This window comes from Ornithorhynchus anatinus, chromosome 18 (assembly GCF_004115215.2).
Source record: "Ornithorhynchus anatinus isolate Pmale09 chromosome 18, mOrnAna1.pri.v4, whole genome shotgun sequence".
Lineage (NCBI taxonomy): Eukaryota > Metazoa > Chordata > Mammalia > Monotremata > Ornithorhynchidae > Ornithorhynchus > Ornithorhynchus anatinus.
Genome location: NC_041745.1, coordinates 41,087,628 through 41,373,310, shown reverse-complemented (window position 1 = coordinate 41,373,310; position 285,683 = coordinate 41,087,628). Strand labels below are relative to the sequence as shown.

Below are 285,683 nucleotides of genomic sequence, written 5' to 3'. Positions count from 1 at the left end.
GACAGCGAACATGCATACACCCTCATGAACTGTCCAAGACTTGAAAAGTGTGGTTTCCATGTTTGGTCTGGCAAGACATCCAATGCATACCACTTCCTGTTTGCCTTGATTCCGGGGCTTATGCCTGTAGAATGGAAGGGATTAAAGAGCCTGGTGCTGCTTGTTCAGAAACAGGAAGATGCAGAAGGCAGACCCAGCCAGGGTGACTGGGTAGAGGCAGGAGAGGAATGGGTGGGGCTGAAGTGACCAGGGTAGGAGTAGACCTAAGGAATCCCAACCAATCCATCGGGCAGTCGCATTCTATTTTACCGTGCACGGAGGATTGAACTAAGCCCTTGGGAAAGTGTGATAAAGGTGGAAGATGTGATTCCCTTGCTCAGTGAGTTTACCATCTAACAGGGCACATGGTCACAAAATAGTTTACCAATCATAAAGTCTGTAAATGGTAAGCATAGGTAAATCGATCTTCATTCAATCGTATTTATTGAATGCTTACTACTACTACTAATAATGATATTTAAGTGCTTACTATGTTCCAAGCACTGTTCTAAGCCCTGGGGTAGATATAAGGTAATCAGGTGGTCCCTCTTGGGGCTCACAGTTTCAATCCCCATTTTCCAGATGAGGGACCTGAGGCCCAGAGCAGTGAAGCGACTTGCTCGAGAATCACACAGCAGACATGTGGTGGAGCCGGGATTAGAACCCATGATTTTCTGACTCCCAGGGCCATGTTCTAACCACTACGCCATGCTGCATCTCAGTTGAACTGAGCCCCTGAAGGACCCCAAATGGGTGTCCTGGAACTTCCGGACTCCCGGCTGCCTGTGGAGGACTGAAATCCAGGCTTTGCAGTCCCATGCAAAGTCTTCCAAGCTCCAGTGACTGCCTCTATAAGCCACCTGAAAAACGGCAGCTGCTTTTTTTCCCTCATCTTAGTGGGAAAGGCAGGTGTCCAAAAATGACTTTTACTGCTTTGAAAGGCAGGCTTCCGAGTCACCTATATTTGGTTCAGGACCGGAAGGTCGGGTTGGGGAATTTCAACTAGGAACCAGGGATGATGGATTTAATCTGTCGGCTTTCTGGGCCAAGTCAGTAGTAATTTATAACAATAATTAAGGTATCTGTTAAGCGTGTACTGTGTTCCAAGCACTGTTCTAAAACGCTTGGGTAGATAGAACTTAATCAGGCGGACACAGTACCTGTCTCACAAGAGGCTCACAGTCTAAGTACGAGGAAGTAGGATTTAATCCCCATTTTACAGATGAGGGAACTGAAGGACAGATAGGTGAAGTGATCTGCCCAAGGTCACAGCAGAGAAGTGGTGGAGTGAGAATAAGAACCCAGGTCATCTGACTTCCAGGCCCATGCTTTTTCCACTGGTCCATACCGCTTCTGGCATAATTGTCAGTCACTAACTAACCCAGACCCTCTTTCCGAAACGGGTTTCCAAACCAGGCCTGGGGCAACTTCAGTCGGTGGTATTTACCGAGTGCTTACTCTTTGCAGAGCACTGTACTAAGCTCTTAGGAGTATAAAATGTAACAGACACGTTCCCTGCCCACAACGAGGGGTCAGGAAGTGTCACCAACTTATAAACAGCTCTAAGATCTTGGGAAAGGGGTTAGCACTGGAGCCTCCAGAAACCAACAGCTGACGGATAGCAGACGCTCCCCAAATCTTCTGTTCACAATCCACCCTGTCATCAGATAGGGGATGAGAAGCCTCCCTAAATCCGACCGCACGTTAGAGAACGCTATCAGATGCAGTTTGGAAAGGGAACAGAAAATCGCTTCAGGAGAGGAGAGGATGAAATTGCTGTGGTTGAGGTGGGCTGTGGGAACACTTCTTTTTTATTCCTGTTTTTGTCCCCAACGGTCCACCATAGCGGATGATGACCATAGTGGATGATGCTTCTCTCACCTTGGATGGTCAGCACTTGCCTCTCGTTTCATTCGGATTTACCTTCCCTTTTTGCTATTTAAAAATCGACTCTTGCTCTGAGGCAGCTCTTCTCTTCATCGTGGCTCAAAAGGACATAGTTCGTTAGGTTCCTGACAATCCCAGTGAGGCAGTAGTTTGGTTGCAAGAGCCCTCTTGGCCTGCCTGATAAAAGAAAGCCTCCCTGCCCCCCCTCTGCAAAGTCCCCCCTCAAAAAAAGAATATTTAATAAAATCTCACAATTGAACGGGAAATTAAAAGCTCCCTCAAGCTGGAACGAAATGCTCTTCTCCGTCCCACAAAGAGGCCAGCAGAAGCTAATTGTTTTCAGCGGGTGATTGCTCGGCCGGGCAGAGGAGTGGAGAGGGTCTTGGCTGCCGTCCACATTCCCCGAGGGCCAGCAAGCTCACATTGTCCCAAGGTCCGAAGGTCAGGCCGCAAGGATCCTCGAGTGCTCCTAAAGTTCCCAGTTGAGCATCCGGAATTTTCCCCGGCAAGGACATTTGCTCTGGCCAAGGAAGAAGCAATAATAATAATAATTGTGGTACTTATTAAGCACTTATTATGTGCCAAGCACTGGGGTAGATACAAGCTAACCATTTTGAACACGGTCCCTGCCCCACATAGGGCCAATAGTCTTAATGTCCACTTTACAGATGAGGGAACTGAGGTGAGGTCCAGAGAAATGAGGTGACATACCCAAGGTCACACAACAGACCAGGAGCGGAATCGGGATTAGAACCCAGGTCCTTCTGACTCCCAGGTCCGTGCTCTATCTGCTAAGCCACACAGCTTCTATAAGAGCACTTATAAAAGTGTTCCTATAAAATAAGCAATCAGTGATATTTATGGAGCACTTCCTCAGGGCCCGATCAGTGTCATTTATTGAGCACTTACTGTGTGCAAAGCACTGTATTAAGTGCTTGGGAGGGTACAGTATTATACTGGGCACTTGGGACAGAACAGTACAGTAGAGTTGATAGATCCGTTCCCTGGCCACAAGGAGCTTACACTTTATCCATGTTTCTGATTTCATTAATGGTATTTATTGATCAGAAGCTTAACCACAGATTGGGCAGTTGATTGGAGCGGAAGGGTTTAAAGGCGAAGTGTTTATATCAAGCCCCCTGGAGAGCAGGACACCTGTGATCTGTGCTGAGCATTAACTGCTGAGCCTTTTCCCTGGATTTTGAATCTGATCTCTAAAACCCTATCTGATTTAGGAAGTCTGCCAGTGAATATCCAAAAAAGCAACTGTCCCATATTTTAAACCGTCGTGCATGTTTTAGTCAGTTTTCAGGTGGAATGCTGCTGGCAAACGGGTGGATTTGGTCATAAAGTCAGAGTAAGCATGACCCCAAAATGCTCTGGACTTGCTTTTTTGGCTTTTGGGGTTTTTTTATGGTATTTACTAAGCACTTACTCTGTGTCAGGCGCTGTACTAAGCACAGAGCTAGAAGCAAACTAATCAGGTCTGACACAGTCCCCGTCTCACCTGGAGCTCACAATCAATCCCCATTTTAGATGCGGTAACTGAGGTTTGTCCAAGGTCACACATCAGACAAGTGACCAAGAGGAATTAGAACCCAGGTCCTTCTGACTCCCAGGCCTGTGCTCTATTCACTAGACCATGCTGCTTCTCACAAGGCACTTGTCTTCATGGATCTTTTTCCTGGCTCACAGTTGGAAGAAAGAAGTTTTTCACTTGTCTCTTGTCCCAAGTCAGTTGGTATCCACTGTGACCCCATATTTCCTCCTCACAGTGAGCTGAACAAAAATGACCCAGGCAGTAAAGTGAAGTATGGACTGGAGTGGGGAGAGACAGCAGGCAAGGAGGTCAGCAAGCAGGCCTTCCTTGAATTGCTACCATCCCCAGACAGCTAACTCTAGATCATTAATTTGCAGCCAGTGGGACCTTTCCTCAGCTCTTACTTCCCAGGGCCAGCCAGGAGCATTTATTCCCATCCTCAGTTGGAGAAACTGAGGTCTGAAGCTTGCGCTGGGGAAGCTTCCAGGAGATGAGAGGCGAAGATTAAGAGATAGTTAATTCTGGTACTTGTTAAGAACTTAATATGTGCCAAGCTCTGTTCTAAGTGCTGGGGTAGTTATAAGGTAATTATGTTGGACCCAGTCCTTGCCCCACATGGAACTCACCTTCTAAGTAGGAGAGAGAATAGGGATTGTGTCCACAGGTGAAGAAACTAAGCCCCACAGAAACTAAGTGACTTGTCCAAAGTTATACAGCAGACAAGTGAAGGTACTGGGATTTGAACCCAGATCTTCTAACTCCTAGGCCCTTGCTCTTTCCACTGGGCCACGTTGCTCCCAGATTTGGGGTCTAATTGAAGACAAGGTTGGTGGGGGCAAGGAGAGCCCAGAAGGGGCAGCCAGATGTTTCTGTTATGTCAGGGTAGGGCTCCCCAATTTTGGTCAGTATAGTGGTGTCGGTCAGCCCTGGCCAAAAAAAGAACCAGACCAGGCTGAACGAGGTCTGGAAGCCTCATGATTGCCCCCCTTCCCCACATCCCTTCCAGACTGATGGAGGGCAGGGGAATGGGATCCAGCAAATGCATCTCCGTGCAATATTTTTCCACTAAAGAGTGTGGCGTACTGAAAAATGCGTGTGACTGGGATTCTTATTCCAACTCTGCCACGGCTTGCTGGGTGACCTCGAGTAAGTCATTTAACTAGTCAGTCAGTCAACTGTATTTATTAAGCATTTTCTGTGTGCAGAGCACTATATTAAGTGCTTGGGAGAGTAAAATATAACAATACAACAGACACATTCCCTGCCCATAATGAGCTTTCAGTCTAGAGGGAGAAGAAATCTTTCCCCTCTCAAGTAGCTTTTAAAAGAAAATGTCAGAAGTTTTAATGGGCAAGGTGAATTTTGCTGCAGATCCTCAACCCTTCTGGGTAAATCTGCATTAGCTTTTCCCTGTCCGCTTCACAGGAACCTATTTTAAGGAGACCACCGAGAACGGTTTTTCACAAGGGAAGAATAGCCAGGATAACTCTCCCTCTGCCCAAGCATACCTTCTTCACCCCCTGCCTATCTTCTCTCCAAACCTTCAGAAACAGAAAGCTTAGGTAAAAGGGGATTTGAAAGGCGATTTCAGAACAGCTCCCGGGAAATATGCAAATGATCCAAACGTCTTTGGGAAAATTAAGAAGAAAGTCGCAGAGAGAAAGGAAATCCTTGATGTTGGGATGAAACCGTGTCAATTAAAGCGATGACATTTGGAACCCATTCCCCTGGGATCCAGATTGCCAACCACGGGCCGTTTGACCCATGGCCTGCTGGAATGATGGATCAGCCTAAGAATTGATCCCCGTGGATGATAACCCAGTTACAGTTATATTCTCTTATCCGCATTCAGCAACATCTCAGGGGTGGAGAGGGAGGAAGATTAGAAAAGAATGAAGATAGCAGTTGAACTGTAAGAATGGGAAAGGTATGACTTGAACCGAAGAGAGGAGTACTGTATCCAGTAGCTGTTTGTTAATGAAAATGTTCTCTTCCTCTAGACTGTAAGATTGTTTTGGGCAGGGAATGTGTCTTCTAATTTTGTTATATTGTCCTCTCTCAAGCCCTTAGTACAGGGTCCCACATCCAGTAAGTGCTGGGTAGATACCGGTGAATGAAAATATCTTATCCAGGTCCTTAGCCTGCATAGGATCACAAAGCAAAATGCATCTCTTAGTGTAGATCGGTTACTGAACCTTCTAAAACTCTTTAGTGGATCTTCTAGACTATAAGCTCGTTGTGGGGAAGAGAAAGAGTCTGCCAACTCTGTTACATTGTATTCTCCCAAGCGCTCAATACAGTTCTCAGCACACAGTAAGCACTCAAACTGATTGATTCTCTTGGCAGATACTGTGTGGCTGATCTTGATTTGAACTGGAGTTTTAGTGAGTGGGCTTTTTTAGTTTTTTTTTCATGGTATTTGTTAAGAGCTTACTCTGGGCCAGACATGAATACTAACACAGGATAGGTACAAGATAATCGGGTTGGACACAGTTCCTGTCCCACACGTGGCACCCAGTTAATCGCCATTTTACAGAAGAGATAACTGAGGCCCAGACCCATGAAGTGACTTACCCGAGGTCACAGAGCAGACAAGTGGCGGAGCCAGGATTAGAACCTAGGCAGCTTCCTGGGCTGACAGATTGGCCAGACAGAAAGAAACAAACATTGTCTAGTTTAAGTGGAGCTTTGGGTATCACAAGAATAGGAGGAACCTTTAATGCAACCAGATGTTTGCATCACGATTGATCCATGCCAGGTTGGGACTCTGCTGCCAATAGAAATTTATCATAATGTCTCGTGGAAGCCGGTGTAGTTCAAGCGTGGGCGTTTGCCCCATATGTTTAAGTGTGGGCGTTTGACTGGTGTAGTTTAAGCGTGGGCATTTGAGAGGTCTCTTCCCATTCTGTGTTATAAATCCAAGCTCTGCCTTCCCCATCAGATTGATCATTTAACCAGTGGTATTTACCGAACAATTACTGAGTGCAGATCATTGTACCAAGCAATCAATCTTTTGTATTTATTGAGAGCTTAGAATGTGCTGAACACTGTACAAAGGGTTTGGGAGAGTACAATATATGAGAATTAAAGAACATATTCTCTTTCCACAACGAGCTTATGGTCTAGAGTGGGAGACGGATACTAAAATTAATTACAGAAATGAACATAGCTGTGGGGCTGAGAGAGGGGTGAAGATCAAGTGCATAAAGGGCACAGATCTAAGCCACGAAGAAGGGAGAGGGAGTATTCATGCATTCAGTCATATTTATTGAGCGCTTACTATGTGCAGGGCACTGTACTAAGTTCTTCAGAGAGAACACTATAACAGTAAACAGACGTGTACCCTGCCCACAACAAGGGAAATGAAGACTTAGTCAGGGAAGGCTTTCTGAAGGAGATGTGGTCTTAGTAAAGCAGTTACCTGATAGTTCATTGAGGGCAGGGACTGTGTTTTCCACTGTCATCATGCACTCCCAGAAGTCACCCCAGCAAAGCTGTTGAAAGCCTACAAATGATAGTAATTGTGGTATTTGTTAAATGCGCACTATGTGTCAGGCACCGTACTAAGCGCTGGGGTGGATATAAGCAAATTGGTTTGGACGCAGCCCCTGTCCCGCGTGGGACTCCTAATCTCAACCCCCATTTTACAGAGTGAGTTAACTGAGGCACAGAGAAGTGATTTGCCCAAGATCACACAGCAAACAAGTTCTGGTGCATAACTCATCAAACACTTGTCAGTATACTTTTAACTATGAACAGGCTGCAACCTCAAGAAGATAAACCTTTAATTTCAACTGATTCCATGGGGATTTTATGCTACATGATTTCTCAAAACCCAACTATCTGTTCTGAGCTTGTACTGTATCTGCCATTTCCGAGGATCCTGCAGCAACTAAAAAAGTATGGGTGACTGTCTTTAGAAAGCCTCCTTTGAATTCCTGGCATGAAAACGATGACAATTCTGTTCATATTTAAGCCTTGTGCTTATCACATCAGGGTTACTTTGTTGTTTAGAATATGGAAAGTTTTGAAAAATCTTGAAAAGTTGTTGACAAGGCATCTTAGGTCCAGCCACTTTACTGAATTTAATTCTCTTATCTTGAGGGATGTACAAGTTAGGAACTTGATGATGTGGTGATCCACAAATGAAAGAAAAAGGTTTGGTAGACATAAAACCCGTTTGCTTGTGGGAAATTGAGGATTTGACTCCATTCAACTGTAAGCTCTTGGATGGGGAAAAGTTGCATTATAGCGTGAAAGAGATGATTAGGTGGCCTCCATTGTATTCTTACTGCACCATTCTACACAGCCAATTAGGTATCCTCCAAGCCATTTCATTTGAACAACATTCCATTTTAAACTGCCTCTCCTTGGAGGCCGTAATTGAGCTGTAGAATTTGATGGGAGCAACGGTAACAGAATACAGTGCCTGGCACACAGTAAACACTCGATAAGTACCAATGATCGATTGATCTTTGCTCAGACCCATTTGGTCCTCATTAACTATGAAAGCCGATCATGATGTAATTTTCTGTTAATAGCAGTTAGAAAAGACATTTTCAGTTTCGAAGCCTTTTAATAGACCAAATACCTTTTCAAATGCAAGTTTAGTTTTCATTTCTTGAATCAGAGGAGGAGAGGATTGAATCATTCATTTTCAAAACCAGGAAAAATGTAATCTGTTCTAGAGAGGAACTTTATTAAAATTTGAAAGCGAGTGGAACATGTGAATATTCGCTACAGGATGTAGATTATTAATAACCACTTCATATTTTGGAAGCTAGAGCAGGTTGAAGGAAAGGTTTTTGTCTAAGAAGGAAGAAAGTGTCTATGAATAGATCCTGACGGGAAATGTTTGTTGTCAACCTTACATTTTTTCTAGGTCCCTAGGTTGACCTCTCCAATCTTCAAGATGTGCATATATTTCTTGGGGGTTTTTTTTGTTTTGTTTTTGTTTATGGCATATGTTAAGCGCTTGCTATGTACCAGGCACTGTACTAAGCACTGGAGTAGATACAAGCTAATCAGCTTGGACAGAGTCCCCATGCCACATGGGGCTCGCGGTCTTAATCTCCATGAGGTAACTGAGGCCCAGAGAAGTTATGTGATTTTGCCCAAGGTCACACAGTAGACAAGTGGTGGATCCCAGATTAGAACCCATGTCCTTCTGATTTCCAGGCCTGGTCTCTATCCACTAGACCACACTGCTTCTCAAATCTGCTGCATCCTGTCTCTGACTGGATTTAGACTATTTAGACTGTACTCCCTCCATGAGGCAGGGACTCTGTCTGACCTGATGATCTTGTATGTACCCCAGTGCTTAATACAATACCTGGCACATAGTAAGTTTTTAACAGATACAATTAAAACAACAACAACAACAAAAAACCATTCCCACCTGGGGCTCACAGTCTTTATCCCCATTTTGCAAATGAGGAAACCAAGGCACAGAGAAGTGAAGTGACTTGTCCAAGGTCACAGAGCAGACAAGTAGCAAAGCTGGGATTAGAACCCAGCTCATTCAGTAGTAGTAGTAATGAAATTAAACAGGCTCTCATTTTCCAAGCGAGGAGTTGGTAGGTAAATGCCATTTGGACTTGCTACACCAGAGAATGCAAGTCAATAATTCAGGATATGCTATAAGGCACTAAATGTAATTTTTATGCCACACTTGGACCTGTGTGACATCCTGCATGTGTCACACCCCCTTCCTCTGCCCACCTCATCATGTAATTAATCGGTTCAGTCCACTATCAATCACTCATTCATTAAGATATTTTTATTAAGTGCTGTGTGCAGACTTGGGGAAGTACAATATGACAGTAAACAGTGACATTCCCTGCCCACAATGAACTCACAGTCCGACAACAGTGAATAGGTGGTGTTTATCAAGCATTTACTGAGCATAGAGCACTATCCTAAGTGCTTGGGAGAGTACAATGCAAAATGGAAAATAATGTGAGACAGGGAATACCCAAGCAAGATTAGTTTGCTTCATTGAAAACTTACTCTAAATACCCTAAGCAGCATATTTCTCTCTGCTTGGTAAAGAAAACACAGGTGACTCATCCTGTCTGTCTGTTTGTTCTACAGCTTGCCAAGAAAATCCGAGAGAAGTTTAACCGTTACTTGGATGTGGTGAATCGGAACAAACAAGTCGTGGAAGCATCATATACCGCTCATTTGACATCTCCGCTGACAGCGATACAAGACTGTTGCACCATTCCACCGTCCATGATGGAGTAAGTGCCCGTAATCCCGTGGGTATGGTATGTTATCTTGAGAAAGCAGATTCCCCAATTGTGGAAAGCTTATTATGCCTTTCCGGCTACAGACAGTGGGTAGCACCTCCAAACCGTTGCCCACCAACGAACCGGGAAATAGGAAGTAGCTACTGCTTGCCTCCCGGAATGAATCCTCATTTAGCTGCCTCACTGAAGAAGTGGATTGAACAAAGCATGCTGCTGTTGACATGGGGAGTGTTGAGTTAAAGATGACGAGACTTGGTTTTCTTTGTCGTATTTTAATGCAGTGGATTTGTTTGCCTTCATAAGGTTTGGCTGTGGTTGGGCAATCTGACGTGGCATCTTTCAGAGCTGACATCCTCTTTTGGTTAGTGTCAGCTAATTTACCCATCTGAGGGTCGATTCCTTTTTCATCATCCATGAGCGAGGCTGTCCTAGTCTTCCATGCTGGCATTCTTAAGTTCTGATGGATCTCCTCTTGACTTTAAAACAAACTACCGTCCTCTCTCCAAACTACCCCCAAAATTGCGTTCCAAATCAAGAGGGAAAAAGAGTGACTTTTGTTTGTCAATCAGCAACTGTTTCCTCAGACTGTAAGCGTCTTAATAATCGGACTGTATCTGACAGACATGAAGCAATGATCTAGTGATGGTGTGAACTAGGGGCGTATATAGTCATTGGAATGACAGCGTGTTTTAAAAAATTCTCCACTGCATTGGCATCTTGCTGGCACAACTCCTGTTTCATGACCTTTCCTGGAAGGGAGGCTGCATGGGAGAATGTTGTAATTGTGAGCATCGTTACCCTCATTTCTCTGTCCCATGCCTTGTTCTTTTTGTGGGGTTCAGTTTGGTCAGGGTAAATCTCTTGGGTAATTTGACTTTCCTCCCAATTAATCCAAGGCATCTTCCTGCATGTTTCACTCCATTTAGCATTGAGAGAGGAAAATCCATTCTTCCACCCACCATTCCCTCTGTAGACAAGCATAGGTATTAGGGCACAGCACCCCAGAACTCAAGCGTGAAACCACAAGGAAAAGTTGCAGAGAACATGCCTACCGGAGGCTGCTGGAAAGGAGGAAACAGTGAGATCATTTTCCTCCACAGAAGAAACCTGGAGGCTCCAGGGGAAAAGCTGAGAGAAGGAATTCCTTCTTTCCCTCTTTTGTGGTGGCCAGCAGGGCCAGGACTGGTTTCTTGGCCATTTTTTCAGACCTGGTGCCCAGTGGCCAGCAGGCAAACTAATGTCCTGTGCAGTAGAAGGGCATATCATTTATCCTGCTGGATTAGTCCAGGGGCCTTCAAACTCAGAGAAAATGGGAGGGCAAAACCTTGGTTCTGAGCTTTGTCCTTGGATCAACAAAACGGTGCCAAATCAGTCAGTCAGTTGTATTTATTGAGCCCTAACTGTGTACAGAGCACTCTACTTAGTACAATATAACAATATAACAGACGTATTCCCTGTCCCCAGTGAGCTTACAGTCTAGAGGGGGAGGCAGACATTAATGTAAATATTAATGTCCTGGACCATGTGAGCTCCAGTGTTTCAGGCTCCCTAAAGACCCTATGGTGGTGGAGGGAAACCACAAGATAATGAGTTTCAAAGCAGTGTCAAAACCCCAAAGCCCCCGAAAAGTGGTTTTGCTTTTTTTTTTATGGTATCTATTAAGCACTTACTACGTGCCAGGCATTGGACTAAGCGCTGGGGTAGATACAAGCTAATCGCTTTGGACTCAGTCCCCGCCCCACATGGGGCTCACAGTCTTAATCCCCATTTTGTAGATGACGGAACTGAGACACACAGAATGAAGTGACTTGTCCAAGATCACACAACAGTCAAATGGTAGAGCCCCAATTAGAACCTAGGCCCCTCTGACTCCTAGGTCTGCACTCTGTCCATTAGGCCACACTACTTCTCTTTAGACAGACGGCTTTAGTTATAGCCGGGGAGGATTTGGGAAGATCCGACTCAAGAGAATTATATCGATTCCTCTTGTTTCTCCATTCCTCTAATCGTTTTTTGTAATCTTCACTGGATTAACCAACTCATATTGGGCAGGATAGGACTTTTAGTTTTATTATTATTAAGTGCCATCGAGTCATTTCTGATTCATAGCAACTCCATGGATATATTTTCTACAGAACGTCCTATCCTCTGCTGTAATCCGTAACCTTTCTAATGGTTCTTCCATTATCACTGTTGTGGTCTCTATCCATCTAGCTGCTGGTCTGCCTCTTCCACCTTTTCCCTGGACTTTTCCTAGCATTAGAGTCCTCTCTAGAGAATTAGTCTTCCTGATTATGTGTCCAAAATATGTTAATCTAAGTCGAGTCATTTGGCCTTCCAAAGACCACTTTGGTTTAATTTGCTCCCAAATCCATTTGTTTGTTTTTTGGTCAATCTGTGGTATTAGCAAAAGCCTTCTCCAGCCCCACATTTCGAAAGAATTGATGTTCTTTCTGTTGTGTTTTTTCACTGTCCAGCTTTTGGATCCATACATACACTGTCAGTGGTAACATCGTATTTTCTGATAGCTGCAGGTAGTCACAGCATTAGATGGTAAGCCTCCTCTGGACTGTAAACTCATTGTGGGCAGGGAATGTGTCTACCGATTTGGTTATGTTGCTATGTTATATTCTCCCAAACACTTAGTACAGTGCTCTGCGCACAGTGATTACTCAGTAAATACGATTGATTGATTGAAATGGAAAGGTTTTGAGTGGATCAAGGGAACATGCTATGTTCTGTTATCTGCCCTTTGTCTGTTTCAAGACTTTCTGGGTCTCTCTGAGAGAAGCAGCATGGCCTAGTGAAGAGAGTGTGAGCCTGGGAGTCAGAAGGATATGTTCTAATCCCAGCTCCACCACTTGTCTGCTTTGTGACCCTGGGCAAGTCATTTTACTTCTGTGCCTCAGTTATCTCATCTGTAGACTGGGGATTCAGACTGTGAGCTGCATGTGGGACAGGGACTGCATCCAACTGGATTTTCTGGTATTTACCCCAGCGCTTAGGATAGTGCCAAGCACATAGTAAATACCAAATACCACAAGTATTATTATTGACACAGATGCCAAGATCAGCCTTTCTCCCTCTGCTGTTCAAATTAAACTTCTTGGCTTCACGCTCAAGTCAAGTTGAGGGGGATGGGAGGGAGCTGGAGAGACAGAGGGACTGTCCACTATCTGCAGTGTCCTGTGCTTTCATGGGTGAAGAAACCAGGGCACTGAGCTGTCAGAGTGAGCAAGAGGTTAAGTTGGGGTGCTCTAAGTTTTTAGCTGACAGGGCCTCTGGCAAGGTCGTAAATCCAGGCAGAACGAAGAACAGCCCTGGACCTGGTTTATTTTCAAACATCTTCATGACATTTGATTTAGGCAGGGAAAATAAGACAGTATAAACAAGAATCACTTATTGCAGGGCCATTCCTGCTTCCTGTCAGCTTCCCAGAGGAGGGTCATGAAGCTCTGAAGAGTGTTTCTGGACATTCAGTCAATCAGTCAGTGGTATTGAGGGCTTATTAGGTGCACATTTGGGAGAGTACAGTGCAACAGATTAAAGGCCACATTCCCTTCCCATAATGCAGAATTTAAAAGATAGAATTTCATTCAGCTCCTTAGACTGTAAGCTTCTTGCAGGCAGGATAGTTTCTTTTACCTCTATTTTATGTGTCTAAGCACTTGTTGATGGATTACATATTTGAAATTTATTTATTTCTATTAAAATCTGGCTCCCCTTCTAGACTGTAGACTTACTGAAGGCAGGGAATGTGTCTCAAGCTGTACTCCCCAAGTGTTTTGCACAAAGCGAGCACCCAATAAATACAATTGAATGAATGAATGATTATCTGCCTGTATTACATTTCAAGCAGGCAATAGAGGTGACTGTCCATGCAGGCTCTGATTCTCACAGTCAATTAGAAAGTGAGCAAAGCCAGCAAGCATTGCAGTTCTCTCTCTAGTGGCTGCCCCACTTTTTGTTAGCAAGCAAGCTAACTCACAGTCCAATTTGTGTGGAATTTTCCTTGCTGAAAGATTAACACAATAGTCACGCTTGTTCTAAAGACAAAAGATGAGGGTGCTGGGCTACAAGCCCACTCTGCAGTGGCAATCCTGTCACTTTATGGTCCCTCTGGTCCACCTGCCTGTGGTGATCTGGCTCCTCTCCTAAAGAATCCCCAGTTGGATGGAGAAATTTTATACCGCGAACTAGATTTCTTCGGTCATTTTTGCTGCCATCTCCCATTTCTCTGGTGCCTTTTGAAAATCACTCTCTGGCCATTCAAAGACATTTTAGGGAGTATCTTGAGTGAAAAAGGAGGGAACCTGTCCCAGATCCAGCTTGCCTTCTCTTGGCACGGCAGGGGCCCCCAAGAAATAGTCTGGGAGCTGTCTCGAACTGTTCCTTGAAGAGCTCAAAGCCCCTGGGTGGCAAAGTCCTCGTGGGGCAGCCCGGCAATGGCTGACCCTGGCCTTGAGATTGAAACGCCAGCCCGGGGACCCACTCCGGATTTCACGGGTGTCTGTTACTGTTTATGAGCCTTCCGATGTCTCTTACTCACCTAGAGGAACAAATCCTGGGGACTGAGCTCACGTCCAAGTCTCCTGTTGAAAGGATCGGTCTTCTTGTCCTCTGTGGACCCCCTTCACCGGTAGTTATGGATCTGGTGGTCCCAGGCATCAATTCCGCAGGCAGCAGGCATCTGTGGCTTTGTCTGCCATCTGCCCCGTTTTCAGAATCTCTCCTCACAAGACAAGAGGAGGGCAGGAAGAGAAACCCACCCCGATGAAAATCTGACCATTGATTTTCAAAACCTTCTTTTGGACGTAGAGGAAAGGGGTTTTTGGTTTGGGTTTTGAGGACGTTTGGCAGAGAAGCGATGTCCCGTCTCCCCACATAAAGAATCTGAAGTTTCCTTCTGGAAATGACACTGTGGTCAGTGTTGGCTAATCTCTGGGGAGTGTCTTCATCCTTCTCCTACTCCCAAAACCCTCATCTCCTGACCAAAATTTGGATCTTGCTAAATTTGGGTTGCTGCCAGAGTCTGGTATCTCAGGGAAGCAAGATCACCTTAGTGGTACTATGGTGACTGACAGGTATCTGGGATGTCAAGGTTACGTTTAGCCATTTGTAAGCAATGGAAAAGGGTAATGTTTGCCAAAGGAACATTTGCTGTGCAGATCTTCTATGTGCATCATAAAAATGAAACTTAAAGCCCAAACTTTTAAAATGAAAATCTGATTTTTTTAACCCAAGTAGCAGAGCATTCTAATTAAATACTCCCTAAGTTGAATATTTTTTGGAAAAATCTATAAAATCCATGAACTATTCATGCTATAGACTAAAAGGTATAGTTGTCCTGTGGTGATAGTGGCTAAGATGATCTCTATGGGACCTAAAATCCTTGGGATGTTGGGCATACACAAAAACTGTCTTTTGCTTGGCTGTCTTTTTTGGGGGGGAGGGGTATTTGTTAAGCACATACTATGTGCGAGACACTGTTTAAGTGCTGGATTTGATACAAGATAACTGAGTTGGACCCAGTCCCTGGCCTATATAGGGCTCACAGTCTTAATTCCCATTTTACCGATGAGGTAACTGAGGCATAGAGATGTTGCGACTTGTCCAAGGTCATGCCGCAGACATTTGGCAGAGTCAGCATTAGAATCCAGGTCTTCCGACTCCCAGGCTTGTAATCTTTCCACTAGGCCAGGCTGCTTCTCTGTTGTTTGCAGTCCTGATGCCATTTTCCCTTTGGCCTCTTCAAGTCATCAATCAGTCAGTGATATTTATTGAGCCCTTACCATTTGCAGAGCACTGTTACTAAGCACTTAGAAAAGTACAAGATAACAATCCTCTGGAAGCTTCAGCTCCAACAGAGCCACTCCTTTCTTTCTTTCTTTTTTTTTTTTTGTTACGGTATCATTAAGCCTTTACTCTGTACCAAGGCATTGTATTAAGCAGTGGGATAGATACAAGCTAATCAGGTTAGACAGAGTCCCTGTCCCACATGGGGTTTACCGTCTTAATCCCCATCTTAATCCCCATTTTACCGGTGAGGAAACTGCGGCCCAGAGAAGTGAAGTGAATCGAGCTGTGGTCTGCCGTGAGGCGAGCCACCGCCTGTCCCCACCCCTGAAACAACAACTCTTCACTCTTAGCTTCAAAGCTCTCCATCACCTAGCCCCCTCCTACCTCACCTCCCTCTCTCCTTCTACAGCCCACCCCTTACACTCCGCTCCTTTGCTGCTAACTCCTCACCTTGTTCTTGTTCTTGTACCTTGTTCTCAACTGTCCGGCCGTCGACCCCTGGCCCATGTCCTACCACTGACCTGGAATGCCCTCCCTCCTCATATCCGCCAAACTCTCTTCCCCTCTTCAAAGCCCTACTTGAAAGCTCACCTTCTCCAGGAGACCTTCCCAGACTGAGCCCTCCCTTTCCCTCTGCCCCTCCTTCCCTCCCCACTTCCCCTACTCCCTCCCTCTAGCTCTACCCCCTTCCCCTCCCCACATCACTTGTGCCTATTTGTATGTATTATTTATTACTCTATTTTATTAATGATCTGCATATATCTATGATTCTATTTATCTTGATGGTATTGATGCCTGACTATTTGTTTTGTTTTGTTGTCTGCGTCCCCCTTTTAGACTGTGAGCCCATTGTTGGGTAGGGATTGTCTCTATTGCTGAATTGTACATTCCAAGCGCTTAGTACAGTGCTCTGCACACAATAAGCACTCAATAAATACGGTTGAATGAATGAACTTGCCCAAAGTCATACAGCTGACAAGTGGCAGAGCTGAGATTGGAACCCAGGTCCCTATGACTCCCAGGCCCTTGCTTTACCCACTAAGCCACACGACTTTTCAGTCTTTCTTGGTTGAGTTTGTGCCTTACTGTTCTGTCCTTTACAGCTGCCTCCCTGATTTCAGGTGGGATGTGGCTTTGTTTTACCGCAGCCTTATAGCATTTCCTCAGTCCTCTTATTATCTGTCGTGCAACTTCAGCGCACCCTACAGCAGCTGTTTGGATATTCCTTCCACCTTCCTCCATTCTCCTCGTAAATCCCGCCCAGCAGAGCTGAGGCGAGTTTGAGTACCTCTTCAACCCTGGGAGACTGAGTTCGTTCCAGGACTCTGTTGTTGTGATCCCACCTTGCTACTTGATTTTGAAAAGGGCCTGGAAATGGAACCACTTAAGGAGTCTGAGGTGGAGCCTGGGGTGAGGCCAACTGTCCCAGCCTAAGTGTAGGTTGGTCAGTACTACAGCTCCGTTGGTCGCCAGCCAGATCTGGAACGAATTTCCTGTTTCCCCCTGAATGTGACATTTCTTTGGGCAGCCTAACGGTGATTTTTAGTAATCCAGATTTTTCGTCAGCTCTTTTCTTCATCGGAGCCCTTGGGAAATCCCACCCTCTCCAGGAGGCTCTTTCCGATGAATTTTCCTTCTCCCCAGGTCATGCCCTTCCAGATGCTAACCTCAGCATTGAGGTATCCACAGCCACTTGTCTTTAATTCATATTATTCACACCCTCTACGATTTAAGCACTTAAGGAGAAGCAGCATGGCTTAGTGGAAAGAGCCTGGGTTTGGGAGTCAGAGATTGTGGGTTCTAATCCTGCTTCTGCCACTTGTCAACTGTGTGACTTTGGGCAAGTCACTTAACTTCTCTGGGTCTCAGTTCCCTCATCTGTAAAATGGGGATGAAGCCTGTGTGCCCTACTTGGGACACCCTGATTACCTTGTATCTCCCCCAGCACTTAGAACAGTGCTTTGCACATAGTAAGCACTTATCAAAAGCCATAATTATTATTATTATTATCTCTGTTCAAAGTTCTCCCCATCTTTCCAATCTGTACATGATTTTTGTCTTTCTCCTAGATCCTGGAGATCAAGGGGTCTTGTGACAACTAAATCTGTGTTACTCTCCCAAGTGCTTGGTACAGTGCTCTGCACATGGTAGATAAAATAATAATATAATGATAATGATAATGGTATTTAAGTGCTTACTATGTGTCAGGCATTGTACTAAGCACTGGGGTGAAACAAGCCAATCGGGTTGGACACATTCCCTGTCCCACGTAGGGCTCACAGTCTCAATCCCCATTTTAAAGATGAGATAACTGAGGCACAGAGAAGCTAAGTGACTTGCTCAAGGTCACACAGCAGACAAGTGGTGGAGCTGGGATTAGAACTCATGACCTTCTGACTCTCAGGCCCATGCTCTAGCCACTACTCAAGGTTGCTTCTTTTGTGTAGATTACCTCCTTGTTATTGTTGATCATGGGGCTCTGTGGGTAGCAGAGTGTTGTAAAGGCATTTAGCTCTGGGTGCCTAATGAAAATCTTTGTTTGAACATTTTTCCAGGTGCATGCCCACACATTACTTAAAAAAAAAATGGTATTTGCTAAGCGCTTACTATGTGTCAGGCACTGTAGTAAGCTCTGGGATAGATGCGGACAAATCAGGCTGGACACGGTCCATGTCCCACATGGGGCTCCCAGTCATTAATTCCCAATTCACAGATGAGGTCACTGAGAAGTGAAGTGGCTTGCCCAAGGTCACATAGCAGACAAGTGGCAGGGCCATAATTAGGACCCAGGTCTTCTGACTCCCAGGCCCGTACTCTGTCCACAAGGCCACACTCCTCAACGTTGACCAAAATGTGCAGGTCTCCTTGGGTGGGGGCTGTAAGGGTGCACTCATTCACATTTAGCCATTTGGGGCCTAGTGTCTTGAAGACTGTGGATGCTGCTCACTTGATGAGATAAATGTGTTTCTGGGAGGAGCAGAAACAAATTCTAATACCAATGTTCAGGTCTCTTGTTGGGTCACTCATTTATTCATTTGGATTTATTGAGATCTTACTGTGTGCAGAGCACTGTAGTAAGCATTTGAGAGAGTATAATGCAACAGTAAGCAGACACATTCTTGCCCTCAACAAGATTACAGTCTAGAAGATGAGCTTACTCCCTCTTCTCTGCCCTTTCCTTCTCTCAATTTCCTTTCCCATTCCCCCCACCCTCCACCCAACATGGCTGCGTCGAATCCACTGAACAAGATTGGGCCTACCCCACACCTTCAGTTACTCTTCCCGCCTGTCGACCCTGGGTGATGTTTTAAGCTTTCTCAACTGCTCTGGTCCTCCTCACTCTGTAACTATTATTGCCAGCTGGCCTGTGGGCCACCCAGATCGCGTTTCAGATGGGGAACTGAGTCTTAAAGAGCTCATTCATTCAATAGAATTTCTTTGGTGCTTACTCTGTGCAGAACACTGTACTGAGCGCTTGGGAGAGTACACAATACCAATATAACAGACGCATTCCCTGCCCACAATGATCTTACAATCTAGAGGTTATTATCTAGAGGGGATTCATGGATGGGCACCCCTCAGATTCTCCAAAATAAGGCAGTAGGCCTTTTCTCTCCAGGAAATAGGTCCAGTTCATTAGCCCCCTGTGTAGGCATCTTAAAAGTGACAGGGTTGGGATGATCCAGGGTTCTCCTGGATTGAGTTTGTAGTTTTAGGTTCGACCTGGAATTTGGTTCACGCACCCACCCTGCTTTCTTTCACACCGGTGCTAAGAGCTAAAGGAATCTGATTATCCCTTTCAATTTGTGAAAAGTGTGAATGTAAAGCACTCTCTGCGTGGTTACACATTATTTGACAGCTGTTCAATATGTCCATTCATTTGGCCTTTGGAATAAGCAAACCTGCTTTTAAGTATCAGTTAGTCCATAAATGCATCTTTCCCATTGAGGTGGTCTGTTTTGCCCTCCTCTTTAAAAAGATGGCTAAATATTTGCTCATGCGATGTTTGATTTGATCCCAGCTCTTTCTTTGTTTACCTTTATTCTCACTCCCATCCAGTTAAGTGGCTGATAAGGAGAATCTTGTTGGATGTTTTTCAGTGATTTTGCTCAAATATTTGGAGAGTGGCACTTCGCAAAGAGGGTCAGACTAGATCTGGCTAAATGGAGCGATACTGGCAGGTCAAGATTGTTCTAAGGGGTCTTTGAAGTAGGTATGGGGTTTCTAGAGGAGGGGAGCTCACTTTAAGACTCTTCCCAAATAAACCGAGCTGGATGCTATCCATGTCATTTTTGCTTGCAGGGATCTTGTCTACTAGTGGATTGTACTGTCCTAAGCGCTTAGCCCAGTGCTCTGCACACAATAAACAGTCAATAAATACCGTTGATTATCTGATGGACAGGAGAAAGGGGGCACTTTACTCAGACTCAACAGCTGTTTTTCTCATAAATAACTAGTTCATAATATTATCTCTGTGCCAATAAAAACAAGAAAAAAACCCCACACCTTTATTCTCTTCCTGCCTGCCAGTCTTCTGGTTATTGCCCAACCTCCTGCCCTTTGGGTAACAGCTGTGTGATCTCATGAGATCCTGCCAGGGTAAAAAGAGGTTCAGAAGGCAGAATTTAAAACATTCTGTGTCTTCTGTGTCATCTGGGGCAAGTCACTTCATTCTCTGTGCCTCGGTTTCCTCTTCTATAAAGTGTTCTCCCTCCTGTTTAGACTCCGAGCCCCATGTGGGATAGGACCTCTAGACTGGAAGGTCATTGTGAACAGGGAGAGTGTCTACTGACTCTGTTGTGTTCACTCCTATTTATTGAGTGCTTACCTTGTGCAAAACACTGTACTAAGTGCTTGGGAGAGTACATTATAACAACAGACACATTCCTTGCCCACAATGAGCCCACAGTCTAGAGGGGGAGACAGACAATATAAATCAATCAATAAATAATTTACAGATATATACATAAGTGCTATGGGGATGTGAGGGAGGATGAATGAAGGAACAAGTAAGAACTGTGCAGAAGAGAATGGGAGAAGAGGAAGGCTTAATTAGGGAAGGTGTGCCTTCAATAAGACTTTGAGGTGGGGGAGAGGAATTATCTGTCCGACTGCACTGTACTTTTCCAAGGTCTTAGTACAGTGCTCTCCACAGTAAGCACCCAGTGAATGCCATTGATTGACTCTGTGTTGGGCGCGATTGCTTTTTTTAAATGGTATTCGTTAAGTGCTTACTATGTGGCAGGCACTGTATTAAGTGCCAGGGCTGGGGTAGATGCAAGCTAATTGGATTGGACACAGTCCACGCACGTCCCACATGGGGCTCATAGTCATTAATTCCCATTTCCCAGATGAGGGAACTGAGACACAGAGAAGTTCAGTGACTTGCCCAAGGTCACACAGCAAACAAGTGACAGAGCTGGGATTAGAACCTAGATCTTTCTGACTTGTGTGTTCTACACACTAGGCTGCACTGTTTCTCTCATATCTACCTGAGTGCTTAGTACAATGCATGGCACCTAGTAAGGGCTTAACAAATACCACAGTGATGACTATCACTCTAATGATAATTATGATAATAATAATTGTGGTATTTGTTAAGCACTTACCCTGTGCCAGGCACTGTACTAAGAACTGGGGTGGATACAAGCAAATCAAGTTGGACACAGTCCCTGTCCCATGTGGGGTTCACAGTCTCAATCCCCATTTTACAGATGAGGCAACTGAGGCCCCGAGAAGTAAAGTGACTTGCCCAAGATCACACAGCAGGCACGTGCTGGAGCTAAGGATTGTCTCGTAACTTATCCTGGGACCGAGGAGTAAAACAGGCAGGCTATCGTGGGGAGATTTTAAGAAAACTGGTGGGTTGCTTGTGACTTGCGTGACAAATCCCCTCTTCGGGAATTATAAATGAAGACCCGGAAGAGATTTCGTGAGTAAACCCTTAATGAATATGGGCAAAGCTATCCTTCCTTTGCATGATCTTATTTTGTCCTAACCCCAAACCCCGGGAAAAAGTTGATTTGCACTGTGAATTGGGGCTGAAGGAAATCCAATCGGAGCTCACTCGAACACTGTTTTGATGTAAGATTCAAAGCTTCTGCAAATTTATTTTATCTTCTGCATTTGCTGATCTCCCGCTTGTAAATCCTGTTGAAGGAGAATAAAAATGACTGCAGCCTGATGGGAATTAAATGTATGAAGTTCAAAGCAGTTTGCACATCAGAGCAAACGTCAATCAAATGAACATCTTGCAAGCTAGGCAGGGAGTGAATTTCTCCATGGGGAAGAGATCAAAGTGGGAGTCACAGTTCTGTTTGCTCCCTCGGGATGCAGTTTCGATCAGTTGTTCATGAAAGTAAATCCAGAGGAAGTTTTTTTTCCTCCTTAGGGAGAGGGAGAATGAGGGGTTATTTCTCTTGAAACTGAATTTCAGCTAATGTTTTGATCTAATGAGAATAAGTGCAGAAGCCAGTTGGAATAAAAAATATGTTTTTTTTCTGCCGAGCCTGGGAATGAATTTACTCGGAGATGGTAATTGCCGACACTTTTTTTTAAGGGGAGGAGAAAGAAGATGGCTGAGAACAGCATTTAATTTTGTTTCCAAATCATCTGCCCATTTCAAGATCTGTTATGTTGCTTGGGTCTTGACATTTTCTTCCAGATGCAAATTTCAGAAGTTGGTCAACCTTCCTTGAGAACAGTGTCCTGAAGATCACTCATTGGTGTAGAATTTTTTAGTGCGTTGTAATTGTTAGTTCTCCCTTTCCATAGTCCAAACTCTTAAGAGAGCATTGTGTGATCTCACCTCTCACCCACATCATTCATCCACTCAGTCAATCATATTTATTGAGCGCTTACCGTGTGTAAAGCGCTGTACTAAGTGCTTGGGAGATAATGTCCTGCCTCTGTCTTGGAACACCCTCCTTCTTTATATCAGACAATAACTCTCCTCCACTTCAGTGTCTTACTGAAGACACATCTCCTTCAAGAGGCCTTCCCTGATTAAGCCCTCATTTCCTCTTCTCCCATTCCCTTCTACAATGCCCTGACTTTCTCCTTTTATTTACTCCACCTCCCTGCCCCACAGCACTTAGCATCCATATCTGTCATTTATTTATTTCTATTAATGTCTACCTCCCCTTCTAGACTGTAAGCTCTCTCTAGGCAGTGAATGTGTCTGTTTTATTGTTTTATTGTACTCTTCCAAGAGCTCTGAACACAGTAAGCGCTCAGTAAAGATAATTGACTCCCTGAGTGATGTAAGTTACCCGTGAAATGCTTCTTTTACCACTTGCTTAATGACAAGCTCCAAATGGCCAAAATTTAAATTGGGGAGGGGGCTTAGAGGAGTGAAGGGGGATATCATAAGCGAGGGAAACCCCTTTAGGTAAGATCCAATAAGTGGTCCCCAAAGGCCTTTCCAAGACCTTTTATTCGCAGCCCAGCCCTAATAGCCCTTGAGCAGTCAGCATTTGTGAGGGCTGCAAAGCGATTTCGGCAGAACATTTCCATTTGTAACAAAGTAGACTCCCTTTGCCTTCCATTCTTTCTCCTTTTCTCTGTCCCAACCTGTCCCTCTTTGACTCTGTACCACCCTTGCCCCCCTCCCATCCTTCTGCTCTCAGAGTGATTGTGGTTCGTGAAGACATTTCCAGGTTCTTTAGCCCTCCTGTCTGTAGCCTTAAACGACTTTCTTTCCCTGTCCCCGTTGGTGACCTGCAGTTTGACTGGAGATAATAAGGCCGCATCAATATTCTGCTCAGCAAGAGCACGGTTTTTTTTAGGCTCCTGTACTGCCTTCAAGTTCTGTCTCTGTCTTGAGATCAGTCACTCAGATAATTATGGTTTCTCCAGCTACTTCGGCTGGGAGACTGGGGTTTTCCCTCTTATTAGGTCAGTGAAGGGAGAATTTTTCTGTTTCTCCAAACCCACAGCCAGTGGAACCAAGTGCCTGGGTGCTTTGTCGCTGGGGTGGGGATGAATTAAAGGGTGAGGGGAGCACTCAGAGCCACCCCACATTTCTTAATTAAAATAATAATAGTAATAATTGTGGTATTTAGGTACTTACAATATTCCAGGTATTGTAATAAGCACAGGGGAGGTACAAGGTGCTTGGGTTGGACACAGTCCCTCTCCCACTTGGGACTCTCAGTCTTAATCCCCATTTTACAGATGAGGTAACTGAGGCACAGAGAAGTGAGGTGACTTGCCCAAGACCATACAGCAGACAGATGGCAGAGCCGGGATTAGAACCCTGGTCCTTCTGACTCCCAGCCCTGTACTCTCTCCACTAGGCCTCACTGCTTCCCAACATCCAAATACACAGAAATTCCTCTGCAGCCTTCTGGAAGCCCTGGAATGATGGGGAAGTCAGAAGGTGTTGAATTGATGGTCTGAGTTTAGCCGTTGGTCGGGTCTCAGAGACACCCCTATTTCTCTCAGCCCCCCGGCTTCCTCAGGTTATGGGCTCCTTCCCCAGGGGTTGGGGGGTTAATCTCCTGGAACCTTTTTTTGCCCCTCCCCCATGGCCTCCACTGTCCAGGCTTGAGCAGAGTGTCCTGCTGCTTTGATCGCTGTGGCTGAACAGGTCTGAGAGGACTTGCTCTCCCTCAGGAGGAAGTAGGTGAAAGGAAGAGGTCAGAAGAGGAGCAGGACCCCTTATCCTGCTATTGAACTCCCAGGCCCCAGGTTTGGGATCCATTGATTCGTTGCTCCACTGTTGGAAAGCATTGCAGATTAATCAATCAATACATCAGTGGTATTGATTGAGAAGCAGCATGGTGCAGTGGGTAGACACAGGCCTGGGAGTCAGAAGGTCCTGGGTTCTAAGTCCGGCTCCGCCACATGTCTGCTGTGTGGCCTTGGGAAAGTCACTTCCCTTATCTGTGCCTCAGTTACTTCATCTGTAAAATGGGGATTGAGAGTGCGCCCCATGTGGGCAAGGATTGTGTCCAACCCGATTTGCTTGTATTCACCCCGGTGCTTAATACAGTGCCTGGCACATAGTAAGTGCTTAACAAATACCATTATTATTAAACATTTATTATTGAGTACAGTATAACGGAGTTCCCTGCCCACAGTGAGCTTACAGTCAAAAGACAGGAAAGCCATGTTGCTGAGTGGACTTTGACCCCGTACTAAATTCTGGTCGCGTGTGAAAGGAAATCGACCAGCCTGTTTGATGAGGGGGAGGCGGGAATCTGACCCTGGAGACATGGTGGTTTGGGTGCATTGTAGACCTCTCCCTCCCATCTGGAAGTCGGGGGGCCCCGCAGGCAGGACTCCCCCCATCCCCCTACGCGTCCAAAAGCCCAGCCAGGCTCCCTTTTGGCTGGCTCTGGAGAAGTTCTTCCGTATGGTGCGGCTGTTTTCTATTTTCTCGAAAGGCAGAACAAAGACTTAGTTCCCTCAATTTGATTTAGGCCCTTGCTGGTGGGTAATTGAATGTAACTATATCATACGTCGTTCCCCTTCTCCTGCACCCTTGAAGAGACTTGAACTGCACTACAGAGCAAGGTGGAAAGTGATCTTAGAAAGTGTAATTTCAGCCAAATGCTTTTTAGCTAGCCTACCTGGATCTGCGTGAGACCAGGTTTAGATAGAGGGCTTTGATGCCACCTCCTAGCTCAGCTGGCCCAAAATCTACCTGTAAGCTCACACATCCTCCATTGGCGGGTAATAATAATAATAAGAATAACAACAATGGTATTTGTTAAGCACTTACCGTGTGTCAAGCACTATACTAAGCTGTGTGGTAGATAAAAGACAATCAGGGTGGACACAATCCCTGTGCTTCACCGGGCTCACAGCCTAAGTCGGAGGGAGAACAGGTATCGAATCCCCATTTTACAGACAAGGAAACTGAGGTATAGAGAAGTTGCAGATTGCCCAAGGTCACACGAGCAAATAGGTGGCAGAGCTGGGATTAGAACACAGCTGGCTCAGTGGAAAGAGCACGGGCTTTGGAGTCAGAGGTCATGAGTTCGAATCCCAGCTCTGCCACCTGTCAGCTGTGTGACTGTGGGCAAGTCACTTCACTTCTCTGTGCCTCAGTTACCTCATCTGTAAAATGGGGATTAAGACTGTGAGCCCCGCGTGGGACAACCTGATTCCCCTGTGTCTACCCCAGCCCTTAGAACAGTGCTCTGCACATAGTAAGCACTTAACAAATACCAACATTATTATTATTATTAGGTCCTCTGACTCCCAGCAGCCCTGTGCTGTTTGTATTATTCTCTCCCAAGCGTTTGGTACAGTGCTCTCCACACAGAAAGTGCTCAATAAATATGATTGAATGTATGAACGAATGACTTTCCAATAGACCATGCCGCTTCCCAGAATTAGTAGTGGTGATTGTCTTTCTTGAGGGTCCACATAGTACAATGCATTGTACTAAGCACTGGGGAAAGAACGTCAGAAGCGTAAGACATTACCTTACCATCTAATGGAGGTGGGTTGCTAGACTAAGCTCTTTAAAGGCAAGGATAATAATAATTATAGTATTTATTAAGCGCTTACTATGTGCCAGGCACTATACTAACTATACTGTACTGGGGTGGATACAAGCAAATCGTGTTGGACACAGTCCCTGCCCCATATGGGGCTCACAGTCCCCAGCGTGGCTTAGTGGAAAGAGCCCGGGCTTGGGAGTCAGAGATCATGGGTTCGAATTCCGGCTCTGCTACTTGTCAGCTGTGTGACTCTGGGCAAGTCACTTAGTAATAATAATGATAATGTTGGTATTTGTTAAGTGCTTACTATGTGCAGAGCACTGTTCTAAGAGCTGGGGTAGATACAGGGTAACCAGGTTGTCCCAGATGAGGCTCACAGTTAATCCCCATTTTACAGATGAGGTAACTGAGGCACAGAGAAGTTAAGTGACTTGCCCAAAGTCACACAGCTGACAAGTGGCAGAGCCGGGAGTCGAACCCATGACCTCTGACTCCGAAGCCCAGGCTCTTTCCACTGAGCCACGCTGCTTCTCTAATGACTCAGTTACCTCATCTGTAAAATGGGGATTAAGACTGTGAGCCTCACGAGGGATAACCTCATTACCCTGTATCTACCCCAGCACTTAGAACAGTGCTCTGCACATAGTAAGCACTTAACAAATACCAACATATGAGGTAGCTGAGGCACAGAGATGTGTAATGACTTGCCCAAGGTCGCACAGCAGATAAGTGGTGGAGTTGCGATTAGAACCCATGACCTTCTGACTCCCAGGCCTGTGCTCTATCCATAACCCCACGTTGCCAGACCCAAAGCACTTATGTATATAGCTGTTATTTATTTGTCTTGATGTCTGTCTCCCTGCCTCTATTCATTCATTCAATAGTATTTATTGAGCGCTTACTATGTGCAGAGCACTGTACTAAGCGCTTGGAATGAACAAGTCGGCAACAGATAGAGACAGTCCCTGCCGTTTGACGGGCTTACAGTCTAATCGGGGGAGACGGACAGACAAGAACAATGGCAATAAATAGAGTCAAGGGGAAGAACATCTTGTAAAAACAATGGCAACTAAATAGAATCAAGGCGATGCCTCTAGACTATAAACTCATTGTGGAAAGAGGATGTGTCTGTTTATTGTTGTGTCTTGCTCTCGCAAACTCTTAGTAGAGTGTTCTGCACACAGTAAGTGCTCAATAAATATGATTGAATGAATGAATGTGTACCAACTCTGTTGTATTGTGCTCTCCCAAGCACTTAGTCAGTGATTGGGCACATTGTCAGTGCTCAATTAATACGATTGATTGACTGATTGAATGAATGAATGTATTGTGTTCTCATTCATTCATTAGTATTTATTGAGCGCTTACTGTGGGCCGAGCACTGTACTAAGCGCTTGGAATATACAATTCGGCAACAGATAGAGACAATCCCTGCCCAAGGCGGGCTTATAGTCTAATCGAGGGAGACGGAAGGACAAAAACAAGACAACATAATCACGATAAACAGAATCAAGGGGATGTATACCTCATCAACAAAATAAATTAGGGTAATAAAAATATATACAAGTAAGCACAGTGCTGAGGGGAGGGGAAGGGAGAGGGGGAGGAGCAGAGGGAAAGGGGGCTTAGCTGAGGGGAGGTGAAGGGGGGAAGGGGGAGCGCTTCTCCCAAGCACTTAGTACAGTGTTCGGGCACACAGTAAGTGCTCAAAAAACACTACTGATGGATTGATCGAAGTTGCCATGTATCAGCATCCGGAAAGGAGTATTCCATGCCAGGGACTGGCTAGGCAGAAGCTGAACTTCTCCCCTCTGCTCTCTGCCGAAGGAAGGGAGAATTGTGATCAGATGCTGGAAGCTCTCCTCTAGACTCTGACCGTCGCAGCCTCAATTAATCCTCTGTGGGAGAGGGGGTGGCCAAGGGACACCACCACTTCCTGTCTCCTCAAACTCCAGCTCTTAGAGGGAAAGGGGGCAGTCCAAAAAAAGAGGGAAGAACTCCAGAAAATTATGGTTAAACTTGGCATGCCTGGCCATGTAGCCACACAGGAAAAAAAGCAGATAAAAAGAGATAGATATAAATGAATATTATTATTATGGTATTTGTTAATTGCTTACTATACGTCAGGCACTCTACTAAGCGCTGGAGTAGATACAAGCAAATGGGCTGAATACAGTCCCTGTCCCACTTGGGGCGTACAGTCTCAATCCCCATTTTCCAGATGAGATCACTGAGGCTCAGAGAAGTGAAGTGACTTGACCAAGATCACGCAGCAGAGAAGCGGCAGAGCTGGGGTTAGAACCCACAGCCTTATGACTCACAAGTCCTTGCTCTATCCACTACACCATGCTGCTTCTTGCATATATTGTGAAAATGCCAGTTTTCAAAATAGTTTTGAAAAATCTGAAAACTCAATTCCGTTTTGTATTTTCCACTTGCTTCCTGTGTTACCCCAAGCAAGTCACTTTGCTTCTCTGTTCCTGTTTTCTCATCTGTAAAACAAGCATGAAATAACTCTTCTCCCTCCTACTTGGACTGTAAGCCCCATGTGGGATAGAGGGCTAACAGGTACCACAGTTATTATCAGTAGTATCATTACTATTTAGTGATTGGACCTTAAAACAGTTTCACTAGATGCAAGGTTTTCAAAGATCACAGCTCTTGGGCCATTATGAGGTTCCACTTTACCGGCCCCTAGGAGAGAGCGTTGTGGGAGGCCTGAATTCCAGGGTCGCGTCTTTCCCTTCAAAGAAGATAACTGTTGGAGAGCCAATAATTCCCAAGCCCGGGTTCAAGAAAGGAGCCCATAACAAAGGGTTTGCGGGAAGGAGCAGGGACTTTGGGGTTAGAGAAACTTCAGCGGCCTGAGATGAAATACCAGAAGCAGGTTTTTGCCTTTCTCTTATCTTCACTCGTCTCAGTCTGGATTTATTTATTTATGCCTCGTGCTCAGCACTTGTGCGTGTATATGGATTGAGAGTTGATATTTCTAGGTCTCTCCTGTTCGAGTATAGTGCTCTGCACACAGTAAGCAATCAATAAATAATAGTAATGGTATTAAAGTACTTGCTATGTGTTAAGCACCGTTCTAATCTCTGCAGTAGATATGAGTTAATCAAGTTGGATCCTTATGTACCCCTGACCCACATGGAGTTCATGGTCTAAGTAAGAGGGAGAACAGGTATTTAATCCCCATTTTACGGTTGACAACACTGAGGCAAAGGGAAGCTAAGTGACTTGCCTAAGTTCACCCAGCAAGCAGTTGGCAGAGCCAGGATTAGAACCCATGACCTCTGACTCCCAAGCCGGTACTCTTTCCACTAAGGCACACTGCACTCTCCCAAGTGCTTAGTACAGTGCTCTGCACACAGCGTTCAATAAATTAGATCGAATGAATGCATGCATGCATGAATGCCGTGAGAAGAATTATGTCTAGCCCCATAGCAGGCAGGATTTTTACCCGGAGAGTGGCTACCTATCTGCTGCTGAATCAATCGATCAATCGACTGTATTTATTGAGCACTTACTGTGTTCAGAGCACTGTATTAAGTGCCTGGGAGAGTACAACAGAGTTGGTAGACACATTCCCCCCTTGCAGTGAGCTCATGGGGGAGACAGATATTAACGTAAATAAATAAGTAATGGATTAGTACCGTGGGTCCGAGGGAAGGGTGAATCAAGGGAGCTGAAGCAGGGTAGTAGGAGAGGCCCTACCATTCAAGCACCACCAACCTCAAGGGGCAAACAATGTGGGCATCTTGCCACCGGGCCCAGCTACTCCCTGTGCAAATCTGAGAGTCTGAGGGGGTTTAGGTTTGGCTCGATGCCAACAAAAGACCCGTGGGATTCTGAAGTTGATTCCAGCCCTGCGGTCTGCTTTCAGAACACATCCCCGCCCCCCGACATATTGTGAGAGATCATTCCGCCTTAATTCCCTTCTTGGCATGACAGACAATCCCCAAAGCAAGAGCTATTTTAATCTCCTTAGAGCTAACTGGGGGAAAAAAAGATGGGTCTTCTTCTTTTGTGCTCGGTTGCTGGTTTTTGTCTGGAGGAAAACAGCATGGCGGGGTGCTGATCTCTTCTTTCATTTCAGATTCGATGGAAATTTCAACACCAACGTGTCTCGAACCATTAGCTGCGATCGACTGTCTACCACCGTCAACAGCCGAGCCTTCAATCCCGGACGAGATCTGAACTCGGGTAGGAGACGCCGCTGTCTCTAACTGATTTTATTGGCAAGGGGTGGGATTTTTCCCGTGGAGTTGAATCCGTGGTTGGCTTTGTGTAGTGTCATCTAACGTCTCAAGCACAGGAAGCCACACTCCTATCTTCAGTCAGTCAGTCAGTTGTATTTACTGTGCGCTTACTGTGTGCAGAGCACTGTACTAAGCACTTGGGATAGGACAATAGAATAAACAAACTCATTCCCTGCACACAATGAGTTTACAGTCTAAAGGGGGTGGCAAACATTAATCTAAATAAATGAATTACAGATATATACATAAAAGCTGTGGGGCTGGGAAAGGGGATGAGTAAATGGAACAAGTCAGAGCGATGCACAAGGGAGTGGGAGAAGAGGAAAAGAGGGCTTAGTCAGGGAAAGTCTCTTGGAGGAGATGGGCCTTCAGTAAGGCTTTGAAGTGAGGGTGAGTCGTCGTCTGTTGGGTATGAGGAGGGAGGGCATTTCAGGCCAGAAGCAGGACATGGGCGAGAGGTCAGCAACCAGATAGATGAGATGGAGGTACAGTAAGAAGGTTGACATTAGAGGAGCAAAGTGTGCAGATGGGTGTAATAAGAGAGTAGTGAGATGAGGTAGGAGTAGGCAAGGTAATTGACTGCTTTAAAGCCCTCGGGGAGAAGTTTCTGTTTGATGCAGAAGTGGGTGGGCAACCTGCAGGCTTCCTGTCCCCCTTTACCCACCCTCTCGCTCCCCGCCCCGCTATCGACCGAGCACTGACACCATGAATGGAGGGAGCATCCCGGTGGCTGTTCTGCTGTTCTGTTATCCCGGAGTTTGGGAATGCCTTTCAGAGAGCAGGGTCTGGAATGTCCTTCCCTGCAGGGGGAAGTAAAAACTCCTTTACAATCAGCACTGCCCTCCCCCCTCCCAGAATTATGGTAGGGGGCATTACCAGGGCTTCTGGGTGACATGGGGAGGTGCCAGAAAACTCTTTCCCTGGCTTTTAAAATGAATGTGGCATGCGGCCCTTGTGCCATGAGGGGACCAAACCCCTTAGTAATAATAGTTGCAGTATTTGTTAAGTGCTTACTATGTGTCAAGCACTGTGGTATATAGAATATAATCAGGATAATCAATATTAAGACTGTGAGACCCACACGGGACAGAGACCTGATTATCTTATATCTAACCCGGCACTTAGAACAGTGCTTGGCACATAGTAAGTGCTTAAGAAATATCATCATCATTATTATTATTATTATTATCATCAGTAAGACCGTGAGCTCATCCTCTAGATTGTGAGGTCAATGTGGGCAGGAATGTGTCTGTTGTTATATTGTACTCTCCCAAGAATTTAGTACAGGGCTTTGCACATGGTAAGCAGTCAATAAATACGATTGAATGAAGTATCCAAGGTGACAGGTCTGTATATCATAAGCTTTTGTGTCATTGCAACTGCTGACATACAGAATGCTTCTGCATCTTAAAAAAAACACACCAAATAGAAACTCAAGAGAAGCAGCGTGACCTAATAGAAGGAGCACGGGCCCAAGAGTCGGCTGACCTGGGTCCTTATCCTGGCTCCACCACTTGTTTGCTGGGTGATCTTGGACAAGAATTTATGAAGAATGTATTTACTTCACTTCTCTGTGCCTCAGTTCTCTCATCAGTAAAATGGGGATTAAGACTGAGCCCTATATGGGACAGGAACTGTATCCGACCAGATTATCTTGTATCTATCCCTGTGCTGCGCCACGTACAGTGCCTGGCATGTAGTGAGCGCTTATCAAATTCCATTTAAAAAAAGTGTCAGTGTTGTATGTCAGGACTCTTTAGTGCAGAAGAAGACCTTTTTGCACTACCATATTTGGGGAGAGGTCTCCTTTGGCTCCTGGAGACTTTCACCTGCACATGCCAATTTCTTGTGCCCCACCAACTCTTCCCCAGCCCCGAGGATTGCAGAGGGAAGAATTTGGTGGGTTGCCTCTCCGTCAACTTCCGCACCGCCTTCTGAGCCAAAGATCACCCTTGCCTTCTGGATTGCCAGACTAATCCTCAACAACGCACTCAGCTCAAGGCAGCCTCTCCCTTTCCCCTCCTCCTTCACCTCCTCCTTCCTCCTGCCCCTCATACAGCATACGTTGTGATGGGACTATCCAGTTAGTTGGTCAGTCGTATTTATTGAGCGCTTAATGTGTGCAGAGCACTGTACTGTGTGCAGAGAGGACAATATAATAGAAAAGAAGCTCACTCCCTGCCTACTACACCTGACACCCCAGTCACTCCTTCCAGCACCACATCCTCATCGTGCTTCTCCCTGGTCCCTTCAGTCACCCTTAGTAATAATAATAATGGTGTTTGTTAAGTGCTTACTATGTGCCAGGCACTGTACTACGCGCTGGGGTGGATTCAAGCAAATTGGGTTGGACATAGTCCCTGTCCCACAAGGGGCTCAGTCTTAATCTCCATTTTACAGTTGAGAGAACTGAGGCGAAGAGACTCAGTGACTCGTCCAAGGCCACACAGCAGACAAGCGGCAGAGCCAGAATTAGCACCCGTGACCTTCTGACTCCCAGGCCCTTGCTCTATCCACTACTCCACGCTGCTTCCCATGCCACCTACCCAGCCCGGGTTCCTTGCAGCCTAACTCACCCTCCAATTCACAGCAGAATCGGAGCCCTTCCCTTTCAGCGACCCCGTGTCAGATGTTTGCATCTGCAAGCTATCCAACCGTAGACACTTGCGAAGGCCATAGAACCCATCACCGGAGTCCAAATTGATAGCCCAGTTACGGTTTGCCTTTCGTCCGGCAGGAAGCAACCCTCCATAAATTCTAAACGGTCTCAAATTTGTCGATCCAGAAGGAAGTTCAGCGCCCCTCACGGGTGTATATCCTGTGTAGTCAAACCCCGGACCTAAACCCCAGCTTTCTCAATTGCCTCCTTGTCCTCCCTCCCATTCATATAATCAAGTTTTGACAACACATGTTTTTCTAACGTACATGATGACTTTCACACTACAGAACTCTGAAAGAGTGACAAGGATGTTTTATTAGAGCTTGATTTTTATTTTTCATTTTCTCCCAATTCCTTCTGGGCTAAACTCTCAGGCTAGACCTGCTCCCCCCCACCAAAAAAAAATAGCTTATTTGGAAAGCAATTGTAATACGTTCTCCCTCCTGAGTTTCACATGGGGAGGGTTTAAGGAGAAATAGGAAAGCCAGCCTTTATCCACATGTTGGATTTGAACAAGTTTAGAAACTTCCAACTTGGCAGGCTTGCCGCTTTCATTGAGGAGCGAAATCCAGAATTTGGAGGGAGCAAAATTGTGTGTGCGAGTGTGTTTGTGTGGGTGTGCGCGCGCACGCAGCACGCGTGGTGTTAAAACAGTGGGGAGCTGAGGAAGGTCCACAGTCTTGAGATAAAAGCAGATAGCTTAGTCAACTACAAGTGTGTATGAAGACAACACAGAGCAGGCTGTGCAAGTCAGTTCTCTGGTCAGAATTCTTGTCTAGCTACTGTTTGGAAAGAAAGGCAGTATTTCCAGTCCCAGCAAGTTTACAAGCATGCTATTTAAGGGTTTTGGTAGCCACCTCGCTCAAGCCTCAGAGCTAAAGTAGTTAGCTTCCTGCATTAGGCTTTCCCTTTATATAGAATGCCAGAGAAACTAGATGCCGTTTCCATGCCCCAGATTCCTGAGGTGTGGAGTTTTGCGGCTCTGCTAACTCAGCCACATTCTTCCTCAGTGCACATTGTTAATGGTCACATCTGATTTAAGAGATAAACAGATCCTTGAGCTCGGTTTACAGGGGTGGTAGAGTTTCAGGTCTAGAAACAGCATGGGCTAGTGGTAAAAAAAAAACACAGGCCTGGGACTCAGAGGACCTGGGTTCTAATCCCAGTTCTGACACTTGCTTGCTGTGGACGTTGGGCAAGTCGCATGACTTCCATTGGCCTCGTTTTTCTCAAGTATAAAATGGAGGTTCAATACCTGTTCTTCCTCCTACTTAGACTCTGAGCCTCATATAGGACAGGGACTGTGTCTGACCTGATTAATTTGGATCTACCCCAGTGCTTGACACACAAGAAGTTACCTGGAGGAAAACACTATGCTGTGTGCCTAAGGTGGGGGATCTAGGCAAAAAGAACTCTAAAAAAGTCATAAAAAAGGAAGCTTTCAATGAGATTTTATACATATATATATATTTTTAATGGTATTTGTGAAGCGCTTACTCTGTGCCAGGCACTCTACTAAGAGCTGGGGTAGATACAAACTAATCTGGTTGATCTGGTTGGACACAGTTCATGTCCCACATGGAGCTCACAGTCTTCACGACCATTGCCGACTTGTTCATCCCAAGCGCTTAGTACAGTGCTCTGCACATAGTAAGTGCTCAATAAATACTATTGAATGAATTTTGCAAGTGAGGGAACTGAGGCCCAGAGAAGTTAAGTGGTTTCCCCAAACTCGTCACACACCCAATAAATGGCAGAGCTGAAATAAGAACGCCGGTCCTTCTGATTCCCGGGCTTATGCTTTATCCATTGGGCTACACTGCTTCTCAATAAGGTTGCAAGGTCCTAGATAGGGAGTTGTAAAATGGGGATTCAGCACCTGTTCTCCCTTCTTACTTAAACTGTGAGCCCCACATGAGCAAACAACTGTATTTGACCTGATTGACTTGTAATCTACCTGAGCGCTTAGAACAGTGCTTGACACATAGTAAGTGCTCAACAAATACCGTCAGAACAATAAGTTTGTGCCCCTATTAGTAATAGTGTTTTATAAAGGTCCACAGAGCACATGGCTCTGTACAAAGTGTGAGCCTCCTGAACGACAGGGACTGGATCTAATTCCCAAATGAATATTCTCTTTAACCAGTCAATGCTTAATAAATGCTATCACTGCTAATAGAGAGTACGCATAAGATCTATTCCCTCCCCACAAGGAGCTTAGCCTGTTAAAATGGTGGTATTTGTTAAGCGCTTACTATGTGCAAAGCACTGTTCTAAGCGCTGGGGGATACAAGGTGATCAGGTTGTCCCATGTGGGGCTCACAGTTTTAATCCCCGTTTTACAGATGAGGGAACTGAGGCACAGAGAAGTGAAGTGACTTGCCCAAAGTCACATAGCTGGCAAGCGGCGGAGCCGGGATTCGAACCCATGACCTCTGACTCCCAAGCCCAGGCTCTTTCCACGGTACCACGCTGCTTCTGTTAAGTCACCTAGGCCTATATTTCTGCTTCTCCCTTATTCTGCCCCACTGGTTCCTGCCATTCTGAGATTCCGCCCGGGCTAAGATGGAGACTTTGGACCCGTGCAGGGCTGTAGGAAGTACCATGACCTATTGGAGTCAGAATTAATTAATTAATTGTTGTATTTGTTAAGTGCTTACTGTGTGCCAGGCACTGTGCTAAGCGCTGAGGTGGATACAAGTAAATCCAGTTGGATTTAGTTGCCGTCCCACATTGGGCTCCCAGGCTCAATCCCCATTTTACAGATGAGGTAACTGAGACCCAGTGAAGTGACATGCCCAAGGTCACACAGCAGACAAGTGGCAGAGCTGGAGTCCGAACCCATAACCTTCTGATGCCCAGACCTGTTCTCTTTCTACTATGCCATACCGCCTCCTGTCAGAAGGACCTGGGTTCTAGTCCCGGCTTTGCTACTTATCAGTTGTGTGACCTTGGGTAAATCACTTCACTTATCTATGCCTCAGTTATTTCAGCTGTAAAATGGGATTAAGACTGTGTGACCCATGTGGGAAATGAACCCCGTCCAACCTGATTAGTTTGTATCTACCCCAGCACTTAGAGAACAGTACCTGGCATATAGTAAGTGCTTAACAAGTACCATAAAACAACCAAACAAAAAAAGTGTGCTATAGTTAACCAAAAGCAGCCTTTATTTGAGTCATGATTCATGGAGTCCTGGGCAGCTGTCTCCACTGGCCACTCTTAGAAGTCCTGGCCTGGGCTCTGATTGTCGGAGGCCAGTTGGTCTGCCCAGGAGGTAGCCAAATAGGATTGCACTTTGGCCAGGCTCTGAAATAATAATAAAATAATCATTATGGTATTTGTTAAGCACTTGCTGTGTGCCAGTCACTGTTTTAAGCACTGGATGGATAAAAGCAAATTGGGTTGGACACAATTCCTGTTCCACGTTGGGCTTCCGGACTCAATCCGCATTTTATAGACGAGTAACTAAGGCACAGAGAAGTGAAGTGACTTGCCCAAGGTCACACAGCAGATACGGTGGGTTGGAGAATTGGAGTTTCAGGTCACCACTGTTCCTGTAAGCAGCCTTTGATGATAGGCTCTGGAAGAGAAGGTTTGCCAAGGTGAAATTGCTTTGGGAACCTGAATGTGGATATGTTCCAATTTACTTTTCATGCTTAGCGCAATCAATGAAGCTGCAAAATTAATGTTAGCAAGTCTTCTGGGCAGCTTCCCAAAGGAGGGAGAAATCATGGGATTGGGTGGCTAAAACTTGGACTTGGGAATCACCTGAGGATTTACCTGCCAACTGTACTCTTATTCTGTAGTATTGTACTCTCCCAAGTGCTTAATACAGTGCTCTGCACATAGTAAGCACTCAGTGAATGTAATTGATGGATTGCCTTGAGGCAATTCGCTAGCTTGGTTTCTTCACCTGTAAAATGGGATGATGAAGATGCCACCTTGCCACCTGAGTAGAAAGCATGATCTCTGGTGGCTTAGCAGCAGATTGGCACCTGGCTAAACTGCCTGAGGGCACCAGTAGCTGATGAACAGCCCTTTAGGATCCTTAGCTGGCCTCTTATGAGCTATGTGTGCCTCAGTTTCCTCATCTGTCAAGTGGAGATAAACTACTTGTTTTGCCTTAATAGACTCTGAGCCCCGTGTGAGCCAGGGACTGGGCCTGATGTGATTAATTTGTATAATAATATAATAATGATGGTATTTGTTAAGCGCTTACTATGTGCAAAGCACTGTTCTAAGCGCTGGGGTAGATATAGGGTAATCAGGTTGTCCCACGTGAGGCTCACAGTTAATCCCCATTTTATAGATGAGGGAACTGAGGCCCAGAGAAGTTAAGTGACTTGCCCACAGTCACACAGCTGACAAGTGGCAGAACCAGGATTCGAACCCATGAACTCTGACTCCCAAGCCCGGGCTCTTTCCACTGAGCCACGCTGCTTCGCAAGCTTTTAACTTCCCAAGTTTGGCACATAGAAAGGGCTTAATTAGTGCCACCACTATTATTATTATTATTGTTTTTAGGTGAATCCTATGCAGCAGTGCCACCTGAACGAGTACCATAGGACTGTGAGGTGGGGAGTATTGAAAGTGGCATTGGGCAGATCACCGTCCTGGCGAGGGTAACCCCACTTCCCCATTTCTGAAGGTGCTCAACTGAGCCCCACTCCACACCCTGGTGAAGAGAGGGGTGGTCCTAAGGGCACACTTTGAGAGTTTGAGCTTGTTCTGGCTTGGTTCTGGACTATACCTCCAATCCCATCTCCTTTCACACCACAAGCCCCTCACATACCCTCACACATGCACGTGAACAACAAGAGGTTGTTAAGGCAGAATCGCTGATTTGAGAAATGGAAGGATGTAACACGAAAAGGATTGATTCTTTAGAGAAGACACTAATGCTAGGAAAAGTCCAGGGAAAACGTGGAGGAAGCAGACCGGCAGCTAGATGGATAGAGACCATAACAACGATAATGGAAGAACAGTGTTATGGATTTTGGCAGAAGACAGGCCATTCTGGAGAAAAGAGATCCATAGAGTTGCTATGAATAGGAAAGGACTCGACGGCGCTTGATAATAATAATACTAACCCGAGAAAAAAGAATAATTGGGGAAAGATTCTGTACAGTGGCATGGGGTGGTATAGAGAGGTGAAGGGGGAAGGGTGGAGTGTGAGAGGCAGAGGAGCAGTTCTCGGGGCTCTTGTCATCGCTCCGGGAGAGGCACCAGGAGTTTATCGCAGTGGATAGGCTAGGTAGGGCCCATTCAGGATATCGTTGTTATCGCTGGGGAAGGTGTTAGACAGGGTAGTGGTGAAAGGGGATGGGAGGAGGAGGAAAGAAGGAGAGGCGTTTCTCATGTTTCATCAGGGAAGCGGCCTGGCCAAGTGCAGAGAGCACAGTCCTGGAGGTCGGAGGACCTGGGTTCTCATCCTGGCTCAGCCTTTGCCTGCTCTGTGACCACAGGCAAGTCACTTCACTTCTCTGAGCCTCAGTTTCCTCAGTGTAAAAAAGGAATTCGATAAGTGGTTTCCCTCCTACTTAGAACTTGAGCCCTATGTGGGACCTAATTAGAACTGTGCTGAACACAGAGTGAGCACTCAACAAATGCAGTTGACAAAATTCAGCACAATAGACTGAGTAGGTGAAGATCTGGGAGCTTTTATTTTTGACCAATCCTCTAGATTATGATGCCATCACAGGAATATCCTCCTCTCCCGCCTTTTTTTAAAGCCAAATCAGAGACGTGAGGTCAATCTGGGTCTAATGGCATTGAGGGCTATTAGTAGTGTGAATGAGTAGGTGTGGCGTTAATCTCTGCTGGGTTTCGGGGGGCTGGTTGGCCCAGAGACACATTGAAGGGTAAGAAAAATGTTGGGGGCCCAGGGCAGCCTGGGACTCATATGAGAACACTGCCTTGTTTAGGCTAGATCAAGCACAGGGAGTCTGTCAGAAAATTCTCCAGCCGTCCGTGGACGGAAAGTTTGAAGTATACCTGAAAGGGAGGTTGGCTTGTTTTTCCAGCTGCTTTATCTGACGACGGATTCTGTGCTGCGGTCGAAGGAAAATAAGCAAGCGATTGTGGCAAAATTGAACAGCCCTTGGGGACGACAACTCTGAGTTGACCCAGGGGCTGAAGGAAAGCGCCTTCTTGGGGATAAGCTATCTGCCCTCCTTAGCACTTGGATTACGAGCCCCGGTTAGTGTCCAAACTGATTATCGCTGTCTGCTCCAGTTCCTTTTTTTTTTTTTAATGGTATTTGTTAAACACTTACTATGTGCCAGACACGGTACTAAGCACTGGGGTGAATTCAAGGTTGGACGTGGTCCATGACCCCACAAGGGGCTCACATTCTTAATCCTCGTTTTAGAGCCGAGGTGACTGAGACACAGAGAAGTGAAGTGACTTGCCCAAGCTCACACAGCAGACAAGTGGCAGAGCCAGAATCAGAAGCCAGGTCCTTCACCCTGACCACACAGCTCCCACCCTGCGAAGCCAAAGCAATTTACCTCTCAAAGAGCCACGCCTCCAGATTCTGTTCTGCCCATTGTCCCGGGGGAATCTGCCTTTCCTCCAGGGCTTGGTGCATGCATGGAGCTGTAGGCTTGCGTGGGAATAATTCCTCAATAATTATAACCCCTGAATGTAGAGCTTTTTTTGTTTATTTTCTCACTGTAAACTAGACTGTGGACTGTAAAATAGAGGTAATGAATGTGTCTACCAACTCTGTTACATTATAATCAATCAATCAATGGTATTTAGTGAGTGCTTATTATGTGCAGAGCACTGTAGTAAGCACTTGGGAGAACACAACAGAATTAGCAGATATTAGTAAGCGCTTAACAAATGCCATAAAAAAGCAGGGGTCGTGAACGGGGCGATGCCTAGACCAGTTCCCTTGGCAGCGCCTACAACAAGAGATAACTCTCTGGGAGAGGCAGGGAAGGGAAGCAGTTTAAATGTGTCCTTTTGCTCAGGATTTCTCTCCCGCAATCTGAAAAGGTCACAGTTAAATGCGCATTTAACACTTTAGTACAGCACTTTGCACGCAGTAAGTGGTCAATAAATGCAGTCGATTGATTTTTAAACTGCTTCTTTCGAGCTCACCCCCTAACTCTCCCTGTCCCCCGCCCAGTCCACACTGGGGCAATAGCAGCTTTGACAGTAAAGGAAGATTAAAAACCACCCAGCCCTACCTGGGTTCAGCTCTACTGCCAGCCTGATCTTTGTAAAACATCACACTCCATCTGTTGAGATCTAGAAGCAGTGTGGACTAGCGATTAGAGCCCAGGCCTGGGAATCGGAAGGACCTCGGTTCTAATCCCCTCTCTGCCACTTGTCTGCCGCGTGACATGGGGAGTACAATACAACACAGTGAGCAGACATGTTCCCTGCCCAGGATGAACTTACTGTACTCGCCCAAGTACTTAATACAGTGCTCTACACCCAGTAAGTACTCAAAATATGATTGATTGATTGATTGATTGATTGGATTTGCTGAACTTCCCCGTGAAGCAGCAGCATAGCCTAGTGAGAAGCAGTGTTCAGTACGGTGCTCTACACAATGTGCTCTGACTGACTGCTCTGTATTCAGTAGGTTCTCAACAAATAAAACGGATAGACAGGGGGCAGCTGCCTGATAGAAAATGAGTTGCTCGGATCCAGTCAGTTGGGCAGTCATTTATTGAGCACTGACTGAATGCAGAGCACTGGACTAAGCGTTTGGGAGAGTACAGTACAACAATATAAAAGACACATTTCCTGCCCGCTAAGAGCTGACGGTCTAGAGGGAGAGACAGACATTGATAGAAATAAATAAATAACAGATGTGGACCTAAGTGCTGTGGGGTGGGAGGGAGGATGAATAAAGGGTCCCTCATAGCCCCCCAAGTTTGAGACTAAGCCCTGTCTCCTGTTCTCCCACCCCCTTCTGCTCTAATTATACTTGTTCCTTCATTCATCCTCCCTCCCTTCCCCACAGCACATATACATAATCTGTATATATCTTTATATATAGAGAGAGATCTATATATATCTCTAAATATATGTATCTATATATTATCTATATATCTATTTATATTAATGTCAGTCTCCCCATCTAGACTGTGAGCTCACTGTCGGCAGGGAATGTGTCTGATGTTATATCGCACTCTCCCAAGCGCTTAGTACAGTGCTTTGCACACAGTAAGCTCTCAATAAATACGATTGAATGAATAAATTTAATGAACTCTTTCCAAATCCCCCAGCCTGCATCTGAAGCACATTTTTCCTGTACAGTGCTGAGTGAAAGTGGGTCAGCCCTCTCCTCTTCAAACTAAGGAACCCCAGTCCATTTAAGCCTTTTCTCCGCTCAGATTTTCCAAGCCTCTATTAATCTTAAATGTGTCTCTCCTCTGCCTCCAGTGCCGGTTTCAAGGCCTGACTTTGGGCATCCAGGCATCACTTGATTCTCTAGAGCCTGACTGGTATTTTATATTCAGTCAGTTAGTCAAACTTACTAAGCTCTTACTGTGTGCAGAGCAGTATCCTATCTAAGCATTTGGGAGAGTACAATACAACGATAAACAGACACATTCCCTGCCCACAATGAGCTTAGAGTCCGGGGGGGAGGCAGACATTAATATAAATAACTTGCAGGTATGGACGTAAATCCTGTGGAGCTGGGAGGAGGGAATAAAGGGAGCAAATCAGGGTGACCCAGAAGGGAGTGGGAGAAGAGAAAAGGAGGGCTTAGTCAGGAGGGCCTCTTGGAGGAGATTTATTATTCATCAACCCTCCCTATATCCACCAAAGTTTGTAGCCTCCCTCCCCTCTCCCTCCTTCCCCTATTGCATCTGTTCGGTTTAGTAGACTTTGGAGAGGAAGAGGCACTATCCATACCTTTGTAGAACATCACACTATTGGTTTCCGAGCCCTTGTTCCATATGTTGAGATTGAGAAGCAGTGTGACCTAGCGGATAGAACACGGGCCTGGGAGTCAGAAGGCCCTGCGTTCTAATCCCCGCTCTGCCACTTGGCTGCTGCGTGATCTTCAGCAAGTCACTTCACTTCTCTGGGCCTCAGTTACCTCATCTGTAGAATGGGGATGAAGATTCTGAGGCCCATGTGGACAAGGAACTGTGTCCATCCTGATTAGCTTGTATTGACCCCAGCACTTAGTATGGTGCCAGGCACATGGTAAGCGCTCAACAGATGCTATACAATAAAATAATAGTAGCAGTAATGACAGTTCATGAGCCCCTGCTAAGTGCAATGCACTGTTCTAAGTGCTCGGGAGCTTTGTGACTAGAAATATTCCTAAATAGTGGAAACAGAATATATGCAATTAGTCAATCCAGAATATATGTATATATACTCATAGGTAGCGGGAGCGGGCAAAGTGGTTTGCTTCTGTTAACCTGGCCTTTCCTGTACCGAATAGTAATAATAATAATAATGGTATTAACGGTAATAATGGTGGCTACAAGCAAATCAGGATGGACACAGTCCCTGTCCCACATGGGGCTCACCATCTTAATCCCCATTTTATGGATGAGGTAACTGAGGCACAGTGAAGTTCAGTGACTTGCCCATTGCCACACAGCAGACAAGTGGCAGAGCTGGAATTAGAACCCATGACCTTCTGACTCCCCGTCTCCGCTCTCTCCATTACGTCATTCCAATAGCTCCAGGCCGCTGACTTGCCACAGGAGAACACTGACAGGGAAACTGCTCTCCAAATAGTCCGCTCTAACAATTGTTGTCTCTCCTGTGGCCACGGGATTTAAGCCATGACCTCTCAGCTATTGGTGGGTAGCTCCTATCTGGGGCAGTCTGGGGAGTCCATTTATTTTTAGCATCAAATATTCAGGGCTTTATGACTCTAATTATTCCCTTAATCCGCTCCCATGGGCCCACCAGTTTGTCTGTTATTTCTCATTACGTCAAGTCTGGGTGTTAATATCATTTAGAATAAGAGATAAATACCCAGCTGCTCTGCCGGCATCTTTGCAGGATCCAGCAGCTGTTTCTTTTCCAGGAATAAATGTCTACCAGGACTTTAGAGCTCATTTCATCAATTCATTCACTCATTCATTCCATCATATTTATTGAGCGCTTAATGTGTGCAGAGCACTGTACTAAGCGCTTGGAAAGTAGAATTCAGCAACAAATAAAGACAATCCCTATCCAACAACAGGTTCACAGTCTAGAGACGGGGGGCAGACAACAAAACAAAAATAAGTAGACATCTATAGCATCAATAATAATAAATGGAATTATAGATTTATACACATCATTAATAAAATAAATAGAATGTACATATATACACAAGTGCTGTGGGGTGGAGGAGTAGAACAGAGGGAGGGAGTCGGGGTGATGGGGAGGGGAAGAGGAGCAGAGGAAAAGGGGGACTCAGTCTGGGAAGGAGTGAATGAAATGAATGAATGAATGAAGACTCAGTGGAAACCTTTCTTTTTTCGAGAGGGTGGGGAGGAATGTTGGCTTTGTGAGTTTCAGAGTTTTAGAAGCACCACGGCTTAATGTATAGAGCTCAAGCCAGGGAATCAGAAGGATGTGGGTTCTAATCCCAGCTCTGACACTTGTCTGCTGTGTCACCCTGGGCCTGTCTCTTCACAACTCTGTGCCTCAATTCCCTCATCTGGAAAATGGGGATTAAGACTGTGAGCTCCATGAGGGACATGGACTGTGTCCAACCTGTTCATTTTGTATCTGCCTAGCACATAGTACAGTGCCTGGCACTTAGTAAGTGCTTGACAGGTGTAATTAAAAAAAAAAGTGAATGAACATGAGACAGTTAGTGTTTTAGCCGCTGCAAAGCCTTCCAGTGAACCTAGAACTTTTTAATGTTCCCAGAAAGGATGTCCTTATTCTTAGGGATCTTTGTTATGCTTTCAACCCTTCTTCTCATGTAGTTTATAAAGGGTGTGAGAGGCCAGGAAAAATCAGAACCAGAGATTTTGCTGCTCTAATAATAATGATGGCATTTGTTAAGCACCTAGTACTGGCCAAGCACTGTTCTAAGCACTGGGGTAGATACAAGGTAATCAGGTTGTCCCACTTGAGGGTCACAGTCTTAATCCCCACTTTCCAGATGAGGTAACTCAGGCCCAGAAAAGTGAAGTGACTTTCCCAAGGTCACACAGCAGACAAGTGGTGGAGCAGGGATTAGAACCCACATCCTCTGACTCCCAAGCCCGTGCTCTTCCTGTAGGCCATGCTGTGGAGTTTCCCAATAGCAAAATCAATTTCTGGAGATTGAAGCTTCCCTAGACTGTGTAAGATCATTGTTGGCAGGAACCATGTCTCTCAACTCTGTTGTATTGTCCTCTCCCAAGTGCTTAGTACCGTGCTCGGCATCCAGTAAGCACCCACTGAATAGCGTGGATGATGACGTTGACCACCCGCGTCTCGATTTTCTCTGCTCAGTGCCATTGGTCATCTCTTCCCTCCTCTCCAGTTCTCGCGGACAACCTGAAGTCGAACCCTGGGATCAAGTGGCAGTACTTCAGCTCCGAAGAAGGAATTTTCACTGTGTTTCCCGCTCACAAGTTCCGGTGCAAGGGCAGTTATGAGCATCGCAGTAGGTAGGATCTTCTTTCTGATTTGTTTTCCTTTAGGAATGAGTGAAATGTGTTAAATTGCAAATCTTTTTTCTCAGCTATTCCTGCTTTGAAAGCATATTGAGCCCCTTTTGAAAATTCAGACCCATCCATTTACCCTTTGTTCTTTCGCAGCCCAGGATACCATCCAGTGAACCAAAGAAAGGAATATATTTTCCTCCGGAGATGAAATCTTTGGAGAGGGCAAAAGCATCCATGCCTCTGACTCTATCAATAATAATAATAATGATATTTGCTAAGCACTTACTATGTTCCAAGCACTAAGTGCTGGGATAGATATAAGGTTATCAGGTTGTCCCAAGTAGGACTCACAGTGTAAATTCCCATTTTACAGATGAGGTAACTGAGGCCCAGAGAAGTGAAGTGACTTGCTCAAAGTCACACAGCTGACAAGTGGCGGAGCCGGAATTAGAACCCAGACCTCTGACTCCCAAGCCTGTGCTCGTTCCACTAAGCTGCACTGCTTCTCGCACCTGTATTTCTAGGTGGTACTTTTATTACCAAAGCACCTTACATTAAGTACTTAGCTATTTTCTCCTCAAAACACCCCTGGGAGGTAGGCTTCAGCTATTATTACCCCCAATTTAAAACAAATTTCAAGGCAAGAAACCCTTATTACAGATGCAGAAATGGGATTTTTTTTTTTTTTTGGTCTCAGAGGAAAAGAAGAGCAACAGAGAAGCAGTGTGGCTTAGTGGAAAGAACACAGGCCTGGGAGAATAAATGGGTTCTAATCCTGGTTATGCGACTTGTCTGCTGTTTGACCATGGGCAAGTCACTTCACTTCTCTGTGCCTCAGTTACCTCACCTGTAAAATGGGGATTAAGACTGAGGTCCCATGTGGGACATGGACTGTGTCCAACCCAATTTGCTTGGATCCACCCCAGTGGGACTCACAGTCTCAACCCCCATTTTACAAATGAGGTAATTGAGGTACAGAGAAGTGAAATGACTTGCCTAAGGCCACACAGCAGACAAGTGGCAGAGTCAGAATTAGAACCCATTACCTTCTGACTCCCAAATCCGGACTTTATCCACTACGTCATGAAACGAAGAGTTTATCAGAAGTCACCACCTTGGATCCACCTTCCAGGAACAAAACTTTGAGCATCTTTTGTCGTTTACTCTCCCACTCACTTAGAATGGTGTTCATTCATTCAAACATATTTACTGAGCGCTTGCTGTGTGCAGAGCACTGTACTAAGCGCTTGGGAAGTACAGTTCAGCATAAGGGCTCAGTGAGTAGCAGTGGATTGATTGACACCCAGTGTGTTTCTACTTAAAGCCATTAGAGGTGGCAGCCACAGGCAAGGGCAACCCTATAGTCATTTCACGCGTGTTTCACGTCTGCAGACCCATCTACGTCTCGACCGTGCGGCCCCAGTCGAAACACATAGTGGTCATCGTGGATCACGGCGCTTCGGTCACGGAGACCCAGCTGCAGATCGCCAAAGATGCTGCCCATGTCATCCTCAGCTCCATTGACGAACACGATAAGGTGAGCGTGGACCAGCTGCTCAGAAATGCTCTTGCATTTGCTGAGATTCTAACAGGGTTTGGGTTTTGCGGACAGTTGCGTGGTTTGGAAAACGCCTCAGGGAAGAAATTCTTTCAGTTCGGGGAAAACCGCTTCGGGGAAGAAGTGTCTTTAAGGCCTTCCGGGAGATACATTCAAAGCCTGGAATGTCACATTTGTTATCCTAAAGGCTACGTAAGCTCACTGTGGACAAGGAATGTGTCTGCTTATTTATATATTGTACCCTCCCAAGCGCTTAAAACAGTGCTTTGCACACAGTTAGTGCTCAATAAATGCAATTGAATGAATTTCAGTGACACCGGCAACCGCTCCCACATCAGTTGAGTCTCCCTTTATTTTTTTTCAATGGTATTTATTAAGCACTTCCTTGTGCCAAATACTGTGCTAAGCCCTGGGATAGATACAAACTAATCAGGTTGGACACAGTCCCTGTCCCACATGGGGCTCAGAAGGTTACCCCCCTTTTACAGTTGAGGAAAATGGGGCCCAGAGAAGTGAAGTGACTTGCCCAAGGTCACACAGCAGGCAAGTGATAGAGCTGGGATTAGAACCCAGGTCCTTCTGACTCTCAGGCCCGTGATCTATCCACTAGGCCACACTGCTTCCACTGTTTCTGGCTCCTGAGGATTCATCCAGCTCCACCCAAATCCCTGTCTCATTTAGGAATCCCTACCAGGAGGACAGGGTCCTAATGAAGCAGGTCCCCCATTTCATTAGTGGGGCCCCCAAACCTGTCACTACCTTATCTCCAGATGGAGGAGGCGGGTTGGAGAGGCAGGCTACATTCCGGGGTTTTCCCGACCTCCATGGTACCCAAAAGATCCTTTGGTTTAGAGCCAACCCAAATGTATTGGTTGTGGAATTTTCCTACTTCATAGTTTTAACTCTACCTCCCAAAGCTCTGCTTCACTCCAGAACTGCTTAAAATGCTTTACAGATTAGGGGCCAGGATCATAGTGCTTGCGAAGATCTCTCTGACTCTGACCTTCTGTTAAAAAAAAAAAAAAATGTCCGTGAGAACTTTTGAAGCTGCCCCTGTCTTGGAAACAAAGGTCAAAGTCTATTTTCTCTTCCCCATCCCCTGCTAATCCTTTTCAAACTTGATGGATTTATGCTCCGAGCTCTTATTTTTCTAGCGTCGATGGTAAATCCACAGAAACTCTTCGGTCGGCCTTTCCATTATGTGCGCGCTTTACAGGTCTGCAAGGAATCACGTAGCCGGTGGAGTAATTCAGTCTCTCTCTCTCTTTTTTTTTTTCTTTTAAGATCTCCGTGCTCACTGTGGCAGACACAGTCAGAACCTGCTCCCTGGATCAGTGTTATAAGACATACCTGTCTCCAGCCACTAGCGAGACAAAAAGGAAAATGTCTACCTTCGTTAGTAGCATAAAATCATCTGACAGCCCTACCCAGCATGCAGTGGGATTTCAAAAGGCATTCCAGTTAATGCGGAGCACAAACAATAGTACAAAATTCCAGCCAAGTAAGTCGGTTACCATGCCATCCTTTTTTTCTCCTGTTTGTAGCATAATTGCATTTTTAAAATATTCTAACCATCTGAGTGAAAATGCCAACTAGCAGTGCTAATATGCGCCTAGGAGAGTTAGACTGGATTGTCTTTTAGTAACAGGTGGAATTGGCCCAAACCACTGTTTTGTCTCCCATTTTTCCACTCCCCATTCTCCAATCTGGCTAGGTGTAGAGATCATTTTCTCCCCTCTGCATGGGTTAGTGGGCTCAGTGGGTGAATCCACATTTTTCATCCAGCCATTCCCATGAGCAGTGGGCTATGAATATGTGAAGGTGCTGAAATGTAACTTTCACTTCTCAAAGGCCACCTGGAACGTTATTGCAATCCAAACAAGTTTTTAAAAACACGTCAAATAGGCACGGAAACTGTTCAGAAGTGTATGGCTTCTCCTTAGCCGGTGGTACTGTTTGCATATTGGGAAGGTGTTTTTTCAAAGGGGGAAGAAGGGAAAAGACCAAGCAAGGCTTTGGGGAAAATGTGGAAAGGTGCAAATATTATCTGAGCATGAACAGGCATTCGTGTAAAAACCCAACGGACTTCAAGGAAGCAACTCTGTGCAACATTAGTGGGAAACTCTGGAGGAAGGTGACAAGTTAGCACCCCTAGGAGGTCCTGAAAGGAAATGACCATTCCAGGTCCGGCTCCATAGGGGTCGGACATTTGCTTTGTTGACGAAATGGACAGAACAACACAGGTCCTTTTAATTCCCAGGCCTGTGCTTTGTCCACGAGGCCACACTCGCTTTCCCAGAAACACCCCAATTTCCAGGAAGCTTGAAATTCCTGTCCTCCCTTTCTCTTCCCCAGCCCCACATCCCAGAGGCCAGCTTGTCACTCGGGTTCCTGGGAACATCCCGATCCCAGGCAGGAGGTGGGATTATTTTCCGTTTCTCCTCCCACTCCCACCCTACGCACTCAGCTTTCAATCAGTCAGTCAATCACTGACATTTATTGACCGCTTGCCATGTGTAGAACACAGTACTAAGCACTTGGCAGGGTATAATATGACAGAGTCGCTAAACACGTTCCCTGCCCTCAGTGAGCTTATAGTCTAGAGGGGAAGACAGATATTAATATACATAAATGAATTACGGGTATGGACATAAGTGCTGTGGTCATGAGGGGAGGGGTCGATAAAAGGTGCAACTCCAAGTATGAAGATGACTCAGTAGGGAGTGGGAGAAGAAGAAATGAGGGCTTAGTTGGGGAAGCCCTCTTGAAAGAGATGTACCTTTGATAACATGGCCTAGTGGGTAGAGCATGGGCCTGGGAATCAGAAGAGCCTGGGTTCTAATTCTGCTCTGCCACTCATCTGCTGTGTGACCTTGGGCAAATCACTTCACTTCTCACCTCATCTGTAAAATGGGGATGAAGACGGTGAGCTCCATGTGGAACAGTGACTGGGCCCAACCTGATTAGCTTGTATCTACCCCAGCGCTTAGTACAGTGCCTGGCACATAGCACTTTAACAAATACCTTTAAAAAAATGAGGCTTTGAAGGAGGAGAGTGTGATCATCACCTTGCACCCTCCCGTATCAGAAGCCGGGAACGTACGTTAGACTGGGGGTTGGACTCCCTTTTCCTTCCCTCTCCAAGGAGCATTTGTTTCCCAAGGGAGTGGTGGTTTAACCTCGGTCTTTTATTTCACTACTGGGGCCTCATTTATTCTCAGTTCCTGAGTTGTGTTGTGATTTTTGAGTCTCATCTCCTTCCTATACAACTGAAACTGAGCCCCTTCCTTCCCATTAGATGTAGTGATTCAAAAAACACTTTCACTTTGCAACATTGCAGAAAGTATCTTGTGGTGAGGTGCAGTACTCCTTGATTTAAGATTTTTGTGTGAAGACAAATGGCACGTTCATTTTCTAAGTTTGCACCATTTTAGCTCTATTCAAGCATCCATTTTGACATTCAGCGCTCAGTGCTTAGAACAGTGCTTGGCACATAGTAAGCACTTAACAAATACCATCATTATTACTACCTTAGCCTCTTTCATATCACTAACTGAAAGCGGGGGGCTGCATGGGAACCACAGGAAATGGGGGTTAAAATCGAAAGAGGGCGGGAGGCTGAGAGGTTACTTGATTGCTAGGCAGGAGTCAGTCAGTATCGTATTTATTGAGCGCTTACTATGTGCAGATCACTGTACTACTGTACTAAACACTTCGGAGCAGACACATTCCCTGCCCACAACGAGCTTTGTGGGGGAGACATTCATTAATAGAAAAAAATTATAGATATGTATGTAAGTGCTGTGGAGCTGGGGCGGGGGGAATTGCATAAAGGGAGCAAGTCAGAGTGATGCAGAAAGGAGAGAAGAGGAAAGGGGGGCTTAGTCAAGGAAGGCCTCTTGGAGGAGGTGTGTCTTCAATAAGATAAGACTTATTGATTTGAAAGACAGGGAGAGTCACTGTCTGTCGTATATGAGGAGGGAAGGGGTTCCAGGCCAGAGGCAGGATGTGAGTGAGAGGTCTGTGGCAAAATCACCAGGGAGGATTGATAGATCCATTTTACTTTCTAGAAAGCAAGACTCTGGAACCTCTGTGACTCCATAGAACATTCATAATGTTATTTTTCTCATCTCTAATTGAGGTAACAGACTAACTTTGGAAAAAAAACCAAACAACCAAACAGGAGTCTGACGCTGGTTGAGAAACAACTCCCCCAATTATAGTATTTGTCTTTTGAGAAAATTGGTTCCAACTTGCAACGTTTCAACTAAGAGACGTTTTTCAGGAATCCAACTGGATCATAAATTCAGTGATATCTAGTGATCACAAATAGACCAAAGCTCGGTTTATCTTTCCTTCAGAAGAGACACATCCTGAAAAAATGGTTTCCTTTTTTGGGGTCCTTATTGGCTTTGAGGTATAATTGTGTTTTCTGATATTTTCATTTGTTTGTCTTTTGAACCATCCAAACACTGGAGGCAGCAGGAGGTGACCGGCTGTTACAAGCTCGTAGTACAGTGCTCTGCACACAGTGAGAGCTCAAGAAATACAATTGAATGAAAATCCAATAGTTTTCACCCTAGAAGGAAGAACTATTAGCTGTGGCCCACTAAGAAATAAAGAAATGGACTATTGGAGCGTAGCCACAATTTATTTATAATAGCATCTGCCTCCCCCTAGACTGTAAGCTCACTGTGGGCAGGGATTGTGTCTACGAACTCTGTGGTATTGTTGTATTGTACTCTCCCAAGCACTTAATACAGTGCTCTGCACAGAGTAAGTGCTCAATAAATACCATTGATCGATTGATTAAGCTTTTTGTGGGCAGGGAGCATGTCACTAAAAGACCTAGGCATTTCTCATCCAGGTAACAAAGGGAGAATTCTGCTTGTATGGCTTAGTGAATATGAGCCTTGAGCCAAGATTAGAGGAGCACATAACCACCGGTTTATTTGTTTTTGGGTAGATACCGACATGGTCATAATTTACCTGTCAGCTGGAATTACATCAAAGGAGTCTTCAGAAGAAGATAAAAAGGCTACTCTTCGTGCCATCAATGAAGAAAATAGCTTTCTCAACAACTCTGTAATGATTCTCACCTATGCCCTCATGAATGGTAAGACATGTTTAAGGAGGTTTTCAAAGATAGAACCTCTCTGTTAAAGCACCCGAGGTACCTATGGCAAATGCTAATTTTTGACTACAGGCAGTTTTCTGATAAAGGTAGGAGAGACCAGCATCTTTGTTTCTCAGTATTGTCTTCCTTTTTTTAAATTGGTTTATTTTTTCTATGTTAGGTGCATATCTTTCATTATCAGATCACTGCCTACCATTCTGATTCCATTCAGTTGCTCAATTTTTTCCTCCAGGGCAGCATTTCACTTCAAAAGGAGCTGTTACTTCTCATTGGTGCCCTAGATGCATTAAGATATCAGCGTGTTTACTGATCTGCCCATATCCCTAGAGCAGCTTGCCACGGGCTTGGAAAAAGCCAGTCTTTTCATGACCGTGGTCCAGGTTGATAGAGCACAGGCCTGGGAGGCAGAAGGACCTGGGTTCTAATCCCAGCTCTCCAATTTGTCTGCTGGGTGACCTTGGGAAAGTCATTTTATTACCTCATCTGTAAAGGGAGGATTGACTGTGAGCCCCATGTGGGACAGGGACCGTGTCCAACCAATTTGCTTGTATCCACCCCAGCGCTTAATACAGTACCTAGCATGTAGTAAGCACTTAAAAAATTCCATAATTATTATGTGGGACAGGGACTATGTCCAACACGATTTGCTTATATCCACTTCAGCGCTTAGTTCAGTGCTTAGCACATAGGACATAACAAATACCACAATTATTATTATTATCATTATTATTATTATTATTGCTGCATTGAAGCTATTGGGCCTGAAGTGTCTGTGCTGCCTCCTTGCATTGCACCATTTGCTATTCTTCCTTGTTCCTCACGGAGTTGGTCTAGTGGGTAGAGCACAGGCTTGGGAGTCAGAAGACCTGGGTTCTAATCCCAGATCTGTCACTCATCTGATGGGTGATCTTTGGCAGGTCACTTCCTTCACTTCATATGCAAAATGGGGATTAAGATTGTAAGCCCATGTGGGACAGGGACTGTGTCCAAATCAATTATCTTGTATCTACTCCAGTGCTTAGTATAGTGCCATTAAAAAAAAATTGCCATCTTCCAGGTTTTTTTGTTTGTTGTTCGTTTAAACACCTGGAAAGATTCACTTAGCACAGTGCCTGGTGCGTAATAAGCACTTAACAAAAAATATCAAAGTTATTATCATTATTATTTTTCCATTGAAATAATTGAGAAGAAAGAGCAAAATCCACAGTTAAAATCACATGGAGGTTTTGCCTGTTATAATAATAATAATATTGGTATTTGATAAGCGCTTACTATGTGCAAAGCACTGTTCTAAGTTCTAAGCTTCCACTGAGGCTCACAGTTAATCCCCATTTTACAGATGAGGTAACTGAGGCACAGAGAAATGAAGTGACTTGCCCACAGTCACACGGCTGCCAAGTGGCAGAGCCGGGATTCAAACCCATGACCTCTGACTCCCAAGCCCAGGCTCTTTCCACTGAGCCACGCTGCTTCTCTAATTCTGTTATCCTAATCATGTGACTTGATAATGGTTCTGAATTTGAAGCTACCCCACACCTGGCACTCTTCCAATTATAGCAGTCTCTATTTTTGGGGTAGATACAAGGTAATCAGGTTGACCAATGTGGGGTGAACAGTCTTCATCCCCATTTTACAGTTGAGGTAACTGAGGCACAGAGAAGTAAAATGGCTTGCCCAAGGTCACACAGACAAGTCACGGAGCCGGGATTAAAACTCTCGTCCTCTGATTCCCGAGCCCGTCCTTTTTCCACCGAGCCACGCTGCTTCCCCGTGGAATCTCATTTCGGGCAGGGAATGTTTCTGCTAATCCTGTTGTATTACGCTCTCCCAAGCGCTTAATACATTGCTTTGCGCATAGTAAGGGCTCAATAAATACCATTGATTAATTGATTTTTGACCACTCTAGTTGTTAAGATTTTTATGTTTGTCTCCATCATTAGAATGTAAGCTTCTTGAGGGCAGGGAACATATCACATTGTTATTCTGTACTTCCCAAGGACCTAGTACAGTGCATTATACCAAGAAGGTGTTCAATAAAGTCTTCTACTAACTACTGACACTCAAGGGACTTTGTTTTAAATAAACCAGACCCTGATCCGCTGGTTGATTGATTAGTCAGTTGTATTTATTGAGCGCTTACTGTGTGCAGAGGACTACTAAGCACTTAGCAGAGTACAATATAACAATAAACAGACACGATCCCTGTCCATAACGAGTTCACAGGGAGCTCAGTCTTCTCAACACGTTTCGGGTGGTCCTTTGGCTTGGAGAAGCCAACTGGGGGGCTGTAGCTTGGTCTTATTTCTCCTCCCCCCACACCGTTGTTTGTTTCAGATGGGGTGACCGGCTTGAAAGAACTGGCCTTCCTGCGAGATCTGGCCGAGCAAAACTCAGCCAAGTACGGCGTCCCCGACCGAAGCTCCTGGCCGGTGATTAAGGGCAGCATGATGGTCTTGAACCAGCTGAGCAACCTGGAGACCACAGTGGGTAGGTTTTACACGAACCTGCCCAACCGGATGATCGACGAAGCCGTCTTCAGCCTCCCCTTTTCTGATGAAATGGGCGACGGTAAGGGCTCATTATCATTTTTATTATTAGTATTATTATTATTACTATACATGTCAAGCGCTTACTATATGCCAAGCACCGTTCTAAGCGCTAATGGAGATACAGACTCATCGGGACAATCCCAGTCCCACAAGAGTCTCACACTCTTAATCGGCATTTTACAGCGGGGGGAACTGAGGCACAGAGAAGGAAAGTGACTTGCCGGAGGTCACACAGCAGAGGTGACAGAGCCGGGATTAGGACCCTGGTCGTCCTGACTCCCAGGCCCATGCTCTATCCACTAAGCCGAACTGCTTCTCTGAGAAACCGAACCTGAGCAGACGGGGAAGCTGTGGACAAATTCAGGGAATTGTGCTGCTGCTTCCCCGAAATTGAAAGTCCACCTGTTAAGCCAGCCCTTAGGATCTATGTAAAAATTAAGTCTCTGGCCAGCAAGGGTTTAAAAGGCTAGGGAAGTAAAGGGAATTGGCACACTGCCCCCAGGCTTGGAAGGTCTGCCTTGACCGAAGGATATCGTTTATGAGAAAGGTGCTAGCCACTTGGCTCTTCCAGGGTGGGGGTGAATGATGCCTCTGTGTCCCGGACCTTGAGGCATTTAATTACCTTGCCCCCTCCTACCTCACCACGCTATTCTCCTATTACAACCCAACCTGCACACTTCACTCCTCTAATGCCGACCTTCTCACTGTGCCTCCATCTCCCCATCTCGCCACCGACCCCTCGCCCATGTCCTGCCTCTGGCCTGAAGCGCCCTCCCAACTCAAATCCGGCAGACGACGACTCTCCCCCCAACCGGCTTCAAAGTCTTATCGATGGCACATCTCCTCCAAGAGGCCTTTCCTCTTCTCCCATTCCCTTTTGCATCACCCCGACTTGCTGTCTTTGTTCTTCCCCCCTCCCAGCCCCACAGTACTATGTCCTTATCTAAACTCTAGTCTGTAAGCTCACTGTGGGCAGGGAATACATCCATTTATTATTGTATAGTACTCTCCCAAGCGTTTAGTACAATGCTCTGCACACAGTAAATGCGCAATAAATATGATTGAATGAATGAGTCAGTATCACCCATGTCGGTTCCTGTGTTCTGACGGGTGGAACAGATCACCTCCTCACCCGACAGCTTCCACCACTGGCAAGAAGCACCACAGCTCTAGAGAACTACTAGATCCCAATCCCCACTCAGAGCCCCGTTGAGAACAGGCTGGTTTAGGACCAGGCAGGTCTCCTTATGTCCTCCCCTCTGGTAATCTCCTTTCCCGTGGCCTGGTCGCGAAGGCCGTAAAGAGAGACTTGAGAAGCAGCGTGGCCTAATGGATAGAGCACGGGCCTGGGAGTCAGAAGGACCTGGATTCTAATCCCACCTCCGCCACTCGTCTACTGGGCGACCTTGGGCAAGTCACCTCACTTCTGTGTTGCTTCAGGTCCCTCATATGTAAAATGGAGATAAGAGGGTGAGCCCCACATGGGACATGGACTGTGTCCATCTTGATTAGCTTGTATCTATCACAGTGCCTAGTCCAAGGTCTGGCACATAGTAAGTGCTTTACAAATATGGGAGAGAGAAAGACAAGAGACACTCGGGATGTTCCCAGCTTGGCAAATGTAGGAGTACAGAGTTCTTTCTGTCAATCTTCGCTCCATCTTCTGGTGACCTCTGTAAGCCATTTGAGCTTTCCAGTCACGTGACTAGAGGGGCTAGAGCCGGAAAATGACTCTCCAAGTTCTCCCCCTTCCACCCTGGCTCCGTTCTGTCCTTTCCCATGGCCTCATAATCACAACTGAAAACATTTAAAGTGTAATAGTGAACGCTGGTTTGAAAAGATTGCTTTTTCCCCCCCCAGCGATCCCTGTTTTTTTCCAGACGCCACTGAGTCTGAAAGAGCTTCTTAGAAAACACTGTTGAGTTTTAAGATACAAGGGCTACTGGGGTTTAAAAAAAATCACTTTCCTTTGAATAGGATTCACAGCTCAGTGGGAGTCTGGAGATTGAGTTAATGAAGGAAGAGTTTGATAGGCCATCAGAAGACCGAAGACAATTCTTCCTCTTCTCTTTTTTCCACCCTTTTCCTTAACATTCCCAGATGTGAATGTTAACCTGTCTAGGAGGTAAATCTGGAGCAGGTATCCAGAGTAATTGTTCAGTAGTGTATCATATCAGTTGTTATTCAGTCGAAGGGATTTCCATTCATGTCTGTTTCTCCCTCTCGACTGTAAGTCCGTTGTGGGCACGGGACGTGTCTAACAACTCTGTTGTATTCTCCCTTGAGCACTTAGTACAGTGCTCTGCACACAGTTAGCGCTCAAAAAATACCACTGATGATGGTGATGATTGGTCCCCCTAACCTATGCAAGGCACTCTGCTAAGCTCTTGGGAGAGTATAGTAGAATTAGCTCACTTGATCCCTGTCCTCAAGGAGTTTGCATTCAAGCAGAGGGTAATAATAATAATAATATTAATGTTGGTATTTGTTAAGCGTTTACTATGTGCCGAGCACTGTTCTAAGCGCTGGGGTAGATATAGGGTAATCAGGTTGTCCCACGTGGGGCTCACAGTCTTCATCCCCATTTTACAGATGAGGGAACTGAGGCACAGAGAAGTTAAGTGACTTGCCCACAGTCACACAGCTGACAAGTGGCAGAGCTGGGATTCGAACTCATGAGCCCCGACTCCAAAGCCCGTGCAATTTCCACTGAGCCACACTGCTTCTCTAGTACCGTGTTACCTGTGCACCATGCGGCATGATTGCTAATAGCTGTGTTACCTTAGATGGAAGATTGTACTCAAAGAAAATGCCATATACAGCGAAGTTCTCCTAAGGGTGCATGTGTGCCTGATAAGTCCAATGTGGGACTCTCAGGCCTGGTTTCAGTGTGCACACACAAAGAATCATGACCTAGTGGCAAGAGCAGCATGGTTCAGGGGAAAGAGCCAGGGCTTGGGAGTCAGAGGTCGTGAGTTCTAATCCTGGCTCCACCGCTTGCCAGCTGTGTGACTTTAGGAAAGTCACTTAACTTCTCTGTGCCTCAGTTACCTCATCTGTAAAATGGGGATGAAAGCTGTGAGCCCCACATGGGACAACCTGATCACCTTGTATCCTCCCCAGCGCTTAGAACAGTGCTTTGGACATAGTAAGTGCTTAAATACCACCGTTATGATTATTATTATTATTAAAAGCATGGGCTTGAGAGTCAGCCGACATGGATTCTAATCCCAACTCCCTGACTTGTCTGCTATGTGACCTTGGGCAAGTCACTTAACTTCTCTCTGCCTCAGTTACCTCATCTGTAAAATGGGGATTATCTTACGTGGGACAGGGACTGTGTCCAACCTGATTAGTTTGTAACTACCCCAGCAGTTACAACAGTGCTTGGCACATAATGAGTGCTTAACAAATACCATTATTTTTATCATTATTATTATGCTGTCAGTTTTGTGATCCCGGTGCTGCTCTCCCTGTCTCGCAATCTAAGCAAATATGTTTGCTCTAGAATTTCAGCAAGATTAGTAGTCTTCTCTTGTCTTCTGCCATCGACTTGTTCCCGACCCTTAGCGACACCACGGACCAGAACGCCCCGTTCTCCATCTGCAAACGTTCTGGTAGTGGATCCATAGAGTTTTCTTGGTAAAAATCTGGAAGTGGTTTATCATTGCTGCCTTCCGCGTAGTAAACTCGAGTCTCCGCCTTCGGCTCTCTCCCGTGCCGCTGCTGCCCAGAACGGGGGAGTTTTGACTTGTAGCAGATTGCCTTCCACTTGATAGTCACCGCCCAAGCTAGGAATGGAATGGGTAGGCCTCTGTTTGACTCTCCCTCCCTTAGCCGAGACTGATAGAGTACTGGAAACTCCCAGGTGTGACCCTGAGAAGGGAAGACTAGTAGTAGTATTGGAATTTGTTGAGCGTCTACTGAGTGCACTGAACTGTGCTCATTTGTTGAGCTACACCACAGAAATGCAGAATAAAGACCCTTCCCTCACAGAGCTTTCACTCTAACTAAAACATGGAGGAATAAACCTGCATTCCCTCTCTACTGGACTAAATTAACTGACTTGCAATTGGTAGTATTTTTTGGGTGCCCTCTGAGTGCAAAACCCTGTTCTAAGGGCTTAGGATAATGTAAGTGAGATATGTGTGGTCTGCTCTCAAGGAGCCTACGTCTAATGGGGAGAAGACAGACCAAAAATTATTTGTAAATAGTGGACACAAGAGAAAGAACAAGGCTATAACAGGAAGGAGTAGAAATATATCAGGATGAATTAGCTGAATAAATAATGGATATGCAAAGAAATATATATGTACGGAAGTGGTGGTTAGGCATTACAGCGGGGTGATCTTCTGACTCCCAGGCCTGTGCTTGGATTAATCAGAGAAGGCTTCTTGGAGGAAAGAGACCCTGCTCCTTTTGTAATGTAGAAATAATACCACAAGCTCCTTGTTATTAAGGTGTGGTTATTGTCTTTGTTTGATACTTTCCAAGTGTTTATTGTAGTGCATTGCACCCAGTGGGTACTTGGAAAATTCTAATAATGATGATATTTATTAATCACTTACTGTGTGCCGAGCATTGTGCTAAATACTAGAGAAGATAAAAGATAACTAAACACTGCACTATCCCTGTTCCCTATGAAGCTTTTGGTTTAAGAGGAAGGGAGAACAGATAAATTATCCCGTTTATACACTTGTGGAAATGAAGGCACCAGGTTTAGCTACAGTTAATTTTTTGTTCCTTTTTTTGGTTTTGTTTATTGGGGGAGCTATTGGTTTAAAATAGCAAATTCATTGTTTAGCACTCTGAAGAAGTCTATCTTCAGAGGGTTAACCTAAGAGCTTTGTGTGTAAAATCAGGTGAAAGGCTAAGGTGTAACCCCTTCTCTATGTCCTTGGGGTTCCCAGTGGCCACTCTGTTTTCTGAGATGGAAAATGGAGGAGAAAAAATGCAGTCATTGCCTGGACTCCAACTTGCAGGATTCTTGTAAGCGTTTTCCGGAAAAATGCATCTCGGTTTTCCAAAATCCAACATGCGGTCTCCGGGGGAGGTGGTCAGGGTGCAGGATCCTGAGGAAACCTTTTATTTTCCACAGCAGGCAGAGGTCCTGAAGCCCACCCACGTCCTTTAATGAATCCTGTACTCATCAGTGGTAATGCTAGCGTCAAATCTTTCTCCGCTTCTTCCTGTTGTTCCCAGGTTTGATCATGACAGTGAGCAAACCCTGTTACTTTGGGAACCTTCTGCTGGGGATCGTAGGTGTGGACGTCAACCTGGCCTACATACTCGAGGACGTGACCTATTACCAAGACTCTCTGGCTTCCTATACGTTCCTCATAGACGATAAAGGTAATTTTCCCTTTTTGAAATTTCCAGAGAAAAGAGCATTCTTTTCTGCTTTCTTAATAACAACAATAATAGTAATAATAGTGGTATTTGTTAAGCACTTACTTTGTGCCAGGCACTGTACTTAGTGCTGGAGTGGTTACAAGCAAATTAAGTTGGACACAGTCCCTGTCCCGCATGGGACTCAGTCTCAATCCCCATTTTCCAGACAAGGTCACCGAGGCCCAGAGAAGGGAAGTATTTTGCCCAGTGTTGCTCAGCAGACAAGTGGCAGAGCTGGGATTAAAACCCATGACCTTCTGACTCGCGGGCCCATGCTCTATCCACTATGCCATGCTGCCTCTCCCCCAGCCCCCAACAAGTCGCACCCAGCAAATGTGATGCTTCCTGTTAAAGGCAACAGTCGCCACAGCTGACTCGATCTGGGCAAAGGTAATTTGCTTCAGAGTTTGGAAACCCAATAATGATACCATTCATAATTGGATTTCTGAACATTAATTCATACCCTGTAGGAAGGATTACTTGGAAGATTAGGAAACTGAGACGTGGGAAGACTTGCGTGATAGGCAAGGAGCCAAAGAGGGAGGATGCTGGTTGGCCCAGAGTTAAGTTGGCTGGCCCAACCTCCTACGTTTTCGGGGATTTGGTGGCTGGCTTGGTTCATCAGTCAATCAGTTGTATTTATTGAGCACTTAACTGTATGCAGAGCACTGTACTAAGCTCTTGGGAGAGTGCAACACAACAATATAACAGGCACATTCCCACCCACAGGGAGCTTACAGTGTAGAGGGGAAGACAGACATTAATATAAATAAATAAAAAAATTGTGGATATGTGCACAAGTGCTGTGGGCCTCGGGGTGGGACGTGGTGAATAAAGGGAGCAAGTAAGGGAGAGCTGGGAGGGAGGGTAATTAAGGGGAGCAAGTCAGGGTGACGTAGAAGGGAGTGGGAAAAGAAGAAATGAGGGCTTAGTCAAGGAAGGCCTCTTGGAGGAGATGTGCCTTCAATAAGGCTTTGATGGCGTGGAGATTGTCTTTCGGATATGAAGAAGGAGGGTGTTCCAGGCCAGAGGCAGGAAATGGGCAAGAGATCGGCAATGAGATAGATGAGATTGAGGTATGGTGAGAAGGTTGGCATTAAAGGAGCAAAATGTGGGAGCTGGGTTGGAGGAGGAAAGTTGTGAGGTGAGGTAGGGGGGTTCACACGGTGGTTTTGATATTTGAAAAGGAACGAAAGCTGAGTGGCCCCCAGAATGGCCCTGGACAAGAGGGCCTATCAGCGGGGGCGTGAGCTGATAGCCCAGAGGATATTTCCAGAGACTCGGATCAGCTGCTGGACACGCTGATTAGAGTAGAGCACCCATCTCCAGTTGGGACAAAAATAATTGATAGCCAAGCAGCTTGATGGCCTTGTCTGGAACCTTGAATTTCAGACCAGCACCAACTTCTGTGTCTGTTCCCTCTGTCTCCCCACCCCCATTTTGTTTTTCTCTTTAAAATGTATTTTCCAGCATTTCCCCTTTTGTTTTCTTTCTAGGATACACACTTATGCACCCATCCCTTACCAGGCCCTATCTACTCTCAGAACCCCCACTTCACACCGACATTATACATTATGAAAACATTCCAAAATTTGAGTTGGTTCGGCAGAACATCTTAAGGTAAGGAGGATCTAAAAACAAACCATTTTTTCCTCCTGCCCTCCGGAACACCCCCTTCTTCCTCCGACCCCCAGCTTTTATGAGCAGATATAAGACAGCTTGAAGTCCTTTTTTCTGTGAGTGGAAAAATGTTGTGGACGTGAAGCGTGAAATATTGTTAGACATGTGGCAGGGTTAGTGATCTTTCGCTAGAACCTGGTTTGCATTTTGGCAATGGTTTTCAGAGTTTTGACATGGAAATCTTCAGAGTCTCTCTGGAGTTTCCATCCCCGAGGACGAGACAGATAAAAAGCTTTTGTCTTCCAAGTCCAGGTGCTCTCTCCCGCTTGGGTGTGTTCATCTGTTTATTCCTCACGTAACCCAATTCTGTAAGCACCCAGAATGTTAACGCCCTTCCCCGACCCTAACAACGTTTACCCACACCATGCCCCTGGCATTCTTCATAGAGAATAGCCCTTTCCAAACATCAGATATGTGTCCCCCAATCCAGTCCGCCAGTTGGCCCATAATTTTGGCACACCCTCATCTGTTCTCTTTGCTCCCAAGCTTGGTATCCCATACAAGGCTAACTGGGTCCAGAGGAGGCGATGGAAGTGGAGCAGAGCCTGGGAGTCTGGGTCAGAGTCCTGGGTTCTGAGGCAAAATCCTGGAAGTCTGAGGCAAAGTCCCAGGAGTCTGGGCCAGAGTCTGGAGTCGGAGGCAGAGCCCAGATGTCCAAGGCTGGGCCATCCACAGGCGGGCAGTCCATTTCCTGCCAGTGGTTTGGAAACCTCCCCTCCTCTCCGTATTTCTCTCAAGTGACAGCAAATTGGATCCAGCTCAGGGATGACAAGCTCAGGTCTCCCATAGCACACGTTCCCACTGCTTGCTTTGGGGAAGGCTCCATTAGTTCAGTAGGAAACATTCTTCCAGCAAAACTCATCTGTCCAAATCAAGCGCAGTGCCGGAAGAAACGCTTGTGAACAGGCAGTGTCAATGGACATTTGAACTTGGGGTGCGTCTGGCTGGTAACCCTCCACTTTGCTGAAGAATGGTGTGTATTACTTTTGCCGGGGGCAGATCCCAAGGAAAACTTGTAACAATTCTAAAGTTTGGAACCAGGGAAGCTCATAAGTGAATCAGCTTACGTACATATTGAAACAAAAATGGTTTTTGTGCAAACTAAGCATTAGGCTTTTGCAGAACTGAAACAATATATAGTTTACTTCCTAGAAGTGATTTTCTGCATTGTTTCGAAATCAGGAGGCGAGTCTTTGACTCACAGCTTCTTTGTCTTTGAAAGTTTAATTTGATCTTTGGCTTGACATGTCTGATTTTTATTTACCAATATAGCCTCCCCTTGGGCAGTCAGATTATTACAGTCCCCGTGAACTCTTCGCTGTCTTGGCACATAAACAAACTGAGAGAGACTGGGAAAGCAGCCTACAATGTTAGCTACGCCTGGAAAATGGTACGTAAAACTCACCCTTGCCGAATTACCCCACGGGCGTGCGATTTTTATGCATGTGCATTTACATATGACAGTGTATTTGCCGTTTCAAAGACGTTACGTTCTAATTCCCTTTCACGAGGAGCATGACGACTTAGTATAGTGGCGGCTGCCCTTCATCTTGGTTAACTCAACAGTCTTGAGAGACTTTGGCTGGTCTGATGAGCCATTGATTCTGCCAGCCAAGTGCCAGGACTGGGACTACATCCCTGCCAGACTTAGAGGGTCAGGGCGAAGTGGGAGGGGTGATCGGGGTGGAGTGCTGGGCCTCATGATCATTCAGAAGAGAGTGGCATCAGTTAAGATTCTGGAAGCTTTATATCGTCATTCCTTAGAGCAAAGCCCAGCCCAGCCTGCTGTTAAAAATAACTGTGGTACTTGTTAGCACTTAATAATAATAACAATAATAAGAAGAAGAAGAATGGTACTTGTTAAATTCTTACTATATGCAAAGCACTGTTCTAAGCACTGGGGTTAGAAATAAGTTAATCAGGTTGGATGCAGTCAGGTTGGGGCTCAAACTTGCTTTGCATTTGTTAAGCACTTACTATGTGCAGAGCACTGTTCTAATCGCTGGGGTAGATACAGGGTCATCAGGTTGTCCCATGTGGGGCTCACATTTTTGAATCCCCATTTTCACAGAAGAGATAACTAAGGCACAGAGAAGTGAAGTGACTTGCCCAAGGTCACACAGCAGACAAGCGGCAGAGCCGGGATTAGAACCCACGACCTCTGATTCCCAAACCCGTGCTCTTTCCACTAAGCCACGCTGCTTCTCAGCTGCTTTGTGCCCAGTGCTGGAGTAGATAAATGAAAATCGGATCAGACACAGTCTCTGTCCCAGTACAGTCTAAAAAGGAGGGAAAACAGGCATTTCTTTTTTTTCCTTCTTTTTCATGTTATTTGTTAAGTGCTTGGTGTGTGTCAAACACTGTTCTAAGTGCTGAGGAAGGTACAAGTCAATTAGGTCTGACACAGTCCCTGTCCTGCATGGGGCTCGCAACCTAAGAGTATTAACGGGTATTTCATCCCCGTTTTGCAGATGAGGAAATTGAGGCACAGAGAAATCAAGTGGCTTGTCCAGAGTCAAACAGCAGTCAACTAGCAGAGCCCATGTCCTCTGATTCCAAGGCCCGTGCTCTTTCCACCAGGCCAGACTGCTTCCCTCTTGGCAGGGATTGTCACAAGCCAACGAGATCAAAGTCTGTGGAGCTTTGACCACCGGGGCTGCCGCTAATCCCGGCTCCGAGTCGCTCCAGGAATTCTGAGTGGGCCGAGGGGGAGACTGGAAGGGCCTGGTGGAGATCATCTGTCAAGAAGGTGGGCAAGCCTCAGGTAGAGTGAGGAGGAAGGGAAACCCAGGGGCTCGACAATGTCAGGCCAGCAAATCCTGGCCCAAGAGAGCCACAAACCCGAGGATGCAATTGCAGGGCCAAAATACCTTCTTCACCAGCTTAACCTGTTGCTTTTCAGTGCTTTCTTCCTTCCAAGAAAGAGTTGGAGCTGGGTCCCAAAGCCTGCTGCTACTAGTGCCATAAAGAAGACTTTGTGTATTTTCTCACCTTCCTGTTGCACTTGCACTCTGTGCCATCATTGCCAAAGTGTTCGGTTAGTTAGGTGGAAGGGGGAGACCTACCGGTCACCGTAACAACTCCTCATGTACCAGAAACCAGATTCAGTTGACTTGTTTTCTTTGCTAACGCCAAATAATCCCCATCCTTTTAACATTTTCCAAAGGTCCTGTTTTCCCATCCTTTTTCACCCCATTTGAACTTCCCCTATAGGCAGTCGACTCCAGAATGGGAAGTAGAACACCCAGAGAATGCTAACGCCAACTGGAGAAATCAGATTCCTTTTGCCACATCTGAGAGCCCCGCCCTGTTCCAGCTTGGACTGTCGGTCTGAATTGGACTTCGGCAGAATGATAATGGACTTTTTTTTTTTTTTTAAGAAGTACTTGTTCAACTCTTACTGTGCATCAAGCACTGTTCTAAGCCCTGGGGAAGATATGACTCTATCAGTTGGGACCCACTCCCTTGTCCCATATGGGACTCCTAGTTTTATTAGAAAGAAGTAGGATTTAATCCCCATTTTGCAAATGAGGAAACTGAGGCACAGAGAAATTAGACAACTTGCCAAAGCTACACAGCAGATAGGTGGTGTGATCTGGGATTAAAACCCAGGTCCTCTGCTTCCTAGGCCCTTGTTCTTCCCAACAGGCCACCCTGCTTCTTTCCTCCATAAAAGTCTCCCCCTGGAGCCTCTTTGCTCCTTCCCCTCCTCCCCTCCAGGTGTTAGTTGGCTTCCACGGCCCCCAGGCCGTTACTTGCCTGGAGGGACTTCAGTGGTTCCAGTTTGAGAACCACTGGCCAGGGCTCATGTACTCCAAAGCCTCATACTCCTCGCTCATTTCCAGCCTCCTCCCAGCCTTCCTTCCCTTTCTTCCCCCTTCCCCGGACGTCGCGTTCATCCCCACAGGTCTGGCCCAAAAGCGGTTGGGGCAATCAATCAATCAATGATATTTATTGAACACTTACTATGTGCAGAACACTTTACTAAGCTCCCTTTATTCATCCCCCTTTATTCATTCATTGGAGAAGCAGCGTGGCTCAGTGGAAAGAGCACGGGCTTTGGAGTCAGGGCTCATGAGTTCGAATCCCAGCTCTGCCACTTGTCAGCTGTGTGACTGTGGGCAAGTCACTTAACTTCTCTGTGCCTCAGTTACCTCATCTGTAAAATGGGGATTAAGACTGTGAGCCCCACGTGGGACAACTTGATTCCCCTGTGTCTACCCCAGCGCTTAGAACAGTGCTCGGCACATAGTAAGCGCTTAACAAATACCAACATTATTATTATTATTATTACCCCAGCGCTTAGAACAGTGCTCGGCACATAGTAAGCGCTTAACAAATACCAACATTATTATTATTATCCCCCCCTCCCAGCCCCACAGCCCTTACGTTCATATCTGTAATTTACTTATTTCTATTAACATCTCTCTTCCCCTCTAGACGGCCAACTCATTACGGGCAGGGAGTGTATCTGTTGTGCTCTCCCGAGCGCTTAATACAGTGCTCTGCACACAGTAAGTGCTCGATAAATATGTTTGACTGAGCGCTTGGGAGAGTACAGTATAGTAGAATTAGGCACATTCCCTGCCCATAACAGGCTTACAGTCTAGAGGGAGTGCGGTCATTGCACTTAGCGGGATCATGCCGTGCCAGGGTGCCAGCCTTCGGCCTCTCAGATTTGCCATTGGTTTGGTAGGTCCAGGACACCTCCTTCATCCTGTGCATCGTGGTGATCCAGCCGGAGGTTCCTGTCAGACAGCTGAAGAACCTCAACACCGTGCCTAGCAGCAAGCTCCTGTACCACCGGCTAGATCTTCTGGGCCAACCCAGTGCCTGCCTCCATTTCAAACAGCTGGCCACCCTAGGTAAGACTCCTTCACACACCTCTCAGAGCCTCGTTTGACATTTATCAATGTGATAGTTTAGTTGTGTAGAGCCTGAAAAATACCCCTCCTCCCACGTCCTCCCCCCCCCCCCCCCGGAGCCTATATGGGGTAAAATAATAATGGTGGTATTTGTTAAGCGCTTACTATGTGCAAAGCACTGTTCTAAGTGCTTGGGGGTTACAGGGTGATCAGGTTGTCCCACTTGGGGCTCACAGTTTTCATCCCCATTTTACAGATGAGGTAACGGAGGCACAGAGAAGTCAAGTGACATGCCCAAAGTCACACAGCTGACAAGCGGCAGAGCCGGGATTCGAACCCATGACCTCTGACTCCCAAGCCCGGGCTCTTTCCACTGAACAATATAGCCCAGTTCACTTAACTTGGTATTTTGGGTTTTCCTCTCCCCACCAACTTTTCCTCCATCCCCCCATCCTTAACTGCGGTATCTTTTAAGCACTTACTATGTGCCAGGCACTGCACTAAACGTCAGATTGGACACACTTCCTGTCGCACATGAGGCTCGTAGTCTTAATCCCCATTTTACAGATGAGGTAACGGCGGCCCAGAGAACTGAAGCGACTTGCCTGAGGTCACACAGCAGACATGCGGCAGAGCCGGATTTAGAACCCAGGTCCTTCTGATTCCCACGCTGGTGCTCAGAAGCAGCGTGGCTCAGCGGAAAGAGCCCGGGCTTGGAAGCCAGAGGTCATGGGTTCGAGTCCCGGCTCTGCCACTCGTCAGCTGTGTGACTGTGGGCAAGTCACTTAACTTCTCTGTGCCTCAGTTCCCTCATCTGTAAAATGGGGATGAAGACTGTGAGCCCCACGTGGGACATCCTGATTCCCCTGTGTCTACCCCAGCGCTTAGAACAGTGCTCGGCACATAGTAAGCGCTTAACAAATACCAACATTATTATTATTATTATTAAGTCACTTCACTTCTCGGTGCCTCAGTTACCTCATCTGTCAAATGGGGATTAACTGTGAGCCTCACGTGGGACAACCTGATTATCCTGTATCTCCCCCAGTGCCTAGAACAGTGCTCTGCACATAGTAAGCACTTAACAAATACCAACATTATTATTATTAGACCATGCTGCTTTTCTACCCCCTCTAGACTGTAAGTTCATTGTGGGCAGGGAATGTGTCTGTTAATTGTTCTATAGTATTCCCCCAAGCGCTTAGGGCAGTGCTCTGCACACAGTAAGAGCTCAGTAAATACCACTGACTGACTGACTGGGGGGACTGACTTCGAAGGAAGTAACGTAAAAACTGCCCTCAGAGGACAATCAAATGGCAATGGACTGTAAACCCAAGAGTGGACAGGCCACTCCCTCTCCTGGAGCCGCTCCCACGGGGCTCGGCCCCTCCAAGGTCTCAGCTCCATTTTTTTCTCTCTCTCTCTCTCTCTCTCTCAGAAAGCCCCACGGTCATGCTGTCTGCAGGGAGCTTTTCTTCCCCTTATGAACACCTAAGCCAGCCGGAGACCAAGCGAATGGTGGAGCACTACACCGCCTATCTCAGTGACAACACTCGCTTGATTGCTAATCCCGGGCTTAAGGTAAGGATGGAAAAGCAAAGCAGGAAGAACAGGAGTATTTATTGAATTCATACCAGGTGCAGAGTACCGCAGTAAGCCCTGGGGGGAAAATACAAAGCTCTGGTCTCGGAGCTAAGCGTCTTTACTGAGGGCCCAGTTTCAGGTGGATCGCTGGTTGGACCTGTCGTCCTCTCTAGACTGGAAGCTCATTATGGGCAGGGATGCAGTGTTCTATTGTCCTCTCCCAAGCACGTAGTACGGTGCTCTGCACACAGCAAGCACTCAATAAATACAATCGAAGGAATGAACCCCGTCAGACAGCCGAAGAACCTCAACATGGTGTCCGGCAGCAAACCAGAAGCCGGATCAGATTCCTTCGATACGAGAGGCCTCGGCTTGAAATTCGGCCTCTCCGCACAGGGGTTGTCGAGGGCCAGCTTAGGTTAAGCCAGGCTCAGTGATCCCTGTCGGCAGGTTAAGAATCCCTTTCCCATCCTCGGCCCCCAAGAGGGTGTCTGGAGTTCCACCGGCCGAAGGGATCGTGTCTGCAGGGGAGCCCCTCATTTTCCCAGGGACAAGGAGAACAAGGGTGAGGAAGCAAATAAGAGAGGGTGTGGTGATCTTTTTCTAAACCAAAATTAAGGGTGGGGGGGTCCCTCTCTGTCTCTTCAAAATGGATTGGACAAATCCTTGCCTAGGAGACTCCCAGAAACTGAAATACTCCTAGGTAATAAGCTTTTGTTTTCTTGGAGTTTCGTCTCATCCCTCTGGTGTGAGCAGATTTTTAAGAAGTGATGGGGCTTAGATTCTCCCCGATAGGTCTTTAGGAAACCCTGTCAGCAGCTTACTATCTTTTCATGGGAGGCTTAAAGGGTCCCTTGCTGGGTCTGTCTTTGTCTTGCAGTTCTCTGTCAGAAATGAAGTAATGGCTACCAGTCACGTCACAGATGAATGGATGACCCAAATGGAAATGAGTAGCCTGAACACTTACATTGTCCGCCGTTACATAGCAACGCCCAATGGGGTCCTCAGAATTTACCCTGGTTCTCTCATGGACAAAGCATTTGATCCCACCAGAAGACAATGGTGAGTTTTCGGGGGTCCTGTTGCCAGAAGTTCCCAAAAATCCTAGTGAGGGAGGCTGTGTGCCCATAAAAAAAGCATATGAAGTCACTCACGTCAAGATAGCTCTCGGGACCAAGAAAATCTACTGAGAAATTAAAGGAACCCGATCCTTTTGTAGCAGTAAAATCAACTTTATTAGTATGCTCTCTCTTTAAGACGCTTCTGTTCCTTATCTCTTGACAGATATTTCAAGATGAAAATCATTTGCACATGTGGCATGCAACATGTAGTTCTATTCTTTTTGCTGAAGATTTTTTGAGCTCTTGGGATTGATTTCAGTTTCACTTAGGACTTTGTCTGGAAATGGATATTCTTTAATATAATTTCAATTAGCTCTGCTCTAGTACGCATCAACATACCACTTTGGTTAAATGGCTCTGTGTATAAGGGTCTGTCTATGACATGTGAGAAGTTTACATATTGAGAACTCAAAAGATCTGCTTCCACATCTGGTTTTTGTTTTTTCTGTGCTGAAGTTAAAAGACAAAAAGCCTACCAGGTGGTTCTGGGGAGTAAAACGTGGAGATCGAGCAGGCTCGGATTTCTAACCTTACGCTGCTCAGGAACGAGATCACTTGTGACTTTGCTATTTCCCCTCTGTCTGCTAAGATATAATTGATTTCTGTACTTTGATTCGACTCTATCGCTCCTTCGTCTCTTTTGACCGGGCCCTTCCAAATGAGCAATCGACAGATGCTGTCATTTGCATGCGAACTACCCAGAGATGTGCCCACAACAACAGGCTCTTGGGGTCTTCTTGATTTAATTATTTTGTTTGCTCAAAGAACATTTTAAATTCTTTTGCCCTGTTTAGCTGAAGTCAGGGCGAGAAAGCCTAAATGAGGTAGGCGCAGTTAAGAGCAAACCACTTGGGCTTCAGCGTTCCACACCGGAGATTTTGAATAAACATTGGGAGGGGGGGAACAATTCCATCCTTCAGACTCTTCAGCCAGGTGAGGGGTGGTGGAAGTAGGGGGACACTTCCAATTATTTGGTTCCGTGGGCCACTTTTTGTAGTTGTATGTGTACAAGTGAACGGCAAACAGCCAGCTGGGAGAGGGGCAGGGAGATCCTGTCTGCTGCTTTCAGAGTTGCCGGGGGCTAGGAAGCGGCCAAAGATAGCCGAGGATAGGAAGGCAGGGCCCAGCTGGGACAAAAGCCCCAGGTTTGGAACGAGGGGGATCCCTTGGCAGGCTATATTTTGTCATCCTGCCAGTGCTCCCCAATACACACACACACTGCCCACCTTTGCATTTGTGAATTTTGTCTCTCTCTCTGCCCTGCCCCTTCCAAAGAAGATGGAGTTGGCATCGTCTTTATCCAGTGAATTTGGAAAATAACCCCTCTTAAAGGTTCTAGTGTCAATAAAATCAGACATTTAGTATGTCTAAGGAGTCTGTGTAGCTCTTAGGCACCCGGGAGGCAAAATCAATTTATTTTTTCATTTTTATTTTTATTTCGATCTTTATTAGGTACCTGCATGCCGTGGCTAATCCGGGATTAATTTCTCTGACCGGTCCTTACTTAGATGTTGGAGGAGCTGGCTACGTGGTTACCATCAGTCATACTGTTCACTCTTCCAGGTAATATTTGAGCACTTGGATCATTCCGCATTCTTTTCCACAGCCTCGTAGACAGTAAATTGAAGTTGCCTATGCTCTAGGGAACCCATAGGGGAGGAAAACAAAAACCGAACCCTCTCCACAGCAGGGAGGGAAAGCTAGTGAGAACGGGGTTAAGTTGTGTGTGCCGTTGGAGTCTGGGTGTTCATGGGGAGAGGAGGCGGGGAATTCTTGGTGTGAGAGAAGGGGCAGGGTATTAAATTTCAACCCCTCTGACCCCAGACTTGTCCATGCTCTGGTTTTAAAATTACAGAAGTCTCTCTCTTATCATCTGTGCTGTCCCAGAAACTGAGTCCCTGCATATCCCTTGCTTCCTTTGCATTTCCCAAATACTTGGTACGGTGTCTTGCAGCTGGTACTGGATATAAGCCTTTACTCTGCTCTCTTGTGTTGGGGAGAGAAATTCCTCTCCAGGGGAGCACAAAGTATGAGCTCTGACTTGGAGACTTGCAGTCAGTAAACAGACACCCACCCACGAGTGTCAGTATCCAAGCTACATCGATTGACACCCATTTATCCAATTAAATACAATTAAAGTTGGATTTTATTCCTCAAAATATATATTTTTCCTAGCACCTGGAATATATAGCATTTTCACTTGTACTGTGCTCAAACCATTACTGTTAGACATAAAGCCAAGGGGAAAGTGAAGGTGGAGTAGTTACTGATTATATTAAGCAAGATAACCCTCTTCCTTCTTCTCTGTCTTCTCTTTTTTATTTTTTTTTTGGTTGGTATTTGTTAAGCCCTTACTATATACCAGGCACCATACTGAGCACTGGGTTGGATACAAGCTAATCAGGTTGGACATAGATCCTGTTCCATATGGGGCTCACTGTTTAAATCCCCATTTTACAGGTGAGGGAACCGAGGCACAGAGAAGTGAAGTTCATTCAATCGTATTTATGGGCGCTTACTATGTACAGAGCACTGTAGTAAGTGCTTGGAATGTACAATTCGACAACAGATAGAGACAATCCCTGCCCAATAACGGGCCCAAAGTCACGCAGCAGACAAGTGGCGGACATAGAATTAGAACCCAGGTCCTTCTGACTGCCAGGCCCTTGCTCTATCCGTTAGGCCAAGCTGCTTCTCCTGAACCCTTCCCCAACAATCCCCAAAGGGGAAAAAAAACAACCCCAAAAACCTGTAGTTCTGTTGACAGGAAATGAATGGAAAGACAATAGAGAAATCACGAGCCGTAGCTCTGTGAGTAGAAGACGACCGTGTACCCAGCCCAAAGCTGATTTCTTGTTCTTCACAGTAAAATCCTCCAGTAGCCTCCAGAGGTCAAATGTTTCCCTGGGCAGACCATTCACTGCATGGATCTCTGCTAATGTCTCAGCAGTGAGCCTCTCCATCCCGACTATATAGGTGTTTGAGTAAATTGCACAGAGGAAAAGTAAGAGCAAGTTGCGTCTGGAAAGGAAAAGAATGGCAGTCATATTGGTATTTAATCCCAGTGCATTGTTCTAAGTCTGCTGTCCCCTTTGCTCTTGCCCAAAGCCCCGTGAAAACATGTTTTTGCGGAGGAAGAGTTCAAACATCTTTCCAATTTACTTGGCATCCTGTCATTAGGTTGAACTTTTAACCCTAGCTCACTGCATACCTTCCATCCCCACCCCCGTCCCCTTTCTGAATGTGAGCTCCCTGAGGGGGCAGGCTCTGTGGCTGAATGGAGAGGCTTATATCTTCTCTGCAGTCCTTAGTATTGTGCTTTTCACTAAGTAAGCATATAATAATAGTTATGTGATATTTGTTAAGAGCTTACCATGTGCAGGGCACTGTACTAAGTGCTGGAGTAGATACTAGGTAATCGGTTTGGCAACAGTCCCTGTCCCACATAGGGCTCAATAATGTTGGTATTTGTTAAGCGCTTACTATGTGCCGAGCACTGTTCTAAGCGCTGGGGTAGACACAGGGGAATCAGGTTGTCCCACGTGGGGCTCATAGTCTTAATCCCCATTTTACAGATGAGGTAACTGAGGCACAGAGAAATTAAGTGACTTGCCCACAGTCACACAGCTGACAAGTGGCAGAGCTGGGACTCGAACTCATGACCTCTGACTCCAAAGCCCGTGCTCTTTCCACTGAGCCACGCTGCTCACAGTCTTAACCGCCATTTTCCATGTGAGGTCACTGAGGCCCTGAGAAGTTGTGACTTTCCCAAGGTCACAGAGCAGACAAGTGGCAGAGCCGGGATTAGAACCCAGGTCCTTCTGACTCCTAGGCCCGTGCTGTGTCCACAAGGCCACTCTGAACATAATGGCATTTATGCCATTGTCAATAATTAGCTCATAGTTCCTGAAGCTACCAAGAAGAGCAAAGTCTAATTTTGTTGGGATTTCTTGCGGTTTGGGCTCTGTACGTCTAAACCCACATGCCTCCGCAGACTCCCCGGGGCATACAGGGAGAGTACTTGCCTAGAGTCTCTAGATTGTAAACTCACTGTAGGCAGGGAACGTGTCTGCCAACTCTGCTATGTTGTAGTGCACCACACAAGGTAAGCACTCAAGGAAGAGCAGTGATTGATTGATACCATGTCCAAGTGCAACATGGTTACTCAGAACCAAGGTCTCTCTTGAACTGGGTTGGGAAGCCTAATGGGGGGATGCCGGTGAGGGGTCAGTTTTTGAGGTCCCCTGAGCTCCTGTTTCCACATCACTTCCGACTCAACAGCAAAGCATCAGTTCCAGAGAGTCAGGAACCCACCCCGATGATGCCGTCTCAGCCCTCCCTCATCCCCAGCTCGGTCTTTTGGGTCACAGGAGTTGGAGAGTTACTTTCCCCAGCAAAACTTCTGGATTACCCAGGGATTTGAATTGAGACAGCCCAGTTGCCCCTAAATCTTTGCATTTCAACTCTGTGCAAGATTGTTGTGGGCGGGGAGTGTGTCTGTTTATTGTTGTACCGTACTCTCTCAAGCACTTAATACAGTGCTCTGCACACAGTAAGCACTCAATAAATACGATTGAATAAGTGCATGAATGAATGAATGCACGTATCCTGGCTTCTTCTATGTGTTTGTCAACTTTCTGCTCACAGCAGTTCACGATCTAGTCAGTCAGTTGTATTTATTGAGTGCTTACTGTGTGCAGAGCACTGTACTGAGAGCTTGGGAGAGAACAGTATAACAAGCTCATTCCTTGCCCCCAACGAGCTTACAGTCTAGAGGGGGAGGCTGATATTAATAGAAATAAATAAATTACGGATATGGACATAAGCACTGTGGACCTGGGAGAGGGGATGAATAAAGGGACCAAGTCAGGGTGATGCAGAAGGCAGTTGAAGAAAAGGAAAGGAGGGTTTAGTCAGGGAAGGCCTCTTGGAGGAGATGTGCCTTCAAGAAGGCTTTGAAGTGGGCAAGAGTAATTGTCTGTTGGATATGAGGAGGAAGGGCATTCCAGGGCAGAGGCAGGATGTGGGCGGGAGTTTGGCAGCAAGACAGATGAGATGGCGGTACAGTGAGAAGGTTGGCATTACAGGAGCAAAGTGTGCCGGCCAGGTTGTAGAAGGAGAGTAGTGAGGTGAAGTAGGAGGGGGCAAGGTGATTAAGTGCTTTAAAGCGAATGGTGAGGAGTTTCTGTTCTACCCAGCAATTGGTGTTAGCTGGCATTTGGTGACTGCTTCCCGCCTCAGTAGATGGATATTTACTGAGCATCTAGGCTGCAGAATGCTTTACTAAGTGAGAGAGTTCAGTAGAGTTAGAAATGCAAACCCTGCCCTCTAGGAACTGTGAGCCTAGTGGGGGATCAGGGAGGTACGTCCAGAGCCGTTCCAAGTGGCCGGCTTTTGGAATGCTGGATTGGGAAACTGCCGTGTTATTTATTCAAATCCCCTTCTCTACTCGTTTCTTCCACTGAGTTTGTCTTTCAAATCTCTTCCCCTCTTAAGAGAGAAAAACCGCCTTTTCTTCTTGATACGTTTACGGGCGCGGGTCTTGTTTGTGAGGCGCACACAAACACACACACAACCGTAATGACCTCTGCTGTGTATGCTCCCTCCGGAATATAAATTTGGTTTGATGTCGTCGTCCTTTTTTCCGAAGGCCCTATGAACGTAAAAGTACTTTTCTGAAACACCGGGGAAAAACCAGAAACGCCAGACAGGGTGATTTATTGCAGCTCTCGGTATTTCATTAAGCACCCTGCTTCTTCTCAAACTTATTCACACCTGCGGTATAAAGCGGCTATCATTGCAGCTCCTTGTACCGTAAAGATACAAAAGCATATTTAAAGTGGAATGCGTATGGGTCAATAGTTAAGTCGACCCCGTTGAGGCATGCCAATTAATTTGGCGGCATCTGAGCGATTCTTTAACTTAAGGTTTCTAGTCTCGTGTATTAATGATCTACGCAGTGGAAGCAGGAGTAGTTAAGGATCAGTCCTCTTCACACTGATGATTAATAATTTTGGCTTTTTGTTTGGGTCTGAATCACGGAACAAGTCATTCTGATTTCCCTTCAAAGTTAGCCGTGATATTGTATGTCACCAGAAGGGGGCACTGTGCTTCCATGGGACAGTTGGGAAAGTTTCCCCTGAACTTTGAAGTCAATGCTGACTTTTTGTTCCTGTTTTTCTATAAAATTTTATATTGGAAAAATTCTGGGGAAGATTTGTCAGGTGAGCCCTTGGTCTGTGAACACACAGAGCCAGTTACCAATCCCGCCTCTGCCTGCTGTGTGACCTGGGATAAGTCATGCGAAGCAACGTGGCTTAGCCAAAAGAGCGCGGGCTCGGAAGTCAGGGGTTGTGGGTTCTAATCCCATCTCTGCCACTTGTCAGCTGTGTGACTTGGGGCAAGTCACTTAACTTCTCTGTGCCTCAGGTACCTCATCTGAAAAATGGGGATTGACTGTGAGCCCCACGTGGGGCAACCTGATTACCTTGTACCTACCCCAGTGCTTAAAACAGTGCTTGGCCCATAGTAAGCGCTTAACAAATGCCATCATTATTATTACTATTACTCTGTTCTGTTCCACTGTTTGATCTCCCATTTGTACTAACCAGTTTGAACACAGTCCCTGTCCCGCATGGGGCTCACAACCTTAATCTCCATTTTACAGATGAGGTAACTGAGACACAGAGAAGGTAAGTGACTTGCAGCAGATAAGTGGCAGAGCCAGGATTAGAACTCACTTCCATCTGACTTCCTTGCCTATGCTCTATCCACCAAGCCATGCTGCTTCCTGAGCGTTTACTATCTATGGAGCACTGTACTAAGCATTCAAAGATGGTTATCTCCTCTGTTCGACTGCATACTCCTTAAGGTCAAAGACACTTGTCTTTTACTTTTATTGTATGCTTCCTAGCTCCTATTCCAATACTGGCCACACAGCAGAAGCTTAGAAAATACTCATTAGGTTGCATTACAGTCTAGAGGAGGAGACAAGACATTCATATCAATAAATAATTTACTATTAATAATAATAATGGTACTAAATGCTTATTATGTGCCAGGCACTGTACTAATTGCTGAGGTGGATAAAAACATGTTAGGTTGCATTACAGTCTAGAGGAGGAGACAAGACATTCATATCAATAAATAATTTACTATTAATAATAATGGTACTAAATGCTTATTATGTGCCAGGCACTGTACTAATTGCTGAGGTGGATAAAAACATGTTAGGTTGGACACAGACCCTGTCCTGCATAATAAGAATAATAATAATAATGGTATTTGTTAAGTGCTTACTATGTGCCAAGCACTGTTCTAAGCGTTGGGATAGATGCAAGGTAATTAGGTTGTCCCACGTGGAGCTCACAGTCTTAATCCCCATTTTACAGATGAGGTAACTGAGGCCCAGTGAAGTGAAGTGAGTTGCCCAGAGTCACACAGCTAACAAGTGGCAGAGAAGGGATTAGAACCCATGACCTCTGACTCCCAAGACCGTGGTCTTTCCACTACGCCACGCTGCTTTAATAATAATAATAATAATAATAATGTTGGTATTTGTTAAGCGCTTACTATGTGCCGAGCACTGTTCTAAGCGCTGGGGTAGACATAGGGGAATCAGGTTATCCCACGTGGGGCTCACAGTCTTAATCCCCATTTTACAGATGAGGGAACTGAAGCACAGAGAAGTTAAGTGACTTGCCCACCAGTCACACCAGCCGACAAGTGGCAGAGCTTGGGATTCGAACTCATGAGCCCTGACCTCCAAAGCCGCCATGCTCTTTCCACTGAGCCAAGCTTTATAGCATAGTCCTTCCAAATATGCATCAGGAAGCAATCCCTGGGGGGATGGCCAAATTTAAAGAGAGGAACTATTGTTTCTGAGAGAACTTGGCAAATATTAGAACAATCGGTAGGCCGAAGTCCAGTAGAGTGTCAGCTCCCTGTGGGCAGGGATCAGGTCTACCAACCTCTATCATACTGTACTTCTCCAAGCCCTCAGCATAGTGCTCGGCAACACAGTAAACCCTAGATAAACACCACTGATCGATTGAACCGTTGGGTAATCAACGTGAAAGAGCATTCTTCCTCAGAGAAGTTCCCAAGATGCAAACACAGGCGCTCTGGCGTCTTTGAAACTCAAGCATGAAATCATTCTCGGATTTAGATAATGTCTTACGGTTTTACCTACCCCCTGCCTTCCTACTTTTCTGCGGAAATTCTCCCGTGTTCTTCTAAACCAGTGACTTTGCGTGAACCTTTTGGTGTTCGGTAAGGCACTAAATATGTAATTGCTTCGCGGCTCGGCTCGGCTGTGGGTGGGATTTAGAACGACTTGTTCCTAAATGCAGCCTTGAATAAGAGATATCCTTGTTCTCATATGCTTTTTCCTCAAGCTCTCAGTTGTCCATCCCGGGGCACACTGTGGCTGTAATGGGCATCGATTTCACCCTGAGATATTTTTACAAAGTTTTAATGGATTTATTACCAGTTTGTAACCAAGATGGAGGCAACAAAATAAGGTAAGCCTCAGTGAAATTCCTTTCTTTCACCCTCCTCCCACAACTTTAACTTTGTGTAATGCCTTCTTCCTCCCCGTACCCAAGAGGTTTCACATCAACTATCGGAATCTTCCTCAACAGCGTCCCTGTGAAGTAAGGGAGGGGTGGGTGGTATTAGCACTTTTTTATAAATGAGGGCCCAGAGAGGTGAGGCACCTGCCAGGAGTCACACAACTGGAACTAGAACCTGGGTCTTCTATTTCCAGATCTATGCCATTTGATCCATGAATTTAGCGAAACTAAAAACTAAATGGAACTTCAGTGGTGGGCAAGTCAGAAACCGTAAGTTCCTGCGTAACATCTTTTAGACTGTGAGCCCGTTGTTGTGCAGGGATTGTCTCTATCTGTTGCCCAGTTGTACATTCCAAGATGCTTAGTACAGTGCCTCTGCACACGGCGTACAGCACTCAATAAATAACCATCGAATGAATGAATAATATTACCTTTTGAGGTTCTTTAATGTAGAAAGCCAGGGCGGTTTTAAGAATTCGGGAATTGGACCGCCCTCATCTGCTTCCCTTGGGTTTCAAAACCTCTGAGTTCCGCAAAATGATATGGTAATAATAATAATTGTGGGAATTGCTAAGCACTCACTGTTGGCCAGGCACTATATTAAGCGCTGGGATAGATGCAAGCTAATCAGATTGGACACGATCCCTGGGGCTTACCAGTCTTAATCCCCATTTTACAGATGAGGTGACTGAAGCCCAGAGAAGTGAAGTGATTTGCCCAAGGTCATACAGCAGGCAGTCCTCGGACTCCCAGGCCCGGGCTCTATCCACTAGGCCACAGTGGGCCTCAAAAACAGTGGGGCCCAAGGACAGGGACTGCATCCATTCGATCAAATTTAAACATCATTTGGTCTGGATCTTAGGTTATCACCTGCCTTCGGGGAAAAAAGCCTGTTGGTGAAAACCCAGTGAAAAGCCACCATTGAAGTTGGGGAGATCTGGTGCCTTTAAAATGGAAAAAAAAAATAAGTGACTTTTGGTAAGCGGAGATTGGATTCTTTGGGCAGGTGCTGTCATGTATGTGATGGACAGAGGAACCTGGTGGCCCATCCCCACGCTTTATCGACCCCAAAGGCCACGCCCCCCGTGGAGCAGGCAGGCAGCACCATTCACCTCACTAAGTACCCCCCGCCCGCAAGTAAAGCCCGGTTGACGGCTGGGCCGACAGCCCAGGGGGCCAGGAATGGAATCGAGGCCCCATTTAATTATCATCCTTGCGCCCTTTAGGAACCCTTCCGGTGGCCAGACGACATCCCTCAACCCCATCCCAACTTCGTCCAAGAAGAACTTTGGTGGCAACAGCCTTCATGACAGGACGGTCCAGACGGGTTTTAATAAATTTAAATCCAGCCTGGTGGTAAGTTTCCTTACTAACCTCCATCTGGAAAATGGGGTTTACGCAGTGTACTCGTTGTGGGACAGGGGAATCGGGTCCAATCTAACTAGGTAGGCTTCCCCGGCACTTAGAACAGTGCTTGGCATAGAATATAAGCGCTTAAAGTAACCATTTTTTTTTCTCCACTGGCACAACCCTGCCTTTCCTCCCTGGGGCCAAAGGGCAACAGAACTGTCTCTCCGCAGTTCTTTTATAACAGGAAGGCTACCGGGCAGTTTGGGGGTTACCAGGCAGTGTGGGGGTGGGAAGGGTAAGGTAGCACCCATGCCTACCCCACCCCACTCGCACCTTGATCAAAGCTCAATTCTCTGTTGATCAATCAGCCGGATTTATTAAGTGCTTTCTACTGCAGAACATCATTACCAAGTGGTGGGGAGACTACAGTATAACAGAATTGATAACCACATTCCCTGCCCACAGGGAGCTTACAGACTGGAGGGGGAGACAAGACATTAATTAAAATGAATAAATTACGCATATGTACGTCAGTGCCACGGGGCTGAGAGAGGGGTGAACTAGGGCTGCAAATTCCATTACAAGGGCGATGCAGAAGGGAGGGGGAGGAGAGGAAATGAGGGTTTAGTCGGGGAATGGGAAATAAGGGTTAGAGGTGGGCCGTGTAGTCTGCAGATGGAAAGCTGGAGAGTCCCCTCTCAGTTGATTCAGCCCACTAGAACTCGTGGGAAGAGCATAAAGTGTCCTCTCCATCCAGCAGCAGGGAACCCTAGCCAATACCGTCTGATCTCTTGCCAGAAGAAGGGCTTCTCCTCTAGCCATGAGAGCTCAAGGCTTCTCTGGTGGAGGATATTGGAAGCACCAGCACTTCTTTGGCTGGTAAAGTGCAGGGTGGCACAGCTTTATCATGGGAAAGATGGAAAGATTTTGGCATCAGCTGGAAGCCGGGTACTGGCCTCCAGGCTGGACTTGCCGGGGAACTCCATCAAGACTGGAGAAGCAGCGTGGCATAGTGGATAGGGCACAGGCCTGGGAGTCAGAAGGTCATGGTTTTATTCCCAGCTCCACCAGTTGTTTGCTCTGTGACCTTGGGCCAATCACTTTACTTCTCTGGGTCTCAGTTCTCTCATCAGTAAAACAGGGATTAAGACTGTGAGCCCCATCTGGAACAGGGACTGTCCAAACCGATTTGCTTGTACCCACCCAGCGCTTAGTACAGTGCTTGGCACATAGTAAGCGCTTAACAAACAGCGTCATTATTAAGTCTGGACTCCTTCCTGGAGCCCCGGGGCCAGATTTTGCCCGGGTGGCTCCCTGGGCACATAGTCCTGCAGCCCAAACCCTGTTTCCTGGGTGAAAAATGCCAACTGCCTGTAATTCATTCATTCATTCATTGTCTCTCTGTCTCTCACAAGCACACACACATACACACTCACACACATTCCCTCCTCCCGCTTCCCCACCCCTCCATCTCCTTCCCAATCCTAAATCTCAAGCTTCCTCCAGCTGTCAGTTCTCTCAAAGAACTCACCTCCTTCTCTGAAAACCTTTCTGTGACTTTTTGTCCTGGCTTATGTCCACCCATTCCTCCTTCTGAAACTGAAGGCCCAGGTCCTCATGGAAAAGTCCTTGAAGTACTGGAAGACAGTTACAAGCCCTCCCTTTAGTCCTTTTCCCCTCTAGGCTAAATAACTCTGGTTCTTTTCTTCTTTCCTCTTCTGACGAATTTCACAACTCTTTAATCATTTATTGTGACCTTTTGTCTGTACCCTCTCCAGATTTTTTACTGCCTTTTAAAAGCGCGCTGATGAAATTTGACATTAATTCATTCAATCGGATTTATTTAATGCTTTCTGTGTATAGAGCACTGTATTAAGCACTTGAGAGAGTACAAGGTAAAAAAAGCCACATTCCCTGCCCACAGTGAATTTATAATCTAGAGGGGGAGACAGACATTAATATGTATATAAACATTAATATAAATGAATAAGCATTCTGTGGTACTTTCTGACTGTTCTCCCAGCTTCCGCTTCATCGCCTTTCCCATCCGCCACTCTCTCCAGCCCCCACCCCATTTCTTGAAGCCGTTCCATATGGTCCTCATCCTTTCTGACCCTCTCTGACAGGAACCTATCAGGGTAGGCCCAGTGTGTCTGTGGGTGAGGCGGCGGGAGGGTGGATAGAACTATGTGGATAAATGTGTCTCTGTGTTGTGTCTTTGTGTGTGAAAATAGGTATAGTGCAGCTGCAGGGAATGATCCACTGAAATCCATTCTTCCCGTCCATTAGGTTAATACAACACAGCTTTTTAGGATGGGAGAAGGGCAGAAAATAAGCTGTCATCCATAGGGAGAAAAACTGCAATGTGGTTGGTTATGCTCGTCTTTAGGACAGTGAATGTTATTTGTAATTTGTGCTAATATGGAAGTCGGGATTGTCTGTTTCTGCCATATTGGTTCCAGGTGGTGGTTGAATAGATGTTTAGAACCTGAGGAGAAAAGTCTTTGCCTCCCTCAGAGGTCTGGTGCCTACCTACTCCTTAGGGAGGCAGTGTGGCCTAGAGAAAAAATCCTGGAACTAAGAGTGAGGAGACCCAGGTTCTAGCCTTAGAACAGTGCTTGGCACATAGTAAGCGTTTAACAAATACCATCATTGTCATTATTAGTATTATTATTATTTGTGAAAGAGAAATGCGGTAACCTCTGCTCTGCCCACCTCCCCGGGTACAGCGTGTCTGATAAGATCATCAGATCATTAGAGAAGCAGCATGGCCTAGTTGATAAAGCCTGGGCCTGGAGTCAGAAAGACCTGGGTTCTAATCCTGCCTCAACCACTTGTCTGATGTATTATGATCTTGGGTAAATCACTTCACTTCTCTGTGCCTCGGTTACCTCATCTGTAAAATGGGGATTGACTCTTAACCCCGTGTGAGACAGGGACTGTGTCCAACCTACCTCGTATCTATCTACCCCAGCGCTTAGAACAGTGCTTGACACATAGTAAGTGCTTAACAAGGACCACAAAATAATCGTCATCTGGTATCTGCCTCAAAGTGTAGCGCTTTGCTCAGCCGAATAAATTCTCCAACGTGATGTTTGGTGTAGGGGGATTTGACAAACCTTGTGCACGGCAGCCACTGTTCCAAATACCGACTGACCCGGATCCCAGGCACCAACGCTTTTGTCGGCATCGTCAATGAAACCTGCGACTCTCTGGCCTTCTGCGCTTGCAGCATGGTGGACCGTCTGTGCCTCAACTGTCACAGGTAGGGAACGACGGAGACTCCGGAACGGGATCGGGATGGGGCAGGACCCCGGGAGGATCGGACGTTGTCATCTCCGCCTGGAGCAGAGTGAGCCAAGCTGCTTGACCCCATCCCCCTGGGGAAGGTTGGAGAACGGTCCTCAAGCAGCTGGCAGTTCCCCCACATGGCATAACAGCTAGAGCCCGGGCTTTGGGAGTCAGAAGGTCATGGGTTCTAATTCTGGCTGCACCACTTGTCTGCTGAGTGACCTTGGGTAAGTCACTTCACTTCTCTGGGCCTCAGCTACCTCATCTGTAAAATGGGGATTAAGACTGTGAGTCCTACGTGGGAAAAAAGACTGTGTCACACTGATTAGCTTAGATCTACCCCAGTGCTTGAACAGTTTTTGACACTTAGTAAATGCTTTACAAATACCATCATTATTATTATTACCACAGTGCCTGGCACAAAGTGCTTAACAAATACCACAATTATTACTATCTCAGTTTCATGTTGGTTTCTCCAGCCTCCATGTCTGTAAAATGGCATCTGTTGGGGCAGGGTACACGAACCGCCTTTTCCTCCACCTGGGTTTGGGTTCCAGAAAGACCCCATACGAAGTACTCTCCCCTCCACATTCCCGTCCCTCTTTCCCGACAATCGCCTTCTCTTGGGCTCATTGGGTGGGACACGGTGGTCTCCTGGAATGAAAGGCTACTCCCTCGTTTTCCAGAATGGAGCAGAACGAGTGTGAGTGTCCCTGCGAGTGCCCCCTGGAAGTGAACGAATGCACCGGCAATCTCACCAACGCAGAGAGCCGGTAAGAGCCACCAGGCCTTCTCACGCGGGGTGGGAATTGCTGAGGGTTTGGAATGACACGTTCAATATTGGGGTCTTCCTTCAGCTGGGTTCACTTGAATTCTGTAAGATGGAATTGCCGGCGGCCTCCTAGGGCATTTGACACAAGGGCTCGGGTGCTGCCTATTCACGTTGAAACCATTGGAGTTTACCACCAGGGATTGGCAAACGGCATTAGGAAGTGTGATTTTTTTAATGGGGAAGCCACTGGGTGGTTGGGTAGTGGCGATGGGTCGGTTGGCTTCTCATTTCTCTCCAACCCCTTCTCTTCTCTCCCTTAGAAATCCAAGTTGCGAAGTCCACCAGGAACCGGTAACATACACGGCCATCGATCCTGGCTTGCAGGACTCTCTCCACCAGTGTGTCAACACCCGGTGCAGCCAGAGGATGGAAAGCGGGTAAACTGATCCTCAATGACTCTTACCCTCATGTTGGATCTGATCCATGAGTCATCATCTCCATTAACCCCATCTGATTCTTTTCCCAGTTTGATGGGATGAATCGCTCCCCCTGGCATTGAATGCCCCCCCCCCCCGGCAAAAACTGGAATTGAGACTTGAAAGATTGAGTGTGCGATTTCTCCTTGTCCCCCTGCCTCGCTGCCGACATTTAAGCTTCATTTGTCAAAGTGATTCACTCAGCTTGTTGTTTGGGATCACCAAAAGTACCACGGCATAGTAGATAGAGCACGGGCCTGGAGATCAGAAGGTCATGGGTTCTGATCCCTGCTCCACCACTTGTCTGCTGTGTGGCCTTGGGCAAGTCCCTTCACTTCTGTGCTTCACTTACCTCTTCAGTAAAGCAGGGATTAAGACTGTGATCCCCATGCAGGACAGGGACAGTGTCCAACCCGGTTTCCTTGTATCCACCCCACTGCTTAGTACAGTGCCTGGCACATAGTAAGCACTTACAGATATCACAGTTGTTATTTTCGTCACCCACCTCCAAGGTGGACTTTCCCTCCAAGATCATAGTGTGGGAAGGTGAGAGTTTCACTCTGAGGGCTTCCAGCCTCCCTGCCTCCACCACCACCCCGCTCCCGTTCTCTGCCTCCCTTCCCCTCATCCTCCCTGCTGTTGGGGCAAGGCCTAGCTCTGTGGGCTCAAGGGAGCAACAGGAAGCGCGGTAAGGGTCACCAGCGTAGCAGACTTGGGGACATGTGGACACGTAGAGAAGAGGGAGCAAGTGATACCCAAAGACAGGTACTGGACTGCCCAGAGTGGTCTGGGCTGGACCAGCAGCTGCATAACCCTGGACCTCGAAGAGACCCCCAGCAGCTTCAGTTGGAGAGGAAAGCAAGGAAGTAATAATAATAATAATAATGGTGGTATTTGTTAAGTACTTACTATGTGCCAAGCACAGTTTTAAGCACTGGGGTAGATACAAGCTAATCAGGTTGAACACAGTCCCTGTCCACATGGGGCTCACAGTCTTAATCCCCATTTTACAGATGGGTCACTGAAGTCCAGTGAAGTGAAGTGACTTGCCCAAGGTCACTTAGCTTCTGCAGCCCAAACGAAACTAGCAGTTAAACCAGGTTTGGGGATTAGCGAGGTCGATAATCTAGGGAATTCCTGATCCCTGTCATCACAGGTAATCAAGGATCGGCACTTTGGAAGTCACCAGAGAAGCCACACAACTGATAGTTCTCAAATGTTTCTTGATCCTGAATCAGCTCTGGGCTCCTCTTTGGTGGCAGCTGAAAGCAAACTGTGGTCAAATGACCTGTGGGGGGAAGGGTTTGGCCTGCAGAGTTGATTGACAGGCCCATGCCCAGTACAGTTGGAGTTCAGGATAAAGCACACAATACTTGGCTTTTGGGAATCTGAATTAATCATAGTAATTAGTATAATTAATAATGATGGTATTTGTTACATGCTTACTATTTGCCAGGCATATAGTAAGCGCTGGGGTGGATACAAGCAAGCCGGGTTGGATACAATCCTTGTCCCACATGGGGCTCATGGTCTCGATCCTCATTTTACAAATGAGATAACTGAGAACCAGAGAAGCGAAGCAACTTGCCCAAGATCACCCAGTAGACAAGTGGAGGAGTGAGGATTACAACCTATAATCTTCTGAGTCACAGACCCTTGTTCTATCCACTGCACCACACAGCTTCTTATTGTGTTTCCTCGCTGCCTGTAACCTGCATGAGGACGGGAAAGGCAAGCAGTCTTTTTGCAGAGTCATTTCAGCCCTGTGTTTTGACAGTTTAGGAGATGGGTGGATTCAACAGAGTAGGGGAACAAACCAGGATCTGCCTTTGGTCCGTTTACAAAAATAAAATGGGATTTTTCCTCCACCGGGACAGAGAATGTTTCGGCGTGTTGGATTGCGAGTGGTGCATGGTGGACAGCGATGGAAAGACCCACCTGGACAAGCCATACTGTGCGTCGCAGAAAGAATGCTTCGGGGGCATCGTGGGGGCCAAAAGCCCTTACGTAGATGATATGGGAGCCATAGGTAACTGTCAGTCCCGTCTTCAGTCGCCACTAACTGTTTGGTAGTTGACGGTGTGACCTACCCGGTTTTCCCCTGTTCCCGCAAGGTGCCTGCAGAACGCCCCTTTTGCCCCCAGATTCTCTGGCGCCCAGCCCCATGCCCCTCTACAGGTTCTCAGAGAACACCCAGTTCTCCTTGAAAGCAGGGCTGCATTTTCACAGAAATCCACTCTGCGTTTCCAGTGTGATCTGCTGTTTCATTGTCGGACGGTGTCCTCTAATTCCCCAACTGCACCCTCACCCAAATGTGGAACTGGGTGTATGTGCAGGAAAGACCCTTTTACCATTCAAGGGCCGCACAGAATGAGAAGCGTCTCCTAGAGCATGCTCGGTAAGGGCTGCCCATCTCCTCCCACCCCATTCCTGGCTGCTTCCCCATCAAGGTTCAGTGACTGGAGTGCTTTTAGGGAAATGTGCCATTGGGTAACGTGAGCTTGGAGAAGCAGCGTGGCCTAGTGGAAAGAACCCAGGCCTGGAAGCTAGAGGACCTGGGTTTTAATCCTAGTTTTGCCACTTGTCTGCTATATGACCTTGGACAAGTCACTGGAGTCCCAACCCAATCAACCCCTGCCTCTTGCTCAGATTGAGCTTTGAATGAGCCATGTGTGGTTCTGACGCCATCACCCCAGTCTCTGCTCCCCGCCCGTCCCCTCGTGGATCTCGGATCTTCCTGTAAGATTCGCGTCTGCGCTTCTTTCCGAAACTACGCAGGCGACGAGGTCATCACCCTGAACATGATCAAGAGCGCACCCGTGGGTCCCGTGGCCGGCGGGATCATGGGGTGCATCATGGTGCTGGTCCTGGCAGTGTATGCCTACCGCCACCAAATCCATCGCAGGAGCCATCAGCATATGTCGCCGCTGGCCGCCCAGGGTGAGTTCTTTGCAGAGGTGGGCACCCTCTCTCCTACCCACCCCATTTTCCCTCGCCCGGATTTACCCTGCCCGCATCTCCCGCAAAATCTTCCCGAGCTCCCCACACAGACACACCAAAGTGTCTCCTCTGGGCAGAGCATTGTATGACAAGACTCCTGCCCCCAAGGAGCTTATCTTGCAAGGAAGGAAGACACAAACACTCAGAAGATTTAAAAAAAAATTAAAATCAGAACAGATGAATAAGCGCTGGAGCGGTAGGGTGTTAAAGCCTAGGTATAGAAGGGATACAAGTGGTTGTGACCATATTAGCCTGGCACTAAAGGGTGGTGGTGTCCACAGCAGCCTTGGTAGGATAGGGCCAGTGCGGTTGACTGCATATTCAGCTTTTATTGGAATTAATCGTCCTGCTTGGGGCCTAAAGTTGAAATTATCTTGAACCAGTTTCATCCCCATCCTGGCCCAGAAAGGCCACTCTGTTTACCCAGAGATTGCCCAGCTTTCCATCTCTCTTTACCCGGCAGTAGCCCCTCTTGGCCAACGCGGTTGACAAGCGCTAGCCAGAGGGGATATGCCCATTGCTGTCACGAAAGACTTTTTAGACTTCCCTGCTGTGGGGAAATGGGTTATTTCGGCAGATCCTGCAGGGGTGGTGCTGGGGTTCTCCAGCACGGGAGAAAAAGGAAAACGTGGAAAGAGAAGATGAAAGCTCGCAACGAGCTTGGCATTCGAATGCTGACTCTCTTCTTCCAGGGAGTACGTTATAGTAGGATAGCAGTGTTTGAGGCCCACTGAGTGCAGTGCACTGTACTAAGCACTACAGAAGTGCAGCCCAAAATGATACATTCCCTGCTGACTACAAGTCATGCCCCCTAGTCGGGCATGACTGTGTAAATATAGCCTTGTTAAAGAGAATGCTAATTCTGTCTTAATCAATCAATCATATTTATTGAGCACTTACTGTGTGCAGGGCACTGTATTAAGCGCCAGGGAGAGTACAAGACAGTATAACAGATACAGTCCCTGCCTACAGCAAACTGACAGTCTCAAGGGGGAGACAGATATTAATAGAAATACATAAATTACACTCTAAGTCATCTGGTGGACTTAGAGTATAGGCTGCTGGTCGACAGAGAGTATTTCTCTGTTGTTGGCGGGGAATGTATCTGCCAACTCTATTATATTCTCCCAAGTGCTTAGTGTTAGTACAGTAAGTGCTCAATAAATACCATTGACCTGACCAATTCTGTCCTTCCCAAATGCTTAGTAGAGTGCGTTGCACCCCATGGATGGCCAATAAATGACCCTTCGGGTTTTCAGCCTTTGGTATTCATTCTGACTTTAGTGCAGAAAGTACACTGCACCAGTTAGTCGGTCATTTTTATGAGTGCTTACTGTGTGCACAGCACTGTACTAAGTGGTTGTTTAGGTCCAGTTAAAATTCTGATTCTGCTTGTCCTCCTTTTGTTTCAGATGCCATAGTTAAGGGGTAAAGTGCCCATTTGGTTCCCATATCCAACCAGACAGCAGAAATCAGTTGCAAGTGTGGTTTCTCTGTCTCTGCTCCTTCCTACCCCTCAAAACAACTTGGTGGAGAGTAAGGGGTTGCCTCAATCAATCAGGGATATTTTCTGAGCACCCAATGAGTGCGAAGCATTATATTAAACACCCTGGGGAGTCCAACAGTGGTACGTCACACATGTGCTCGGGGAGTTGATCTTCTAAAGGGCAGACCAAAATGGTTTACAGAATACAGGAGCAGGGGAGAGAACATCAATAAAATGGGTTCAAGACGGAATACGTCAGGGTGAAATATCAAAATAGGTCAATTAATCGGTATTTAGTGAGTGCTTACTATGTGTGGGGCACTGTACTAAGTGCTGGGGAGAGGACAACATAACAGAATTGACAGACACATCCCCTGCCCGCAATGAGCCTACAGTCTAGAGAAGGACAATCGAATGTTCACACGTGCAGAAGTGTGGAGGAGAATGGGTATAAAAAGCACTCAGGGTGGCAGTTGGGGTTTGGGAAATTGATCAGGGAAGGCTTCCTGGGGGTCCTGGCCTACTCTTGGTGGGGGTAACCAACAATCACGCCTCTCTTGTTTCGGCTTTGATGGGTAGAAATGTCCGTGCGAATGTCCAACCTGGAAAACGACCGAGACGAGAGAGACGACGACAGCCACGAGGATCGCGGGATCAGTAAGTACACACTGCTGCCTGGCGGACAACCGAGGTGGCCGAAACCCATTCGGGAGGGGATTCCCTTCTCACGTTCCTCAAGGTCGGACCTTAACATTCCCAGAAACGGCACGGGTTTCCTCAGTTCCGACCGAGCGGGTGGGGTTTCCTTACTAAAACCCTCCCGGGACCAGCTGAATTGTATTTCCTGCTTCGTGCCCAAGTTTAAGTGATTTGGGATAAATCCTCCCCTCTCCCCACCACGCCTACCCACCCCTGTCATGAGGGTGAAGGTGGGAGTTGAGAATTGGCAGAAACAGAGAGGGCTTTCCCTAGCAGAGCAGACGAACCTCCCGATGTACGTGAGCGACCCCGCAGGTTCTCGGAAGAGACAGGGACAAGGATCCCCTGCTCCCGAGGGAGGGCGAACCCTTCCCGGTCCAGGAATGATCCGGGAAGAGCTGGGCCAACCAGGAATGATCCTCCCAAAAGTGAACTGGGTCGATGCCGGGAAAGGAAGGCACGGCTCTGAGGCAAACCCCTCCTCTTTGTTTCCCTCAGTCAGCAACACGCGGTTCATAGCGGCGGTCATCGAGCGGCACGCCCACAGCCCGGAGCGGAGGCGACGCTACTGGGGTCGGTCGGGGACAGAGAGCGACCATGGTGAGACCCCCGAGTACTGCGTCCCCCTTGCCCTCCCAGACACCCCGGGGGCCCAGTTGGATTGACCTTGCAGGCTCCCTCGTCCTTCAGCTCTTTGGCTCATCATTAAGCGATCGTGACATCACCCTTGGCGCAGCTCAAGGCACGCCTCACCCGGGCTTTAAAGAAGCAGTGTAGCTTAGTGAATAGAGCACAGGCCTGGGAGTCAGAAGGGCCTGGGTTCTGATTCTGACTGCCACATTGACCTTGGGCACTTCACTTCTCTAGGCCTCTATTCCCTCATCTGGAAAATGGGGATTCAGAGTGTGAGCCCCATATGGGACAGGAACTGTATCCAACCTGATTAACTCAGCTCTTAGAACAGTGCTTGGCACATAGTAAGTACCAAGATTATTATTATTATTGTTGTTATTATAGCGCTGATTCTCAGAGCTTGCCAAAGCCTCATGCACCCCGTGCTCGGCGTCCTCGTTTCCCCATGACGCAGCCCAGGTTGAGTAATTCCTGCCGCCCCTCAGGAAGCCCAGAGGCCATCAGCGATTGGTAGCGACAGCAGTCTGGGAGTGGGAACCTAGCCACCCTTCCTGATCCACACCCTGCTTCCCTCTAAGGAGCCCCTACCAGCCCTGCCACCCTGCAGTGCTGTTCCAGGCAGAGCAGATCGCAACGTGATCCCTGCCATCTGGGCATCAGGTCTTCCCCGAGCCTCCTTGTCCGCCAAGGCCACATGGGGGCACCTGGGCCTGCATTGCACCAGCCGGATCCCGCCACGTGGTTCTTTTCTGAGCCGATCCATTGACTGCTTTCCGAGGTGCCGTCGAGCTTAGTCCGGGAGGCGTCGATAATAATCGTAATAAGTGTCATCGTTGTAAAGCGCTTACTCTGTGCCAGGTACCTTTGAAGCGCTGGAGTGGCTATTCAGGTGGGCCACAGTCTCTGTCCCCCTTGGGGCGCACAGTCTTAATTCCCATTTTACAGGTGAGGTTAGTGAGGCCCAGAGAAGTGAAGTGACTTACCCAAGGTCACACAGCAGACAGGTGACAGATCTGGGATGAGAACCCAAGTCCTTCTGACTTGCAGGCCCATTTGGCCATGCTGCCTCTCTTCTACCCTGTCCCCGATCCTTAGTAACTGCCTGATCGGGGGACCTCGCCAGCTCGGTATCTGATGATCTGGGGGTACTGGAGAGGAGCCCAGGCTGGCTTCCTCATTCTGCCACAACAGTTCCTGCCGATCACCGGTCCTCCTGCCAGCCGAGGGGCTTGTAATGTTGGTGCCTTCGGGTGTTTTTGTTGGCTCCTGAATTAGCATCCCGGCTCCGCCACTTGTCTGCTTTGTGACCTTGAACAAGTCACTTTACTTCTCTGTGCCTCAGTTATCTCATCAGTAAAATGAAGATCGAGACTGAGTTCCACATGGGCCAGGGACTGTATCCAACTCGATTTGCTTGTGTCTACCCTAGTGCTTAGTGCGGTATCTGGCACGTAGTAAGCGCTTAACAGATACCATAATAATAATATTTAGACCGGGCCGAGCCCATAAAGCTCAGACCCGAGTGAGGTTGCCCGGAGAACCACACTCGGATCCATCTGGGGGGGATCCTGCGCCCAGTTGTCTCTGAATCACCCTCCCGGGTGGAGGCTCAACAGCAAGACCAGGCCGCCTGGAGGGCGGATGAGAAGCACAAAGCCATTGCCATGCTTTAGTCTTGGTAGCACAGGCCAGAGGGGCTGCCGGCGACATGCCTCCTTCCAGGGTTGGCCCTCCCTTTGACTTGATGCCCAAGCGCTCCTCCCAGGAAAACATTTCCTTGAGATACGAGACTTTGGAAATTCAGCATTCCAAGATTTCTCAGGCCTTTAGATTCTGTTCCCCAGATTCGTATTTCCTGGACTTATCTTGAGCTCCCTCCACAGTGACTCAGATCCCCTTTTTGAAAAAGCCCAGTTGGAAGCTAGTGGCATCTAACTCGATCCCTTTTTTATGAGTGGAAAAATGGATCCTCTGACCCCTCCCGGTTCCGAAATTTCTTTTCTACCAAATGGGGCCAGGAGGGAACTTAACAGTATCCGTCGGCTGTAATACTGCCTCAGCCACGGATCATAGGAGATGGCGGCCCAGGCCAAGGCAACCTCGGCCTACGGAATCTGAATGGTGGGGCCCAGGCTAAGAGCCTTTTTCCAGAATAATTAGATGCTCCTGATCCGCATCTCAAGAAGAGGTCACAGGTTCTAGCAAAGCAATGAAAACAGCTCCTTTGCACAGTCACGACACAGCTGAAAGGTTGGAGACCTTCAGACACCACGTAGCGAACCACGTACATTACAAAATCAATATAGCATTTAACTGCTCTTTCTACTGTCTCTTAACCGGACTGGGTGGCTATTAGAAAGCAAACCAAGAGACCCAGGAATGCATCCGCATTGACCACAGAGACTGAAGAGTGTTTCTCCAATTCTGATGCTACGTTCCTCGGCAGATTTCTCTTCTCTGGACCCACACGGGGAGGCCTGTGCCAGATTTGCTGATGTGAACCCAGCCTGGCTGCGGGGTTGAACCGAGGCCCTTGCCAAAGCCGGTTGCCAGCAATAGGAATAAATGAGCCTACCAGGAATTGAAGGCTGATAGATATTTTCCCTCTCTCGGAATGACACGTGGCGACTTCAGTACCCTCTGAGAGTCTATCGCCGCCAAGTGTTCCAGTGATATGCCAGTGGCCCCTCTGAGGATTTGAGGGTTCGGTCTGTGGGGAAGTGTTCAGGAAAGGGATGGTGAGTGCACCCCAACCTCCCAAGGGCGAGGCCTTCCAATGAACCCACAGCCTGCTCTGAGTTTCGAAGGGATATCACCCAGCCCGGTGAGAGAGGGCATTTGGGAAATTGGGTCTCTGAAGCAGGACATCCCAGAAGGGGCAGGGGCGGAGATTCTCGGGTCCAAGGGTGATCCAATCCTTGGACATCCCAAGGAGAGCAAAAGGTTCAGAGCTGAAAAGAAGGAGCGAATAATTTTCAGTTCAGTCTTCTGCCCATGGACCATCTTAAAAAAGAGAACCAGCATGGCCTAGTGGATAGAGCACGGGTCTGGAAGTCAGAAGGGTTCTAGTCCCACCTCCCTCACTTGTCTGCTGTGTGCCCTTGGGCAAGTCATTTCACTTTGCTGTGCTTCAGGTCCCTCCTCTGTAAGATGAGGATGAAGACCGTGAACCCCATGTGGGACAGGGACTGTATCCATCCTGATTACCTTGAATCTACCCCAGCCCTTAGAACTGTGCTTGGTGCATACCATCATCTTCAAAAAAGTCGAGGAAAGGATTTAACACTACAAAGCTCTAAGCGTTTCAGCCGCCCTTTATTTGGCCAACAAAGGTCTGGGAGTTGTTGTTAAATGACCTAACTTTATAGTTCTTGGGAATCTAGGTTTCAAGTTCCTCTGCTTAACATCTTGGTTGCCAATGGTCTATTTTAAGGCATCAGGGAAGACCATTTCCCAGCACTGGACTCAATTTGCAGTGATAATATTGCATGCCCAGGCAGCAATTAAAAATGAAGATATTGCCAGGGGTAATGGTTCTATTTTGAACCCTTCTGAAAGATACACACGTCGACATGATTTGCAATATATATACTCTTGCCGTGACTCTCTCTCTAAAAAGAAGCAGTGTGTCCTGATGGATAGAGCATGGGCCTGGGAATCAGAGGACCTGGGTTCTAATCCCGGATCTGCCACTTGTATGCTGCTTGACCTTAAGCAAGTCACTTAACTTCTCTGGGTCTAAGTTTACCTCATTTGAAAAATGGGGATCAAGACTGTGAACCCCATTTGGGACAGGGACTGTGTCCAACCTAATAAGCTTTCTCGTCTTCACTGTATCCAACTGTGCTCATGTATTCATTCATTCAATCATATTTATTGAGCACTTAGTGTGGGCAAAGCACGTATGTGTAGCCCCTCTGGATCCTGGGACGTGGTGGTGTCAAACAGGAGGCACCCAGGTCCCTAGTAAATCATTTGTACTTATTGACTGCTTACTGTGTGCAAAGGACTGTACTAAGCACTTGGGAGAGTACAATATAACAGGGTTTGGCGGACATATTCTCTGTCCAGTCAAGCGACTTAAAGTCGAGGTACCACCTCCTGGCCAGACCGAGGGTCTTTTAAGAGTCAATCTATCGATGGTCCTGGATTCTAGTCCCGGCTCTGCCACTTGTCTGCTGTGTGACCTCGGGCAAGTCATTTAACTTCTCTGGGCCTCATCTGTAAAATGGGGAGTAAGAGTGTGAGCCCCATATGGGACAGGGACTATGTCCAACCTAATTAACTTGTATCTATCCCAGCGTTTAGAACAGCGCTTGGCAGATAGGCAATAAATAAGTACCACAATTATTATTATTATTGAGCATTTACTGTGTGCCGAGCACTCTACTAAGCACTTGGAAGCCCCTCTTCCAAGAATATTTGTTTAGTTAGTAGTTGGGATCCAACCATCTCTTCTTCTCGTATTTCAGTAACAGAAGTTTTTAAGCATGTTTTAAACCTTTAAAGCTTTGTTGATGATGATGATGATGATGGTGGTATTTGTGAAACGCTACCTATGTGCCAAGCACTGTTCCAAGCACTAGGGTAGATACAAGCTAATCAGGTTGGACACAGTCCTGGTCCCATGTGGGGGTTCACAGTCTTAATCCCCATTTTACAGTTGAAGAAACTGAGGCCCAAAGAAGTGAAGTGATTTGCCTAAGGTCACACAGCCGACAGTGATGGAGCCAGGATTAGAACCGAGGTCCTTCTGACTCTCAGGCCTGGGCTCAATCCACTAGGCTATGCCACTTCCTATCCTCTGGATACTCCAGAGCACCCTCGCTCCCCCGACCCCAGTTGGGGCTGATTGCAGAGGTGGTGAGGATTGAATCTGGTGGGTGCATGTGTTTTCTACCCACCCGGATTCAAATCCTTTCATGACGTGAAAAGGAGGAGGGCTTCCTTTGAGGATGGACAGTTTCCTTCTTTTCCTCCAGAGGACTCATTTTTCACCACTAAACATGTCTGTGCAGCTGTCTGCAAAACCTGCAGTCTGCGAGTAAGCTGATTAAGTATTTCCGCTGGGCCTAACAGCATCAAGATGCTGCCTCTTAAATCTTCTCAAGAAAGGTTTTTTTTTGTTGTTTTGGTTTTTTGGTTTTTATTTGCCTTTTCTTTTGCATATTTCACAACCCGCCAGGGTATCAGAAGTCTTCACTCAGCAGGGAGGTTTTCTTTTCTAGCGTTCTCCCCAAATCAGAGTCCTGGGAGGGATCTAGCCACTTCTCGGTTTACTCGGAGAGTAACCGTTGGCCGTCGCCGTTCAATCAATCAATCAATCGTATTTATTGAACACTTACTTTGTGCAGAGCACTGTACTTGGCACTTGAGAGTGCACAATATAACACAAGTTATATAACAATAATACAAGTTATAACAATATGTGTTGGTAAGACACATTCCCCGCCAACAGTAGAGCGTATAGCCTAGAAGGGGAGACAGACATCAATATGAATAAATAGATTACAGCAGTGGGTGGCTTGGCACAGTGGATAGAGCCCAGGCCTAAGTGTCAGAAGGTCATGGGTTCTAATCCCAGGTCCACCACTTGTTTGCTGTGTGACCTTGGGTGGGTCACTTCACTTCTCTGTGCCTCAGTTACCTCAAATGGGGATTGAGACTGTGAGCCCCACATGGGACAGGGACTGTGTCCAACCCAATTTCCTTTTATGCAACCCAGCGCTTAGTACAGTGCCTGGCACATAGTAAACGCTTAACAAATACCACTATTATTATTATTTTAAGTGCTGTGGGGCTGAGGGGAGGCGGTTCCGTTAGTATTCCTCTAGCTTCCGTGGATTTCCGCGAAGAGCAATGTTGGAGCCACTCATCCCCAGGCTTCATTTTGTCGGCCCGTCTTGTTTCCCCTTTAGGTTATAGCACCATGAGCCCCCAGGAGGACAGTGAAAACCCCCCCCGGCAACAACGATCCCCTGTCGGCCGGGGTCGACGTGGGGAACCACGATGAGGATTTGGACCTGGACACGCCTCCCCAGACGGCCGCTCTGTTGAGTCACAAATTTCACCACTACCGGCTCCACCCGCCCTCCCTCCATCACAGCCACCACTTACAGGCGGCGGTCACAGTACACACTGTCGATGCAGAATGCTAGTGACCTCTCGATACGGGGGTGTGAAGAGGCAGAAGACGGAGATACCTGCAGCAAGAGACCACTTCTATCTGTGCTTGGCCAGGAATTGTTACCGCCCCCTCCCACCGCCCCGCAAGCCCCAATTCCAGCCTGTTACCATGTTGGAGAACAAGAGCCGAACCTTTCCAGCTGCCGGACGGCGAAGCCGGCTCCGAAACGGAGGGGAGAAGTGGCCGTGACGTTGACGAAGTGGATTAGGGATGAAGAGCTAAATGAGAGCTTGGGTTTGTCCTCCGTTCGGCCGAGCCGGGGAAAGGCGGGGTCAGAGGAGCCGGTGATGTTCGGCTTGCCTGAATCTCAAGAACGGAAAGGAGGGCCACCAAAAACCTGGGGAAGGTGACCCCGACGAAAGGGGGTGGTCTCGTCGAGACTCCGATGGGTCTCCAACAGGTACACGGCTATCACCTGGCTGCAGGGACTTAAGCCGGGGGGGCGTGAAACAGGGCATCTCAAAGTTTTTAAGTAAAGGATTATTTTTCTACTATTTATTGAACTTGACATACGTGAACTCTGGAGGGAAAGGACAAGGAAGCCACTATCAGCGTACCCACCCATCCTCCTCCCCGTCCCGCTGTGGCGAGCAGGCGATCTCTCTTGAGGAATTCCGTTTCTCGTTTAGCTGACACCAGCGCCTGCCCCGGTCCCTCAGATGGTTGGGGCAGGGGGTGGAAAGGAAATGAAGAAATCCTTCTCCGTCCTGTTTACATTCATTTTCTTCCCCACCACTCCTCGGTAAGACCGCGCCTCCATTTGTGACTTGGCGTCCTTCGTCGTGGACGTACTCTGCTAGGACCCCAATGGGACGGTCTCCTTGTAAACCTTCCTCTTGCCATCCAGAATTCCTTTTTTTCCACCTTTCTGTCACCCCGTTGTTTCCCCACCCCCACCATCTCTCCAGGAGACCCAACCAACTCCACAAATCCAGCCTTCCCACCAAGAAAAGACGATTCATTCCTCTTGCAGTAAAACAGTATTTGGAAACCACAAATTGCCCCAATTCTTTACCAGAGAAATATCGCCCCTTTTGTGTCTGAGTCTGAGGAATCTCTGAGGAATCTGGAGTATACCAGTGGAGAGGAAAAGCAGTGTGTTGCAGAATTCTGGATCTTCCGAAAGGTTTCCTTGAGAAATCCAGAGTGAGAAAGGTGCTCTTGGTGATCCAGAATCTAAGAGTGCTCTGCTGCTTTGGTGGATGATCCAGAATCTAAGAGTGCTCTGCTGCTTCGGTGGATTAATCAGGTCTATCTTATACAACACGGGGGCATCGGAATTTTAAATTAGTGGTCTACTCACAGTGTTGTATTTTAGATGCACATTTTGTGATTCAGATATGTTATAAAGGCATCCTCGCACTGTGCTTATGGTAAATTTCCATTTATATGTAGTTTAAAAACATACTGATACTGTTTTAATGATAGGGTACTTAAATACTGTTATGTAAAAATTTGGTTCTTAAACAGTACGGTAAGTAACTATGTGTGCTATCAGGAAACCCCTTTATACTATGTATAAAATTGCAGTCTCTAGTGAAATAAACTGTATATAAAGTCGGTTCTTGTGGCCTCCTTTAGACTGGTGATACAGAGACATTTGTGGTGTTCAGTTGGGCTGATGACTGAGGTCACCTTTTCAGATTAGAAGAGAAAGCAGTTCTGGGAAAATGGTAATAATAATAATTCGTAATAACTGTGGTATTTGTTAAGTGCTTACTTTGTGCCGGGCAAGGCCCTAAGCTCTGGGGTAATTACAAGTTAATCAGTTTGGACACAGTCACTGTCCCACACTGGGCTCACAGTCTTAATCCCCCTTTTACAGTTGAGGTACCTGAGGCCCAGAGAAATGAAGCGATTTGTCCAAGATCACAAAGTGGACAAGTGGCAGAGTTGGGATTAGAAGCCAGGTCCCGGGCTCTATCCACTGGGCCATGCTGCTTCCCGGTGCTGCGACGGTTTCCAGGAAGAGCGACTTTTTTTTTCAGTGGTATTTGTTAAGCACTTACTATGTGCTAGGCACTGTACTAAGTGCGGGAAGAGCTAAGCCTCTCTCCACAGCCACACCAGCCTCCGCAGCCATCCAAGAGAGGAGCACCAAGGCCTCAGATCAATAATTGTGGTATTTTTAAGCACTTACTGTGTGCCAGACACTGTGGTAAGCACTGGGGTGGATACAAGCAGGGTTGGTCACGGTCCCTGTCCCACATGGGGCTCACCGTCACAAGTCCCAGGATCAAGTCCAGTTACTCCCCCTCCCCTCCATTCAGTCGTATTTATTGAGCGCTTACTTTGTGCAGAGTGTGATGCCCCAGGCCCCCGGCCCCGGGCCAGCATGGCCCCTTGACAGATGCTGGGTGTGGGCAGTTCAGAGCCCAGGCTGTGGTAAAAATAATAGTAATAATAATAGTAATTGTGGCATTTGTTAAGCACTTACTATGTGCCAAGAAATGTTCTAAGCCCTTGAGTAGAGACACGGTAGTCAGGTTGGACACCGTCCCCGACCCACATAAGACTCACAGTCTCAATCCCCATTTTACAGATGAGGGAACTGAGGCCCAAAGATGTGAAGTGACTTGCCCGAGGTAACACAGCAGGTAAGTGCGGAATTGAAATTAGAACCCAGGTCCTCTGACTCATGGGGTCTACCCACCAGGCCACTCAGCGATGCCATCTCCTCGGGCAGCGAAACCCAGTGTGGCTTGTGGGTCGGATTGGGGGTAGAGGTGAAGCCGCCCTCACCCCAAAAATGGCAGAAGCAAGGTAAAGTTCGAATTGGGACGGTGGCAGGAAGCAAGGTTAGGTGACTTCACTGGGAACCTGTAGGCACCTGCGACGAAACTAATCGTATTTAGACTGTGAGCTCATTGGGCGCAGGGATTGTCACTCTCTATTGTTGTATTGGACTTTCCCAAGTGCTTAGTACAGTGCTCTGCCCACAGTAAGCTCTTAATAAATACGATTGAATGAATGAGTCATATTACTGAGCGCTCTTTGTGTGTTTGATGATACTGTTGTCTGTCTACTTGTTTGTTCGTTGTCTGTCTCCCCCTTCTAGACTGTGAGCCCATTGTTGGGTGGGGGATTGTCTCTGCTGCCGAATTGTATTTTCCAAGCGCTTAGTACGTGCTCTGCACACAGAAAACGCTCAATATATACGATTGAGTGAATGAATAATAAACAGACATATTCCCTGTCCACAACTAACTTACAGTCTGTCTTCCTTGGCTGAGCAATAATGACCCTCTCTTGAGAGTGCTTGTCTCAGACACAGCAGTTCACACCTTCAATTTTCATTATTATTAATAATAATAATAATAACAACAACAACAATGGTATTTGTTAAGTGCTTATATGTGCCAAGCTCTGTTCTAAGAACTGAGGTAAATACAAGATAATTATGTTGGACACAGTCCCTTTCCCATATGGGGCTCACAGTTCTAGGTAGGAGGGAGTAGTATTTAATCTCCATTTTACGGATCAGTAAACTGAGGCACAGTAAGGTTAAGTGACTTGTCCAAGGTCACGGCAGTGAAGTGGCAGAGCCAGGATTAGAACCTCTGGCTCCTAGGCCTGGGCTCTTTCCACTTCTAGGTCACACTACTTTAAATGCTTAGGAGTGTCAGAATAATTTTGTTTAAGCTTTCACCCTTATTTCTGATGTATACATTTTTTTTTTTGCAACTAAAAGCAGTCTGCTTCCTTCTTTCTGGCCAATTTCAATGATTTCTTGTCAGTCAGAATATCTCTTACCTCTCTGTTTGAGTAGGGGAGAGAGAGGTGGGCTGGGTTTAGTCTATGAGCCCCATGTGGGTCAGGGACTTTGTCTAACTGATCTAAGATAATCTATCTACCCCAGGGCTTAAACCCTTTTATGTACTTGTTGCCTATTTCAAATGCTGACCCCCTGTTTGGAACAAAGGGGGCTGCTTGCTGAGAAGACATTGTAGAATTTCAAAAAAAAAAAACCACCCCAGAATCACAAAGGTATCTCCAGCTAAGGTAAATTTGCAACAGGCGATATTCAAAAGAGCACCGACTGTTGAGCTAAGTTTCTCACCTAATTTGAATAGTTTACACCTGAGCAGGGGAGAGAAACACAGCTGCATTTTATAGCTGCTTTATGGTGATTGAGTATGTAAATCCTAGGAGAGAAAAGTCCCCCCTCTAACCTCCTCCCTCCAAAAAAAAAAAAAAACCACTTAATTTTTCCTTGGTTTTCCCTTATGCATTTTAGCAATTTATGGTATCCCGGAAGACCATTTTCAATTTGGTTAAAATAAGAAAATGAAAGTGCTTGTCTCTTTCCTTCCAAAGGCTTCTGCTAATAGTTTTGAAAATAAAATGAGAATAATCTAGGCCTTCTAGCGCATAGTGAATAGAACACAGGCCTGGGAATCAGGAGGTCATGGGTTCTAATTCTGGCTCTGCCTCTTGTCTGCTCTGTGACTTGGGCAAGTCACTTCACTTCACTGTGCCTCAGTTACCTCATCTGTAAAATTGGGAATAAGACTGTGAGCCCTATGCAGGGCGTGGACTGCGTCCAACCCGATTGCTTGGATCCACCCCAGCACTTAGTACAATGCCTGGCACATAGTAAGTGCTTAACATGTACATAATTATTATTATTATTGTTACTATTTTTGTTTCCAATGGCCTTGAAACCCTAGTGCTTTTGTTTCATGTATGTATTAAACCCATGTAACACTCAGACAGCTGGCAAGTCCTTGACTGGGTTCTAGAGAATTTTATGTCAATGTTTTATCCCTTTGAGAAATCCGTTAGGGTTCAGTCAGTCGATTGTATTTATTGAGCACTTACTGTTTGCAGAGCACTGTACTAATCGCTTGGGAGAGTACACTATAATAGTAAATAGACTCATTCCTTGCCCACAATGAGCTTACCAGTCTAGAGGGAGAGACACATTAATAAAAGTAATGGTTCATACAGTAAAGCCCATAACTGACATTCTGGCAAGGGGAAGTGAGTAACTGCTGGGTTAATGCAGTGCTGGTCACTGGAGCAGGAAACTTCATAATCTGGAACTTCATATTAACCAAATCAAAGAGCGGTTGTAGGGTTTGGCGACCCAAGCATATCTGTCATTCGAACTTTGTTTTTTAATCCACTTCAATTGCCTCAGATACCTAAACCTCATTTTTTTTTAAACCTCCTTAGGCTATTTCATGGTATTTATTTGAGCTCGTTTTGGGGGACAGGACCAGAGTTCTGGGTTATGCCTCGTTAAGAGTGTTTATTGAAGTCATTTTCTGAATTTAATGGCCTGCTCATTTCGCAGACCTTCAGGGTCGCTAAGGAATGTGTTCAGAACAGCCAGCTGGGAGATCACTTAGACCCATTTCCCTTTAGAGATGTATTTCTGGAATCAACATGCAAAAACAAAGGCAAATATTCTGGTAAAGTCATCAGTTTGCAGCGCCTCGTGAAGTCACACAGCAGACCAGCGCCTCTTTCAGAATGGAGAGAGGGAGATTTTCCTGGCTGAGGGACAATGGTACATTCAGGAAATTTTAAAGGCAGCAAGTTCGCCTTTGCAGGTAGGAGTGGAGAGCCAAGTAACCAAGTGTTTGAAAGAAATGCCTTCCCGAGAAAGAGCTGGGAGAAAATTCAGAAGCCTGCAATTATAAGAAAAAGAAGAATTATGGTACTTGTAAAGTACTTACTATGTGCCAAGCACTCTTCTGAGCACTGGGGTAATAATAATAATAATGTTGGTATTTGTTAAGCGCTTACTATGAGCAGAGCACTGTTCTAAGCGCTGGGATAGATACAGGGTAATCAGATTGTCCCACGTGAGGCTCACAGTTAATCCCCATTTTACAGATGAGGGTAGATTCATTCATATTTATTGAGCACTTACTGTGTGTAGAGCACTGTACTAAGTACTTGGGAGAGTACGATACAACACTAAACTGACACATTCCCTGCCCACAATGAGCTTACAGTCCAAAGGAGATAATCAGGTTGGACATCGTCCGTGCCCCACATGGGGCTCCCTCTCTTCATCCCCATTTTACAGATGAGGGAACGGAAGCCCAGAAAAGTTGTCGTTTGCCCCAGGTCACACAGCAGACATATGGTGGAGCCAGGATTAGAACCCAGGTCCTTCTGACTCCCGGGCCCGAGCTCTATCCACTAAGCCACACTGCTTCTCTAAAATCAAAGGCCCGTTCTTCTGGATTCCAAGTAGGCTGATGTCTTATTTAGGGGTGGTTCTAGCTCCAAGAAAGCACTACTGATTGAAATTCTCATCCTAGGTAAATGTGACCAAAAACTTCAGTGGGGAACCTGCAGTCCCAGGCGTACCATGCACACACAAATTGCTGTGCCTTGTTGTGCCCAACTATTTTCTGTTTGCAGTGACTCATGCTCTTTGTGCTTTTAATAATTATGGTATTTAAGTGCTTACTATGTGCCGAGCACTGTTCTAAGCACTGGGGTAAATACAAGGTAATCAAGTTATCCCACATGAGGCTCACAGTTTAATCCTCATTTTACAGATGAGGTCACTGAGGCACAGAGAAGTTAAGTGACTGGCCCAAGGTCACACAGCAGACAAGTGGCAGAGCCGGGATTAGAACCCATGTCCTCTGACTCCCAAACTCGGGCTCTTTCCACTGAGCCACGTTACTTCTCTTGCTGCTTCTCTTTGTGCTTTTGCCTCAATCGATGGTATTTATTGAGAGCTTTTATGTGCAGAGCACTCATGGTGTAGTGGATAGACCACGGGCTTGAGAGTCAGGTCATGGGTTCTAATCCCGGCTCTGCCACTTGGCTGCTGGGTGATCTTGGGCGAGTCACAACTTCTGGGCCTCAGTTACCTCATCTGTAAAATGGGGATGAAGACCGTGAGCCCCAGGGACTGTGTCCAACCTGATTATCTTGTATCTACCCCAGCACTTAGTACAGTGCCTGATCCGTAGTTAGAGCTTAATAAATGCCATCATCATCATCTCTGTGCTAGGCACTTAGCACTGTTCTAAGCGCCTCTGTGTCCTTATGAAGCTTCTGCTTGAAAAGAGCGGCTTTTTTTCTGGTGGGAGTGCACCAGACTGACCTATCAGCAGCAAGGGACTCCCAGTATTCGACAGGGATGCAACCTTGTCTGAGCCTCTGGGTTTGTTTTGGGGGTTGTTTTAATGCTACTTATTAATTGCTTAAAATGTGCCTGCCAGGCACTGTACTAAGCCCTGTGGGCAGAAAGCAACTGATCAGGTTGGTCGCAGTCAGTGTCCCACATGAGACTCCAGTCTTAATCCCCGTTTGACAGAGAAGTTAAGTGATTTGCCCAAGGTCACACAGCAGACAAGTGCAGGCAAGCAGTGTGGTCTAGTGGATAGAGCATAGCATTTAGTGAAGTATAGTATTTTTTCACCCACCTCCCCGCCCACAACACTAACAACCTCCTGTAGCACTTTCATAGCCTTTACTTAATTTTACTAACTCGCAAGCATCAGTCAATCATATTTATTGAGCGCTTACTGTGCACAGAGCACTGTACTAAGCACTTAAGAGTACAAAATGACAAAGCTGTCAGACACATTCCCTGCCCACAACGAGCTTACAGACTAGAATCCACTTTCAGTCTTCACGTAGGTAAACTACCTGTCTACCTTACAGTCCACATGTCCCCAGTTTCGTCTTCCTGTCTGAAATCTTTTTTAGTGTCTGTCTTTCCTTCTAGACTGTAAACGGCAAGCTCCTTGAGAGAAGGGAATCAGGTCTACTAATTCTGTGAACTCTCCCAAGCACTTAGTACAGTGCTCTGCGCACAGTAGTTCCTTAATGAATACCACAGACTGATTGATGGATTGAAGAAACGCAGAAAGAATATGGGATTGGGAATGAGGAGATCTGGCCTACTGAGTGACCCTAGGCAAGTCATTTACCTTCTCTGGGCCTGTTTCCTCATCTATAAAGGTGATAAGGGGAAAGGTGGCATAAATTTGGTATTAAGAGTTTACTCTGCCAAGCACTGTTCTAAACACTGGGAAAGCTACAAGGTCATCACGTCAAAGTCCCTGGCCCACATTTGGCTCGCACTGTAGGTAGGAGAAAGTAGAATTTAATCCCCATTCTACAGATGGGGAAACTCGGGTGCAGAGAAATGAAGGGACTTGTCCAAGGTCACACAGCAGACATGTGGCAGAGCCAGGATTAGAGCCCAGGTCCTCAGACTCCTAGGCCCATGCTCTTTCCACTAGGCCATGCTGCTTCTCAAACTGTAAATCCCACGTGTGACAGGGATTATAAATTATTTAGCTATCCTGTAATAATAATAATAATTCTGGTATTTGTTAAGCGCTCACTGTGTGCCAGGCACTGTACTGAGCACTGGGGTGGATACAGGCGAATCGGGTCGGACACAGTCCCTGCCCCACGTGGGGCTCACTTTCTCAATCCCCATTTCCCAGATGAGGAAACTGAGGCTCAGAGAAGTAAAGTGACATGCCCGACGTCACACAGCAGACAAGTGACAAAGCGGGAACTAGAACCCATAACCTTCTGACTCCCAGGCTCCCGCTCGATCAACTATGCGATGCTGCTTCCCGTATATCCACTCCAGGGCTTAATACCGTACTTGGCTCAGTAAATATTATTGATTTACACCTAAATAAGTGCATAAAATATCATTGTTATTATGATAAGGAAGGATCTATTCTGCTTTGCTTCACCATCTGAAAATAATGATATGGTTTCCCGAGCACTGCACTGGTGCGGCCTCTTGTGGCCACAGGACCAAAGCTGTTCCTGAGAAGCAGCTTGGACTTATAATAATAACAATGTTGGTATTTGTTAAGCACTTACTATGTGCAGAGCACTGTTCTAAACGCAGGGGTAGATACAGGGTAATCAGGTTGATCCATGTGAGGCTCACAGTCTTCATCCCCATTTTACAGATAAGGTAACTGAGACACAGAGAAGTGAAGTGGAAGCAGCGTGGCTCAGTGGAAAGAGCCTGGGCTTCGGAGGCAGAGGTCATGAGTTCGACTCCCGGCTCTGCCACTTGTCAGCTGTGTGGCAAGTCACTTAACTTCTCTGAGCCTCAGCTCCGTCATCTGTAAAATAGGGATTAAAAGTGTGTGAGCCCCACGCCGGACAACCTGATGACCCTGTATCTCCCCCAGCGCTTAGAACAGTGCTCGGCACCTCGTAAGCGCTTAACAAATGCCAACATTATTATTATTATTACACACAGGTCACACAGCTGACAAGTGGCAGAGCTAGGTTTCGAACCAATGACCTCTGACTCCCAAGCCTGTGCTGATTCCACTGAGCCACGCTAGAGCCTAGGCCTGGGAGTCCCATGACCTGGGTTCTAATCCCTGCTCTGCCATGTGCTTGCTGGGTGACTTTGGGCAAGTCACATCACTTCTCCGAGCCTCAGTTCCCTCATCTGTAAAATGGAGATTAGCAATGTGTGAGCCCCGTGTAGAACAGGAACTGGGTCCAACCCAGTTACCTTGTATCTACCCCAGCACTTAGCTCAGTGCCTGGCACATAGTAAGCACTTGGGAAATACCACAGTTATCATTATTATTACTCTCCCAAGCACTTAGTACAGTTCCCTGCACACGGTAAGTGCTCAAAAATACCAATGATTGATGGATTGATTGCTAGCTAAGGCTCCAGCCCTCCTCTCCAAGTGGATAGAGCATGGGACTGGGAGTCAGAAGGACTAGGGTTCTAATCCTGGCTCTGCCCCTTGCCTGCTGTTTGGCCTTGGACAAGTCACTTCACTTTTCTGGGCCTCAGTTATCTCATCTGGAAAATGGGGGTGAAGACTGAGCCCCCATGTGGGACTTGGAGCATGTCCAACCCGATTAACTGTGTATCTACCCCAGGGCTTAATTCAGTGCCTCACACATAGTGAGCGCTTAAGAAATGCCCTTTTTAAAAAGAAGTGCCACTCCCAAGAAACAAGTCCTCTGGCATGCAACTGGGGTTACCGTGGGTGGGGTCCATGTATGTTCTTCAAAGCAGTGAGATAATAGATAATAGGTAAAAAATAGATGAGAGAACGATGCACATTTAATCAGGGAAGGCCTCTTGGAGGAGATGGGCCTTCAATAAGGCTTTGAAAGAGGGGAAGAGTAATTTTCCACCGGCCGTGAGGATGGAGGGCGTTCCAGGCTAGAGGGAGGATGTGGGTGAGAGGTCAGAGACGAGATGGACAGAATCGAGGTACGGCGAGCAGGTTAGCATTAGAGGAGCAAAGTATGCAGGCCAGGTTGTAGTAGCAGAGTAGCAAGGTGAGGTAGGAGGGGGCAAAGTGATGGACTGCTTTAAAGCCAATGGTTAGGAGTTTCTGTTTGATGTAGAAGTGGACGGGCAACCACCGGAGGTCCTTGAGGAGTGGGGAAACATGGCCTGAATGTTTCCGTAGAAAAATGATCAGAGCAGCGTGCTCTGTTCAGATTCTGCCCACACTAGGCACTCGGGACTGTCGATCACTTGATTGAGATGTAATGAGAGTTACAGAGCCCTCAGTCGAGTGGAATTGCGGGGGGGCGGGACCAGCCTTCTGACCTTCCCCGTACGCTCACGGTAACACCGGCCCACCCGTGGCACCCCGGTGTGGACCGGGGCAGGCTCGCGATGGCCACCCATTCCCCCAGCGGCCACCCCAGCGATTCATCGTTTTGAAGCCGGACGAGGGTAGACCGAGGCAGCCGCACCATCGCTTCGGCCCGAATCTGTGACACGCTGAGTCACCTACCAAGATTAGCTCATTTAGAACGTGTGAAAATCGAAGTTCGGGGACAGGGGGCTTGTGGCTGCTGCTAACACCTGAGGGAGGGAAGAGCCCCGGTAAGCCCAAGAAGCAGTGATCCTTAAAGGAGAAGAATTTTGCTTGGTTGTGGGTGAGCTACGTTCTAATCCTGCCTCTGCCACTTGTCTGCTCTGTGACCTTGGGTAAGTCACTTCACTTCTCTACACCTCACTTACCTGATCTGTTAAAATAGGGATTAAGACTGTGAGCCCCATGCGGGACATGAACTGTGTCCAACCTGATTAGTCAGTCAGTCATATTTATTGAGCACTTATTGTGTGCAGAGCACTGTACTAAGCTCTTGGGAGAATACAGTCTAACAGTATCACAGACACTTTTCATTCATTCATTCAGTAGTATTTATTGAGCGCTTACTATGTGCAGAGCATGTACTAAGCGCTTGGAATGTACAATTCGGCAACAGATGGAGACGATCCCTGCCCATTGACGGGCTTACAGTCTAATCGGGGGAGACAGACAAAAAGAATAGCAATAAATAGAATCAAGGGGGTGTTCATCTCATTAACAAAATAAATAGGGTAATAAAAATATATACAGATGAGCACAGTGCTGAGGGGAGGGAAAGGGAGAGGGGGAGAAGCAGAGGGAAGGGGGAGGAAGGGGGGAGCAGAGAGACAGCAGAGGGAAAAGGGAAAGCTCAGTCACTTCCCTGTATCTATCCCCAACCCATAGTACAGTGTCTGGCAAATAGTAAACACTTAACAAACACTGCTAAAAAGGGAAAAAAAACCCCAGAGAGACCTTGACCTTAATTGTGGTTTTGTTTTAAGCATGAATGATGTGCCAAGTAATGATCTAATCTCTAGGGTAGGTACAAGAAAATCCTGCTGGATTGAGTGAGTCCCAGATGGGGTTCACATGTGGAGGAGGAAGAATATAATCTTATCCCCACTTCCCTGGTGATGGAACAGGCCCAGAGAGATTGCGTCTTGGGCAGGGTCACACAGCAGGCCAATGGCCAAGCTGAGATTAGAACCTAACTTCCTATCCAAACTTCCTGTCCTGTGCTCTTTCCATGCTGCCTTGACTTTTGAGGGGCAGCGTAAATCAGGCAGTTGGACACAGCATGAAGACCACTGATCTTATGGAGTCTCGCATTTTTGGGAACGATGGTCTTTTCTAGGGGTGAGTTAACGAGGCCAACCAGACACAGATCCTCCAGGATGTCCAAGCCACCTCCTCTACCCGCCGTGTGTCACCTTGGTTTGAGACTTAGTTGGTGGCTGGGGGGCGCTGGGGTGAAGGGGAAGATTCAGGAAGTTATTGCCATTTGTCTGCTGTGTGACCTCGGGCAAGTCACTTTTCTATTCTATCAATCAATCAATGGATCCTAATTGAGCACTTACTATGTGCAGAGCACTGTACTAAGCGCTTGGGAGAGTACAGTGCAGCAGAATTAGCAGTCACTTTCTCTACCTATAATGAGTTTACAATCTAGAGAGTGAGATAGATGTTAATATAAGGGCTGTGCCTCGGTTACCTCATCTGTAAAATGGGGATTAATACTATGAGCCTCACATAGGACAGGAATGGTGTCCACCCTGTCTAGTTTACATCTACCACAGTGCTTAGTTCAGTGCCTGGCACATAGTAAGTGCTTAATAAGTACCATTTAAAAAAAAATTAGGGGATCGGGTCCCTGTAGGAACCAGGGCAGGGCCTGAAGAATGTTTTTGGCAATGATGATTCTCCTTCCAGTTGATCCAAAACGGATCCACCCCCCACCCCATCCCCCGCCCAGGTTAGGGTTCCTGAGGTCAATGAGGTCATTGGGAAAATAGGCTGAATTCGGTTAGGGTTTCTGAAGTCAGCGGGACTCATTGGTCAGTTGAAATGACCACTCCTGTCATAACTTGCTACTGTCGTGAATGCCCTCTGGGAAATCGGCTGTGGTTAGATCAGGTCAGCATCATCTACTTTTGCTTCTGAAGCCCTGGGTGAGGACGAAAGGAGGTCAGGGAATCCGCCTGGACAGGCTTTGGGTCTGAAATCCTGAAATCAGAGTGGGGAAAGGCTCCGGGGATAATCCCCTGTCTAGCCTACTGAGGGCCACTCGACCACTTGTTTTTTCACAATGTGGAGGCACAGGAAACTTTTGATTCCAATCTTCTGTGGCTGTGGGCGAGAGCAATTTAGACACAGTCCAGCCTCTCTTAATAATAATAATTGTGGTATTAAGCGCTTACTATGTGCAAAGCACTGTTCTAAGCACTGGGGGCTACAAGGTGATCAGGCTGCCCCACGTGGGGCTCACAGTGGTTTTTTTTTGAATCCCCATTTGACAGATGAGGTAACTGAGGCACAGAGAAATTAAGTGACTTACCCAAGGTCACACAGCTGACTAGCGGCGGAGCCGGGATTAAAACCCATGACCTCTGACTCCCAAGCCCGCGCTCCTTCCACTGAGCCACGCTGCTTCTCTCTTCCCAACACATCCACTCCCGCCTGTGGGCTTTTACTCAGTTTTTCAGTTGTCATCTCTAGGAAATAGTGTTTTGAAGTGACAGAATTCCCAGAATCTTTTTAGAATCTGGCGACACTGGTGGAATTCATAACCTAGGAAATAGTCACCAACCTGGAGCTTTGTGTCAGGTTTTTTGTGAATTGTTTGGTTGTGAGAGAGGGGCCCAAATGACCCAAGCAGAGCTGAGCCGTTATACTGTACTCTCCCAAACACTTAGTTCAGTGTTTGGCACACTGGAAGTGCTCAGTGAATGTGATTGATTGAGCTGGGGGTTAAGGTCTGATATCGTAAGTCTTCTTTCATGTGTCATTTATGCACCTTTGCCTTTAATCTTCCTCTTGGGGCTCCAGGACAGGATATTGGGCCCAGAAATCACTAGTTGTACTCCTAAAGGAATCTCTCAGCTGTAAATTTAGCTCCTTCTTTATGCTGTCATTCTTTTTGTCGAAAAAGATGTGTTTCTCAGCATTACTAAGTACTAAAATGCAAAATACCGGGGTTTTCATTCTCCAGTAAAGCAAAATTGCCATTGAAACTTTTCTCTTAACGTGGCCCATGAATCTTTAATTACTTTCAGTCAGAAACCCCAGCAGTCCATTTAAAAGCTGATAAGGTTGGCAGTTTCTTTAAAAAGAACCTTGACCAAAAAAATAGAAAAACGTCTTTCCGTGGAAGAACATTTGAGACTGGTCGGTGAGCAAGCTAATTTCACTATCATTAGAATCTAGAGGTGATTTTTATCATAAGAAACCCAGAAAATGCCCCTGGAAACCCACCACATGGTTTTCTTCCTGTAGATTCCTTTCGCTCAACCACGTCAGAGGAAGGAGAGCAGTGTTTCTCATACCAGAGGCCATCCTCTAGGCTTTTACTCATTTTGCCAGTTGTCGCCTCTAGGAAATAGTGTTTCCAAGAATCAGAATTCCCAGAATCCATTTAAAATCTAGCAGCGGGGTTTGTAACTTCAGAAATATCCACCAACCTGGAGGTTTTTGTTGGGTTTTTTTGTGAATCTGCTGGTTGTGAGGGATGTGCCTTCTGGACGTAGACTGCCCTACTTTTCCAGTGCCCGTTTTCACTTTGTGGGTTGGCTAAAACATGGCAGCAGGATCAGGGATCGCTCCTCCATCGGCACCTACCTCGTCCAAACCCACTGTGATGTGGAGTTGGGAGGAAGAGAAGCAGTGTGGCCTAGTGGATAGAGCGCGGGCCTGGGAGTTAGAAGGACCCGGATTCTAATACCAGCTTTACCACTTGTCTGCTCTGTGACCTTGAGCAAGTCACTTCACTTCTCTGGGCCTCGGTTTCCTCATCTTTAAAAAGGAGATCAAGACAGAGCCCTAGGTGAAACAGGGAACTGTGTTGAACCTGATTAACTTGTATCTACCCCAGCACTTGGCACAGTGCTTGACACATAGTAAGTTCTTAATAAATACCATAAAAGAGAGCGGCGGGCATCAAACGTGGGCACTACTCTGGCCCCGAGTTTTTTCTGACTCACCAGGGCCCCCTTAGCCTGACCCAGTTGGACCTCTTGGCCACATCCTGCATCTGGCCTGGAATGCCCTTCCTCCTCATATCCGACAGACAATGATTCTTCCTCTCTTCAAAGGCTTACTGAAGGCGCCTTCCCTGCTTAAGCCCTTCTTTCCTCTTCTCCCACTCCCTTCTGCATCACCCTGACTTGCTCCCTATATTTATCCCCCTTCCCAACCCCACGACAGTTATGGACATAACCATAATAATGATGGCATTTGTTAAGCACTTAACAGTGCAATGCACTGTTCTAAGCGCTGGGGAGGATACAAGCTGATCGAGTTGTCCCACGTGGGGCTCACAGTCATAGTCCCCATTTAACAGATGGCGTAACTGAGGCACAGAGAAGTGAAGTGACTTGCCCAAAGTCACACAGCTGACAAGTGGCGGAGCCAGGATTTGAACCCGTGACCTCTGACTCCCAAGCCCAGGCTCTTTCCAATGAGCCACGCTGCTTCTGTAATAGTAACCCGCATCCCACCCACCTGGTGGAACTGGAATTGACCCCTAGGCTGGCAGTCCTCCGCCTGGCCCTGACACGCCTACTCGGCACCGATAGGCTGGACTTGGGTGGCTTGAATAGTGCTTAGCACTTAGAACAGTGCTTGGCACAAGGTAAGTGCTTAACACGTGCCATCGTCATTATTATTATTATTATTATTATTTGGCCACAGTAGGGTACAGCCCCTCTAAACAGTAAGCTCCCTATGGACAAGGAATGTGTCTACCCACTCTGTTATACTGTATTCTCCCAAGCACGATTGATTGATTGATTGAGGGTGATGACTAACGCCTTCAGGGCAAACACTTTCATGGCTTACGGACTTGGTAGTCAGAAGGACCTGGGTTCTAATCCCGGCTCCACCACGTCTGCTGGGTGACCTTAGGTAAGTCACTTCACTTCTCTGAGCCTCAGTTACCTCATCTGTAAAATGGGGATTAAGAGTGTGAGCCCCATGTGGGACAGGGATTGTGTCCAGCCTGATTAACTTATATCTACCCCAGTGCTTAGCAGATAGTAAGCTCTTAACAAATACCATTATTCTTTTTTTTCCCCTCTGTTTGCACTCTCATCTCTCCAGCCAGATCTGTCCATTCCAGCATACGTGTCAGGGCACTGCTGCTCCCTCCGTCTTCTTCCCAACCCCCCGCTTCGCTCCTCCTTTGAAGCGATCTGTTGGCCTGTGCTTTTCTAACTTGGTGCAGATGTTTGCTGTGGAAAAAAGGAACAGGCAAGCCCATCTAACCCCCCCGGCTAATCCCCTTCCAGCTCCCCAGCTGATGTCACCACATTTCTGCATTCCTTCCTTCCCTGCATGTTGAGTTCATCGTCAACGTGAAGATCCTAAGTGTGGGGCTCGAAGGGAACTTCTTATGTTTTCATCTTCTCAGCAGAGTGAGGAAACTGGGGAGGAGAGGGAGGCTTACCACCAAGGGGAGTTGAGACGTAAAGAACTTTCTTGACTTCGTACTTCACCTCCCTAATGCCAACCTTCTCACGGTACCGTGATCTAGTCTATCTCACCGCCTACCCCTGACCCTCATCCTGCCTCTGTCCGGGAATGTCTTCCCTCTTCAAATCCTTCGAATCCGACAATGACTCTCCCCACCTTCAAAGCCTTATCGAAGGCACATCTCCTCCAAGAGACCTTCCCTGATTAAACCTTCATTTCCTTTTCTCCCCCTCCCTTAAGCATCACCCTGATTTGTTCCCTTTATTCACCACCACTCTCCCAGTTTCCACAGCATATCCGTCATTTATATTAATGCTCATCTCTCCCCACCCCGCTCCCCCCAGGACAACACTCATTATGGTTAGGGAATGTGCCTATCAATTCTGTTTTATTGTACTCTCCCAAGTGCTCTGTACACAGTAAGCACTCAACGAATACGACTGATTGATTTGATTGACATATCCTACCTACCTTACCGCTACCTTACTGCTACCTTACTGCTACGGGCTCTCGATATATCCCGGCTAGACTGCCGTGTCAGCCTTCTCTCTGATCTCCCTTCCTCCTCTCTCGCCCCTCTACGGTCTATTCTTCACTCCGCTGCCCGGCTCATCTTCCTGCAGAAACGATCTGGGCATGTCACTCCCCTTCTTAAACAACTCCAGTGGTTGCCTATCACCCTCCGCTCCAAACAAAAACTCCTCATTCTAGGCTTCGAGGCTCTCCATCACCTTGCCCCCTCCTACCTCTCCTCCCTTCTCTCTTTCTACCGCCCACCCCGCACGGTCCGCTCCTCCGCCGCCCACCTCCTCACCGTCCCTCGGTCTCGCCTATCCCGCCGTCGACCCCCGGGCCGCGTCCTCCCGCGGTCCCGGAACGCCTTCCCTCCTCACCTCCGCCAAACTGATTCTCTTCCCCTCTTCAAAACCCTACTTAAAACTCTCCTCCTCCAAGAGGCCTTCCCAGTCTGAGCTCCCCTTCTCCCTCTACTCCCTCTACCGCCCCCCTTCACCTCTCCACAGCTTAACCCTCTTCTCCCCCCATCTCCCTCCGCTCCTCCCCCTCTCCCTTCCCATCCCCTCGGCACTGTACTCGTCCGCTCGACTGTATATATTTTCATTACCCTATTTATTTTGTTAATGAAATGTACATCGCCTCGATTCTATTTAGTCGCCATTGTTTTTACGAGATGTTCTTCCCCTCGACTCTCTTTATCGCCATCGTTCTCGTCTGTCCGTCTCCCCCGATTAGACCGTAAGCCCGTCAAACGGCAGGGACCGTCTCTATCTGTTGCCGACTTGTTCATTGCAAGTGCTTAGTACAGTGCTCCGCACATAGTAAGCGCTCAATAAATACTATTGAATGAATGAATATCCCTGCCTATTTTTGCAGACATGGGCCTAGGCTTTCAGAGGCTTTTCCCTCCATATCTTGACTCTTTTCACTCAGATGCAAGGAGACCCAGAAGACAAGCGTGTTCCCATGGGTATATTTGAAATGGAAGATCCTTTCAGAAAGTCACTTTGTTACCTGGCTGACTGCTAGGTCTCTGTCTCCAAGCACCATCTCTGTTGCCAGATCAGTTATTCATTCATTCATTCAATCGCATTTATTGAGTACTTACTGTGTGCAGAGCACTGTACTAAGCACTTGGAAGAATACAAATCAACAATAAATAGATACTTTCTCTTCCCCAACGAGCTTACAGTCTAGAGCATATCGCTATCTAGATCTATAACAATAAGAATGTGAAGCGCTTATTGTGTGCCAAACCTTTTTCTAAGCACTGGACTAGATATAAGGATATTGGACACAGGCCCTGTCCCACATGAGGTTTATGTTTTATAGGGGAGGGAGAATAGATATCACCCCCATGTTTACAGAGGAGATTGTGGTAAAGGGAAGTTGTGACTTGCCCAAGGTCACACGGCAGGCAAGCGGCAGAGCTGGGATTAGACTCCCAGGGCAGTGCCCTTCGCACTAGGCCACCCTGGTTCTCAGTTCATTGTGCCTTCAAACCTCCCCTCACCCCTCCCCTCCCCTCATAAAGTCCCAGTTTATAGGAATGTCTCCAAACCGGTTGTGTAGATTTCTTCCTTGGCACCAGCCCTTTGCCTATGTGAATGATTACTGGTTTGTCCTTCACTGTCCTCTCTCCCCCATTAGAGTGCTTAACAAATATAATAATAATAACAATATAATAAAGAATAATACAAGAGCTTGTGTGGAATGGAAGGGAGGGTCTGGTGCCGGTGAAGTTAAGACTTGGTGTCAAGCACTGTTCTAAGCCCTGGGGCAGAAGCAGGATTATCAAATAGTATATTAAGGTCCTCCACTGAGGGCAGCCGGGATCCTGACTGCGCTTGGCGTGCCACGTGGCACTCTTATGGTGCCCTGTCTACATCGGGAGCTCTACTCTCCACCCCTTCAAAGCCTTATTGAAAGCCCGTCTCCTCCAAGAGGCCTTCTCTGAATAAACCCCCCTTTCCTCTTCTCCCTCTCCCTTCAAAGTCGCCCTGACTTGCTCCCTTTATTCATTCCCCACCCCCAGCCCGGCAGCACTTAGGTCCATATCTGTCATTTATGTATTTACATTAATGTCTGTCTTTCCGTCTAGACTGTGAGCTCCATGTGGGCAGGGAACGTGTCTCTCTATTGTTATATTGTACTACCACTAATAAGAATAATAATGGTATTTATTAAGCATTTACTAGGTACCCGGCACTGTAGTGTTGGGGTAGATACAAGCAAATTGTGTTGGACAGAGTCCCTGTCCCTTGTGGGGCTCACATTCTCACTCCCCATTTTCCAGATGAAGTAACTGAGTCACAGAGAAGTGAAGCGACTTGCCCAGGGTCACCTAGCAGACAAGTGGCCGAGCCAGAATTAGAACCCAGGTCTTCTGACTCCCAGCCCCGTACTCTATCCACTATGCCGTGCTGCTTCTCTGTACTCTCCCAAGCACTTAAAACAGTGCTCTGCATATAGTAAGTGCTCAGTAAGTATGATTTTCTGACTGGCAGTCAGCAGGAAGCATCTCAGCAGCCCTGAGCACTGACTTCTAGGCCCCGTGACCAGTGACCTTTTAAATCGCTGCCCCTTCTAATGGACATGGCTGCTCAGTACGGTGCTGTTAATACAAAGATGAGAATACAGAACTCAGCACATCAAAAGCGCTCAGTAAATACCAATGTTTGATTGATTGGCTTGAGCCTCCAAGAGCCCACCTGAATGGGTGCCAATTTAAAGGGGCTGTGGCAGATCTGTCCAGAGTGGCAGCCTCTCAATAATAATAATTATGGTATTTGTTAAGCGCTTACTATGCGCCAGGCACTGTACTAAGCGCTTGGAATGTACAATTCGGCAACAGATAGAGACAATTCCTGCCCAATGACGGGGTTACAGTCTAATCGGGGGAGACGGACGGACAAAAACAAGACAACATAATCACGATAAATAGAATCAAGGGGATGTACACCTCATTAACAAAATAAATAGGGGAATAAAAATATATACAAATGAGCACAGTGCTGAGGGGAGGGGAAGGGAGAGGGGGAGGAACAGAGGGAAAGGGTTAGCCTTAGCTCACCCATGATCCTGTACTTCCGCTGCTTTCCTGTAACCGGCTTTGAGGCAGGAAGACCCTCGGAGACAGGCCAGGGTAAGTAATAATGATGGTATTTGTTAAGCGCTTACTATGTGCAGAGCACTGTTCTAAGCACGGGGAGGGGGGTGGGTACAAGGTGATCAGGTTGTCCCACGTGGGGCTCACACTCTTCATTCCCATTTTACAGATGAGGGAACTGAGGCACCGAGAAGTTGAGTGACTTGCCCAAAGTCACACAGCTGACAAGCGGCGGAGCCCGGATGAGAACCCCATGACCTCTGACTCCCGAGCCCGGCATTTTTCCACGGAGCCATGCTGCTTCTCATAGTAAGTGCTTAACAAAATACCATCATTATTATTATATAATACGTTATATTATTATTGCCCACCGTGAGCTTGCATCTAGAGGGAGAGACAGACAGCAATATAAATTAAATTCATTTATTCGCTCAATTGCATTTATTGAGCACTTACTGTGTGCAAAGCCCGGTTCTAAGCGCTTGGGAGAATACAATACAACAACAGACATAATTAAATTACGGATATGGGAGACAGAGGAGGACTGGGGAGTCTTAAATCTCATCCAGGTGTTGCTCCTTTAGGTGGATGGGATTCCCTCGTGGGTTCCCAGCTGTGACATTATGATTTTGAACACTTCCTCTACGCCAAAACCCGGGTTAAGTGCTGAACTAGAGAGAAGGTGAAGAGTTCAGTCCCAGCTCCTGTCACGGAGCCAGCCGGACCCTCGGACCAAGTCCCAGCAGGGACAGGGATGAGACTGTGTTGCTTTTTAACCCCTCCAATCATTCATTCGATTGTATTTATTGAGCGCTTACTATGTGCAGAGCGCTTGGAATGTACAATCCTGATGTCACAGCTCCATTCTCCAGCCTTTTCCCTTCTCTGTGCCTCAGTTACCCCATTTGTAAAATGGGGATTAAGACTGTGAGCCCCATGTGGGATATGGACTGCGCCCTACCTGATTAGTTTGTATTTACCTCGGCGCTTAATACGGTGCTTGGCCCAGAGTAAGTGTTTAACAAACACCGTACTATTCAGGAAGCTCCAAGAAAGGGATGCCTGCCTGGAAAGATTAGACTGTAAGCCCGTCAAACGGCAGGGACCGTCTCTATCTGTTGCCGATTTGTTCATTCCCAGCGCTTAGTACAGTGCTCTGCACATAGTAAGCGCTCAATAAATATAAATACTATTGAATGAATGGAAAGAGGAGGTGCCATCTCTGTGGAGATTCATTCATTCAATCGTATTTATTGAGTGCTTAATGTGTGCAGAGCGTCATCGACCAATCGACAGGCAACACTCTATCCGTGATGGTTTAGAAAGGCAATAATAATAATGTTGGTATTTATGAAGCGCTTACTATGGGCCGAGCACTGTTCTAAGCGCTGGGGGAGATACAGGGTAATTAGGTTTTCCCACGTGAGGCTCACAGTCTTAATCCCCATTTTACAGATGAGGTAACTGAGGCACCGAGAAGTTCAGCGATTTGCCCAAAGTCACACAGCGGACAGGAGGTGGAGCCGGGATTTAGAACCCATGACTTCCGACTCCTAAGCCTGTGCTCTTTCCACTGAGCCACACAAGGTTGGGGAGGCAGAGGGCTGGACTGGATGACCTCTTCAGGTCACCTCGGCTCATTTTTGCCCCCATTTCAATGTCCAAGTGCAGTTCGCCTTCCAAATCAGCTCAATACCACCACCAAGGGGAGCTTTAATAATAATACTAATAATAATTACGGCATGTGTTAAGCGCTTACTATGTGCAAAGCACCGTTCTAAGCGCTGGGGAGGATGCAAGGCTATCAGATTGTCCCATGTGGGGCTCACAGTCTTCATCCCCATTTGACAGATGAGGTAACTGAGGCGCAGAGAAGTTAAGTGCCTTGCCCAAAGTCACACAGCTGGCAAGTGGCTGAACTAGGATTTGAACTCATGACCTCTCTTTCCACTGAGCCAAACTAAAGTGAATGATAGTGTTTGGGGGCCAAAACACCCTGTCGGGGGTGTGATAAATCTGTGTGGGCGGCAAAGGCCAGCAAAGGCTACAGTCGCTGGGCTGTTCTCTCTGGGGAACTTCCCTCCGGTGACTATTTTTACTTTACCGTCCTCTCCCAGGTGCTTAGAACAGTGCTCTGCACACAGTGAGCCCTTGATAGGAATATCATGGGTTGGTTGAGGGACTGAGTGATTGATGGGGAAGTGGGTGGGGGGTGGGCTCCGCTCCCAAGAGGGTGAAGGGGGTGGATTAAAGGGGGAGGGGGCATTAGGGGTGGGGAGAAGAGGGAGGATTGGGGGGGGGGGTCATGGGTTCTAATGCCGCTCCGCCACTTGTCTGCTGAGTGACCTTGGGCCTGCCACTTGTCTCACCCCCGCCGCCTCACCTGTAAAATGGAGCTGGAGACTGTGAGCCCCAGGTGGGACGACAGGGGACGGTGTCCCACCCCGTTTGCTTGTGGCCACCCCCAGCGCTCAGTACAGTGCCTGGCACGTAGTAAGCGCTGAACAAATACCATGATGAGGATGAGGATGTGGGGGGAAGAGGGAGAAGGATTGGGGGGGCGGGGGGTATGTGGGGGGGTGTGGGGGGGTGTAGGGAGGGCAGGGAGGCGGGGCTGGGGGGTGGGCCCCTCCCCGGAGGCCACGCCCCCTTATGGCCACACCCATCACGGCCCCGCCCCCTGCTCTCTATCTCCTCCCCTGCCCGGACCCGCCCCCTGGCCACGCCCTTTCCAATTATATAATCGGCCCCACCCCCTTTTCTCTCCCCCTCCCCCCGTGGCCCCGCCCCCTGCTCGCTCTCCCCTTCCAACTGTAGGCCCCGCCCCTCTTGGCCCCGCCCCCTTCTCGCCCCCGCCCCAGACTCCGCCCCCTCCAGACTCCGCCCCCTGCTCCCCCTCCCCCTCGTGGCCCCGCCCCCTTTCCTCTCACCCTTCCTAGCCCCGCCCTCTCCTGGCCCCGCCCTCTTGACTCCGCCCCCTACACGCTCCATCTCCCCTCCGGGCCCCGCCCCCTCTTGGCCCCGCCCCCGCCCTCTCCCTTCCCCATTGGCTCCGCCCCTCCTGGCCCCGCCCCCTTACTCTCCCCCCTCCTGGCCCCGCCCCTGCTCTCTCCCTCCCCACCAGACTCCGCCCTCTTGGCCCCGCCCCCCGCCCTCTCCTCTTCCTCATTGGCTCCGCCCCTCGTGGCCCCGCCCCTTTCATCTCCCCTGCTGGCCCCGCCCCTGCTCTCTCCCCTCGCCACCAGGCTCCGCCCCCCCCTTGGCCCCGCCCGCTCCCCTCCCCCCTCGGCCCCGCCCTTCGTGGCCCCGCCCCCCGCCCGCTCCCCTTCCCCATTGGCTCCGCCCCCTGCGTTCTCCCCTCCCCCATTGGCCCCGCCCTCCGTGGCCCCGCCCCCCGCCCGCTCCCCCTTCCCCCATTGGCTCCGCCCCGGCGCTCTCCCCTCCCCATTGGCCCCCGTCCTCCCTCCCGGCCCCGCCCCCTCCCCCCGTGCTCCTCCGACCGGGCGGCGGGGGGCGCGGGAAGATGGCGGCGGCGGCGGCGGCGGGAGTCGTTTCGGGGGAGCGCTCGGGCTCCGCGACGCTGGGGAACGAGGAGGAGAAGGAAGAAAAGGAGGAGGAGGAGGAGGAGGAGGTGACCCGGCGTCTGCAGCGGACCCGGCGGGAGCTCAGCAACAGGAGGAAGATCCTGCTCAAAAACCTGCCGCGGGACTGCCACAGCCAGGTGGGCGCGGCGCCGGGGCGGGGGGGGGGCGCACCTGGTCCCCCTCTGTGGGGGGGGGGGGGGTGTCTCGCGCCGACGGGGCGGGGACGGTTTGGGCCCCGGGCCGGTGGGGGCTCCTCGAGGCGCCTGAGGGACAACGGCCGCCCCGCCCCGCCCCCAACCCCACCCCGTCCACCCTCCTCTTCGCCTGGCAGCCGTCTCCCTTCTTTCCCCCTCCCACTTTCTCCCACACTCTCCCCTTCCCCTTCCATGCTTCCCCCCTTCGGCCCTCACACTTTTTCCCTCTCCCCCTCCTCCCCCAAACTCTCTTCCCCTGAGATTCTGCCCCCTTCCCCGTCACACTCTTGTCCCCCTCCCACAGTTTGTCCCCCCTTCCTCCTCAGCTTTCTGCCTCTCACGCTCTCCTCCTTCCCCTTCCCCCTTCCCCCTTCCCCCTCCCCCCTTTCCTTTCGCACCCTCTTCCTTCTTCCCCCTCCCACACTCTCCTTTCTTCTCCTCCTGCTCACACTCTGCCCTTTTTCCCCCCTCACACTCTTCCCTCTTCCCCCTCACACCGTCTCCCCCTTCCCCTTCCCTTCTCCCTGCTTTCCCCTCACTCTCTCTGCCCCTTTGCCTCTCCCCCCTTCCCCGAACCCTCTCCCTCCTTCCCCCTCAGCCACTCTCCCTTCTTCTCCTTACACTCTCGCCTTTCCCCCCTTCACACTTTCTCCCCTTTCCCCTTCCTCTCTCCCCCTTCCTCCCGTCTCTCTCCCCCTTCTTTTCTCTCCCCCCTCCTCCCTTCTTTTCTCTCCCTCCCTTCTTTTCTCTCCCCGTTCCTTCCTTCTTTTCTCTCCCCCTTCCTTCTTTTCTCTCCCCTTTCCTTCTTTTCTCTCCCCTTTCCTTCTTTTCTCTCCCCTTTCCTCCCTTCTTTTCTCTCCCCTTTCCTCCCTTCTTTTCTCCCCCTTCCTCCCTTCTTTTCTCTCCCCCTCCCTTCCTTCTTTTCTCTCCCCTTCCTCCCTTCTTTTCTCTCCCCCTCCCTCCCTTCTTTTCTCTCCCCCTCCCTCCCTTCTTTTCTCTCCCCCTTCCTCCCTTCTTTTCTCTCCCCTTTCCTTCTTTTCTCTCCCCCTTCCTCCCTTCTTTTCTCTCCCCTCCCTCCCTTCTTTTCTCTCCCCCTTCTTCTCTCTCCCCCCTCCTCCCTTCTTCTCTCTCCCCCCTCCTCCCTTCTTCTCTCTCCCCCCTCCTCCCTTCTTCTCTCTCCCCCTTCCTCCCTTCTTCTCTCTCCCCCTCCCTTCCTTCTTCTCTCTCCCCCTCCCTCCCTTCTTTTCTCTCCCCCTCCCTCCCTTCTTTTCTCTCCCCCTCCCTCCCTTCTTTTCTCTCCCCCTCCCTCCCTTCTTCTCTCCCCCCCTCCCTCCCTTCTTCTCTCTCCCTCCCCCCTTACTCGCTCCCACATCCTCCTCCCTTATCTAGACCATGAACCCGTGGTGGGCAGGGATGGTCTCTCTCTCACTGAATTGTACTTTGCAAGCGCTTAGTACAGTGCTCTGCACACAGTTAGCGCTCAGTAAAGACGATTGAATGCATGAATGAAGGAGCTGACAGTCTAGAGTGAGAAACAAGCATCAGATTTACACATCGGGGGAATGGCGGAGTGTAGGGATAAGCAATTATCAATGGGTTATTTATTGAGCCCGTACAGAGTACTACACACTCCACTAATCACTTGGGAGAGTCCAACCGACGTAAGGCCCCTGTTCCCTGTCCACAAGTTGCTTGTAATTTAACGGGGGAAATCAGACAAAAAAAAATTCCTAAATAGCGGAAGCACTAGTGGGACCCACTAAGCACTTAGCACAGGGCTCTGCACATAGTAGATGCTCAGTAAATACCATTGGTTGATAGCAAATAATTAATCAGGGCACCTCTTGATGGAGGTGGGGCATTCAGGGGACTTTGAAGATGGGGAGAGTTGTCATTGTGGCTAAGGTCCTTCCCTTCTCTCCTCCTGCCCTCCCACCTCTCAGTACCTTTCTCCTCCAGCTTTCTCAGTATCCTTTGGGGGTGAAGAAGTGGAGGAGAGCCTGAAATCGGCTAGCAGATACAGCCCGGGCTTGGGAGTCAGAACGTCCTGGGTTCTAATCCTGGATCCTCCACTTGTCTGCTGGTTGACCTTGAGCAAATCCCTTCCCTGCTCTGTGCCTCAGTTACCTCAGCTGTAAAATGAGGATTAAGACACTGAGCCCCATGTGGGACAGAGGCCGTGTCCGGCCCAATTACCTTGTATCTACCCCAGCGTTCAATACAGTGCCAGACACGTGGTAATCGCTTAACAAATACCACAATTATTATTATTATTATTATCATTGGAGGTGCAGGCTCTGTCCATTCGGGTGCATCTTTGTCTGACTCTGGAGGGGGCTCAGGGAGACCGCCTTCCCCCCCAGCCTCAGTTTCCCAAGGTGGAGGATGAGGCCCCCCCCCCCCCAGCCCCTCCAAGTTCCAACTTTCAGCGCTGTTCCCTCTCCGTAAGCGATGCCGCAGCCTCCTTCCAAGGAAAGAAGAATGAATTCCCTCCTCCGGTTCCCTGGCGAGGCTCCTGCAGCCTCCAAAACCAACAGTGGCCCCGGCCAGATCCGGGCTTAAGGTCCTTTTGGCCAGAGAGACCGAATCCCGCCCCCCTGCCCCCCAACCTTCTCGACTGTCCAGTCTGTGACCCATAAATGTCTGAGCCTTTCTCGGTCTCCTCGAGATTCATTCTTTTTTTAGGGACCTCCCAGAGCCGTGGGCGTGAATGACGAGGTGGGGGAATTGGTCAGTTAGTAAACTAATGGAGCTAAATATTGAAAGGGCCGAACCCTCTCCTCCCCCCGTATCTTGCTTCTCGGTATTCACTCTCGCAGCCCTCCCCAGATGGCGTTAACAGAGAGGTCGGCTCGGTGGCTCCGAAGGTCTCGGGCGAGGTACTTTGTGTCCGTTCCCTCTGAGGTTTTTCAGTCCAATCACCTGCCGAGAACAAGAAAAGGAACTGCTCAGCAGAGCATTCCGTGTCAATGGTACCGAGCGAGTCCCTATTTTGGGCCAAGCCACGTCCTAAAAGCCTGGGGATCGTACCTGAGAAATAAAAGATGGGGTTTCAGCCCCCCAACCTCTAATCCGATAAGAGAGACAAATGGAGACACAATTTGAAATCCATTCCAGGGGCATTGTAAATCCGGCCATCCAGCAATTCAGGGATAAGGGAGAAGCCCTGATTTTAACCTTCCCTGACATTCTTGTGCTTTTTGGCAGAGAGAGAGGGGAAGGAAAGGTAGAAGAAGGAATTGGGCAGCGGGAACCTATCTTTCCTCCTTCCGGGAGATTCGGTGTCTTTTTGTCTGCTTATTCCTTGATCTTTCAGGGTGAGTCTAGATGGCCAGAGTGTCGTGTAGCTAGTGTGTGCCCCTGCTTCCCCAAAGGTGGGTGCCTTTCCTCTCTCCCCTTCCAGTGTGGAGCAGAAAAATATGTGCCAGATCTAGCGGTCTTTGGAGAAAGACTGGCAGAGTTCATAAGACATTCCCTTTTGCCTGACTCCTGTAGAATCTCCGTTAAAAGATATTTATGGATCCTAATACCCTGAGGGCAGTGCATTAGGTCTTCGGTATGTCTCTGCAAATCTCAGGGCATAGTTACCCTGAAACTACATAGTTTTAGTAGTCTCAGTGGCTTCCAAGCTGGGCTTCCAGAAGAACCAAATTATACTTATCCCAGGAGATTTTCTGTTTACGGTTTTCCATGTTTATTTGGAAAGGTTAAGAAAATAGTCCAGCGACAAATTGACAGTTCGGTCATAGACATAAAGGGCACCAGCCTTTGGTTGAATTTCATGTTGCTCACTTTTGCTTCCATAGGCAAAACTGGCCATTTGATAAATCTAACCATATTAAGTGGTTGTGACTTAAATGGTACATTTTACCTTTAATGGTATCTGCTCTGTTAAAGGAAATTGCCTACAGTAAGCTTTATTTTAATTAATTGTTTCTATATGCAGCTCTCTGAGGAGAACTTTAGGGGGGTGTGTGTGTGTATTTGTGATTTTTAGTGAGCTTATTTGTGGGGAAAAAAATTACCCTTTCGTTTTGATAATACATCGGAGGGCTTTATCGGGATCCCCGAAAATTAGGTAGTGGATAAATCCCTTTGTACCTTGGACACCATCTTCACTAAACATTATTTGAAATTAATCTTAATCTCGTGATCTTATTTCTGCTCTAATCAAGATGTAGAGCAGGTTTCACAGTTTTACAGTTGCCGTGATTAGAAGCAGACTAAAGGTATTTCATTTTTAATAGTAAGGCGCTTTTCCAGGGTGGGTGTCAAGTCTCATAAATAAATTGTGCTATAGCTCTCAAAACAACTCACACTCCATTGATCTCTTTGAAGAACTGTGGTGGAAAACCTTTCTGCTTTTTCCCTATTTCATTTATTGAACGGAATGATCAGAAACCCCGCATCAGTACGTGTCTATAAACTCGGGAAGGCTCAAGTTTTCCCCGAAGATTTAACATTTCGTGGGTGTCCTGGCAATATGGGCCTACAGAAACTGGGTTGAGTTCGATGCTTTCTGTTTTGTTTCTTCTTCTGAGGCTTCATATCTAAATCCATTTCTTTGGTTTCCACGTTTCTTAATTATTTTTTAGTCTGTCCTACCCAAGTGGTTTTTCTGCCTCGTGTACCAGGATCGGTCGTGATCTAGGAGGGGATCATACTTGGATAAATTTAAATATCAATCACTCAATTAGTGGCATTTATGGAGCGCTTACTAGGTTCAGAGCACTGGACTAAGTACTTCAGAGAGTACAGTATAACGGAGTTGAGAGACACGTTCCCTGCCCACAAGGAACTGGCAGTGTAAATAGGTTCTAATTGGAGGGTTCCTTGGTGCTGCGTTAAGAGCAGAGGGGGTAAAAGAGGTAGAGAGACCTGCCGTCGCCTCACCCTCCAGGTCTGTAGGTGCCCCCCACTCCGTACCTCATCCCTCTTCCTCCCTCCTGATTACTTGAGAGGTCAGACCACCACTCTCTCCACCCTCAGAGCACAATTAAAGTCACATCTTCTCCAAGAGGCCCGCTCCGATTAAGCCCTCTTTTTCCCCGCTCGCTCTCCCTTCCGCGTCGTCTCCGCAGGCGGATCTGCGACCTCCGGACATCTGCTGTTCACCCCACATCACTTAGGTAGATATCTTAAAATTATTTATTATGGATTATTCATACTGTCTCCCCCTGGAGACCGTCAGCTCGTTATGGGCAGGGAACGTGTCTGCTGCTTCTCTTGGATCGTACCCTTCCAAGCGCTTAGAACAGTGTGCGGTACATATAGTAAGTGCTCAGTGAATACCACTGGTTTAGAGAGGAAGGGGCCGGGTCCCTGGGCCGGCCCTTGTCCCCGACTCATGGCCAAAGGGCTCCTCTGCCACAGCAGCCAGAAAGCTCAGGCTACCGGAGACCCTGGCTGCTTTTCCCTCCGCCCAGAGACCCAACCCTCGCCATCTGGGCCAGGGGCTAAAATCTTGTGTCCCCAAGGAAGCCGCCTGGCCTGGGCCCGCCATCCACCGCCCCGGGCCCGGAGCCAGAAATGATCCGAGTCAACCAGGAGCAATCTGGCTAAGCGGGGGATTTGATAAATGAAGGGTGTCCTGTCTGCACCACTCACCGACACCAAAACGAAGGCCTGAGATGTGGTGCGCTGTATTCCAGTCTTTCTGGGACTGTTATCTGCACTCACCCACTCATCCCCTCTTGCAAAATTCACGACTTGGAACGGAATGAAAAACGGGCCGACCCCATCCCGTCACCATCCGTGATGCCGCCTTGCCCTTCGTGGCGAGCGCAGGCCGGAAACGAGGCTAATGGGACTGCTCCAGGAGCCCAGCGTGGCAGTACCTGTCAGCGGCGCTCCGGCTCCGCAGAACTTCCCGTCGGGCCGGAACCATCTACCCCACTCCCCGGCACGCTCTCCGACCGCCTCCCGAAGGGCGGGCCGGCTCCCTCTATGTCGCCTTCCACTCTCTGTCTCTCATCGCGTCACCGGCCGGTAGTGCTGCCCAGTAGCGGTTGTTCAGAGTTCAACCGGGGAGCTTTCTGTAGGGATGTTTATCGTACGAGGTGGTTCTGTGCACCGCGGAAACCGTGGCACGTGCCTCGGCCTCGCTTCGGCGCCCAGTTTTAACGATCGGGTGTATGGGGGCGAGGGGGTGTGGGTCTTAGCTACGGTAGGCTTTGGAGAGAAAATAGGCTGAGGGGCCCAATCTGGGTCTCCACAGCCCTGCTCGGAAGCGCTCGGGGGGACGAGGAGGAGGAGCGAGGCTGATCCGCAGAACCGGGCGGAAGAAGGAGCCACCCAGCTATGTGCTCGTCACCGCTGGAGAAGTCCGAAGACGATTAGAGTTTGGCTGGAGCGGAGGCAAGAATCGGGGTGCTTTTGAGGAAGGGAGACTCGTATCCACCCAGTGCTTAGCCCAGGGCCGTGACGGCGAGAAAGCGGGGAATCAAAATGCTCGACGTTTCTGTTATTGAATTTCGCCACTGAAACCTCCCCTTTCTCCCCGTTACCCCCGCGGCTCCTCTAGCTCCTTTTATAGCAATAAGGGAACGACTCTCTGGAACCTGTTTACATACTTGGCTCATTTTGCTTTTTGTGAAGCAGTTCAGCCAGAGTTCCGAGCAGATTCATTTCAGCAGCGTGAAAACGTCGTCCTCTTCATGTGAAGTCTTTAATCTGGACATATTCAAAGAGGATAGCCCCGGCGGCCCTCCTCCCACCTCACGGTCCCAATTGGGATGGTTTCCTGTCCGTCCTGGAGAAATTAGAAGTTATGTTGCAGACTGAACCCTGTCCAGTTGGTTGGGCCTCTGTGTCCGAGATTGCAACAAGTACCATGGAAGCCGTAGTGGGCTTGTGGGCCTCAGAGAAACAGATGGCAAGTTTTGTCCCGATGGGTTTCGGTGTCCCGACCTCGGATGGAGAGCTATCTCCAGAAGAGCCGCTACAAAATTCCGGGCCGAGGGAGGGAGTTGGCAAAAACAAGGCTTCAGTCACCGTCGGCCGGAACTTCTCAAACAGTGCCGAGCACATGCTAGCGTTCACAGTGTAGTAAAAATAATAAATAATAGCGACCTGGATTTGGGGGAGCAGGGTATCCTCTCCGCTCTCCCACCCTTTTATTCATTCATTCTTTCAACCATATTTATTGAGCACTCACTGTATGCAGAGCACTGCATTCTTTTATTGTTGTAAAACACTGAACAGACACATTCCCTGCCCATAATGAACTTAAAGTCTTCGGGGGCGGGGGGAGACAGACCATATAAATAAATTACAGATATGTTACACAAGTGCTGTGGGGCTAGGGGCCGGGAGAAAACAAAGGGAGCAAGTCAGGGTGACGCGGAAGCGAGTTGGAGAAGAGGAGAGGGGGACTGAGGGGAAGGCCTCTTGGAGGAGACGGGCCTTCAATAAGGCTTTGAAAGCGGGGAGAATAATAGTCAGATATGAGGAGGGAGGGCATTCTAGGCAAGAGGCAGGATGTGAGCCAGGGGTCGGCATCGACGTAGCCGAGATCGAGGCACAGTGAGAAGCTTAGATGCAGTTCAGCAACGGTATTGATTGAGCGCTTACCCTGCCAGTCAAATCGTATTTATCGAGTGCTTTACGCAGAGCACTGTACGAAGAGCACTGGGGAGAGTACAGACGCATTCCCTGCTGACAACGAGCTTACATTCTGAGCATTTGCGGAAGGAATAATGTGAGAGAGTTTAAAGGATCTCCGGGTAAAGGGAATGCCTGGTCGTGTTGCTAACCCAACCATCCCTGCCCAAACCTGCGCTATTTTCGGAGGGGAAACGGAAAGCAACGCACATTGTGTTCAGAGCCCTCCTAAAATCCCACCTCCTCCTATGGGCTTCCCCAATTAACTCCCAACCCTGTGAGTCAGCTGGGCGTAGGGGTCACCTGCTCACACCGTTTCCTCCTCCTTGTGCACCTCTGACGGCATTATTTGTCTTGACTGGTTCTAGCAGCTGAGCAATTTGCGGATTATTTGTTCAAGCCGAACGGGAACATCCTCAATCTTATCACATGCCGGCTTAGTTACCCATCACCTAATAAAACCGAATACGGTCCTTGAACCGAGGTTGTATATCTTGTCAAGTAGGTCAGAAATAGGCATGATATAACAAAGTTGATCACTGACAGGTGCCAGAGTTGATGGGCAGCACCTGACCCTGCCCTCTACGTTGCCTAGCCACTTGGCCGTGTCCCCCTTAAGCACCTGATAGTCACCCCAACTCCTCAGCACTTATCCTAACAATTTGCCATTTCCTGTAGCAGTAGTTCATGTCCATCTCCCCGTCTAGACTCCAAGCTCCTTGTGGGAAGGGATCACGCCCACCATTCATTCATTCATTCAATAGTATTTATTGAGCGCTTACTATGTGCAGAGCACTGTACTAAGCGCTCGGGATGAACAAGTCGGCAACAGATAGAGACGGTCCCTGCCGTTTGACGGGCTTACGGTCTAATCGGGGGAGACGGACAGACGAGAACGATGGCAATAAATAGAGTCGAGGGGAAGAGCATCTCGTAAAAACCGATGGCAACTAAATAGAATCGAGGCGATGTACAATTCATTAACAAAATAAATAGGGTAACGAAAATATATACAGTTGAGCGGACGAGTACAGTGCTGTGGGGATGGGAAGGGAGAGGTGGAGGAGCAGAGGGAAAAGGGGACCAGTTCTCTTGTGTTTTCCTTTTCCAAGCGCTGACCGCGGGGCCCTGCACCCGGTAAGCGCTCAATTAAATATGCCATTGATTGACTGATCGAGGTTAACGGGCCGCAGCCGGTCCCCGGCTTGCTTCGAAATTTAAAATTTCCAGGTGGTGTAGCATCGCCCCCAACACGCAAGCCCTTGGATGTGTTGTTCTTTTAACAGGCAGAGTTAGCCACCGTCGTCACTTCGTCTGCTCAGAGATCTCTGATCATGTAGAAAGAGCAGTCTCATATTTTATTCACGTGGCATTGGACAGCTGTTAACCGGGGAAATAAGAGCCTGGGATTTCTGTGGCACCAGAAGCACACCCCTTAATCCACCCCCATGGAACCACTGATCCCGCTACCTCATGCCAGTGGAACAGAATCGGCAGATCTGCGGAATGTGAAGGTTTTCCCACCTCACGCTTTCCTGATCCCTCAGAAAAATCATTGGTCCTCGCAAACCAAAGGAGGGACTTAGGAGACAAAAACCTATTCAGGGTTGACGGAAGTGCCGTGGCATGTATTATCTAATGCTTTCATTTAAATAAATCATTCTGTGGGAAACGTAATGCTCAGGACTTTGCGGAGAACTGATGTCCAAATTCATTCATTCAGTAGTATTTATTGAGCGCTTACTACGTGCAGAGCACTGTACGAAGCGCTTGGAATGTACAATTCGGCAACAGAGACAATCCCTGCCCAATGATGGGCTCGCTGTCTCAGCCTTGCAGGTGAAGGCAAAAACGCTCCCCACAGTTAATAGGAGTAGTGTTTATGAAGCACCCACTGGACGTAGAAAACTGATTCCTCAATCAAGCCATGATATTTCTTTCATTTTTTTATGTCAGTCATATTTATTGAACCCTTACGGTGTGCAGAACGCTGCACTAAGTGCCGGAGAGAGTACAATAAAGCAGGCACATTCCCTGCCCACGATGAGCTTACAGTCTAGAGGGGGAGACCGATATTCATAGAAATAAAGAAAATGACAGATGTGGACATGAGTGCTGTGGGGCTGGGGATGAATAAAGGGACCAAGTCAGCGTGATGCAGAAGGGAGTGGAAGAAAAAGAAGAGAGCACTTAGGGAAGGCCTCTTGAGGGAGTTGTGTCTTCAATAAAGCTTTGAAGGGGGCGGTGAGAAATTGTCGGGTTTGGAGAGGGTTGGCATTCCAGGTCAGAGAAAGGACGTGGGCAAGAGGGCGGTGGTGAGATAGATGGCATCGAAGTACAGTGAGAAGGTTAGCATTAGAAGAGCGAAGCGTGCGGGCTGAGTTGTACGTTGTCATAGTTTATTTGCTAAGCACTCGCCACGTGCCAGACATGGTCCTAAGTGCTAGGGTAGTTACAGGCTACTCAGGTTGGACACGATCCGTGTCTCGTATGGGACTCACAGTTTAATCCCCATTTTACAGATGAGGAAACCGAAGCACAGAGAAGTTAAGCGACTTGCCCAAGGTCATACAGCAACGCTTACTGTGTGCGGAGCACCGTACTAAATGCTTGGGAGAGTTCAAAACAACAGAGTGGGTGGACTTGTTCCCTGCCCACAAGGCACGTACAACCTAGAGCCGACACGTGTGACATTCCAATAAATCAATCGTATCTATTGGGCGCTTACTGTGTACAGAACACTATACTGAGCACTTCAAAGAGGACAATGTGTCAGAGCTGTAGACACTGCCCACAGTGAACTTCCCTGCTCAGAGGGAGCTTATATTCCTTTGGAGGAGACAGAACAATATTAACAAATAGAGTAATCAAGATAACATTTGAATGTACAACTGAATAAACAGAAAAGTGCTGGGGGTGGATATAAATAACCCCCTAAGTGCTAGTGGGGTCAGATGGGTTTATCTGATTTGAGCAGAGTCCGACACCAGTCGTATATGTACAGAAGGAACAAACATAAAGTCACCGAGAACAAGTGATCAAAGCAGAGATAAAGCAACAAAGGAAGAAATAAATGCGATAATTGAACAGCTATACCTACAGACACTCCAGTGGTTGATGGGATAATCAGGACTGTGGAAGCCAAAGTTATTTCTGGAGAAAGGGTCCTTTGGGCAGGCTTTGAAAGTGGGCAGGGAAGCGGGTGGTGAGCTTGAGAGGGAGGCACAGTTACTTTCACTTTTTTTTTTATGGTACTTGTTAAGCGCTTAGATTGTGTCAGGCAGTGTAGTAAGCCCTGGGGTAGAGACAAAGTAATCAGACAGGGCACAGTCCATGCCCGACTTGGGCCTTATAGGCTTATTCCCCATTTTATAGATGAGGGGATTGAGGCAAAAAGAAGTTAAGTGATCTCACAGCAGACAAGTGGCAGAGTCGAGATTATAACCCGGGTCCTTCTGACTCCCTGACCCCTGCTCTGTCCACTAGACCACGCTGCTTCTCGCTGTCTTCCGTATCTAAAACGGAGCATTAAATATTCCCTTCAGCATTCGATTCTTTCGCACTTCCTCCATCTTGACATTGACTCGTAGGGAGAGCAAACGTCCCCTTCCACCTCCGTCCTACGTGGCCTATATCTCTGTCGGTCTCGACCTGCCCGTCCTTTCAGGTTCCTATTATCATTCTCTTTCTGTTCTCTCCCATTTTTAGCTTTCCCTCCCCGGGACACTGAGACGACATTGCGGCCCATTGTCCGTAGCTCAGGCAGGCTCATCCGGGGGCTTAGCTGGCACCGTTTTCCAGGTGGCACAGCAGGAGAAGCCGGGAGCCAAGTGACGTGGAACTGTTTCTTCTGTGAAGCCCCAGAAACGGGCCCCTGGGGGAGGGCTCGGTATCTGTCAGCCACAGTGGCGAAGGAAGGTAGCGGCTGTACACGAGTCTCCCATCTGGGACCAGAAACCTCGGAAAGCCGAGCCTTCTGTTGCTTTTGCAAAATGAATGTTGATGGTTTCCCGTAGAGCAACGTTCTAGTTCTCCAAAGATTTCAGCCGCATCCCTTGAAGATGCTCAGCCGCAGTTCGCTCTATAAAGCATCGGTCAATTTGTTTCTTCCAGGAGGTTCACGAGTTGTTAAAAGACTACGAACTGAAGTACTGCTATGTGGACAGGAACAAAAGAACAGGTGAGACTTTTCGACATTCCTGCACTCTGAATGGTTCGGTCCTTCCTTTTTTTCCAGTTCTGATTATATAGAGCAAGTGCCTTTCCCTGAAATTCGTTCATCCAGTCGTATTTATTGAGCGCTTACCATGTGCAAAGCACTGTACTAAGCATTTGGGAAAGTACACTACACATTCCCTGCCCACTAAGAGCTCACAATCTAGAGACGGGGAGACAGACATCAATCCAAATAAGTAAATGACAGTTCTGTACATAAGTACAGTGGGGCTGGGAGCGGGGAAGAACAAAGGGAGCAAATCAGGGCGATGCAGAAGGAGAAGAGGAAAGCGGGGGCTTAGTCTGGAAAGGCCTCTTGAAGGAGGTGCTTGAGTTCTTGAAACACCCAAGAGAAATTGAAGTTGGACCGATTAATCCTTGAAAATGAACGTTCAAGACATCAACCATTGGTATTTATGGAGCGCTCACTATGTGCTGAGCACTGTCCTAAGCACCTGGGGAAGTACAGCAGAATTAGCGGACTATTGCCTGCCCATAATGAGCTTGCTGTCTAGAGAGGGAAAGACATTAATATAAATAATTGTTGTGAGCGGGAAATGTGTCTGTTTATTGTTGTATTGTACTCGTAGTCTCCCAAGCTCTGCACACAGTAAGCACTCAGTAAATCCGATTGAATGAATGGAGGTAATTTATAATATAATTTAAAGATGCGTGTATAGCATTTGTTCAGTCGATTGAATTTATTTAGCATTTACTGTTTGCAAAGTGTTGTACTAAGTGCTTGGGAGAGTACAGCGTAACAGCAGACAGACACATTGCTGCCCACAACGAGCTCACAGTCTAGAGAGGGACATTGACATTAATACCAATCAGTAAGTAAATAATTAAAAATTACAAATATATGCATCTGTGCCGTGGGGATGGGAGGGAGGATGAATGAAGGAGCAAGTGCTTAGTACAGTGCCCTGCACACAGTAAGTAATCAATAAATACGACTGAATGAAAGTGCAGTGGGGATGGGGCTCATTTCAGATGTTCAAAGGTTACAGACTAAAGGGCATAGAGGCCGCAGAAGGGAGAGTGAGTCGGGGGGAAAAGAGGGAGCAATCAAGAAAGGCGCGAATGTTTTTCCATGATTTGGGGTAGGGAGCTCCTGAGCGTCTCTCATCTGACAGGATGGCTGACCTACACCCGAAAGGTGTCCACCATTTTCCCTCAACCCGCGGATTTGAACTGAGAGGCCTTTGGGCTCCTCCTCTCAGATTTGGATGTCCCTACCTCCCTCCTTTCCAAACGTGTTCACTCTAATTTAGGATCACTGGCCGAAACAGCGGGGAGCTCTGGCCTCCCTCCCCGAGTGGCTCTGGGCCACCAGTTGGCCCAAGTGAAGATTTGAGGTAGCGTCCCGGGTCCCCGCACCTAGCCGGTTTCCCCCTCTAGACTGTAAACTCATGGTCAGGGAAAGGGTCTACCAAGGGTATTGTAATGGACTCTCCCTAGCGCTTAGTACAGTGCTCTGCATACAGTAAGCTCTCAGTAAATGCGGATTGATTGGCTGATTGTCTCCCGGCAGGAATGGAGCAACCCACCTCTGGTATCCCAGAAACAGGCACATGGAAATGTTTTTGCTGACCTGAACGCTCTTCTTTTCCTAATCCCGGCATAGCCACTTGTCTGCTTTGTGCCCTAGGGCACGTCGCTTCACTTCTCTGGGCCTCAGTTCCCTCATCTGGAAAATGGGGATTGAGACCCTGAGCCCCACGTGAGATGGGGACTGTGTCCAACCCAATTTGCTTGTATCCACCCCAGCACAAAGAACACAACCCTTGGACTATCGGCTCAAGGGGGATTATTTATTAAGCGCCTACTGGGAACCGAAGACCTTGCTGCTTGGGAAAGTATGATGGCATTAAAAGACGAGATCCTCGAGGAGACTAACCCAAAATGAGAGCTAGGAGGGAAGGGAGGAATGAAAGATGACTATGTGGACGGTTTCCTGCACACCCCCAACAGTGAACACTGAGGATACCTGAGATACCTTTCAACTACTTTTTTTTTCTGGATTTTTTTATGATATTTGTGAAGCGCTTACTGTGGAACAAGCACTGTTCTAAGTGCTGGGGTAGATACAAGTTTATCAGTTTAGGCACAGTCCCTGTCCCACAAAGGGCTCAGAGTTCAAATTTGACTTGTTTTCAGGCTTTGGTGCTCCTTTAACAGTTCAAACCTGGGCATTTAGTACAGTGCCGTTCACCCAGTGGACACTCAGTAAATAGTGTTACTACTGCACATAGGGCACACACCTCCCCACATCTCAAAACCCTCTGGCAGCTTCTCAGTCCTCTCATCAACAAGCAGAAACTCTTATCCACTGATGTTAAGGCTTTCATTCATTAAATCATATTTATCAAGCGCTTGCTGTGTGCAAAGCTGTGTACGAAGCGTTTGGGAGAGTACAGTATAACAACAAACGGACATTCCTGCCCACAACGAGTTCTCAGTCTTTGGAGGAGAGGCAGACATTAATATAAATGAATAAATAAATTACAGATATATATAAATATATACATATGTGCTGTGGAGATGGGAGGGAGGAACTCCAATAGCCCTCTTCCTTTTGCTTGGCCACTTTCTCCACCTCTCACACCCCAGTTCCCACTCATCGCTTCTCGCAAGCTAAATCCGCTCACCCTGTCTCGTTCTTGCGTCTCCTAGCTCACACCTTCCTGGAAATCCCTTGCAATTCAAATCTGCCAATCCACGGCTCTCCCATCTTCAGACTCCTCTTGGCATCTTCCTTCCCCTGGGAGACTTCCCCTGACTCATTTTTCTCCTCCCCTCGTCAGATCCTGTCAGCTACCATCTCAGCACTTATGCGCTGCTAGCCAAGGAGAGGACTTCTGAACATATCGATTCACGTATTTGAGGTTTCAAGCACTTACACCATCCACGTAGTCATCTTTCATTCCTCTCTTCCCTCCTCGCTCTCATTTTGGGTTAGCCTCCTCGAGGATCTCGTCTTTTAATGCTATCATAGCTACCCAAGCAGCAAGTTCAGTCTTCGGTTCCCAGTAGGCCCTTCATAAATACTCCCCCTTGAGCCGATAGTCCGAGGGTTGCGTTCTTTGAATCCCCACATTAAAGACAACTTGAAGTGACCCAGACCCAAAGAAGTTCTGGTTGGAAAAGCATTCCCTAATTCCTTAGCTCCAGTCTAGTCAAGACACAGATTGCAAGGATATTTTATTGCAGAACTGTTTATAATAATAGTTGTTGCTATGGTTCTTGTTAAGCGCTTACTATGTGCCAAGCGCTCTTCTAGGCACTGGGTTAGATACAGGTTCATCAGGTTGGAAGCAGACCCTGTCCCACATGGGGCTCACAGTCTTAATCCCGATGTTACAGGTGAGGTAACTGAGGCCCTGAGAAGTGCCCTGTCTCTATCTGTTGCCGACTTGTTCATCCCAAGCGCTTAGTACAGTGCTCTGCACATAGTAAGCGCTCAATAAATACTATTGAATGAATGAAGTGAAGTGATTTGCCCAAGGTCACACAGCAGACGTGGCAAAGCCAGTATTAGAACCCAGGTCCTTCTGATGCCCAGGCCTTATATATTTCTCTTTGTTTTGCTTATTATTATTATTATTATTACTATTAAGGTATTAGAACTTACTAGGTGTCAAGCACTGTCCTAAGCCCCGGAGAAGAGACAAATCGACCAGATTCGTCACAGTCCCTGTCCCACATGGAGCTCACAGTCTAAGCAGGATGGAGAACAGGTATTGAATACCCATTTTATAGTTGAGGAAACTGAGGCACAGAGAAGTTAAGTGCCTAGCCTAAGGCCACACAGCAGTCAGGTGACGGAACCAGAATTAGAAGTCAGGTCCTCCGACTCCCGGGACCGTGCTGCTTCTCTGCTCCGTTGCTTTTGTGATTTGGTAACGAAACGCTTTACAGTAGAGAGGTGATGAGAAGAGAGGGCTGTTCCCGGGGAGTGAGGGGATTGGAAAATAATATATCAGGGAGAAAAAAGAAATAACTCCTCTGCCAAAATACCAGTGTAAAAGCCAGAAGGTCTGTTGAATTATTCTTCTTGAGATTTCATCTTTGAGTGATTTCTTCCAGGAACTCTCTCTACCTTTTCACTGCTACACTTCATTGTACATTATTCTCAGTGCACTCTGCTCTGCAGAAAGCTGATAGGCCAAACAGTAGTCCCTGAAAGTCCAACCTTTGGCTTGGTTCCACACCAGTATTTGTGGAGCAACATGTGCGCCCACAGATAAAATCTCCGGGTCCGTGGAGCGCTCCCTGCAGCAGGCCCCAGCTGACCTCTGCCCCCTTCCTCGTCCGCCTCCTGCTGCTCTTTAGACTTTAGGCTCGCCTTTACACTGTAAACTCATTGACTTTAGACTGCAAACCTGTTGTGGGTAGGGATTGTGTCTGCTTATTGTTATATTGTACTCTCCCAAGCGCTTAATACAGGGCTCATTCCCTCATTCCTTCATTCAATCAGTTTTTTTCAGCGCTTACTATGTGCTGAGCACTGTATTAAACACTTGGGAGAATACGATACGACAATCATCAGACACATTCCCTGCCCACAGCGAATTTACAGTCTAAGGGTGTGGTGGGGAGACAGACATTAATATAAATAATTAAGTTACAGATTTGTACGTAAGTGCTGTGGGGACCGGGAGGGGAAAGAACAAAGGGTGACGCAGAAAGGAATGGGAGGTGGAAAAGAGGGGCTGAGTCAGGGAAGGCTTCCTGGAGGAGATGGGCCTTCGATAAGGCTTTGAAGGTGAGGAGGGTAATTGTCAGAGACGGGGCATGTAAAACCATCTGGGATTGGGCTGGGCCTTAGCTCCACTCTGAGGCAGGGAAATGGAGGCAGTCGGGCCAGGGCCCCACAGGGCAGGCCGCCGACATTCGCTGCAGCCCAGCCGCTCCGGAGGCTCATCCGCTGCCAGAATCCTTCGTCATAGGTTGATGTTTTATTTATGAAACCTCTTTAGAAAATTGGAGCTCCCGGTTATAAAAGATTGAATAAAAGGAAACGTTCACCTTTCTGCCGCTGAGCGGTGTTCCCTTACCCTTCAGGCCCCGAGCTCCGCCTTAGCGAGAACAGATGCCCGGGAGGGAAGGGGGATAAAAGACGTTTACAGTTGTAAACTGGAATCTTGCAACCAGAGCTCTCTGGAGTTGAATGTCAGGAAGGGATCCTAGTGAAATAGGAGCGATCGGGAAGGTAGGTTTCGGGGCAGCAGGGGGCTCACCCGACTGTGTTTCGTCCCTGGAAGAAGCACCGGTAAGAGGGCAGTGAAAGGTGCCCACTCGGTTGCAGGATTTGGGGAGGAGTCATTTGCATCTCAGAGCAAAATTCCTCTCAGAGTTCACTGTCTAAAGGTGTGACAGCTCTCCTCCCCGGGGCAGATCGTTTTTACCATGTCGATTGGAAGAAATGTTTCCTACCTTGTCTGGTATTGCAAGTGTAGTTCAGTTGCTTGTCCAGTTGTTCAGGATAATATTAAGAAACGCATCCAACCCCCGCTGTACCAAACCAAGCATTACAGGAAGATGATTTTGCCGCCGTGACAGTGGAATCGATTGTTGTAGTTGCTGCAGGTTAATATATGGGGAGGAAGGAATCCCTTTCTGGTGGCTAACTCAGTCCTAAATTTCACTCCTTGGCTTGCCACCGAGAAGGAGCTATTAGCTAGAGAAAGTGAAGAAGGACTCTTATTTACCAGAAATAATAATAATAATAACTGTGATATTTGTTAAGTGCTTACTATGTACTGGGGTACATAACGCTGGGGTGGATACAAGCAGATGGGGTTGGACGCAGCCCCTGTCCCAGATAGGGCTCACGATCTTAACCCCCATTTTGCAGGTGAGGTAACTGAGGCCTAGAGAAGTGAAGTGACTTGTCCGAGGTCCCGCAGCGAGACAAGTGGCAGAGCCAGTATTAGAAGGGAGGTCCTTCTGACTCACAGGTCCGTGCTCAATCCACTAGGCCACACTGCTTCTGCCAGAGAGCCAGCAGGAACAGAAAGGAGCAACTCTGAGCACAGGCTCCGTAAGGTCCGGGAGACGGGCGAAAGCGGAAACAGCACCCGAAACTACCAAGGCCCCACGTGACAGAGCCGAGACCACAGGTTTTGCGCTGTGGCCTTTTCAATGCCACACACAGCTGCGGGGGAATTTCACCAAGTGCCTTATTTTTAAATACCAAGGGACTGCTGTGTACAGAAATTTTGCCCTGTATTAAGCGCTTCTCCACTGTGTGACCTGGGGCAAGTCACTTCACTTCTCTGTTCCCCAGTTACCTCACCTGTAAAGTGGGGTTTAAGATTGGGAGTGCTAAGGGGACAGGGGACTTTGTCCAACCTGATTATCTTGTATACCCCAGTGCTTAGAACAGTGCCTAGCACATAGTAAGCACTTAACAAATACCATTTTAAAAAAGGCTCCGTGATGAGCACTGAAAAAGACACACGATGATCAGATCGGCCACCTCCTGTTTCTGCTGGGAAATCAATCAGTCCATGGCATTTATTGATTGCTTACTGTGGCCTTTCCTAAATCCTCATTTCCTCTTTTCCCCAATCCCTTCTGTGCCACCCTTTATTCACCACCCCCACATCGTGTATGTTTATAGCCATATTTGATTTCTATTAACATCTGTTTCCCCCTCTAGACTGTAAGATCACTGTGGGCAGGGAATGTGTCTGTTACATTGTGTGTACTCTCCCAAGCGCTTAGGACAGTGCCCTGAACGCAAATAAGTGCTCAGTAAATACAGACGATTGATTATTGTATGTTTTTACATGGAAAGTACATGGGAAAGTACAGTACAGTAGATTTGGTAGGCACAGTCCTGGCCTTCAAGGAGCTCACAGTCTGGTGTGGGAGAGAGAGATTAAAATTAATTGCAGCGAGAGGAAGCAGAAAAATAGAAGGGTGTCACGGGGCTAGAGTGGAGTGAGTCTCAAAGTGCTTAAGGGGTCAGATCCAAGTTGCCAGGGGATGCCGAAGGGAAGGTGAGACTAGGGCTGGGGTGGAAAAGAGGTAAGAGAAGGCTTCCTGGAGGAGTTATGATTTTAAGATCAATATAGATTAAAAGAAGGGGTTTTATGCCAGTTGCTACTCTTTTATGAAAGGATGGATTGTGTTTGAGATTGTAAGCTTCGAGAAGGCAACTGGAAAGACAGTCTATTTCAAGCAGTAAATGCCAGGACACCAAACAGATACTCTGCGATGACTAATCCATTTTTATATAATGCCTGAGCTGATCTTTTTGAACCCTAGAAAGATGCATACTCTGTGCGCGGTAGCTTCTGACCTAATAAAGATGAAAACGGAGACAAATTTGAAAAGTTGAGGACAAAAGGCCCTCTTTCTACCCCGAGGGCAGTTAAGGAACCTGCTTAAATGGAGAGGAAGCAAGAGATTTAGTTTAATCTCTTGGATATATAATGCTCATCTTTCTTACTGGGAGCTACTCATTTTCTCGGATTTAAACTGGTTTCAGGCAGTGGAGGAGTGGTTTCCGTGACTCTGGGAAGCATTTTAAACCGGAAAAAAAGATCTTACAGGTGTCTTTAAGCAATCAAAATGCCATTTTGTCCAATCTAAAGGGGAAAATTTGGCTTTAAAGGCAGTCGCTCAGCCTTTTCCCTCGTACTTCTCAGCTCCCTTCTCCCATTATACCTGAGCTCGCCCCCTTGATTCCTCCCAAGCCAATCATCTCCCCGCCATTCTCTCTCACCTCCGAGCTCTTATTTACCCCCATCCTCCTGCCTGGAATTCCCTTCTCCTTCAAATCCGCCAGACCACAGCTCTCCCCATCTTCAAAAATCGCCCTCCTCCAGGAGGTCTTCCGTGATTTACTCTTCTTCCTAGGTCATAACTTCACACCGCCACCTCGACTCTTATGCATTCACAGCCTCACGGAAACCTGTTCATTTTAATTTATAATTCTCTCTAAATTATGTATACACATCTGTTATATATAGCTATAAGTTATATGTGTTTCCAGTGACAGTGTATGGATCTGAAAGCTGGAGAGTGGAAAAAAACAGGATAAAAAGAACATCGATTCCTTTGAAATGTGTTGGAAAAGGCTTTCGCTAATACCATGGACTGCCCGAAAGACGAACAGATGGATTTTAGAGCAAATTAAACCAAAGTGGTCTTTGGAAGGCCAAATGACTCGACTTGGATGAGCATATTTTGAACACACAGTCAGGAGGACTGTGTCTCTGGAGAAGACACTAATGCTAGGAAAAGTCCAGGGAAAACATGGAAGAAGCAGACCGGCAGCTAGATGGATAGAGACCATAACAACTATAATGGAAGAACTGTTAGAAAGGTTGTGGGTTATGGCCGAGAACGGGATGTCCATAGGTTGCTATGAATCAGAAATGACTCGACGAAACTTAGTAATAATCATAATAATGTTATATATGTATTATATAGCTATAGATTGTACATAGCTATATATAATAGATGTATATATAATTTATAGAGTATATAAATTTGTACATGTAATTTATAGAGAGTAATAATAATGATGGCATTTGTTAAGCTCTTACTATGTGCCAAGCTCTGTTCTAAGCGCTGGGGTAGATCCAAGGTAATCAGGTTGTCCCACGTGGGGCCCACAGACTTAATCCTCATTTTACAGGTGAGGGAACTGGCACAGAGAAGTGCAGTGACCGGCCCAAAGTCACACAGCTGATAAGTGGTGGAGACGGGATTAGAATCCACGACCTCTGACTCCCAAGCCCGGGCTCTTTCCATTAGGCCATGCTGCTGCTTGCCCGCGTGACTCGTTGTACTCTCTTTCAGCGTTTGTTACCTTACTGAATGGCGAACAAGCCCAAAGTGCAATTCGGACGTTCCACCAACATTCTCTGCGGGGAAAAGACATCGTGGTCCAGTTCCAACCCACAGACGCTCTGCTCTGCGTTACCAACCTGCCCGCCTCCCTCACCTTACAGGAGTTCGAAGAGCTCCTCCGTGCCTATGGGAACATCGAGAGATGTTTTTTGGTCTACAGCGAAGTGACTGGTCAGTCCAAAGGCTATGGCTTTGTGGAATATATGAAAAAGGACTCGGCGGCCAAGGCTAGAGTGGAACTCATGGGGAAAGAATTGAGAGCGGGCAATCTCTTTGCACAGTGGATGGATGTTAATCAGCTGACTCCCGATCTCATTCATTCCAAGTGCCTCTGTGTCGATAAGCTCCCCAGTGACTTTTCTGACTCCGACGAGCTTGTGCGACTCTTCTCCCGTGTCCATAACCCTGTGTTTTGTCAGGTATGTGCCTCCGAGATTCTAGCTGTAAAAAATATCGTCGAAAGATGAGGGGGCGCCTGGCGGGGTCACACTATTAATGCCCATGTTAATGTCACCGTGCTACATCCTCCCTCCACCCGCAACCCAACTTAATACGCACCTGAAAATCAGTTCCATTGCTGTGTAAGCGAAGGATAAACGTTGGTTAAAAGGCAACGTGGTCTAGTGGATACAGCAAGGGCCTGGAAGTCGTTTTCACTGTCACTTGTCTGCTCTGTGACCTTGGGTCGGTCACTTTGCTTCTCTGTGCCTCGGTTCCCTCATCTGTAAAATGGAGATTAAGATTGTCCAGCCTGATCAGCTTGTATCTACCCCAGCATTTAGAACAGTGCCTGGCACACGTAAGCGCTCAACAAATACCAAAAACAAACAGAGTGCAGTTTTCTCGAATCCATGAAAGTTCCCAAAGGAATGGATCTGAATGGAAAAGTATGATGATTTTGATAGAAAAGCAAAATCATCTCCATTTTCTCCAGTGTGTGTGTATTTCCCCTGCCCACGTCTTTGGTTTTCGAGCAATTATCTGGGATTTCTGCCTCCTGAAAACTCTGGAACTCCTTTTCGCTTTTTTCCAATGAAAGGCAGCCTACCAATGTGAACAGCAAATGAGAACAAGACACCCAGCTTCTAGAAAGCCATTAGGTGCTAGGCCCCCCAGGAGCAGAGAGTGTTGGGGCAGGTTTGCTCTAAATTTCTCACAGGTCAAAGCTAATGGCCATAAAAAAGCTGGGCACTTCCCATGGTCCTGGTAATTCTCTGTGAAGGGAGCGCCAAGAAATGGGACATGGGGAGGGGAATCTGTAGAAGCACGAGTCAAAATGGGAAACTGGAGTTAAAGAATATAAGAATAGTAATTGTATGTGTTGGTTTTCTTATTGGAGCTCGTCTTCTGTGAGACCGTAAGTTTCTCAAAGGCAAGGACTATGTCCTATGCTTAATTATTACCTGTAGTATAGTTCAGGCGTGTAATAGGTGCCAAGCACTGTACTAAATGCGGGCATGGTAGATGGGACTTAGTCCCAGTCCCACATGCTGTTCACAGTTCAAGAGGTAGGAAGAGCGGGCGTGTCTGTCTCCGTTTTCCAGGTGAGGAAACTGAGTCCCAGGGAAGCTGACTTGTCCCAGGCCTTCTGACTCCATCTCATGCTGTTCCCACTAGGGCCTGCTATCTCTCAATAAATCCTTCAGTGAAGTCCCTAAGCACCCAATCTGCTGCTTTGCCTGTAATAGGCCCCGAATAGTGCTAATGACGAGAATGCGCTGCACTGCGGGTTTAGATTTCAACTTGACATAACAGCCACGGTCTTTGAAGCGCGTCACATACAGGAGCAGTGCTTGAGGAGAGCACCGGAGCCAACGCGGCTCATTTGGAAACGCGGCGCTATTGTTGGACCTCGCCTCTCGTGGCTGCTTAAACCAACTGGGCGGTCCAGAGGGGCGCAGCGAAATCCTAAAGCTACCGCGTGATGACGTGGCCGGTCATTTGGGAGCTTACTGGTCTCTGGGTGAACCTCTATCACCAGTGGAATAAAGCGGCGTCCACCTCATCAGTGGTATTCACAGAGCGCTTACTGTGTGCAGAGCACTGTACTAAGCGCTTGGATGAGGTGCCGGGGAGGGGTTGTGTTCCAGGCTGGGTGAAGAGTCGACAGAGCGGTTGGTTTGTTCATTCGTTCATTTGTATTTATTGAGAACTTACTGTGTGCAAAGCACTGTACTAAGCACCTGGGAGAGTACAATCTAACAATAAACAGACGCAATCCCTGTCCACAACGAGCTTACAGACTAGAGGGGGGTCCCCGATCTCAATCGTTCTTCCCGGTGTGGGCTGGATTGTCTCTTGATCAGTCGGTCCCTGGTAGGTATTGATCTCCTGCTAGGTGCAGAGCCCTGTATTAAAGCGCTTAGGAGAGACACCATCACCGCATAAGTGCAGACTTGATACGGGGGCACTGAGGTGGTCAAGTGTTCAGTGCTCTGCACACAGTAAGCACTTAATAAATACCACTGAATACGCTTGAATGAATGAAAAGGGGACACCTGGAAGGAAAGGAATATTTCTCAGGGAACGTTTCCCCGGGAACATCCAGTTCCTCTAGACTGTAAGCTCGTTATAGGCGGGGAACGTGTCTGCAAATTCCATGGAATTGTTCTCGCCCAAGAGCTTAGTACAGCACCCTCCACGCGGTAAGCGCTTAACAAATAGCATGGATGGATTGAACGGGGAAGAGTTCCCTTCTAACGTACCGTGTGTGCTACCAGTTTGCGCAGGACGAGGGCTCCTACGTTGGCGGCTTTGCCGTGGTCGAATACGATACCGCCGAGCAGGCCGAGGAGGTGCAACGAGCGACCCACGGCATGACCATCCAGGGAACCAAAGTCCGCGTGGCCTTCTGTGCCCCAGGGTCACCGGGGAGAAGCACGTTGGCAGCGTTGATAGCGGCCCAGCAAATGGTAAGGGGGTTCCCTCTCTAGCGTTAAAGCAGCCAACCCTGTCGAAACACTCTTTTCTTAGTCTTCTATCTCCCAGGGCTTTAACTACTGTTGATCGCTGTCTCACTCGGAGAGCGAACCCCAGTCAGTCAATCAGTTGTATTTATTGAGCACTTACTGAGTGCAGAACCTTGTGTACTAAGTGCTTGGGAGAGTACAATATCACAGGGTTGGTAGACACGTTGTCTTCTGCCCACGAGTTTGAGAGGGGAGACGTGCTTCAGTCGACCAGTAGTATTTACTGAGTGCTTACTATGTGCAGAGCACTGTACTAAGCGCTTGAGGGAGTACAGTACAACAGAATTAGCTGACGTGTTCTCGACCTGTAATGACCTTTCAGGCAGGGTCTAGCTTTTCTTCCCCTCACTTGGACGGATTTTGACCGATGGAGTGATGAAAACTCATTTGACATCTTTTTAGTGTAGGTAATGGCAGATCCATGAACCCACGGTGCCTTTTCACGGAAAGGGATGTGAAAGGAAACGCTTGGAAAATTCTGACCTGTATTGGCTTATGAGCAGTCTTAATCGCAAATCTTTCCGAATCAATCGTTCTCATTTACCTGTCCGTTGTGTAACTCTACTGTGACTTTTGTCATTCTTAAAAAGATATTTGTATTGCCTCGATCTTTTTCTTTTTTTTTTATCTGGAGACTGTATGAATTTTGGTAATGGTATTTGTTAAGCGTTTTCCCTATGCCGTGCACGGTACTAAGTGCCAGGCTGAATACAAGCTCATCAGGTTGGACACAGTCCGTGTCCCACGTGGGGCTCACAGTCTTAAGGGACGCATCTGACGTTATGTCTTAAGAGAAGCCAAATTTTGTTTAGCTGTCGTTTGCCTGGCACTTTATTTTCACGGAACAAATTGAGAGTGCCGACCAGGGTATGAATCAGTAGCCTTTAATGAGCACCTACCACGTGCAGAGCACTGTGTTAAGTTTTTGGGAGAGTACATCAGAATTAGAACACGCAGTCCCTGCCCTCAAGGATCTGTCAGCCTAGCAGAGTCGGGGACGGACCCTTAGAGTACAGAACAAGGGAAATAATGGAGTAGGGAAGATCTGGGAAAGATTTCTGATTACCTAAACCTTCCCAACCAAAGAGTGGGAATACAGTTAAAGTATGTGCATCTCATCAGATGCCTGTTTGCCACAGGTGTTCAAACAAATTGCTGTGTTATTTTCTTAATCTTGATTTTATCACTTACAGGACCATTAGGCAAAATGCTTGACCCTGGGCTAGGTTTACCTGTTGGGAAAGCTTTAGATCACCCCGAAGCCTAACATATAACCGTTTAATTTTGTGCCGACTTCCTGAATCTTGAGGTCACGTGCCCTAAAAGAGGTCAGAGTTTATGGGGGCGGGCGGTGCCTAGCTGGTGTAGAAGACGGCACACATCCCCCCAGAGTCCCGGGTCCCCCAGAATTTCCGGGAGGCAGGGGGTCAAAGGTGGAGCTGGCTGAGGCAGAGATGTGGCTTAACTTGGATAGAGCATGTGCGTGGAGGAGGAAGCAGCATAATAACGTTGGTATTTGTTAAGCGCTTACTATGTGCAGAGCACTGTTCTAAGCATGGGGGAGATACAGGGTCATCAGGTTGTCCCACGTGAGGCTCACAGCATGGCTTACGTGCACAGCAAGGGCCTGGGAGTCAGAAGGACCTGGATTCTAATCCCAGCTCTACCAAGTGTCTGCTCTGTGACCTTGGGCAAGTCACTTCACTTCTCTGGGTCTCAGTCACCTCGTCAGGAAAATGGAGATTAAGAATGTGAGCCCCCTGTGGGACAGGGACTGTGTCCAACCTGTTCGACTTGTATCCACCCCGGGACTTAGAACAGTGCTCGGCACCTAGTGAGCGCTTAACAAGTTCCGTAATTATGATTTTTAGATGGTCCCTCTCAGATTCCGGAGGGAGGACCCTCGGGGCTGCTGGGTTTGGGGCGGGATGGGCAGCTTCTGGACGGACATGGACTTGTACCGCGCTAGGTCAGGTCCGCTCCGATGCCGCCCCGGTCTGGATCTGACTTAGTATCTGCAGTCCTTGAAGACTGGGCTCCTGCAAAGTCAGCATAGCCCACCGGGAATCCCTGGTATCCACGGACTGATCGGGATCCACAGGGAGGGAGCGGATGCCCGGAATGGCAGGGATCATTCCAGTCCAAGCAGAGGAGGATCTACAAGCACTTCCCGAACGAGGACTGGTTCTTAGAGCTTCCATCTTCCCGGTTCTAATGTTTCCTCTTTCTGGGTTCGTTTAAGATGCTCAATAATCAGAAGGGTTTACTTCCAGAACCAAACCCAATACAGATCATGAAGAGTTTAAATAATCCTGCCATGTTGCAGATTTTGCTTCAACCCCAGTTACGTGGATGTGCTGGTAAACCAGGTGGGTGTCTCATGGGAATAAGGGGGCCCAAGGCTTTCTAAATATGGTGCTGATTGAATTGCTCTGACAGGGAAAATATATCCTTTTCTTTGGAGCTTTTTATTGAGCTCGGTGTTGCTAAATAGAAAGCCAAAAAGAAAAGAGTCACATTTTCCAGGATCGTAAAATGGTGCTTTGGGCATTCATCATCCTCAGTGGTATTTATTGAGCGCTTATTGTGTGCAGAGCACTGTACTGAGGGCTTGGGAGAGTACAATTCAAAAAGAGCCTATAGACTCCGTTCCTTGCCACAACGAGCTTACAGTCTAGAGACTGGGAAGCATTCTATCATGATTCATTTGTGGAGAGGAGGTACAGAAGTCCCATATATTGCCTAGTTGAATTTTTTTGGTATTGAGTAAGTGTTAAAGAGGTCTAAACTTCTCAATTTAATGCTTCATTTGAGAGGGATTTGTACACTGGCTCAGGTATTAACAGAGCAAGGATAGCAAGAAGGTCTCTCTCCCCTGTTCTGCAGAGGACATTAACTCACCCGCCCAAGGACACAGCATACACACAACTGCACCACATTCCAAAATACAGTGCCGAGGCTGAGAAATGCCTGCATTTTGCCTAAGCATTTATATTTGACTTTCCCTGTCGTGGACTATGAAAGTCGTATCATATGTGTGAGTATTGAAAGCGAATGAGGTCGATGTCAGGCCCACTTCCCTAAGAAGGATTCGTAGAGAAAGTGCCACGACTTATACTTTAGAACAAGAGCAGAATGAGCGTTTCATCCAAAGGGAGAGACGAGGGATAGCTTGGGCCAAGACTTGGATTGAAAAGGAGCCAAGTGGGTTTGTGGGAACGCAAGAGCGGGGCCCCCGCCAGAGGAGGAGGAAGAGGCAAGGAAGTAATGTCCTCGAGAGGCAAATTTGCTGTTTACATTCCACGGGCCCAGTGCCTGCCTTCTTTTTCTTCTCTTGTTCCTCCTCTTCCTCCCCTCTTGCTTCCCTCCCCGCCCCTCTCCCACTGCCCAGAATGATGAAGCCAATCACTGTTTTTGGCAAAAGGAGTTAAAACACACATTCACAGGGAGGCAAGCCGGTCTGTAGGTTAGGCAGGAACCCTAGCTGCTTCTCCCCCCTGGTATTCAGCCTTCTAGTCACTTCCCAGCTTTTGACCACGTCTCAGAAACCGAGTAGGGAAAATTGGAAGAAGTTGAAACTCAGTCAACAGCTCTAGGGAGAGATTGAGTGAAATTGGTGGCTAAAATGATGTTTTTTTAGATAACTCAGTTTTCGCGAAAGGTGGGTGGCTTTGTGTTCACTTTTTAAGCACAGTTAGTTCTCTGAAATGTCCTCTAAAATATTAGAATGAAGAAAAGTTTCTTCATTTTTAGTCCAAGTGCTGTAAAATTCTGCTAAATTAGTAATGCTTTTAAAGAGTGTCGCATGAGACTTGGGTGACACCATATATTAAAATTTCATATGAGAAGCCTTTCCAAAGTTCTTGGGATGATCACCTGAATTCTGCAGTTTGAGGACTGAAAAGTTTATCTAACAACTGCAGCTCTGTAATTCTCCACCAGACTTTTAGCAATAAATCTGTTGTATTTTCCCAAGTGCTTACTACAGTGCTCTGCACTCCACAGATACCATTTCTGCCACTCTTTCATGTCCTATTGAATTTGCTGACGAGTTGAAACAAATGACCTTCTGATATTTTGATAGTCAATTTACTCGCTCTGTTTTTAAAATCCTATTTTTATTGAGCTGGAGCTAAACTTTGTTGTTTGTTTTTTTCCCCGAAGCAGGCCTCGGAGTGCCCCACAGTTTACCACATCTAATGAATCCCACAATCAATCCTGCGTTTTTACAGATGAACCCAATTCACCAGGTATAGAAATAGCCGCTTTACAGCATTGGTGAGAATCTGGTGTTTGTGATGTTTCTCAACTCTAGGCAGAGCCTCGACATGAGCGGAGGTCAAATTAGAGCTTGCTATCATGGATATTCCCCACCTCGGAAAATCACTTAGAAACAAATCGCAGTGCAGTTTAATGCGTTAGGTTGGGGTTGAAGTATTTCCACCTTGAGCCTCCTTAATGAGAAAAGAAGGCTAAGGTCCTTTGCTCTTTCTGCTCAGGATTGGTAGGAGGGCATTTGAGATCAACTCTGCTGTTGGTCTCCACAAAGCCGAGAAAACCATAAAGGTCTGGGGCTGGGAAGCCATAATCTTGTGATTCCCTCCCTCCTCCTTGCCCCTCGCCCTTCGCCTCCCCTCGGCCCCGGACCTCCTCCGTGCAGATTTAATGAATAACTAAACAGCTGCGGGATTTTTTTTTATTTCCCCTCCCTCCCCTCTCCCCCGGGCCGATTCCTTTTCCTTGAGTTGCAGCCATTTGTCTCCCGCTGGGGTTATTCAGCAGAGGCCAACGGAGCACTTCTAACCCATGACTAAAGAAAATGCAGTAAATCCTTTAGAGTTAGAGGATTCAAGAGAAGAAAGAGGCCCCGGAAAGTTTGGCAGTTTAAGGAAGGGCCCATCCCAGCTGCCTCTCCTCCGTCTCTCTGTCCTCGAGGCTGAGGAAAAATGACTGAGGAAAAATGACCGACAAAAAGAGACTAGGTTCCCCTGCCCCTCCTCCCTCCGCCCCCCAGCACCCCTGCTTTATTCTGGGGAATGCAGAGATCGATAGAAGTTCGGTACACTTTTCTTTTGCCCTTGGCTACCGACATTTCTCTGGAAGGTTTCCTTGTTTGTGCTCCCTCCCTGAGCACAGTGAATATTTTCCACTCCCCACTCGGCATTCCAGGTAGTAATGATCCGAGGCTCGAGACTGTGTTGGTCGACATTGGGATTTTGCTGCTTCTGGAACAACGGGGACTTCTGCCTAGAGATCTTTTTGTGCAAATATTTTTTCTTGAACCCACTGTTCACTCATTTGCGGAAGTTTGATCCCCTTACGGACTTGATGTCTTGTGCATCGTTTCCAAGAAACCATGAGTCATTCATGCTTTGCGAGGTGAGGTTTCGTAACAGTAGGTGCCAGGAAAAGTTACTGTTCAAAGTAAGTTTTCAAAGGTAATTAAGGCAACGAGAATTGGGCCTTTGGATATTGTGATATTTTTACACATAGAGAAGGGGCAAGGAGGTTGCAGAGCTAACTGAAAAGCACTAATGCTTGAGTTTATTAAACTTTTATGTGCCAAGAACTACATTAAGCACAAGGTATAAATACAGATATACACAAAATATGATACAGTCCCTGTCCCACATGGGGCCTATAAAGGAAAGAGAGAAAGCAGATGTTTAAATCCCCATTTTACAGGTGAGGAAACTCAGGCAGTGAGAAGTGAAGTCACTCGTAGGCAAGGAATCAAGCCGGCATTAGAGTCCAAGCCTTCTGCCTCCCGGACCTCTGCTCTTTCCATTAGGCCATGCCGCTTGAGACTAATAATGATGCTTTTAATAAATGTGGTTTTCGTTAAGCACGTACTATGAAACAAGCACTGTACTGAGCACAGGGGTAGGTATGAGATAATAAGGTCCCACATGGGGTCCGCAGTCTACGTAGGAAGGAGGACAGTTATTGAATCCCCATTTTTGCAGATGAGGGAACTGAGGCCCAGAGAAGTGAAGTGATTTAGCCAAGGTCCCCCAAGAGGTAAGTGGCAGAGCCAGGAGTAGAACCCAGGTCCTCTGACTCCCAGACCTGGGCTCTATCGACTAGGCCACGCTGCTTCTCGCTTGCAAGTGGGTAATCAGCCAGTTGTATTTATCGAGCGCTTATTGTATGTATAGCACTGTACTAAGCGCTTGGAAGACTGCAATACAGCAATAGAACCGGCCCACGACGAGCTTCCAGTCTGGAGGGGGAGAGAGGCATTAATAGAAATAAATACTGCGCTAGCCCATGGTGGTTTTGCTCACCAGCCGAGTTTTCCTTCCATTTGGCAGGTGTCAGGGCTGGGGAACTCCTCGCGTTTCCTCCTCCAGAACCTCTGCTACCTGCAGGTGGCTCAGCAGCAGCTGATGAAGATCGACAGCCTTCCCAGCAACAGTGTAAGTAAGGAGCGCTTTTCTTCCGCCTTCATTTGCAAAAGGGCCCTGGACGACTTCGTTTCCCAGCTCCGTCGGGTGTCTTTAGTTTGGTCTTCTGACTAGAGCTTCCCTACTGTATTCCCACAGCTCTTACATACATACCTATAATTTATTTGTTTGCATTAATGTCCATCTCCCCTTCTAGATTGTAAGGTCGTCATGGGCAGGGAACATGTCTCCCAAGTTTGTTATAACGTCCTCTCCCAGTACGCTGCCCACAGGAAGCGCTCAATAAATAGGACTGATTGGTCAATCTAGGCTTGTGTTTACAGGTTATATCTATTTAAATTACCTATTATAGATTATTTGTTGGCATTAATAACAGTCTCCCCCCTAAACCGTAAGCTCACTGTGGGCAGCGAACATGTCTTCCAACTTTGTTATACCGTACTCTCCCAAGTGCTAAGTCCGCTGTTCTTTCAATAAATACGATTGATTGATTGATTGATTGATTGATTGATTGATTACTAGCTAAGGCAAAGGCCAAAATCACCTACCACCATTAATGCCATTTTTGTCTCATAGAAGCCAGGACTTCTGGGAGAGCCTCCGGCCACGGTCCTGCAGGCCGCCCTGGGCATGGGGCCAACACCGCTGAAAGCAGAATTGGGACATCACGGGGAATCACTTAAAGGTGCCGTAATTCATCACTGCTGGTCGCCGCCACGGCTGTTTTCTGAAAAATAGGGGCAGAAGATGCATGTCGGAGTCTTGTTCTGTTGAAAAATGGGAAAACCGCATGGTTGCATTTTTGAGAAGAAAACACTTTTGATTCAGTCTTTGAGGGTTTGGGCAGCGTGGCCAAGTGGAAAGAGCCTGGGCCTGGGAGTCAGAAGCCCTGGGATCTAATCCCGGCTCCTCTACTTACCTGCTGCGTGGCCTGGGGCAGGTTGCTTCACTTCTCTGTGCCTCAGTTCCCTCGTCTGCAGAATGGAGAGTCAATACGTGTTTTCCCTCCTAACTTACTCTGGGAACTTCATATGACATCTGGGTAACCTGTATCTACTCCGGTTTTTAGTTCAGTGCTTGGAATACAGTAAGCACTTAAATACCAAAATTGCTGTTGTTTTTGATATTGTTATTATTTTAACTGACTCTGAAAGAGATTTTCCAACCGTATCGACCTATTTTATGAAGTAATATATTGGGCCATAAAGACGGGGAATATATATCTATAGCTCTTCATTTTCTGCATTCATCAGCGAGGTTTTTGTAGCATATGTTACAAATGCTCATTTGTACGAAAACCTGTTTTCAGCAACGTTAGATTTTTGTTTGGTGTTATTTAAACTGAGGCACAGAGAAGTGGCCTGCCCAAGTTCACACACCTGGCAAGTGTCAGAGCTGGGATTAGAACCCAGGTCCCCAGAATATTAGCATAGCCAAATTTGCAAATGAAACATTTCTAAATCCATCACCACGTGAATTTAGCAACAGGAACCAATTTAGCCGAGTTTTTATTGCTTTCCAAGCCTTCAATAATAATAATAATAATAATAATGGTATTTGTTAAGCACTTACCATGTGCTAGGCCCTGTACTAAGTAGTGAGTACAGGGCTCCTCAGTTATATGGGAAATGTTTTTTTCTTTTTCTGGTGAATGGGTGTCATGGAGGTGTAAAATTTCATTTGAAAGGAAAGCCCTTCCTCCTCATCTTTTGGCCACGAGGGAATCAGCCTGTCAGTTTTCTTCAGCCCCCTTCTGACCAACAAAATGGCCCCCTAAAATCCAGAGCTTCATCATCATGATAAGACTCGTGGCAGTGGTCGCCCATCTCTAATATTTATTGGCTTTTTCCAAATCTGCCACCACGTCTACCCTTCGCAATAGGGGTTAACCGTTCCATGACAGCTGCAAAACAATAATAATACCTGTGGTATCTGTTAAGTGCTTACTATGGACCAGGCACTGTATTAAGCTCTGGGGTGGATACAAGCAAATCAGGTTGGACACAGTCCCCGTCCCACAGTGGGTTCACAGTCTCGATCTCCATTTTATAAATGAGGTAACTGAGGCACAGAGGAGTAAAGTGACTTGCCCAAGGTCACACAGCAGACAAATGGTGAAGCCGGGATTAATAATAATCGGGTATTTGTTATGCACTTACTATGTGCCAAGCACTCTTCTAAGCGCTAGGTAGATACAAGGTAAACAAGTTGTCCCACATGGGGCTCACAGTTTTAATCGCCATTTTCCAGATGAGGTAACCGAGGCCCAGAGAAGTGAAGTGACTTGCCCAAAGTCACACAGTTGACAAGCAGCGGAGTCGGGATTAGAACCCACGACCTCTGACTCCCAAGCCCGGGCTCTTTCCACTGAGCCGCGCTGGGATTAGAACCCGTGACCTTCCGCCTCCCGGGCTGTCCATGCTACCCAGTGTGGTATTTGTTCAGCGCTTTCTGTGTGCCAAGCATTGTGCTAAGCGCTGAGACAGGTAGAAAATAATCAGATGGGCGCCCATCCCATGTAGGGGCTCTTCACGGGCTAACTAGATTTCTCAGTGTTCGTCCTCAAAAATCGACCTCACCGCGAAGGACTCGCTTCTCCCGGCTCTCGTGTAACCGAACGTGCCCTCTCCCATTTCCGATTGGCTGCAGCGCCGACCCTGGCTTCCCCTCCGACGGCTGCCTCCGGCGGGATGGGCGCGTTTCCCTTCTTTCCAAACCAGCACGTGGTCGGGCCGGCCCTGCCCGCCAGCACTCAGGACCAACCGGCGGGACCGGCGGAAGGAGCCGGCTCCGGGCCGCCACAGCCCTATCTCCAGAGCTTTACCGGCCTTCCCCCGGCAGGCCTCCGGACGGGACCCCTCAAGCAGCACAGCCAGCCAAAAAGCACCGAGGCGAGTTCAGGGGTAAGAAAACCGAGTGAGGTTTGGGATTTTATTAACGGTAACAACGAGAGTGCTGTCTGTTGAGCTCTCACTGGGTTTGGGCCATTCATTCATTCAAGCGTATTTATTCACCACTTACCATGGGCAGAGCACTGTACTAAACGCTTCAGCCAAGCACTGAGGCAGATACAAGGTAATGGGGTCTGACACAATCCCTGGCCTCGATGGGGCTCACCGTCCTAGAAGGAGGGAGAACGGGTGGTGAATCCCCGTTATGCCAGTGAGGGAGCTGAGGCACAGAGAAGTGAAGTGACTTGCCCTAAGTCCCACAGCAGACAAGTGGCAGAGCCGGGAAAAGAAGCCAGTTTTTTTTTTTTTTTTTAATAGTATCTAAGTGCTTACTATGTGCCAGACACTACTAAGCGCCGGTCTAGATACAAGGTAATCAAGTTGTACACCAGGGCTCACAGCTTTACTCCCCATTTTACAGATGAGGTAACTGAGGCACAAGAAGTTAAGAGACTCGCCCAAAGTCACACAGCAGACAGGTGGCAGAGCCCAGGCTCTTTCCATTAAGCAGCATTTAAATTCCCCTTTTTCACTAGAAGAAATAAGGTGACTCACGGTGCGTGCCATCGAGTAATAAATGGGAAACCGAATTTGGAGCGCATCCTCATCAGTCTGAATTTCCAAGTAAAGCGATAATACTGTCAGTCAGTCTAAAGCAGAAAGGTGAAATCCCAAATTGGTGTACTCATCTAGCAAATGATGACTTCTTTGGGATTCAGAGCAGCATTCCTTTTTATTACAGTGAAGAGGAAAATGCTCACTGTAGAAAATTTTCATTTTTTCCACACAAGGTACACTGACTTTTGGATTGCCCTGTTTACCTTGATTTCAGATTCTTTTAAGAAAGGTAACTAACTTAATTTAAAGATGATTTAAATGTCAGCCGATTATACTTCCATTTGTGATCATTTATTCTTTTGGATGATTTCTGGCCCCATATGCCCTCTTCAGAAATCTTTGTTATTTTAAAGGTGAGCCAGGAGGGCTTTCCTAGATAGTTCAGGAAATTGTAACTTTTGAATAGTTAGTGGGATTACTCCCCCGAATTTAGCTGGGTAGTGGTATTTGTAGAGCTTAAAGTTTTAAAGATTATTTTAAATAGTCCCAGGTTTTTCTGTCTTATATCTAGATTTCCATTCTCACAGTTGTTCAGCCTCTTCACAGTTGTAGCATCCTTTTACAAGCCAACTGGAATTTAATTTTTTTTTACTTTTTGGTTACGTGAAAAAGCAAGAGGGGCTTAACTAATCGATCGATCGTATTTAGTGAGCGCTTACTGTGTGCAAAGCACTGTCCTAAGCCTTTGGGAGAGTACAATATAACGGAGCTGGTAGACACGTTCCCTGCTCACAATCTCTCCTGGAAAATTCCCTGTTGAAGAGAGAGGAATGTGCAGGCTGCCCCTGAAACGTTTTTAAGGAATTTATGTGCCCGGCCTCCAGGTGTGCAGCGCATGGGTGATGCCCCGGTGCCTAGGCAATGCCCTTACCCTCCCCCGCAGCCAGCAGTAAGGCGGGGCCCAGCCAGGGATTTGGTTCTAGAGATCAGCTCAGGCTGGGTCAGGGGGTTATTAGAGTGATTGTACAAATTAAGCATTTACTCTGTGTCAGATACTGAAGCAGATACAAGATAATCAGATTGGATACAATCCCCATCTCACATGGGGCTCAAAGTCATAGAAGGAGAAGAGCACGGGTACCCTAATCCCGGCTCAGCCCCTTTTCTGCTGCGTGACTTAGGGCAGGTCACTTGACTTCTGTGTGCCTCAGCGACCTCATCGGAAAATGGAGATTAAATCCTCCTCTCTCAGACTGTGAGCTCTATGCTGCATAGAACCTGCGTCCAGCCTAATTATCTTCTCTCTACTCCAGCGCTTAGTATAGTGCCCGGCACAGAATAAACGCTTAACAAGTACCAGAGAGCCAAAAGGTGGGATTTTTAGAAGGGCTTTGAATGTGGTGGAGCCCTGCGATTTTTAGATTTGGGGAAGGAGACTAGCCCAGAGAAAGCGAATAAAGAGACAGAAATGGGGAGAGTCAAGATTGTGGTATAATTATTACTGTGGGCAGGGATTGTATCACTTCATTCAATCATTCATCCAGTCGTATTAATGGAGCGCTTACTGTGTGCAGAACACTGTTCTTAACGCTTAAGCATTTCTTTGTTTGGCCTATCCAAATCAAAACAATTTTGTTTTGTTTTTCCCGAGGGTCTCCTGAGTGTTATAGGCCCCTTATTAAGCCCTCGGAAGACTTTAGCGGTAGCAAGGCACCCATTCCCTGCCCTCTGAGGAGCGTACGGTCTATTGGGGAAGACCATCAAAAGGGAACGAGGTCATAAAGTCCTTGCTCCATGACACACACGATCCAAAATCGAGGTCTAAGGCAGATCGTTGATACTTAGGCTCGGAATTTCAGTTTCTAGGCTGTCTGTCTGGAACTGCTTACGAGTACTAATCACCCCTAAAACAACGCAAGTAGCAGTGGCTTCTGAAAAGTCGAGAAAGAGTCCTGATTTTAATTTACTCCTTAATGCAAATGCCGGCCATGGAATTCTTCCCGGAAAGCCCTCAATTCTCGGTTCAAAAAGGTTGATAAAATTACTGCAGATGTATTTGGTTTTAAATCTCAAAGCCTTTGCTTTATTAATAATGAGGTCAGCATCGGTTTTAGAAGCCAATATTCTGGCACCTGTTTCTACAGGATAGGAAATTTGCTCGTTTTCCCTAAACCTAGTGATTCACACTTCAGCAGGGTACAGTAAGCGCTCATTAAATACAAAAAATGAAATAAAAATTCAGAGCCCTTGAAATAGGTCCACCTACTCAAGCAAGTTAGGAAAGGTCTCTGAGATAGATATCTGTTCGCTTTCAAATATGTCCACCTGACGTGGGGCCAGCGATGGTACCATCAGGTTTTCCCTTGTCTATATCAGGCCAGGAAAACCCATTTCCCAGACTTCTTTCTCACCCTCAGTTGGTGGGCTCTGGTTTGGTATGAGAGAGTAAGAATTGAGGAAAGACTCTACGCACTTTCAGTAGTCATTGCGGGCAGGGAACGTGTCTGTTTATTGTTATATTGTACTCTCCCAAGCACTTAGTACCATGTTCTGCATACCATAAGTGCTCACTAAATACGATCGAGTGGCTGGCATTTTTTGCTCAAGCGAGAACAGGACTTTTGAGTAGTTGAACTTGTGGTTAAACCATGTATGACCCGTTCCTTTAGTTCATTGAAAACTTGAAGCAGCGTGTGGCTCAGTGGAAAGAGCACGGGCCTAGGAGTCAGGGGTCATGGGTTCTAATCCTGGCTCTGCCACCTGTCATCTGTATGACCTTGGGCAAGTCACTTAACTTCTCTGTGCCTCAGTTACCTCATCTGTAAAATGGGGGTTAAGACTGTGAGCCTCACGTGGGACAACATGATTACCCTGTATCTTCCCCAGTGCTTAGAACAGTGCTTGGCACATAAATACCAACATTGTTGTTATTATGAATAGTGATTTTGATGATTGCGGTGTTTAAGCACTCACTAGGTACCAAAGCACTGTACCAAGCATTGAGGAAGCACAAGATCGTCAGTTGGGCACCATCCTTCCCCCTCGGGGGGCTTGGAATCCTGCCACAGGGACCACAGGTTTCAGTGGCGATTTTTGAATGAGAGAAGTGACTGTTAAAGATGAGCAGTAATTGGCCCTTGCTTGGGAATTTCATATATGTGTCCAGAGAGATTTCACCCAACAAGATGGAGCTGGCTCCGCCTTGAGAAGTCACGAGCGTCTCTTTCGCTTCATTATTTGGGACTTTTCCCATGTGAGTTGGTAAGACCGTGTTTCCTGGCTTTTAGCAGATTCCCTGCATAAACCAGTCTTCGCTGTTGGGAGAACCTCCACGAGAAATCCGCCTCAGTACGAATCCGTACTTGAACCTGGCCAGCGTGCTGCCTGGTGCCTGCCTGCCGCGTAAGTCACCCCCCGCCCCCGGACTGGCTTACCCCGATATCGAACCTATTTAGAATGGGGGGCATGGGAGAGACCCGGAGAGTTGCCTGACTGGACGGTCAGTCTAAATGAGAGAAGCGTCTTTCATAGTAATGGTATTCGTTCACTCATTCTTTCGATCGTATTTATTAAGGCGCTTACCGTGTGCGGAGCACTGTTCTCAGCGCCTGGGAAAGTACAGTACAAAGCGCTTCCTCGGTGCCAAGGACTGTTCTAAGAGCTGGGGTAGATAAAGGTAATCGGGATGGCCACGGAACCTGTCCCACATGGGGCTCTAAGTCTTGATTTCCATTCTGTGGATGAGGTAACTGAGGCCCAGAGACGTGAAGTGACTCGCCCAAGGTCACAGAGCAGACAAGTGGCGGAGTCGGGATTAGAATCCCACATCATCTGACTCCCAAATCCAGGCTCTTGCCACTAGGCCATGCCGCCTCAGGGTCTTCATGGTCTCTCTTAGCCGAGTGTCCCACTCTCACCAAATCGGTCTGAGGGTTATAGGTTGGTGGCTCACCCTCAGGAAGGAAGAAACGGCTCACTAGGCAGGGGGTTGCTTTTTCTCTCCAACGTGGTATGGGAGCAGAAGGAAGCCGGGTGATAGGAGCCCTGAGGCGGAGAGAAAGAGCCCGTCCTCCCTTTTTCTTCTGTTGCTCACTCTCTTTCTCTCCTTCCATTTTTTCCTCTCACACACCCCCTCTCTCCCCACCCCACGTCCCCCAGGCGAAGGTGAGCGGGGAGTCCAGTAATGTTTGCAAGCTCTGACTCTCTGCCATCTTCTGACTCTCTGCCCTTCCTTAAGTGCTGCTATTTTCTCCACCACCAAAGCCTTTCTCCTCACACCTACCCTCTCCTCTGTCCTCTGCTCTCCCCAAGCAAGGGTAAGATTTGAAAACTCTGGTCGGCAGCCATACGCTGACCCACTCTCCTTCCCTTCTCTCTTCTCCGCCCAACTCCCTTGTTCACCTCAAAATTTTTACCGCCCCCCCAACATTCCCTCCTCCCGTCCCTCCCTCCCACTCCTCAGTCCATAGCCCTTCTCCCCCCGGTGTAACCATTTTCTCAGCCCGGATTTGGCAATATGTGTTAGATCTGTAGGATTCTAATAGTAAAGCCCCAGTCCAAATTATCGTGAATTCCAAAGTGATGAGGCTCTTCAGCCCGATTTTTACTTCAGAAATGAAAAGCAGTGATCATCAGGAGACATTAAACGAAGCTTCCGGCTCCGACCTACGTTCTCCCTTGTGACAACGGGCATCGGTCAGATGCAGCGTTGCCCCTCCCAGGATTGACGGCTGAGGGAGGAGAGCGAGTTCAAGTGTGGTCGACGGTCAGAACTGCAGTTTTTCTATCGGCATAGTCAAATTCACGTTATCCCCGAGGGGATGTTATTCACGTTATCCCCGAGGGGATGTTTAGGGTTAGTCGGTTTTTGGGATAATTCCCGAAAGTCTTTCCTAGCTCTGAGTCAGGCCTTGCGGTGGGTGGGCCACACCTCCTTTCTCCGTCAAGTGAGCCCTTGTGCTCTTGTTTCCAGCCCCCGGTGCCAGTAAAACCAGCCCTCTGCAGCAGCTGGGAATTTCCAAAGGCCTATTGGATGCCGCCTTCTCTCAGGGAGCTCCTTCCCAGCAGGCCCTGGAGAACTACCTGCATTATTCCCAGCAGTTTGGAGATTATGCCCCGGTAAGGAGCTGTGAGCGGGTCTGTCAGCGGGTCAGTGGGGAGGGTTGGACGTCCCATCCGGTTCCTAGTTATCGGGCACAGGTGCGGCCCCTATATTAAGCCCTACACGCCGAGGCTTGCTGCCGGGCAGAGAGACAGTCTGCCCCCTGACCTCTCAGAGCTCGGGATGATGTGGTCAAGTCTGCAGGGGGAAGGAGGGGGGCGTGCTCTGTCCGGGAAGTCGGGGAGACTTGAACTTGCGCTCCAGGACAAGTATAAATAAACACGCCTAAGGCGGCACAATGGTGGGAGGCCAGAAACATGCCCTCCACCAAGCAAGGCCGTGCAAAAACCTGGCCGGCGCTCGGGTGACTACAGAGCCGCTTCCCAGGCTTCCACGGGCAGAGGCCAGGGTGCGTCGCGGGGCCGGGGGAGATCTCAACAGGGAGTCAGGTCTGGGGACTGGAAGGAGAAGAAGGGATCATCAGGAGACGCGAAAGAAACGGTGGAAATGGGTGGTGTACTCTGGGAAACCGGGTTCCCGGGGCTGGGCCTGGCTGGCGCGGCGGTTTTCACTTCGGGCTGAGGGCCGGGCCGCAGCGGTGTCAGCATCACGCTCAGGCATTCGGTGCGGCCAAAGGGAGGGTGGGCACGCCGGACAACCAAGTCCGCGAGCTAACAATAATAATAATAATGTTGGTATTTGTTAAGCGCTTACTATGTGCAGAGCACTGTTCTAAGCGCTGGGGTAGACACAGGGGAATCAGGTCGTCCCACGTGGGGCTCACGGTCTTAATCCCCATTTTACAGATGAGGGAACTGAGGCCCAGAGAAGTTAAGTGACTCGCCCACAGTCACACAGCCGACAAGTGGCAGAGCTGGGATTCGAACTCATGAGCCCTGACTCCAAAGCCCGTGCTCTTTCCACTGCGCCACGCTGCTTCAGCTAAATGACTTTTCCTTGCCTTGTCTCTGGCAAGCGGGTAGACGCGAGTCCGTCTGGAATGGTCTAGAGAAGGCTAGTTGGAAAGGCTGGCGTGCTCACCCCAGCTGGGGCAGAGATCTCAGCGTCGCATTTCGAGTCGGGGGCGAAAAAGGGTCAGGGACCTTAGTCGGGGGTGGGGGAGGGGGGAGATTTGGGGCTTGGAAGGGCCACACCCCATCATTCGGGGTCTTTGCAGGCCGGATTGGTAAAGCTCAAGTGTCGGAGGCTTGGGATGTCTGAGGTGAGGAGTCCAGCTCCAACAGCTTGGAGGGGAAAGTGGGTATTATGCCTCCTCCCCGCCCCCCCGGTGGTTAGTACGGTGCTCTGTACACAGTAGGCGCTCAGTAAATCAGTAAATGGTTGAGTAACATATATAGGTTTCTTTGATTTTTGGAGAAAGTGCTTCAGTGTAGCGTTCAGCCCATCAGGCCCTCGTATAGACCAGCTTGCTGACAGGGACTCACAATTTTGCCTGCTAACACGACATCCAAATGTGCAGATCTTGCAACTGCGTTTCCATGGCAATGGTTTGTTTCCAGTCGAGCTGCTCTGCGGGAGGATGGATGCTGGCACCAGTCGGATTTGGGGCTTGAAAGTGAGGGATCTGACTGGGTTCTGGCAACTGGGAAACATTTCACACACTTTCACTTTCAGCTGCAGTAAATCAGATCCCAAATCTTGAGGCACAACCAGGCTTTCTGAGGGGAAAAAAAAAAATTTTTTAATGGTGTGCCTCTTAGAAACATGGGCCAGAGGCAGAGATTTCCACAGATACAGCAGTCAAGTAAGAATTAGTTCAGTCACGAAATATCCAAAGCCAGGATTCTGACTAGTCACTGAATTTAGTTTTCTGCCACGTCCTCTTGAGACTGAAATACCCACTTCCATGTGGCGCCGTATCGAACCGGGGTGCAGGGATCTTTCCCTACACCCCATCCACCCCACAGAATCATTTCAAAACAATGAGGAGCGAGAAACATTAGAGTTTCGCAGAGAGGCAGCGTGGCTCAGTGGAACGAGCACGGGCTTGGGAGTCAGAGGTCGTGGGTTCTAATCCCAACTCCGCCACTTAGCTTTGTGACTTTGGGCAAGTCACTTCTCTGGGCTTCCGTTGCCTCATTGGGAAAATGGGGATTAAGACTCTGAGTCCCGTGTGGGACAGCCTGTTTACCTTGTGTCTATCCAGCGCTTAGAACAGTGCTTGGCACATAGTGAGCGCTTAACAAATACCAAAATTATTAATTATTATTATTAGAGGAAGAAATCTCTTATGAATTAGTGGTTGTGGTCTTTTGCTGCCACCGTGTGGCTCACCTCGGTATCACGGCTCCGGCCCCGCTCTTTAGACCACTTTTTGGGTGACGCACCTCACGATAAACTTCCCCCCAATCGGAAGATGTGGTTTACAAGTTTGATTCTGTCTTGCCCCCAGCCCTGCCACTGGCCTGTTGGGTGCTCTACGAGCAAGTCATTCTGGGCCTCAGATTACTCCCCTGCAGATAATAATAATAGCTGTGGTCTCCGTTAAGCACTTGCTACGTACCAGGCGCTGTTCTGAGCGCTGGGGGAGCTACAGGATGATGTGGAACACAGTCCCCGTCCCACACGCGAGCCCGTTGTTGGGCAGGGATTGTCTCTATTTGTTGCCGAATTGTACTTTCCAAGCGCCTAGTACAGTGCTCTACACACGGGAAGCGCGCAATAAAAACGATTGAATGAATGAATGAATAAGGCTCACAGTCTTAATCCCCATTTTTAACTGAGGCATAGAGAAGTTAAGTGATTTACCCAAGGTCAAACAGCAGACAGGCGGCGGAGCCGGAATTTGAAGCCAGTTCCTCCCCACTCCCAGGCCCAGGCTCTATCCACTGGGCCACGCTGCCCTTCCTACCTCATATGGATTTTGTGAGGACAAAGTTAAGATAACCGACGCACTAGAAATTAGGGGGGAAAGGCCCTATATAATGGCAGAGGTGCACTATTTTCCTAGCGTTTCCTAGAACGAAACAAAACACAAAACATCTAGGTCATTATAAAGGGGTTTCGTAAAAACGCTGCGAGACATTTATCGCCTGTTCTCGTAAGAGAAGATTTGGCTTAAAAATCATTTATTGCTAAAAATGCTTCAGAGGTTCACCAAATCAAATGTCCCTTTAAAGTCCTCAAAGCGCCCGATGACAGCAGTGAAATAAAACCTAATCACCCTGAGAGGCCTTTTTAAAAAGCGTTTTATGCTGTTCTGTAAGGGGGAATAAACGAGGTGGCCGAGAATTCCAGAAATAGGCCCCTTCCCTGGGCAGCCCCCAGCCTCTAATTCCTCAGATCTGTAAGGAAGTAGTTTCCCAGAGGGAGCCCCAGGCTGAACCGGTGAACCTCCCCGTGTAGCAGAGCCCCGGGAAACCTTCGCTGGACTCAGCTGCCAGTCTCGCTCACGGCCACGTGTTCTTTGGGTTCGGCCGGTTCCCTGGTGGACGAGGCTGGCCGGCCTGCCCTGTTTCCCTCGGTCCATAGCACGGAAGACCTCAGCTCCCGGGAGAAGTCGGCTTAGGGAAGGGTATTACCATCCCCTGGTTTAATAACTCCGGTGAAAATAATAGTTGTGACATCTAAGAAGTGCTTACTGAAGGATTAAGGGCTCTCGTTGATACCCAAGTTATGAAAGTGAACACAATCCCGGTCCCACACGGCGCTTACGAGCCATCTAAACCCCATTTACAGATGGGAAAACTGCGGCCCGGGGGATGGAGGGGGAACTGAGTAACTCGCCCAAGGTCACGTCGCCGGACGGTGGCAGAGCTAGGTCTCGAATCCGGGTCTCCTCCCAGAGAAGTGAAATCCGTCCAATCCGAGTCTCCCTAAAATGCACTCGGAATGCCGGGCATCAGAGTAAAGCACAGTAGAATGGGGCCGCGTTTCTTTTCCGAGGTTCTGACGGCGCAGGCCATCGTAGGATAGATGCTGTGGTTTTTAAATGTCTAACCTTGCGGGTCTGGTCAGTCTCTTGAGCGCCGGCTGGTTGTAAAGCACTGTACTTAGCTCTTGGGAGAGTAACGGTGGATGTCAGAGACGGGATCCTTGTCGTCAAGGAGTCTGCAATCTAAGGGGAGAGACCGGCGCGTAGTTTCCGTGTAGGAGGAGGTACGTAGTCGTCGTGTCCAAAAGAGCAACAGGAGGTTGTGAGTACAGAAGTGCCGGGGCGATAGTAGGAAGGATAGATATAACCTGGGGAGAAAAGCGAAGCGGGGTGGGTCTCCCGGAGGAGGCGAGGTTTCAGAAGGGTTTTGAAGACGGGAAGGGCCGTGGGGTCTGGGAGACGGGAAGGAGTTCCACGGAGGCCGGGAGCCAAGGGGCGGAGGCGGGAACGAGACCTAACGAGGAGGCCGGGAAGAGCGGAGAGTGCCGGCTGGGGTGAGGGGGGAGAGAAGAGCGGCGGAGAGAACCGATGGAAGGCCTTAAAGTCACCGGTCGGGATTTCCGTCTGAACCGGAAAGAAACGGGCCGACCACTTGAAGGTTTCCCCGGGGAGACGCGTGCGGGACGACGAGGTTGCAGAGACAGGGAGGCTGGGGCCGGGGGTCAGAGGTGGAGGGAAGGCCAGCTCGGTCGTCAACGTATTAAGGTCCAGGTTGATTGAAGGGCAGCAGGGGGGCTGTCCGCGCGGAGAGGTTTCCCGAGTAAGAGGAAGTGCCGGGGGCTAATAAAGAGAGATTTGGGAGGCAACCGCAGGGAAGGGGGAGCTGTAGGAGGCCATGGGAGTGGATGAGGGAGAAAGGATCAGGTGAGAAGAAGAGGGGATTCAGTCCAGAGCCCGTCGACCAACTCGATTTGCTTGTATCCATCCCGGGGCTCAGTACCGTGCTAGGCGCACAGTAAGGGCTTAACGGACACCGTAATTCTTATTTAGAACAGAGCCTGGAGGAACCGCCCCAGTCGAGGAGCGGGAGACGGCCGGGGAAGCCAGAGGGGGAGGAGAACTGTGTGGGCGAGAGCGGGGTTGGCTAGCGTCTCCCCCCCCCCACCGAGAGTTTCCCCTGGCTCTTTCCCCTGCAGGGGTCCACCCTGAGAAGCGAAAAGCGAGGTTCCTCCTCCCTGATCTCGGCGCCGGAAGGCGGGTCGGCGGAGCCGGCGGGCCGGCGGGCCGAGGGCCCCGGGGGCTACCCGCCGGAAAACCTCCTGAAAAAGAAGCGTGTGTACTGAGGGCGTCTCAGCCGGCGGCCCCGCCCCTCCGGAGGTGGGTCCCCGGTCCCCCCCCGCCCCGCCACCCGTTTGCCCCTCCGCTCTTCGTCGCCGCTGCCTTAACTCCACGCCGCTGCTCCACGGAAGCAGGTCAGAAATGCGCAGGAGGAAGCGTTCTGGCAGCGGGCAGGCTGGCCAAAGGAAAAACTTGTAGCAATAAAAAAAAGAACAAGGCATCTCTCCGGGGGCGTTTCCCCTAGGACCCGTGCCTTCCCAAAAGGGCGGGGCGCTCTACCATCCTCAGCCCGTCGTCGACGACGTTTCTTGTTTTGTGACAGATACATTTCCTACGGTGGGTTGTTTTTTTGTTGTTTTTTTTTGGTAAACGTCCGCAGCAATAAAGGAAGGCACGTTTTCCTTCTGGAGCCACAGAGAGGTCAATGGCATTTCTTCTCCCGTTCGTCTGCGAGCCGGGGTGCGGCTCAGCTGCTTTTCCCTAAGAGAGTAGCCTGAGCGTGTAGGTTTTCGGGGGTACGGAAGGGTCGGTGCCCTGGCGATGCCTCTCTGCGCAGATGGTGTAGGTGAGTTTTAAGGGTAGGCGTGGAAGGCGTGGGGGGGAGAAACTGGACGTCGTGCTTCTGAACTTCGCCTTTGGTAGGGTAAGGTAGGGTGTGATCGCTGCCCTTTCAGGGCGAGGGGAGAGTCTCCCGGTGCGTCTCCGCCCCCGGACGTCGACTCCCCATCTCTCTCTCGGCTTGCGCCTCGGAGACCCTGCCCCTCCGCCCGGCGGCCCGCACCTTCGGGCGTCGGAATTCGAAAATGCCTTCCGGCGTCCGTCGGCTGGAAGCACGCGAGCGACCCTCAGTTTACCTTCTCAGGGCCACGAGGGCACCCCGTCCCCAGGGGCGCCGGCACGGAGGTAGGAGGGGGAGGAACGGGCAAGATCGACCCTCAGACGGCGGCGTAATTGGCAGCCCCAGAGCCCGACTCCTACCCGGAAGACGCGGGGGGGGGTAAGGCGCTTGTTCCGGGTTCCCGCCTTATTTCTTAAATCGGACGGCTTTAACGTCAAGAGGCCGGTGCGTGAAAGTCTTTATTATGTTTATTTGTATAAAGAGTAACAAAGTGCATATAGGTTGTACACAGGTTTCAGACAAGTACAGGAACGATCGGAACGGGTAAAATTAAACGAGCCGCTTCGGTACCGCGTGACCCGTAGGCAGAGGGTAGAGGCGTATGTTTCGTATCTCCGCCGGCGCCGCGTCCTTCCTCGGAGCATCTTCAGTAGAGGCCCGGTATCCTAACCCACCGCATCGACGCCCAAGGCCAGGTTCAGCGCCCGCGTCGGACGAGGGCTCCGGCGCCCCCTCCCCGGGACCGGACGCCCGCCTGGGGAAGCTTCAATTAAGCGGCGTCTCCACGGCGCGATGCCGGCCGGCATCCGGTCCATCCCAAGCGGGAGCGAGGCTCGGTCTTTTTCCCTTTCGGTCTAAGGGCCAGAGGGAGACGGCGGGCAGGCTCCGGACCAACCCCCCCCCCGCCCGGCCGGCCGCCGCAACCCCGAGGCGGGCCGCGGGGAGGAAGGGACCGTCCACCTGGGCCGAGCGGTTCGCCGCCCCTCGCGTCTCTACCGGAAACGAGGCCGGGAGCGGGGTTGGAAGAGAAAACCTTAAATGGATCCGCTTAGCCAGAATGCAGATTCTTTCTTTAATAAAAAAAAAAAAACAGCTAGGGTGTGTTTGTGGCGGGAGCTGGGGGGGGGGGGGGGGGGGGGGGGGGGGGGGGCGAAGAAACCGAAAAAAAAAAACCAACAACAAAAACTTCAAGTCGTAAAAATACAAAAAGTGATGAATCTTAACTCATTTCATAAGTCCTTCGAAGCTTTGGATGAGGCTCTGGAAGGTGGTGCGTTTGTTGGGGTGGTACTCCCAGCATTTCCCCATCAGCTGGTAGACCTGCAGGCAAGAGGAGCCCGGACAACCCACGCGTCAGAAACGCGCCGCGGCCAAAAGAGACGGGAGGGCGGGGGGGGCCCCCCCCAGCCAACCAGGTACGTGGCGGAAACCGATCTCCGACCCGAGATCCGGGGAGGGGCGGTCGGCGACGAGGAAGCCGAGCGTCGAAGAGGCCCCCGGGGGGACGTCGTCGTCTCAGCCTCCGGGCCGCGTCGTCCCCGGGCGCTCCGGCCCGGGGGGAGCCGAAGAGGAGTCCGACGGTCCCGTCCCACGGCGCGTCCACCCGCCACCCCCCGAACCCCACCGCCTCGGCCGCCGCCCCCCGGGTCCCTACCTCCTCGGGGCAGTTGGTGGGGCAGGGCAGGCGCTTCCCTTCTTTCAAGGCGCAGACGAGGCGCGTGACGGTCATCTGTCCTTGGGTGGGGCCGATCATCTTGAGGAACATCTGACGGGCGAGGCCGGCGGTGAGCCCGCCGCGGGGGCCGCCCTCCCTCCCGCCCCCCGGTCCTCTCCATCCCCGGAAGCGCTCACCGCCATGGGGCTGACGTCCGAGTCGCAGTAGGTGAGCAGTTCGTGGAGCGTCACGCCGAAGGACCAGACGTCGGAGGCGATGTAGAACTTGCACTGCAGCAGACACTCCGGGGCGTACCTGCCCGCGCGAGCCGAGGCACGGGGTCGGGCTGCCGCCCGTCGCCCTCCCGCCCCTCCCGCCCCTCCCGCCCCCTGGCTCTTCGGGGCAACCAATTCCCCTCTTGCCCGTTGCACAGAACGGCTCGACCCCAGCCCCCTTCACCTCGCCTGGATTTTGGGCCAACTGCCCGGCCTTCGGCTGACCGCGGCTCGGTGGCGAGGCCCCGGGCTTGGGAGGACGAGGGTTCCGACCCCCGCCCCGCCTCCCGTCTGCTCTGTGACTCTGGGCAAGCGGCTTAACTTCTCTGGGCCTCGGTTCCCTCGGCGACGAAGACCGTGAGCCCCACGAGGGACGACCCGATCACCTTGGATCTACCCCACTGCTCAGAGCCGTGCTTGGCACGTAGTAAGCGCTTAACAGATACCGTCATCCTCGTCGAGGTCTGGCCAACGCTCTCTCCCCAGACCCCGTCTGGATGTCTCGGGGCCCCGGCCGGGAGCAGGGGAGGATCCCCTGCACGTCCCACAGTCCGTCTGTGCGGGGCGGCGGAGGAACGGGAACGCGGGCCCTTGGGTCGGCGGAACTTATCGAGCGCTTACCGTGCGCAGGGCAGCGTACTAAGCACCTGGGAGCGTACGACAGACGCATTCCCCACCCACAAGCCGCTTCCCGTCGAAAGGGCCCTTCCTCACTCTCAGAACTCTTCCTCCTCCTCTCCACCCCCGGGGGTAGCGTAAAAGGGACGGAGAGCGCGCCTCGCCTCTTCCGACCACGTCCTCACCAGAACACTGGGCTGTCCCGATCATCCTTGACCGTGTAATATTCCTTATCCGTTTCGATCGCCTTGGTCAAGCCAAAGTCGCCGATCTTCACTCGGTTTTCACTCTCCACCAGGACGTTTCTCGCCGCCAGATCCCGGTGAACGTACTGCCGCGATCCCAGATAATCCATCCCCTGGGGCAAGGGAAAACCGACGGTGGCAGGAGGACGACGACCCGGGGGTCTGCCGTCTCTCCCCGGCAGTAGGTGCCGGAGTGGAGCTGGGGAGGGGAAGAGGCCCTGCCTTTACCTTACAAATCTGAACGGCGTATTTCAGCTGCTGATTGAGGTTGATTTTGCTCTTGTTTCTGGGAAGGTATTCCTTGAGGCTCCCGGAAGGCAAGAACTCCATAATGAGCTTAATCCCACTTCCTCCTGAACGGAAAAAACCCCACCCCGGGGTCAGGCTCCGGGGCGATCCCGGCCCTCGAGAATCAATCCGAACAAATCCAACGTTCCCCAGCTTAGCCGCGCCCGCGCCCTCCCCCTTCCCTACCGTCCTCGGTGCAGATGCCCTTGTACTTGACGATATTTTCGTGGTAGAGGTTCCTGAGGATCTCGATTTCCTTCTTCAGGTCGGCTATGTGGTTGCCGCCGCTCTCGGGCTTCAGGGACTTGACCGCCACCTGTTCGCCGGTGTTATCCCCTTCCGGGTCGTACCTGCACAGCTCCACCTTCCCGAAGTGGCCCTGGTTCCGAGAGACCGGGGGGGGGGAGGGGGGGCGGGCCGAGCCCCGGTCAGGCGGAAGGGAGCTGTCGTCCCCCGCCCGGTCCACCCCGCTCCCCCTCGGGGTCCGGCGGGGGAGGCCGTTGCGGCCGGGGTCAGAAACTCCCGGTAGCCCCGCGGCCAGCGGCTCTCCTAGAGACCTCCGCGTGCGGTCGCTCGGCCGCGGGACGGATTCATCTCCCGCGGTTCTGCGGGACCCGGAACTGCACGGTTCCATTTCGAGTCCCAAGAGTAGGAGAATTATGAGTCACAACGATAATAATAATAATAACAGTGGTATTCCTTAAGTGCTCACTCCGTGCCAGGCACCGTACTGAGCACAGGCGAATCGGGTTGGACACGGTCCCTGTCCCACGTGGGGCTCGGAGGCGCAAACTCCATTATTATACACGCGAGGGAACTGAGGCGCCGAGAAGAGAAGTGACTTGCCCAAGCCCACACAGCGGACTCAGATTATCCCACATTAGAACCCGTGACCTTCCGACCCCCAGGCCCGTGCTCTATCCCCTACGCCACGCTGCTCCCCACCCCCTTCTCACAGCTCCCAGGGTAAGAGGAAAAGGTAGAGAGCCGCACGGAGCAACGGAGAACCCTGAGATTCAGCGAGACAGAATAATGAGAGACACGCACGGTGAGTAAATGATGAGGGAGGCGCGGGGCGGGTGGTGCAGATCCGGATAAAAGGCACGGGAAGATCGCGACGACCTAAAGCGCGGAGACGTACGGACCGAACGGGGCGGGCGGACGTGGAGGAGGGAGACGGAGGAGACACCGAAATAAAAGAGAGAGAGGGCGAGAAACAGACCGCCGCGGAAACGTCAACGGCGGCGGTTAGAGACGGAGACGCTCGGAGACGGACGGACCGAAACAGACCGAGAGATGCCGTCCGAAAGCTCTGCGTAACCTGAGAGGCGGAGGCACGAGACGGATGGAGAGATGGAAGAAGAAAGGAAACGGACCAAGATGGAGACTGCAGAGCGGGGGGGTGGGGGGGCGGGGCACCGACGGCGAGAGAAGACGGTGACAGATTAAAACGGAGAGGGGGGGGTCGCAGCGGGGCGAGAGGGGAAAAGCTCAGCGGGAGAAAAAGCCACGAAGCCCGGCGGCCAGGGGCCCGGAGCCGGGCCCGACCGGAAACGGAGGCAGAGGGGCCGGGACTGACCGAGGTACGAGTCAGAGAGACGGGGAGGGAGGGGTCCCGGGGAAACGCGCCAGAGACGGCCACGGCTACAGAGAGGGAGGGAGGCGGGGGGCGGAGGGGCCGGGGGATCCCGCTCCGTCACCTCGCCCAGGTCACGGATCCATTTCAGGAAGCGCTTCTCGAAGTGGGTGGGGTCCACCTCCGTGGCCGGCTTCCTCTCCGAGACGATGTCGGGGTCTGACGGGGCGAGAGGGCACCCGGGGGTGAGCCCGGCCCGCGGCCGGGCCCCCCCGCCCCCGGGCCGGCCCCGCGCTCACTCTGCTCCTCCAGCTTGTTGATGTCTCTCATGATGGCTCTGAAGAAGGGCCTCTGGTTGGGGTCGTAGTTCATGCACTGCTTCATCAGGTCGGCGAGCTCCTTGCACGACGGCGTGACCGGCATGAACTGTCCTTCGTAAAACCGCTCCTTCTGCGAGGCGACGCGGGGGGGGGGGGGTCACGGGGTCCCTCCCGCGGCCGACCCCCGCCGTCCCGGCTCCTTCCGGAAGACGCGCCCGCCGGGATCCCGGGCGGGCTCGGGGCCGCCGGGTCCCGGGCTAGGGTCGCCCCACGGGGGGCCCCCCGGCCGGAACGGCCCACGGAAGTAGAGCGGCGCCGGGACTCGGGCTTCCCTCCCCCTCCCTCCGCCGACCCTGGGGGGCGACGGTCTGAGGGGCTCCGGGTCCCCTAGCGCTTGGGAAAGCACGGCACGGCAACAGAGAGAGACCACAGCGAGCTCACGGTGAACGCGGCTCGGTGGGAGGGGCCCGGGCTTGGGGGTCGGAGGACGCGGGTCCCGGTCCCGGCTCCGCCACGTCCGCCGCGCGACCTCGGGCGAACCCCTTTACTCCCCCGGGCCCCGGTGACCTCGTCTGTAAGACGGGGATGAAGACCGACGGCCCCACGCGGGACAACCTGATTCCCCCGTATCGACCCCGGCGCTCAGGACGGGGCCCGGCCCGTAGCGGGCGCCTAACGGACGCCGTCCTCGTCGTCCGTTCTCCTTCCCCGCCTAAGACCGCGGGCCTCCCGGCGGACGGACCGTGGCGTCTCTAGCCCAGGGCTCGGTCCGGGCCACGGGGATCGGCGGAGGAAGCACCCGGAAGGGACCCCCTCGACAAGTCACCTCCACTAGCGTCTTGTCCTTGAGGGGGATCTCGCCGTTGTAACAGATCTCCCACAGCGTCGTGCCGAAGCTCCACTTGTCCGCCGCCACGCTCAGGTTTTTGGAGTCTTCGACGCACTCGGGGGCGATCCACGGGATGCGCTCCACGCGCTCTGAAAAGACCGGTTCCCGGCCCGCGTTTCGGAGAGGCCGGGGGGGGGGGGGGGGGGGACGGGCCGGGGCGGGGCGGACCCGGATCTCGTCTCCGAGGACGCCGGCCGGACGCCGCCCCCCGGGAGGGGCGGCGGGCCCGAGGCGGCGCCGGGCGGGGTGGGGCGCGGGGTCCGTACCTTGCCTGGAGAGCACGGTGATGGGGATGCCCGGGTCGCTCAGCTTGATGAAGGGGCTGCACTCGGCGTCGATCCCCTCGCGTGCCAGGAGGATGTTCTTGGTGCACACGTTTCCGTGGACCAGGTCTTTGTCCTCCTGCGGATGGACGCGGGCGGCGTCGGGGCGGGGGACGGGAAGACCGCGGGACGGGTCCGGACGCCCCCGGGGACCCCGGACGGGAGTCGGCAAGAGACCGGCCGAGCGGGAGGCGCCCACGTCGCCTCCACCGTGGGCCTCGGCCCGAGCCTGGTCCGGGGCCGGCCCGGACCCTCCGGGACGCCGCCCCGGGGGCGTCGCGTCCACGGGAGGGTGGGCACGCGGGTCTCCGCGACCCCCGGGCGGGGCCCCTCGGTGGGGCGCCGCCCTGCCAGGCCCGCGGAGGGCCGGCGACAACGGGCTCCGGTCCCACGCCCGCGGGGACGGGGGCAGACGGGCGGGACCCCGGGGGACACCGCGGGCCCGGGGGTCGGGACGCCCGCGGCGGGGCCGCGGGCCGCTCCTCGACCTCTCTCCGCCTCTTTCCCCGCCTGGAGGTCTGAGGATGAGACACTGGCCCTCCCTCCCGATCAGAACGTGAACCTCAGGGCTCGGCGCGGCGCCGGGCACACCGTGAGCGCACGGCGGATCCCCCCCCCCCGCCGTCGTTAGGGGCCGCGGTCCGGGGGCGAGGGTTGGAGCAGATGCCTCTCCCTCTAGAGCTCAGTACGGTGCTCTGCGCACGGTAAGCGCTCAACGAATACGAAGGAATGGAACCCAACGTCTCTGGGTCCCCGGCAGGCTCCGGACGGGTGGACGGCCCAGCCGGTGCTCGGTCAGGACGGAGCGAGGACCCGGGGATGCGGGGGGGGGGGGGGGGGGGGGGGGGGGGGGGGGGGGGGGGGGGGGGGGGGGGGGGGGGGGGGGGATAGAGGATGATAAACACGGTACCTGTAATCAGGGCGATCACGGTACTCGTCAATAAGCACTCAACTACTCGCTGAGGTACCCGTTAAAAAGCGCTGTTCTGATCACTGGGGCAGACACCAGTCAATCAGGTGGGACACGGTCCCCGTCCCACACGGGGCTCACGCTCTTATCAAGGACGAAGACGAAGGATGAGGAGAACGGCCCCCCACGGAGGCCCCGGGCGCCCGCGTTCGCCGGCGGGGGGTCCGGGCGGGGGCCCCCCCGGATCGGCCGCCTCCCGGGCGGGGAAGGGGGGGGCGCCGGACCGGCACGCCCGGCCGGGAGGACGCGCTCTGAACTCACCAGGTAGCTGAGGGCGCTGGCCAGCTGTTTGGCCACCTTGAACTTCCAGGGGGTGGTCAGAGCCTCGCTCTTGCGGTGCATGAAGAGATCCAGGGGCCCGAACTCCACGAACTCCTCCACCATGATGTCTGCGGGCACGGGGGCGGAGGGGAGGGCACCCGGGGTGGGCGGCCGTCCCGGCACCCGCCCGCCCGCCCGCCGCCCGTCGGGTCCCCTCCCCGGCCTGGGGACCCCCTCCCGGGGGCCCGCCCGTGGACATCCCCGGGCACCGCGCCCGCGCTCACTTTCCACGTCCCGGACACAGACGCCGTAGAGGTAGACGATGTGTTTGTGCGAGACCTGCCGCATCATGCTGGCCGCTTCGAAGAAAGCCTGGTGGGACCCGAGACCGGAGGGGGATGGGTCGGTCGGTCGAATTCACCGAGCGCTTACCGGGGGCAGGGCGCTGAACTGAGCACCGGGGACAGTACCGCGGGACGACGGACCCGTTCCCCGCCCGCACCGGGCTCACGGCCCAGACGGAAGCCAACGGAAGTCGACGAGCGAATCCCCGGGCCGCCCTCCCGGCCCGGGCCCCCGGGGCCCCCGCGGCCCACGGCACGACCGGAGGCCGCTCGAGGGCGGGGGGCGCGTCTCGTCCGTCCGCTTCCCCCGTGCGGAGCGAGGCGCCCTCGCCGGACGGAAACCTCGGAGCCGGGCGGCGGGCCGGCCCCAGGGCGCTCTGCCGGGGGCGCGGGGGCGGGGGAGGTCCCCGGCCGCAGAGCCGAGCCGCCGGCCGTCGTTTCGCCCGCCCCCCCGATGCCGGGCAAGGCGGGAAGGGTCTCCCGCCGCAGGGTGGCGCGCCTTCCCTAGCTACCCCGAGCGCCTCGGGGGCCGTGCCTGACTTCCCCTCCGAGGGCCGTCTCCCGGTACTCGGTTCGGCGCTCCGCGCCCGGCGGGCCCCCGGGGCCTACTCCTACGGCTCCACGGCTATCTCCCCCCGACGGGCGCGTCCCGTCCGCGCGCCGTCCCCGTCCCGCCCCCGGCTCCTCCGGGCCGGACCCGCCGGTCTGCCCGTCTCCCCGTTGAAACGACAGCTCCCCGAGGGGAGGGAACGGGTCTCGGCCTCGGGCTCCCTACGGCCCGCCGCCCTCGGCGGACGCTCGATCCGTTCCCTCCGACGGGTCGACCCGTCCGTCGGCCGGTCGGCCGGCCGGGACCCGCGGGAGGGAGGGGCGGGAGAGCCGACGGGGAGGCCCCGGGGGGGCCGGCCGCCTACCAGAGAGATGTCTCTGTGGCTGGGGTCCAGGACTTTGAGGATGACTTTCATCTTCTTCTCGTCCGCGGTCCCTTCGTCGTCCCTGTAGTCCAGGGTGCCCGAATAGATCTGGGTCCGGGTCCCCCGGCCGAGGTGTTCGCCCTGGGGGGGCAGACGCGGCGTCCTGGAGCTGCGGGGGCGCTCCCCCTCCCCGAGGCCTTGGGACACCTCGTGGAGTTGCCGGGGAGGGGGCCGGCGCTTGGGTGGGGGAGGAGGAGGCCGGGATGGCGAGGGGGGAGGGGAGGGGCGGGGGGCGGGAGGCTGCCCGCGATGACCGCGGCCCGACCTGGACGATCTCCTCCTTGAGAATCCGGTGGAAGCTGAGCTGGCTCATGGTGTAGACGGGCTGCCACTCCTGCGCCTTCTTCGTGGCCACCAGCAGGTTGGAGATCTCTGCGGGGGGCAGGGAGAGGGGGGTGTCGCCCGCACGTCGGCCGCCCCCGACCCGGCCCGCAAATCCCCGGCCGGGCAGACGAGGATCCCGGACCCCGGGCCGGCGGACGCCGCCCGGCCCACGGCCCCTCCCAAGGGCCCCGCGGCGGAGCCGGGGACCCGGGGAGGGAGACCCGGTCGGCGGCCCGGCCCGGCGTAGGGGAGCGGGGGGGGTCGGGAGACCCGCGTTCGAATCCCAGATCCGTGGCCGGCCCGCTGCGTGGTCCGGAGCGCCTCCGGGCCGCCGTCTCCCCATCCGCAGAACGGGGATGAAGAACCTGCTCTCCTTCCCTACGGCTTTCGCCGGGAGCTCCGTGCGTCGGATTGCATGGGCCCGTATCTGTCCCGGGGCTCAGCGCGGCGCTTGGCCCGGAGCGAGGGCAGACTAAATCCGCGGACCAGCCGGCGGCGAGAGGGGGATTCTTCCCGGCCGCGGGCACGGACCCGTCCCCCCTCTCCTCCGGCCCCGACCGGGAAAGCCCGGTCGCCAGAAGCCCGGGTGCCGGGGGCCTCTCCCCCGGCTTCCGTGTCACCGGGGGACGCCGAGGCCGCCCGGCTCGAGATGGCGTCCGTCGGCAGAGACGGGGAATGCCCGGGGCGGTGCCCCCGTACGCGTCCCCCCCGCCCCCCGGCGGGCGGCCCCCGCGGGCCCTCACCCCGGGGCTTGGGCTGGCAGCATCTCTTCAACATGAAGCTGATGTTGTCGGTCTTGAGGATCTGCTTTTTGAGGTGGTCCATGAGCTCCCGCAGGGAGGGGAAGGCCCGGTCGGAGCCGTGCAGGCTGTACTTGCCCTGCCGCACTTCGATCTGGAAGTTCTTGTACTGTTTGGCGCCGGTGACCGCCTGCTGGCCGGGGAGAGAGGCGGGCTCAGGCGGGCACCTGACCCTTCCCCGCCCGACCGAGGGGCGGCCGGGGTGGGAGAGTGTCGTCCCGTGCTGTGCCACCCGGAGTCGGGGCCGGGATCGCTCCCCGCTGGCCCTCCGGGCCCGGAGGGGAGAAGACGTTCGGGAGGCTGAGCCCGGGAAGCGCACGTTTCCCATCCGCTGCGTCGCCGGGACCCCCCGGACGGCCCTCGCGCACCCGGACGGGGCACATCGGCCTCTGGGGAGGCCCCCCGCCCGGCTCCCCGGCCTCCCCCTTCCCCGCCACGTGACCGGTGGGGTCCTCGGACAGCTGGGGACGGCAGGCCGGGGCGCGGGGCGACCGGCCGCCCGCCTCTGTCCGACCTCGCCGACCCGTCCCCGGCCCGCCGCTCGGAACGGCGGCCGACCCCCGGGGGGGGGGGGGGGCTTAACGGGTTGCCGTGAAACCGACCGACCCGCCCGCCCACCCACCTCGGCGTTCTCGAAGCAGGCCACGGTCATGAGGATGTTGTCGAAGTCGGTGCAGCTCCACCGCAGCACGTACATCCCGTCCTCGTTACCCTCCTGCCTCAGCTTGTTGACGGCGTATTCGGTGCTGCGAGGTGCCGGGGTTCGGAGAGAGGTTGGGCGGAGGGCGGAGCCTCCCTGGCCCCGACTGGACTCCGAGCTCCCGTCTCCCCATCTAGACTCCGAGCTCCGGGAGGCCCGGGGATCGGGCCTACCGGTAATACTGTACTGGATTCTCCCCAACGCTCACTACGGCGCCCTACACACGTACGGCTGGGGTTCAATCAACCCCACGGGTGGACGGCTCGCCCCGCGCCCCGGCTCATCCTGCCGGCAGCCACGCCCCACTAAAACCCCCGTGTCCTCCCTCCCGTCGGTCTTTAGACCCCCCCCCCCCCCCCGCCCGGTCCCCCGGCGTCCCCGCCGGCCCCCCCGAAACCCTAAGCTGCACCAAAACCACTCCCTCGCCGGCTGGTGCCCTCCCCCAGGTCCCACGGTCCGGGGTACCCCCCCGGCGGGGACTCCGAGGCGCACGACGAGTGCGTGGGGGTGAGGCCGGGCCACAGGTGGCTCATCGACCCATCTGCGGGCAGCTCCGCGCCACAGCGGACACCGGAGAAGCAGCACGGCGGAGCGGACCGAGCACGGGCCCGGGAGTCAGAGGGTCACGGTCTCTATTCCCGGCTCTGTGGCTCGTTGGGTTGCGTGACCCCCGTCACGTCACTTCTCGGGCCCTCGGTTCCCTCATCTGTGAAATGGGGCCTGAGACCGTGAGCCCCAGGTGGGACGGGGACTGAGTCCACCCTGCTGATCCTGTATCTACCCCAGCACTCAGTACAGTGCCTAGTACAAAGTGAGCGCCAAACAAAAACCATTTCTGTCATCATCATCAGCCCTTAATAAATACAACCCTCCGCCTGGGGCAAAGAAGCGGACCCGGGTAGCGGCCTTCCCGGCCACCGGCAGCGTCTCTCCCGGACGTGGGACCCCTCCGGACCTTCCTCGGGTCCCACTGGGCACCCCCGCACCCTCGTCCACCCGGAGCGCTCCTCCCACGCGCCGACAGGTGCTCCCGGCTACCGACTTCCTCGTCCGCAAGGCCACTTTTCCTTTCTCCTCTTCTATCTGCAAACCACTGGGCCTGCCTCCCTCCAGCTGGGCTGGGGGCCCCTCGTGGGCAGGGATCGGTTCCGCCAAGTCTCCGGCACTCTGGCGAGGGCTCGGATGAAGTGCTCCGCTCACAGGATCGACCGTAAGTTCCTCGAGGCCACGAACCGTGTCGACCGACTCTGATGCGCTCCCCCAGACGCTCGGTACAGTCCTCTGTGTGCCACTGCAACTTGTCTCTCTCGCCATCTGCCCGCATCCACCCTCTGGCCTGGGTCTCCCCGCCGCCTCCTAACCAACGGTCCCGGATTCCCCCCCCCGTCTCCAAAGCCCTCCGACCATCGCATCTCCACCGAGAGGCCTCCCCCGTTACGCCCTCGCCTCTGCTATCCGCTCTCCCTTGTGCGCTGCCGGGTACTCGGCTCTCTACTCCTTTAGCGCTCCGATTTTCACCCGGCCCCCCTCTGGGGCACTTAGCCCACTGTCCTTTATCCTGAGGTCTCCCTCCCTCTCGAGACCGTACGTTCCCCGTGGGTAGGGATCTACCCGAACGCGTAAGACGGCGCCCTGCGTCGATACCGCCGACCGCCGGTCCCGCCCCCGACGCCCGCCCGTGACGGACGGCCCCGGCGCTCACCAGATGGGCCCGTGGCAGCCGTTCTGGATGTTGTGCACGATGAGCGGGGGGGCCACGTCCGTGCAGAGATAGTGGTGGGCGTCCGCCGTGAGCCGGAAGTACCCGTCCACCAGCGACACGAAGGACAGAGCCTCCTCGTGGGAGGCCAGCTGCAGCTCCTACAAGAGACGGCCACGGGGTCGGTCCGGGGCCTCCGGTGCCCGCTGGGCGACCGGGACCGGGCCCGTCCGCCGGGGCCGCGGAGCGCGGGGGCTCGGGCCGCGCCGACCGAGGCGAGTCCGGGCCCGCCGGGCGGGGCGGCCCGGTGGAAAGGGCGTGAGGTCGGGCGGCCCGGCCTCTCGTCCCGGGTCCGCCCTCAGTCTCCTCATCTGTAGAACGCGGGAGGGGATCCCGCTCCCCCTCCTTCGATTCCGAGCCCCGGCTGGGAGCCCGCCGCGATTCTCGGGGGTCCGCCTCGGCACCTAGCAAGCGCCCGACAGATGCGCTCGGAGACCAGCGTGTCCCTGGGGAGGGCTGGGAACGCCCCCGCCGGACGCTGATCGAAGAGGACGGAGGCGTGTGACGAGGCCCGAGTGAGAGAAATACAGGGAGCCGGCGGCCAGCCCCGAGACCCAGACTCGCCTCTCCGCAAAATGACCGGGAGCCACAGCGGAGGGAAGGTTCCAGGCGCCGGGCCGCTTCCCAGATCCCCGAACACCCTGCTCGGCCCGGGCTCGCCGCTCCGGAAAATACCCCACCGGAGCGATCGGGGTACCGCCCCCCGCTGAAGGCATCGACTGCGCGGCCCCTTGGAGGGACCCCTTCTCCCCGGGCGCAGCGGGCAACGGCTGGGACGGACCCCGCCTCCTGGTCCGCCCCCGCGCACCTGAGCGGGGAGTGCAGCAGATGCCTTCCGGCAGCCATCCTCTCCGCGGGCGGAGGAAGGGGCCGCTATCGCGGACTTCGCTCGGGGCTTGCCGGCCCCCGGGGGCCACCCCCCGCCCACCCCCGAGCGCCCCGTACCATGCGCTTGTTGTCCTGTTTGTTGATGCTGACGGTCGCCTCCTTTATGACGATGTGGGTGATTTCGGGGAAGTAAGAGAAGCTGATCCATTCCTCACGGAGTTTGATTTTCTCCTCCTCCTTCTTGGTCTTGCTTTCCAGTTTCTTCCTCTTCGGTTTGCTTTTCTCCTTCTCGACGGGCACGACCTGGAGGACAGACGGAGGGGTTTGAGATCCCACCGCCGCGGGCCAAGCCCCTCGCCTCTCGCCCGAGGGGGCTGCAACCTCAGACGGCGATTCTGTGGGACTTTCCCGAGCGCTTAGGACGGGGTGGGCAGCGCGGCCCAGCGGGAAGAGCCCGGGAGCCGAGTTCCCATCTCGGCTCCGCCTCGGGAGACAGCGTGGGCCGCCGGAAAGACCGTGGCCCTATTTGTCGCTATTTCTTGTCTGTCCGTCTCCCCCGACTGGACCGTAAGCCCGTCAGAGGGCAGGGACCGCCGCTATCTGTTACCCATTTGTCCATTCCAAGCGCTTAGTACGGGGCTCTGCACATAGTAAGCGCTCAATAAATACTGTCCGATGAATGAATGAGTCAGAGGACACGAGTTCTAATCCCAGCTCTGCCACATGTCCGCTGGGCGGTCACGGGCAAGTCACTTCACTTCTCTGTGCCTCAGCTATCTCATCTGTAAAACGAGGGCTAAGACTGTGAGCCCCAAAGGGACCGGGTCTGACCCGACTTGCCTGGATCCACCCCAGTGCTTCGTACAGAGCCCGGCACACGGAGGGCTCTTAACAGATGCAACTATTCTTATTACCCGACGGCTGCCGTACGGCCTCGTGCGAGTCACTTGACGCCTCCCTGCCTCGGCTTCCTCAACCGTAAAACGGGGATTCGAGAACGGTCCTTCCTCCTACTTTTCTGTGAGCCCTCTGTGAGATGGGGACTGTGCCCCATCCGCACCTACTGGATCTGGCTACACCCTTAGCAAGGTGCACAGAGAAAGCGCCCAACGAGTAATAACCACAGTAATTATCACTCTTGCACTCAGCAGGCGCTCGTTAAATACCGTAGCAACGCAGGTCGGTCCCGGGTCGACCCACCCCAGGACTGTGTCCGAGAAGCCAAGACCCCGTGCCGTCGAGAAGCTTACGATCCCCCGCTCCCAAGCCTTCGACAACCACCTCCGTGGTTCCCGAATCTTCTTTATTGACCCCGACCTCTCTCCTCCTCTGCAAGCTCAGATTCCCTCCCGTCCCCGAGACCCCAAGACGGAGGAGCGCTGGCAACCCGAGGTCATCGTGCCCAAAACCGGACTCCTCGTCCTTCCCCCCAAAGCCTCCCTCGCGCCAACCCCGTCTCCAAAGGCATCGTTCTCGTCTCCTCCCTTTCTGCCAAATCGCTGCCGAATCCTGTCGGCCTTTCCAGCAACGATTCCAAGATCCACGGCCCCTCGCTTCTTTCTTTCTTGTTGACGGTACCTGTTACGTGTTTACTAAGAGCCACACTAAGCTCTGGGGTAGATACGAGTCGATCGAGTCGGGGACAGTCCCCGTCCTACAGAGGACTCGGAGTCTTCATCCCCATTTTCCGGACGAGGTAACCGAGGCACAGAGAAGTGAAGCGCCTCGCACGCGGGAGACACACGGCGGAGCCGGGATTAGGATCCGGGTCCTCCGACGCCCGGGCCCGGGCTCCGGCCACGGGGCCACGCTGCTTCTTCCCACCTGTGAGCCATTACAGGCCGTCTGCCAAACCCCTCGGGAACCTACAGCTTCTCCCGGGCCACTCCTCGTGGCGGGGAAGAGGGGTCTGCCCGGGTTGGTCCGGGGTCCCTCAGCCCCGCTACCTTCCACGGGCTCCGGGATCCGGTGAACGACGTTTCTGCGCCGGCCCCATCTTGGCCTCCACGGTGCGGCAGGCGCCAATCCCGTCCCCCTCGGGCCGCACCTCTCCCCCGGGCCTGAAGGGCCCGACCTCATTCCGGCCCCGCTCCCACCCGGGCCGCCCCGCGCCCTCCGTCGTCCACCGCCTTCCCCGGCTCCGGCAACCAGAACGGCACACGTCCCGCCCGGACCCCTCGGCCCGCCAGGCCCGGCTCCGGCCGGGGCCCCGTTGAGGTCCGGGGCTGCTCCGGTCCCCCACGCTTCACTGGGTCCGTGTCACCCCTTGCGACGGCCACTTATATTTTTAAGACCTCTCTAACCGTGGATATTTTAGCGTGCGTCCCCCTCCCCCCGGCTAGAGCGTAAGCTCCGCGAGGGCAGGAAATGTGCCGCTCTGCTGTCCCCTAGGAGAAAGCGACGCGCGGCTCAGCCTCCGCTCTACGATTTCGCCGGAATGATAACGATAATCGTATCCGCTGGGCACCTACTGTGCGCCAAGCAGTGTTTTAAGAGCCGGGGTAGACGTAAGGTAATCGGGTCGTCCCAGGTGGAACTCAGAGTCTTAATCCCCGTTTTACAGACGGGGGAACCGAGGCACAGAGAAGTGAAGGGGTGCGAGACCACGGGCGGACCAGCGGCGGAGCCAGGATTAGACCCCGTGACTCTCCGATTCCCGGGCCCAGGCGCGCCGGGAGTCCGGGGGAACCCGGCGCCCGCCAACTGCTCTCTGCCCCCGGGACCGGGGCCCACCGAGGCCCGCCCGCCTCCGCCGGCCCACTTACGTTGCACTTCTGTCGCCACTGTATCCCCTGGTTCCCGGTGACCATCACCTCGAAGTGAAGGACCTCCCCGTGGTCCCCGAAGTGAGACCTGTTCTTCTCGTTTTCGGAGGAGATCTGCAGCAGCGTCGCCTCGAAGACCTCGGCCCCGTAATGCTTGGTGAGCGTCTCCAGGGTGGACAGGTACTTGACTTTCAGGTCGTGCGCCGAGACGCTGCTGTCGCAGATGGTCTTGTTGTTGAACTCCTTCAGGAAATCCTTGAACACGTTGTTGATCCGCATCCTGGTGAGCATGTTCCTCTGCCTGATGGTCCTGTTCAGCGTTTCCGGGATATAGCGCTTGTAGCTGGGGAACAGAGGGGAGGGGACCGTGTCCCCCGTCAGCTCCTTCCCGACGTGGGGGACTCGAGCGCCTAGTGCAGCGCTCCGTCCCCCGCGCCCCCGGGGTCCGGGGGGACCTCGGTCGATCCCCTTCCTACTGCCGCTTGCCGCTTCTGCTCCTTCTTCACACCCGGCTCTTGACCGACCCCGTCGAGACCCAGCAGAGGGGCCCACCTCTCCCCTCGACTCCGAAACCTCCTCCGGTTGTCCATCCCTCTGCCGTCGGGCAGGCCCTCCCGACCACCGGTTTTAATAAGGTCGGCATCTGTTCAGCGCTTACTACGTGCCGAGCGCCGTTCTAAGCGCCGGGGGAGATACGGGGTCATCGGGTCGTCCCGCGTGAGGCTCACGGTCGATCCCCATTTCACAGATGAGGGAACTGAGGCCCAGAGAAGCGAAGCGACCCGCCCACGGTCACACAGCTGACAGGTGGCGGAGCCGGGAGTCGAACCCACGACCTCTGACTCCAAAGGCCGGGCTCTTTCCACCGAGCCACGCTGCTTCTCAAGGTCTGAAGGCACTCCGTCAGTTCTCTTGGCCCTACGTAGTCTCCTCGCTCCTCTGCCACCAAAACCCGGCCCACGCTCTTCGCTCCTCTAATACCGACCTGCTTTCTCACCGCGCTTCGCTCTCACCATCTGACGGGAGCCCTACGCAGGTCCCGCCTCCGGGAGGCCCTCCCTGAGTAACCTCTCAGCTCCCCGCTGCTTCGCCCCAGTGCTCGAGTCCTTATCCCTAAGCCCTTAGGCCGTTGGCCGACCCCTGAGCCCCTGAGCCGTGCTTATCTTTATCTGTACATTATTTAAACGATTATATCTTCCCCATTCGGACAGTAAGCGCCTCGTACGCTTCCGGAAGCAACGTGGCTCGGTGGAAAGAGCACGGGCTTGGGAGCCAAAGGTCGTGGGTTCTGATCCGCCACTCGTCGGCTGCGTGACTCTGGGCAAGTCGCTTCACTGGGCCTCGGTTACCTCATCTGTAAAAGGGGGATTAAGACCGTGGGCCAACCTGATTACCTTGTAATAATAGTAATGACGTTGGTATCTGTTAAGCGCTTACTATGTGCCCGGCACCGTTCTAAGCGCTGGGGGAGATACGGGGGTCATCGGGTCGTCCCACGTGAGGCTCGCGGTCTTGATCCCCATTTTACAGATGAGGTCACCGAGGCACAGAGAAGCGAAGGGACTTGCCCACGGTCACACGGCCGCCGAGTGGCGGAGCCGCGATTCGAACCCACGACCACCGACTCCCCAGCCTGTGCTCTTTTCACTGAGCCACGCTGCTTCCTAAATCTACCCCTGCTCGGCGCGTAGTAGGGGCTTGACAAATACATCATCATGACGATCGTTATCCCAAGACCTCAGTACGGCGCTCCGCCCGGGGCAAGCGCTCAGTAAACGCCGCCGATCGACTGATACACAAACGCGGAAACACACACAACTGCAGACGCCGCCGTGCTCGGGGGGGCGGTGAGCGTAGATAGTTCCACACGCCCACACGCACGCGGGCAATTTATCCTGTCCTTGAGTATTCGACAGTTGCCCAGAAGAACAGAAAGTAACTAGAGCATAACCGACATTTTACACCTCGCAAAGAGGAACGGAAACATTTGAAAGCCTCCGTCCGTCAGCACGTTACCTACCGCCGACCTGACCGTGCGGCGGACGGCCCTCTGGAAAATGGAAACGGCCGGTGCCGTCCCGCCCGTTTCTACGGCCGGGGGGGCGGGGGGCGGCGTCCTTCCTCCTCCCGCCGCCCCACTCCCCAGGTCCCGCCTCCCTCCCGTCCCTCCCCGGGGGGCTCCCCGGGGGGCGGGAGCGTGGCGCTCGGCCGTTGCGGAGCCGGACGCGGGCCGGGCCGTACCTGATGTCCTTGGACAGCTCCGGCAGCTGCACGTTCTTCTTCTTGGCGTAGTGCGAGATGGCCAGGACGGCCATTCCCAGGCACTCGTTCTCGATCTCGTGCACCTCCTGGTCCGTCTTGGGGTCCCGGACCGGGGCCAGGCACTTCACCAAGTCGTACTGCCCCTGGGGGGGGAAGGGCCGAGACGCCCCGTTGGGGCCCGGCCCCTCGCCCGGACGGTCCCTCTCCCCCGGGCCCACCTTCCGCGCTGCCCCCTTCCCGCCCACCGGCACCCCCCGCTCCCCCTCTCCCGCCCCTGCCCCCTCGCCATCCGAACGAGCCGGACCCGCCGCCCGGGGACCCGGCCGGTCGGGCCCGGGGTTTCTGCGGCCCGGAGCCGAGCCCCCGGTTCCGGAAGCGGGGCCCGGAGGGGGCGTGGGGCGGCGGGCCGCCGGCCCTCCCGGCTCCGGGAGGCCGCGGGTGGGCTTCCGTTTCTCGGCTGATCGCTTCTTCTGGACCGCTGGGTCTCAGGGGGCACCTCGCACTCTGGGGGAGAGCGAGCGAGGCCAAACCACACCGACGGGCGCGGTCGGCACCGTGGTCTTCGCTGGCATTTCTGACGGCCCTCCCCGGCCTTGACCCGGCCCCGCCCGCCGGGTGACCTCGGGCGAGTCGCCTGACCTCTCGGGGGCCTCGGTTCCCCCCATCTGTCCTACGGGGACACTGAACCTGCTCCCCCCGCTCCCGAGACTCGCCTCTACGTCCATTCTTCCCTCCTCTCTAAATTTTCCGTGTCTCTCTCTCCTCCACTACGTTCGGAGCCCTTTAAGAGCACGGGCCACGTCTCTGCCAAGCTCCGAACGGACCCGGCGAGCGGGCCGGTGGGTGCGGACGCCGTTCCCCTTGTAAAGGCCGAAAGGTCCGGCTCAGCTGGGAAGGCTCGCCCGCCAGACGGTCTGCTCCTTGGGGGAACGGGTCTCGTGTATCTCGGTGGGTGCGGAGCCCTCGGTGGGCATTCGGTAAGTACGTTGGCCCTCTTTCCTCGTCCACTGAAATCTGGGACCGTGAGAAGGGCCCGGGGCCCCGAGAGAAGAGAGGCGGACGGTGGACTGCGGCGGGGCAGACCACCCCTACCTTCGTCTCTCTCGATGTGATCCCTTCGACCCGGCCCCCCGCCGCCCCCAGGGCACCCACCTGGGCGAACAGGTATTCCAGGGAGTTGGCATCCAAGAGCGGCGTGCCATCCTGGACCGGCCGCTTCTCGTAGCCGTTCTTCTGCTTGCGGGGCGAGTGCCGCCACACGGACTGTTCGTTCTCGTTGGTGCCGTGCCAGTTGGTGAAGTAGAACCTGGGCGGGAGACGGGAGGGGACGGCCCCGGCGTCAGGGACCTCGGGCGGCGAGGGGGCCGGGGAGGGCGTCGACCCCACCCACGACGCTCCTCTCCCGAAGGTCGTTTCCCAACCGTCCACGAGCAACCTTAACATGGGAGATTCGCTTCGTTTCCCAGCCCCGTGCGGCACGTACACCGCCCCTCGGCATAGACACACGTACACACACACACACACACACATACATCCGCGTGGGTCCGCGCTCACACACGTGCACACTGAAGCACGTCCGGGTGCGTACTCGTACGTCTCGAAGAGAAGCCGTCTGGGGCCCCGGAATTCGAGGGGAGGGGTCCCCGGCGGCCGGAGGAGCCCCACGGCTGGAGATCCCAATACCTCCGGCACGACCCTCGGAGCGGTTGGCCGCCGCGGGACGGAGGGGGCCGGGGCCGGGTCCACGGCGGGCGGAGAGGGTCGGACGGGGCGACGGCTCAGCCCGCGGATCAGGAGCCCCGTGCCGGCCCACCCCCATTCGGAGACCGGTTCCTCCACCTCCTCCTTCCTCCCCCCACCCACTCAGGGACCTCGGACGGTCTGACGGCATCCACGGGACCAGAGCGCTTTCTCCAACATCCGTTCTCTGACGGCTCCGTCCCCCATCTCGGTCCGCGTCCTTTGGACCCCGTCATCGGGAGACGTAATCCCGTGGGGGCAGCCAGGGTACGGGATTCCGGCGCTGAGGCGGTCGGGACGGGTCTTTCCGGAGGGGCTCGACCCGCACCGACGGCTCGGGGCCCCGGGCCTCGATAGGCCGACGTCGGCACGAGGAGTTGCCTCGTCACGCGCTCGTCTACCGCAGTAGGCGTTCGCTGAGCGCCTACTCCGAGCGGAGCACGGGACTAGGTAGGTCGGAGAGCACAGCCGAGAGTGAACGGCTGTGAAGCAGAGGGGCCAACTGGAAACGCCATGCGACCGGGGGGGGGGGGGCCGGGGGCCGGGGGCGGGACTCCTGGCTTCTGTGTTCTGGACGAGTCACCTTAACTTCTCTGCGTCTCATTTCCTCGGCTGTAAAATGGGGATTCAATTTCCGTTCTCCCTTCCTCTTTTAATGCCTTTGATGGCACTGTACCTACCCCATCATGGTAAGCACTTTAACTACCCCACTTCTTAGGATTTCAAAGGAATCGGCAGTCGGGAGGGGAGAGGAGGAAAGGAGAGGTTGGGGGAAGGCAGAAGGGGCTCCACTTTCGGTACCGCCGTCTCCCGGAGACGGAAACCGGCCCACCATTGTGGGAAGTCCCCCGAGACGCATTTTAGCAGCGTCAACCTGCGTGGGCACCCCTGCCCCGAGGCCCGGGTCGGAGGGACGTCCGCCGGCCTTGGCCGGGGCCCCTTGGTCTCGGTGGACTGTGGTGAGACCCTCGGAGAAGCCCACCGTCTGCAGAGGCAAGTGGTCTGCGTCGGAGGTCACCGGGGGGGGGGGGGGGGGGGGGGTCTCCCCACCGGAGAGAGCATTCGCTATTTCTCCGCCCGTCTCCCCAAGTCGGGCCGGGGGCTCCCGGTGGCGCTCCTCTCGTACTCCGCCAAGCGCCGGGTACGGTGCAACTGGGTCGCCCGGCGGTCGCCGGATGCCGTCTCGGCCACCCCCTCCCTGCCCCCGGCCCGGGCCGCCACCCTGCCCCGAGGGAGGTGTGGCGGGGCAGAGGAGGTAACCGTTTTTCCCGCTCACTCAGCCCTTCCTTCCCCGGCACGCGGCATTCGGACAGACCCAGACAGGAGTCCGGACGCCGCCGAGGAGAGTCCCAGCAGCAGATCGGCCCGAGCCCGTCGGCCCGTGCCCGGCCAGCGCCGCGGCCCGTGGTGCGGGAGGGGAGGCGGGGCTGGGGGCCGGGTCTCGCTCGGACAGAGGCGCTTCCAGCGCGTACCGAGGAGCGTGCCGGCAGAGTCGCGCGGAGCGGCCCTCCCGTCCCCCCCGCCCCGTCCCCCTACAGATCCTCCGCGGCTGCCGCCGGAGGGGCCCGCGGGGACCAGCGGCCTACTAGTGCCGTTGACTGGGCACTCCTCCAGTCCAACCGCCGCGCTGAGGCCCGGGGTGGATGCCGAAGAGTCACGTCAGACACGATCCTTCTGCCGCCCGGCTGGGCCTCGATCCCCGAGGGGGGGCCGGCGGGGTTCTTCTCCCCGTCGGAGCCCCGGAGGGGTTCCGTGACACGCGTGAGGATGTAAAGTGGGCCGCCGCACGGCTGGGAATGGAGCCCGCTGGCCATTCTGGCTCCTGGTCCCGTGATCTTTCCACTAGGCCAGGCTCGGCCTCCTTGGTCTGACCCACTTTACGCCGTGGCCCGCGGGAAACTCTCTCCGCCCGTCCTTCGGGGAGACGGGTCCTTCGGTCCCAGGGAGCTTCCGGACTCCTATCTGGGGACGGGGGCGGAGGGGGGTGTGACTGCCGGCGCGGGTTGGCGGCACAGCGCTGAGCAGAGCTGCCTTCCAAGCGGTTGACCCAGATTCGATTCCCGGCCAACGCGGCGCGTCTTTGAGAAGCAGCGTGGCGTGGCGGCTACGGCCCGGGCCTGGGAGTCACAGGGTCACGGGTTCTAATCCCGGCTCCGCCGGCTGTCTGCCGTTGAGACTCCGGGCAGGCCGCTTCTCTGGGCTCAGTTCCCTCATCTGTAAAATGGGGATTAAGACCGCGAGCCCTACGTGGGACCCGTCACCTCAAACTTACCATGCCTAAAGCAGAGTTCCTTATCCTCCCCGCCAAATCCTGTCTTTCCCCTGACTCTCCCCTCACTGTAGACGGCACCACCATCTTTCCTGTCTCACAAGCCCTTAACCTTGGCGTTATCCCGGACTCCCCTCTCACATTCAACCCCCGGATTCAATCCGTCGCCAAATCCCGTCGGTCCCACCTTCGCAACGGGGCTGAAATCCGCCCTTTCCTCTCCATCCAAACCGCTTCCAAGTTAATACGATCAATCGTCCTATGCGTCGGCCTCCTCGCTGACCTCCCGGCCCCCCGTCTCTCCCCGCTCCGGTCCACACTTCACTCCGCTGCCCGGATCAACTCGCCCCCTCCTACCTCACCTTGCTACTCTCCTTCTACAACCCAGCCCGCGCACTCCGCTCCTCTGGTACCGCTAACCTGCTCACCGGGGCTCCGTCTCGCCCCCGGCCCGCCTCCCGCCTCTGGCCCGGAACGCCCTCCCTCCTCTAATCCGACGGACGATCACTCTCCCCCGCTTCGAAGCCTTACTGAAGGCACATCTCCTCTAAGAGGACTTTCCAGATAATGCCCCCCTTTTCCTCTTCCCCCGCTCCCTTCTGCGTCACCCTGACTCGCTCCCTTTGCTCTCCCCCGACCCCAGCACCAAAGCACGTTATCTGTAATTTTATTTACTGGTTCCGAGGTCCGTCTCCCCCACTCTAGACTGTGAACTGGTTATGGGCGGGGAATGTCCCGGTCTACTGTTGCGCTGTACTTTCCGCCAAGCGCTAAGTACAGTGCCCTGCACCCAGGGAGCACTCAATGAACACGGTCGAATGAATAAAAGACAGAGGCTGTGTCCAACCTAGTCACCTCGTACCTTAGGCCAGCGCTTAGAACGGCGCCTGACCCCTAGTAAGCACTTAACAAATACCATAATTACCGTTACTATCCACGCCCCACCCGCTACGTGGCTACGGGGCGGCGGGAACAGCAGCGACGACATTCACGACGACAGGCACCGTGCCCGACGCCGGGTGAGACGGGTCAGCTGGCCGCAACCCGGCCAGGCGAGGACCGTACGGGAGGGAAGAGGCAGGCGGGGCCGGCTCCGGCCCGTAAGCCGCAGAGGCGGCCAACCCGGAGCGTGCGGTCGGGACGGGGAGATCTCACAATTCCGGAGAATCGGTCAGCCGGGGCGGGGGGGTGACGATTTTTTATCGCGGCCTCGGGGCGACCTGACGTCCGAAGCCGGGCCGGGCCACGGCTCCGGAACCTCGGCATCGACGACCCGGCCCGGGGACCGGCCGGGCACCGCGACTCTCGGAGGAGCGGGCCAGGCCCCCCGACCGGAACGAGCGAGGGACCGGGAGTCGGGAGGTTGGAATCGCTGCCGCGGGCCCGTGGGCTGACCACGGACGAGGCGTTTGGCCTCTCTGGGCCTCAGTTCCCTCATCTGCAAAATCCGTTAATAAGCCACCCCCTCTCCCCACCCCACGGAAGTCGGCGACCTGCCCGCGGGACAAGGACAGGGACTGTGTCAGATCAGATTTTCCTGTACCCACCCCAACGCGGAGCGCACTGCTTGGCGTACAGGAAGCGCTCCGTAAAGACCGTCGACCTCAAAAGGATCATTAAATCACACAGATGAGAGCCGCGCTGGGGCCCGAAACTTAAAAGCTAGGCTTAGGGAGACAGGGGCCCGAGTCGCCTCGCGTTTCCGAAGCACCCCCGGGAGCCCCACCCGATCTCAAGCCAGTCGGCGCTCCCTCGGCTCGACCCCCGGCAGAGCCGGGAGAGAGAGAGGGGAAAAAAAACGAACGGGCGGGGGCCGCCAGGCCCCTCCCGAGACGCCCGCGCGTCGTCGCTTTATCGAATTCTAGACCAGTGAGGTTAGGAAGTTACAAAATATTTGTGGTTGGTTTCGTCGCAGATGTTTTTGTTTGGTGAGTGTGGTGCTCTGTGTGTGCGCGCTTTTAGCTGTTCAAAGAGCCTGCGGTAGCGTGGCCATATCCCGTTGAGACACGCAGAGAGGTATAAGTTAAAGGTGGCAAAGACTCGGCGACGGAGCTGCACCCTTCCTGATTGCTTAGCGGCCCCGGGAGGGAGGCAGGGAGGAAGTGGAGGGGGTGAGGGAGGAGGAAGACGCAGAGGAGGAGGGGGCACGGAGGGAAGGGGGCCCCGGGGGGGAGGAGGAGAAAGAGGTGGGCGGAGGAGGGGTGAGAGGCGCTCGGAAGGGCTTCGGAAGGCCAGGGCCCAGAGGACGCCGCGAAGGGAGAAGCCAAGCCGGGAAGAGCAGCGGGAAGGGGCCGACTCCGCTGCCCGCCGCAGCCCACCCGGGGTTGCCCGCCGGCCGGCCGTTCCCCCGAGCCGCGCAAGGGGCGGCGGCAGCTCCGCTCGAGACGATCCCGCCGTCGGGACCCGCTCGGAGACCGTGAGCTCGCCGCGGGCAGGGAACGTGTCTGTCACGCCGCGCTCTCCCTCAGTGCCCCGCACACGGTGAGCGCTGAACAGAGACGACGGAGCGAGCTCTCTCGGGAGGCCGGGGGGGGGGGGCCGGACAGTCGAGCGGCGGCTCGGGGGATTGGCCCCTTGGAAGAACTCCCTCCCTTCTCCTCCCCCGCTTCCCGTCCCTTTCCCCCCACCCAGCCTCCCAGATGGCGGGAGCGGGGGCTCGCGGCGAACCGGACCCCCCCCCCGCCCCCCCCGCCGACCCTCGGCTCCGCAGACGGGGCGGACGGTTCGGGGGAGGGGCCGAACTAGACCGGGTGGACCCCACGCGGCCCCCGCCGCCCGCAAGTCGCCCCACGCCCACCTCGTCCAGGAAGCCTTCCCTGATTGGCCGCACCCATTCCCCGACCCGCGCCCCTCTCGCTCCTCCTCGATCCGCTCGCGGAACCGGGCTAATTGTAACGGACGTATGCGCTCCAAGGAAACCCGATCGGACCGTAAGCCCGCCGGTGGGCGGGGACCGTCTCTGTCTGTGGCCGGCTTGTCCATTCCGAGCGCTTGGCACGGCGCTCTGCACGTAGTAAGTGCTCAATAAATACTACCGAATGACCGTCCGCGGGCTCCACGGCAGAACGAGAGGAGGAAAGGAGGGAGCTCGAATTGTGAAAGGGATCTGCTGTAAGCTCGCCCTCTAGACTGTGGGCGTGTTGCGGGCAGGGAACGCGTCCGCCGACTCGGTCGCGCCGTACCCTCCCGAGCACACGGCGCAGCGTTCCACGCCCGCTAGGCGCTCAGTACATACCACCGACGGATGCATCCGCCCCTTCCGGCCCCCGCGTCCCCCCGCTCCAATCCACGGCCGCCCGGTTCCCGGACGGGACACCCCAGTTCCGGGAGGAGCGTCTCCTTGGCCCGCGGGGACGGAACCCCGCCGACGTGACCGGGCGACCGGCCGAAACGCACAACCCTCGCCCCCGGAGACGGGGCCCCGAGGACCCCCACCTTCGACGCGGACGGGTTTGGGGGCGGCCCCTCCCGGGATCCGTGCCCTCTGGCCAACTCTCCTCGGCTCACGGCGCCGGGCGCCGGCGGCAGCGGGACGGCTCGGCCGGGGACCGCCGGTCCCGCCCCGCAAGGGTCGGTTCCCCACACCGCCAGTCGGGCCGACCCGGAGGCCCCTCTGGAGCTCACCGGTTCTCACTCATCCCGACGCCGACGGGTAGGTGGGTAGTCGGCCCTGCGCCCGCCCGGGCACGTCCGCTCCGCTCTCTACCCGGTCTCTCTCCCTCCTCCCATTAAAGCGTCCATTCCTCGAGGCCAGAGAGCGTCCTCCGCGGCTCTCGGGACGACGCCTGGCGTCCGGGGGGGGGGGGGGGGGTGGCGGAAGCTCCTCGTGAGCACGGAAGGCGTCCCTTCCATCCTTCCTCCTGGGATTCCCCAGGCTCCGAGTACAGCGCTCACCTCCCGCCGGGGGGGATCCCGGACAGGCGCAGGCACAAAGCAGCGACCCCCCTCCCGCACGGTACCGCCCGGAGCCACCAGGGCACCGAGGGGGTCCGTCCGGCCCCGCGCCGGCCCATCCGCCCGCGCCCGCCCGTACCTCATGCGGTAGTGGAGCCTCAGGGACGTCTTGTCATCGACGGTGACGGTGTGGTTCGGCGCGTGCCACAGCCTGGAGCTCTCGTCGTACAGGGCGAAGAGGTTGTGGCACAGGGGCGAGATGCCTGGGGAGGGACAGGACGGAGAGGTCACGGACCCTCCTCCGGGGGCCCGGCCGTCGGAGACTCGAGGGGCGGCCCCGACCTCCCGCCGGCCAAGCCAACGGGCTCCCCCGAGACCCGGCTCGGCCCCGGGCCCGGCCTCGATTATTCACGCCGCTCTTTCATCCCGACGCACCTGCGGTACTCCCTGCCCTGTCCCTCGTCTGCCTCCCGGCCCCCTCTCTTTGCACACCGTTTCTGCCCGTCCGTCTGCCTCTCCTATCAGACCGTGAGCTCCTCGAAGGCAAGGAACGCACACCTTGACGGTCATTTTCATATCTCGGAAGCCCCGGGCATACGCCGGGCAGCGTGCTAAGCGCTGGGGATCCCGCATACGGGGCTCACGGTCTAAGCGGGAGGAACGGGGAAGCGGCGCGGCCCAGTGGGGAGGGCCCGGGCTTCGGAGTCGGAGGTCACGGGTTCGACTCCCGGTCCTGCCGCTCGTCAGCTGTGCGACTGCGGGCGAGTCGCTTCGCTTCTCGGTGCCTCGGTTCCCTCATCTGTAAAAACGGGGATCGACCGTGAGCCTCGCGTGGGACGACCTGACTCCCCCGTACCTCCCCCGGCGCTCAGGACAGTGCTCTGCGCAGAGTGAGCGCTTAACAAATACCGCCACTATTATTACTACTGAATCTCCACCGCGCAGACGAGGGGACTGAGGCCCAGAGGGGTGACCTGGCCAAGGTCACCGAGCGTCCTCGATGGATCGATCGAAGCTAGTTCTCGACTGCAAACTGCGTCTCGCTTCCGTCGCGCCTCCCCGAGCGCTTCGTACGGCGCTCTGCGTTTGGGCGGCGCTCAATAAATCCCACGGGATCGACCGACCCGGCCGAGGCCAGTCAGCTCCCACCCGGAGGGGGGAGTCTCGCCGAGGGACCCCCTCCCCGACCCCCGTCTTTTAAACGGCTCCGACGCCCAAGTGGTTCCGCGCTAGCGAGGCTCAGTGGAAAGAGCCCGGGCTTGGGAGTCGGAGATGACGGGTTCGAATCCCGGCCCCGCCACTCGTCAGCTGTGTGACCGTGGCCCAGTCACTTCACTTCTCCGGGCCTCAGTGACCTCACCCGTCAAATGGGGACGAAGACCGTGAGCCCCACGCGGGACGACCCGATGACCCCGTATCTCCCCCCGCGCTTAGAACGGTGCTCTGCACATAGTAAGCGCTTAACCGATACCAACACTAATATTATCATCGGCCAAATTCCTGGCAGGGCACTGCAGAAGCGTGACGAGTCGATACCAGCTCGACTGTCTTTCTGGCTAGTGACCGAAAGCCATCCCCATCGCCAGCGGACGTGGCTCTCGAGTACTCGGTGAGATTTATCCTGAAGGGTTTCCGTTAGCCGCCCGGGAAGGTGAAGACCCGCCCCAGGGGAGGCGAGCGGGGTGGATCTCCTCCCGTCGCCTCCCGGCCGGCTCCGCTCTAAACCGGAAGCTCCTTGCGGGCAGAGAACGGGAATACCGACCCCTCGCGTCGGCCTCCCCTGTGCGCTCGGCTCAGCGTCCCGCGCACGGTAAGCGCTTCCCGCCGCCGCTCGAAGAAGTCGTGTGGGGCGGAAAGGGAGGGGAGGAGAGGATCGCTGACGCCAGCCCGTCTCCGTTCGTCTCTCGGATCGGCCGGGGTTCAGACGGCCCCGCCTGCGCCCCCCAACCGGCGCCGGTCCGGCCCCACCCAGCCCGTTGCCACCCGGATTCCGAAAGGGGCACCGTCCCGGGATGCCCCGCGCTCCCAAGCGGAAGCACGAAGCGGAGCGTGGCCGCAACAGAACGTCGGGAGACGCCGGTGGGCGAGGGAAGGGCGGTCGGGACCGGGAGCGTCGCACGGGCGGCGTTTATCGAGCGCCCGCCGTGCGGCCGGCACCGTGCCGGGCGCCTCCCACTTCCGGGCCCGGAGCTCAGAACCCACGGCCTTAGTTTCCGGCCCCACCCCCGTGCGAGGAAATCTCCGCGACGCCGCCGCGAGGGGGAGAGGAATCCGGCGGGGCCCCCGGAGAGATCTGGGAATCTCTCTCCCGCCGCCCCACGCTCAAACCCCGCCCCTCCGGTCCGCTCGGCTTTCCGCAGGGCTCGCCCCGAGCCCCTCGGGCCTCCCCGGATCCGTCGGCCGGCGGGCCGGGGAGCGTCCCGGTCGCCCGTCGCCCCCGGGTCCCGGCCCGCTCCCCGGCCCGCCGGCGTCCCCGTCGCCCGCGGCGGCTTTGCCGCGCCGACCCCCTCCCCCGGCGTCCCCCGTGGCCCGGGGAGGAGCGCCGAGAGCTCCAGGAGAGGGCTTCGGCGTCCCGCGGTTCGCTCGGGGGAGCCGGGACCCCCCCCACGGGCCCGGGGCCCGGCCCCCGGCGGGGTGGGCGCCGAGAGAGAGAGAGCGGGCTTCCGTTCCCCGTCTCGGGGCTTCCCCGCCGCCCAGCTCCGCCCCTCCGCAGGCGAGCGACTGCCAGCGGGGCACGGAGCGAGGCCCCGCCGGCCGGGCGGCTCTTCGACCCCGGTCCCTCGGCGCCCCCCCGGGCCGGGAGGCGGCCGTGACTTACCGGGGGGGGGGGGGAGGGGGGGGTCCCCTGGGGGCGTGTGCGGTGGTTCCGGGCCAGAGGGAACGGCCGGGGGGGGGCCCCGCCCGCCCCCGCCCCCGCCCCGACCCCCGCCCCCGCCCCGGGGCACTCACCGCACTCCTGCGCGGCTCTGATGCACAGCTGCTCGGCGGTGAACTGGCCGCTGGAGCAGCGGAGCGGGGTGCGCTCCGACAGGTAGAAGGCGATCTCCAGGCCGGGCTCCGGGGCCTCCAGGCTCACGTCGCTCTTCTTCGAGCTCCTGATCTTTGCGCAGAAAGCCATGGCATTGCAGTCCTCCTTGATAGTTAGATACTGCCACCGGGGAGCGGAGGGGGGGAGACGAGACCGCCGTCAGAGGATACGGGGGCGGCCGCCTCCCCCCCCAGCCCCGGCCCCCCTCAGCCGGAGGGCGTGAAGGGCCGGAGGGGGAAACGAGGCCCCAGCGGGGCCATCGCGGGCCGGACCCACGTCCACGCCCCAGGGAGGCCGCGGTCTGGCCCAGCGCACACCGGGGACATCATCCCGGGCGATTCCACCCCGCCCCTCCCCGCCCTCCGCCGGGCCCGGGCCCAGGGCGCGGCCGAGCGGGCGTGGGTCGCGTTGTTTGCCTCAGCCAGACGGGCAGCGCCCGGACCGCGGAGTCTGCCCGGCCCTCCCGGGGGGCGGGGCGGGGGGCGGGGGGAGGGGGGAGCCAGGTGGCCCGGCGGAGGGCAAAGGCCGCTAGGCGAGGGCACGGGCGGGCGCTCCCTCGCCGAGAGGGCCGCGGGGCTTCGACCGCAAACAACTGAAAAACAGAGCCACCGGGCCTCCGGGGCGGCGGGGGCGGGCGGGGGGGGGGGGAGGAAGTCGGAGGCGTCAGACCCTCCCGCCCCCGTCCTCTCCCCTACCGCAAGCCGGGGCCTCCGCCCCGCGGGCCCCGAACGGGGTCCGGCCGCGTCCGGGCGGCCGCCGACCGGGCCGGCTCCCGGAGGGGTCCGGCGCCGGGGGCGGGGGCACCGGTGGGAGCGGCGGAGGACGCCCCGGGCGACGGCGGCGTCGGGGGTGGGGGTCGCCGCGGTCGCCGCCCGCGAGGGGCCGGTGGTGACGTCGCCACCTCCGGCGACCGCCGGGGGAGGGGGTGCTACCGGGGCCGTTACAGCTCGTCCTCTGGACGGTGAGCCCGTGTGGGCGGGGACTGCGCCCGCTGGCCCGGTGTACTCTCCCGGCGCTCAGCACGGTGCTCCGCGCCCAGTGAGCGCTCGCTAAATACGACCGGATCGACGAATCCCGGTACGGGCGTCCGCCACGTCGGCGCTGTCATCATCATCGCGCTATCTGTCACGCGCTTACTACGCGCCGAGCACTGGGGCGGATACAAACTGGGGTCGGGCACGGTCCCGTCCCACGCGGAGCCGCCCGCTTCGCAGACGAGGGAACCGAGGCCCGGAGAAGGGACCCGCCCGAAGTCACGCGGCAGACGAGCGGCGGGGCCGGGATCGGAACCCACGACCCTCAGACTGCCGGGCCCGGGCTCCGGCCCCTGAGCCGGGCTGCTTCTCTGTGGTCCGGTATAACGATCCAGATGACAACAGCCGTTCTAAGCGCCGGGGTAGATACAGGTTAAACCGGCTGGACACGGACCCCGCCCCGCACGGGGCTCGGACTTTTCATCCCCATTCTACAGACGCGGTAACCGAAGGCCAGAGAAACGAAGCGACCTGCCCGCGGTCACACGGCAGGCAGGGGGCGGAGCCGGGATTAGAACCCGGGTCTTTCCCGGGCCCGTGCTCTACCCGCTAAGCCACGCTGCTTCTCCGGTCCGGGCAGAAGTGCCGCGGGGCCGGGGTGAGGATCCGTCCGGGCGCCCGAGGGGGAGGCGGCCCGGGGCGGAGGCGACGCGGGGAGGAGGCCGAGGCCGCGTCGGGAAAGGCGCTCTGACTGCTCCCGCCCCTGCCTTCTTTCTGGGGCGCAGAGCTGACGGGACGCCCCCCCCCCCCCCGCGAGCAGCGCGGCTCAGAGGAAGGGGCTCGGCTCCGCCCCGAGAGACGGGAGGGGGGTGGAACGTCCCTCCCCATCTCGCCCTCCCTCCGGACGAGGCCCTCGGGTCCGCCTCCGGTCATCCGTTCGTTCGTATTTACTGAGCGCCTGATGTGCGCCGAGCACCGTACCGAGAGTCTCCCTCTCTGAGGGTCCATCGGTGACCTTCGGCCGTTCGATATCGGCCCCGGCCCCGCGGCGCTTCGGTGCGTGTCTTTAGATCGTATATAAATTGTTCGTATTAAGGTTAGACCGTGAGCCCGTCAGTGGGCAGGGACTGTCTCTATCCGATGCCTGATTGTACGTTCCAAGCGCCTAGTACAGCGCTCCGCACATCGTAAGCGCTCGGTAAATACCGTTGAATGTCCGTCCTCCCCCGTAGACCGCTTCGCCGCATTCCCTCGGAAGGTCCACCCGGGACGACCTTCGGCCGTTCCGTACCTGCCCCGCCCCCAGTCCCACAGCACTCGGGCACACGGTTTTAAATCGCACGGTTTAAACCGCTCACGTTCCCGTATTAACGTCGGTCTCCCCCTCCGGACCGTAAGCTCGCTACGGGCGGGGATGGCGCCCGCTGATTCCGTTGTACTGCGCTCTCCCAGGTGCTCGCCACGACGCTCTTGCACGCAGTGGGCGCCCAGCAAACGCGACTCGCTGACCGACGGACCCGGCCACTGTGGATTCCTCGTGGGCGGGGAACGCGTCTAACCGACTCGGGTGAACCGTACTCCCCCGGCCGCTCGGTACGCTGTTCTGCACACGGTGAGCGTTCAATGACGTCGAATCGAGGCCGTGGATCGAAGGCCACGACCGACGCCAAGGGGCTCGGGGTCACGGCGCTCGGCAGACGGTCCCGCCGGACGCGACGGAAGCCTCGGGGGCCGTTCTCCTCGGGACACGGGTCCGCCGGGCAGCGGACCCGCTCCGCGCTACGGCGCGGGCGGTCCGCCGACGGGGGCGGCACGAAATCCCGGACGCGGCACCGAATGGCCGGGGTGCAAAGCGGGCTGCCGTTTCCCTTATCTCTAAACCTGTCGGAGAGTCCGTCTCCCCCTCCGCCCGCCGCTTCTGAGCTCCTCGCGGGCCGGCCTCGTACCGGACTCTCCCAAGCCCTCGCTACGGTGCTCCTCACAAGGTTAAACCGCCGGGGGTAGGGAAACGTCCCCGCTTATCGCCGCGCCGCGCTCTCCCGAGCGGTCGGTCCAGCGCTCCGCACGCCGTAAGCGCTCAATAGACACGGCCGGATAGGCGCTCGATAAACACCCTCGGTCGACATCCGGCGGATCGGGTGGCCGCGCCCGTCGTCCGGGGGTGGCTGGCGGAAACGTCCGCCCGGTTGACCCTTCCGAACCGTCTGCCCCGTGACCCGTTCCCGCCCGCTGACCCGGCGGTCGACCTGAACCCGACGATTCTCAGCGGCGCCCGGAACAGTGCGTGGCACACAGCGGGCGCTTACCCGATATTTATCATTTTATTTATGGTTATTACTAACAGTGACATCACTGCCATCATTAACGTGGGGCTCTTTAAGGACACATCCCGGGGTGGGGGGAGGAGGGGTTTGGTCATCAACATCCTCCCGGCTACGGCGCTCTCCCGGTTGGCTTCGTCTGTTTTCTCTCCCCGTGGGTCGAGAGAGGAAGCCCGGTCGCGAAACGGAGGTGGCCAGGCCACCGAGGGAACGAGGCTAGAAACCGGGGCCTCGGGTCGCCTCGGTCGTCGGCCCTCGGCGGAGGGGCCGGACGTCATCTGTGTCGAGGCCGCCGGAAGCCCCACCGCCCAACTCTGGAACTCGTCCTGGGGGGGGGGGGGGGCCTCGTGGAAGGCGCGCGGGCCCAGGAGGCGGAGGACCTGGGTTCTAATCCCGGCCGCGGCCCGACCCCGGGAGGGCGGCCGGGCTTCTCTGAGCCTCGGTCCCCTCGGCTGTAAGACGCTCGTCGTGGGCAGGGAGCGTGTCCACCGACCCCGCGTGCCGTACTCTCCTAAGGGCTTAGTACGGCGCTCCGCACGCGATGAGGGGCTCGACAGAGACCGTAGATGATGGGGGGGTGGGGGGGGGGGGCGCGCTGCGGGGGCTCCTACTGGAAAGAGCCCGGGCTTGGGAGTCAGAGGTCGTGGGTTCGAATCCCGGCCCCGCCACGTGTCAGCCGTGTGACCGCGGGCGAGTCGCTTCACTTCTCTGGGCCTCTCAGTTCCCTCATCTGGAAAATGGTGAGTAACTGTGAGCCTCACGTGGGACGACCCGATCGCCCCGTATCTCCCCCGGCGCTTAGAACGGTAAGCGCTTAACCCATACCGACATTATTAGTATTACTTAGACACCTACCGAGCCCCGGGTGGGTGGGACGGGAACTCCGTCTGACCTGATTATCGTGTAACCACCCCAAGCGCTCGGCTGGGAGTAAGTGCTCACCAAATACCACGAGTACAATGAACGTAAACACAAAACTGAAAGCAGAAAGGATCTCTCCACCTCTCCGAGAACAACCACCGTGCGCCGGGGATCGGGCAGTGCTGTGGGCCGCGTATTGATCAGTTAATATTCCAGTCTCTCCGCCCCCTCCCCGCCCTCACCTGTCTGGTCCGGCCCCTCCCCCCCCCCCCCCCGTGCGACGGCTTGAGAAACAGAGGTCGGAGGTTCACCCCGACAGGATGGATTGGCTCTCCGGCTCCCTCCCACTGAACGGTATTTTTTTTTTTTTTTGGCATTCTGTTCCGTGTTTCCGTGTCTGCCGTGTGACCTCGGGCGAGTGCCTTCACTTCTCGGGGGCCTCAGTTACCTCGTTTGTAAAATGGGGATTCGGAATGGCAAGCCCCACGTGGGACACGGACTGTGTCCAACCTGACCGACTTGTATCTACCCCAGCTCTTAGAACGGTGCTTGGCACATAGGAAGCGCTTCACGAATAGCGAGAAGCAGCGTGGCTCCGTGGAAAGAGCCCGGGTTTGGGAGTCAGAGGTCATGGGTTCTAATCCCGGCTCCGGCGCTTTCCAGCTGTGTGACTTTGGGCAAGTCACTCCACTTCTCGGTGCCTCGGTTCCCTCATCTGGAAAATGAGGATGAAAACCGTGAGCCCCACGAGGGACAACCTGATCATCTCGTATCCCCCCAGGGCTTAGGGGCACAGAGTAAACGCTTAACAAATACCACCATCATTATTATTATTACCTGTGGTATCTGTTAAACGCTCACAATGTCCCAAGCACTGGGGTTGCCGGAGGTTAAGAAGGTCGGACACAGTCCAAGTCCCACGTGGGGCTCGCCGTCTTAATCCCCCTTTTTCGGATGAGGTGACCGAGGCACAGAAAGGTGAGGTGACTTGCCCGAGGTCGCACAGCCGACAGGTGGCGGAGCCGAGATCGGAACCCGGGTCCGCCCGCCTCCCGGGCCCGTGCTCTTTCCACTAGGCCACGCCGCTCCTGGGTCCGGAGGACCCTCGGCCCCCCGGCCCCTCCGGCTCCCGCGTCCCCTCGGTCCGAAAGGGAAGTCGCCCGCCTTACCTGCATTTACTCAGCGGTGCGGGGCCCGACGCGGTTGACCGGACGATCTCCGCGCTGGCCAGAAATAATCGATTTCGGGCTGCCTGAAGAGGAAGGAAAAAAGAGGAAAGGCATTTCAATCCAAGAGGCAGCTTCAGCTCCGGGAAACAAAAGGAGGATTCTGGGACCGGAGGCACCGCGGGGTAGGCTGGGGGGAGAAGGCCGCACGGAGGGTCCCGGGAGCTGGTGGGGGAGGGCGGGGAGGCCGCCGTTCCGACCGGCGCCTCCCGGGACCGGGTGCCACGGTGAGGACCGTTCTTACGCCGCCGCCGCCGCCGATGAACGACGGCCCGGGAGTGAAACCCGCTGGGAAGTCGGCAGGGGCGGCTGGTGGCCGAGGACCGCCGGCTGGCTGGCTGGCTCGCTCATTTGGGCCGGGGGGGCCCAGGCCACAACTTCCCACGCCCCGCGCGGTCCGCCTGCTACGTCTGGACCGTCGAACCCCGACTCGCTTCCCCCGGGGGGGTACGGGAGAGTCTTCGGTGGCCCCTGTCCTGCCGGCTTAGGACGAGGGAGCCCGGGGAGGGTCCGGGAGCCAGCAGGCGTGCCGCGGCGGTCCCGTTATCCGTCGATCCCCCGGGGGCCTGCAAATGTTCCCCAGGCCATGCGGTTCTCAGAACAGGAGAACTGGGCGGGCCCAGAAAACGGGAATACCGGCGATCGTGCCGATCCGAACAATGGGAACCCCACCCCCGCCCCCCGCGAGCCGCTCTCGGGGCCGGACAGGTCACCGCAGGCCACCCCGGTGGGGAGGCGGCCGACCGGGCCGGGGCCGGGTGGGCAAGGCGTCGCCGGACGCCGACCCTCCCGGCGGAGGGAAACGGAGCCGAGGCCGGCGCGTCCCGGGTCGCCGAGCGGAGCCCGGATGAGCTCCGGGAGGACCCCCCTCCGGACCCGCGGCCACCGGCCGACGGCAAGGAGAACGGCTAATGCCTCGGCCTGCAGGAGGGGTCCCGGGGGAGCCGGACGAAGCAGCCCCTTCTTGGAAGGAAAGTCGTGTCATCTGGGGTTGGAGATCCCGGTTTCCTCTGGAAGTCCCCTGGCCGGGCCTCCCCGGGCCCGGGGGCAGAGCGGGGAAGGAAGGGGCCGTTCCAGGCCCCGCTGGGGGCGATCGGACGGACGGACGGGTGGCTGTTGCCCGGGGGGGGGGAAGGGGAGGGCTCGTGGGGGCCGGGAGACAATGCAAACTCATTTGGAGCTTCCTGCTCCTTGGAAATTCGGGGGAAAACGAACGAGAGCAACTTTCAAGGTCGCCCAGGCAGTAGGAGGGAGCTTCCCCAAGGCTGCCGACCGCGGACAGACCGCTCCTCGAGGACCGGAAGCGGGCCTTCCGCCTCTGACGCGTGTTCCCGGACCCTCGTGATAACAATGATAATGATAATTACAGCGTTGTTTAAGCGCTTACTACGTGCCAGGCACCGTTCTAAACGCTGGAGAAGATCCCGGCTCTGCCGCTTGTCAGCTGTGTGACTGTGGGCAAGTCACTTCGCTTCTCTGGGCCTCAGTTCCCTCATCTGTAAAATGGGGATGAAGACCGTGAGCCCCACGTGGGACGACCTGATTCCCCTGTGTCTCCCCCGGCGCTCAGAACGGTGCTCTGCACCTAGTGAGCGCTTAACGGATACCAACGTTATTATAATACAAGAAAACCAGGTTGGACACAGCCCCTGTTCCACGTGGGGCTCACAGTCCTAATCCACAATAATAAGAAAAACTGTGGTATTCGTTAAGTGCTTAGTCTGTGCAGGGCACTGTACTGAGCACCGGGGCAGACACAAGCAAATTGGGTGGGACACAGTCCCTGTCTCACATGGCGCTCACAGTTTCAATCCCCATTTTACAGAAGAGGGAACTGAGGCCCAGTGAAGTGATTTGCCCAAAGTTACGAAGCGGACAAGGGGGGGGGGGGGGGGTTCCGCTCCCACCCGGGTGAGGGACCGCTCGCATCCCAGCACCCACGCCTTGCCTCAGCCGAGGTCGGGGACCTCACGTGAGCTCGTTGAGGGCAGGGATGGTCACTTTTTGGTTGGATCGTACTTTCCCAATCGCTTAGGACAATGCTCTGCACGCAGTAAGTGCTTAATAAATACAACGACGAATTTCTAGTCACACATAACGCTTCCCATTTCCATCCACAGTGCCTATGGCGAACGACTGGGGGGCAACCTTTTTTAACAGCAATAATACCTGTGGGATTTGTTAAACACTCACTACGTGCCAGGCGCTCTACTAAGCACTGGGGTAGATACGAGCTAATCAATAATAACGTCGGTATCTGTTAAGCGCTTACCACGAGCCGAGCACCGCTCTAAGAGCCGGGTAGCTACGAGGTAATCAGGCTGTCCCACCTGGGGCTCCCGGTTTTAATCCCCATCTTCCAGATGAGGTAACTGAGGCCCAGAGAAGCGAAGTGACTGGCCCCAAGTCACCCAGCTGACGAGTGGCGGAGTCGGGCTAAGAACCCACCACCTCTGACTCCCAAGCGCGGGCCCTTTCCCTCACAGAGCTCGCCATCTTAATCCCCGGTTTACAGACGAGGTCACTGAGGCCCAGAGAGGTGAAGTGACTTGCCCGAGGTCAGCAGAGCAGACAAGTGGCGGAGGCGGGTTTAGAACCCAGGTTCTTCTGACTCCCGGCCCCACGTTCACCGCCGCCGAGCAGCCGAGCGTGGCCCGGCAGAGTCCGGCCCCGGCTTTGGCCCTGGTCTGCTGCGTGACCTTGGGCAGGTCACTTCCCGTCTCCGGGACTCTGGTTCCCCATCTTTAAAATGGGAAGGAGATGCCTGTTCCCCCCGACCCTCTCCCGCCGCGAAGCCGGGTGAGACGGGGGTGCGGAGGGGAGGGGGGCTCTGTCCAAACTCATTAACTTGATCCCTCATCTCAGAGAAGCAGCGCGGCTCAGTGGGAAGACCCCGGGCTTGGGAGTCGGAGGTCGTGGGCTCGTATCCCGGCCCTGCCACTCGTCAGCTGTGTGACTGTGGGCGAGTCACTTCACTTCTCTGGGCCTCAGTGACCTCATCTGGAAAACCGGGATGAAGACTGGGAGCCTCACGTGGGACAAACTGATGACCCTGTATCTACCCCAGTGCTTAGAACAGTGCTCTGCACAGAGTAAGTCTATATTTTTATCACCCTATTTGTTTTGTGAATGAGGTGTCCATCCCCTTGATTCTATTTACCGTGATTAAGTTGTCCTGTTTTTGTCCGTCCGTCTCCCCCGATTAGACCGTGAGCCCGTCAGTGGGCCGGGACGGTCTCTATCTGGTGTCGAATTGTACATTCCAAGGGCTTAGTAAGCGCTCAATAAATACTATCGCGTGAATGAATGATCCCACTCCAGCACACGGGACACAGCGTAAGCACCTAACGGATATCACCGCTCTTCCAGTTATCATCATCACAAGAGGAAACGGTGAATTATCGGTGAATCGGAAGAGGAATTATGACAAGGAGGAAAGGTACAGACGGTCTGATCCGCGCAATGACAAAGAGGATGAGTCGGGACACCTCCGGACGGAGGGACAGGCTCCGTGATCAAAGGGGTCGGTGGGAGGCACTCGGTTTCGGGGGGCGGAGGGGGCGGGGAACACCGGAAGGCTGGACCTGTGGTGGAAGGGCTTGAGCGGGGCGGGGAAGTGCAAGACCTGCCCCGTTCCCTCCGCCGCCGAAGCGTCCGAGGCTGGCGAGCGAGACCTAAAGCCCGCGGGCGGCGAAATCGATCGGTCGATCGGTGGCGTTTGTTGAGCACTCAGTGTGTGCAGGGCACTGTACTGGACGCTTGGGGGTTGGCCGACAAGGAGCTCCTTGTGGGCAGAGAACGTGTCCACTGACTCTGCTGTTCTCTCAAGGGCTTAGTACAGTGCTCTGCACACAGTGAGTGCTCAACAAATTCCACTGAGGAGCAGTGTGGCCTAATGGAAAGAGCACGAGCCTGGGAGTCAGAAGGACCTGGGTTCTAATCCCAGCTCTGCCCCTTGTCTGCCGGATGACCTTTGGCTAAGTCACTTCACTTCTCTGGGCCTCGGTGACCTCACCTGGAAAATGGGGATTAAGACTGTGAGCCCTGCTTGGCACGGAGACCGCGTCCAATCACATGAACTCGTATCCACCCCAACGCTTAGTACGGGTGCTTAACCAATACCACCATTATTATCACCACCACTGATTGATCGATTGCTAGACACGATCCCTGCCCAAAAGGAGCTTCCAGCCCAGAGGGAAAGAAAGGGTTGGTTTGAGGGGGTTTTTTTTGCTGGTTACTGGTATATGTTAAGTGCTTACTACGTGCCAGACGTCGTACGAAGCTCCGGAGTAGAGACAAGCTAATCAGGTTGGATACTGCTTAGGACCGCGCTTGGCACATAGTGAGCGCTTAACAAATACCTTCGTTACTGTCCCTGTCCCACATGGGGCTCGCAGACTTGATCCCCATTTTTCAGATGAGGTCACTGAGGCCCAGAGAAGTGAAAAGACGTGCCCAAGGTCACACAGCGTACAAGGGGCGGGGCTGGGATCAGAACTCAGGTCCTTCTGACGCCCAGGCCCCTGCTCTTTCCACCAAGCCACGCTGCTCCTCAGCAGGATGGGTTTGTCATCTGGGCAGACGTACGGCTGACCGCAAATCTCTCGTCTCGTCCCCTCCGCGCCGCGATCCACCGCGCTGAAGAGCTCCAACGAGTTTCACTAGAGGATCTTTTCGGGCGGTGCATTAGGATTCAATTTCCGCTTCGAACGCGTAGGAGCAACCACAGGATTCCTCTGCTTTCTCCAAGCCTCCTGTAGGAGGCAGGTGAATTGGACAAAATCTCCGAACAAAACCGTCAAAGAAACAAAACATCACACACGTACAGATGGAAGCTGCGTGGCCAGAGCACGGGCCTGGGGGTCAGAGGGTCACGGATTCTAATTCCGACTCCGCCACTCGTCCCCCGGCTGACGTTGGGCACGTCGCTTCTCTTCTCTGTGCCTCGGTTCCCTCGTCTGGGAAACGGGGATTAAGAGTGCGACCCCCGTGAGGGACGGCGACTGGGTCCAACTCGATTATCTTGTACCTACCCCAGTGCTTAGAACAGTGCCTGGCACATTGTAAGCATTTAACAAGTTCCATAATTATATATATATATATATATATATATGCATACATTAACAGCTGTCTTTCATAGTCTAAGGTGATGCCACTGGGAAAATTCATCAGGGTCTCTCCCTCCTTCTCCCCCCTACCCTGACTCTCCACCGCAATCAAGGGAGCACAGACACTGTTCCGACACTTTGGCCGTTCACTCTGCAGACACCCCAGGGCCTAAGAGGTCCAGTTATTGCTGTGAATCCCAAGCCTTTATTTGACGAGAAGGTGTCAAACCGACATAGAAGCTGCTTATTATTTCCTTCTGCGCTGCCGGTCAGCGTTATGGCTTTATTCCTATGCCCCTTCCTCTGCACGGAATAACTCTCGCTTCCAATTATAGCGACGGTTCCAGGAATATCAGAGGACAGTAAGTGCTGCCTCACTTCCGATAAACTTCTAGGGATGATTAAATAATCAATGCTCGATAGCTCAGAATTTAGTTCACGTTGGCTCGCCGGCACTAATAGGACTTTTTTTGGGGGGCGGGGGGGGGGGGGGGGGGAATCGAAATAAGGACTTTCTCTAATGGAGCTCCGAGCCGGCTTTTCTAAAAGTCACGTTTTCCACGTGCCATCCCAACTCTTCCCGACTGCTTCGCTGCAGCTCCGTTCCCATTAAAGAAGGGGTGGGTCACCGGGGCGCTTGAGCTGTAGACAGTTAAGTGAAGAGGGTCCATCAACCCCATTCCCCCCTTTCGGGAGCGGGTGCGGGAGCCCCGGGATGGAAACGAGCAGAGGAAAATAAAATCAAACCCTTTCCCTCGTGGGCCAACGTTCTTGGGTCGAGTCTCAGTTCCCAAACTTTGATCCGTTCCCCGGTCTTTACTGAGCGCATACTGTGTGTGCAGAGCACCGTACTAAGCGCTTGGGAGAGTGGGAGAGAACGGAGTTGGGCGGCGCGATCCCTGTCCCACAACGACCTCACGGACTCGGGGAGAGCCAGGACGGAGCGCAGCGCGCGCACAGAGGAATCGTCTCTGGTGGCCAGGGGCCGCTCGGATTCTCCCCTCCCTCCCCATCGGCGGTCCCCCGGGGCGGGGAAGAACCGACGCTCAATCAAGGACATTTATCGGACCCCCCTACCGGGTGCGAAACCCTGTGCCGAGCGCTTGGGGCCACACGACAGAGGAATTAGATGGATTGAACTCCGACCCCAGCAAGGCGCTAAGAGCAGCGCGGCCTAAATGGATAGAGCACCGAAGGACCTGGATTCTAGTCCCGGCTCTGCCACTCGTCTGCTGTGTGACCTCGGGCAAGTCGCTTCACTGGGCCTCGGTGACCTCATCTGGAAAATGGGGATTAAGACCGTGAGCCCCACATGGGACACGGATTACTTTGTACCTACCAGGCGCTGGGCCTCGGGAAGGAGAACTGGGCCTGATCTGGGTATCTTGGATCCGCTCCGGGGCTCCGATCGGCCGATCGCATTCACTGAGCGCTCACTGAGTGCCGTGGACTGTGCTAAATACCACATAACGAGTTGATAGACATGCCTCTCTTTATCGCCTAAGTGTCCTTTCCAAGCGCTCAGTACAGCGCTCCGCACCCGGTAAGCGCTCAATAAACACGACTGAATGAACGCACGCTCCCTGCCCACAATGAGAGGGGGAAGGCAGACGTTAATAAATCAATTACGGACGTGCACACGAGCGCTCTGGGGCCGAGGGAGGGGTGAATAAAGGGTCCAAAACCGAGCGCAAAGGCGACACGAAAGGGAATGAAGAGGAAATGAGGGTTTAGTCAGGGAAGGCCTCCTGGAGGAGATGGGCCTTCAGTAAGGCTTTGAAGGTGGGAAGAGTCACTGTCAGATACGAAGAGGGAGGAAGTTCCGGGCCAGAGGCGGGGCGTGGGCGAGAGGTCCGCGGCGAGATAGATGAGATCGAGGGACAGCAAGTAGGTTGGCATTAGAGGGGCGAAATACCCGGGCTGAGTTGTAGGAAATGAAGGCAGGTGAGGTAGGAGGAGACGAGTCGAGTACGTGCTTTAAAGCAAACGGCGAGGAGTCTCTGTTCAATGCAGAGGTGGACGGGTAACCGCTGGAGTCCCCCGAGAAGCGGGGGAACGGGCAATGAACGTTTCTGTAGAAAAAAGGAGCCAGACAGCAGAGCCGAGTACGGACCGGAGTGGGGAGAGACAGAAGGCAGGGAGGTCAGAGAGGAGGCTGAAAGAGTAATCGGGGCGGGAAAGAATAAACGCATGGCAGCAGTTTGGGGGGATGGAGAGGAAAGGGTGGATTTTAGCCACGTTGGGAAGGTTGAACCGACAGGATCTGATGGCAGGTCGAGTAGGTGGGTGGAGTGAGAGAGAGGAGTCGGGGCTAACGTCAAAAGGGCCCGTGCGGCAGGGAGGGCGGCGGCGGCGGCGGCTACAGCGGTGGGGAAGCCAGGAGAGAGGAGGGGTTTGGGTGGGAGGATAAGCGACTCCCATTCGGACGCCTTCCGTTTGAGGTGTCGGCGGGCCATCCGGGTAGACACGTCCGGAAGGCGGGAGGAAATGTGAGATGACAGAGGAGAGAGATCAGGGCTGCGGATGGAGAGGAGTGCTTAGCACAGGATCGGGCACCTAGCACGTGGCAAATCCATGCCATTATAATGGTCGTTCCTGAAGGCCCCCCCCGCCCCCCCCCCGACGGCACTTGCTTTGGGCCTGGCCCCCGAGGCCCCGTTGAGCCTGAGGAGCGGCGTGGCTTAGTGGAAAGAGCCCGGGCTGGGGAATCAGAGGACGTGGGTTCTGATCCCGGCTCCGCCACTTGCCTGCTGTGTGACTCTGGGCAAGTCACTTCACTTCTCTGGGCCTCGGGGACCTCCTCTGTAAAATGGGGATTAAGACTGTGAGCCCCACGTGGGACCACCTGATCACCTTCTATCTACCCCGGCGCTTAGAATGGTGCTCGGCACATAGTAAGCGCCTAACAAACGCCGTCATTATGATTATTATTGTTAAAAATAATACAGTGCTAACAGTTTACCACGTGAAGAGGTAATTCCTGGCCCAAGATAAACCTCTGCGATCCGTCTGACCCGCCCGATTTCTTTCCTTCCTCCACCAGTTTCATTTCTGGTGTGATGGGCTGTCAGTGTCCCGTGATACGTAAGTACGTACGGATGAATCATATGCACGAACCCACCGCCCACCGCCCATTCGCGGCTCCCTAACGTGGCCGCAGCCGCCACCGGTCAGACGGCCGGGACTCGCATTTTGGGACTTGCAGACGGGTCGCTCGTCCGCTAGATGTGGATCTCCGCTACGGGAATCGGGGGGGGGGGGGGGGGGGGTCGTGACGGGCGGGGCTCCCAATTCCTCATTTCCCCCCAGGCGCCCCAGGGGCAGCCAGCTCCGGGACCCCTGCCCCCGCACCGGCCCGCAAAACCCCCCTCTAGGCCGTCGGCTCGTTGTGGGAGGGGAGTGTGTCTGTTATATTGTACTAGTGCCCTCTCCCAAGTGCTCAGCACAGTGTTCTGCACACAGTAAGCGCTCGATGCAGCCGACTGACCAGAAGCAGGCTGGACGGCGGGGCTGTGCAACTTGGGGAAATTACTCGGCGAAGTGAGGAAACCCAAAGGCCGGAGGCTGTCGCCCGGACCCCCGCCGCCTCATCTGGATCCGAGGGGAACGGGTGAGCGGCCCGGCTCAGGAAGCCAAGTCCACGCGATGACCGGCCCAGTGTCCCCAAACGCGGACATACTGACCCCGAGGGAAGACCTCGTCCGGGCGGTGGGGGAGACCCGGGCCCGCCGGAGAGTTAGGGCCGGCTGCTTCCTCGACTAGGGCGATGCCCGATCTCCCAGGGTCCGGCCTGTCCAAGGCCGGCGGGGCCCGGCTCTACCGGGTCGCGGGGGAAGGCCGGAAATCGCCCCCGATTCGCTACTCGGCCCCTACTGTGCGCAAGGCACCGGACGAAGCCGGAGGAGACGCGCTCCCTGCCCTCAAAGAGCGGCGGGTACGGCCTAGTGGATAGAAGACGGGCCTGGGAGTCCGGAGGACCCGGGTTCGGATCCCGGCTCCGCCAAATGTCTGCCGGGTGACTCTGGGCAAGTCACTTCACTTCTCTGTGCCTCCATTATCTCATCTGTAAAACGGGGATTGAGACTGAATCCCACACGGGACGACCCGATCACCTCGTATCTACCCCAGCGCTTAGCACAGCGACTGGCACCTAGTAAGTGCTTAACAAATACCACGGTTTAATTACATCGGACTCTCCCAAGAGCTCAGTAGAGTGCTCGGAACACAGTAAGCACTTAGTATGATTGATTGCTTGATGAATACCACAGTTAACATAATTGGCATTAACTATCTTGCTCAACCTGAACACCCAAAACGGCGCTTTCATCATTCATTCAATCACATTTACTGAGCGCTAACTGGATGCCGAGCACTGCGCTTGCGATCTAAGGAGGGAGACGGCCACGTAATAATTTACGGATGGGGAAATGAGTCCTTAATGCTACTGAACTATCGATCGATCGACGGGCTGACTGGCGGGAGCGGGAAGCGCCTTCGCTTCCCCGTGAGGAAGAAGACAATCCCGGGATCCCTCCCCCTCCCTCAGGGAGCGGGAAGACGGCGGAACTCGGCTCCGCCGCCCGCCTCGCTGACGACTCTGGCCTCAAGTGGACTCCGTACCCAAGCCGGGATCAGGGTCGCAGCTGACCCGGCTCGAAATCGAAACAGGCACTGTGGGGACGGGCGGAGGGAGTGAGGAGTGTGTGTGTGTGTGTTGTGTGTGTGTGTGTGTGTGTGTGTGAGAGAGAGAGAGAGAGAGAGAGAGAGAGAGAGAGAGAGAGAGAGAGAGAAGGAAAGCGCGGGGAGGAGGGGCCACGTCAACCGGAAAGAGATGCTAGAAAGAGGTGGGCACGGCTCGCCCCACCGGCAGGGCCCGCGGGCCGAAAAACAACGGAAGGAGGAAGCGGGTGGGACGTCGGACAGAGAGCCAGGAGCGTTGCGGTGGCTTGCGGCGGCCGCCTGGGCCGGATGGCCGCAACTCGCCGAGGGCCTGGGGCGACTCGCTCGGCCGCATACCCAACCTTCACACTTCCCTCCTCTAATGCCAACCATCTGACCGTACCTCCGCCTCGTCTATCTCGCCACCGACCTCTCGCCCACGTCCCGCCTCTGGCCTGGAAGGCTCTCCGGCTTCACATCCGACAGACGACGACTCTCCCTTTCTCGAAGGCCTTATCGAAGGCCCGTCTCCTCCAAGAGGACTTCCCGATTAAGCCCTCTTTTCCTCTTCTCCCATTCCCTTCTGTGTGGCCCTGACCCGCTGCCTTTATTCGTCCCCCGGCCCGGCCCCCCGGCATTTAGGTCCACATCTGCCATTTTCTTTATTTACATTACTGTCTCCCCGTCTAGAGCGCGGGCCCGTTGTGGGCGGGGATTGTGTCAGTTATTTTGTTATATTAATAATAATCACTGCTATGGTGCTTATTGAACGCTTACTATGTGCCAAGCACCGTCTTGAGCGCTGGGGTAGATACAAGTTAATAAATTTGGGCGCAATCCCAGATCTACACTGGGCTCGTACTCATAATCCCCGTTATTTACATATGCAGTAACTGAGGCACAGAGAAGTCAAGTGACTTGTCCAAAGTTACACAGCTCAAGTGGTGAGCCGGGATGAGAAGCCCATGATCCTCCGACTCCCAGGCCCGGGCTCTATCCACTACACCGCGTCGCTTCTCAAGCGGTCAGTACGGCGCTCCGCACACAGTAAGCACTCAATAAATACGACTGGCTAGCTTAGCTGCCCTTCCTGGGGCGGCCTTAGTTCATTCACTGTTGCATTTATCGAGCGCTCACTGTGTGCGGAGCACCGTACTAGGCGCTTGGAGAGGACGGTTCGGCAACAGAGAGGGACAACGCCTGCCCACACGGGACTTACAGTCTAGAAGGGGGAAGACGGACATCAAAACAAGTGAACGGGCATCGATATAAATAGAACGGTGAATATCTGCATAAATACCTAAGTGCTGCGGGGTACGCGGGGGGCGGGGGCTCCTGCTTCCGCCTTCTGGGAAGCTCTCGCCTGGACCCCTCCCGGCCCCACCCCATCAAGTCGAGGCCCTTCCCCTCGGGCGCAGCCCCCCCGTGCCCCCAGGGGTCCCGAAGGGCAGCAGAGCGGTCTCTGAGGCCCCGGAGCGTACGTGAGCCGGCGGGGAGAGTAGATGGGGCTTACGGGTTTGGCGGAAGTGGTCAGAAGCCCGGCAAACACCCAGAACAGAGCTCTGCCCGTCTCAAGTGGCAGCGTGTGAAAGCGGCTGAAATCCCCCCCGTGAGCGGATGATAATCGTATCTGCTAAGCATTTACGACGGGTCAAGCTGGGGTAGGTACGGCCCAGTCGCGTTGGACTCGGTCCGCGTCCCGCCTGGGGCTTCCGGTCTTAATCCTCATTCAACGGGCGAGGGAACTGAGGCCCGGAGAAGCGAAATGACTCGACCAAGGTCACACAGCAGACAGGCAGCGGGGCCGGGATTAGAATCCGGGTCCTTCCGACTCCCGGGCCCGCCCTCTATCCACTAGGCCGCGCTCCTCCGCTGCCCTTTTGAATACGAGGGGCATTCCAGCTGGGAAGGGGGGGGGGAAAGAGAGCCCGAGTGATCAGATACCTCTCTTGCCGGCCCCTGCCCTCCTCTGGCTTCCCCTTCCCCACTCCTCCCTCGGGGGTGGGCTTCGCCTCCCCATCCCCCCCGTTCTCTCCTCTTCTCTCTTTCTGTCTAGTTCGCGTCTCCTTCATTCGGGCTGGAATGAATTATTTGGCCCGCTGGAGGCGGGCCAAACCGTCTTCCCAGCAACCGAGGGGCTTTTTCGGGAAGCCCTGCCTGTTCCCGTTGCCGGGCGGAGGATACGGAGGCCATCGGGGGCGGGGGAGAGCCCGGAACAAGTCTGCACGGCACGCTGGGGCCATCGCGGCCCGGCGCACCCCAAAAGTCCCCTCAACTCTTGGGTGAGAATCCCCCTCCGCCGGGGGCCCCGGCCCTCACAATGGGTCCAGGTGGCCGCGCCGAAACCCGAAGGGGCGGAGAGGGGGGCAGAGGAGGGCGGGGGGGGGGGGCCCGGGGCGAGACCGAAAGAACCAGTTACCTATAAACCGGGGGGGCCCCGGAATGGGTGAAAGGGCCGGAGAAGGAATCTCTTTCACTATTCCAGGAGAGAAAAAGCAGATCACCGCCCCAGGAAGGCTTCAGGACCATCCTTCTTTCTCGCCAGAAGGCGCTGGGATCTGAGAAGACGAGGCTGGGCCGCCGGATGACAACCCGAGGGGGTTCTGGGCAGAGGGTGGGATTGGAGCCCTTCCTTGTGCCAGGGTGCATCCGTCCGGGTCCCGCCCGGCACGGTCCCCGGGGGCGCGGGAGCGGCTGAAGGCAGGCATCGCCCACGTTCGAGGTGGCTGCCCTCTACGCTCGCCGTGGGCAGGGAACGCGTCTACCGACTCTCTGATCGTGTCCTCTGGGGTATTTGTTAAAGCGCTTTACCGTGTGCCAGGCGCCGTACTAAGCGCTGGAGTGGATACGAGCAAATAATAATGATGTCGGTGTTTGTCAGGCGCTTCCTACGTGCCGGGCGCTGTTCTAAGCGCCGGAGGAGGTACGCGGTCATCGGATCGTCCCACCTGAGGCTCAAAGCCTTCATCCCCTTTTCCCAGATGAGGTCGCTGAGGCCCAGAGAAGTGACCTGCTCACAGTCCCACAGCTGACGAGTGGCAGGGTCGGGATTCGAACCCATGACCTCTGACTCCCAAGCCCGGGCTCTTTCCGCCGAGCCACGCTGCTTCCCAGGTCGGACACGGTCCCCGCCCCGTGGGGGGCTCGCGGTCTCGACCCCCCATTTTACGGACAAGGTCACTGAGGCCCAGAGAAGGGAAGCAACCTGTCCAGGGTCACGCAGGAGACAAGCGAAGCCAGGATTAGAATCCATGATCTTCTGACACCCGAGCCTAGGCTGCTTCTCTAGTACAGCGCTCTGCACCCAGGAAGCGCTCAGTAAATACCACTGACTGATGGAGGAAGACGGAGCACCCCTTTCTTCTCTCCCCCCCTACCGGCCTGTACGCAGGGATCTTTTCGGATGACTCTGTCTGCACCGTTTCTCTGCTTTCTCTTCTCCGCCCACGCCGTTTTCCGGTGCGTTTATACCTGCTCGATCTATCACTCGAGCAGCCGGTGGTATTTACTGAGCACCTAACTGTGCGCAGAGCACTGAACCAGGCCGCAGGCCCGCTGTTGGGTAGGGAATGTCTCTATCCGTTGCCGATTTGTACTTCACGAGAAGCGGCTTGGCTCAGGGGAAGGAGCACAGGCTTGGGAGTCACGGGTCATGGGTTCGAACCCCGGCTCTGCCACTTAGCCGTGCGACTGTGGGCGAGTCACTTCGCTTCTCTGGGCCTCAGTTCCCTCATCTGTAAAATGGGGATGAAGACTGGGAGCCTCACGTGCGACGACCTGATTACCCTGTATCTACCCCAGTGCTTAGAACAGTGCCCGGCACATGGTAAGCGCTTAACAAATACCAACATTATCAGTAGTAGTAGTAGAGTGATCTGCACACAGTGGGCGCTCAATAAATACCACTGAATGAACTAAGTGCTTGGGAGAGTACAGTGCTGTCCCCGCCTACAAGGAGCTTCCAGTCTACAGTACTCAATCAACCGTATTTGCTGGGTGCAGAACACTGTACTAAACGCTTGGGAGTGTGCAATATGAACTCCTCCCGGACTCTTCTTCGGCGGCACTGGGGCCCTGCCTCGTGTCAGCACGCATCTGCCTGGGTCCTGCTCGGCAGGGTGACCTCAATCGCGTTTATTCGGTCGTATTTATTGGGCGCTTACTGGGGGCAGAGCGCCGTACTAGACGCTTGGGAGACTACGCTATAGCCAGACGCATTCCCGCCCACAACGGGCTCACGGTCTAGAGGAGGAGACGGACATTAACACAGATGGATAAGCAAATTAGTTCATTACGGATACACGCACATACACGCTGTGGGGACGGGAGGGGGGACGAATACGAGCGGCGCGGGAGGGAGGTGTCAGAGAAGCAGCGTGGCTCAGTGGAAAGAGCACGGGCTTAGGAGTCGGAGGTCACGGGTTCTAATCCCGGCTCTGTCGCCTGTCAGCGGGGTGACTTTAGGCAAGTCACTTCACTTCGCGGCGCCTCAGTTCCCTCACCTGGAAAATGGGGATTGAGACTGTGTGCGCCTCACGTGGGACGACCTGATTGACCCTGCATCTTAACAAATCCCAACAGCATTATTATTATTCACTTAGAGGAAGCTGGAGATTGCGGAGAAGCAGAGGGACCGGGGGGCTCCGGAGGTAGATTTGGGAATCACCCGAGAGAGGTGGTGGCTGAGGCCAGGATGAGCTTCCCGAGGTGACGGAGAGGACGACCCGGGGCAGGGCGCCTTGAGGGACCACCCTCTCCCCGCCCTTAGGGAGTGGGAGGCAGAAGAGGACCCTGCGAGGGAGACCGAGAAGGAGCGGTCGGCCGGGCAGGACAGCCAGGAGCACGGCCTCGTCAGGCCCGGGAGCCAGAAGGACTTGGGTTCTGATCCCGGCCCCGCGGCTTGTCTGCCCTGTGTCCCCGGGCACTTCTCTGGGCCTCGGTTATTTCGTCTGTAAGATCGGGATTAGGAGCGTGGGCCCCACGTGGGACGGGGACCGTGTCCAATCTGACTAGCTTGAATCTGCCCAGCGCTCAGAACAGCGCTCGACACACAGTAAGCACTGAACGAGTACGTCGTCCTCATCCACCAGGTGAGAACTGCGATGGAAAAGCAGCGTGGCCGTGAGGAAAGGGCAGGAGCCGGGGAGTCGGAGGGCTTGGTTCCTAATCCGGCTTGGCTATCTGCCCGCTGTACGGTCTTGGGCGATTCGCTTCATTTCTCCGAGCCTCGGTTTCCTCATCTGTAAAACGGGATTCGACACCTTTGCTCCCTCTCCCCTATTCGTTCATTCACTCGGTCGTACTTGTACGGCGCTCACTGTGTGCAAGGCGCTTGGGAGAGTGCGATATAACGATAAACAGTCTCGAGACTGTGAACCCCATGTGAGATAGGGATTGTGCTGTGCGGCCTGATGGAGGGAGCCCAGGCTTGGGAGTCTGAAAGTCACGGGTTCTAATCCCAGCTCCGCCACCTGTCTTCTGCGGGACCTTGGGCAAGACGCTCAGTTCTCTGGGCCTCAGTTACCTCATCTGAAAATTCATTCATTCATTCAGTCGAATATACTGGGCGTTACCGTGTGCAGAGCACTGTACTAAGCGCTTGAAGAAAGTACAATCTGGCAACAAATAGAGACGATCCCTTCCCGACAACGGGCTCACGGTCTAGAAGGGGGGAGACGGACATCAAAACAAGTAAAGAAAATGGGGATTGAGATGAGGGACAGGGACTATGTCCAACCCAATTTGCTTGTATCCACCCCAGCGCTTAGTGCAGTGACTGGAACGTAGTTAAGTGCTTAAAAATTATTTATTATTATTACATTATCTTGTTCCTACTCCTGAGCTCAGTACAGAGCTTGGCAGGTAGCGCTTAACAAACCCTACAACCATTATCATTGTTGATGCTAATAATAACAACAACAAAAACTGAGGTTAGCTAGTGTTTCCAGGAGAAGTGGGTGGTTCACGGTAGCAAAAGCAGCCAAGAGGTCGAGGAGGATTAGAATGGAGCAGAGCCCAGTTTGTTTGGCAATAAGGAGGCCGCTGGTGACGCGAGATGGAGCGGTCTCAACTAGAGCGAAGGGGACACAAACCGGATTAGAAAGGATCCAAGCCGTAAGCCGGAGGAGGAAACGAGTAGACGGAGCAGGTGACGACACCACACCGAAGGAGTTGGAACCGGAGGTGGAAGGGGAGAGGAGGAAAGGGAGGGAGGGGGGGAGAAGAGGGGGGAAACGGCAAGGGGGAGGAGGGGGAGAGAAAACTCCAGATGGTGCAAAACAGTCATTTTTTTTTTAGAAGGGAGAGGAAATGTTAATAAATATCACAGCCCACTTTAACCAGGCTCAGCCTCTTCCCCATTCGCATGGAAATCTCAAGTTGCTCCTTTTGTTTTTCGTCTTTCTTTTTCCCAAAAGGTTTCTTTTGATTTTAGAGGAAGAAATATCTTAGTTCAAAAATATACGTAAAAATAACAAAAACCGTGCTGTCAAGCACTTACTATGGTGCCGAGCCTCGTACTAAGCGCTGGGGTAGATACAAGCTCACCAAGCCCCCCAAGTATTCAAAGGACTTCCTCTTTACGTGTTTCTATTTCACTGCAAGCTTCCAAAAGGCCTGACGCTCTCTGAAGGAGCTCCAGCGTCGCCCAAACTTTCTCTCCTCCCATTCCACGTCGACCCCTGGAGAAGATGCCAAAATGGACCTTGGCCCCTCACGACGGGAACGGGTGAGAGGTTCCGGAGGGCAGGGAAGCGTGCCTTGGGGAGAGTCACCCCATCGCGGTTCTCTCATCTCCAAAATGGGGCTGGGGGGAGTGGGAGGGGGGCGGGGAGATGCGCGGCGCGGAGTTCGTCAAGGGTGAAGCTACTCTGATACTCCAAAAGTAAGTGGCTGCACTGATTGTGAAGAACTCCGGGAGCTCCCAAGATAGGACACGGAGAGGTCACCTAGAGGTCATCTAGTCCATCCCTCCCCGAGGTGAGGATGCGCCTCCGGTGATATACAGTGAACCGGTTACTACCGAGCTCGCAATCAAAAAGAACACAAGCAGTTCCCAAAAGGCAGGGACTGGCCATCAGGCAGTAGCAGCGGGTGAGCATCTCCTACACGGAGAGCACTGTACCAGGCGCCTCTGGGGCCCAGGGTTGCTCCGCCAGGCACCTATCGGGTAGAGGACCCCGTACTTAGACCTCGGAGAGTAGCACGAGATTCCACACTTTGTGTCCCTAGAAGCCCGGGGGCGTTGGACGTTCCTCAGACGCAAGCCACTGTGAGCAGGGGAGGGTGTGGGTTCTAATCCCGGCTCTGCCGCTCGTCTGCTGTGTGACCTTGGGCAAGTCGCTTCTCTGCGCCTCGATGACCTCATCTGCGAAATGGGTATGAAGGCCGTGAGCCCCACGTGGGACCAGCTGATTACCTTGTATCTCCCCCAGCGCTTAGAAGGGTGCTTGGCAAATAGTAAGCACTTAACAAACACTATACTTTGTTATTATTATTACCACGCAGAGACAATGGTCGCCGGAGAAACAACTGCAGATGGAGGGAGGTGCCGGGGCCTCCAAAGCCCCCAGAGAGACCCCTCTTCAGCTTCGGGCGGAGGAAGGGCCGGCCACGGCCTCGGACGACGGGAGGGACGGACCTCTCCCATCCGGAGCCCCTCTGGAAAGGCACTGAGACAGAAGAGGCCGAGTCTCTCCCAACCTGACTCCCCATCTTACCGATGTGGCGACTGAGGCCCAGAGAAGTGAAGCGACCGGTCCGAGGACACACGGCAGACGAGTGGCGGAGCCGGGATTAGAACCCAGGTCCTCGGTGACTCCCAGGCCCGTGCCCTCGGCACTAGGCCACTCTGCTTCTCTAATGCTGGGAAAGGCAGGCTCCCATTTGTTCATTTTGAAACTACCACCCGCCAGCTCGGCAGGGAACCCCGAAGGGAGGGGGAGCGAGGTCTACACCCCCCTCCCCGCCCACCCCGCTCCAGGCAGATCCCCACCGCCCCCCAGTTGGTCGCCGGGCACGGGGGGGGGGGGGTGACGCGTCCCTCCGGCGATTCCTGACGGGTTTTTCCGCACCAAGATCTGCCCGCAACCCCGGTTCCCTTTTCTGAAACCGAATATGCGAGCGAGGGGACTTTCTGGTCTTCCCTCCCGGGCGGAGATGAGCAGCTCGGTGGTGCCTGGCTCTCGGGTCCACCCTTGCTGCAGCGGCCTGCAGACCTGGGGCTCCCCAAAAAACGTGGGCAACCTAAGGGGGACGGGGTGGGTGGCAAGATGGGGATTCGCGGGGTTCCTGGGGGGGAGGGCGGCTCAGCGCGGGCAGGGAACGTGTCCACCGACTCCGCTGCACTCGACTCTCCCACGCGCTTAGCACGGTGCTCCGCACAGGGTTAAGCACTCAGCTTCGACTGACTGATAGCAAGGGCAAGGTCCTCGAAGGCAGGGACCGCATCCTCTCCATCATCGGCACGCGGCGGGTATTCGGTAAGCCCCGCTACTGGAAAGCAGCTGGTTTTACCCTTTTTTGGGGGGGGGGGGGGGGGGGAGAGGGTCTTGGCAGAGACCGCGGAGACTCCGTACACCAGGAGGTGAGGCGACCTACGCATCAGAGCTTTAGTCACAGGAATTGCACCTGTTGGGCAGCCAGTTTAGAGGCTTCTTGTTACCCGCAAACTCCTAGAGAAATGCCCTCCTCTTCCCCTCCCCGGCTTCCTGCTCGTCGGGACCAGTGTCCTCCTCCCTTCCCCATTCCTCATCTCGCTCTCCTCCCATCTTTTCCCCCACAACTCCCGACTGCCTCTCCACACTCTCTCTCCTCCTCCTCCCCCATTCTTTCACCACCTCGTTGGCGGTACTTTCCCTCTTGAACCTTCCCCACGCCGGGCCTCCCTCACTTCCCCGGTTCCTCCTGTCACCCGAAAAGACACAGCTGCTCTGCTCTTTTTTTTCTTTAACGGTATTCGGGCGCTTACTACGTCCCAGGCACCGTCCTAAATGCTGGCGTGGACACGGGGCAGTCGAATCGGACACAGTCCACGTCCCACGTCGGGCTCGGTCTTGGGTCCCCATCTTCCGCCTGAGGGACCTGAGGCCCGGGGAAATGCGGTGACTTGCCCACGTTCACGCAGGAGACGAGCGGCGGGGCCGGGATTAGAACTCGCGACCTTCCGACTCCCGGGCCCGTACTCCACCCACCGCTCCACGCTGCTTCTTGTGGGCGGGCGAGTGGGCAGCGTGCGAGGGGGCGACGGGCGAGGGGGCTGGCAGCGGCGGGCCGAGAGGCGAGAACCCAGCGGTGACGACGACGACGACCGTAAGCGGAGCGCCCACGCGGGGTCGGACCACCGCCAGTCTCGGGGGTTGCCAGGGGAACCGCTGCTGTCTTCACCGCCCCCCGCGCACCCACACAAACCCCTCCCAAGCCCCCGGTCTCTCCACGCTTCGCCAGCTCTCTTTCAGGATTTCCACCGGAACCCAGAGGGCACCGGTGCCCACAGGGGGACGGGCGCACGCTGGTTGTGGGCAGGGAACGTGTCCGCTTATTGCCCTCTCCCCAGCGCTTCGTACAGTGCTCTGCACTCAAAGCGCTCGGTAAATTCGACCGAATGAACGGGGGCAGAGCCCGTCGGCAGGACCCGGGGCAGTCTGGGTGACGGAGGAGGGAAAGTCGGGGATCCGGCTTTCGACGGGAGCCGGGGGGCGCAGGAGGAAGGCTGACAGCTTGGGGGGCAGGACGGCCTGGTGGAAAGGACCCGGAAAGGGAGGTCCTCATCCCGGCTCCGCGACGGTCCGCTTGTGCGGGTTGCTTACTCTCCCTCCCTCGGTGGCTTCATCTGTAAAATGGGGGCGACGCCCCCTTCTCCCTCCCTCTTAGACTGGGAGCGCCGGCGGGGGGGGGGGGGGGGGGACGACGACAGGCACTGGGTACGGATCAGATCAGCTTGTATTGATCCTAAGGTTAGGCACCCATCTGTTACCAAATTGTACTTTCCAAGCAGTTAGTACAGTGTTCTGCACAAAGTAAGCGCTCAATAAATACGATTGAATGAAGTGGGCCCTTAGAAATACCTTGAATATTAAGAGGGAAAAGTTGCGGTGATGTGGCGGTCCCTTCCCATCCGCTCAAAAGCTCCTCTCCCTCCATGCACTCGAGAAGGGGGTCCCACAAGGCCTCAGCCTCTCTGCCTGCCCTGTCCCCCCAAGAATTCTGAACTTTCCCTGCACCCCTTTCCCCCCCCCCCCGAGACACACACACACACACAGAACCAAGATGAGCTAAGAGGAAGGGGACACTGAGCCGAAGAGGAAATGAGAATGTGGAAGCAGAACGAGGTGCCACACACCCCGCCAAAAAAAATCATAACAACAACAGCACCTCGCCCCAGTGTCTCAGAATCAGATCGAGGCACCTCAGTGAACTTACCCAAAGTACGAGGGAGCCCAAATCGCCCTCCGATAAAAGAATGAGCCGAAAGAGAAAACCGCGATCGGGCTCTAAGCCGACCAGGGGTCCGCGCTGGGGCAGCAGATTTGGGGGGGAGAAATCTGGCCCTTCTCAACGCAGGACGGGATAATATTACCCTCAGCGGGGCAACTTTTGAGTCTTTTGGTGCTTTATTGCTGTCTTCGGATCCAACGCTCTTCTCGTCCCCATGGGAGCTTCGTTGGCGCTCACAATCTAACTGGGAGAGGGCGAATCCATCAATCCGTGTATTTCCGGAGCACTTTCTATGTGCCGAGCACTGTGCTAAGCACTTGAGACAGCACACGACAGAGTCCGTAGACACGTTCCCTGCCCGCGGGTCTAGAGGGAAGGCTTTATCTGCTTTTACAGATGAGGCAACTGAGGCCCAGAGAGGTTAAATGACTCAACCACAGTCACGCAGGACGCACGGATGGCAGAGCTGGGACAAGATACCAGGTCTACCTCCCGGGCCGTTACCCTTTCCACTAGGCAGCACTGCCTCCCCGGTGAAAACCTACGGGCCTCAGGTTTGAGTAAAATTTAAAAAAAAACAAGGTTCGTGTCGACCGTCGGCACCCGGACCTGGACACGCTTCCTCGATACCAACCGCACAGGCATGCCCCTAAAGAAAGCTCAACTTTCAAATTGAATTCTTCAGTGCGTAGAATAAGCCTTGTCCCGACCCTGATTTATTCTTCTTTCTGACTCCTCTAGGGATGATTATTGAAACGGAGGGGGGAGAGGAGAAAAACCCGCCTTGAGTACCAAAGTTTTTCAACCCAACGGAGTCTCTGATCAATCTGAAGCATCTACTGTGTGCAGAGCACTGAACTAATCGCTTAATAGTCAATGTCATGATTCCTCTTCTCAAGGAGACTACGAGCTAGGGCGTTGGGAGGCAGTTACTGAAAAAAAACTACAAGCAGGAGGAAGAAGGAAAGCCAGATGTAAGTGGTTTTTTTGTTTGGCTTTTTGGGGGGGAAAAGGGGGGCATCTGTTAGGTGCTTAATATGTGCCAGGCACTCTACTAAGTGCTGTAGTAGATACAAGCTAATCAGTTTGGACACAGTCCATGTCCCACCTGGGGCTCACAGTCAGCGTGGCTCAGAGGAAAGAGACCGGGCTTGGGAGTCAAAAGTCACGGGTTCTAATCCCGGCTCCGCCGCCTGTCAGCAGTGTGACTTTGGGCAAGTTACTTAACTTCTCTGTGCCTCAGTTACCTCATCTGTAAAATGGGGAATAAGACTGAGGGTCCCACGTGGGACAATCTGATCATCTTGTATCCCCCCAGTGCTCAGAACAGTGCTCTGCACATAGTAAGCGCTTAACAAATACCATCATCATCATCATTATTGGGAAGTAGCGTGGCTCAGTGGAAAGAGCCTGGGCTTGGGAGTCAGAGGTCATGAGTTCGACTCCCCGGCTCTGCCACTTGTCAGCTGTGGGACTGTGGGCGAGTCACTTCGCTTCTCTGTGCCTCAGTTCCCTCATCTGGAAAATGGGGATTAACTGTGAGCCTCACGTGGGACAACCTGAGGACCCTGGATCTCCCCCAGCGCTTAGAACAGTGCTCCGCACATAGTAAGCGCTTAACAAATACGTTTATCATCATTTTACAGACGAGGTCACTGAGGCCCAGTGAAGGGCCTTGCCCATGGTCACACCCAAGACAAGTGGCGGAGCCAGGATTAGAGGTCGGGTCCTTCCGCCTCCCAGGCCCGTGCTCTATCCACTAGACTACGCGGCTTCCAGTTATTAATAGAGGATGAAAGGTAGAAGCACCGGGGATTCCGGTGGTGAAAGGTACTTAAGCGGATTGGAAATGCTGAGGTGAAAGCTCGAGGGCGGGGGGAATAAACTGGGAGAGAGGAGGCATGAGAGGTGACTTGCGGAAGGATTCTGGTTCATCGGAGTGCTCCCTCTTTCCACCCTCCCTCCACCACCGATGTGCAGGGTTGGCAGGTCAACTAATCTGATTAGCAGACAGTCCTCTCCAGGGGATGGAGGTTATCGCTTAATCTGATCAGCAGATGATCGTCTTAATATAAACGGGCCTCTCCGGGCTTTCCCGGGGCCAACCGACAACGCAGTTAACCTCACATTCCAGATCGCTTTTTAACGAGGAGAGAAGGTTTAAAAAAAAAAAAAAAGAAGAAGAAGAAGAAGAAGAAGAAGAAGAAGAAGAAGAAGAAGAAATTCAGCCGATTTGATTTAAACCCCAAATCGGCTTATCATCCGAGAAATGGGATAAACGGTGTGGCCTAGAGGACGGAGCTGGGACTCGGGCAGCGGGAGGCCTGGGTTCTAACCCCAGCTTTGCCTCTGGTCTGTTGTCTGCGGGAGCTGGCATGGGGCTCACACTCTTGCAGGAAGGGAGAGCAGGAATCTTCTTCCCCCTCATTTTACAGATGAGGAACTTGAGGCACAGAGAGGGTAGGCGATTCGCCCACGGGCGCACAGCGGGCCAGCATGAGAACACGGATCTCCCGACTGCCGGTCCCCTGCTCTCTTCGCCGGCTGCTTCCCGCATCGCTTCACCAGAGGAAAAGGCCACGTGACGACAAGGAAAATAATAAAAATAATGTTGGAATTTGTTAAGCGCTCCCTACGTGCCGAGCACCGTTCTAAGCGCCGGGGGAGATACCGGGTGATCAGGTTGCCCCACGTGAGGCTCACGGTCTTCATCCCCATTTTACAGATGAGGTCCCTGAGGCACCGAGAAGTGAAGCGACTCGCCCGCGGTCACCCAGCTGACAAGGGGCAGGGGCGGGATGCGAACCCGTGACCTCTGACTCCCAGGCCCGGGCTCTTTCCACCGAGTCACGCCGCTTCTCTAAACTCCCCTGCCTTCTGAGGTCCCGTTGATTAATCATCGATAATCAATAATATCGAACCAGAGAGGGTAGCCACAGGGTAGCCGACTTACTTTTCTCTCCCGGCGACTCTGCCCGGTCAATTCCCCCATACTATTTACTGAAGGCACCCGTGGGCAGGCCGCCGTGCTGAGAAGCGGCGTGACGTAATGGACAGAGAAGCAGCGTGGCTCAGTGGAAAGAGCCCGGGCTTTGGAGTCCGGGGTCATGGGTTCGAATCCCGGATCTGCCGCTTGTCAGCTGGGTGACTGTGGGCGAGTCACTTCACCTCTCTGGGCCTCAGTTACCTCGTCTGTAAAATGGGGAGGAAGACCGTGAGCCCCAAGTGGGACAACCTGATTCCCCTGTGCCTACCCCAGCGCTTAGAACGGTGCTCTGCACATAGTAAGCGCTTAACAAATACCAACATCATCATTATTATTATTAGAGAGCACGGGCCTGGGAGTCCGATGGTCACGGGTTCTAATTCCGACTCCGCTACGGATCTGCTGCGTGACCTTGGGCACATCACTTCTCTGGGCCTCAGCTATCAAAGGGGGATTGAGACTGTGAGCCCCATCTGGGTCAGGGACCGCGTCCAACCCGATTTGTTTGCATCTACCCCGGCGCTTAGCAGAGTGCCTGGCACCACAGCAAGCGCTTAACAAATACCATAGTAATAATAATAAATATTGTTATTACTAAGCACCGGGGAGAGTACGCTAGCGTTAGAAGACTTGATCCCTGTCCTCGAGGAGCTTTCGATCTTATGGGCGAGATGTCGATCTCAGAGAAACTCCTTCCCCTTCCTGGACCCAAACCTTCTTTAAAATCCCCTCTCTCTCCACCCCTGGAACACCTTTGAAAATACGTCTCAAATACGTTTAGAGAAGCAGCGTGGCCCAGTGCAGAGACCCCGGGCTTGGGAGTCGGAGGTCACGGTTCTGATCCCGGCTCTGCCCCTTTTCAGCTGCGTGACTGTGGGCGAGTCACTTCACTTCTCTGGGCCTCAGTGACCTCAGCTGGAAAATGGGGATGAAGACGGTGAGCCTCCCGTGGGACGACCCGATGACCCTGTATCTACCTCAGCGCTTAGAACGGTGCTCTGCACATAGTAAGCGCTTAATAAATACCGACATTATTATTGTTATTATTGTTAATCCCGGCTCTGCCACTCGTCGGTGTGACCCCGGGCGAGTCACTTCACTTCTCTGTGCCTCAGTGACCTCATCTGTACAACGGGGCTGGAGACGGAGAGCCCCATGTGGGACAGGGAAGGGGGTCCAACCTGATTACCTTGTATCCACCCCAGCGCTCAGAACAGAGTTTAGCACACAGTAAGCGCTTAACACCATAATAATTATCGGCTTTCTTTCACTTCTCTACATATTTAATTTCTCCATCTGTCCCCACATTCAGGTATTTGTTCGGCTGTTTCGTCCTGCTGTATTAACCGTTTCTCTTCCTCCTGCTCGTGCTATCTGTAAATATTTTTTTTTAATCTGTCTTCCCCTCACCGGCCCCACACACCCCCGCCCGATGAAATCATAAGTCACTGGAGGGCCAGGGCCGGGCGTGCATTTAATAGATGCACAATAAATACCAGCGGTGGACTAACTGTTATGCCTAGCGAGCAAAGGTGAACACCACCGGAAACTGATAGTTATCTACTTAGGCGGTAACGACTGGAGATGAGACCTCGTTAAAAATAAGTAGGGCAGGCGACAGAACTCCATAATCAGGGAAAACTGCAGTCCCGAAGAGCCGGCGGGGCATTACGGGAAGGGTGAGTAGGAAAAGACAGGGTCCTTCACCATCCAGTTCCAACCCAATTTGCTTGTAGCCACCCCAGCGCTTAGCACAGTGCCTGGCGTGTAGTAAGCGCTTAACACGTGCCATAATTATTATTATCCGCTTTTCGCACCCTCACTTTCCTGACTTACCTCTGCCCCCTCAGAAGCCGGGGAGACAGCGTGGTCTGGTGGAAAGAGCCTGGGACGGAGGAGACCCAGGTTCCAATCCTGACTCCGCCCCGATCTACTCCGTGCCCTGGGGCAAATCGTTTCACCTTTCTGAACCTCAGTTTCCCCACTTGTAAAATGTGGGAAAAACCTACCTGTTCTTCTACTGGGAGCACTGTGAGAGGTACAAGACCTTGTTCCTTGTACGGCGCTTTCCTCAATGCCCGATCCATAAATGTCATTACCGCTGTTCTTATAATAATTATTATTATTATTATTCATTCATTCATTCAATAGTATTTACTGAGCGCTTACTATGTGCAGAGCACTGTACTAATCGCTTGGAATGTACAAATAGGTAACAGATACAGTCCCTGCCCTTTGACGGGTTTACGGTCTAATCGGGGGGAGACGGACAGAAAAGAACAGCAGCAGCAGCAAACAGAATCAAGATAGCAATAAAAAGAATCATTTGTTAAGGGCTCACTACGTTCCAGGCACCGTACTAAGCACCGGGGCGAATACAAGTAAATCGGGTTGGACGCAGTCCCTGTCCCACGTGGGGCTCAGTCTCAATCCCCATCTTCAGATGAGGTAAGGCACAGAGGAGTCAGGTGACTGGCCCAAGGTCACCCGGCAGACAAGTGGTGGAGTTGGGATTAGAACCCACGACCTTCTGACTCCCAGGCCCGTGCGCTAACCGCTACGCCGTGCTGCTTCTACTGAAAATATAGGCAGCAACATCTGCGCTCACTCACTGCTAGGGAGGAGTGAAAGCAAAATCAGGTTGTAACTTGAATCCACAACTTATCTGGCCACTATCTTAACCCTCTGATTCACACTTGGGTCGGATGCTCCAAAACTCAAGGAGAAAGAATACCACAGTACCACATTATTGTATATATTACGTATTATACTATGATGATGATAATCTGGGATTTGTTTTGCTTCTTGTATTTTTAAATGCTTCTACTGCCTGTCATTTATTGCTGTCTTTTATGTGCCTGTCCTGTCCCCCGGATTCACTGAGGCAGGGATCGTGAATGAGGTTTTCATCCGGAATCCACCCCAGTGCTCAGCACCCGTTAAGAGCTTCAGCGTGGCTCAGTGGAAAAGAGCCTGGGCTTCGGAGTCAGAGGTCATGAGTTCGACTCCCCGGCTCTGCCACTTGTCAGCTGTGTGACTGTGGGCGAGTCACTTCACTTCTCTGTGCCTCAGTTACCTCATCTGGAAAGTGGGGATTAACTGTGAGCCTCACGTGGGACAACCCGATGACCCTGTATCTACCCCAGCGCTTAGAACGGTGCTCTGCACGTAGTAAGCGCTTAACAAATACCAACATTAATAAATATCCTAACTAGCAATTCGAGCACTCATTCAATAGTATTTATTGCGCGCTTACTCTGTGCAGAGCACTGTACTAAGCGCTTGGAATGGACAAATCGGTAACAGATAGAGACGGTCCCCGCCCTCTGACGGGCTTACGGTCTAATCGGGGGAGACGGACAGACAAGAGCCGTGGCGGTAAATAGAATCGAGGGGATGACCATCTCATTAAAACAATAGCAGATATATAGAATCACGGCGATGTACATTTCATTGACAAAATAAATAGGGTAACGAAAACATATACAGTTGAGCGGACGAGCACAGTGCCGAGGGGATGGGAAGGGAGAGGGGGAGGAGCGGAGGGAAATGGGGGAAAAGAGGGTTTCGAACGTACTTAATGAGCGCTTACTGTGTGCAAGGCACTGTACTAAGCACTTGGGAGAGTCCAGCAGCAGAATAGTATGACACGGTCCCTGCCCACAAGCAGCTTGAGAAGCAGCACGGCCTAGTGGATAGAGGCCGGGCCCGGGAGCCTGAAGGCCCTTGGTTCTAATCCCGGCACCTGTGTGCCGTGTGACCTCTCGCAAGTCACTTCACTTCTCTAGGCCTCAGTTTCCTCATCTGTAAAATGGGGATTAAGACTGTGAGCCCCACCTGGGACAGGGAGGGTGTCCAACCTGATTAGCTCCTATCTACACCCGTGTCTAGAACAGTGCTTGGCACATAATAAGCGCTTAACAAACACCATCAATGAGTTTATAGTCTAGAGGAAGTCAGTCACTCAATCGTATCTATTGAGCACTTACTGTGTGCAGAGCACTGTACTAAGCACTTGGGAGAGTACAATGCAACTATAAATAGACACATTTCCTGCTGTGTGCTAGCTTCAAGCAAAAATAAAGATGTCTATTAAGCACTAACTAGGTGCCCAGCGCTGGGCTGGGCCCTGGAGTCAAGCAAGATAATCAGATCTGCCACAGCCCACAGGTTCCACCAGCTATTTCCAGCATTTCCTTACTTACCGATACCCATCCTCAGCACTTAGTATTATTCCTTTTATATGTTTATTCAATTGTCCAATCGATTGTTTATTCTGATCACCCTATTTGTAATCCGTCTACTGTCTGCTTGTCTCCTCAGAGTGTAAATTCCTTGTTGGCAGAGAAAAAGTCACTCCTTTGTTTTGTGCTTCCCAAGCATTTAGCGCACTGCACGGCACCCGGGGGTGGGGGGGCCCGATAAATAATAGTGCTATTAATACATCACTACTATTGCCATTACTATGTTGTTTCTAATATTATCATCATTATTACTTCAAAGCAACGCGGTCCAGCGGACAGCGAATGGGATTTGGGGTTGGAAGAACCAGGATCGAATCCCAGCTCTGCTACGGCCCCGTGACTTTGGGTAGATCACCTTCTGGGCCTCGGTTTCCCCCATCGGCAAAATGGGATTGAGAGAGCTGCTCTCCTGACCTCAGATCGTGAGCCCCATGTGGGACAGGGGGTTCCCTCCCGCTTGATGACCCCATATCTTCTCCAGCGTGGCTCAGTGGAAAGAGCCCGGGCTTGGGAGTCGGAGATCATGGGTTCGAATCCCGGCTCTGCCGCCTGTCAGCTGTGTGACTGTGGGCCAGTCGCTTCACTGCCCGTGTCTCAGTTCCCTCATCTGTAAAATGGGGATCAACTGTCAGCCCCACGTGGGACAAACCGATGACCCTGCATCTTCCCCGGCGCTTAGAACAGTGCTCTGCACATAGTAGGCGCTTAACAAACACCAACGTTAGTAGGACTGAAGCTTCTTGGGTCCAGAGAGGAGGAGGAATCAAGACTGTCAGCTCGTTGTGGGCAGGGAATGTGTCTGTTTATTGCTACACTGTACTCTCCCAAGTGCTTAGGGCACAGTGCTTTGCACGGTAAGCGCTCAATAAATATGGTTGAATGAATGAATAATAATCATAATGGTATTTTTGACGCGCTTACTGTGTGCCAAGCCCTGTTCTGAGCGCTGGGGTAGAATAAGGTAATCAGGTTGTCCCTCGTGGGACTCACAGTCTTAACTCCCCTTTTACAGAGGAGGTAACCGAAGGATAGAGAAGTTAAACGGACAAGGCACAGCTGACAAGGGGTGGAGCCGGGATTAGAACCCGTGATCTCGGACTCCCAAGCCCGTGCTCTTTCCATTAAGCCCCGCTGCTTCTCATATGAATGAATTGCCAGTGGTCACAAGGGACCGGAGGAGAGCTGAAGCCACAGTCTCAAGCAGAGCTCGCCACCCCTCCCCAAACATATGCACACACCAAAAAAAAAAAAAAAGAAATCACCTTGGGGCAGATCGATTCGGGGCTCCAAATTCCACGGAGCAGGGCTTATCGGATTCCTCATCAGCCCTCGCTCAAGACCCACTTCCCCAAGGAGGCAAAGCTTCCTCTGATCTCCACAGAGAACAGAAGTGGGGGAAAAGAGCTTCACCGGGCCGGCAGGAGATCTGAGACGAAAGGGGAAAAAACTTACTTCCCTGGGGGATGGAGCCTCGGGTGGACCTTGCTGGATGAGCGGATTATCGATTCTGCTAGATGATCGTTTTTATCAGTTCTAGAATCCCCTTTCCTCTCCCTCCAGCCCACTTCTTCAGCTCTGTGCTGGGCCCCGCTGGTCTCCTCCATCGGCTGTGGAGGAGGGCGGCCATTACACGGTTGGGTCCTCCAAGCATCCTGCTGCTAGCCGACACAGAACCCTGGGCTGGGTAATCATAGTAATAATAATGATGACGGTACGCGTTCAGTGCTTACTATGTGCCAAGCACTGTTCCAAGCTCGGGGGTAGATACCAGTCAGTCAGGTTGGACTCGGTGCCCGTCCCCCATGGGGCTCGCCCTCTTAATCCCCATTTTGCAAATAAGGCACTGAGAGGCCCGGAGAAGTGACGGGACTTGCCCAAGGTCACAAAGCAAGACACGTGGCAGAGCCGGGATTGGAACCCACGTCCTCCCTTGGCCTCGCCCCATGCCACGAGCGTGGGTTCGGGTTATTCCGCCTCGTTGGCCGTCGGCCCAGATCACCGGGATCGACCTTCTCTGGGGGCCAGCTACGGGCCGGGCACCGCCCCGGGCTCTTTGGGGCCAGACGGGAGAAATAAAAATAACGTCGCTATCTGTTAAGCGCTTACTACGTGCCGAGCACTGTCCTAAGCGCTGGGGGAGAGACTGGGTAATCGGGTTGTCCCACTTGAGGCTCGCAGTTAATCCCCATTTGACAGATGAGGTCACCGAGGCACCGAGAAGCGAAGCGACTCGCCCAGGGTCACACAGCTGACGAGTGGCAGAGCCGGGAGTCGAACCCACGACCTCCGCCTTCGAAGCCCAGGCTCGTTCCACTGAGCCACGCTGCTTCCCTCAGCACAGTCCTTACCCTCAAGGACCTCACAGTCTAACGGGGCCGGATTTTCAAGAGGAAAAGGAGGGCAGAACTGCAAAGGGTAAACACCAAGACAAGCAACTGAACGAATAAACAGACACCGCGCCGGAGAAGTAGCGAATTTCTTTACAGCCAAATAGGTAACATCGCTTCAATCTGTAGCCGGCATTTAATTTTTCCAAAGTGCTTTCCCATTACTTATATCGATTTATTCTCACAGCACCTCCGCTTGCGGGAGACAGACATTACCCCCATTTAGACGAGGAAGCAGGCGCACGGAGAGGCTTACCGACTTGCCTCAAGTCCCTCGGCAAGCCCAGCAGCAGAGCTGGGGCTAGAACTCGGGTCCCCTTGAATCCCCGACCTCAGCTCTCGCCATTAGCCGACGCCTCCGGCCGCCTCACTGCCCACCAACTGCCAAGTCGCCCCGGTTCCTGGGAAGGTTAATCTCCACGTCATCCAAGAAATGACAGTGCTCAGTACAGTGCCCGGCACGTAGTGAGGCGCTTAACGGACACCATCATTATTAAATGGTACGGAGGCGTGGTCCCGGATCTCAGGGTGTTTCAAGCAAGGCAAGGGCAGCGAGAAGAGTAGAGGGGGAGAAGGATGAATCGGACACCTTTTTAAGAACCGGCACCCTGGCCAATTAAACAGAGAAGCGGCGTGGCTCAGTGGAAAGGGCACGGGCTTTGGAGTCTGAGGTCATGGGTTCGAATCCCGGCTCTGCCGCTTGTCCGCTGTGTGACTGCGGGCAAGTCACTTCACTTTTCTGTGCCTCGGTTACCCCATCAGTAAAATAGGGATTAAGACTGTGAGCCCCATCTGATTCCCCTGTGTCTACCCCAGCGCTTGGAACAGTGCTCGGCACATAGTAAGCGCTTAACAAATACCAACATTATTTATTACTAAACACCTCTTACACCCCCTCCCATCGTGCTTTCTGTTTTGAGCGTGGCGGGCTAAGGAGCGAGGGGTGAGCTGCCAAAAACCCCTGCTTCCCTGCCCTAGGCTCCCCTTTCCTGCCCCCTCGTTCTTCAGTGTGACCCCAACATCCACCGCCAACCTCACTGTCCGCTGACTATCCATTTGATCGCCTTGGTGTTTACGCTTTGCGGTTCTGCTCTCCTTTACCTCTTGAAAACTTGGTCCCATCAGATTGGAAACTCCTTGAGGCCGAGGCCTGGGTAGGGTCCCAAAACGTCCGGGGCGTTGTCTGGCCCGTAGCTGAACCCCAGGACAGCGCCTGGTCTGGCTCCCGGGCCACTGCCGGCGGACGTGAAGCCATTTCCAGGATCGCACACGGTTCTCCGGCGACGACTCGGACTCCCTCTCCGCGAAATCTAGGGAGACGGCGGGGCATAAAAGCCGGCGTCGCGGCCGGTGGTCCGGGCTGCCAAGCGGTGTAGCCTAATAGAAAGAGCCTGGCAGTCAGAGGACCTGGGTTCCAATCCCGGTTCCTCCACTTGCCCGCTGTGCAACCTTGTCAAGTCACTTCACTTCTCTGGGCCTCGGTCTCCTCATCTATAGAGAGAGGGTTCCAGTACCTGTTCTCCTTCCTACTTAAGACTGCGAGCCCCGTGGGGGACCGGGACGGTGTCTGACCTGATCATCCTGGATCTACCCCAGCCCTTAATACCGTGTTTAGTAGAGAACAGGTACTGACCACCACAATTTTAGTAGCGCTGTTATTCTTTCCCCGAGCCTGTACAATCCAGCTTCTTCCCCACTGGATCTTGCGATTTCAGTAGTGATTCTCGGTTGTTTCTCACAGGTCAGCCGGGGCTCTGGGACCCATCTGGCTAGTTTCAAGCAATCGATCGTACTTAACGAGTGCTTACTGTGCGCAGAGCACTGTACTGAGCGCTTGGGAGAATGCAACAGCGTTGGGAGCCCACAGTCTAGAGGGAGAGGCAGATATTCAAGTAGATCACACATATCCCGAAGTGCTACGGTGCTGAAGGTGGGGCAAATACCAAGTGCCGAAAAGGTACCCATCCAAGCGTGTAGGCGATGCAGGAGGAATCGACCCATCACATCTACTGAGCACTCACTGTGTGCAGAGAAGCAGCGTGGCTCAGTGGGAAGAGCGCGGGCTTGGGAGTCCGAGGTCATGGGTTCGAATCCCAGCCCCGCCACTTGTCAGCTGTGTGACTGTGGGCGAGTCCCTTCACTTCTCCGGGCCTCAGTTAACTCATCTGCAAAATGGGGATTAACCGTGAGCCTCACGTGGGACGACCCGATTCCCCTGTATCTACCCCAGCGCTTAGAACAGTGCTCTGCACATAGTAAGCGCTTACCAAATACCACCATTATTACGACGCACTTGAGAGAGTACAATATAAAGGAAGAGGGGGAGAGAGCGGAAATGGGGGCTTAATCAGGGAAGGCCTCTTGGAGATGTGATTTTAATAAGGCTCTGAAGGTGGGGAGAGCGATGATCTAGTGAGTATGAAGGGGGAGGGAGTTCCGGGCCAGGGGCAGGATGTGGGCGAGGGATCGGTGACGAAATAGATGAGACGGAGGCGCAGTGAGTAGGCCGGTGTGAAGCGCGAAGAGACCGTGATGGATCGGATAGGAAATCGGCGAGGAAAGGTAAGAGGGGGCAACGGGCCTGAGTGCTTTAAAGCTAATGGTAAGGAGTTTCTGGTTGCCGTGTAGGCGGATGGGCAAGCACTGGAGATTCTTGAGCGCTGGGGAGATGTGAACTAAATGGTTTGGTGGGGGGGAAAGAAAAAGATCCAGGCAGCAGGGTCAAGTATGCATTGCAGTAGGGAGAGACAGAAGGTGGAGAGGTAATAATCGTTACTATCATCACTGTTAACAATAACAACTGATATTTGTTCGGCACTTATGTCCCGTGCACTGGGGAGGATGCAACATAAGCAGGTCCCACAGGGGGTTCGCGTTCCAAGTAGGAGGGAGAAGAGTCATTGACTCCCCATGGTGCAGACGAGGGAACTGAGGCCCAGAGAAGTGATCTGCCCTCGGTCACGCAGCAGACGGGGTGCGGATTCGAGACTGGAAACCTCCCAGGCCCGTGCTCTTAGAGAAGCAGCGTGGCTCAGGGGAAAGAGCCCGGGCTTGGGAGTCAGAGGTCAGGGGTTCGAATCCCCGCTCTGCCCCTTCTCAGCTGTGTGACTTTGGGCAAGTCACTTCACTTCTCTGGGCCTCAGTGACCTCATCTGTAAAATGGGGATTAAGACTGGGAGCCTCACGTGGGACAACCTGACGACCCTGTATCTACCCCAGCGCTCAGCACAGTGCTCCGCACATAGTAAGCGCTTAACAAATACCAACGATATTATTATTATTTCCACTAGGCCGTGCTCCTTCCCTCAATCAGCAAGGAGGTTTACTCGGCAGTCAAGACGAGAAGTCACTTACCTCATCTGTAAAATGGGGATTAAGACTGTCAGCCCCGCGTGGGCCAACCTGATCGCCTTGAGGCCTCCCCAGCGCTTAGAACAGTGCTTTGCACATAGTAAGCGCTTAACCAAGGCCATCATTATTAAACCATCCGCCCCGCTGCAGACGCCCTTCCCGGAGCTCTGGAGGTTCCTTACTTCAGGCTCCCCCGGGCAAAAGTAAGGCGGGTGCCACAGTTTACAATGCAAATACTGACCCGGCATTGTTCTCAACATGCAAATTCAATTGGATTCGCAATCTGTATTCCTACCCAGACTGCCAAATATCTCTCCCTGATAACCAAGATAATCAAAAGAATAATGATGGCGTCTGTTCAGCACTTACTATGGGCCAGGCACTGTACTAAGCCCTGGGTTAGATATACGGTAATGGGGTTGGGCACAGTCCCTGCCCCGCCTAGGATTCCCAGTCTTCATCCCCAGTCTACAGATGAGATCACCGAGGCACAGAGAAACGCGGTGACTCCCCCGAGGTCACCCAGCAGACAAGGGAACTTCCGACTCCCTGGCCTGGGCTCCGGCCCATAGCAGGTTTAGCCTGGGGCAATGGAAGGAGGGGGGAAAAAAAAAAGGTTGGTATTTGTTAAGCGCTTACTATGTGCAGAGCACTGTTCTCGGCGCTGGGGTAGACACGGGGGGATCAGGTTGTCCCACGTGGGGCTCACAGTCTTCATCCCCATTTTACAGATGAGGGAACTGAGACCCAGAGAAGTGAAGTGACTTGCCCAGTCACACAGCTGACAAGCGGCAGATCCGGCATTCGAACCCATGACCTCTGTCTCCCAAGCCCGGGCTCTTTCCACTGAGCCACGCTGCAAGACGAGATGGTTAAGCAGGGGGGGAGAGGGAAGGTTCTTAGTGAGCTCCCTTTTAAAAAGGGGGCCATCACATAGTCTAAACGTCCGGGTCCCGGTTGCTGGACCCCAAACCCCGGCCTCCCCATCACTGTGGACAACACCACTACACTATCCCCCCCCCCCCCCCCTCCGGCCCCACAGGTCGTTAACGTCGACTCTCCTCTCCCGTTCAACCCGCATGTCCAATCTGTCACGGAATCCTCACGGTTCCACTTTCATAACATCCCGAGAATCCACCCTTTCCTCTCCGTCCAAACAAGCAGCCGATCCGGGCACTTAACTCACAGGCCTGGGAGTCGGAAGGTCCCGGGTTCTCAACCCGGCTCCGCCGCTGGTGGGCTGTGGCCCCCTGGGGCAAGTCAGTTCACTGCTCTGGGCCTCAGTGACCTCAGCTGCAAAATGGGGTTTGAGACCGGGAGCCCCATGCGATGCGGGACATGGACTGTGCCCAAGCCGATTCGTTGGTACCCACCCCAGCGCTCGCTACGGTGCCCGGCACACAGTAAGCGCTCACCCACCACAATTATTATGCCTTAACCACGGCATCTGCCTCCGAGCTGACTTCCCAGCCTCCAGCCTCTCCCGTCACCAGTCCACACTTCACTCTGCCGCCTGGATCCCTTTTCTGAAAAAACCACTCAGGCCACTTCTCCCCGCTCCTCAAAAACCTCTCGCGGTCGCCCATCCACCTCTGCGGCAAACAGCGGGTCCACGATGCCGTCGTCTTTAAGGCCCTCGATGAGCAATCTCCTTCCTGCCTTACCTCGCCGATCTCCGACTACGACCCAACCCGCGCGCTTTGCTCCTCTAATGCCACCCTGGTTGCTGTACCTCGATCGCATCCATCTCACCACCGACCCTCCCCCCCCCCGCCCACGTCCTCCCTCTAGCTTGGAACTCCCTCTTCATATCTGACAGACCGCATCTCTCCCCATCTTCAAAGGCCTCTTAAAATCACATCTCCCCCAGGAAGCCTTCTGGGACTAAGCCCTTCTGCATCTCGCCTGTGTCCCTTTAAGCATTTGATACTCACCCCCCACCCGCAGCCCCCCGGCACTTACATACACCTCCTTTTACCCTAACATCTCCCCTACCTGTAATCTCTCCATCAGCCACATTTACCGAGCACTTACCGTGTGCGGAACACCGTACTACGTCCCTGGGAGAGTGCAGTACGGCAGAGTTGGTCGAAGCCTTCCCCGCCCACGACGAGCTGACGTTTATTTCAACGTCTGTCTCCCGGTCCAGTCTATAAGCTCCTTGTACGCACGCACATCTCTACCTCTGCCGCGCTCTCCCAAGGGCCCGGCGCAGCGCTCGGCACACGGTGAGCGCTCAGTGAATATCACCGATCGACTGGGAGGGGAAAAGCTAACCTCACTGGTCTCCAACCTGCGCCCCCTTCCCCGCTGTCACGTAGCCTGGCCCGGGAGTGGGGGGTGGTCCGGGGATGACCCCGAGGGACAGAGTTCGGGGACCTCGCCGCGGAGAGGCTACAGGTCCGGCCCAGCAGGTCCCGCCGGCGGGGGCCGCGGAGGGCGACCGTTGCAGCGGGTCCGGGGGGGTGACCGGCGTGGCCCGCGGGGAACGGACAGAGATCCCAAGCACGGACCAGCCGTCCGTCATTGGGGAGCGCCTGTCACCGGGGAGCGCAGTCCTGCCGCCCGGACCCTCCCTCCCCCACCGCCGGCAGCTCGCAGAGAGAACCCAGGCGCCCTAACTCACCGGAACCCGGCGTCCGTCCTTGTAAACGAGCTCCCTCGGGATCACGGAGGAGCACGGGTTCCCCGACAAATCGCTTTCCGGGGGTGGGCTGGGGTGGTGGGGGGGGGAGGGGCGGAGCGGAAAGGGAGACGGGCAGCTCGGCTCATCCCAGCCCTCTCCAACGCATCCAACTGGCCCTGCCTCCTTCTCCCGGGAGGCCGCAGGAGAGGGTCCGCAGGGGCGGAACCGGGAAGAGGAGCCAAGGGGACAGAGCGGGGGGGGGACTGGGGAGCGCGGGAGGGGCCGGGAGGCGAGGTGGGGGGGTTGGAGCAGAGTGCGGTGTTTATCGGGGCGCGGCCGGGATGCGGAGCGGTCATTCCCGGCCCCGCTGCCCTGGTCCCCCTCCATCCATCCATCCGTCTGTCGGTCCCTCCCTCCCTCCCTCCATCCACCCACGTCCCCCCTAATACCTTCGTGAAACGCTCCCTCTGTGGTAGGCAGGCACCGAACTAAGCGCTGGGTAGAGGACAAGCTAATCGGGCTGGACAGGGCCGGGGAAGCTCTCAAGAGTCTGGTCCAGGGCCCACGGGGTGAAGGCAGCCCCTCCCCGGGGGGTGAAGGGCCGGGGGTCGCCGCCCCTCCTGAGGTGGGTCACCGGGCTGGGCCCCGGACGCCAGCATCTCCTGCTCGACCCGCTCTCACTCGCCCTCCCACCATGGGCACGGCCGGTCTCTGGCGACCCCCACCCAACCACCCCTGGGGGGCAGGCGGCCGACCGCGGGGCGGCCAAGGGAGGGGGGGTTCGGCCCCTTCCCTCCTTATTAATAAGGAGGCAGTCGTTCAGCGCTTATTCTTGGCCTTTCGATCAGTCAGTCGCGTTCACGGAGCGCTTACCACGTGCAGAGCACTCTACAGAGCATTTGGGAGGGTCTAACAGAATTAGCAGCCGCGTCCCCTGCCCAAAAAGAGCTTGGCGCTGCACTGAACGCCCGAGGACCCGCGAGATCATCAAGCGGAACGTGGCGAAGCCCACGGTCTAAGGGAGAGGGTGAACGGGGCTTAATCCCCATTTTACAGATGAGGACATCGAGGCACAGAAGTGAAATGACTTGTCCAAGGTCACGGAGCAGGCACGAGGCGGAGCCCAGGTCCTCTGGCTCCCAGACCATGGTTTCACCGATGCTGCTATACCGCTACACACGCACACACACCCCTTCCTTCCCCCCCACCCCCACTGCTTCTCACCCTCACACCCCTCCCTCCACCGGACTTCCAGTTTCGGCTGGGCTCCGGAGGTCCCCGCTTCTTTATCTGCAGTTCAACAGAGCGGCGCACCGTACTAAGCACCGGGGTGGACGCAAGCAAATCGGGTTGGACCCAGTCCCTATCTGTCATGGGGCTCACGCTCTTAATCTCCATTTTACAGAGGAGGTAACTGAGGTTCGGAGACGTGAAGCGCATCGTACCCTCCCAAACGCTCACTACGTGCAGAGCGCCTCATTAAGAGCTTGGGAGCGTATAATACAGCAGAATCCATTGGTTGAACGACTGAATTGGTCCATCGCAAGCCCCACCCAATAAAAAGGAAAAAATTCAGAAAAATAGGGTCTCCCAGCTCTGACCCTCTTCATACATTTAGCCCCTCGAATGGCCCAGGAACCGGGGGCTACTTCATTTTAGAATTGTCTTCCTCCTTCCCTGCCCCCGTTCCATCCCTCCCTAATGCTGGTATTTGTTAAGCGCTTACTATGTGCAGAGCACTGTTCTAAGCGCTGGGGTAGACACAGGGGAATCAGGTTGTCCCACGTGGGGCTCACAGTCTTAATCCCCATTTTACGGATGAGGGAACTGAGGCCCAGAGAAGTGAAGTGACTCGCCCACAGTCACACAGCTGACAAGTGGCAGAGCTGGGATTCGAACTCGTGAGCCCTGACTCCAAAGCCCGTGCTCCTTCCACTGCGCCGCCCTAGCCCGGCTCCTGCCAATACTGATATCGAGACTGACCAGGTGGCCCGGCAGGGAGCAGCTCCCAAATGACCTTCTCTCCAGGAAGAAGTCCCTTCGCCCTAATCCACACAAACCAGTTGTCTGCGGACGTTTCCTCCAAGCACCTGGAAAGGAGGTAGGCAGGCGATAAATAGAGTCGAGGGGAACAACATCTCGTAAAAACAATGGCAACTAAATAGAATCCCAATCCCCATTTTGCAGATGAGGTAACTGAGGCCCAGAGAAGCGAAGTGAGTTGCCCAAGGTCACCCGGCAGGCAAGTGGCGGAGCCGGGATTAGAACCCACGACCTGCCGACTCCCAGGCCCGTGCTCTATCCGCTACACCGCGCGTCATCAGAGGCCTTCCGTTTCCTGCAGGAAGGCTGCCCCGATTAATCCCTCTACCCTCCCCCATATTCCCTACAACTACCATCTTAAGTGGCTTCGTGGAAAGGGCCCGGGCTCGGCAGTCATAGGTCATGGGTTCGACTCCCGGCTCTGCCACTCGTCAGCTGGGTGACTGTGGGCGAGTCACTTCACTTCTCTGTGCCTCAGTTCCCTCATCTGTAAAGTGGGGATTAAGCCTGTGAGCCTCACGTGGGACAACCCGATGACCCTGTATCCACCCCAGCGCTTAGAACAGTGCTCTGTACATAGTAAGCGCTTAAAGAATACCGACATTGTTATTAAAATGGAGATTATGACTGTAAGCCCCACGTGGGTCACCCTTGTATCTAACCCAACGCTTAGATCAGTGCCTGCCACATAGTAAGCACTTATCATAATTATTATTATTATTACTAGTACTTCTGCACCAATCAATGCCCTTACGTGCTCATTACAGCCCACTGCACTTCCGCACGTAACAACTGGCACACCCTATCTTGGCACAAACTCCTACACATATCCCCTTCTTCCTTCCTCCTCCTCCTACCTGTAAATGATTTCAAGTGTCTGTTTCCCCTCTAGATTGTAAGCTCTTCGACAGCAGGGATCACATCTACTAAGTACCGGACTCGCACGGGCTTAAATACAATGCTCTACCCAGAATAAATCCTCAATCAATACCGACTGATTGAAGCTGGGTTCTCGCTCTGAGCACTGTGGAGGAGACGAGGGAAGCAGAGATTTGCAAGTCAGGGCTCATGAATGGCATTCGCTGAGAGCGCTGCTCTCTATGCAGAGCACTTCATTGAGCATTTGCAAAAATCCAAAAAAGTGCAATCCGGTGGAAGCGTCTGGAATGTGGCAGGAGAGACGGGTTGTTTCCCCACAAGAGTTTAAGGCATTTATGACATCCTCTTTTCCTCTGCTCTACAAGCAGGAGAAATCTGATTTTTTTTATGGCATTTGTTTAGTGTTTACTGTGTGGCAGGCACTATACGAAGCACTAAGGCAAACACAGGCCAATCAAGCTGGGCACGGTCCACGTCCCATGTGGGGCTCGGTCTTAATCCCCATTTCTGTACCGGGCACAGAAAAGTGAAGCGACGTCCCCAGGGTCACACGGCAGACAAGTGGTGGAGCCGGGATTAGAACCCAGGTCTTCCGACTCCCGGGCCCCGTCTCCTTCTTGGGGCACCCTCCACTCTGGCAGGGCATGGATTTCCTCTCTGTTATGGGAGAAGCCAGTTTCCCCATGTACCTCATGCCTCAGAAAAACGGCACTGACTCCCCTTCTGGCCCTTTAAACCGAAACGGCTTTGAGCAACCACAGTGACTAATACTGTACAAGTTTATGGGTTGAACATGGACGAGAATCCATAATCACACTGAATCATCTTCGTACTGCTTAATTTCCAAAGAATCCGGTGCCATTTACAGAAAAGGCCCTTTAAACCAATAAAAGAAAAAACAGCAAGGGAGGTGAGGGACTGAACATCTATCTGCCCTCTGTGTTCATCTCACACCGGCTTGTTGCCCGGCCGTGGCAGGGTTTATACGTTCCGGGGTTTCACTAACGGTGGGCAAAGGGTGTTATCTGTTGAATCCATCAGCTGGCAGGCTAGTCCTACCCGCCACCTGTTCTGAGGACAACTGTGGCTTCGAACCCGTGACCGTCAGCAGGACCCGGAACCCGGACAGGAAAGCGCCTGCTAGTCGTCAGCTCGATGGAGGTTATTACAGTGGGCCTCTTTGCTCCTTCTTTGATCGAAGGCCTAATATCCGAGGGGGAAACTCCATTCCCGAGTGACAGAGAAAAGTCGTTGCTCTTACCGTCCTTTTATGCCGCTTGAATTTTTATCATCGTGGTTTTGATTAAATATGCTCGCTCTGTGCCAAGCACTGGGCTGAGTGCTGGAGAAGAGCCAAGATCACCAGCTCAGACGCAGCCCCGCCCCACGAGGGTCGCACGGTCTACGACCCGCCCAAACGATGGGCGGGATTTACTGAGCTCATGCTGTGTGCAAAGCCCTGTGCTAAGGGCCCGACGGGGCACAATACAAAGGAGTAGGTGTAGACGATCGCCGCCCCCCAACTAGTGAGGGAGGTGGATGATAAAAGAAGTTACAGGTGGATGATGATAATAATAATAATAATAATGGTATTTGTTAAGCGCTTACTACGTGCCAAGCACTGTTCTAAGCCCTTTGTACCTAAGTGCAGTGGGCTCGGGGGAGGGAGGAATATCGGTGTGTGCTTAAGGGGAACAGATCCAAGCGCACAGGTGACACAGAAGGGACGGTTACACCGGGAAGTGAGGGCTTACTCAGAAAATGGGGAGACAATTCCTGTTCTTCCTCCCCAACTGGGGAAACTGGGACACAGAGATGTTAAGTCACTTGCCCAAGGGCACCAGCAAGTCGGTCGGCAGAGCCAGGAACGGCAGTTCCCCCTCCCGACTCCCGATCCCACGCTCTTCCCACTCATTTTCTCAAAACGTGGAGAGCCGGGGCACCTTGTGATCACGTCCCTACCTTCTGCCCGCCAAAGCGGCATTAATTCTCTTTCTTTCTATTAAAATGGTACACACCTCTTCCCGAGACCGCAAGCTCTTTGCAGCCAGAGTAATCCATACTTCTAAGCATTAAGACGCTACTCGGACCTCCAAAGATGAGCTCCGATCCATTTTGTGGTTCTGGCCGTGAGAAAGCCGGACGGAAGAAGAGGAAGGTATGCTCAGAGCTGGCTTTCACGCCGCACCCATCGGTCCTGGGAGAGTCGGTTCTTCCCGACCGATCGGTCGATCAATGGTATTTTTTCTTTTTTTTTTTTTTTTAAATGGTATTGGTCAAGTGCTTATTATGTGCCAGGCACTGTTCTAAGCGCTGGGGTAGATACAAGCTAAGTAGGTTGGACCGGTCCATTCCCCGGACGGGGCTCACAGTCTTTTAATCCCCATTTTACAGATGAGGGAACTGAGGTGCAGAGAACTGAAGTGACTCGTCCAAGGTCACACAGACAAGTTGGAGAGCCAGGATTAGGGCCCAGGTCCTGCTGACTCCCAGGCCCGTGCTCTATCCACTAGGCCACGCTGCTTCTCCAGTTATTATTAAGCGCTTACTATGGGCAGAGCACTGTACTAAGCACTTGGGAGAGTACGATACAACAGAAAGAGCAGATTCATTCCGTGCCCATAGGGAGCTTTCAGGGTGGATCCATTATCAGGAGCGTCTGACAGATGGGCACGATCTGGGCCCTTGGGGTTAATAACTGTGGTATTCCTTGAGTACGTACTATGTGCCACACACTGTACGAAGCGCCGGGGTGAATTTAAGCAAATCAGGTTAGACAGCCTGTGCCTCTTATAGGGCTCACAGGCTTAATCCCCATTTTACAGATGAGGAAACCGAGGCACAGACGTGAACTGACTTGCCGAACGATAATAATTAAAAATAAGCTAAGCTCTTACTCTCTGCCAAACACTGTTCTAAACGCTGGGGCAGACACAAGGTAATCAGGTTGTCCCACGTGGGGGCGCACAGTCTTCACCCCCATTTTACAGACGCGGGAACTGAGGCCCAGAGGAGTCAAGTGGCTTGCCCGAGGTCCCGCGGCGGAGCCAGGATTAGAACCCAGATCCTTCTGGCTCCCAGGCCCGGGCCCTATCCACTAGTCCCTGCTGCCTAGTGGTCAGAAGTGCCTTGTGGTTAAAAGCCACAACAGGCGGGTTGCTCATCGGGTGGAAGCGCTCTTCCTGAATTCTCTGGATAATCCTGGAGAGTTCCCCCTTAGACGCCGTCGAGCTATCCGCTTTCTCCCTTCTTCCCGTGTGTAAGTTATCTTCGCATCTGCCCGGCTAAAGCACCAGCTCTTTGAGGGCAGGGATCCTGTCTTCCACCTCCGGCCTACTCTACCACGCGCTCGCTTAGATCCACGCTCCGCACCTGGCTCATTCAATACCATCCAATGACTGCTAAGGAATGCTGCCTTTCTTTACTTTGGATCGAAATTACTCGGGTAATTTGTTCAAAAAGAAGCTGAGAAGGGGTATCTTCCTGAGGGCACGAAGGGGTCACATGGCAGTCTTTAATAATAATAGTATTGGTATTGAAGCGCTTACTATGTGCAGAGCACTGTTCTAAGCGCTGGGGGAGATACGAGAGTCCTGGCCCTCAGTCAACCATATTTACCGGGCGCTTGCAGCGCGGGGCAGTCTACTGAACGCTTGGAAGAGTATAGTCCAACAGAATTAGCAGGCACGTTTCTTGCCCATAATGAGCTTACGGTCTATCTCCCAATAGCCGAGCTTCATCTGATCAGGAAATTATAATTATGATATTAAATTAGGTACTTCCAATGTACTAGACGGAGCACCGGTCAGAGGGTACGACGGAGTTGACAGACATGTTCGCTGCCCACAAGCTTACAGTTTACGCACGCACCTGTGTGTGTGTACAAGGGTGAAGGTGTATGTGTCCTACATATTCAAAGATTTCACTCAGATGAAATTCACCTATGAAAGTGGAAGTGACCGAAAAGGCTAACGCGGGACCCACGGGCTCCAACTCGACGTGCACGCGAAAAGGCAGCTCCTTGTCCCGTCAGATACGCCACGGCACTGTGCTCAACACTGGGGTAGGTAAACATCATCAAATGGGACACAAAGGGCTTGAAGTCTAAAAAGGGAAGAAAGCCATCTCATCCCCGGCCAGAGAGTGGAATTAACGTGGCTAGAGCCAGGCCCTGGGGGTCCCAAGGACCTGGTTCTAATCCCAGCTCCGCCTGCTGTGTGACCCTGGGCAAATCACTTCACTTCTCTGGACCTCAGTTCTCTCATCTGGAAAATTGGGATGAAGAGTGTGGGACAGGGACCGTGTCCAACCTGATTAACTTGCATCTACCCCAGTCCTTAGAACAGCACTTGCCACACAGTAAGGGCTTAACAAGTACCATTAGGGAGCACTTACTGTGCGCAGAGCACTGTCTTAAGAGCTTGGGGGAATACAATCCAGCAGTTATCCCCACGGAAGAAATGGAGGGTGAGTGGTTACGTGACTTGCCCAAGATCACACAGCAGGCAGAGCCGGAATCGGATCTCCTGACTCCCAACCCCAGGCCCTTTCCCCAAGGCCACGCTGCCTCCCGAAAAGGCAGAAATGTATCCCTGAGGAAAGGAAGCCCCCTTCTCTGCAGCCTCCCTGGAAGCCGGAGGACAGCACGGCGGTCTTTCGATTCCAAAGGAACGCCGTGTCCTGGACTTGGCCTCATTGGAGGGAAATTTCTTGCACGCTTGCCGCCCGCTGCGTCCATAAACATACCGCCGGGCGCCTTTTTTGGGCCCCGGCCTTTCGGTAAGCGCAGAGAGAGCCGGAGTTTCTGAGCTCAGGCAAAGATGGCATTTAAGGGCTCTAGAAAGACAACAACTCTGCTTCCACCTAAAAGAACACAAAAAAAATTCCACCAGTGTCAGGAACGGTATCTCACATGAGAAACGGCCCCCTCCCCCCTTACTGGAAATGTTAAAAGTTATGGGGCTTTACCCTATCGGTAAGTAAAAGTGAAAGGATAAAGGAAAAAAAAAGTCCAAAAACCCAGGGCCATCGGAGAGGAATTGATCTATGAGCCGACCTTCTGCCTTTGTGTGACATCAAAATCATCAAAAGTTCCCCAACGGCTTTGTCCAGTTCCCCGTTTTAGTGCTCCGGCCGAGAATTTCTCTTCAGAGGGGCTTCGATTCCGGCCGGACCGAGAGTTGCATCCCTCCCACGTCCATCTGAGCCCTGGAGATATCTCAGGAAATCGACCTCTGAAAAGCAGTTCGACGCATGATTCTTTTAATCAATTCCAAGTTTCCGAGGGAACACAACAGGAATGTCCTCGTTCTAATCACTGCATTTTGCTCTATCTGAACTGAATGATTTAGGGGAGGCCACACGGTCAAATGGAAGAAGCGCAGGCGCGGAGGAGACAAGGGGCCCGGGTTCTAGTCCCGGCACCGCCGGTGACCTGCCGCGAGACCTCGGGCAAGTCATTTAACCCCTCGGAGCTTCGGTTTCCTCATCTGTAAAATGGGGGGGGAGGTCCCTGCTCTCCCTCCCTCCATCCCCATGGGAGACAGAGACCGAGTCCAGTCTGCTCATCGTGCGCCTTCTCCAATGCTTGGCACACGGCAAGCGATTAACAAATGCGACGAAGAGCAGACCTGCGGAAGACGAGGGATTTTGATTTGGTTATCGAGCTACCGACAGCCCTCAAATAACCTCGCCTGCGCTCCTACTTTCTCCCTTCCTCCTCCCAGAGTCGCCCCGAGCATTTCCCGGCCTTGAGCCCACGGCTCTTCTCCACACAGGGTGGCCACCGACCGCCTTCCCGTAACCCTGACCCGGACCCTCGTGGGCCATCACACCCGCCGGGCACACAGAGTTATTATGATGATGTGCCGGGGGGTGGATTTCAAGGTTCTGTTTGTTTTATGGTTTTTGTTAAGTGCTTACTATGCGCCAGGCACCGTACTAAGCGTTGAGGGAGATACATGCTAATCAGGTTGGACACGGTCCCTGTCCCACATGGGGCTCACAGTCTTAATCCCCACTTTACAGATGAGGTCACCGAGGCCCAGAGAAGTGAAGTGACTTGGCCAAGGTCACACAGCAGATGGGGAGGGGAGCCAGGATTAGAACTGAGGTCCTTCTGACTCCTAGGCCTGGGATCTATCCACTAGGCCACGCTGCTTCTCCTTGAATGCTTCTCCGGGGGGGATCCCAACCTCCACTGGCTTCAAAATCTCCCCTCCGGCGTCAGTGAGAGGCCCGGTATACCACGCCGTCCGCCACAAAGCCAGGCACCCGGCGACCCCGTCCAACGTCTCACCCACTCCCTTCTGCGTTGACTTGCTCCTTTCATTCGATGCCCCCTCCCGGCCCCGCACTACTTTCATCCACATCCGTCATTTCATTTATTTATATTAATGTCTGCCTCCCCCTCTAGACTGTTAAGTTCGTGGGCAGGGAATGTGTGTTATACCGTCATATTGCATTCTCCCAAGCGCTTGGTTCTGTGCTCTGCACGCAGTAAGCGCTCAGTAAATACAACTGACTGGGAAGAAGGGAGTTCGCTGATTCCAGCTGAACCCCCAAGTTGCAGGGAAGGAAGGGTCCCGGCTCACTCGCTGAGCCCTTCCCTTGCTACCCACGACTTGCTGCCCAGCGGAGCCAGCCAGGGAGCAGAGCTGGAATTGGGCCTCCTCCTTCCACTCCCAACATCCGCATCTCTGCCCCAGTAAAAACAAGATAAGCCCCTCTTCGCCTTGGCTGGTGCCCTGCGGGAGTAAGAAACGGAGAGTCCGCCCTGGCTGCCGCTAAGGGATCGCTAAAAGGCCCATTTTCTCGGCAAATGCGCCACGCGCCGAGGCCGAGCCATTCCCCAATCCCCAAGGCTGGGGCAGAGGGGGCAGGCTGGGGGCGGGGGGGGGGGGGGGGGGGCCCAGGGGACAGACGGAGTGAGGTCGGGCTGCCTCAATTCGCTCGGATTGCTTCTCGCTTCAGTGAGCTCCCCTTCCACCAAGGGGCTGGCCAAGGCCTCCCGCCGGCCCTCCTCCCTCCCCACTCCACGCTGCCTCGGGGGTCCCACCCCATTTCCCTCTTCTTGGTTTTCGGCCTCAACGTTTCTGAAATCCAATTGATGACGAGCAGGCGAAACGGACAGGTATCCGCCGGTATTTTTGATTTCCGAGCTGGCCGAGACCAAACCCGGGGAACCGAACGAACACCAGGTGCATTTTCCTCCCTGCAAGTTTATCTCCAACCTTGAACTTTGGAATTTGAGTAAGGAAAAAAAAAAAATCAAGACCTAATCAACACAAGGACCTGAAGACAACTGGCAATTAATTCACAGGAAATACCCAACTAGATTGGAACCTCCTTTATTTTCTAAGGCTACTGTATACACCCAAGTGTTTATTTAGTCCAGTGCTCTGCACTGAGTAGGATCGCAAGATAAACTTTTAAGGGCCACAGAAACAGAAAGATTATTTTCCATTACTTAATGAAAAAGGAGTAAATATTCATCACACTTGGTCACAGCCCTGGCCATCCGAACGAACGACTAGCTTCTGTACGTCAGCTGATCGAGGGCAGGGAATGTGTCTACTTATTGTTATACTGTACTCCCCCAAGCTCTTAGTACAGTGGTCTGCCCAAAGTAAGCACACAATAAACACAACTGAATGTATGTAATAATCCAGCAATCAAAAAAAATCACCTTCGCCATAAAACGAACCGACCATCACCTTCGCCATAAAACGAACTGACCACCGACAGTGTGCAGAACATTACGGGGGCATAAACAAGTAGTGAAAGATGTAATTCCATTAGACTAGACGCTCCCTGGGGGTAAGGATTGTGTCTTTTAACTCTAATGAACCTAATGTGTCTATAACTCTAATGGGGCAGGGTTCTGCTTTCAGCAGGCGCTCCATGAGCACCAGACCGACTGAAATCGATCCACGTCTTCTAAGGTTTCCAGTCTCTGGGAGAGGAGGCTACTGTTTGACAACACACAGCATGTTGGCCTGGGGGATAAGGGCATAGGCCATGGGACTCAGGACACCCAGGTTCCAGCACCAGCTCGCCAATGGCCTGCTGGGTGACCTTGCGTGAATCTCTCTTTCCTCATCTGTAAAATGGGGATTCGTCACCTGCCCTCCCTCCCAGTTGGATTCTGAGCCCCATTCTGCCTCCGATTTGACCATCTTGTATCGAATCCTGTGCTTTGCGCATTCCATGCCCTTAATGAACATCCTAAGAGGGAGTGTGCCCTAGCGGATAGAGCCCAGGCCCGGGAGTCAGAAGGACCTGGGTTCTAATCCCAGCTCCGCTACTTGCCTGCTGTGTGACCCTGGGCAAGTCACTTCACTTCTCTGGGCCTCGGTTCCCTCATCTGGAAAATGGGGATGAAGACCGTGAGCTCCGTACGGGACATGGACTGTGTCCAAACCTATCTTGTACCTACCTCAGGGCTTAGAACCGGGCTTGACGCAAAATAAGCATCTTATAAATATCATTATTATTATGGTACTTGTTAAGCATTTATCACGTGCCAAGCATTGTTCTAAGCACGGGGGTAAATAGAAGATAATCAGGTTGGACACAGTCCCTAATTAACCCAGAGGGAGCTGTTTTTAAACTGCTGTTCCCCCATAAGGCATCTACCGTGGAGGCAAAGTGGCTTGAGGCTTGCAAAATGTGTCAGGGGGTTTTCAGTGACCCTTGCTGCCGGGACAATGGTTTTAGGCCTTTTGCAACAGCAGTCTGTGGTTCTGTTCTTCGCTCCTCTTCCAACCCACCTTGGGCGCCGCGGCTGTGGGAATCACAGAGGAGAGCAGACAGCGGAAGCAGAGAGCCCTGCTTGGGGTGGCTACCCAGTCTTGGGGAGCATCTTCTGTTCCTTGGGGATCCCCTAACCCCCCCTCGCCCCTCCATCCCCACCCCTCAGCACGAAGCCGCCCGCACTGCCCACCCGTGACTGCTCCGGGCATGCAACCGTACGCCTTGACAGAGAGAAAACTAGGTCTGGTGGAGGTCAGGGGCAGAGGAAGAAAGAACGATAAAAATCAACGCTGGAACAGACTTAGAAACAGTCCCTCCTGGAAAACCTCCCGCTCCTCGGAATTTTGCCTGCTTCGCGTAACTACTCGCAATTTCATCAGTAAAGGAACCACCAACATTTTTGGCCTCGGGCAAAGAACAAGTTCTCCTCTACTTGGAAGAATTCACGCTACAATCTGCAAACGCCTGAGGAAGAAGACGAGGGGACCCGTAACCTCGGAGCTCATCTCTTGCGGTGGGGATGGCATCCGCTGAGCGGCCACTTGGTGCGATTCACCGAACTAGGAGCGAGGAAAAGTGCGACAGCCACACGACCCAGTCCCTGTCCACAAGGAGCTTCCACTCTAATGGGAGAGTCAGGCTTAAAAATATTTACCGACAGAGAAGTCAGAAGACTGGCTCGAATATACATAGAACAGGCGTTGAGGATGGGGATAAACAGACCTAAATCCTACGGGTGACTAATAGGTTGATCTGACTCAGACCCACTGGAAGCTAATCAGGGGAAGGCTTCTTGGAGGGGGTGGGCTTCTGCTAGGACTTCCCAACATGGGAAGAGCTGCGGTCTGCTGGATTTAGGGGTGGGGTTGAGGGGGAGGGGAATGTAGGCATTGTAAAGAAGCTGAAGACAGAATTCTCCCCCGTTCAGACCGTGAGCCCATCACTGGGAAGGGATCGTCTCCATCTGTTGCCAAACTGTACATTCCCATTGCTTAGTACTGTGCTCTGCACACAGTAAGCGCTCAATAAATACTACTGAATGAATAAAGTTTGTCGCTGGGCCGGCGCTCTGAAACTGACAGCATTAAAATGCTTATAGACCTTTGGGAAAAATCCAAGAACCATTCCCATTTTTCAGATTGTGGTTTTCTTCCAACTTCCAATGGGTCGGACCAGGGAAAATGACTTTAATGCGAACAACACGGAGAAAAACAACCCAGCAAGTTGGGAAGAACTTCGATGCGTGGATTTGCACTTTGTTGTTGTTGGTTTTTTTCCAACAGACACCGCCTTGCACAAAAATCGAAGCAAGACCCTTCCGGGGGTTCTGACCGGCACGGGGCTGTGGGTGACATTACATCTGGAGCCAAACAACCTTACCTCCATTTTAGAAATCTCCGGGCTTTCCGGTGGCTCCCGATTTCCATCAGTCAACCAAGAGTCATTATTATTACAAGCCACGTACTCAGTAGCTTTCATCATTTTCCAAACGGGAAAGAAGGTGAGAGTTTGGAAGGTACATTAGCTACATGAGGAGCAAGAAAAGCATTCTCTCCCTTCCCGGTGTCAAATTCCTCAACGGTTTCTGCTGCTACACATCTGATGAAGTTTGCCTTAATGTACCGTTTCTAAAATCAGCCAGTAAAAACTGAACGGCTTTACAATGTCTAAAAACACATGAAGTTCCACCTTCGATCTGATGAATACTTTGCCATTCTCCCACTGCCCTTGGCAACAGCTCTATGCCATCCCTCAGCTCTCCTCTTAAACATTTCCACAATTCCACATTCCCGCTTTCCCGTGGAGCACAGTCTCCAAAGGAACCTTACACCGAAGTCCAGAGTTCTTGCTTTCCAAAGTGTCTACGGTCTTTCCTTACCCAAGATCCCCATTATTGTCAATAACTGTTGCCGGTTTATCTCTGTCATTAGATTAGGGCCCAGGAGGGCAGGGGTGGTGAGCTTGCTTGTGTTGCATTCTCCCACGTGCTTAGCGCACTGCTCAATAAACATCGCTGACTTTTTGACCGATAAGCCACCCCGGCTCCTTGGCCTATAATTTCCAAAAGCCTCTGGCCGTTTGACACTCAGTCGATAAGAGTCGTCTTTCTGACTCGGAAGCTTCGGATTTCGATCTCGGGACCAGGCCTCCCCGTATTTCTCCTGACCTTCACATTCGCTCCGGCCCTTAGTTTTGCACAGATTGCTAGAGTTTCCTGCCTGGAGTTCACATTCTAAATCAGATGGCTCAATTCCATTTCCTTTCCAAACATCCGTCCCTCTGACCCAACTTGGCTGTATCCTTAAAAGCCCCGCATGACGCAGAAGAAAACACATCAGTGAAAGTGGTTTCTTCCCATCAAAGATTGATTTGAAGCTCCTGGAGGGCACGGATCGTGGATTCCAACTTCATTGCACTGCTTTTCACCAGACCCTGCAAGCCGTAGGCACTCAATAAATACAAATGACTAATCGATCGATGCTTCTGATTGCTGCTCTTCCCTAACAGGGAACATGTCTACCCAATTCTTTTTTTTAAAATGCGATTTGTTACGCGCTTTCTACGCGTGCCAGGCACTGTACTAAGCACTAGGGTAGAGACAAGCTAATCTGGTTGGATATAGTCCACGTCCCATATTTGGCTCACAGTCTTAATCCCCATTTTATAAATGAGGGAACTGAGGCACAGAAGGGAGGGGACCTGTCCGAGGACACAGAGCAGACAAGTGGCGGTGCTGGGATTAGAACCCAGGCCCTTCTGACTCCAGACCTATGCTCTATCCACTAGACCACGCTGCTTCTCTACAACTCTGCTGTACTGTACTCCTCCAAGCGCTTAGTACAGCGCTCTGCACACACTGAGCACTCAAATACGACCATTGGTCGACACGAGAAAGTCTCCCCGTGGCTGGTGCCGGGCAAGGATATGGGCCGGTAATTTATTCATTTATAATTGATATTAATGTCTGTGTCCCCTTCTACACTATAAGCCTGTTGTGGGCAGAGAATGTATCTGTTTATTGCTGCACTGCATTCTCCCAAGCGCTTAGTTCAGCGCTCTGCACACAGTAAGCGCTCGATAAATACGACCGACCGACTTTAGTGGAGAAGGCAGTTCAGAGGGTAACCGGTATCCTTAAAGAAGAAAAATATCAATAATAAATGTGGTATTTGCTCAGTGCTTACCATACGTCGAGCACTGCGTTAAGTGCGGGGGTTCAAACGGGTCGGACGCAATCTCCTTCACCCGCGGGGCTCGCGGCCTGAGTGGGAGGGGGAGAATAGGGTACCGAACCCCCCATTTTACAGATGAGGAAACTGAGGGACAGAGACGCGAACTGTCTGCCCGAGGTCAAACGACAGGCGAGTGGCGGAGCCCGGGAAGGGAAGAACCGAGGTTGGGTGGGTCGGCCCTTCCCGGGCGTCCTGGGCTGAGGCGGACATTTTGCTTTGAAGCCTGAGGCCCTTCGGGAATCCACTCTATTACCACCAAGTTTCACCACCAACTTGGAATTCCCAACTGCTTCATCGGGGCTTGCGTCACCTCTTCTGGAACCGGGAATGAGGGATCGATCGAGAAGGAGGGCAGGGATGGGTCTTTAAGAGCCCTTCCACTTAGTTTTATTGTGCTCCTGCACTTAGCTTAGCGCTCTGCAGCCCGCAGGCGCTCCATAAATCGGACTGATTGATTCGGGGAGGTTTCTGAATACGAGGGGCCCCGATTTTACCCCCTAGCGGGAGCCACAGTGTCGGACTGGGGCAGGGTCCGGGGTGGAAAATGGCCCTCTGCCTCCCTGGGTCGACCAATCTGTCGTATCGATTGAGCGCTTCCTGTGTGCAGAGCGCTGCACTAAGCATCTGGGAGAGGTCTGCTCTATTGGAGCGCCCCGGCTAGTGGAGCTCATGATCCCACTCTACGCCTGGGCCCGGTCCGAACGTCGGTCCGGGGCCCAGGGAAGGTGCTGGGCAGCGATGGTCAAATCCTCAGCCCGAGAAGAAGTCTGCGGGGCGGGGGAGACCCGGGACCGTGGGCGACACCTCCGCGAGCGCTTAGTACAGTGCTCAGTCAGTACGACCGACTCTGCGTCCCCCTGGGGCCTGCGTCTGAAGCTCGCTCTATCGCGCTCCCCTCCCGCTTGTCGAAAGCGTTTAGTACAGTGTCCCGAACCCGGTGAGCCTTCAGTACAGACCCTTCCTGCTAGACCCCCCGCCCCCGAGTCAAATCACTGCCTCCCGGCCGGCTTCCCATCCTCAGGCCAGGGGGGATGTCGGGAGGCAGCAGCCGGGCAGAGCCGCGCTAGACTGTGGGCAGGGAACGTGTCTACCAACTCCGCTAGACTGTACTCTCCCAAACGCTCAGGACGGTGTCCTGCACAGAGTAAGAGGTCAATAAATACCACTGATAATAATAATAATGTTGGTATTTGTTAAGCGCTTACTAGGTGCCGAGCACCGTTCTAAACGCTGGGGTAGACACAGGGGAATCAGGTTGTCCCACGCGGGGCTCACAGTCTTAATCCCCCATTTGACAGATGAGGTCACTGAGGCCCAGAGAAGTTAAGTGACTTGCCCACAGTCACCCAGCTGAGAAGTGGCAGAGCCGGGATTCGAACGCATGACCTCTGACTCCGAAGCCCGTGCTCTTTCCACTGAGCCACGCTGCTTCTCCAAAGCTCTGAAACTCTCTCCCTGATGGAAGCTTGAGGTGGTTTCCAAGCCCAGTCCCGCCCTTCCTCCTCCCGCACCTGGAGAAAGCAAGGGGCCAAGGGGGGGCCCCTGCAAGCAGCCCGGCAGAGTGGATCGAGCACAAGCCTGCGAGTCGGAACGACCTGGGTTCTAATCCCTGGTCTGCCGTGTGACCTTTTGGCACGTCACTTAATTCCTCTGGGCCTCAGTTACCTCATCTGTAGAATGGGGGTTGAGACTGAGCCCCAGGCGGGACCAGGACTGGATCCTAATTAGCTTGTGTCTGTCTCAGCGCTTAGTACAGAGCTGGTGCCCAGTAAGCGCTTAACACCCCCTCCCACCCCCCGCCGAATAAAAATAAAAAAATCGGGGGCAGAGCTGGGCAAAGAGGTGAGGCCGGCAAAAGGCTTCATTCTCATCCCTCAGCCCAACCCAACATTTCGTTCCTACAAACCCGGGCGCTCGATGGATCAATAAATCAATCAATTATATTTATTCAGCGCTTACCATGGGCAGAGCACCGTACTAAGCACTGGGGAAGAGTACGATACAGCAGAACTAGCAGACACGTTCCCTGCCCTTAACGAGCTTACGGTCTAGAGGTGGAGACAGACATTAATAGGAATAAATACGGAATTTATAATATATAATTTCAAGATATGGACACCAGCGCAGTGGGGGTGGGGATGGTACGAAGAGCGTACCGTCCAAAGGTCGCAGAGAGACGCAGAAGGGAGAGTGAGCCGGGGGAAAGAGGGTTTAATCGGGGAAGGCCTCTTGGAGGAGATGGGTTCAACTCCTACGCCTTTGCCGACGATCCCAGAGCTATGAGGAGAAGCAGCGTGGCTCAGTGGAAAGGGCCCGGGCTTTGGAGTCAGAGGTCATGGGTTCGAATCCCGGCTCTGCCGCTTCTCAGCCGTGTGACTGTGGGCCAGTCACTTCACTGGGCCTCAGTTCCCTCATCTGTAAAATGGGGATTAAGACCGTGAGCCCCAAGTGGGACAACCTGATTGCCCTGTGCCTACCCCGGCGCTTAGAACAGTGCTCTGCACGTAGTAAGCGCTTAACAAACACCAACATTATTATAAGGAGTGGCTCTGGCTAAGCCCAATCACCGGAAAACTTAGAACCGAGCCCCGGGGAGAAAGTGTCTGTCGATAAACCGGCCTATCAACGGACCAGCCCTGATATAGTTCTGGAGGGTCGACTGAACTCTGACTCATGAAAATACGTTTAATCCCTCTGGCATCTTCTCCTCCGTCTCCCTCCCTACTAAACAGAAACACATGGCTCCATCGCAAGACAAACGTCCAACGGATAAGTGTTACTTTTGACTTGGCTGCCTTTTGGTGCGAAATCCTCTGGTGTTTTCTCCCTTTACACCTCGGTCACCGCGTGGTATCGACTGAGCGCCCCAATGTGAAGTACCTTACTAAGTGTTGGAGAGAATACAAACCCTTCAACCACCTCTAGAACTTCGAGACTTATTTATAACCACTTGCGACCCATATACATACATATAGGTTACTTCAACTGCTCCGCCAATTATTTCTGCTGGGTACTCTCTTTGTACATGTCTTTACGCCTGGCCGCTCCATTGGAGCGCAAGCTCCTCGAGGGCAGGGGATGCAGTATTTGCCCGTTTCGCACTTGGCCAAACACAAAGCTTCAGCAGCTGGAAGCAAGCGGGGGGCCTCAGTGGATGCTAACGATCGTAATTACGGTACCTGTTATTAATAATAATAATGTTGGTATCTGTTAAGCGCTTACTATGTGCAGAGCACTGTTCTAAGCGCTGGGGGAGACGCAGGGCAATCAGGTTGTCCCACGTGAGGCTCACAGTTTTAGTCCCCATTTTACAGATGAGGTAACTGAGGCCCAGAGAATAATAATGTTGGTATTTGTTAAGCGCCTACTATGTGCAGAGCACTGTTCTAAGCGCTGGGTTAGATTTACAGGGTAATCGGGTTGTCCCACATGAGGCTCACAGTCTTAATCCCCATTTTACAGTTGAGGTAACTGAGGCACAGAGAAGTGAAGTGACTTGCCCACAGTCACACAGCTGACAAGTGGCAGAGCTGGGATAAGTGCTCGTTATGTGCCAGGTACTGCACTAATGGGGTGGGGAGAGGACGTGGGTTCTAATCTCAGCTCTGCCACTCGCCTGCTGTGTGACCTGGGGCAAGTCACTTCGCCTCTCTGTGCCTCAGTTGCCTCAACTGTAAAATGGAGATCACGCCTGTGAGCCCCGCGTGGGGCAACCCGATTACCTAGGAACAGAGTAAGCGCTAAACAAATACCATTATTATCATTACAAGCAAATGGAGTAGGACGCGGTCCCTGTCCCGGATGGAACTCGCACTCTCAATCCCCATTTTACTAGAGGTCACTGAGGCACGGGGAAGTGAGGTGACTTCCTCGAGGACACGCAGCAGACAGGTGGCTGCCACTACGCCGACTGCTCGGAAGGGAGGAACACCTTCCCTGCCCTCCCCGAGCTCCCAATCGAATGGGGAAGTCAGACACAGATTACTTAGAAGGCAATTACTCACCGTCTTCTTCGGAATTCGAAAGGTTACCCAGAGACCTCTCGCCGCCCTCCCCGTGGGAACCCATCCTGGCTCCTCCGGTTCCCGAGTGTCATCTTTGGAAGAGCGAGGGCTTACTCGAGCCCGAGGAATCGGCTCCGCGGAACTGTCACCCGGGGAAGGTTTGAAGACGAAGATGTCAAGGGGTAAAAGCGTGGTCATCGGGTAATCCCGTCCGAGGGAGGCTAAGTTACATCGCTCGTTGTCCGGGGCCAGCGCCGCTGCACTCCATCAAGGGACGGATCGACGGGAGGTTGGGGGGGGGGGGGGGTGTCCCCATTTCTATTTTCCTTCAAACTGTTCAACCCCACGACCGGTCAGAGCCTGGACGCCCTTCATCACCCAGCTCGGTTCCACTGTCTCCCTGGGCCTCTCCCTTCTGCCGACCTCTTGCTCACACCCCCCTCCGCTGCCTGGGACTCCCTCTCCCTCCATATCCGCTAAACCATGGGTCTCCCCATCTTCGAGCCCTCCTGAAGTCGCATCTCGATCCACCTCCTCCAGGAGGCCTTCCCGATTCGTTTCTAACCTTCCACATCGCCACTGCGGCGTCCAAGGCATGCGTGCATTCACCGAGCCCTGTGACCGATCGGTCATATTTATTGAGCGCTTTCTGTGCGCAGAGCACCAGTGCTAAGCGCTGGTGAGAGCACAACGGAGTCGACAGACATATTCTCTGACCACAGGAAGCAGCAAGTGTGTACCCATCTCATATACTCTATGACAACCAAATTATTATTATTACTTTAATGCCCACAGACGCTAAGCTCACCGCAGGCAGGAATCCTGCCCGTTGTTCTCTCCGTACACAGTAGGGGCTCGATAATAAATACCGTGGATAGATCCAACCCCAGCTTCCTAATCGAGAACGGAAGAAATGAAAGGGTCACCGCTGATCACAGGGCAACAGGAAAGAGAACAAAACACAGTCAAAAACGGCCAGGTTCCAACCCCAACTGCGCCACTTGCCTGCCATGTGATAAGAAGAAGAAGAATGGTATTTGTTAAACCCTTACTATGCGCCAAGCACTGTTCTAAGCGCTGGGGCGGATACAAGGTGATCACATGGTGCCACGTAGGGCTCACAGTCTTAATCCCCATTTTACAGATGCGATAACTGAGGCACAGAGAAGTGGCTTGCCCCAAGTCACACTGCTGACTAGTGGCAGAGCCGGGATTAGAACCCATGACCTCGGACTGCTCGGACTCTTTCCACTGAGCCACGCTGCTCCACATGTGAGCTTGGGCAAATCACTTCTCGGTGCCTCGGTCTCCTCATCCGCAAAACGGCCAGAAAAGAAGCCTGTTCTCTGTTCCTCTTAGACCGAGAGCCCCAGGTGGGGTAGAGACTGTGCCCAATCTGATTATTTTAGAGCCACCATAGTGCTTAGCACACAGTGAGCATTAATCAATACCACCATTACTATGACACATACGCTTGAGAAAAGCAAAATGAGCCGTTCTGTACCTTATCTTTCTTTTTTCTGGCATTTAATGTGCTTACTAGGTGCCAGCCACTGTTCTCAGCGCTACTGCTTCCCATTACCCGTAATTTATTTTACCGTATGTCCTCACGGTTAGACGGAAAACCCTCTGAGGGCAGAGATCCCGTCTACCGGCTTTCTGGCACTCTCCCAAGCGCTCAGGACAGCGCTCCGCAAACGGGAGGTGCTGGGTTCAGCTGACCGGCTGAACCGTGAAGAGAAAGCAAACACATTCCTCCTCTGAAGCGAACGAACCTAACTCCGAAGGGTTACGTTTCCTAACAGCCCTCAGGCTGGTTAAGGCTCTGCTCAGGAAGTCAGGTCACACCGCTGAGGCGGCCGTTCAATATGGCGGGCCCTAAGCACCCCACACTGCAGAATGCTTCGCGGCAGGAAGCGATGAGTATCGGTTCCAGCTGAACAGGCACAAAAAACGGAATCAAGTCAAACCCCGCCCCGGACGAAGAGGAATCGGGCTCGGAGGTGGGCACTCTCACGTAGGACGAATGAAATGAGCTGTTCAAAACACGGTGGGGAATTATTCCCCAGGGGTTGTTCGAGCACGCGCGAGAAACAAAGCCAACTGTGGGCTTACCAAATATTTCTGGGATTTTCATACGGGTCTGACGTCGGACTGTGGATTGCTCCATAGCTGACAGACTGGGGAATTGGGTCTTTTCTGTTCATTCTAACTCCACTCCCTTCTTTTTGTTCCAGCTTCGACGGCTGGAGTCTCCAAAAAGTCCTGGAGGATTTGAGGATCTGGAGCCCGGCAGAGGGTTAAAGGCAAAAAGGCTTTAAAAGACCAAGAATAAATACTCAATACCAAGAGGGGCCAAGCCTCCTGCACTCGGAAGCCGGAAACCCAAAACGTCGCGCGGCCGAGAGGCACGGATCGCAAGGAATTCCATTAACTGGAAGGGGCGAGGGGGTGTTTTGGGGGGACGGGGAGTCAGAGGCAGCTGGGGCGGGGACTGGGGAACTGGGAACGTCCCCCCCGTGCCCACGGAGCCACTGCAGCCCACCACCACCGGAGAGATATAAGCAACAAACCCCCCACGACGCTTAATTTCCTGCAGGGACCACCCAATGTCGAAGGAGAACCGAATCCTCGCGCCGCCCCTCACCTACATCTCCCGTGCCCACCCTAGAGTGCCCAGGTAGCGATCAGAGCCGTCGAAAGCCACACCACATCTCCGGTCGGGTCCCCTCTGCCACCCTTTGGGATCAGTTACTTGGGCGAACGTGAGTTTCCTCAAGGAAGGCTCCTTGGGAAGAACGAGTCCAGCCCTCCTAGCGCCTCCGAGGGAGGGAACGTTCTGGACCTGCTCGGGCCACCAAGCGATGGGTCCGTGCATCAGTGTCACCTGCATTAGGTCTCCAAACCTGAAAGAGTTATCGCTCTCCAAACCAGCCCCCCCAGATGCCCCCAAAACCATCTTGACGCTACGTCAGGGCCGGCCCGGGGCATTCTGGCGTGTTGCGGGCAACTTCCTTTGGATGAAGCACCCACTAAATGCTCAATAAACGTCAGCGGCGACGATGGAGACGCATGAGCCACGGCTACTAATTCGACTGTACTCTCCCAAGTGCTCAGTCTGAAATCGGCAGGTGCTCCAAAAAATGGCTACCTGCACAGCGCGTCTGCGGTCAGGTACGCAAGGTGACCGGTCAACGGTATTTGAGCCCTCACTCCGTACCGAGCACTGGGCTATCAATCAAGCGTAGTTACTGAGCGCTTCCTGTGTGAAGAGCACTGTACTAAGCGCTGGGGAAAGTACAATGCCGCAATCCCTGCCCACGGTTTAGGGGGTGGAGATAGACATCAAAAGAGTGGTCAGAGGGTCATCAGCATCTCCGTCCCAGAGCTTTGGCTCAACCAGCCAGGTGGCTCTCAGAAATTTCGGTCTCTCAGGCCCTCTGTGGGCAGCGGGGCCCATCTAGGGGTACTGGTTGAGGTTCGTTCCCTCCAACAAAATCCACTGAGGATTTTGGGGTCCCAGCAGAACGGCCCAGAGCCTCTGCCCACCCTTAAAGGCACGACAACTTTCTCCCAGATTTCTCCATTCTAACGTCAAGGGGGGGGGGGCTCGAGTCCCAGCACAAAGATTCTCACTCGCTCGGACTTTCAAAGAGACCCTCATTCAACTGTCTTGGTCTCAACTGAAAAGCCTGCACGGGCAACTCCATCTCCCGACCGTCATTCGGGAGAGAAAATCACAGCTAAAATCAGTATTCACACACACTCTCTGCCGCCTTTGATTTTCTCAAAATTTTACCTGAAATACAACCGTGTTCATTTACAGGAGCAAAACTTTGCTTTCTCACTGACCCAAAAATTACTCACGCTTCCCGAGAGAAAATTACAGCTAAAATCAGTATTCACACACACTCTCTGCCGCCTTCGATTTCCTCAAACTCTACTTTATCTTGAACTACCTGTGTTCATTTACACGAGCAAAGTTTTGCTTTCTCACTAACCCGAAAAAATTACTCATGCTTCCCCAGGCAAAGAATGGGATTAAACCGATCCCATTAAACACACCTGGGCTGGGAGAGACCTCATATGGGTGTGTTCCAGATTTCTAAAATAAGACAGCACCTGAGTTCTGGTTCGTTGCGTCTGAATCCATCTTTCCAGGTGGAAAGCGTCCCGCATAGTACGGTGATCAATTCTCCGAAGCCGTTTCAATTCTGCACGCCCAGAATACCTCCCCAGATCGCAGGGCCGTGGTCCCTCGGAGAGGCGAACGGCATAACTTGGACGCATCAACTCTAAATCACGGGTTGGCTCTGGGCCGGGGAATTTCTCCCGGTCCTTCGGAACACTCTAAAACGGGACAGGCTCGCTTTTAACGATCGTCCTACGTCAACGGCTGATTCGAAAAGAGCTCCTATAACCGAGGGCAAGTAGCCTCACACTTCTTTCTAATCGTTTAGGATCGATCGCTCTCGCTTAACTACTGTTTTCATACTTCCCGAAAGCAAACAGATCGATTTCCAAGATGGAAACTTCTCTACCATACATTCAATAGTATCTATTGAGCGCTATTTGCAGACTATGACAACTGAAGACTCCCCCCCCCGCCCCCCGGCCCGTCTGGCGTCTAGTATGGTGCTTCCCCGGTCCAAAGGCAGGAACTAACCCTATTTTTGTCGGCGATATTAGGTGCGCTGGCACTAGGACGGATGGAGGAACTTTCCCATCGATGGTCGCAAGGAGCAGGGCAGAAAAGAGATCCAAATTCGATGACCCCGTACCTTGGAAAACCCGGAATCCGGCCTCCTTTTCCATAAAGAAGTTTTTTGGGTGAAGGGAACTGGTGACCATCCCCACCTGCTCATTCTGAGGTCCCGGCCTGGAGGTGTTCGCAACCCCCGATCCGAAAGGGAGCGTTTCTGCCGCCCGCCCGCCCCCCAAGATGCTCCTCGGCCCGAAGACAAGGGTTCTAATCTCCCCTCGGCCTCTTGTCCGCTGCGGGTGACCCTGGGCGAGTCACTTCACCGCCTCTGGAAAATAGGGATTAAGGCTGAGCCCCAAATGGGACGGGGGTCCATCTTTATTAGCTTGTATCTGCCCCGGCATTCAGTACGGTGCTTGGCACGTAATAAGCGCTTAACCCAAGACAAGGCAGACTGATGGGTGCTCTTAGAGAAGCAGCTTGGCTCAGTGGAAGGAGGCCTAGGCGTCCGAGGTCCTGGGTTCTAATCCCGGCTCCGCCACCTGTCAGCTGTGGGACCCGGGGCAAGTCACGTCACTTCTCGGTGCCTCAGTGACCTCATCTGTCAAATGGGGATGAAGACTGTGAGCCTCCCGTGGGACAACCTGATGACCCTGGATCTACCCCAGCGCTTAGAACACTGCTTGGCACATAGTAAACACTTAATACCAACATTATCATTACTCATCTGGGGGTCGCCTGCCCTTCGGGTTCACCGCTTTCCCGGTCTCCAGACTGTAAACTCGTTACGGGCAGGGAACGTGTCTCCTAATTCTGCTGTGCTCGCCCCAGCGCTTAGAACAGTGCTCTGCACCTAGTAAGCGTTCAATAGATACCACTGCTTCACTCCTCTCCCCTCCCCCCTTCTGAAACAAGCACGAAGATCTTTGCGGGGAGGGCGGAAGGCTGGTGGTCCCGTTTGCAACATGGCTTAGTTGAAAGAGCCGGGGCTTGGGAGTCGGAGGTCGTGGGTTCCAATCCCAGCTCCGCCGCTTGTCTGCCGGGTGACCGTGGGCCAGTCGCTTCACTTCTCTGGGCCTCAGTTCCCTCATCTGGAAAATGGGGAGGAAGACTGGGAGCCCTCCTTGGGTCAACCTTGGATCTACCCCATTGCTTAGTACAGAATAACATTATTATCCACCCCAGTGCTTAGTACACTGCCTGGCACGTAGCATAATGGTATTTGTTAAGCGTTTACTATGTGCCAAGCACTGTTCTAAGCACTGGGCGAGATCTGGCTTAGTGGCGAGAGCCCGGGCTTGGGAGGCAGAGGGCGTGGGTTCTAATCCCAGCTCCGCCGCTTGTCTGCCGTGTGACCTCGGGCCAGTCGCTTCACTTCTCTGGGCCTCAGTTCCCTCATCTGGAAAATGGGGATGAAGACTGGGAGCCCCACGGGGGACAATCTGATGGCCCTGCATCTCCCCCAACGCTTAGAGCAGCGCTTGGCACCTAGTAAGCGCTTAACAAATACCAACTTCATTAGTGTGTTGAGAAGCAGCGTGGCCCAGTGGAAAGAGCCCGGGCTTGGGAGTCAGAGGTCCTGGGTTCGAATCCCGACTTTGACACCTGAAGTGGCAAGCCACTTCACTTCTCTTTGCCTCAGTTCCCTCATCTGTAAAATGGGGATGAAGACTGTGAGCCTCACTTGGGATAATCTGATGACCCTGTATCTCTCCCAGCGCTTAGTACAGTGCTCTGCACATGGTAAGCGCTTAACAAATACCAACATTATTATTTATGTATTTACTGAATCCCGGCTCTGCCACCTGTCAGCTGTGTGACCTTGGGCCAGTCACTTCCCTTCCCTGGGCCTCAATTTCCTCCTCTGCAAAATGGGGATGAAGACCGTGAGCCCCACGGGGGGACCACTTGATAACCTCGTATCCTCCGCAGCGCTCAGAACAGCGCTTTGCTCCTAGAAAGCGCTTACCAAATACCACCATTAGTAGTATTTGTAAGCAGCGTGGTTCAGCGGAAAGACCCCGGGCTTTGGGTCATGGGTTCGAATCCCCACTCTGCCACCTGTCAGCTGTGTGACTGTGGGCGAGTCACTTCACTTCTCGGTGCCTCAGTTCCCTCATCTGGAAAACGGGGGTGAAGCCTGGGAGCCCCCCGTGGGACAACCTGATGACCCTGTACCTCCCCGGCGCTTAGAACAGTGCTCGGCACACAGTAAGCGCTTAACAGATACCAACATTATTATTATTCACTTCTCTGGACCTCAGTGACCTCATCTGTAAAATGGGGGTGAAGACTGTGAGCCTCACGTGGGTCCATCTGATGACCCTGTCTCTCCCCCAGCGCTTAGAACGGTGCTCAGCACATAGTAAGCGCTTAATAAATACCAACATTATTATTATTCACTTCTCTGGGCCTCGGTGACCTCATCTGTAAAATGGGGATTAAGGGCGTGAGCCCCACGGGGGACGACCCGATTCCCCTGTGTCTCCCCCAGCGCTTAGAACGGTGCTCGGCACAGAGTAGGCGCTTAATAAATACCAACATTATTATTATTCACTTCTCTGGGCCTCGGTGACCTCATCTGTAAAATGGAGATTAAGGGCGTGAGCCCCACGGGGGACGACCCGATTCCCCTGTGTCTCCCCCAGCGCTTAGAACGGTGCTCGGCACAGAGTAGGCGCTTAATAAATACCAACATTATTATTATTCACTTCTCTGGGCCTCAGTGACCTCATCTGTAAAATGGGGATTAAGGGCGTGAGCCCCACGGGGGACGACCCGATTCCCCTGTGTCTCCCCCAGCGCTTAGAACAGTGCTCGGCACCGAGTAGGCGCTTAATAAATACCAACATTATTATTATTCGCTTCTCCGGGCCTCAGTGACCTCATCTGTACAATGGGGATGAAGATGTGAGCCCCACGGGGGACGACCCGATTCCCCTGTGTCTCCCCCAGCGCTTAGAACAGTGCTCGGCACCGAGTAAGCGCTTAACAAATAGCAACATTATTATTATTCGCTTCTCCGGGCCTCAGCGGCCTCATCTATAAAATGGGGATGAAGCCTGGGAGCCTCCCGTGGGACCACCTGATGACCCTGGCTCTCCCCCGGCGCTTAGCACAGCGCACGGCGCCTAGTAAGCGCTTCACAGCTACCAACCTGATTATTACTGTTAGCGCGTCGTCGTAATTTGGAGCTGGGGGGGGCCGGGAGCCCCTCCCCCGTGCCCCCGGGGTGGCGAGGCGGGCACCGACGGCGCGGGGTGTTGGGGGAGACGCCCCTGGACGCCTGCCGGACGCCCCCGCCCCCGCTGGAAATCCCCGCGTCCGGCCCGGCCCGGCCGGAGGGGGAGGGGGAGAGGGAAGGCGGCGGGGCCCCTCCCCCGGCCCCGACTCACCACGTCCGTCGGTCCTTGGGCGGCCCCGGGTCCGGCGGGGCTCAGGCGGCGGGGCTCAGGCGGCGGGGCTCAGGCGGCGGGGCCCGGGGGCGCCCCCGGCATGGCGGGACCCCACGACGACGGACGAAGGACGAGGGACGAGGGACGAAGGAGGAAGGAGGAAGGAGGAAGGAGGAAGGAGGAAGGCCGGGCCGGGCCGGAGGGCGCTCGTCTCCGCTCCCGCCCCGAGGCCCTCCTGCCGCCGCCGCCGCTCCCCGCTCCCACCGGGACACCTGCGGGACCCCACCGGGCCCGGCCTCCGCCGCCGCCGCCGCCGCCGCCGCCTCACACTCGGCCTCAGCCTTCGCCTCAGCCGCCGCCGAGGCCCGCTGACGTCACCTGACTGACAGCCCGGGGGCGGGGCTTCCGCCTCCCCGCCGCCGCCGGACGTCTGACGTCACCTGACTGACGGCCCCGGAGGCGGGGCCGGCGCCTCACCGACGCCGTCATTCGCCGGACGTCCTTTGATTGATGGACAGGGCGGGGCTCGCACCTCCCCGCCGCCGCCATACGGCCGACGTCGCCTGATTGACAGCGCGGGGGCGGGGCTTCCGCCTCCCCGCCGCCGCCGCCGGAAGTCTGACGTCACCTGACTGACGGCCCCGGGGGCGGGACCTGCGCCACACCGACGCTACCATTCGCCGGACGTCACCTGACTGACAACCCCGGGGGAGGGGCCTGCTCTTCCCCGACGCTACCATTTGCCGGACGTCACCTGACTGACAGACGGAGGGCGGGGCTTCCTCCTCCCCTCCGCGACCTTACGCCTGAGTCATCTGACTGACAGCCCGGAGGGCGGGGCTTGCACCTCCCCGCCTCTGCCATTCGCCACCTGACTGACAGCCCCGGGGGCGGGGCCTGCGCCTCCCCGCCGCGGCCATTCGCCGGACGTCGCCTGAGCGACGGCCCAGAGGGAGGAGCCGCCTCCAACCCGCCCCTGAGCCCCTCCGATGACGTCACTTGAGTGAAGGCCCGGAGGGAGGGACCGCCGCCTCCTCGCTGCTGCCGTTCCCCTGACGTCATCTGAGTGACAGCCCGTGGGGGCGGGGCCTGCGCCCACCCGCCGCTGCCGTCCCCTCGACGTCATCTGAGTGACAGCCCGTGGGGGCGGGGCCTGAGCCTCCCCACCAATGGCGTCCCCATGACGTCATCTGAGTGACCGCCCGGGTGGGCGGGGCCTGCGCCCCCGCCAATGCCATTCCCCTGACGTCACTTGAGTGACAGCCCGGGGGAGGGGCCGTCGTCGGCCTCGCCCCCGCGTCCGGGCGCGCGCCGCGAGGGTGGAACTGGGCGCGCCCCCGGAGGCTTGGGGGGCTGCGGGAGCGCGCCCCGGCAGAGCTGGAGCCGGCTGGGGAGACATTCATTCATTCATTAAGTCATTCATTCATTCAATCATATTTCTGGAGCCCTTACTGTGTGCAGTGCACTGGACGCAGCGCTTGAGCACTGTGCTAAGCGCTGCTTTTCCTGAATCTCTGCAGCTCCCCCCTCCCCCCAACCCTCTCTCCAGCTTTGCCCCCTCCCCACAATCAATCCATCAAATTTATTGAGGATGAGGATGATGCTGTCGGTTAAGCGCTTACTATGTGCCATTCATGCAGTCAATAGAATTTATAGAGCGCTTACTAGGTGAGAAGCAGCGTGGCTCCGCGGAAAGAGCCCGGGCTTGGGAGTCACAGGGCTTGGGTTCGAATGGCGCCTCGGCCACTTGTCAGCTGGGTGGCTGTGGGCAAGTCACTTGATTATTATTATGGTATTTGTTAAGCGCTTACTACGTGCAGAGCACTGTTCGAAGCGCTGGGGTAGATACAGGATAATCAGATAGTCCCACGTGGGGCTGACGTTTTTTAATCCCCATATTTGCAGATGAGGTCACTGAGGCCCAGAGAAGTGAACTGACTTGCCCAAGGTCACACAGCAGACAATTATTATGACATTATTATGTGCAGAGCACTGTACTAAGCGCTTGGAATGTACAATTGAGCAACAGAGAGAGATGATCCCTGCCCAATGACAGGCTCACTGTCTAATCGGGGGAGACAGACGGCAAAGCAAAACAGAACAAAACCTGTTCTAAGCTCTGGGGTGGATACAAGATAATGGGGTTGGACACATGGGGCTCACAGTCTTCATCCCCATTTTAGAGGTGAGGTCACTGAGGCCCGGAGAAGCAAAGTGACTTGCCCAAGGTCACCCAGCAGATCGGTGGCGGAGCCGGGATTAGAACCCATCACCTTCTGACTCCCAGCCCTGTCTGTGCTCTACGCACTGGGCCATAATCATCTGCCAGGCCCAATTTCCAGGTCTTGGAGGACTGGGAAGGAGTTGCCTGCACGATCGTTGGAGAAACACCCACTCTTCTCTCGCCCAAATCCACCACTGACAGGCCCGGACCTGTTGTCTTTTTCATCGGCGAAGACTTCATTAGCTGCAGCGTTGGGCTTCAGCTCTCCTGAGTCTGTCAGCTGACAGGCAGAAGGCTAGAAAAGCTAGAGTCTGGAAGAATTGTGCATGGACTAAAAATCTTCTGCCTTGCCCACCTACCCAGATGGAGCCCCAGATAACAATAATAATAATAATGATGATGATGGCATTTGTTAAGCGCTTCCTATGTGCCAAGCACTGTTCTAAGCGCTGGGAGATACAAGGTCATCAGGTTGTCCCACGAGGGGCTCACAGTCTTCATCCCCATTTGACAGATGAGGGAACTGAGGCCCAGAGAAGGCAAGTGACTGGCCCAAAGTCACTGACGAGTGGTGGAGACGGGATGGGAGAAGAGAAGCCAGGGAATGATAATAATAATAATGTTGGTATTTGTCAAGCGCTTACTACGTGCAGAGCACTGTTCTAAGCGCTGGAGTAGATACAGAGGAACGAGGTTGTCCCACGTGAGGCTCACAGTCTTCATCCCCATTTTACAGATGAGGGAATTGAGGCGCAGAGAAGTGACATGACTGGCCCAAAGTCACACCGATAAGTGGCGGAGCCAGGATTAGAACCCAAGACCTCTGACTCCCAAGCCCGGGCTGTTGCCCCAAAGCCACGCTGCTTCTCCACTATTCATTCCATCGTATTTATTGAGCGCTTACTGTGTGCAGAGCACTGTACTAAGCGCTTGGAATGTCCAATTGGACAACAGATAGAGACCATCCCTGCCCGACAACAGGCTCGAGGACTAAACGGGGGAGACAGACAGCAAAACAGAACAAAACAAGTAGTCTAGTGTCAATAGTCCTGGTGACTGTGGGCAAGTCACTTAACTTCTCTGTGCCTCAGTTCCCTCATCTGTAAAATGGGGATTAACTGTGAGCCTCATGTGGGACAACCTGATTACCCTCTATCTCCCTCAGTGCTCTGCACGTAGTAAGCGCTTAACAAATACCAACCCTATTATTATTATATCATCAAGATAAATAGAATCATAGATAAAGACCCATCATTAGCAAAATAGAGTCATAAATAATCTATACAAATATGCACAAGTGCTGCGGGGAGGGGAAGAGCAGAGGGTGGGAGAAGGGGGAATGGGGAGGGGAGGAGGAGCAGAGGGAAAGGGAGGGCTCAGTGTGGGAAGACCTCCTGGAGGAGGTGATCTCTCAGTAGGGCTTTGAAGAGAGTTAACTAAGCGTTCGGAGGAGGATGTTACAACCATCTAACAGCGACGGTCCCTGCTTGCAGCGAGCTTGGAGTCTAGAAGGGTAGAGGGGTGTGACTCCACGCCTTTTGCAAATTGTGTCAGTGCCCCCCCCATTTTTGCTCCCCCTGTTTTTCTCCCTCCGATTGCCCCCTTCTTCCTTCCCTCCCCCGCCCGCCTTCTCACCTCCCACTCTCTGAGTCAACCTCCCTCACACCCACACCAGCTCGCCTCCTCACAAGCTCTGAGATAAACACATACATACACATCCCCAGCAGTGAAGGGCGCCCAGCACAGCGCACCACAATGTACGCTCCACAGCACAACGCAACACACGCAACACAGAGCCAGCACAGGTATGCAAAGCGTGACTTAGTGGATAGAGCACCGGCCTGGCAGCCAGAAGGTCGTGGGTTCTAATCCCGGCTCCGACACTCGTCTATGTGACCTTGGGCGGGTCGCTTCACTGCTCTGGGCCTCAGCTGCCTCTTCGGTAAAATGGGGATGGAGACTGTGAGCCCCACGTGGGACAGGGGAAGGTGCCTGACCGGGGAAGCAGCGTGGCCCAGTGGAAAGAGCCCGCGCTTGGGAGTCAAAGGTCATGGGTTCGATTCCCGGCTCTGCCACTTGTCAGCTGTGTGACTTTGGGCAAGTCACTTAACTTCTCTGGGTCTCGGTTACCTCATCTGTAAAATGGGGATCAACAGTGAGCCTCACGTGGGACAACCTGATCACCCTATATCTACCCCAGCGCTTAGAACAGTGCTCGGCACATAGTAAGCACTTAACAGATACCAACATTATTATTATTATTTGCCACCCCAGCGCTTAGTGCAGTGCCTGGCACATAGTAAGCGCTGAACAAATACCACACACGTACAAAAAAAAGCATTCACACAGGTGCACACACACACTTTCTCCAAAGGAACTAGGATTGGCAAAGGCAGAGTCACAGGGATTAAAGCAATTTAAAGCCTTCCACCCTCAATTAATCTCACCTCTGCATTTGCCCGCTAGGCGACCTTGGACAAGCCACGTCACTCCTCCGTGCCTCAGTTACCTCACCTGTAAAGTGGGGATTAAAGCTGTGAGTCCCAGGTGGGGCATGGACTGTGTCCAATCTGACTGTATAATAATAATAATGTTGGTATTTGTTAAGCGCTTACTACGTGCAGAGCACTGTTCTAAGCGCTGGGGGAGATACGGGGTCATCAGGTTGTCCCTCGTGAGGCTCACCGTTAATCCCCATTTTACAGATGAGGTCACTGAGGCCCAGAGAAGTTAAGTGACTTGCCCACAGTCACACAGCTGACAAGTGGCAGAGCCCGGGAGTCGAACCCCAGCACTTAGTAAAGTGCCTGGATTAAATAAATCATCTCAGAAGAATGGAGAAATTCCAATAGAAAAGCTCAGCTTCTTTTGCTGGAGAAGGAGAATGAGGAAGGATACAAATGGGATCATACAATAGACTTGGAGCAAACCTATGGATTTAAGTGGAGAACTGGAATAATTCCATAGAAAGCCAGTTCCAATGCACACAGAGAAAGTGATTAATCCTCTTACACCCAGTGACGGCAAATAGTTGGTAGAGGTGTCACTTCACTTCTCTGCGCCTCAGCTACCTCATCTGTAAAACGGGGATTAAGACTGTGAGCCTCATCGTGGGACAACCTGATTACCTCGTCTTTATCCCGGCACTTAGAACAGTGCTTGGCCCATAGTAAGCGCTTAACAAAAACCACCCAACAGTTCTGTAAGAGCAAGGGACGCTGCTGGAGTTTGCTACTGTAAGGCCCTGGTCAGGAAACGTGTCTGCTAATTCTGTTGTATTGGACTCCCCCAAATTTTTAGTCCAGTACGCTGCACATGCAGAGGTAAGCGCTCAGTACATACCATTGATTGATGAAGGACAGCTTGCCCGGAGCAGTGCGACCCCCATCTCTCTTCCTTTGCATCATCTGGACTTTATTGTCTTGTTGAGTTGGGTCCACTGGGTGTTAGTAATCCACTCTTATTGTTCCTTTAATCTATCCTCACCTACCTACAGTTCAGAGAGGGGCAGGACCTGGGTCTGCCCTGATTACCTCGTATCTCCCCCAGCGCTTAGCAGAGTGCTTGGCACATACTAAGCACTTGATAAATGCCCTTCCTAACTAATAAAGATTTCCTTTTTCAAATCTCCATTTCCAAATCTGTTAATCAGGGAGCGGCACGGCGTAGTGGATGGGGCTGGGAGGCAGAGGGTCATGGGTTCTAATCCTGATCGGCCACTTGTCTGCTGTGTGACCTTGGGCAAGTCACTTCACTTCCTCTAGGGCTCAGTTTCCTCATCTGTAAAATGGGGGTGAAGACTGTGTGCCTCATGTGGGACAGGGACCGTGTCCAACCTGACTTGCCACCGTACAGCCTTTTGCTGGTTGTTCCTATCCAGTCCGCCTTAGTAGCTCTTCAGTCAATAAATCCCCCCGATGACTATGTGGAAGAGGTATTGTGAACAGAAAATCTTATATAATAATAATAATAATGGTATTTGTTAAGCACTTACTAGGTGCCAAGCTCTGTTCTAAGCACCGGGGTTAATACAAGGTAATCAGGTTGTCCCACGTGGGGCTCATAGTTTTAATTCCCATATTACAGATGAGGTAACTGAGGCCCAGAGAATAATAATAATAATAATGTTGGTATTTGTTAAGCACTTACTATGTGCTGAGCATTGTTCTAAGCGCTGGGGTAGATACAGGGCAATCAGGTTGTCCCATGTAAGGCTCACAGTCTTCATCCCCATTTTATAGATGAGGGAACTGAGGCATAGAGAAGTTAAGTGACTTGCCCACAGTCACACAGAGGACAAGTGGCAGAGTCAGAATTCGAATCCATGACCTCTGACTCCCAAGCCCGGGCTCTTTCCACTGAGCTATGCTGCTTCTCAGAGAAGTGAAGTGACTTGCCCAAAGTCACACAGCTGACCAGTGGCGGAGCCGGGAATAGAACCTACGGCCTCCGACTCCCAAGCCCGGGCTCTTTCCACCAAGTCACGCTGCCTCTCATTTTCTAGGTGCCATCGTCAAAAGGGAATTTAAACAGTCACTCTCCCCTACCCCAGGTTCCTGTCTCCAGAAAGAATAGGAGAGGCAGCCCCATCAATCAATTTCCCATTTACATCTGAAGTTAAAACCCCCTTGGTGGCCAGGAACTAGGAGATTAATAGGTTCTCTGACTAGTGAGCTCCATTCTAAACCCACGTGGCTCTGGGCCCTAAAATCCCATGAGCATTTATATAAATTATGCTTGCTAGCCCCTTGGAGAGACGATAAACGATACTTTATCTTACTTCGTGTCATCGGTTTCTTTACCGTAGCTTCTGACAATCACATTCTACTAAAATAATAATAATGATGATGATGATGGTATTTGTTAAGCGCTTACTCTGTGGCAAGCACTGTTCTAAGCGCCGGGGTAGAGACAAGGTAATCCAGTTGTCCCACGTGAGACTCCCACTCTTAATGTCCATTTTACAAATGAGGGAACAGAGGCACAGAGAAGTGGTTTGCCCAAGGTCATACAGCAGACAAGTGGTGGAGCCGGGATTGGAACCCAGGAACCTCTGACTCCCAGGCTCGAGCTCTATCCACTATGCCACGTGGCTTCAGTCAATAAATCGATCATATTTATTGACTGCTTACTGTGTGTAGGGCATATGTACCATATAAAAATAGAGCAGTCATATTTCCTACCCACAACCAGCTTGCAGGCTAGGATGGGAGATAGACATTAATAGAAATAAATAAATGACATAATAATAATGTTGGTATTTGTTAAGCACTTACTACGCGCAGAGCACTGTTCTAAGCACTGGGGTAGAATGAGGGTAATCAGGTTGTCCCACGTGAGGCTCACAGTTAATTTCCATTTTACAGATGAGGTAACTGAGGAATAGAGAAGTTAAGTGACTTGCCCACCGTCACACCGCTGACAAGTGGCAAAGCCGGAATTCAAACCCATGACCTCTGATTCCTAAGCCCGGGCTCTTTCCACTGCGCCACGCGGCTTCTCTAAGATATAGTGCTCCAGCTCTTAGAACAGTGCTGGGCACATAGTAAGTGCTTAACAAATACCATTATTATTATTACTATTATACAGACAAAAGTGTTGTGGGGCTGGGAGGGGGGGGATGCATAAAAAAGCAAGTCAGGGTGATGCAGAAGGGAGTGAGAGAAGAGGAAAGGAGGACTGAGTCAGGGAAGGCCTTAGGATAGTGATGTGCGCACAGTAAGCGCTCAATAAATACCACTGACTGATTAGGGAGAAGATCGAAGCTCCTTTCAAGGTGGAATACCCCCAAGGAGAGCCTAGAGAAACGGCTCCTTCTTTCTTTGATTCGGGGAGGAGAGGAGGGTGTCTCTTGTTTGAGAAGGGGGTAGCGAGGTCTTGCAACTCTGGCATTGGAGAAGGAGGTCTGAACCAAAATTTAAATAAAAGCTTAAACTTCAGTTTGCATATCTCAACTAGTAATCACCACTTTGTTTTTCTCCTGAAATCAGTCACAGCTTCGGTCTTGGGAACAAACAGAAATAAAGTTTAAAAACACACCAACTGCATGCTGGGGGGAAATAATAAATGAGCTGTCATCATCTGTTTCAAAAGAAAACAGAAACTACCTGCAACTTCAACATTGGACCTTCATTAAACATTCACTGATTCAACCCAGTAGTATTTATCGGACATCTACTGTGTGCACATCACTGTACTAGTAAAATAGTATTCGTTAAGTGCTCGTTAAATGTCAAGTACTGTTCTAGGTCCTGGGTAGATACAAGTTAGTCACATTGCACAGTAACGTCTGTCCCACTTGGGGCTCACGGAGAACAAGTATTGAATCCCCATTTTACCGAGGAGGAATCCGAGGCACAGAGAAGTAAAGTCACTTGTCCAAAGTCCTCTGCCTTCCAGGCCCGTGCTCTTGCCACTAGGCCGCACTGCTCTATTAAGCTCTTACTGTGTGCAGAGCTCTGTACTAAGTGCTGGGAGAAAATTCACAGGTGAGAATCAAAACACTGTCCCTCATGGGGCTCGGGATCTAAAAGTCTTAAGTGAGGAGAAGGGATCGGAGACAACCACAGCAGAAATAATGAAACGTTAAAGCACAACACACACAGACTAAATTCATTCATTCGATAGTATTTATTGAGCGCTTACTATGTGCAGAGTACTGTACTAAGCACTTAGAATGGACAGTTAGGCAACAGATAGAGACAATCGCAATGACGGGCTCACAGTCTAATCGGGGGAGAGAGACGGACAAAAACAAGACGACATAATCACGATGAATAGAATCAAGGGGATGGACACCTCATTAACAAAATAAATAGGGTAATAAAAAAATATATACAAATGAGCACAGTGCTGGGGGGGAGCAGAGGGAGAGGGGGTTTAGCTGAGGGGAGGTGAAGGGGGGAAGGGGAAAGAGCAGAAGGTGGAGGAGGAGCAGAGAGGGAGCAGAGGGAAAAGGGGTAGTTCAGTATAGACACCGGGCACTAGAGAGAATACCATATTCATTCATTCAATCGTATTTATTGAGCTCTTACTGTGTGCAGAGCACTCTACTAAGAACGAGAGCACTAAGAGCACTCTCTCGTTCACCCCACAAATCCTAACCGTTACCAAGACCTGCCGGTTTCCCCTTTACAATATCGCCAAGATCCGCCTTTTCCTCTCCACCCAAACGGCTACCTTACTGCTACGGGCTCTTGTTACATCCGGGCTAGACTACCGTGTCAGCCTTCTCTCTGATCTCCCTTCCTCCTCTCTCGCCCCGCTCCGGTCTATTCTTCACTCCGCTGCCCGGCTCATCTTCCTGCAGAAACGCTCTGGGCCTGTCACTCCCCTTCTTAAACACCTCCAGTGGTTGCCTATCGACCTCAGCTCCAAACAAAAACTCCTCACTCTAGGCTTCGAGGCTCTCCATCACCTTGCTCCCTCCTACCTCTCCTCCCTTCTCTCTTTCTACCGCCCACCCCGCACGCTCCGCTCCTCCGCCGCCCACCTCCTCGCCGTCCCTCGGTCTCGCCTATCCCGCCGTCGACCCCGGGGCCGCGTCCTCCCGCGGTCCCGGAACGCCCTCCCTCCTCACCTCCGCCAAACTGATTCTCTTCCACTCTTCAAAACCCTACTTAAAACTCACCTCCTCCGAGAGGCCTTCCCAGACTGAGCTCCCCTTCTCCCTCTATTCCCTCTACCGCCCCCCCTTCACTTCTCCGCAGCTTAACCCTCTTTTCCCCCCATCTCCCTCCTCTCCTCCCCCTCTCCCTTCCCATCCCCTCGGCACTGTACTCGTCCGCTCGACTGTATATATTTTCATTACCCTATTTATTTTGTTAATGAAATGTACATCGCCTCGATTCTATTTAGTCGCCATTGTTTTTACGAGTTGTTCTTCCCCTCGACTCTATTTATCGCCATCGTTCTCGTCTGTCCGTCTCCCCCGATCAGACCGTAAGCCCGTCAAACGGCAGGGACTGTCTCTGTTGCCGACTTGTTCATTCCAAGCGCTCAGTACAGTGCTCTGCACATAGTAAGCGCTCAATAAATACTATTGAATGAATGAATTAATGAATACTAAGCTCTTGGGAGAGTGTAATACATCAATAAACAGACACATTCCCTGCCCACAACGAATTTACAGTCTGGAGGTAGGGAGATAGACATGAATACATATAAATAAAATTACAAATATGTACATAAGTGCTGTGGGGCTGGTGCTGGAGGGGAGGAAGAGCAAAGGAAATAAGTCGGGGTGATGCGGAAGGGAGTAGGAGATGAGGAAAGGTGGGGCTTAGATTGGAAAGTCCTCTTGGAGATGGGTCTTCAATAAGGTTTTGAAGCACGGGAGAGTTATCATCGTGTGTGGGATTTGAGGAGCCAGGATGTTCCAGGCCAGAGACACGACGCGGGGTCGGAGACGAGATAGGCGAGTTGGAGGCCAAGTGAGAAAGTTAATAATGTTGGTATTTGTTAAGAGCTTACTGTGTGCAGAGCACTGTTCTAAGTGCTGGGGGAGACACAGGGTAATCAGATTGTCCCAAGTCAGGCTCACAGTTAATCCCCATTTTACAGATGAGGTAACTGAGGCACAGAGAAGTTAAGTTAGAGAAGCAGCATGGCACAGTGGAAAGAGCACGGGCTTTGGAGTCAGGGCTCATGAGTTCGAATCCCAGCTCTGCCACTTGTCAGCTGTGTGACTGTGGGCAAGTCACTTAACTTCTCTGTGCCTCAGTTCCCTCATCTGTAAAATGTGGATTAAGATTGTGAGCGCCACGTGGGAGAACCTCATTCCCCTCTGTTTACCCCAGCGCTTAGAACAGTGCTCTGCACATAGTAAGCGCTTAACAAATACCAACATTATTATTATTATTGTTAAGTGACTTGCCCACAGTCACACAGCTGACAAGTGGCAGAGCTGGGATGCACCAGAGGAGCCAAGCGTGCGGCCTGGGATGTAAAAGGAGAGAAGCAAGATGAGGTAGGAGGGGGGTCAGGTGGTAAAGAACTTTAAAGCCAATGGTGAGGAGTTTTTGTTGGAGGCGGAGGTGGCTGGGCAACCACTGGAGTTTTCTGAAGAGAGGGGTGACATGTACCGAACGTTTTTGTTGAAAAGTGATCTGGGCAGCAAAGTGAAGAAGTGTGGACTGGAGTGGGGAGAGGCAGGAGGCTGGGACGTCAGCAAGGAGGCTGATGCAGTCATCAAGGTGGGATAGGATGAGGGATAGGATGAGGGATAGGATGAGAAGCAGCATGGATTAGTGGAAAGAGCCCGGGTTTGGAAGTCAGAGGTCATGGGTTCTTATCCCAGCTCCGCCACTTGTCAGCTGTGTGAGTTTGGGCAAATCACTTCTCTGTGCCTCAGTTACCTCATCTGTAAAATGGGGATTAAGACTGTGAGCCCCACATGAGACAACCTCATTACCTGGTATCAACCCCAGCGTTTAGAACTGTGCTCTGCACAGAGTGAGCACTTAACGAATACCATAATTATTATTATTATTTTAATGTGGTAGCAGTTTGGATGGAGAGGAAAGGGCAGATTTTAGCGATGTTGCCCTTTCCCTCCCCTCAGCACTGTGCTCGACCCTCAATTGTATATATTTTCGTTACCCTATTTATTTTGTTAATGAGATGTACATCACCTTGATTCTATTTATTGCTATTGTTTTCATGAGCTGTTCATCCCTTTGATTCAATTTATTGCTATTGTTTTTCTCTGTCTGTCTCCCCCCATTAGACTATAAGCCCGTCAATGGGCAGGGACTGTCTCTATCTGTTGCGGATTTGTCCATTCCAAGCACTTAGTACAGTGCTGTGCACATAGTAAGCGCTCAATAAATACTACTGACTGAATGACCGACAGGATTTAGTGATGGATTAACTATGTGGGTATTTTATCACAGAGGTAAAAGACACGCTTCCCACATGATCCCCATGTGGGACAGGGACTGTAATAATAGTAATAATAAAAATGTTGATATTTGTTAAGTGCTTACTATGTGCAGAGCACTGTTCTAAGCGCTGGGGTAGACACAGGGGAATCAGGTTGTCCCACGTGGGGCTCACAGTCTTCATCCCCATTTTACAGATGAGGTAACTGAGGCACAGAGAAGTTAAGTGACTTGCCCACAGTCACACAGCTGACAAGTGGCAGAGCCGGGATTCGAACCCATGACCTCTAACTCCAAAGCCTGTGCTCTTTCCACTGAGCCACGGGCGCTTAGAACAATGTTTTGCACATAGTAAAGGCTTAACAAATGCCATAAAATAAAACAAAGAAATGAATGTGCTTTTTTTCATTTGCGCGTTCAAATACTTATCTGACTCCTCTATCTGTAGGTATTTTCTGGTCTATCTCCCCTCTTAAAGTGTAAACTCCCTGTGGGCTGGGAATGTGTCACTTCTTTGTTTTGTACTTCCCAAGTGCTTAGCACAGAGCACCACAGCAAGAGGGATCTCAGTAAATACTAATACAGCTCCTGGGAGCCGCCCTAGCTTTACAAAGAGGCCTGTTTCAGACTTGGAATTATACCAACCGGCTTCAATGGTTTAGTTTTGTGTTGCTTTTTTTTCCCCTCAAGAAAATCAAGAAAATTTTTCTGTTAATATTTTACCAGTTTAGTCAGATGACAAGATTACAGAGGATGCTTCCTCTCACGCCCAGGATTGTGGAAAAAAAACAAAAAACCACGCTCTTAAATGGTATAACCCTTTTGCTGTAAACTCCTCAAAGTCAGAATCTACGTCTTCACCATCTTAAAGTCATTTGTCCGAGTCGCTTAGCAGGCAAGTGGTAGGCAAGTTCCAGGGTTTTTTCAGCTAGACTGGGCTGCTGCCTCTCGGACTAGCATTTTCTGTCCAGATCGATCAATCAATCGATCGTATTTAATAATAATTATGGCATTTGTTAAGGGCTTACTATGTGCCCAGCACTGTGCTAAGCACTGGGGGCGATACAAGGTAATAAGGTTGTCCCACGTGGGGCTCATAGTTCTAATCCCCATTTGACAGATGAGGTAACTGAGACACAGAGAAGTTAAGTGGCTTGCCCAAGGTCACATAGCAGACAAGTGGCGGAACCGGGATTAAAACCCACATCCTCTGACTCCCAAGCCTACGGTCTTTCCACTAAACCACCTTGCTTCTCTACTATCTAGTATCTACCAGTAGATAATCTTCTACTGATGTGTTCATTCATATATTCATCTTTCCATTCTTTTCCCTCCAATCTGCAATTATTTTCTATCTCCCCTGCCAGATTGAAAGCTCCAAAAAGGAGGAAAGGGATTACGCCTCTGAACTCTATTGTATGCTTCTAACACCTAATTCAGAGCTCTGTAGGCGATGCTGATGGAAGTCAGAAAATAGTAAACCTGCTTTTTAATTAGATTTTGGTCAGAATCATAATAAATTCTCTAGCCACATGTGGTATGATCACATGAGGTTATTTGGCTGATTGAATTTGAGGCAAATTGCCTTAGCTATTGGTCTCCACTTCTGTGTCTATAAAACAGTTTAAATACCTGTGACCAGCTAATGTTTGAAATTCAAACTGGGAAAACAGTACATTGCAAGCATTGAGTTTTATTAGCATGATAGACTGGAAAGCTATAAAACTGTGGCAGGAAGCTGATGCTGGCCCCGTAACTTAGCAACCATTTTTCATAAAATCCCAGTCACTGCTTGTTTTGGATGATTTCCCCCTTCCGCACTCCCGCAATATCGTCTGTTGAAATTTTTCCATTGTATTTTATTAGTATAACAGAAAAAAATACTTTGCACATAGTCTAGCGCTCAGGAAATATCAAATGATTGATTCCCACCTTCTCTAATAATGGTATTTATTGAGCACCCAGAGGATGTATTAAGCACTTAGGAAGTTAAAACAAAAGGACAAGACACTGTCTATGACCACGGGGAACTTATATTCTAATGGGGAAAGAGTTTGTATAAATATTTACAAACAATGAAACCAGAAAAAATAAATTGTTCAGTAGAAATATATGTGTATATATAGCTTATATGTACCCCGGGGCTTAGAACAGTGCTTGACACATAGTAAGCGCTTAACAAATACCATCATCATTATTATATATACACATATATATTCATGTAGATACACATATACACGAAATGAAACAAAAACTTCTCACTCTAGGCTTCAAGGCTCTCCATCCCCTTGCCCCCTCCTACCTCTCCTCCCTTCTCTCTTTCCACTGCCCACCCTGCACGCTCCGCTCCTCTGCCGCCCAACTCCTCGCCATCCCCCGTTCTCGCCTATCCCGCCGTCGATCCCTGGGCCACGTCCTCCCTTGGTCCCGGAATGCCCTCCCTTCTCACCTCCTCCAAACTAATTCTCTTCCCCTCTTCAAAGCCCTACTTGGAGCTCACCTCCTCCAAGAGACCTTCCCAGACTGAGCTTTCCCTTTTCCCTCTGCTCCCTCTGCTGCCCCTCTACCCCCTCCTTCACCTCCTCGCAGCTAAGCCCCCTTTTCCCCCACTTTCCCTCAGCTCCTCCTCCTCTCCCCCTCCCCTCAGCACTGTGCTCGCCCGCTCAACTGTATATATATTTTTATTACCCTATTTATTTTGTTAATGAGATGTACCTCACCTTGATTCTATTTATTGCTATTGTTTCAATGAGATGTACATCCCCTTGATTCTATTTATTGCTATTGTTCTTGTCTGTCTCCCCTGATTAGATTGTAAGCCCGTCATTGGGCAGGGATTGTCTCTATCTGTTGCCGATTTGTACATTCCAAGCGTTCAGTACAGAGCTCTGCACATAGTAAGCGCTCAATAAATACTATTGAATGACTGAATGAATGCACACACACACACACACACACACACACACACACACACTTAGGGAAGCAGCATGGCCTAGTGGCAAGAGCACAGGCTTGGGTGTCAGACGATATGGGTTCTAATTCTGGCTCCACCACCTGACTGTGTGACCTTGGGCAAGTCACTTAACTTCTCTGCACCTCAGTGACCTCATCTGTAAAATAGGGATTAAGACCGTGAGCCCCAAGTGGGACATGGACTGTAACCAACCTGATTAGCTTGTATCTACTCCAGTGCTTAGAACAGTGCCTGGCATATAGTAAGAATTTAACAAATTGTCCTGTCTTATGCTGTCAAGTCGACTCCGATACGCAGTGACACCAATGAATACCATTAAAAACTAGGTGTTCAATAAATATCATGGCTTCCTCTATTCCTGCCATCTCCCCTGAATCCGCCAGGGCTGGTGCTGCCCCGGGAGAGGCTGCCCAGTGTGACGTTGCCAGGGGTGAGTCTGCCCAGGTTGACGCTGCCCGGGCTGATGTTGCCCGAGATTACGCTCCACACGTCTCTGGCAACGCGTCTCCTTAGGCTCCCTGAAGGATGCGGTTCTGCCTTAGTTTTCCCTGTGAGCCAGAAGGACCTGTGACTTGCAGACCCCTCCGGGTGTCTGGGGGTGCTCGGGGAAAGCCCCACTTGGCAGCTGTGGGACTGTGGGCAAGTCACTTCACTTCCCTTGGCCTCAGTTCCCTCATCTGTAAAATGGGGATGAAGTTTGTGAGCCTCACGTGGGACGACCTGATTACCCTGTATCGCCCCCAGCGCTTAGAACAGTGCTCTGCACATAGTAAGCGCTTAACAAATACCAAAAAAAAAAAAGAAAGCAAGTCCACTTGGGGAAGTTTCTTGGCAAATCCAGGCAGAGCGGTGTTTTCAGCCCGTTCGGTGGTGACGAGGCCTAGAACTCTCCTTCTTCACCTGGCTACTCTCCTACTCTGTGAGCCCCACGTGGGACAACCTGATTACCTTGTATCAACACCAGTGTTTAGAGCAGTGTTTGGCACATAATAAGCGCTTCACAAATACCAACATTATTATTATTATTACTCCAAACCAGCCCGCCCAGTCTGCTCCTCTAATGCTAAGCTTCTCACTGGACTTCCATCTCATCTATCTCTCCACTAACCTCTCACCCACATCCTGCCTCTGGGCCTGGAACGCCCTCCCTCCTCACGTGCAACAGACAGTGACTCTCCCCCCTCTTTAAAGCCTTTCTGAAGGCCCGTCTTCTCCAAGAGGTCTTCCCAGACTAAGCCCTCCTTTCCTCTTCTCCCCCTCCAGGGAGGGAGGGCGGTCCAGGCCAGAGGCAGCATGTGGGGGAGACGTCCAAATGGGGGCTGGGTTAAGGGTGAACCACAGTCCAGCAAGATAACCTCCTCCCACCTCCTCCCCGTTCCCATCTTGACCGGTCCCAATCCTGTCCATCCCCCACTCCGGTGGGAAGACTTCCTGGAAGGTCACGATGACCAGAACTGCCCACACAGCACAGGAAGGAAACATTTCCTCTCTCTGCATGAGAGACAGTAGCATGAGGTGTCTTTTCGGACTCCCCGTTTTGCCTCAGTCTGGGGAAGAGGCAGAGGCAGTTGGATCATACTAATAATTGAGGTATTTAAGTCCTACTCTTTGCCGTATGCTGTACTGAACACTGGCACAGATAGAGGATTATCAGGTAAGACACCATCCTTAACCCACATGATACTCACAGTCTAAATAGGAGGGAGAATGGGTATTTAACTCCCATTTTACAGAAGAGGAAACTGAGGCACGAAGAAGTCACTTGCCCAAAGTCACACAGTTGGCAAGTGGGAGAACTGGAATTAGAATAATAACGATGGTATTTGTTAAGCGTTTAGTATGTGCCAAGCATAGTTCTAAGCACTGGAGTAGACACAAGGTAATCAGGTTGTCCCACATGGGGGCTCGCGGTCTTAATCCCCATTTTACAGATGAGGTAACTGAGGCACAGAGAAGTTAAGTGACTTGCCCAAAGTCCCAGAGTGGATTAGAGCCCATGACCTCTGACTCCCAAGCCCGTGCTCTTTCCACTAAGCCACGCTGCTTCCCATACAAACAAATGGAGTTGGACGCAGACCCTGTCCCACGGGGGGCTCACAGTCTCAATCCCTATTTTACAGACGAGGGACCTGAGGCCCAGAGAAGGAAAGCGACTTACCCAAGGTCACACGGCAGAGAAGTGGCAGAGCCAGGACTGGAACCCGTATACTACTGAACGAATGAACAAGTGGATTGCCTTAATACTGTTGATATTTGTCAAGCGCTTACTATGTGCAGAGCACTGTTCTAAGCGCTGGGGGTAATCAGATAGTCCCACGTGAGGTTCACAGTCTTGAGACTTAGATTGCGAGCGTCCCAAGGGATGAATTCTGTGTCTAATTCCGACCTGCGTATCCTCTGGGCGCTTAGTGCAGTGTTGTGCACACAGTAAACACTCAATAATTACTATTCCTAGTCTGCCTTTCCTGTATGGAACTTGTGGGTGGTCGTAGTAACCGTAGGAATAGCATTTATTGAGCGCCCTCTGGAGGCATCATCCTGTCCTAAGTGGTTGGAAAACTATCCCAGGACACTGGTATTCTAACAGAGGAAAGATACAAAAAATATTGACAAATAAAGCGATTTCGAGGCCCTTCTGACTCCTACAGATGACTCCGGGCATTACGATTCACGTGAGAAGCAGTGTGGGGCAGTGGATAGGACCCAGGCCTGGGAGTCGGAAGGGCATGTGTTCTAATCCCCCCCGCCTCCACCACTTGTCTGCTTTATGATCTTGGTCAAGTCACTTCTGTGGGCCTCAGCTCCTCATCTGTAAAATGGGGATTGAGACTGTGAGCCCCACGTGGGCGGGGGACCGTGTCCCACCTGATTTGCTCGTATTCAGCCCAGTGCTTAGTAGAGTGCCTGACACGTAGCCTTCCCTCCTCACCTCCGCCAAACGAACTCTCTTCCCCTCTTCAAAGCCCTACTGAGAGCTCACCTCCTCCAAGAGGCCTTCCCAGACCGAGCCTCCCCTTTTCCCTCTGCACCCTCTCTGTTCCCCCTTCACCTCCCCTCAGCTAAGCCCCCTTTCCCCCCTTCCCCTCTGCTCCTCCCCCTCTCCCTTCCCTTCCCCTCAGCACTGTGCTCATTTCTATATATTTTTATTACCCTATTTATTTTGTTAATGAGGTGTCCATCCCCTTGATTCTATTTATCGTGATTAAGTTGTCTTGTTTTTGTCCATCTGTCTCCCCCGCTTAGACTGTAAGCCCGTCACTGGGCAGGGATTGTCTCTGTTGCTGAATTGTACATTCCAAGCGCTTAGTACAGTGGTCTGCACATAGTAAGCGCTCAATAAATAGTATTGAATGAATGAATGAACAAAGTAAACCCTTAGCCAATACAATTATTATTATTATTATTAGGCCAAGACTCTGCCCCTGCTCAATCCCCCTTCTCTTCAATTCATGGTTTATTAAAAATCCTTTTCATCTCTCAAATGTAGCCCCTTCCTTCACCACAGGATATCTGGTAGGCAGGGCTGATTCAAACATCTGGCTGCCCTGGGGAAAATTTACCACCCCCATCTCATTCCATACTGCATAATTGCAAATGACACCGCATGCATTATTCTGGGCCCACAGCATCATGTGATGATGTCCTAAGGTCATCTTCCCAAACCCCCACCCCTATAGACTTTCTCAGGAAGGACCCTCAATCAATCCATCCCGCCTCAAGCCGGTCGGCGGGCGCCCTACTTCCTAGCTCGATTCCTTCTGCTCCTCAGGGAACCCGGTTTCATCTGCTCTCATCTGCCTTCCCAGCAGGCTTAGCACAATACTGTTTCCCTCTCCCATAGCGGGCCATTTCCTGGACGTACCGGCCCTCTCCAAGGCCCGACGAATTGCCGAGAAAGAGGTTGGGCCCCAATGGGAGATGAGCAAAGTTTGGCCCCAGTGGGAGGTGAGCAAAGTGTGGCCCCAAGAGGAGCCATTATTGTAACAGCTTTCTATCGGGTGCCGGGCCCCTGAGGGGGAGCTGAAGCTGGCGGATATTGCGAGAAAGCAGTCGGTCCATTTCCTGATAATTGAAAAAGGTCTGTGGCTTTGACTTAAAGCGACAACTTTGGGTTTTGTTGGGTTTTTTTTACAAGTAATTCTTTTCTGTTTTTCTCAGTCCAGAGACATCAGGAGAGTGGCCATTCGGTCGTCTCTTGAGTGACTTGTTTTCTCCCTTATTCCCAGTTTCCTGTCTCTCTCCACTCTAATCCATATTTCACTCTGCTGCCCGGATCATTTTTTCTACAAAAACCTTCAGGCCATGTTTCCCCACTCCTCAAGAAACTCCAATGGTTGCCCATCCACCTCCGCATCGAACAGAAACCCCTCACGTTTGGCATTAAAGCACTCGATGACCATGCCCCTCCTACCTCACCTCACCACAACCCAGCCCGCACACTTCGCTCCCCTGATGCCAACCTTCTCGCTGTGCCTCAATCACGTCTATCTTGCCGCCGACCCCGGCCCACATCCTACCTTTGGCCTGGAACACCCTCCCTCCTTAAATTGGACACTTTCCCCCGCTTCAAAGCTTTTTTGAAGGCACATCTCCTCCAAGAAGTCTTCCCTGACTAAGGTCTTCCCTAAATCCTTCTTTCATCTTCTCCCACTCCCTTCCGCGCCGCCCCGACTTGCTCCCTTTATTCAACCCCCGTCCTAGCCCCTCAGCACTTATGGACGTAACTGAAATTTATTGATTTAGATTAATATCTGTCTCCCCCTCTACAGAGCACTGTACTTAGCACTTGGGAGAGTTCAATACAATATACCGTCCTTGTCTATGAGTGCTCTGGATGCTTAGTCGCCAGATCTCCGTCACGACTCTTCCTATCCTTTATTTCCTCTGGCACTAACTGGCACGGTTTCTACCGCCTTCAGGCATCGCCCTGTAGACTGTAAGCTCATGGTGGGCAGGGAATGCGTCTATCGTTCTATTGTACCCTCCTAAGCGTTTAGTACAATGCTATGCACACAGTAAACACTCAATAAATTCAAATGAAGAAATGATTTCCCAGGCTTGACCCACTTACAGTAAAGCCAGTAAAGCCGCTATTATTGAAAAGCCCAGTGGCCTCAATCCATCAATCAGTTGTATTTACTGAGCATTTACTAATGATGGCATTTGTTAAGAGCTTACTATGTGCAAAGCACTGTTCTAAGCGCTGGGGAGGATACAAGGTTATCAGGTTGTCCCACGTGGGGTTCACAGTCTTCATCCCCATTTTACAGAGGAGGGAATTGAGGCCCAGAGAAGTGAAGAGACTTGCCCAAAGTCACTCAACTGACAAGCCTGTGCTCTTTCCACTGAGCCACACTGCTTCCTTCTGCACAGAACATTATACTAAGCGCTTGAGAAGTACAGGTCAGATTAATCAATTGTATTTATTAAGCACTTACTGCATGCAGAGCACTGTACTAAGTGCTTGAAGAGCACAATCAATCAATTCTATCTATTGAGCACTTACTAAGCTCAGAGCACTGTACTAAGCACTTGGAAGAGTGCAACAGCAATGACACCACTTTCCTTCATTTTTAATTGTTCCTTGCTCTTCCTCCTGCACCCATTATTTATACATAATTTCAGTCTGCCTGCCTCCCCCATTAGACATTAAGCTCCACAGGGCAGAGAATGTGCCTTCTACCTCTAACGTATCCTCCCGAGCATTTAGCACAGGGCCCCGCACACAGTAGATGCTCATTAACCTCACCGATCAACTGATAGGTTTTCCGACCTTCGCGTGGAGTGGAAATCCTTGGAAAAAACTAGAAAACGATTCCAATCTCAAATACGGCACCGTCCTCTCCTAAAGACAAAAAAGCCAACCGAACGCCCGCTGCGTGCCAAAACGGCCACCCCCTTGGTATTCTCAAGCAACAGAAACACCCACTTAATTCCGGGTCTAGTGTCTCCTTCTTCCACTCTGGGCCTTTTGTTTACGTGTCGGGAGGGAAATGGGATTTCCAGAAAGCAATCTGGCCTCTCACTACTCCGAATTCTGTCCCGGAGCATGGATTCGGCCTCTTGGCTAATCATCTCTTTGCGGTCGGACTTTGTGCTTTTTAGTTGCCATGGAAATGAGCACACTGTTTGCTTGCGATGAACCAGATAGGTGGGCAAAAAGCTCCGATGCCCGGCCTTCCGAGGATCCGGACACAACTCCCTCTGGAACAAGGAGCTCGGACGGTGCGGGGACCGTCAGTTGGCAACTTTACAACGGGAAAGCACAGTGCTTTGCACACAGTAAGCACTCGCTAAATACGATTGAATTGAAGGACTGAAAGTGTGAAGGAGGAATTACTGAAGGAGCAGGGATGCTTTGGGATGGTATTGATGCTCTATTTATTTATATTGATGCTACTGATGCCGGTTTACTTGTTTTAATGTTGGTATTTGTTAAGCGCTTACTATGTGCAGAGCACTGTTCTAAGCGCTGGGGTAGATACAGGGTAATCAGGTTGTCCCACGTGAGGCTCACAGTTAATCCCCATTTTCCAGATGAGGTCACTGAGGCACAGAGAAGCGAAGTGACTGGCCCGCAGTCACACGGCTGCCAAGTGGCAGAGCCGGGATTCAAACCCATGACCTCTGACTTCCAAGCCCGGGCTCTTTCCACTGAGCCACGCCTGTCTCCCCCCTTCTACGCTGTGAGCCCGTTGTGAGCAGGGATTGTCTCCATTTGTTGCTGCATTGTACTCTCCAAGCGCTTAGGTACAGTGCTCTGCACACAGTAAGCACTCTCAATATGATTGAATGAATGACAGAGGGTAATAATAGTAATCTTTTAAGTGCCCATTACATGTCAAGCGCTGTACTAAACACTGGGTTGGACACAAGGTAATCAGGTCAGAAACAGTCCCCGTCCCATGTGGGGCTCACAGTCTAAGTAGGAGGGAGTGCTGGTATTGACTCCCCATCTTACAGATGAGGAAACTGAGGCCCAGGGAAGTTAAAAGACTTGCCCAAGGTCAGTGGCAGAGAGTTTCTGGGCCTCCTTAGTTTTTCTACTAAGGGAAGCATACAGAGGGCTTTTTTTCTAAGAAGCCAGGGGTGATGCGGTTTCTACTTCCTGATGAATCAGACATTTCCATCTACACTCCCTCTTCTCTTTCCTCCAGTAAGTGTGTGTGAGCCCGGATCTTCATAGTGAAACTCCACATAATCACTGGAGTCGCATTCTTGGAAAGCCTGGTCTGATGAAACAGTGCTCTCTGAATCACTGAGCCAACGACGAAGGGGAGCTTAAGTTCTCGGCCTTGCTTCTTGCCCGGCTGCTGCCGAGTCCCAGATCTCACAGGATTTCGGATGATGTGGCTTTTTCCAAGGACACGTGTTACTCGGGGTGGGGCGAGGAGGTGATGTGGAGGCTTGACTGAGTTGGGTGTTCCAATCACGGAATTTCACAACGCATTTTCCAAGAATGCTATGTTATCTGGGCAGAAGACAGATAGGGTGCCTTGCTCGGCAGCTTCTAAATCAGGAGCTCACCAACTCACGCTGGTATCGCGGTGGTCCGTATCCAGAGAGGGGCTCCTGGTGTCTACTACTACTACTGATAATGGTATTTGTTAAGCGCTCTCTATGAGCCTTGCACTCTACTAAGTGCTGGGGTGGATACAAATAAATCAGGCTGGACACAGTCCCTGTCCCTCGTGGGGCTCACAGTCTCAATCCCCATTTTACAAACGAGGTAACAGAGGCACAGAGAAGTTATGTGACTTGCCCAAGGTCAGACAAGTGGCAGAGCCGGGATTAGAACCCATTTCCTTCCGACTCCCAGGCCCGGGCTCTAGTCACTGCGCAATACTGTTTCTAATGCTGCTGCTAATGGGTAGTTGAGGAAAGGTTCATGGGCTGGGGAGCAGAAAAGGAAGGAGGGGGTGAGAGGAAGGGAGAGAGGGAGAAGGGGAAATAGAGAAAGAGAGCGAGAGAAGGGGACACACACACACAGAAAGGATGAAAGTCAGCCAATTATATTTATTGAGTGCTTACTGTGTGCAGAGCACTGTACTAAGCATTTGGGAGAGTACAAGACATTCCCTATCCACGAGTTTACAGACTAGAGGGGGATACAGACATTAATATAAATAAATAAAAGGACGACTATGTACGTAAGTGCTGCAGGGCTGGGAGAATGGATGAATAAAGTACTATAAAAATATTATTATTATTATAAAGGGGGCAAGTCGAGGTAATGCAGAAGGGAGAAGAGGAAGGGAGAACTTAGGGAAGACTTCTTGGAGATATGCCTTCATTAAGGCTTTGAAGATGGGGAGAGTCTCTGTCGGATACGAAGGGGGGGGGGGGTGTTCCAGGCCAGAGGCAGGATGTGGGCGAGAGGTTGGTGGCAAAATAGACAAGATGGAGGTACAGCGAGAAGGTTGGCATTAGAAGAGCAAAGTGTGCAGGCTGGGTTGAAGTAGGGGAGTAGGGAGGTGAGGTAGGTGGCAAGGGGATTGAGGGCTTTAAAGCCGATAAGGAGTTTCTGTTTGATGTGGAGGTGGATGGGCAACCGCTGGAGGTTCTTGAGGAGCGGAGAAAGATGGCCTGATTTCTGTAGAAAAATGACCCAGGCAGCGGAGTGAAATATGGACTGAAGTGGGGAGAGACAGGAGACAGGGAGGTCAGCAAGGAGGCTAATGTAGCGATCAAGGCAGGTCTGGATAAGTGCTTGGATTAACATGGTAACAGTTTGGTTGGAGTGGAAAGGGCGGATTTTAGCGATGTTGACGTCAAACCGACAGGATTTAGTGATGGGATTGAACATGGGGGTTGAATGAGAGAGAAGAGTCAGGGATAATGCCAAGGTTACGGGCTTGTGAGACAGGAAGGATGGTGGTGTCATCTACAGTGATGGGGAAGGATAGGGTTTGGTTGGGAAGATAAGGAGTTCTGTTTTGAACATGCTAAGCTTGAGGTGACAGGATGACAGCCGAGTAGAGATGTCTTGAAGGCAGGAGGAAATGGGAGACTTCAGTGAGAGAGAGAGATCAGGGCTTGAGCTGTAGATTCGGGAATCATCCTCATAAAGGAGGTAGTTGATGCCACAGGAGCGAATGAGTTGTCCAAGGGACAGTGGGTGTTGATGGCGAATAGAGGGGGATCCAGAACTGATACTTGAGGGACCCCCACGGTTAGGGGGTGGGAGGCAGAGGACCCTGTGAAAGAGGCTGAGAATGAGCAGCAAGAGAGATAGGAAGAGACCAGGAGAGCACATTGTGGTCTGGTGGAAAGAGCGTAGAGCTGAGTGTCAAGAGACCTGGATTCCAGTTCACCCCGGACTCCCCTGTGACCTTAGGTAAGTCACTTCACCCCTCTGGTTCTCTGTTTCCTCATTAACAAAATGAGAATACTTACCTCTCTCTGCCCCTCAGGGGTGCTGGAAGGATAAAATGAAGCCCCAGGTGTGAAAGCACTTTTTGAAAAATGAAAAGGTTTATACAAAAAACTAGGTTTTATTAATATAAATACACCATATAACATATTATATATTTACAGGATATAATTATAATATTGCATGCATTTTATGATACATACAAATAATATCAATATATAGGCAACAACCATCAGAATAAAAAATTCAACTCCTACTTGAAAGGTGAGGGCAGGTCAGGGGGTAAGAAATCTCCACTTGGACCCATCAGTGAATCAGTGAGACAAAAACACGTGTGATATTGAGATGGCTTGACCGAAAAGATTGGATGGTTAATCTGGGAAAGGCTTCTGGAAGAGGTGGCTTTTTAACTGGGCTCTTGAGGAGAAGGCCACGGTGGAGGGGGAGGCATTGCAGATAGAGAGAAAGACAACCACCACCAATCAGATGGAGGGAAGTAAAGAGCGAGTTATGGGAAATGTCATTATATTGTCTCTCTGTCATGGGGAGAGCACACCTCAACTTTCCCCCATCCTGTCTCCCCTCTTCTTTTTTCCTGACCTGCACTCTCCACACGCCACCTATTCCTTCCCTCCTTTCTGTTCTTTTGTCACTCCCAACCCACCTGACCTTCCCGCCATTTCTGCACTTTCACTCCCCACCTGAGTCCCGTTTGCCATTCCCATGAAAGATGCCTATATTATTATTTATTCATTGTATTTGATAAGCGTTTACTATGTGCCGGGCACTGGATTAAGCACTGGGGTAGATAGAAGCTAATCAGGTTGAACAGAGTCCCTGGGCCTCATGGGGATCCCAGTCTTAATCCCCATTGTACAGATAACTGAGGCACAGTGAAGTGACTTGCTCAAGGTCCCACAGCAGACAAGTGGCAGAGCCGAGTTTAGAACCCACGTCCTTCAGACTCCCAG

At 52.0% G+C, this 285,683-nt stretch overlaps 3 protein-coding genes across 12 annotated transcripts in view; 2 read left to right on the top strand and 1 right to left on the bottom strand.

Annotated features, from left to right (window-relative positions):
• Nucleotides 1-96,386, top strand: part of CACHD1 (cache domain containing 1) — a 180,649-nt gene extending 84,263 nt beyond the window's left edge. Inside the window, 26 exon segments of the mRNA XM_029083275.2 lie at nt 9,560-9,708; nt 30,067-30,173; nt 44,350-44,476; nt 45,866-46,010; nt 47,316-47,532; nt 50,998-51,147; nt 53,503-53,736; nt 58,920-59,069; nt 60,605-60,728; nt 62,061-62,178; nt 65,485-65,653; nt 67,092-67,234; nt 68,118-68,299; nt 69,811-69,921; nt 76,755-76,880; nt 76,965-77,012; nt 78,158-78,287; nt 81,386-81,546; nt 82,259-82,345; nt 82,665-82,781; nt 84,698-84,849; nt 85,599-85,760; nt 87,886-87,963; nt 88,504-88,605; nt 94,557-94,594; nt 94,596-96,386. Coding sequence (XP_028939108.1) covers nt 9,560-9,708; nt 30,067-30,173; nt 44,350-44,476; nt 45,866-46,010; nt 47,316-47,532; nt 50,998-51,147; nt 53,503-53,736; nt 58,920-59,069; nt 60,605-60,728; nt 62,061-62,178; nt 65,485-65,653; nt 67,092-67,234; nt 68,118-68,299; nt 69,811-69,921; nt 76,755-76,880; nt 76,965-77,012; nt 78,158-78,287; nt 81,386-81,546; nt 82,259-82,345; nt 82,665-82,781; nt 84,698-84,849; nt 85,599-85,760; nt 87,886-87,963; nt 88,504-88,605; nt 94,557-94,594; nt 94,596-94,796 — 3,528 coding nt within the window. The 3' untranslated portion in view covers nt 94,797-96,386.
• A 21,857-nt stretch (nt 96,387-118,243) lies between these two features.
• On the top strand, nt 118,244-162,760 carry RAVER2 (ribonucleoprotein, PTB binding 2). Of its 7 annotated transcripts, none has more exons than XM_029083437.1 (12): nt 118,244-118,441; nt 130,214-130,280; nt 139,136-139,605; nt 141,907-142,098; nt 144,398-144,524; nt 146,323-146,405; nt 148,470-148,574; nt 149,139-149,247; nt 151,212-151,465; nt 155,359-155,473; nt 157,044-157,189; nt 162,204-162,760. In XM_029083437.1, the coding sequence occupies exons 1-12, from the start codon at nt 118,244-118,246 to the stop codon at nt 162,348-162,350; spliced, it is 2,013 nt and encodes a 670-aa protein (XP_028939270.1). In that variant the 3' UTR covers nt 162,351-162,760. The 7 variants fall into 7 exon arrangements, with proteins under 7 accessions (XP_028939270.1, XP_039770548.1, XP_028939273.1 ...); XM_039914614.1 differs by having other exon boundaries at nt 146,320-146,405; nt 149,142-149,247; XM_029083440.1 differs by having other exon boundaries at nt 146,320-146,405; nt 151,404-151,465; nt 155,362-155,473.
• A 644-nt stretch (nt 162,761-163,404) lies between these two features.
• JAK1 (Janus kinase 1) lies at nt 163,405-260,524 on the bottom strand. 4 transcript variants are annotated; one of them, XM_029083432.2, is made up of 26 exons: nt 260,261-260,524; nt 197,396-197,478; nt 191,992-192,190; nt 189,182-189,305; nt 182,292-182,445; nt 181,119-181,282; nt 178,878-179,220; nt 176,230-176,415; nt 175,228-175,385; nt 173,448-173,571; nt 172,769-172,958; nt 171,967-172,073; nt 171,642-171,782; nt 170,668-170,755; nt 170,384-170,511; nt 169,096-169,231; nt 168,767-168,918; nt 167,920-168,070; nt 167,745-167,839; nt 166,231-166,423; nt 165,985-166,109; nt 165,697-165,869; nt 164,816-164,933; nt 164,619-164,729; nt 164,189-164,284; nt 163,405-163,818 (listed from the first exon to the last, which is right to left on the bottom strand). In XM_029083432.2, exons 2-25 carry the CDS (start codon nt 197,399-197,401, stop codon nt 164,189-164,191), a joined length of 3,462 nt encoding a protein of 1,153 aa, XP_028939265.1. In that variant the 5' UTR covers nt 197,402-197,478; nt 260,261-260,524; the 3' UTR covers nt 163,405-163,818. The 4 variants fall into 4 exon arrangements, with proteins under 4 accessions (XP_028939265.1, XP_028939266.1, XP_028939264.1 ...); XM_029083433.2 differs by having other exon boundaries at nt 163,405-163,802; XM_029083431.2 differs by lacking the exon at nt 163,405-163,818 and adding an exon at nt 164,004-164,034.
• Nucleotides 260,525-285,683: the final 25,159 nt, after the last annotated feature.

Coding starts and splice junctions, on each gene's coding strand:
- RAVER2 (XM_029083435.1), top strand. CDS start 118,244: ATGGCGGCGGCGGCGGCGGCGGGAGTCGTTTCGGGGGAGCGCTCGGGC. Junction 142,099..144,397: donor TGATAGCGGCCCAGCAAATG/GTAAGGGGGTTC, acceptor GGTTCGTTTAAG/ATGCTCAATAATCAGAAGGG. Junction 149,248..151,211: donor TCACGGGGAATCACTTAAAG/GTGCCGTAATTC, acceptor GATTGGCTGCAG/CGCCGACCCTGGCTTCCCCT.
- JAK1 (XM_029083432.2), bottom strand. Junction 173,572..175,227: donor GGCTGCCACGGGCCCATCTG/GTGAGCGCCGGG, acceptor GGCACCTCGCAG/CACCGAATACGCCGTCAACA. Junction 168,919..169,095: donor CACCGTGCTCTCCAGGCAAG/GTACGGACCCCG, acceptor CGGTCTTTTCAG/AGCGCGTGGAGCGCATCCCG.